The sequence below is a fragment of the Dendrobates tinctorius genome, unplaced genomic scaffold (assembly GCF_039654945.1).
Source record: "Dendrobates tinctorius isolate UK_male_01 unplaced genomic scaffold, ASM3965494v1 ptg000004l, whole genome shotgun sequence".
In the NCBI taxonomy this organism is placed as follows: Eukaryota; Metazoa; Chordata; class Amphibia; order Anura; family Dendrobatidae; genus Dendrobates; species Dendrobates tinctorius.
In genome coordinates this window covers 45,785,534-46,073,891 of record NW_027361672.1, presented here as the reverse complement: position 1 = coordinate 46,073,891, position 288,358 = coordinate 45,785,534, and the positions used below count along the sequence as shown (strand labels likewise).

Sequence of the window (288,358 nt, the reverse complement as noted above, 5' to 3'; positions counted from 1 at the left end):
GTTATGATCTATGTGATTATTGTTATGCTGTAATGTCTATTGTCTGGTCAAGTGCTGCAGAATATGTCGGCTGGCGCTATAGAAATAAAATGTATTATTATTATTCCCCTGGTGCTGGGTTAGCTTTTGGGCAGGTGATTTTATCACCCTTTATTTACCTGCACCTGTCTCTCATTCCTTGCTGGACAACAGTGTTAGGGTCCCGTTTCACATAGCGACGCACCAGTGATTCCAACAACGATACGACCTGGTAGTGATCACTGGTGCGTCGCTACATGGTCACAAGTAAGCTGCCAAACAGGCAGATCTCTTCAACGACGCACCAGCGATTGCTTTCTGTGTGTTTAATTAATGCAATTCTGGGACCTCTGGTTCTGCTAGTCTTAGTTTCTGTTTTCAGTTTGTTTCTGCAGCCTTGTTTGTGTTTTCTGTTAGGAGGTGACCCGTTTTTGTACCCAGTCCTTATATCTTTCAGGGACCCCCTATCTATAGGTCTTCACGTAAGATTAGCCTAGGATCGTCGGTGGGTCTATTCACAAGGAATGGGTCGCCCACTACATCGTAGGGCATCAGCCTAGTCGCAGTGCAGGGTCAGTTTTCCCCCTCCTACCCTAGTCCTGTGCTGCAGAACTGTAACAGTTTGTCCAGCTAGAGGGAAAAAAAAACCCTCCCGGAGTTCTGCAATATGAACAGCCTTCAAGATCTTGCTCAACGCCTGCAACAGTTAAGGTTGGAAGTCTCCAGCATGTGAGTAATTGCCCAGGGTTCTGCCCTGAAGAGCCTAAGGTGAGCTTGCCTGAATGTTTTTCTGGTAAACGGCAGGAATATTTTTAGTTCAAAAATGCATGTTTGCTTTGTTTTCGGCTTAGACCCAGGTCTTCAGGGGCGGAATTACAGCGTGTGGGGATTATTATGTCCTTATAGAGAGAGGAAGCCGCAAGTTTGGGCATTTTCATTGCATCCAGATGACCCTTGTTTGGGGTCAGTAGAAAGGTTTTTTCTGCTATGGGCTTAATATATGACGATCCGGATCGGGTCGCTACAGCCGAGGCTAAACTCAGATGGCTGAAACAGGGTTCTGGTGACACAGAGATATTGTACCCAGTTCAGATGATGGTCTGCAGAAGTCAGCTGGAATGATACAGCACTCAGAAGTCAGTTTTTAGCAGGTCTGAATAACAGGGTTAAAGACTTACTCATTGCATACCCTGCTGCTGATACACTTGAGGCTGCAATGCAGTTAGCCATCAGGGTGGATAGAAGATTGAGAGACAGGCAGAATGAGGATTCAATTCTGCTGGGTCCTGTCTCTCAAGAGAACCCGTGGACTATGGGGAACCGATGCAACTTGGGGCGATGTCCTCTCGTTCCCAGGAAAGGGAGAGAAGGTTCTCTGAGGGGCTCTGCCTTTATTGTGGTAAGACTGGCCATTTTATCAAGCAATGTGAAGTTTGCATAAATCAGGAGAAAAAAAAGGCTCAGATTAACCCTCCCGTTCGTATTGCATTTTTACGGTCCGCTGGAGTTTCTTTTTCTGCTAGTTCTATCTGTCATGGTCATACTATGGATTTTCAAGTGATGATGGACTGTGGGTCTACACTGAATTTGATCGATCCACAATTTCTTGACAAGTATAAAATTTTTCTGTAGTGGCGATTGATAACACTTTGCTAGAGCATGGGTGCGTTTCCCGAAAAGTCACCGGGTTTTCATTCACTGTGAATATGGAATCTTTAGATTTGTTTGTACTTGATAAATTGCCTTTTCTAGTTGTCCTGGGGTTACCCTGGTTAAAAGTGCACAATCCTGTACTAGACTGGTCATCAAATACTATAAGATCCTGGGGTCAGAGGTGTTATGGGAAATGTTGTGATGTACACATCGCTGCTGTGGTGAAAAATGAGCTACCTGAACCCATTCAGGAATTCTGAAAAGTCTTTTCTGAAGTTGAGTCACAAGCTCTACCACCACACAGAGATTATGATTGTGCTATTGAGTTCATCCCAGGTGCTACTCTCCCTAAGAGTCATTTATTTAATCTGACGATCCCCGAGAGGGTGGCCTTAAAGGAATACCTGCAGACTAGTCTTGCTGCAGGTCATATAAGACCCTCCAAGTCCCCAGTGGCTGTGGGATTCTTGTCAAAAAGAAAGATGGGGGTCTTAGGCCGTGTTTGGATTTCAGGGAGATTAACAAGATCACTGTGTGCAATCCTTACTCCTTGCCGCTAATTCCAGATTTGTTTAACCAATTGGTTGGAGCCAAGTGGTTCTCTAAGATTGATCTCCGTGGGGCATATAATTTGCTGCGGATCAAAAAAGGCGATGAATGGAAGGCAGCCTTTAATACCCCCAGAAGGTCATTTTGAGTACCTAGTAATGCCTTTCGGCCTTACAAATGCTCCGGCGTTCTTTCAAAATTTCATCAACAACGTTCTGAGGCCGTTGATCGATAGGAGTGTTATCGTTTATTTGGATGATATTTTGATCTACTCGCCTGATCTGGAGTCGCATTGGCAGAGAGTCCACGAGGTTCTGGAGATTCAGAGAAAACTCACTCTTTGCTAAACTGGAGAAATGCGAGTTTGCGGTAGAGAAAATTAGCTTTTTGGGGTACATTATTTCCATTGATGGGTTTGAGATGGACTCGGTGAAGGTTCAGGCAGTATTGGAGAGGCCTAGACCTGAATGCTTGAAGTCAATTCAGAGATTCTTGGGGTTTGCTAATTATTACAGAAAATTCATAAAGAATTTTTCTGTTATCGCCAAACCCCTTACTGATCTGACTAAGAAGGGTACCAATACTCTCCAATGGTCCCCTGAGGCTGTTAAGGCATCTCAAGGAGAAGTTTAGCTCTGCTCCTGTGTTGATCCAAACAGATGAGACTAAGCCCTTTCTGGTAGATGTGGATGCCTCATCAGTAGGAGTGGGGACTGTTCTGTCACAGGAGGGAGAGGATGGGGTACATCCTTGTGCGTTCTTCTCTAAGAAATTTTCAGAGGCGGAGCTCAACTACGATGTTGGGTACCGAGAATTGCTTGCTATTAAGCTTGCGTTTGAGCATTGGCGACATTTATTGGAGGGCGCTAGGCATTCTATGCAAGTCTTCACTGATCATAAGAATGTGATCTATCTGGATGCTGCTAAATGTTGAATGCTTGTCAAGCTAGGTGGGCATTGTTTTTTCGCCCGGTTCCATTTCTCTGTGACATATATCCCTGGAACAAAGATGCTTTGTCTCGAAGTTTCTCCCCAGCGGTTAATACTGAAAAGGAGGAATCTATTCTGCAGAAAGGGGTGGTGGCAGCTTTAGGTTCTGAGTTAGAAAATAGCTTTCTAAAAGCCCAGGATACAGCACCAACCAACACTCCATATGGGAAATTATTTGTGCCTAAAGCCCTGAGAGCTTTGTTTGCGGAATGTCATGAGTCTTGTTTGGCAGGTCATCCAGGGATTGCCAAGACCAGAAAGTCGGTCGGTCGGAATTTCTGGTGGCCGGGGTGGCTGAGAAATCGTCAAGTGGGTGCGTCAGTGTACCGTGTGCACTAGGTCTAAAGCCTCTCATGCCCCAGCGGCAGGGTTACTGTGCCCATTAGAGGTTCCTAGTTCCCCATGGACGCATCTTGCAATGGATTTTATCACCGACCTGCCAGTCTCTGAGGATTTTTCTGTCATCTGGGTCATGGTAGACCGGTTTAGTAAGATGTGTCATCTAGTCCCATTCAATAAATTACCCTGAGCTAAAACACTTGCCAGGGCATTTGTGAAAGAGATTGTCAGACTCCATGGTATCCCCACAGACATTGTCTCCGATAGGGGACCACAGTTGGTGGCTCGATTTTGGCGTGCCTTTTGTGACAGACTTAAGGTTCATTTCTCATTTTCGTCGGGTTATCATCCGGAGTCCAATGGACAGACCGAAAGGAAGAACCAGGACGTTGAGCAGTTTGAGATGTTTTGGAGCAGACAATCAGGAGATGTGGTCAGAATATCTACCATTATCATACGTCTTCTTCGGGTGGGTGTTCTCCGTTTTTTTGTTGTACTGGGAAGCACCCATCTTTCAGTCCTTTTTCTAGGATTGGGGCAGCGGTACCTGAGGAGGAGAGTTTTTCTGGAGATTTGGAAAGGGTTTGGACCAGTGTGCGCCATAATCTGAATCAGGCTAATAGGAGGTCTAAAAGATATTTTGACAAGAAAAGAAGGGAGGTGATCTTTGTTGTTGGGGACATAGTTTGGTTGTCCTCTAAGAATCTGCGTTTAAAGATCCCTTCTAAAAAATTGGGGCCTAAGTTTGTAGGACCCTTAAAAGTGGTTCAGATTGTCAACTCAGCAGTGGTCAGATTGGACATTCCTTCATCCTGGAAAATTAATTCAGTTTTTCATGTATCTTTGCTGAAGAAAGTTGACACACCTGATAAGGTGGCTATGCCTCCAATTGATGAGGACTGTGAGTTTGAGATTTCACGCATTCTTGATTCCAGGTAGCACAGAGGAGGCTTACAGTATCTCGTGTCCTGGAAGGGTTTGGGGCCCCAGGACAATAACTGGGTGAAAACCGTGGACGTCTCAGCCTCAAGATTAATTAAGGCTTTTCACAGATTTCCGAATAAGGCTTGGCCTAGAGGATGCAGGGGATCCTCGTTAAAGGGGAGGTACTGTTAAAATCTGCTCAGTTTGTGACTATCCGCCATTTTCTTGTAGTGTTCTGGCTGCTGTTCTTTTTGCCTTGGTGCTGTGTTCGCCTTTAGTCAGGTGATTGAATCACCATTTATTTACCTGCACCTGTCTCCCATTCCTTGGTGGACAACAGTGTTAATCCGCTTGAAGTCTGGCTTGGAGCCTTGCCTTGCTTTCTGTGTGTTTAATTAATGCAGTTCTGGGACCTCTGGTTCTGCTAGTCTTAGTTTCTGTTTTCAGTTTGTTTCTGCAGCCTTATTTGTGTTTTCTGTTAGTAGGTGACCCGTTTTTGTGCCCAGTCCTTATATCTTTCAGGGACCCCCCTATCTATAGGTCTTCGCTTGAGATTAGCCTAGGATCATCGGTGGGTCTATTCACAAGGAATAGGTCGCCCACTACATCATAGGGCATCAGCCCAGTCGCAGTGCAGTGTCAGTTTTCCCCCTACTACCCTAGTCCTGTGCTGCTAGGGTAATTATGGGAACAACAAAGCATAGCCGACTGATGGATCGCTAAGAATAGTGAGGGCCGACTGCTGTCCCTTTAAAAATAGTAAAGGTTGCCTGATGGCCCTATAAAAATAGGCTTTGTGACTTTCAGAGTCCCTCCTTCACAAATGAAACAGGATGTGTCTGATGATGTGTCACACACCACATGGCCAGATATGGTTGTAAAATGTTAAAATGACATTTCCCAGTGAATGCATTTGTCTTGGTAAAAAACAATTCTAAAGTTCAAAAATGCATCAAAAACACTACATGTGAACATAGCCCAAGGTGTGAAAGAGAACTTTTGCTTTTTGGTTATTTATTTTGCCTTATATACAAGTCAATACCCTGGAAAGGATTTTTCTTAACATATTTCCCAGGAAAATCCATTTTGGTTCAGTTTTTGTATGTTTTATTGTGAGTCTGGAAAAGTGGCGTAAGACTGACAACATTGTTCACAGCAGTGACCTGTGAGTCAGAAATGCTTCCAGGGGTCTTCCACATGCTGTTCCCATGTCATTTGAGCACTGTTCCCATCGATTTCCGCAATTTCTAGTCCCTCTGCAGACCGCCGAGGGGGGGGGGTGGGCGCCGGAAAAATGCACGAGTTTCCCATAGACTTACATTGGGCTCGTTGCTCGGGTCAAGCACCCAATTCCAATTTGTTCGACCCGAGCAACGAGCACCCGAGCATTTTAGTGCTCACCTATCACTACTAACCTCTAGTATAAAAACTTTACCATATGTCAAATTACGTATATGTGAATAAGGATATATGGATATGCCATAAATATTTGCAGTCGGAACATCCCTTTAAATGTTAAAGTGTCAATAAAGGACTGCAGGACTCATAAGGAAATATAAGGCTGCAAGCCTTGCACCTTGCATTTTGGTAGCTACCAAATATTAAGATGAGGGTGCCAACAATTTTGTCCAGCCCATTTTTGAGGTTTTGCAATTTTCTGTTTTTTTGTTTTGTTACAAAACAAACAAAGGAAATAAACATATGAACAACTAAACATATAATTACAATAATTTTCAGTGTGAAATTTTCTGTAACAATTTTAATAGTGCCAACACTTTCGGCCATGACTGTATGCAGCAATGGGATTACTCCGTCCTACTTACATTGCTCACATTTATCTACATTAAACCTTATTTGCCAAGTGTTTGCCAATTCAGACATCTTATCCAGATCATTTTGTAATATTGTAATGTCAAGGTCTGATTTTAATGTCCTACATAGTTTGGTGATGTCAGCAAAGACTGACACTTTACTCTCAATCTCATTTACAAGGTAATTAATAAAGAGAATCGGTCCTAGAACAGATCCCTGTGGTACCCCACTGCTGACTATATCCCATTTCGAGAATGTACCATTTACAATAACTCTTTGTTTCCTATCTTTTAGGCAGTTAGCCAATTCCTTATACCATCTGGATATAATATAATAAGATTGTGATGTACATAATATATATGTGTATATAACCAGAATTACCCATAGCACATGGTAGAAATACACTCTAGGGCACATATACATATGTATATATATACAGGACTACGAAGGGCAACTGTTAAAGACTAACAGCAAAAAATCAAAGAAGAACCAACAGTCAAAAAGAACCCATAAAAAAGTCATATTTTATTAATTCATTTACATCATAAAATGACACAGGTAGACATGAAAAAGGGGAATGAGGAAGCATACAAATTGGCAAGAATAGGCCATGCGTGCTGTCAAGAATTCAGGATTCTAAGTGAATATAGGAATCCCTATAAATCATGTAACACCAAGCCCAAAAAAATCTTCTTATTGTATGGCAATATAAGTAAATAAAAGTAATTATACATAAATATCAAAGAAAGGGCACTGGTGGTACATGATAGAAGTTGTCACTTGCATGCTCACAAATCACAGCAGTAAGCCTAGCAGTCATCTGAAAACTGTGCAACATATAGAGAACGCGAGTGCATAACTGCCTATACTGTGAATCAACCAGGCTCACTGCAGGTAAGTTAATGGGAAACCAAACATGACACATATGGAACCAGAAGTTATTACCTGATAAGAGACAGACACGCAGGCCGGACCCGACGCGCGTTTCGGAGCAACGCAGCTCCTTCCTCAGGGGGTGTGGCTAAAGCACGGCTATGTAGGACTTATATAGCGCTAACCAAGAAATTATTCGTCATGTCAACTGTCCGTCATGCACAGGGCAGCACCTCCCCAGAGAAACCGGAAACACGCAGGCCCCACGTGATCCGGCGCATCAGAGGGAGGAAGCAGTCACTGGGCCGACTGGACAGTGTACAGAGCGCATGACAGGAAGGACACTATCCACCATCTTGGAGGGGGCAGTTTAGACAACATAGGTAATAGTACATAAAAGAAGACAGTACAAAACAAGACATATGGAACAAATAACAAATAACAACAAAGCGCTATCCATCATATTGCAAAGAGCAACTATATAGTGCAAATAGAAATATATACACACATGTGAAAAAACAAAATAAGCTCAAAAACGCCCCATGTCCAAGGTAATATAGAACGGTCATAGTATAAGAAAAATACCAGGTAAGCTCTATATAAAAGGAACCAGTATAATAAATATTGGAGCGTTTGTAAATCAACAAATGCACACATAACAGGCATATCAATCGGTATCGAAGATGCAAATCATGAGAGTAATATCATGTGTATCTAAACTTAAAAGGTGCAGTATGCACCCATATAAACCATCGCCATATAAGGCAACTAACATTAGATCGGCAAAGTGGAATAGATACAGATTGAATAACCATATATGCAAAGATGTATAAATACGTTATTTTAAACAATATATGAAGATCGATGAAAGCACTTCCAAGGTCTTCATCCAAACATGGATAGAGCTGAGAATTTGATTGAAAGGGTATCACCGGCATACTCCATATTGATGCATAGGTCATATGAGCAAACTGAAACAAAAAATGTGTATGTTAAAACCAATAAAATATAATATTAAAATATAATGCCAAATTGATGCCAATGTCCAAAGAGCAGGGACTACAAAAATGGGGCATATGATATATTTTCATTCAGGCCATCCGGATGTAAAGTGCCAAGTGTCCAAATCCACCTGGTCTCTAATTGAGCCAGGCGGCCAGAGAGTCTCCCACCTCTTATATTTATTTTAAGAGCATCGATGCCACGGAACCTCAGTACCATGCTATCACACTGATGAGTCTCTTTAAAGTGCCTAGGTAGGGTTTTAAGAAGGGAATCATCTGTGCAGGATAATGCAGCCTATATTCCCAAGACGTGTTCCCTCACGCGCACTTTCAGCTGTCTCGTGGTCATGCCCACGTAGATTAAACCACAGGGACATGTCGCATGATAGATTACATAACGGGTGGTACAAGATATCCAATGTCTGATTTCAAAAGACTTTGTACCATCATGGTTGGTAAAGGAGGTGCACCGCTCGATATTAGAGCAGGCCACACATTTACCACACGGAGAACAACCTTGTCTGGGCACAGAATTATCCAAGAAAGTACGTATTGGGTGACCCCCATAGTGACTGGATACCAACCTATCACGCAAATTACTGGCTCACCTAAACGTAATGGGAGGCCGGTCCGGAAGAAGTTTGCTAAGAATCGGATCGACCTTGAGAATAGGCCATGCCTTCATCATTACCCTACGCATCATCTCATGTGAAGAGTGAAATGAAGTAATAAACCTCACTGAATTATCTTTTTTAGGTCTATTTAAAGTGGAATCCCTGTAGAGGAGCTCATTACGGGCTACATGCTTGGCACGTTGAAAAGCTCTTTTGACACAGCGCTTACTATAACCGCGTGACAAAAAACGTGCCCGTAGTTCCTTGGCTCTTATATGAAAGTCACCGTCGGATGAACAGATTCGACGTAGACGTAGGAACTGACCCACAGGGATTGACCTAATAAGATGGTGTGGATGGCAGGAAGAGGCATGGAGAAGCGTGTTAGTAGCAGTTTCTTTACGATATATATCTGTCTGGATAAATCCATCAACATCTTTCCTAATAGTAACATCAAGGAAATTAATCTCTCCCATATCCCATACTAAGGTTAATTTAATGTTAAGGTCGTTGCGGTTCAAGAGAGATATAAATTGCAGAAGGTCGATGGAGCTACCCTGCCAGACAAAGAAGATATCGTCAATGTAGCGTGCCCAAATTTGGATCACGTGGGGCCCGCGTGTTTCCGGTTTCTCTGGGGAGGTGCTGCCCTGTGCATGACGGACAGTTAACATGACGAATAATTTCTTGGCTAGCGCTATATAAGTCCTACATATCCGCGCTTTAGCCACGCCCCCTGAGGAAGGAGCTGCGTTGCTCCGAAACGCGCGTCGGGGTCCGGCCTGCGTGTCTGTCTCTTATCAGGTAATAACTTCTGGTTCCATATGTGTCATGTTTGGTTTCCCATTCACTTACCTGCAGTGAGCCTGGTTGATTCACAGTATAGGCAGTTATGCACTCGCGTTCTCTATATGTTGCACAGTTTTCAGATGACTGCTAGGCTTACTGCTGTGATTTGTGAGCATGCAAGTGACAACTTCTATCATGTACCACCAGTGCCCTTTCTTTGATATTTATGTATAATTACTTTTATTTACTTATATTGCCATACAATAAGAAGATTTTTTTGGGCTTGGTGTTACATGATTTATAGGGATTCCTATATTCACTTAGAATCCTGAATTCTTGACAGCACGCATGGCCTATTCTTGCCAATTTGTATGCTTCCTCATTCCCCTTTTTCATGTCTACCTGTGTCATTTTATGATGTAAATGAATTAATAAAATATGACTTTTTTATGGGTTCTTTTTGACTGTTGGTTCTTCTTTGATTTTTTGCTGTTAGTCTTTAACAGTTGCCCTTCGTAGTCCTGTATATATATACATATGTATATGTGCCCTAGAGTATCTTTCTACCATGTGCTATGGGTAATTCTGGTTATATACACATATATATTATGTACATCACAATCTTATTATATTGTATCTTTGCTGTGTTATGCACAGGTGACCTGATTGTTGACAGAATGGACTTTCGAGCGAGAGAGAAAATCTGGCTCGGTCAAGTGGACCAGGTTTTCGGTTCTGGGGGAAGCAATGTCCAACGGATGAGTGACTCCAATTGGGACATCAAATTTCAGAGTGTTAAAACATTACTATTAAAAAGATCGAGACTATGGTGGAATAGGCTGTTTCTGGAGAAGTACATCTCCACTAATATGATACCACGTGGATTACGAGTGAAAGTGATACCCACCTTTCCACTTGACGATGAATTATTCATTAACAAGTGGGAGGAAGCGTGTAATGTGTGCTACCAGACATTTCTACAGCTGTTAACCAGTTTCTATACTAATAATATTGATATATTGGATAAATCCATTGACGTAGCACAAGAAGAGATACGTAAGGAGTGCCCAGTTGATAAGATTCAAATTTTTGAATCAGATTTGGACAAAGCTATGGACTCATTGGTTAAAAATATCAAAGAAAATCAATTGTCCAAATTTAATAGGGATTTAAGAGATTATCAGAATAAACGTGTCTATTTATGGAGGAATATGAACAATTCCAAACTACATCGTACCACTTCCAATACCTCTGTTACCTCATTAAGTGGCCAATCTGACATATCCCAGACTTCAACCTCTTCCCATGGATTTGGTGGAATCCATACTTTGAGGGATCATTCGTTTCATCCTTACAAAAGACGGCCACCAAATCAGCTTGTGATCAACCGACGTGATAACAAGGTGATCAATTTAAGTAACCACAATTTGACTGAGGTGGATTTATCTCTTCTGGGAAGGGGCCTCACTTTCTCACCTACTCCCAACTTTGATATTTTTACTGCAGTGAAAGATCTAAACCTGTTTGCAAGGTCGCTGTTGTTTAAGAGACATTTCTTTAATAAAGATCTTCAACATTTGTTTCCCACAGAAGAACAGGAGGCTTTAAGAGTCTTGGAGGAACTGGCGACTGAACATGACGACGTGACAGGTATGATACCTCCATCCATTCGGTCACGATCGACAAAGTTTCCCCCTTTAACATCCTGCCCAAGTATTGATTTACTTGTGCGGGTGGTTACTGAAGACTTTAAAAGAATCCCTAGATTTGGCAAATGTGATAATCTGACTAGAGATGAGAGGGTGAGATTACAGTATCTCCAAAATCTGTCTGACGTGATTTTGAAACCGGCTGATAAAGGCGGCAATGTGGTGATTTGGCCTATACAAATGTATGAGAAAGAGGTGTTTCGACAACTTGGTGATTCATCATGTTATAGAAAATTAACTTATAATCCCCTCTCAGCATTTGTTGCCAAACTAGACCACATTCTTAGTAAAGCAGTCATCAATGGTATTATTACCAAACAGTTATCCCTGGCACTTACTGTGAAGGAACCCACCATTTCTACTCTCTACCTTTTGCCAAAAATTCATAAGAATATTTCTTGTCCACCAGGACGGCCCATTGTATCGGGCAGGGGGAACTTTCTCGAAAACGTGAACAAGTGGATTGATCATCATCTTCAGCCGTTGGTGACCTGCCTCCCTTCGTTCTTAAAGGATATGACTGATTTTTTGCGGAAGGTCGATGGACTCTACATGGAGAGTGATACTCTTTTGGCTTCTGTTGATGTTGAGTCCCTGTACACCAGTATTAAACATCACGATGGATTGGCGGCTGTCCGGTTCTTCCTCAATACATCTATTATTCCGGTGGCACTCAGGGACCTCATCTTGGAGCTTCTCGAGTTCACTCTCACACACAACTTTTTTGTGTTCAAGGGGTCCTTTTACCTGCAGCTCCAGGGGACCGCTATGGGTGCGGCCTTTGCGCCTGCCTATGCGAATCTCTTCCTGGGGCTGTGGGAGAGGGACCTCTTCCTGTCCGACAAACAGGGGTCAATGGAGCGTGTCCAAATTTGGGCACGCTACATTGACGATATCTTCTTTGTCTGGCAGGGTAGCTCCATCGACCTTCTGCAATTTATATCTCTCTTGAACCGCAACGACCTTAACATTAAATTAACCTTAGTATGGGATATGGGAGAGATTAATTTCCTTGATGTTACTATTAGGAAAGATGTTGATGGATTTATCCAGACAGATATATATCGTAAAGAAACTGCTACTAACACGCTTCTCCATGCCTCTTCCTGCCATCCACACCATCTTATTAGGTCAATCCCTGTGGGTCAGTTCCTACGTCTACGTCGAATCTGTTCATCCGACAGTGACTTTCATATAAGAGCCAAGGAACTACGGGCACGTTTTTTGTCACGCGGTTATAGTAAGCGCTGTGTCAAAAGAGCTTTTCAACGTGCCAAGCATGTAGCCCGTAATGAGCTCCTCTACAGGGATTCCACTTTAAATAGACCTAAAAAGATAATTCAGTGAGGTTTATTACTTCATTTCACTCTTCACGAGATGATGCGTAGGGTAATGATGAAGGCATGGCCTATTCTCAAGGTCGATCCGATTCTTAGCAAACTTCTTCCGGACCGGCCTCCCATTACGTTTAGGCGAGCCAGTAATTTGCGTGATAGGTTGGTATCCAGTCACTATGGGGGTCACCCAATACGCACTTTCTTGGATAATTCTGTGCCCAGATAAGGTTGTTCTCCGTGTGGTAAATGTGTGGCCTGCTCTAATATCGAGCGGTGCACCTCCTTTACCAACCATGATGGTACAAAGTCTTTTGAAATCAGACATTGGATATCTTGTACCACCCGTTATGTAATCTATCATGCGACATGTCCCTGTGGTTTGATCTACGTGGGCATGACCACGAGACAGCTGAAAGTGCGCGTGAGGGAACACGTCTTGGGAATACAGGCTGCATTATGCTGCACAGATGATTCCCTTCTTAAAACCTTACCTAGGCACTTTAAAGAGACTCATCAGTGTGATAGCACGGTACTGAGGTTCCGTGGCATCGATGCTCTTAAAATAAATATAAGAGGTGGGAGACTCTCTGGCCGCCTGGCTCAATTAGAGACCAGGTGGATTTGGACACTTGGCACTTTACATCCGGATGGCCTGAATGAAAATATATCATATGCCCCATTTTTGTAGTCCCTGCTCTCTGGACATTGGCATCAATTTGGCATTATATTTTAATATTATATTTTATTGGTTTTAACATACACATTTTTTGTTTCAGTTTGCTCATATGACCTATGCATCAATATGGAGTATGCCGGTGATACCCTTTCAATCAAATTCTCAGCTCTATCCATGTTTGGATGAAGACCTTGGAAGTGCTTTCATCGATCTTCATATATTGTTTAAAATAACGTATTTATACATCTTTGCATATATGGTTATTCAATCTGTATCTATTCCACTTTGCCGATCTAATGTTAGTTGCCTTATATGGCGATGGTTTATATGGGTGCATACTGCACCTTTTAAGTTTAGATACACATGATATTACTCTCATGATTTGCATCTTCGATACCGATTGATATGCCTGTTATGTGTGCATTTGTTGATTTACAAACGCTCCAATATTTATTATACTGGTTCCTTTTATATAGAGCTTACCTGGTATTTTTCTTATACTATGACCGTTCTATATTACCTTGGACATGGGGCGTTTTTGAGCTTATTTTGTTTTTTCACATGTGTGTATATATTTCTATTTGCACTATATAGTTGCTCTTTGCAATATGATGGATAGCGCTTTGTTGTTATTTGTTCCATATGTCTTGTTTTGTACTGTCTTCTTTTATATACTATTACCTATGTTGTCTAAACTGCCCCCTCCAAGATGGTGGATAGTGTCCTTCCTGTCATGCGCTCTGTACACTGTCCAGTCGGCCCAGTGACTGCTTCCTCCCTCTGATGCGCCGGATCACGTGGGGCCCGCGTGTTTCCGGTTTCTCTGGGGAGGTGCTGCCCTGTGCATGACGGACAGTTGACATGACGAATAATTTCTTGGCTAGCGCTATATAAGTCCTACATAGCCGCGCTTTAGCCACGCCCCCTGAGGAAGGAGCTGCGTTGCTCCGAAACGCGCGTCGGGGTCCGGCCTGCGTGTCTGTCTCTTATCAGGTAATAACTTCTGGTTCCATATGTGTCATGTTTGGTTTCCCATTCACTTACCTGCAGTGAGCCTGGTTGATTCACAGTATAGGCAGTTATGCACTCGCGTTCTCTATATGTTGCACAGTTTTCAGATGACTGCTAGGCTTACTGCTGTGATTTGTGAGCATGCAAGTGACAACTTCTATCATGTACCATCAGTGCCCTTTCTTTGATATTTATGTATAATTACTTTTATTTACTTATATTGCCATACAATAAGAAGATTTTTTTGGGCTTGGTGTTACATGATTTATAGGGATTCCTATATTCACTTAGAATCCTGAATTCTTGACAGCACGCATGGCCAATTCTTGCCAATTTGTATGCTTCCTCATTCCCCTTTTTCATGTCTACTTGTGTCATTTTATGATGTAAATGAATTAATAAAATATGACTTTTTTATGGGTTCTTTTTGACTGTTGGTTCTTCTTTGATTTTTTACCATCTGGATATAGTTTACCCCAGTCCCTGCTTCAGGAGATTCAGTATAAGGCTGTTATGTGGTACAGTATCAAATGTCTTTGTAAAGTCCAGATAAATCACATCAGCCACATTAAGAACATCCATATCTGCTCTTACCTCCTCATAGAAACCCAATATGTTGGTGAAACACAACTTGTCTATCATGAATCCATGCTGGCTGTCAATTATATTATTCTCTGCAATATATTTTTACAGGTCATCTCTTATATGTAATACTGTCAAAAACTTTGCACACTACTGTTGTCAGACTTACCAGACAGTAGTTTCCTGGATCCACCTTCTTCCCTTTCCTAAATATTGGTACCATGTTAGCCAGCCTCCAAACCTGTGGCACCACCCGTTACGAGTGAGGCTGAGAAAATGAGATACAGCCGTCAATTTCTGAGCTCAATTCTCTCATCCATGGATGAATGCCATCTGGCCCAGGGGACTTGTCAGTGTTTAATTTACACAGCTGTACTTTTTCCTGTTAAGATTTCACAACTTACAGTGTACTATGGATGCTGTGAATGACAACTCTGACACCCCATGAGATTGAGGGTTTGCTGAGCTGTCAGGATTGAGAATGACAGCTCAACCGCCCAATTTGAGGCAGAGGTGTAAATTTTGTGGTGCGTTTATTCTGTGCTCTGAGATGTATTCTGATCTTTGTTGCTGACCTTGGATTTACCTTTGGTTAGCCGTTTGACCTATTCCTTTGTCTTGATCCCTTTGTCTATTATGATAATTGCCAATGGTGATGTGATGCTAGCCATTACACAATGTGACGCCAGTCACTGCGCATGGACTTGACATGAGGCAGAATAGTCAAGAGGTCTGAGGTCTGTACCAAGAGGGTTCATAAAAGACAAAGGGAAAAGACAAAAAAGTGTAGTCAGGTCATACTCCGAGGTCTGAGTATCAAGAAGGTAGCGGATCAAGACAAAGGAGTTATTACTGCGGGAGGCCCTCAGACTTGGGCATTCTCGTTGTTCCCACCATCTGCAGAACAGTCTTTGATTAATGCCTTTTGATGTGTTAGGAGGTTTAATCTATTACGAACCTGACAGGATCCAGGTGGCTGAGGCGCGCACCGCTGAGGATTATTGTACCAAGTTTCGGCAATGGTGCACGGAAATGCTGTGGAATGATACATCTCTCAGGTGCCAGTCCCGCACATACCTCTCAGATCTTCTTAAGGATGCTCTGGCCCTTCATACTCCACCTTGTTCCTTGGAGGAGGCCATGACTCAGGTTATTTGGTTGGATCACAGAATTAGGGAGAGGTGTGAAGGGCCATTCCCTCAAACCTGTCCATTTTCCTGAGGTGGATGTGATGGAAGTTGGAGCTGTCAGCTCTCGAGTCATTGGGAAGAGGCGTCAGTGCAATCTCAGCCTCTGCTTTTATTGTGATCATGTCGGGCATTTTCTTCTGAACTGAATGATACGCTCTCAAACAAGCAAGGCATCGGGAAATGCCTAAGTCTGGGTGAATGTTGCGGAGGGCACCCAGACTTTCAGGTACCTTTTTATTCCTCTGATAAAGTGCTGTTAAATGTGGAGCTATGTTTCTAGAACCTATGGTTATCTAGATTTGTTTTCATTGACTGTGGGTCTACAGCCAACTTCACTGATTCAACACTGGTTCTTAAATTAGGGTTAGAGACAGTTAGATTAGTGAGACCCATTCAAATTTTCATCATTGGCAGGACACCATTACTTCAAAACTTTATCCAACCGGTAACAGTGGAATTCACACTTCGAAGTGGAACACTTCTCTCTGAGTCCATCTCCTGCTATAATTGGATAATTTGCCAGTTGGGTTGGCATTGGGGTTTCCATGGCTGCATATTCACAATCCTGTTATCGATTGGTGTCAGAAGGATATTGTGGAGTCCTGATTATCAAAGAAATGTCTCAGTTCTGTACAAATTGGCTTCGCTATTATGGAGGGTCTGAAGGGGAATCTGAAAAACTTCAGAGATGTGTTCTCAGGGAAAAAGGAAGCATAGATACTACCTTACCGTCATCCTTATGATTGTGCTATTAATTTTATTCCTAATGCCAAATTGTCTAAAGCTCGCCTGTACAATTTGTCAGGACCTGAATGTACCGCCATGAAGATATATAGGCAAAAATTTACAGAAGGGTCATATCCGTCCTTCCTCGTCACCTGTAGCAACTGTTTTTTTTTTAATGAAAAAGAAAGATGGGGTCTTCATCCTTTCCTCAATTTCCATGAATTAAACAAAATTATTGTTAAGAATACTTACCCACTTGCACTCTTCCACAACCTATACAATCAGCTTACTAAGGCTAAACGGTTTTCTAAACTTGATCTTAGAGGGGGATATAATTTGATATGCATCCAGAAGGGTGAAAACAGCATTTGCAACGTCTGAGGTTCTATTTGAAAGTCTTGTCATGCATTTTGGGTTAACCAATGCACCAGCAGTCATTCAAAACTTTATGAATGATATTTTCTGATATTATTGGAAGTTTTGTTGTGTTATACCTTGATGACATTCAAATTTTTTCACCTGATCTGGATTCAAACTATGTTTTGTCTTACAAAAGCTCGGAGCCAATTCTTCATTTGCTAAATTGGATAAATATACTTTTTCCAATTTAAGAAATATAATTCCTAGGGTTCATTCTATCTTCTGAAGGGTTTAAGATGAATCCTGGGAAGGTGCACACTATTATTGATTGGGTTCAACCTCATGACTTTAAAGGATTGCAAGATTTTCTAGGATTTGCCACTTACTATAGAAAATGTATTTGGGTTTTTTCGTAGATCGTTAAACCTCTTATTAATCTCACATGTAAGGCGACAGATCTTAAGGTTTGGCCACCGGATGCTTTAGGAGCCTTTAAGAAATTTATAGTGTTTCATGTCTGCTCCAGACTTAATCCTTCTCGATCTCCAGAAAGCATTCATTGTAGAGGTGGATGCCTCTGACCAACTTGTGGCCATGTGCATTTTTCTCTAGGAAATTTTTCACCTGCTGAGAGAACATTTGATGTTAGGAATCACAAGCTGCGAGCTGTCAAATTAGCTTTTAAAAAATGGAGACATTTTTTGGAGGGAGCTACTCATCAGGTCACTGTTGTGACGGATCATAAAAATTTACCCTATATTGAATCTGCTAAACGTTTAAACCCAAAACGAGTCAGGTGGTCCTTATTTTTTCCTAGAATCAATTTTCTAGCACGTTCAGGCCAGGGTTCAAGAATGTTAGGGCTGACATTATCACGCAGCCTTGATTCAGTTTGTCTCAAAAAAACCTTCATTCTTCCTCAGGATGTTGTGGTTTCTATGGTATCCTTGGAGTTGGAAAAAGAGATCTGTGAAGTTTAGTCGGTAGCTCCTTCCGCCACTCCAGGGTCCAAATTATTTGTGACTATCTAAGATTAAGTTTGTTGCATGAGTTTCATAATTCTATCTTAAGTGGTCAACATGAGGTTATAGCTATGCAGAAAGCAATTGCTAGACTCTTGGTGGAAATCCATGCTTAATAATATTAAAGATTTTATATCTGTTTTTTATGTTTATTCATGCACTAAAGTCTGTCTTAACTGGCCGGTTGGGAAATTGGCTGTATTGCCAGATCCAGAAAGACTGTGGATTCATTTGTCAATGAATTTCATTAGTTTCATTTGCCTTAGTCTTCAGGGAAGACTCATTTGGGTGGTAGTTGACTGATTCAGTAAACAGTCACATTTTTCTCCTTTAGCGGGGTTACCGAATGCTGAAACACTTTCCATGTTGTTTATTAAACATGTGGTGAAACTGCATGGAATCTCTTTGAACATTGTATTAGATATGGGGTGAAATTTGTCTCCAATTTTTGGAGAGTGTTTTGTAACAAATTGGAGATTGATTTATAATTTTCCTTTTCTTACCACCATGAAACCAACTGTCCGACAGAATGGACTAACTAATAGTTGGAACAAATTTTAAAGTATTTTGTTGTGGCTAAACAGGAGGACTGGTCCTCATTTTTACCTCTTGCTGAGTTCACCTTTAAAAGTCGGGTTAACCAGTTTACTGGAGCCTCGCTTTTTTGTAATTATGGTTTTCATCCCCATTTTGCTGAATTCTCTAGGATGAATTATGGGTGTCCTGCAGAAGAGGTAGCTATGCAGAAACTTGGGGATGTCTGGTGGGAGGTTAAAAAAATAGCCTTTAGATTAAAACTCCCTCCATCTTTTTGCATCCCAAATGTGTTCCATAGATCACTGCTAAAGGAGTTTGTATCTTCAGTTTCATCTCCCTCATCCCCTACTCCAGCTTCTGTCAATGACAGTTTAGAGCAGGGGTCTCAAACTCGGCAGAATAAATGGGCCGCACATAAAAAAAAATTTAAGCTGGCGGGCGGCATTCCTTTCAAACTTAATAGTCACAATTGATAGCAGTATCTAAGGGGTTAAACAGCCGCGATCGGTGCTAATACCGATCGTGGCCGTTCAAATAAGCTGTACATTGCAGCTGACAACCTATCTCAGCGGATGATAGTGTCGGCTCTGCATGTGAGCCGGTGCTATCATCTTGCTGTACACGCACAGCCACAGTCACCTGCAAAATCCAGCAATGGGGGGAAAGTCAAGCCTCTGCTCTGTGCGTGCTGGCGTGATGTCATTACACGGCGCCAGAGGGATGTCATCAAGCAGGGCCACAGCCACTACAGAGCGGCGCACTGCTCCTCTCTTCTAGCGTGAGCAGTGGCGTAACTACAAAGTTATGGGCCCTGGTGCAAACTTTCAAATGGGCCCCCCCATGCCAAAATACACTCACATCTCCACTCCGCACATCTCGTACATGCACATCTCCACTCCGCACACCTCGTAGATGCACATCTCCACTCCGCACACCTCGTACACGCACGGCTCCGCTCCACACACCTCGTACACACATGGCTCTGCACACCTTGTACACACACAGCTCCGCTCCGTACACTTCATACACACACGGCTCCGCTCCGTACGCCTCGTACACATACGGCTCCGCTCCGTACACCTCGTACACACACGGCTCTATTCCATACACCTTGGTCCTCGTACACAAATGGCTCCGCTCCCTACACCTCGGTCCTCGTACACACACGGCTCCGCTCCATACACCTCGTACCCATACGGCTCTGCTCCGTACACTTCGGTCTTCGTACACACACGGTTCCGCTCCGTACACACGCGGCTCCGCTCCATACACCTCGTACACACGCAGCTCCGCTCCGTACACCTCGTACACACGCAGCTCCGCTCCGTGCACCTCGTACACACGCAGCTCCGCTCCGTGCACCTCGTACACACGCAGCTCAGCTCCGTGCACCTCGTACACACACTGCTCCCCTTCGCACACCTTGTACACACACAGCTCTGCTACATCCACCCTGTAAACCCCTCCTGACCCTCTACATAAACCTACTCGCATCCAGCACCATGGTAACCAGTAGACAACAGCGTCCTGCATACACTGAGGCCCCTGATCATATGACGCCTGACTCCTCCCCCTCCTATGACCTCATCACAGGTCCTGTGCACACAGAGCAGCCATTGCACGCTCCTGAATGCGTGCCCTGCCTTCCCCCTTCTACCTGCCTCAAGGGGTGAGACATGTGTTGCACTGCGGGCGGCAGATGACTGCCTCAGGGGCCGCATGCGGCCCGCATGTTAGAGACCTCTGGTTTAGAGTATGAGGTACAACAAATTGTTGATTTTCAGTAAATCAGTAATTCCCTCCAGTATCTCATCAACTGGAATGGTCACGGACCGGGGTAGAGATCTGGGTGCCAGCTTGAGCCACGAAGGCTGATCATCTGGTCTGGGTGTTCCATCATAGGATTTCTGGGAAGCATGGAGGTCCGGTGGCCCTCGTAAAAGAGGGGATAGTGTCACAATTTACTGTCACGATTCCACCACTCACGGTGTCATATGGATGCTGTGAATGATAGCTCTGCTGCTCTATAGGATCGAGGGATTGCTGAACTGTCAGGATTTTAAGTGGCAGCTCAACCGCCCAATCTGATGCAGAAGTGAGAGTAATGGGAAAGACAGCTCAGCCATCCTACCTAGCTGGGTCTGTGCTATCTCTTCCAGGTTTCATCCAGTTGTAGCTTTTGCTCAAGTGGTGTGTGATCTGTGTTGTATTCTGATCTCCGTTGCCAAATTTGCTTACCTTTGGCTAACCATTTTACTTACACCTTTATCTTGATCCTGATACTCTGACCTCGATCTGAGACCTGACTACGCTTTTGTCTTTTCCCTTTGTCTATTACGAGCCCTCTTGATACTGACCCTATAACTCTTGACTATCCTGCCTCATGGCAAATCCATGAGTAGTAACTAGCATTGCACTTGTGTTAAACTAGTTTTATCAGGTGGTGAAATTTGCTTTGTTGAATGATTCCTGTAACAGTCAGTTCGTTTGTGAACACAGATGAAAAGTGCCTGTTTAATATCTCAGCCTTTTCTTTGTCCTCTATAATTATATTATCATCATCTTTTAAATGGCCAATGGTATGATTTTTTTTTTTATTTTTGGAAATGATGTATTTATAAATTGTCTTGGCATTTATTTTAATGTCACTGGTGATTTGTTTCTCTGCACAGATAACTTGATTTCTTTTTTTACCTTTTTTAGAGATCATTATTCTCCAGAAATGCAATTTCTGTTTCTTGGAATTCACAGTTTTGAATGCACTTTGTACTGTCTTATTTATCCGTAACAGTTTGTATTTATTCCTGAACATTTTATTACCCGAGTTTTCTACTCGATTCTAGTAGTTTGTCTTTAAACATACCATATTTATGTTTGGTATCTCCAGCTAACATGACATGGTCCCAGTCTACATGATTAAGCACTTCCCCTAATTTGTTTAAATCAGATTTTCTAAAGTTGCAGGTTTTTGCATTTTCCCTTTGAAATTTTTTATTGAATATTACATTAAATCTTACCGTATTATGGTCGCTGCATCCCAAATGCTCTCGAACCTGTAGATCAGAAATTGTATCTCATCTGGACCAGATCATCTCACCTGGTTGTTTCATTTACGAGGTGAGAGAAGTACCGTATATACTCGAGTATAAGCTGACCCAAGTATAAGCCGAGCAACCTAATTTTGCCACGGAAAACTGGGTAAGCTTATTGACTCAAGTATGAGCCGGGTATGCATTGTCCCCTCATCCCTGTCCTGCTATGTGTGGCTCCCCCATTTTGTTCTGGTAGATGTGGCTCCCCCTGTTGTATGCTCGGCTCACCCTCCCCCCATCCTACTCACCTTCCTCGTGCCAAAACTGCATCTCCGTTGGTCACGTGGTACCGCTCATTAAGGTAATGAATATGCGCTCCACGCCTATGGGAGTGGAGACGCATGCATATTCATTACCTTAATAACTGGTACCACGTGACCGCTTAGCACAGGAAGAGCTGCTGGGACGGAGATGCAGTGACGGCTCGAGAAGGGTGAGAATGATGTCTTTTGGAAGTCGGTGGCTGCAGCTGTCACTGTGCCATTAGCCGCCAGCTTCTGCCACTGCTACGTCGCTTCCCCTCCCACTTTCTGGACAATGACTCGTGTATAAGCCGAGGGGGGCGTTTTCGGCACAAAAAAATGTGCTGAAAATCTTGGTTTATACATGAGTATATACAGTTGTGGCCAAATGTATTGACACCCCTGCAATTCTGTCAGATAATACTCAGTTTCTTCCTGAATATGATTGCAATCACAAATTCTTTGGTATTATTATCTTCATTTAATTTGTCTTAAATGAAAAAACACAAAAGAGGATGAAGCAAAAAGCAAAACATTGATCATTTCACACAAAACTCCAAAAATGGGCCAGACAAAAGTATTGGCACCCTCAGCCTAATACTTGGTTGCACAACCTTTAGCCAAAATAACTGCGACCAACTGCTTCCGGTAACCATCAAGGAGTTTCTTACAATGCTCTGCTGGAATTTTAGACCATTCTTCTTTGGCAAACTGCTCCAGGTCCCTGATATTTGAAGGGAGCCTTCTCCAAACTGCCATTTTTAGATCTCTCCACAGGTGTTCTATGGGATTCAGGTCTGGACTCATTGCTGGCCACCTTAGAAGTCTCCAGTGCTTTCTCTCAAACCATTTTCTAGTGCTTTTTGAAGTGTGTTTTGGGTCATTGTCCTGCTGGAAGACCCATGACCTCTGAGGGAGACCCAGCTTTCTCACACTGGGCCCTACATTATGCTGCAAAATTTGTTGGTAGTCTTCAGACTTCATAATGCCATGCACACAGTCAAGCAGTTCAGTGCCAGAGGCAGCAAAGCAACCCCAAAACATCAGGGAACCTCCACCATGTTTGACTGTAGGGACCGTGCTTTTTTCTTTCAATGCCTCTTTTTTTCTCCTGTAAACTCTGTGTTGATGCATTTGCCCAAAAAGCTCTACTTTTGCCTCATCTGCCCAGAGAACATTCTTCCAAAACATTTTAGGCTTTTTCAGGTAAGTTTTGGCAAACTCCAGCCTGGCTTTTTTATGTCTCGGGGTAAGAAGTGGGGTCTTCCTGGGTCTCCTACCATAAAGTCCCTTTTCATTCAGACACCAACGGATAGTACGGGTTGACACAGTTGTACACTCGGACTGCAGGGCAGCTTGAACTTGTTTGGATGTTAGTCGAGGTTCTTTATCCAACATCCGCACAATCTTGCGTTGAAATCTCTTGTCAATTTTTCTTTTTCCGTCCACATCTAGGGAGGTTAGCCACAGTGCCATGGGCTTTAAACTTCTTGATGACACTGCTCACGGTAGACACAGGAACATTCAGGTCTTTGGAGATGGACTTGTAGCCTTGAGATTGCTCATGCTTCCTCACAATTTGGTTTCTCAAGTCCTCAGACAGTTCTTTGGTCTTCTTTATTTTCTCCATGCTCAATGTGGTACACACAAGGACACAGGACAGAGGTTGAGTCAACTTTAATCCATGTCAACTGGCTGCAAGTGTGATTTAGTTATTGCCAACACCTGTTAGGTGCCACAGGTAAGTTACAGGTGCTGTTAATTACACAAATTAGAGAAGCATCACATGATTTTTCGAACAGTGCCAATACTTTTGTCCACCCTCTTTTTTATGTTTGGTGTGGAATTATATCCAATTTGGCTTTACGACAATTCTTTTTGTGTTTTTTTCATTTAAGACAAATTAAATGAAGATAATAATACCAAAGAATTTGTGTTTGCAATCATTTTCAGGAAGAAACTGAGTATTATCTGACAGAATTGCAGAGGTGTCAATACCTTTGGCCACAACTGTATGGTAATTGTCTTGAAATGTGGATAAGAACTTGCAGCTTTTAACACAACCAGAAGATTCTATGTTACATTGAATGTCTGGATAGTTAAAATCCTCCATAAGGAACCTATTTTTATTTGCTGCCTTTTTAATTTGTTGCAGCATTTCATCCTCTACCCGTTCAGCTATACTAGTAGGCTTGTAGCAAACCCCAGTTAGCATCTTTCCATTATAGTCATCACCATGTACATTTACCCATAATGACTCTACATTGTCGCAGCTCCCCTCCAATGTTGTCACTGAACACAGGTCTTAAGTTGGATTTAACAAAAATACACGCCTCGCCATCTTTTTTGTCTTTCCTGTCTTTCTGAATGTACTGTAACCCTCTGTTTGTCATCCAGTCATGGATTTTGTCCAGCCAGGTTTCCATTATGCCCACCACATTGTAATCTGTGGCTGTCATAATAGTTTCAAAGTAATTCATTTTATTTGCAAGACTTCTTGAATTTGCCAGCAAACATTTAATACTATTAGCACATTTATTACTCCTACTCACCTCCCTATTTTCATTGCATGTCCCAGTATCCTCTAAGTTCTCATTCACCCATAAGGTCTCACTCTCTGTCTACTTTATATATCCCCTTTCTTGCACAACTACCCTCCCTCCCCCAAATCCTAGCTTAAGAGTTCATCCATTTGTCTGACCATTTTTTCCCCCAGCACAGCTGCACTGTCACCACTGAGGTGCAGCCCTTCCCTACCGTAAAGCCTGTAGCTGACATAGAAGTTGGCCCAGTTCTCCATGAACCCAAACCCTTCCTTCCTGCACCAATTTCTAAGCCACTTATTTATCTCCCTAAGATCCTGCTGTCTTTCTAGTGACACTCATGCCCCGGCAGTATTTCTGAAACCCCCTTGAAGGTCCCGGACTTCAGCTTCTCTCCTAGTTCCTTGTAATCATTTTTAAGGACGTTCCACCTCCCTCTAACTTTGTCATTGGTACCAGTGATCACTGGATTTTCCCTAGACCCACCTAGCAATCTGTCTATCCGATCCGCAATATGCCAAAATTGAGCACCTAGCAAAAACACTGTTTGGCATTCATATTCTCGGCGGCAGATGACCCTGCCTGTCCGCCTAATTATAGAGTCCCCTACCACCAACATCTGTCTGGCCTTTGCTGCACTCCTATTTCCCTCCTTCCTTCAGCAGTCATTTTCCTGGTTGTTAGGAGCAATGTCCAGCTGTAGTAATCCTAGTCTTGTGCTCGCATTCCTAATATCAGCCAAACAGGCATAGTTAATAGATTGTGCCAGATCAGGACTAGGCTCCCTGACACTTTTCCCCTACCCCTTCTTCTTTTACACAGCTACCTATCTCTAGGTCCGTATCTTCGCCACCACCATATAATTGGCCGCAGCCAGAACATGCTCAGTGAGCTCAAAACTACTCTCCAGGTTTTCATTGCTCCTGTGTGTTGTAAGCTGCATATTTACATGCAATACCTGGGCTTCCAAACATGTAGCATGCCGACATTGAGCGCAAATGTATTCACCCTCAAATGGCTGTTCAAGAAATGCATACAACCCACAATATGCAAACCTAGCAGCATTGTCTATAGAGCACATATTAAATGAGGCTAAAAAGTAGAGATAAGGCCGGTTTCACATTTGCGCTTCAGGGCGCAGCGACGGCCTGCGGACGGCCGCCGCTAAGCCCCGCCCCCTGCTGCGCCTCCGCCGGTAGCTCCACCTCCGGGCGCATGATGCTGCATGCGTCATGCGTCCCCTATCTTTATCACTGAGGATGCAGGCCGTGTGCAGTATGCGTTTGGCGGCGCCTGCGTCCTTTTGACGGTGCACCGAGCGCAACCAAATTTCTACAGGTTGCATTTGGCGCAGGTCGGCGCACCGTCAAAATGACGCAGGCGCCGCAAAAACGCATACTGCGCACGGCCTGCGTTCTGTGATAAAGATGGGGACGCATGACGCATGCAGCGTCATGCGCCCGGAGGCGGAGCAACCGGCGGAGGCGCAGCAGGGGGTGGGGCTTAGCGGCGGACGTCCGCAGGCCGTCGCTGCGCCCTGAAGCGCAAATGTGAAACCAGCCTAAAAGCTAAAAAAACATTGAAAAATAGATAAGGAAAACACCAGACTACGATCTCATGTTAAACTGATACTGTGTTTAACTTTGCACTTATCTTCAGTCCCCACTCCACTCAGCAGCCCTTTTGTGGAGCCACTGGAACTTGTTGGACACCAACTAGCAAGTATCAATACATTGAAAGTTTTATTAGCAGCAGATTATCACTGCAGTAGTAGGTGCCATTATGCATTCTGGTACAACTAGGCCCCCAGCACTGATTACTGTCAATACACAATGTACACAGAAAGCTGCTAATCAGATTTGTGTCCAGAGTTAGCTGCTACATTTAAAAACGTTGTGTCACAACTGCTACACCCAGTAATCTATATGATACATTGCTGGAAGCAGGGTCTCTTGTCCTACATTTTGCTGCTCTCTGATAAGGCAGCAAAAACCGGCTGACAGATTCCCTTTAAGACTCTGTTCTTAGACCAAAGTCTGTTAATGTTATAAAGAAAGGTATCTTAAATATACAAGAGGAGCAGTAGGCTTCTGTTTAGGATTAAAAGAATTTGTTATTGAAAGATCCTGTGTATTCCAAGATGTGGCTCAAAGATACTAAACATGAGTCATTTCTTCGCTTCCTATCCTAGAATTGCACATTGCTATGTGATGTTTATGCTGGGCAATTGTAACCAATTGTCCTAGATGTACAGCTGTGAAATATTTCCAATGAGAATGAAGACATCATAAGCAGCTGCATACAAATGAAAAGTTTGTCTACTGAAGCTGGATCTGAATAAATTGGAGAATGCAGGGACAGGAAGCAGCTTAACACACCGATTACACACAGGGTTAAGGGTGTCAGAAGGCCGAGAGCATACACAGAGGAGACAGGGGAAATAAGAGGTAGGCAATGACCCCCGGGCCATGGGATGCAGAAGAGATGTCATAAGAGAAGGGTAAAGGAACTCAGTACGGAAACAGATAGAGCTCCGAGTGACAGATTAGGAAGTAACATGGTGGAAATGTTTACCATGTGTTTGTCGTTTTTACATGGAATATTACAGTTTAAGGAAATAAACTTTACTGACACAAATCTGTCCTGATGGATTGTTACAATACAGTTATCAAAGTTCTGGCTCCTGAATGATCATCCCTTGCAGTGTCAGACTGGGGTTCTAAGGGTCCACCAGTAATATTGATTCTGGAGGACCACTCCTCAGCTATTCCTGGCTGGTACAATGTCATCAGTGGAATAGAAATGTGACTGCATTTTGCTGCAAAATCATTGATAACAGCTGAAGTTTTCCAGATAAACAGCAATTTTACCCTCAATCCTGCATATCAAAAACTATCAGTCTGAAAACCGTGCCGATGCACTGTGGCAGCTACATGTAAATTCAAATTCATTCTTAAAAACTTTCTTCGAGAAACACAATGTTGAGAAAACTACAACTCCCAGCATGTCTCGAAGACTGCAGTTGTCAGCATATGCTGGGAGTTCCAGGTCCCGACAGGGGAGGATGTATATTAAACATAAATTAATTTTAACTTCCTGGAAAAGAGAGGACATGCACTCATTTTAGTATAAGTCTGGTGTCTAGCTCTTGCCCAATTAGCTCTATGAGTCGGGTAGATTTAAAGGGAACCCTTTCACTTGAAAAAAGCTATTAACCTTTAGATATGGGGTTAATCTGCAATTTGCGCTCTGAACCTGCCCGGCTCCCAAAGTTTTAGTCCTGCTACCAGGACTAAATGAATGTTATTCCTCCCCATAGCGTTCGTGTTTCCGTCATGGGGGCGGTGCCAGCACGGGTTGTTACCAATTTGTGTAAACAGAGTGGCAGCTGTAACTGCACCCCTGGCCCTGACTGACAACAGCTCATCATTGGGGTTGGTTGCCAGTCAGTGCCGGGGGCGTGGTTACAGCCGCCGCTCTCTATGCGCAAAGTGGTGACTGAACACGTGCCGGCACCGCACCCGTGACTGAAATCCGATCCCTACCAGGAGCAATAAAGTTAATTTTCTCCCGGCAGCATGGGTCTAAGTGCTGATTAACCCCATATCTGCAGGTTAAGTGTTTTTTCATGTGACAGGTTCCCTTTATACACACAATGGCAGGCCACGGGCAGCAGCAAGGAGCTGAGAGATAATTGGTGAGGAAGGGGCTCCTGGAGCAATTTTAAGAAGGTGGGACCCAAGGATAAGGGACACTATAATGCTTAGTTTGTTAATATCTTAAGAACAGGGTGATTTTTCTTTTTTTCCCTTCTCCTTCCAAGAACCATAACATTTCATTTTTTTAATCGGCATAAAACTATGACGGCTTGTTTTTTGCAGGATGAGGTTTCATTTTGAATTACACTTTTCATTTTACCATATAATGCACTGAAAAACAGGAAAGGAATTCCAAGTGCTGTAAAATTGTGGAAAATAGACAGCATTTTCTTTGTTTCTTGTGGTTTCATTTTTATGGTGTTCAATGTGCTGTAAAACTTACCTGGCCAAAAAAAAACACTTCCAGAATTAAGTGCGAACATGTGGAAGCTTCTGTGACTATTAAATACTAACCAAAGATGGCAGCAGCATACTGTATGTGCTAAGATATAAGCAAGCATTGATATGTGAAATTAAAACTGTATTAATGCTATAGAATAGACTATAGTGTACTTACAGTAGTGTTCAAAACAATATCCTTGTGTCCAAAAACATGAGTTAATCACAAAATCTTTATACTAGCTTTTATTTCCATGCATTGGGAACACTGCACACTGTTGTTTTCCAATTTAAAACATGAAGAGAAATGTATATAATTTTTCACTACTTTACGGAAAATAACAAAAAATGAACATTGGGCTGTTCGAAAAAATAGCAGTGTCTGCATTTCTCTTTGCAAACTCACAATATGTACTATTTTTTTGCGGATTTAGCATTCCTGGGAATCACTAACCTAATATTTAGTTGTATACTCATGTTTTTTTTTTTTAGAACTTCATATTTATGTTGCAGTAGAGTCCACCAACTTCTGTCACCTGTCACCTGTTATTTCAGCCCACGTGCTTGGACTACATCTCACAATTTTTGTCTTGTTTTTGTTTTGCCTCAGAAAAGGCATTTTTCATGTCACCCACAAGTGTTCTATGGGATTAAGGTCCGGGGATTGGGCTACTCACTCCATAACCTCAATTTTGTTTGACTGTAACCAAGATTTTGCTTGTTTATTGAAGGACACAAATACTGTAGTTTTCTTTTCCTTTACTTGATGGTTGATAGTACAGACCAGGGCACTGGTAACAGATCATGATGGACAGCCAGGCAGCCTGGAAGCAATTTTGGATACACCTGGCCAGGTAGGTACGGAGCCCTTTCTTCTGTTGTCCACCCTTTTTCCTCACTGCCTAACAGCTCACCCTCCTGCTGCTGTCTCTCTCTGTTTTTAAAAACAAACCGTTGCCCGCATGGCAGGCACCTCGAGCCTATCACAGGTGCCGCTCCTTTGTCTTAGCTCCAGGCTCTGGTATGCTGCTGTGCCGCCGGGTATTAGATCGGGCCAGGAGACATGCAGTCCCCTTCCCTCTGGATTTAGCTGCCGGGACTTCAGTACCCACGCAACCACGGACTGCGGTATCCGGTTCCTAGCGCTCAGCTCTGTGGCGAGTTTAATCACAGCTCTGCTCCCCAAGTTCTGCACAACTTCTCTCCTATTGACACCTGGTTAGGAGACCCCTCCTTGCTTCCAGGCGTGACATTCCTCCCTGTGAGGGAGGCAATGCCACTGTGGCAACCGGACTCCTGAGGTGCCACATTTGTACAACATGTTCCGACTTCCCCCTTAAATAAGGGCCACCTGATTCACACCTGTGTCTTCACAGATTGATTGACCTCACTAATTGATCTCCACACTGCTATTATTTTGAACACATTGACTTTCAATTAATTATTCTAATAAGCAGACTTAAAAACATGCAGATCATGATTGCTGACTGTTGGTTTTCTTAGATTGTAAATTGTTTGACATGTGGTAATATAATTTAAACCAAAAACAGTGATCAATCTGGTTAGTCAGATTGGACTGCTATTGTAGTGACCCAGTCCAGAGTGTCTGTCCCGTTAAGTAATACTGAACTGTGAGTAGCTTCTGTACACTACAGCTCACTCTCTAACTGACCCTCTACATTATTTGTGAGCTGTAATTCTCCATTTCTAGTCACCTTCATTTTAGATGCAATGCATTTCTCGTTTGCTGTGTTCTGTCACCATCTAATGGTGAAAGTGTACAATGACTGAATTATTGTTTTGTAAGGACTTTAGATGTGAATTCGGTCTCCTATTGGCCAGCTCCTAGTCACATGGTCAATAGGAGGAGCTGTTTTTCCAGGCAAGTCTAGAATGTTCTTTAGTCTGAGGGATGCTTTCAGGGAGACCAGAACATACGGATGAGGTTTTTACCTCAAGATCTCCTGCAGGCGTAAAAGCCTAAGTTCGCTCTAACCTGTAACGACATCATTCTATTTCTGACAGTATTCACCACATGTAAAGTATTGCTGACAGGATCCACCACACCTAAAGAATGGCTGACAGGATTCACCACACCTAAAGAATGGCTGACAGGATTCACCACATCTAAAGTCTTTATGACAGGATTCACGACAGTTTCTACATTCACCTATAAGTACTTGTGCACATGCCGTGACACACTGTGGAGATAACCCCAAGTACAGGTCTGTAACCTCTAATTGCTGCGTCTACCTCCCTCTGTAAAATACCAAAAGACACTGTCCAGTGTGCCTGTATACTGTTACTGCACTACAAGTCCCAGCACTTCTCATTAACCTTTATCTTGCTAGTGGAAGTCAAGAGTTTCCTAGGGTTTGCAGGTTACTACCGCCGCTTCATCCCTCATTTTGCGCAAATAGCAGGACCCCTTACAGAACTGCTACGAGGTTGCCCTAGAGAACACTACGACAGAAGACTTCCAATTGATTGGTCTAAACGACAAAAAACTGCCTGTCAGATGCTGAAAAGCTTACTAACTTCCCCTCCAATTCTGGCATATCCTGACTACCGCCACCCTTTCCGTCGTACACGGATGCCAGCTATCAAGGCCTCGGGGCGGTACTATCACAAGACCAGAATGGCAAAGAGAGAGTCATTGCCTATGCCAGCTGAAGCTTGAGAGGTGCTGAGAGGAATGATAACAATTACAGCTCATTCAAGTTAGAGCTGCTAGCTCTTGTGTGGGACGTCACCGAGAGGTTCAAAGATTACCTCGCGGCTACCCCCTTCACCGTTTACACCAGGGGTGGGGAATCTTTTTTCTGCCAAGGGCCATTTGGATATTTATACCATCCTTTGGGGGCCATACAAACTCCACCCACAAAGTACATCCTGACTCTGGCACTGGTTTCATGACTTAATCTTTCATTGCATGCAATGTTCAGTAGGAAACATTGCGTGTGTGTGCTAACAGAGCAATAAGAAATGAATGAGATTGTGGCAATCAAAATACAGCTCCCTGCCAAAGAAGGCGGTCTCTGAGAATCTGCTCAGGGGCCTGATAAAAGGTCATCGAGGGCCATAAATGGCCCTGGGGCCTGAGGTTCCCCACCCCTGGTTTACACAGACAATAATCCTCTCGCTCACCTTAATACTGCACGGCTAGATGCTCTGGAGCCGAGATAGGCTTCAAGATTGGCGAGTTTCTGCTTTGACATAACACTGCAGATGTGTTATTTCGTTTGCCCATAGGAGAAGAGCCTCCTGAGGAAGATCTGTGGGAAATGTCGAGATGCCTCCATTCTATCAAAGATATGCTACACAAAATGCCACTGCTACTACACAAACTGATGCAGTCTCTCAACCGAAACCAGATTTCTCCCAAGATCCATTGAGATGGCAAACCCTTCAAAAGGAGTCTCGTGTCCTAGGAGATGTATGAATACCGGACTACTGGGAGAATACCAGCCCGACGACGCAGACGATGTCCTGATGTTGAGCTTAATCGTCTATGGAGACAGCGCAAAAGACTTCATTCAAAAGGGCTTGATCTTGCGCAATTCCCTGGACCCTGTTTCAGATGAAAGATTACATCAGATTTTAATCCCACGGCAAGATGCCAGAATTGTTCTCGATGCCTACCATAACCAGTCTGGGCACTTTGGCGTACACTAAACTGGAGCTACGATACACCAACGCTTCTATTGGATTGGGATGCGTTCAGATAGAGAATTGGTGTAGCGCATGTTCAGCTTGCAATCTCACTAAAGCTGGTAAGTAAGATGTCAGAGCTCCTCTTCATCCAATGCATTCTCAGAAACCAAACAAACTAGTTGCTCTTGATCATGTGAAGCTGGCTCCAATTCGTTCGGGCTACACGTATGCCCTTACCATGGTGGACCACTATACTAAGTGGGTTGCCGTTATACCAGTGAAAGACCTTACAGCTTGGACTACAGCTATCACCTTCTACCACAAATATGTGAGACATTACGGTTGCCCTGAAGCAGTCCTTACAGACCGTGGACCTGCCTTTGAGTCCCAACTATTTCAAGAACTCTGCCAATTCCATGGGTGCAAGAAACTAAAAACCACTGCCTATCATCCACAAGGGAATGGCCTTTGTGAGAAAGTCAACCAGACCTTCATCAATATGCTTCGAACAGCATCTGTTACCAAACAAGCTGAATGGCCTCAACAACTTCATGAGTTAGTGGAAGCCTACAACAATACTGTCCATTGTTCTACCGGCTACTCGCCATATTACTTGATGTTTGGAAGACAAGGTCAACTCCCAAAAAATCATGCTTTGGGAATCCAGGTTCCCGATGTGATCAATCCCCTGCCTAAACCTGACTGGGTCTCAGAGCATCAGTGAAGAATACATGAAGCCCAGCATATCGTTGATCACCGCATGGGTGAAGCTCACCGTCAACAGGAAGAGAGCTACAATCAAAGAGCTAATGATTCCCCACTTCACCTTGGAGACAAAGTCTGGCTAAGGCTACTTTCACACATCCGGTGTGTGGGGTCCGGCGGCGTGCGGCGAAAAGCCGGGCCGCCGGATCCGGCCTGCAGCTGTGACACCGGATGTGTGTGCGGCGAGAGATACGGCTCGGACGTGATTTAAAGGAGCCGCAGGACGAGGTGGACAGAGGCAGCCGATGAGAGACAGCTGCTGAAAGGGAGGTGAGGGGAGGAGACAGAGGAGAGGAGAGGGGAGGGGAGGGGAGAGGGGGGTGGAGAGAGAGAGACATGGGGGGTTAACACTTAGTGTCCAGGCGAGAGAATCTCTCTCTTGCCGGGCACTTGTGGGGTTAACCCCACAGAGAGATCTCTCTCTCTCACCCAGACACTGTGAGTGTTAACCCCACAAGTGCCCGGCGAGAGAGATCTCTCACAAGTGTCCGGGTGACAGAGAGAGAGCTCTCTCTCTCTCGCCGGGCACTTGTGGGGTTAACATTCACAGAGTCCGGGCATGCGCGGTGGAAAAAGCTGGTCCAGGGAACGTTTTTTGCAGATGCCGGACGGCTAATTTATGCCGTGTCCGGCAACAACCGGACACGACGCACAACCATCCGGCACGATGCGGCGACCATTAAAGCTTATGGGACAAAACTGGATCCGGTGCTGGATCCGGTTATGAAAAATTTCGCCGCATCGTGCCAGATTAAAAAAAACGGATGTGTGAAAGAGGCCTAAAGAAGTGCCACCGTACAGGGAAACTCAATTCACTCTGGGAAACAGATCCCTGCACAATTACAGCTATCATATATCCGGAGTCCAATGTATATGAAGTGAAGAAACCCGGAATGGCCCCACAGACGGTGCATAGAAACCGCATGAAGTTAAGTACAAAAGAGAATCCACTGGTGATGTCCTCACCTCCTCCACAAATCATGCTGGCTTACACACCAAATCCTACCTTGGAGCCACCACCCAGACAACCCACGGTGGACGAGTCTCCTTTCCACTATCAATTTATCCTCCCGTGCGATCAATATGTCCCCATCTCGATTCCTGCTCCAGTTGTTGCTCCTTTGCCTATCCCACCTGAACCAGCAGACTGTTTCATTCCTGCTCAAGAGGAAGATGAAAGGTTGAGGCGTTCAGAGCGAAGCACAAAGGGAACACTTCCAGCCCGCTACAGAAACTAAAAATAAATAAAATATCCTGTTTCATATGTATATTTAGTTAGCTAGTCAGTTTAGTAATGTTTACGCCTCTGCACCTAGATAATACCATGCACTTTGCTAATTGTTTGCATTATTTTCCTATGCAGCCGTGGACTTATTATGGACTGGTGGTTGCCACTAAATTGCCTTTCCAGAGCCTTTCATATGGACGATAGTATATTGTGGAAAGAGACTATTTCACACTGGCACTTCCACCTTCATGTTTTGCAGATGTTTATTGCATATTGTTCTTCCATATATCTGAGCATGCTTGCCTTGGTGTTGCTTTACATTACCTGTATATTTCCTTCTTTAGTAGTCCACCACTCGCACAGTCGCCGAGGACGGCTTATCTTCAGAGGGGAAGTATGTAGTGACCCAGTCCAGAGTGTGTCTGTCCCTTTAAGTAATACTGAATTGTGAGTAGCTTCTGTACACTACTGCTCACTCTCTAACTGGCCCTCTACATTATTTGTGAGCTGTAATTATCCATTTCTAGTCACCTTCACTTTAGATGCAATGCATTTCTCGTTTGCTGTGTTCTGTCGCCATCTAATGGTGAAAGTGTACAATGACTGAATTATTGTTTTGTAAGGATCTGAGATGTGAATTTGGTCTTCTATTGGCCAGCTCCTAGTCACATGGTCAATAGGAGCTGTTTTTCCAGGCAAGTCTAGAATGTTCTTTAGTCTTAGGGATGCTTTCAGGGAGAGCAGAACACACGTGGAGGAGGTTTTTATCTCAAGATCTCCTGCAGGCGTAAAAGCCTAAAGTTCCCTCTAACCTGTACAGACATCATTCTATTTCTGACAGGATTCACCACATGTAAAGTATTGCTGACAGGATTCACCACATCTAAAGAATAGCTGACAGGATTCACCACATCTAAAGTCTTTATGACAGGATTCACCAGTTTCTACATTTACCTATAAGTACTTGTGCACGTGCTGTGACACACTGTGGAGATAACCCCAAGTACAGGTCTGTAACCTCTAATTGCTGCGTCTACCTCCCTCTGTAAAATACCAAGACACTGTCCAGTGCTCTTAAAGCTCTAGGCTGAGGACGCTCAACTTGTAGCCAATTTGGTACAGGGAATGGTGATATGTCCAAAAATTTGAATACTTGAGCTCATCTGGGTGTTTAAGGGTGAGGACAGCGCCCTCTCTCCGTATGATTAGATGGGATGGGTGGCCCCACGGGTAAGTGGCTCCAGACTCCTTGACCTTTTGCAGTAGTGGCTGAAGCAGACGTCTCAAACAAGGTGCGAGCTGAAATATCCAGAAACAAACGGATCTCCGTTCCCTCCTGGGAGACCGGCCCAGATGTCCAAGCTTTACGTATGATACTCTCCTTCTCTGAGAAGTAATGCATTCTGCACAGAACATCTCTGGGGTTCGCGCTGGAAGGTTGCCCCTGACGTGTGACTCTATGTATTCTGTCAAACACAAAAGGAGTCTTTGGCGCTCTTTGCATAATTTGGTTAAAGATAGCCGTGACTTTTTGAGATAAGGTGTTGTGGATGGATTTACTTTTGATTTGGGTAGATTTACCCCTGTGCATACTGTGGCCTGTCCTAATTAGACAGAGTCTTATTGAGCGCTCAAAGAAGGAAAGACACCAGACTTGGTTGGCAACAATACCTCCCAGCAAAACTCTGGAAGTTTATTGAATATACTTGGTTTTATCAGTTGTACAAAAAAGGAGTGGTTACTCATTAACATAAAGGCTTTACTTCTTAGCTAATTGGTCAGTTTTAATGCATAAACATATATGGGTGTCGACCTAAGGTGACTTAAGCATCAGATGATATACTGCTCTTTGTCTTACAATGTCAGCAATGTTCTGATATCGGCTGGCCCATCTGGCCTAAACTTCCTCTTTCTATGTCTGGGACAAATATCACAAGACAATGCTATCATAAGATACCATCTGCTCCCCAGACTATCTCATGGGGGAGCAGTAGGTCATTTCCACCAACTAGTTACAAGGTTCAAACTGTGAATATATATCTGTATGCATATAAAAATATATAAGAGTACATGAGTATATAGCAGTATATGGAGTATATAGCCTATAGCAGGCATGTGAGATCTATATGAAATACATATACATATATATTTCCATAACAATCCCCGGTTGGGGGGTAAATCTACCCAAATCAAAAGTAAATCCATCCACAACAAGTGGCGCCCAACGAGGCCGTGGACGAAAACGCACGGGGATCCTGCTGACCGGAGAGGACAGAGGTCCCGGCCAAGGTCTTGGCTCATGGGAACGGAGATTTGCGCAACTCCATAAGTAAGGTAAGAAAATCTAGTTATCTTACCTGAATGTTCCCTGTGCCCAGTCTGGGTCAGCAACTCTAGCCGGTCAGTGTGGTCACCAAACCCAGGTAGTGTTGAAAAGTCCACGAGAAAATCCAAACCCTGGGATAAGCTAAGTGTCTACTGTGATCCTGTGTGTCTGAGATTCGGGTGAGAGAGTTGGTGGAGACTGTGACTTGATTTGTAGCTGCTGAGACACTGATAACAAGACTGAGTCTCCCTGACTAAGTCAGATCACGTCCCCGCACCACGCGGAGGTTTTGACTTAGACGGGATATCACAGGTGGTTTCCTCTGAAAAAGCTGTCACGGTCCCCGCACACACACACGGAGGTGTCAGCTTCAAGGAGGTATCACAGGTGAATCCCACCCCACGGCTGTCACGGTCCCCGCACACACACACGAAAGTGTCAGCTTAAGGGAAGCATCACAGGTGAATCCCTCGGCTGCCACAGTCCCCGCACACACGTGGATGCGGCAGACTGGGGGGATATCACAGACTGATCACTGTAGAGATTATCACGGTTCTCGGGTGCACACGGAGGGGTGATAATCTAATGGGATATCACGGCTCCCGTCTCCCAGCAGACGGAGGGTGATACATCCCGGTGCTAACCAAAGCGCCATGGGTGATTGGCAGTTACCGGTTGTCAGCAGCTGTTTGACGTGTCGCAGAAGGGCTTTCGATCTCTCTCCCCGGACGTCTATATGTGAATTTATTGAAAAGATCTGAAGCAGAGTTTTGCCTTTTTTATTGTAAACTTCCTCTTTTGCCTGCAGGGTGTGGTCCCTGAGATATATACATATTTCATATTGTTATATTTTGGACTCTGTTTTTCCCTATTTTATCTTTTATTTTGCATTTTTGGTAGAGGCTTTTGTTACTGCAGTGTGAGAATTTTCGGGAAAGCTGGGTCTTTTTGAGCATATCAATGTTTTGTTTTTTTTTTCCTCTTCATGTCACTGAAAGACACAGGCAGAAAAAAGAGGAAGTTGGGTGCCTACATTCTACATTAACCGTTTTATTGTTGGTTTAAAGTTTTATATACTATATACTTTTTGATTTTATCAATTTTTTGGGGGGGTTTCATCCTTTAAAAATCTTTTTAAGGAAAAAAAAAAAAAAAAAGAAAAATTTTTCCTTTTTTTATCTCTTAATTTTTCTTCCGAGTTTTTCTTCCACGTTTTTGTGACATATTTTATCAGTTTTTTTTAAGTTTTAGTTTTCACTTCTTTCTTCCAGTTTTGTGTTAAAAAAAGAATTTTGAATTTTTACCTGCTTTGGTAATTCCTGTGTTATCTTGCCAATTTTTGATTTTCCATATTCTTGTTTTCTTTTTGTTCCCTTTTAAGCAGGTTAAAAGGGGTTGCAAGGTGTTAAAAGGTTTAATCACTTACCTTTTTTTTTGAAGTTTTTGGAACAGACACAGTAGGTGTTATTCAGAAAGTTAGGCATGTCGGTTTCTACGGGCAGCTCCGTATGCTGTACAATGGCATAATGTATTGAAAGGAAAAAAGGGAAGTAGCTAGTTGAGCTCAATTGCAGTCTGCATTTCTTAAAGTGACAGAGCATTTAACGCCGCAGTAGGTGCTAGCAGATAGTGTGAACTAGACAGGATTGTTTTTTTTGTTTTATGTGTAGGAAAAAGTGTTTTCATAGTAATCTGTGCCGTCTGGGGACCACAGGTCGAAGAATGCCTTCCGTAACGGCAGGGGGGGAGCAGTCCGCCCCCCCATCTTCTCTCTCCTCACTCTTCCCTCCTCCCATCTCCCTCCTCCCTCTATCTCCGCTATTTTCACAACCTCCTCCCCTCTCTCATCTATTTCTCCACTGGCGCCCCTCACCACCTCTCCCTCCTCTATCCTCTTCACCTCCGCCTATCTCTCCTATCCCTTCTCCTCCTCCTCCTTTTCTCTCTCCTACCTCTCCTCCCTTTCCATCTTCATAACCAATGCCCACCTCTCATCCCTCTCATCCACTGCACCCGTCTCCTCTTCCCTCCTCCTTGTCTTCACCATCTCCTCCACCCTTTCTTCTTCTTCTTCTTCTTCTTTTTCCTCGCCCATCTCTCAGTTCATCGTCACCCGCTGGCCCAGTGCCAGATCCAGACAATGAAGTGTCCCTAGTTCCACAGGGGACTCTCTCTAAAGAGACAGTTATGTCACCGGGAGAAGAAAGTGAATCACTCCCCACACATGACAACACAGGTGCCCTCCCGATACAACAGATAGCAGAAGGGAGGTGTGGGCCATCAGACACTGCACCTGCTAACTCTGAGACTGAAGATCCTATGTGCCACACGGAGCTCCAGTCTCAAGGGGGTGGGGGGAGTACACACACACACACAGAAAGACAATCACACAGTGGCACAGTTCCTCCTCTGATGAACATGAAGAGGAGATTATGCTGCATAGTAGGCAGGGGTAGATAGAGCCAGAACTCTTACACTATGTGCCCTTCACCCCTAGTCAGGTGTTCAGTATTCTAAAATCATGAAGGAACACCTCAAGCTTCCATCAGAATTAGGTGTGCATTCCTGGAAATCAGGATCAAAGCTAATTGAACAGCTTAGAGAGTGGGCCAACACCAGACAAGCACTCAGCCTGCATAACATGAGACAAGCCGAGACAGAGTCTCTAGACAGGTTTCATGGCAGAGTGAGGCAAGTATTCCAAATTTTAGGCTTCACTATTCATGATCAGATACATGGACAGATGTTGGCACAGGCCTTTGTGCATAGACTAACAGAACCAATCAAGAAACTACTGATAGTGGCCAGGCCTGAGTACAGGACAATAGCAGTAGATGTCCTGCTTACAGTAGCCAGAAGAATTGAGTCCCTCCCAGGAGTACGGAAGACAGGCCCTCCCGTGATGGCCACTGACGTGGAGGAGCAACCACCCTGCAGAGACAGAAGACCTGTCAGGTGTTTCAACTGTGGCAACTTTGGCCATTTCCGGAACCAGTGCACAGCACCCCGGCAACCCAGGTCATCATGCAGAGGAGTAGGCCAAGAAAGAAACACAAAAGACAATGAAGAACCCTGTCCATAGGACAGAGGCAAACCAGGTCCGCCAGACGTCACGCCCCTGACATGTGAAACCCCATCAGCGAACCCAATACCTCAAATCACTGGGGGCTGTCATATCTTTCCTTGTGGACACTGGTGCAGTCAGAAGTGAAAATCCCCGACACCACCAGTCTATCAGAATACTCTGTGTCTTGTATGGGGATTTAAGGTCAAGACAGATGTACCCCAGCTTGCAAGCCCCTGAGCAAGTGGACACAGCCAGGACACTCCATCTTGTTCCAGTTTACGGTGGAGACCTGCCCACCCCACCTGATGAGCGCAGACCTACTGCAGGAACTGAAGGTGACCAAAGTGTCCCATGAGGATGTGACCTTGACCTCTTCCCCACCGCAGACCCAAGAAGAATCAATCATGCTGGTGGCCCTACAAGAGCCTCGCTCGAACAACCGGTGCAAGCCTACCCAAGGAGGTGCTGGACATAGCACCCAGAAGCCTATGGCCCAAGGGAGACTTCAAGTTGCGCCAGTGCGGGTGTCACTCAAGTCTACAACCCCGGACGCTCCGAAGGCCCAGCATCCGCAGCTCATCACCCAGAGCTAAACTGACTCTGACCAGCTGGAGGTCTAAGTGGAATTGCTGTTCAAGAAACGGTCTAAGAACTTTGGCATGGGCCAGGAAAACTCTCAACCCAGAGGGACCACACCCGCTTCGTGGAATGGCTGCACTGCTTCAGGCTCCAGCGCCAGAGGATCATCTTGGACAAGATTCTGAAGGTGCTCCCTGAAGTTAATCCAGGCCCTGGACCAGAAGACAGCCACTCAGCTCCTCAAATTGGTAAACAAGATGCTGACCAGAAATCAAGCTGGGTGAAAGGAGCTGCTGCTGGCTGGTAAAGAAGATGCCCCAGCAAAAAGACCCCCTGTGAGAGCAAGAAAGCTCAGCTGAACGTCACCTCTGACAAAAAATAAGGACCCCAGCAAACGGTTTGGTTTCCTGCCAGCAGCCCTGTGCCAGAAGATGGGAGTCGCTCACGGCACTGTGAAGAGCAAGGCCAGATTGAGCCGCCTCACCCACAGGAATCATCATGCGGTCCCAGCTTCTTTCGATCAAGAAGACTGTGAAAGGAGAACCAGATCAGATTGAATGGTGTATAACCTGAGGACTGTGAGCGAAGCAACCGTGTTTGAAACCCCAGTTGTGCCAGATCTGCACACTCTGCTGACAAACGTGCCAGCCACAGCAACGGTGCTCACGGCAATGGATCTGCCCGAAGCTTCCCTCAATGTTCCCCCTCACCTGGACGACCAGTTCCTGAAAATGCACAAGGGGGGTGCGGAACAAATGGACAGTGAGGCCCAAGAGGGCCCGGAACAGCCTTTCACAGCTCGCAAGAACATTGCCCTCTGTCCCCACCAACTGGATTGCGGAGCATGCAGAAGTCATCGACACCGCTACCTGCACAGCGCTTTCCATGTCTCCTCTACTCTGCCTGGCAGAGCAGCAACGTAAGTTCTGCAAAACAGAGTCCAGTGGTGTCAAAAGCAAGTTCCTGAAGACACTGTATCGCCCACTAGACGAAACACTTGACACATGACCGGAGGGCCGCGGAGGAGAAGGTGGCTCCCTCAACAACTCCGAAGATGCAGTCCATCCTTAGTCTAGTCTCGTACTGCAGAACTTGGATCCCTGGTGTTCCAGGCTTAATGCAGCCTCTGTACAATTGCATCAACGCATTGCAACCTTCATCTCGTACAGGAAACTGAAAGACTTCATAGTCTCTGCGCCAACTCTAGGCCTCCCTGACTACGAGAAGCCATCCCGTCCTGACCAGAACGGAAAAAGAAGGACCAAGATGGAGAAGGTCATGCTACTGGCCAGGCTTAAAACAGACCCACGGAGGAAAACCAGAGGCCTATAGACTACCTCTCAGCTGGGCTGGATCCAGTTGCAAGGGGGGGGCCCTCCTGCATGAAAGCAATACCCGTAGCACACGCCCTCCTGACAAGGCTGCTCTCCACCACTCTTCAGTGCTCTCAGCCGTTACCTGTCTCCACTCCCACTCCCAAGGGGGGATGCGGATACGGACCCTCAGATGAAAAATCTGCAAGACACCGTACATGGCTCCAGCCTTGCAAATGATGAAGGAAAGTTCCACACGGGATGTGCAGCGACTAGCAATCAAGACATTCTATGGTCCAGAAGGTTGTCAGCCCAAGAGCCCAAGAAACGGAGCTGATAGAGCTGCCAGATTGTGAAGAACGAAAACTTCCAGGTACTCGCATGACATGGCACCTGATTTCGGACCCATCTGGGCTGCAAGAAACTTCATCACAGCAAGCGGATCGACCGTGAAGCACCATGGAGCCATCAGAGACCTGCTGGACGCTCTTCAACTACTAAAAGTGGTGGCAGTGCTGAAGGCCAAGGCACACGGAAAACTGAACACAGCAGAGACACGGGGCATCAACAGCAGACGTGGCAGCCAAAGAAGCAGCCAGAGGAAGACAATATGGAAAATGGGAGAGGTCGTAGAGCCGGACGGCTACTACATGACGACTGAAGACGAGAAAACCTGGCAAACAGAAGTCAATGGGAAAACCGTTGAAGATGCCATCTCTGAATTGGACAGAAGTGCTGCCCCCTCCTCCACCAGACAACAAGCTGAATCACTTCCAGGACGAAGACTCTGACGTGGATATGAATTCTGAGGCAGAAGAATGGTGCCCACCTTTACCAGAAAGGACGTATTTGATGGAGAACATTCCAGAAGATTGTCCTCCACCACCCTCTCGTGGGGAAGCTTCTTCTCCAGCACAGTCCTACGGACAGCAGTCCACGGCAACAATTACACCGCCCCCCGAGACGAGCTGCATGAGTCCGAAGGCATCCCAAGGCTACCACAGTTTGACCTTCCCCCTCATCCCCGGAGAATACCGGCTGAACCTGTACCAATGCAAAGAGTCCCATGTCCTCCTCTGACACAGTCTAACCCGAGTCTTCATACAGAGGGAGGCGCGGACAGAGACGAAACCTCAGCTAAAATCCCACCATCAGCTCAGAGAATGTCAATTACCACAACCCAGTCACTAAACCTGACAAGATGACTTCCTGAAACCTGTACAAGAAGTAACAGGATCAGACTCGGAAGGAGGAGAAGGAGAGCTGGATGCTGAAGGCCAAAAGCACTGGGCTCCAAGAAACCGTCTACCTCAAACCGTCTATCTCAAACTGTCTACCTCAAGACAGACCCAGTCTATCTCAAAGTGTGTACCCTACGGTGGTTCAATGGGCACATGGCCCCCACACAGAATTGAAGACACAGATGAATGACCTGATTGGACTCAACTCACCCCTAAAAAGCGAAGATTCCCAGCAGCTGTTCGGCCATCGACAAATTTAACATCGGACAAGCGAGAAAAGTTCCCCCACATCGTCTGGCCTGAAGACTTCCCAGTAAGGAACCAGTCGGCGAAGGCTACTGCAAAGAAGCTACTCTCAAAAATAGTGTGCAGATATGGGGTTTCCAGAAGCAATAGCAAGTGATCAGGGACCCGCATACACAGCAAACCAAAAACAAGAGACCTGATCAGCAGTAGGGTCAGACTTAGGCCTACACACTACTCACCATCCCACACCATAGACTAGGTGGGACATTAAGAACAGCATGCTAAAAGATCTGCCCACGAGACAGACAAACCCTGGCATTAGACACTCCCGTAGGCTCAGAGAAAGTTGTCACCAATATGAGACTTTATTTGGGTAAAAAACCCAGTTTAGGGGTATTCTTTACTTAGCAGTTGACTATGCAATATGATACTTTGTCTGCATGTGTAATTGAATTTAACAAGAATTTTGCTAATGTCCATTCTTGAGTTTTTCTCCCTCATTGCCAGGTCCAGATTCGGTGCCTGGTATGCACGTCCTGAAGTCAGGAGACTGCTGAGTGTTGGTGAAAAAAAAACATCTGTAAAGAGAAGCACTCGATCCCAGATCCGATGGCCCTTCTTCAAGTGCTGACGCAGCCGACCTGGAGAGAAAACCCCACCTGGATCCACGCATTGCATTACAGGAAAAGGCCTTCATACCAGAAGATACACCTGAGCTGGAATGATGCAGTGGATGACCTCCCTGACTGAATAAATTACCTACCTGACGGAGAATACACATGCACTGACTGCATAGACTGCTAGCTAAGAGACTTTGATTACATTGCACCACACCCACTTTAGGGACAGATCTCCTGACTGCCCATTTGCGAAAAGTCTGTACAGAGGAGGATGTGTGCACTAGGCATATGTCAGTCCACTGGCAGCATAAAAGAGTTGCAGCGCTTTGGGCCAGGAGCAGGGTTTTAGGGCAAGTGATATCTAAGGGGGGATTGTTATGGAAATATATATGTATATGTATTTCATATAGATCTCACATGCCTGCTATAGGCTATATACTCCATATACTGCTATATACTCATGTACTCTTATATATTCTTATATGCACACAGATACATATTCACAGTTTGAACCTTGTAACTAGTTAGTGGAAATGACCTACTGCTCCCCCATGAGATAGTCTGGGGAGCAGATGGTATCTTATGATAGCATTGTCTTGTGATATTTGTCCCAGACATAGAAAGAGGAAGTTTAGGCCAGATGGGCCAGCCGATATCAGAACATTGCTGACATTGTAAGACAAAGAGCAGTATATCATCTGATGCTTAAGTCACCTTAGGTCGACGCCCATATATGTTTATGCATTAAAACTGACCAATTAGCTAAGAAGTAAAGCCTTTATGTTAATGAGTAACCACTCCTTTTTTGTACAACTGATAAAACCAAGAATATTCAATAAACTTCCAGAGTTTTGCTGGGAGGTATTGCTGTCAACCAAGTCTGGCGTCTTTCCTTCTTTGAGCGCTCAATAAGACTCTGTCTAATTAGGACAGGCCACAGTATGCACAGGGGTAAATCTACCCAAATCAAAAGTAAATCCATCCACAACAAAGGTATCCGTGGTGATGCTCTCAGGTATACCTTTGAGGTGCACGATTCTCCTGGTCATCCAGCAACACGATCATGTCCCGCATATGAGCCTGTGATGATGAGAGCTCCTGCTCCAGAGAAAACAGCCTCTCAAATAGTGACGCCATAGCCTCCTCAACTGAGGCCGTGCGAGCGGATAGTGTGTTCATATCATTTCTAAGGGCTGAAACTGAACTTTCCTGTGAAGCTTCTATCCTAGCTATCAGGGAGTCTATGTCTGCTTTTGTAGGAAGGGCTTTGATCAGCTCCTGCAGGCTGTGGAAGTCAGATAAGGAGACTGCATGGATGGGGCTGCAGTGTACTGTGGCATTGCCTTCTGCCTGGGTCTCTCCCTGCCAATTTCCACCAGCTTTATCTCCCTGGTCTGCAGCATTCTTGGTGTGCACTGAATCTGGGCTTTGGTGGGGGGTTGAGCCACCCTCCCCTGGTGAGACCCGAGAACTCCTTCCCTGACTTCCCACAGACTTCTCCTCTGACATACCTTGTGGTCTCACAGTGCTGGACGCCATTGCTGAGGCTGTTGCTGGCTTCCCCATCGGCATACTGCTCTGTAACATGTGGGTCAGGGCTGTTTCTTTGTGATGGGAAGGGACCCGAGAGTTGCTGGAACCAGTTCCCCTTCTTCTGGAAGCACACATGGATCCTGTGGGCGAGTTAAAGTGAAGTATATTCTCCCTGTCCCAGGAGCACTAGGAAGCAGCTTCTTCACTCCATCACAGCTAAGCCACGCCCCCATATTCATTACTCTTAAGTAGTGGCAAATGTGACTACCTGGCGGCTGACACAGTGCACGCTACTTGACACTCACTGCAATTTCGGCGTGGGGAGGGGAGAGTATTCCGGCAGCTATGCTCTGCTTCTAAGCAGCACATGACATCCCTGCCATGTTCTGCTTACAAGCATAAAACAACTGCTTTCACCGGAACAAGACTCGAGGGAGCGCAGGAAGGTAAGTGTAATGGTTTTTTTTGTTTTTTTTTTGATGAGGGCAAATCATACCAGGATAGGGATGAAGCCATGAATACAAGGATAGGGATGGAACCATGCATTCAAGGATAGGGATGGAACCATGCATACACAAATAGGGATGGGGCCATGCATACACGGATAGGGATTGGGCCATGCATACACGGATAGGGATGGGGCCATGCATACACGGATAGGGATGGGGCCATGCATACACGGATAGGGATGGGGCCATGCATACACGGATAGGGATGGGGCCATGCATACAAAAATAGGGATGGAGCCATGCATACCAGGATAGGGATGAGGAGGCCATGCTTAACAGGATGGGGATGAGGAGGCTGTGCATACCAGGATGGGGATGAGGGGACAATGCATACCAGGCTTAAACTTGAGTCAATAAGTCTTACCAGTTTTGGGGTACAATTAGGTGTCTCTGCTTATACTCAAGTTTTCACGGTACTTTACATCCTAATGTGTGGCTCTTTTTTATTAACTAATTAAAAGTAATATTTTAAAATTTGTAATAATCTTCCACATTGCTAAAATTGACCAGGGTATGATACTCCAGCCAAAACCTTTGGATATGGATAATAACCCAGATCAATAATCAGGAATATGTTAAAAGAATTGCAATAGTCCCCAAGGTGCATATATCAATGTGGAATTCAATATATTGTTGCACTCACATATATCAATGTGGAATTCAATATATTGTTGCACTCACATAATAAAATCGCAATATGTGCAATTATTATTTGCCAAAAAAATCCACAAATTATTATTACTCTCCAATACTAATGAAATCACAATTTGTGCAATATATCAATTGCCCTATTTCTCATATATGCACAATATAGTGCACAACATATACAAATGCCATAACTATTCCAGTGGGGGACTGAGAAATTTAAAGTAACACATACACTATCTCAGAAAATCCATACATCAATATATACAATCACACTACCTTGACAGATTGAAGTGGTGGTTCTAGAGAGGTGCGGAGCACGCCCCGAAGCGTGTTTCAGATGATCCTTCATCAGGGGTTTGTTGCACCTCTGAACCGACGGGGTTTAAATAGTGTGCAAAGACCTATGGACTCAGGCCGGACTTGTTGGCACACTCAGGGAAAACCGGGAACCCCCTGACGAAGGATCATCCGAAAAGCGCAATTTCATTAGTAAGGGAGAGTAATAATAATTTATGGAGTTTTTTGGCAATTAATAATTGCACATATTGAAATTTTATTATGTGAGTGCAACAATATATTGAATTCCACATTGATATATGCACCTTGGGGACTATTGCAATATAATTATTTATGGTTACATGTGGTATCTAGTTCTTTGTTTTTAATCTATTGTATTTTCATTCATATTGGTGTGGGTACCTTGTTTTTGTGCCATCCATTGCCAAATCATTTTAACCCCTTAATGACAGCCAATATGTCTGTTTACTGACCTGAGATATAAGAGAATAGCATCCCCATACAGGTGACAATCCAGCAGCTGATAGCGGTACATTACAGCTGACAACTTGCTGTGTCACAAATGATTAGTGTTGGCATCGGCCATATCTTTTTATCCCCATAGTTGCTGCTGTCAAAAGTGACTACATCCCTCAATAAAAATAACTGAGAAAAAAAAAAAAAAAAGTGACTACATCTAATAAATGGTTAATAGATTGTGGGGGCTTCTGCTTTAATCTAATTGACATACGGAGATCATGATTGTGTGGTCCTGATGTTTGCCATAGCAGTGTTCATGGCCAAACAGTGGCCTTACAGTCTCCCAGCTATAGCGGTCAGTTCAGAAGTCAGTGACATTTAGGTGGTAAACAAACTCTTTTTCATTCCTGCTAAACCACTTTGCATTAATTCCTGAAAATCACCTGAAGGGTTAATAAACTATTTGACAGCAGTTTTCAATATGTCAGGGGGTGCGGTTTTTAAAATGGTATCACATTTGGGCTATTCCAATATATAGGACCCCTAAAGTCACTTCAAACCAGGATAGGTCCCTCAAAAAAATAAATTTGGTAAATTTCCTTGAAAAAATAAAAAATTGCTGCTACATTATTAAACCTCCTAAAAAGCTAATAAAATAAATTAGCGTTTTAAAAATGGTGCTGATGTAAAGCAAACATGTGGGAAATGTTCTTTATTAATGTTTTTGTGTGGTATGCCTATCTGGATTAAAGGGATAATCATTCAACTTTTGAAAATTGCAATTTTTTTACATTTTTGTCAAATTTCTGAAACTTTTATAAATAAACACAAAACTAATCGACCTAAATTTACCATTATCATAAATTATAATGTGCCACGAAAAAAACAGTCTCAAAATCAATGGGATTTGTTGAAGCGTTCCAGAGTTATCACCACATAAAGTGACATTGGTCAGAATTTAAAAAATTGGCTCCGTCACTAAGGGGCTAATAAAGGCATTTTCTTATACACTTCCATTAGTACTGTCCTCCCTTCTTTTAACATATTATTCCTGATTATTGATCTGGGTTATTATCCATATCCAAAGGTTTTGGCTGGATTTAATTCTGAGTGGTGGTCACTCCTTTAAGGACTGTTAGAGCCTTAATTTTTATTATATTTTTAGAGTAAGATTTTTATAATATAATATATTTTTTAATATCAATTACAATTGGTTAAAATTGTTTGGTATCTCTTTTGTCCTGTGTTTTGGTTACTCAGGGTATGATACTGGAGATCGGACTGATCTCTGCGATCCTATGCTTCAATTTGCCAAAAGCCTACAAACTTAACCCCTTTACCCCCAAGGGTGGTTTGCACGTTAATGACAGGGCCATTTTTCACAATTCTGACCACTGTCCCTATATGAGGCAATAACTCTGGTATGCTTAAATGGATCCGGGTGATTCTGACACTGTTTTCTCGTAACATATTATACTTTATGATAGTGGTAAAATGTCTTTGATATGACTTACGTTTATTTGTGAAAAAAAAAACCCAGAAATTTGGCGAAAATTTTGAAAATTTCACAATATTCCAACTGTGAATTTTCAAGCCCTTAAATCACATTGATATGTCACACAAAATACTTAATAAGTTACATTTCCCACACGTTTACTTTACATCAGCACAATTTTGGAACCAAAATTTTTTTTGTTAGGAAGTTATAAGGAATAAAAGTTGACCAAGGATTTCTCATTTTTACAATACCATCTTTTTTTTTTAGGAACCACTTCACACTTGAAGTCACTTTGAGGAGTCTATATGATAGAAAATACCCAAAAGTGACACCATTCCAAACCACATTCAAGAAGTTTATTAACCCTTCAGGCGCTTCACATGAATTTTAAAAAAATGAACATTTAACTTTTTTCACATAAAAATTATTTCAAGTCCAATTTTTTTTATTTTCCCAAGAGTAACAGGAGAAATTGGACCCCAAAAGTTATTGTGGAATTTGTCCTAAGTACGCTGATACCCCATATGTGGAGGTAAACCACCGTTTGGGAACATGGCAGGGCTCGGAAGGGAAGGAGCGCCATTTGACTTTTTCAACGCAAAATTAGCTGGAATTGAGATTGGACGCCATGTCGTGTTTGGAGAGCCCCTGATGTGCCTAAACAATGGATACCCCCACAAGTGACCCCATTTTGGAAACTAGACCCTCCAAGGAACTTGTCTAGATGTCTGGTGAGAACTTTGAACCCCCAGGTGTTTCACTAAAGTTTATAACACCTGAGAGTGAAAATAAAAAATCATTTTTTCCACAAAACATGATCTTTTAGTTCCCAATTTTTTAATTTCCCAAGGGTAACAGGAGAAATTGGACCCCAAAAGTTGTTGTCCAACTTGTCCTGAGTACGCTGATACCCTATAGGTGGAAGAAAACTACAGTATGGGCACACGTCAGGGCTCGGAAGGGAAGTAGTAACGTTTTGAATTGGAGACTTTGACGGAATGGTCTTTGGGCATGATGTCGCGTTTGGAGAGCCCCTGATGTGCCTAAATAGTGGAAACCCTTCAATTCTAACTCCAACCCTAAACCCAACACACCCCTAACCCTAATCCCAACCCTAACTTTAGCCCCAACCCTAACTTTAGCCCCATCCCTAACTTTAGCCCCATCCCTAACATTAGCCCCATCCCTAACTGGAAAATGGAAACACATTTATTTTATTTTTCCTTAACTATTTTAATATTTTTCCTTATTTTGAGAGCTATAATTTTTCCATATTCTGGCCCACAGAGTCATGTGAGGTCTTATTTTTCGCAGGATGAGTTGACATTTTTATTGGCACCATTTTCGAACACATGACATTTTTGATCGCTTTTTATTACGATTTTTGGGCGGCAGAATGAACAAAAAACAGCAATTCATTAATTTCTTTTGGGGGGGAGCGTTTATACCGTTCCGCATGTGGTAAAATTGATAAAGCGGTTTTATTCTTCGGGTCAGTACGATTATAGCGATACCTCATTTATATAATTTTTTTGGCGCTTTTATACAATAAAAACAATTTTATATAAAAAATAATTATTTTGCATCGCTTTATTCTGTGAGCTATAACTTTTAAATTTTTTCGCTGATCACGCTGTATGGCAGCTCATTTTTTGCAGGACAAGATGACGTTTTCAGCGGTACCATGTTTATTTATATCCGTCTTTGATCGCATGTTATTCCACTTTTTGTTCGGCGGTATGATGATAAAGCATTTTTTTTGCCTTTTTTTAAGGGGTTCATTAAAGGGATTATCTAGTGGGACAGTTTTATAGGGCGGGTCGTTGTGGACGCGACGATACTAAATATGTGTACTTTTTTAAAATTACATAAAGAAATGTATTTTTTGGAACAATATTTATTTTTTTTTTAATTTAGGAATTTTGAAAAAAATATGTTTACACGTTAATTTTTTTACTTTGTCCCAGGGTGGGACATCACTATATATTGTCAGATCGCTGATCTGACATTTTGCAGAGCACTGTGTCAGATCAGCGATCTGACAGGTAGTGCAGCAGGCAGTGACAAGCCACCTCCCTGCAGGACCAAGTAAGACCCCTCCGCCATCTTGGATAAGGGGGAAGGAGGCCCTCAGAACAATGCAATCACATTGTGTTGTTCTGAGGGTCTCAGGGAAGCAAGCAGGGAGCCCTCTCCCTGCGTGATGCTTCCTTATGCCACTGAAACGCTGTGATCATGTTTGATTGCAGTGTGCCGGGAGTTAAAGTGCCGGGAGCGGTCCGTGACCACTCCTGGCACATGGTGCCGTGTGTCAGCTGTGATAATCAGCTGACAACCGGCTGCGATCAGCCGTGTTACCCCCGTGAGCACGGATGATCGCATATGACATACTATTCCGTCCATGGGAATTAAGTCCCAGGGCACATGGACGGAATAGTACATCATATGGCAGAGAGGGGTTAAAGGGCAGGTAAAATCCAATAATAATTAAAAACAGTCACATGGCTCGTTCAGACGTCCATGGAAATTGATCAGAGATTGGACCGCAATGCATGTACTTGTCTACGGCTCTGTAGACCAGAGCATGACAGCTTTGTGTATTGCTATGCTCAGAGCAATTTACAAGTACGTTTTAATGAGCCCTTAGTGCCACTGCAGACGAGCGAATGTGAAAGTCATTTTCATCCAGAAAACTCAAATGATTGTTTTTAATTTTAATGCAATTTTCATTCGTGTGCAATTTTTTTTTTTTTAACATACGATATTAAAGAGACATGCCCACTTTCAGCCAGAAACTTATAAAAAGCTACCTGTTCGCTCATCTCACCATTTTCTCCTGCTACCATCATTTGACATTGTCGTGTTTATGTTGATTTCCCCATTCACCTGAGAAGGATCACACATTTGGCATGCATCCTGTAAAAGGTAAATGCAGTCAGTAATCGGCAACCACAAAGGATTGGCATATAGTTTGACCACAAATTTTTCAGTTTTGATTGTTAATGACCACAGCATTCTCCAACGGCACGCCAACCTATTTGGTCTGTGGTTAATAGGACTATCATTTGTGTTGCAATAATATAATGTCCCAAAACACACCTCCAGGCTATGTGACCAAGTATCAGAGGAATGGAGCGCTGCATCAGATGACATGACCTTGACTATCTTTCAACCTCAACCCAATTAGGATGGTTTGGGATAAGTTGGGCTGCAAAGTGAAGCTAAAGCAGCCAACAAGTGCTCTGCACCTCTGTGATTGCCATCAACGGTGTTGAAAAGTCATTCCAGGTGCTTGAGAGAATGCCAAGAGTGTGTAAAGCTGTTATCAGATTAAGATAGGGGTAACTAGAAAGAATCTAAACTTAACACTGTTTATTATGGTTTGTTTCACATGTTTCTTTACTACTTGGTCCATATGCGTTACTTTGTGATTTTGCTGCCTTCAGTCTGAATCTATAATGTGAACATTCCATTAAGCACAAGGCAAACATTACATGATTAGGCATGTCCAAACTTTTGACCGCTACAGTAGCCTACCTAATAAAAGTGCCATCTACTGTAATGTACACAATCAAATACAAGTTAACAAGACATGTGCATACTATTATGTGTATAAGTATATTTACAGACAACCCTCTCTTCTCCCTGCTGGGCTAATCTAGTTTCCCGTCTTCTGACATGAATTTTTATCGGTTGGAATTTATCCAGGTAATAGTTCAGCTGAGATCAGCTAAGCAGACTTTTGACTTTTTGACTTCATATGATCACAAACTGCAAAACTGGTGAAAATATCAATAACTTAGACCAGGACATCAAACCTATTAGGGCAGCAACTGAATGTTAGTTCAGATAGATAAACATTGTGCAGCATGTACCTTTATGGATGTACATTTAGAATTAATTCATGGAACTATATTATACTGTGTTTTTGCTAATAAATGTACACACCTCATGTAAATCGGGTCTGAGTGAACTGCTCTGTAGCAGAAAACTTTGTCCTCATTCATAGTGTTAATACTGAAGACTTTCGTTGTATGGAAAGAATTACCCAAATATCTGAAAATATTTCAGTGTGTAAACAACTGGATCTCCTTAGAATTATGCATTAAAACTGAAACATGAAAGCCAGCAACAAACTATTATAAAGTTTAATGTTGAAGTATGCCATTAATTAAAAAAAAAGTCCAAGAAAATAAATTGTCTACATAAATGAGGAATATAAAAGTGTTAGAAATGTGAAATTTTGATCAAGGTGAAGATAATGAAGTAACTGGAATATTTTATAAGGATTTGTAGTTCTCTTAAATTTACCGTATTTTTCACTTTATAAGACGCACCTGATTATAAGACGCACCCCCAAATTTGGTGAAGAAAAAGAGAAAAAAATGTTTTCTTTTATGTTAATTGGAGGTGTGTCTTATAATTGCAGTGTCCATCTTTCAAATCATATACCGTATATGTCCCTCATCCTGGTATTTATATAACCCCCATCCTGGCACATTGCCCCCTTGTGCTGGCACATAGCCCCCCCATCCTATCCTGGATATGGCCCCCCCGGTCACTATATGCCACCCTGCTGGCACTCACATGGCCCCCCTCTCTCTATATGCCTCCCTGCTGGTACGCACACGGCCCCCCATCCCTATATTCCCCCCCTGCTGGCACACATTGTCCTCCCGGTCCTATAATCCCCCCTGCTGGCACATATTAAAAAAGTAATGGCTCTGGGAAGAAGGGGAGCAAAAAACAAACTCAAAACCAGAAAAAACCCAAGGTGGTGAAAGGGTTAATGTCATCCATAATTTGTGCAATTCAACTGAAATATAAACAAATCTTTTTGGGTGGAAAAAGAAAACTAGGGAACTAAAATAATGTAGTTGCATAAATATTCAAACCCTTAAACTAATACTTTGCATATGTACCCTTTGAATTTATGACAGCATTCAATTTTATTGGGTAAGAGCCTATCAGCATGATTCTTTGGCAGATTTAGAGTTAAGGTCCCGTTACATTTAGCGATGCACCAGCGATTCCGACCACGATATGACCCGGTCAGGATCGCTGGTGCATCGCTAAATGGTCGATAGTGAGCTGCCTAACAGGCGCAGATCTCACCAGCGACGCTCGCCAGTCGTTACTCACCTGTCAGACGCGGCGATGATGAATGACGTCTTACGCCCGCGTCCATGGCTCGCTCGTCGGTGCTAGCAGGAAGCCAACGACGAGAAATGGACCAGGCCGATCTCGCGCGATCAGCGATATCCAGCGGTGAGCCGGGTCGGAGGTGTGTCACATGTAGCGATATCGCTGCTGCATCACAAAATCTGTGACGCTATGTGTAAAAGGCCCTTTAGGCTTAGGTTTGTTGTGCTGAGAGATGAAAATCCTCTTCATCTTCAGCTTTTTAGTAAAGGCATAAACGTTTATTGCAGAATCACTGTAAATATGTATTATTTAAGTTTAAATATGATTGGTTAATTCTGAACACATCCCCAATTCTAATAAGGTGTTTACACTATTGCAATTACATTATTTTATTTTTATTCTACCCTCAAAATTATTTCAGTTTGTTTCTTATTGGATTTGTACAAACTATGAGTGATGTAAAAAGGGATAAAAGTTCTTAAATTATTCTATTACCTTTTTTTTTACATGACAAAAGCTGATATTTTAACAGGGTTGTGTAGATTTTTAATATCTACTGTAAACTGCCTCTGTCTTCTCCCAGGCTCCTCAACTATATTTGTCACCCTGGGACCAGACCTACTCCTGCTAGATTGCAGGAGTAAGAAGCTTTAACTCCATACAGTAAATTTACAACAGCTTGGGGTTAAAGGCCAGTACATCTTCGACTGTTGGTTGTTATAGGCTTAAAATCAGGTGTGTTTATTAATGCATGGTTTTCAGCCCAAGCCCTACATGTATGATCACCCTTATAAAACTCATGGGCACCATCAAACCTACCGTATATAAAATAAAACAAAAATTAAAATGTGGAAGATGGTTTAGACTGTAAATAGCACATCCGGCAGTCAAAAACATTGCATACAAGAAATCTTGCACAATGGAAAATATCTTTGCAATGACCTGACCAGATCATCCTACATTCTTTAACATTATTAAAAATGCAAAGTCATGAAAAAAGAGCTGTGGAATTATAGAAATCACAGGATTGATACTAATATGCACATGATAAAAAAATGGAAAAATTTTTTTCAAAACACCTCGATTTATTCAGCATCAAGTATGAGCCAGGAAAGGAAAAAGTAGATCTAGCTTCTGTTCTACAGTTCAAGGAGACGTGGTAAAATCATGAACTTTAACAGAAGAGTTAAAAATCAGTAAAAAAAAATACAAGATACAGGAAACAAACATCCTGTATGGTAGAAAAATAGTAGGAGAGGGACACAGAAAATTGAGGACACCATACGCGTTTCGAACGCAAGTGCATTCTTAGACTTGGATCATGTGATTTTCAAAATTCTATGTCTTTTCCTTCTTGATGCTAGAAGCTAGAAAAAAACTGGACAACTAAAGCACCAATTGATATTGAAACAACCATCATATTTAAGTAATCTTTAAATAAAAAGTAGGACCATAAATACTAAAACTACCTTCCAGTTTTATAAACACCTGCCATTTCAGACTAGTAGTGTTGTGCTAGCCATAACATTTCCTTTGTTCTCGATTTACCTCCTAAAAAAAAAATCTAAGATCGGAAATGACATATTGTTATAGTTTTATTTTCACAAACATTTTCTAGAAAAAAAAAAGTATTTAAAAAAATATGAAACATTAAAAAAAATATTTTTTATTAAAATGTCATCACAGCTGAGTAATATAACCGGACATATAATGTTCATCAGTAGTTTATGGTTAATTCTGAATTTGCTGTTAATAAAAATAATTAAACTAGTTAAACTATAAAATAAGTCCAACATAGCAGTAATAATCACAGGCTTTGTGTTCATTTTAACCAATTCAAGATTAGAGATGAGCGAACCCCTGGATGCTCGGGTGCAGCGGGTTTTTGCCACGTTGTCATGTGCATGACAGCATGGCAAACATTATTTCTGATCAGTGGTAAAATCATTGCCGTCGGTCAGACAGCCACAGATCCCACACTGTCAAATGACAGCGTGAGCCCGCAGCTGTGATAGGAGGTATAAATTTTACCTCCAGTCACTCATGTAGGCTGATGGGACTACTTCTCCCATCAGCCTACGCCAGCTGCCGCTAATAATAGCGAGCGCAGGAGCAACTGATGGGAGTATTCACCAGCCGGCACGCCTACGCTGTAAAATAATAATTTTAAAAACGGCATGGGTTCCCCTGTGTTTTTGAACTCACAATTGGGGGTTGCAACCCTCAACTGTCAGAGATAGCACAGCTGGTTATCAAGAATAGAGGGGTCCCCAAGCTGTTTTTTTTTTAAATTATTTACAGTGGGGGAAATAAGTATTTGATCCCTTGCTGATTTTGTAAGTTTGCCCACTGACAAAGACATGAACTGTCTATAATTTTAAGGGTAGGTTATTGTAACATTGAGATAGATTATCAAAAATAAAATCCAGAAAATCACATTGTGTAAATTATATAAATTTTATTTGCATTTTGCAGTGAGAACTAAGTATTTGATCCCTCTGACAAACAAGACTTAATACTTGGTGGCAAAACCCTTGTTGGCAAGCACAGCAGTCAGACTTTTTTTTGCAGTTGATGTTGAGGTTTGCGCACGTCAGGAGGAATTCTGGTCCACTCCTCTTTGCAGATCATCTCTAAATCATGAAGATATTGAAGCTGTCGCTTGGCAACTCGGAGCTTCAACTTGCTTCATAAGTTCTCTATGGGATTAAGGTCTGGAGACTGGCTAGGCCCCTCCATGACCTTAATGTGCTTCTTTTTGAGCCACTCTTTGGTTACCTTGGCTGTATGTTTTGGGTAATTGTCTTGCTGGAAGACCCAGCAACGACCCCTTTTGAATGTCCTGGCAGAGGGAAGGAGGTTGTCACTCAGGATTTTACAGTACATGGCTCCATACATTCTCCAATTGATGCGGTGAAGTAGTCCTGTGCCCTTAGCAGAGAAACACCCACAAAACATAATGTTTCCACCTCAATGCTTGACAGTGGGGATAGGCATAGGCAGTATTTCTCTTCCTCAAAACATGGCGAGTTGAGTTAATGCTAAAGAGCTCAATTTTTGTCTCATTTGACCACAACACCTTCTCCCAATCACTCACAGAATCATCTAGTTGTTCATTTGCAAACTACAGACGGGCCTGCACATGTGCTTCTTGAACAGGGGGACCTTGCGGACACTGCAGGATTTTAAACCTTTACGGCATAATGTGTTACCAATGGTTTTCTTGGTGACTGTGGTCCCAGCTGCCTTGAGATCATTAACAGGTTTCCCCCGTGTAGTTTTAAGCTGATCTCTCACCTTCCTCATGATCAAGGATACCCCACAAGGTGAGATTTTGCATGGTGCCACAGATCAATGTCAATTGACAGTCATTTTGTATTTCTTCCATTTTCTTACTATTGCACCAACAGTTGTCTCCTTCTCACCCAGCATCTCACTTATGTTTTTTGTAGCCTATTCCAGCTTTGTGCAGGTTTATGATCTTGTCCCTGACATCCTTAAAAAGCTCTTTGGTCTTGCCCATGTTATATAGGTTAAGCTGGAGTCACACATAGCGACTTACCAGCGATCCCAACAAAGATATCAACGTGTCAGCATCGCTGGCAAGTCGCTTTGTGATCGCTGGTGAGCTGTCACACAGACAGCTTCACCAGCGATCAGCACAGCGACGCCGAGCGTGCGGCGTCGCTGTGTTCGTTAGTTACCAGCGCGCTGATGCAGGGAGCTGGTAACTAACATACACATTGGGTAAACAAGGGACGTGCGTCCCTTAGATACCCGATGTGTACGTTAGTTACCAGCTCTCTGCATCAGTGTGCTGGTAACTAACGTGCACATCGGGTATCTAAGGGACGCGCGTCCCTTGGATACCTGATGTGTACGTTAGTTACCAGCTGATCGCTGGTCTCCCGCCTGTCACACGCAGTGATGCGTGCTGGCCAGCGGGAGATCAGCGATGAAAGAAATGTCCAGAGGTTTCTTGCAGCGATCAGCAATACCGGCAGGGGGGCCGGTCGCTGATCGCTGTCACACACAGCTATCTTGCTGGTGAGATCGCTGTTGTGTCACAAAACTTGTGACTCAGCAGCGATCTCGCAAGCGAGATCGCTATGTGTGACGGGGCCTTTAGAGTTTGACTGATTAATTGAGTCTGTGGACAGGAGTCTTTTATAAAGGTGACTATGTAAGACAGCTGTCTTTAATGCAGGTAAAAAGGTTAATTAGGAGCGTCTAACTGGCCTGTAGGAGCCAGAACTCTTAATGGTTGGTAGGGGATCAAATACTTATTTCTCACTGCAAAATGCAAATAAATTTATACAATGTGATTTTCTGGATTTTATTTTTTATATTCTATCTCTCAATGTTAAAATTAACCTACCCTTAAAATAATAGAGGGTTCATGTCATTGTCAGTGGGTAAACTTACAAAATCAACAAGGGATCAAATACTTATTTCCCCCACTGCAAATACATTTTTAAAAAACTGCTTGGGGTCCCACCCATTTTTGACAATCAGCCTTGCTGAAGCAGACAGCTGAGGGCTTGTATTCTCAGGCTGGTAAGGGGCAAAGGACATTAGCCCCCAGACTAAAAACTGCAGCCACCCAGAAAAGGCGCATCTATTAGATGCATCAATTCTGGCGCTTTGCTCGACTCTTCTCACTTGTCCTGTAGAGCTGGAAAGTGGGATGCATCTTGGCTCTGTCCAGGTTGAAATTTACTAATCCCCAGACATGGATTATGGCGTGGGACAGAACGTCGGACAGGTGAGGAATATTGTTGTTTTTTAATTTTTATATTATTACAGGAGAAGAGGGATTCAGTGGAATGGGCGTTAGAGGAGTATACGTAATTGTGTTTGTTATCTAATATATAAAGCTCAAGTGTGTGTATGTACAGTGGGGCAAAAAAGTATTTAGTCAGTCAGCAATAGTGCAAGTTCCACCACTTAAAAAGATGAGAGGCGTCTGTAATTTACATCATAGGTAGACCTCAACTATGGGAGACAAACTGAGAAAAAAAAATCCAGAAAATCACATTGTCTGTTTTTTTTTCATTTTATTTGCATATTATGGTGGAAAATAAGTATTTGGTCAGAAACAAGCAATCAAGATTTCTGGCTCTCACAGACCTGTAACTTCTTCTTTAAGAGTCTCCTCTTTCCTCCACTCATTACCTGTAGTAATGGCACCTGTTTAAACTTGTTATCAGTATAAAAAGACACCTGTGCACACCCTCAAACAGTCTGACTCCAAACTCCACTATGGTGAAGACCAAAGAGCTGTCAAAGGACACCAGAAACAAAATTGTAGCCCTGCACCAGGCTGGGAAGACTGAATCTGCAATAGCCAACCAGCTTGGAGTGAAGAAATCAACTGTGGGAGCAATAATTAGAAAATGGAAGACATACAAGACCACTGATAATCTCCCTCGATCTGGTGCTCCACGCAAAATCCCACCCCGTGGGGTCAGAATGATCACAAGAACGGTGAGCAAAAATCCCAGAACCACGCGGGGGGACCTAGTGAATGAACTGCAGAGAGCTGGGACCAATGTAACAAGGCCTACCATAAGTAACACACTACGCCACCATGGACTCAGATCCTGCAGTGCCAGACGTGTCCCACTGCTTAAGCCTGTACATGTCCGGGCCCGTCTGAAGTTTGCTAGAGAGCATTTGGATGATCCAGAGGAGTTTTGGGAGAATGTCCTATGGTCTGATGAAACCAAACTGGAACTGTTTGGTAGAAACACAACTTGTCATGTTTGGAGAAAAAAGAATACTGAGTTGCATCCATCAAACACCATACCTACTGTAAAGCATGGTGGTGGAAACATCATGCTTTGGGGCTGTTTCTCTGCAAAGGGGCCAGGACGACTGATCCGGGTACATGAAAGAATGAATGGGGCCATGTATCGTGAGATTTTGAGTGCAAACCTCCTTCCATCAGCAAGGGCATTGATGATGAAACGTGGCTGGGTCTTTCAACATGACAATGATCCAAAGCACACCGCCAGGGCAACGGAGTGGCTTCGTAAGAAGCATTTCAAGGTCCTGGAGTGGCCTAGCCAGTCTCCAGATCTCAACCCTATAGAAAACCTTTGGAGGGAGTTGAAAGTCCGTGTTGCCAAGCGAAAAGCCAAAAACATCACTGCTCTAGAGGAGATCTGCATGGAGGAATGGGCCAACATACCAACAACAGTGTGTGGCAACCTTGTGAAGACTTACAGAAAACGTTTGACCTCTGTCATTGCCAACAAAGGATATATCACAAAGTATTGAGATGAAATTTTGTTTCTGACCAAATACTTTATACTTGCGGTGTGTATTTACAATATAAGTATAGGATTAGTAATGGATAGGTTTCTCATAGACACCTCTCCATTATTAAGCTGTGGGCTTGATGTCACCAGAAAATACAAAGGTGACAACAACCCCACTTGCCACCACTACAGGGCAAGTGAGAAAAACTGGGCAAAGAGCTAGAATTGGCTCATCAAATAGATAAGCCTTTTCTGGGTGGCAGCGGCCTGCTATTTTTACTAGCCCCCAGTTGACTGCTATAGCACGACAGGATGTCAAAAATGTGGGTGACCCCATGTCATTTTAAAAATAATTTATTTAAATAATTAAAAAACAGCAAGGAGTCCCTTCTATTCTTGATAACCAGCCTTGCCAGCTGAGGGTTGCCTGGTTGGTTACCAAAAATACAGGGAAACCCACCTTTTTTTTTTTTTTCTTAGAGTGCAGGCGCCAGCCGATAAATACTCCTATCAGCTGCCCCTGCTTTTTCTATTATCGGCAGCAGGCGTAGGCTGATGGGAACAGTAGTTCCACCAACTGACACCAGTGATCGGATGTAAACTTTTTACCTCGGATCACAGATGCGGGCTCACGCTGTCATCTGAATGCGCTGTCATGCACATGTGTTCGGTGACCGTACCCAAACAGTAGGTGTTCAGTACGAGCGCCGAACTTTACTGTTCGGTTTCGCCCATCTCTATTCAAGACCAGGCAATTTACTCCTGTTCCTATTTCCGTTTTTCTTTTCATATATGTGGATTAAAGAGCTGCAAGCACATGTATGAAATGAAAACACAGATCACATAAATTTTTCTCATGCGGATACTCAAATGTATTGGCAGTAGCTTTTTTTAACTTATATTTTTCATTCATTTCACACATTGTGACCCCATAAGTTCATAAAAGATTTTTGAAAAGCATTTCAATATTTAAATACTTTTTTTTTTACGTGATATTTCCTGTAACTTGCATATTAGCCCAAATTATAGTGGAAATACAGCCTTCCTGGCAGCATGGCAGAGCTGACTGGGTCTCCTTGGACAAAGCAGCGACTGTTACCTCCTTAAAACTATCAATCACATGACTGCAAGAGCCAAAGGAAGAAGAATCATTAGCGCGTTCTAATATGTATACACAGCGCATGTTCAGTGCTTTTCATACAACATTCGAGAAGGCAGAGATGTTAATAAACCATCTGTGCCTTCTCTATGGATAACAGTTCATGCAGCTGCATGTTTGCTTGCAGCTGCTCTATTGTGCATTTACATTTTAGGCTATTTTCACACTAGCGTTTCCTGGAGCTGCAGAGGGATGCGCATGGCCGCCGTGAAGCTCCGCCCATGGCCGCACCTCCTCCGGTCAGCTCCGCCTATGGGCGCATGACGTTGCATGCGACCTGCGTACCCTATCTTTAGCAGTGGATACGCAGGCCATGCGCAGCCATGCGTTTGCCGGCGCATGCGTCCTTTTGACGGTGCGACAAGTGCACCAAAATGCAACACGGTGCGTTTGGCGCAGGTCGGCGCACCGTCAAAAGGACGCATGCGCCGGAAAACGCATACCTGCGCACGGCCTGCGTACCCAATGCTAAAGATAGGGTACACAGGTCGCATACAGCGTCATGCGCCCATAGGCGGAGCTGACCGGAGGAGGTGCGGCCGTGGGCAGAGCTTCACGGCGGCCGTGTGCATCCCTCCACAGCTACAGGAAACGCTAGTGTGAAAGTAGCCTTAAAACATCACTGCAGAATAGAATGTGGACTGACGGGATGTTTATCATCTATGAGCTGTCTAGAAGTAGTTAATTAAGTTTGCAAATTAGGTCTCATCTTTCATGTATGCAAAAAAACGTTCTGAGTTTCATTACTGTTTGGATCAAGTTTTCATCAGTGTTTCAGCTGTTACTATCAGTAAGTTATCACTGATTTTCACCTGAAAAAAGAGCAAAGCTTCTCCTTTACATTGCAAAGCTAATCACGGACAGCATATGGATGCCAACCACGTGCAGTCTATGATTATCACAGACTCAGACTTGTATGTGCAATTTTGTTCAGTGATTCCGATCAAAAGAGGACGTCTCCATTATTTTTTGTAGGACACATGGACGCTCAGTTTTAGAATAGGAATAAAAGTTTGCGGTAGGGGATATACCGTATTTTTCGGACTATAAGACGCACCGGATCATAAGACGCACCCCAAATTTTCAGAAAGAAAATAGGGAAAAAAATTAATGTGTCAAATGGGGGTCCGTCTTACAGGCCGAATTCAACTTACCAGAATTGGCAGCGCTTGTGGAGTGTGGTCACAGGGGATGTTTGGAGGTCCAGCGATATGACTCCAATCCCAGACTGGTGCGACAGATTCAGCGGTGCTAGTGGTACAGGTGCTATGCTGACATTTTCTGTAAGCCGGAGCCCCCGCACATCCATTACTGCAATGCGGTGGCCTCTGGGAAATCCCATTGCAGGCTCGTGTGGCAGGTTCGGCAGAGCTCTCTGGTGCAGGGGGCTCCGCCTGTATTTTGTGAAAGCCAGGAGGCCCCCCGCACATCCATTGCTGCGATGTGGTGGCCTCCGGGAAAATGGACGCCAGGAGTGGCACATGCTCAGAATGAGATCTCGGCAACAAGATCTTGTCCTGAGATCTCGTTGCTGAGATCTCAATCTGAGCATGCGCCGCCCCCGGTGGCCATTTTGCCGGAGGCCATCGCATTGCAGCAGATTGAGATCTCAGCAACGGGACAAGATCTTGTTGCCGAGATCTCAATCTGAGCATGCGTCGCCCCCGGCGACCATTTTCCTGGAGGCCACCGCATTGCAGCAATGGATATGTGGGGGCCTCTGTGATTTCACAAAATGTCGGCGGAGCCCCTCTGCACCACAGAGCACAGTTGAGCCTGCCGCACCAGCCTCAGAAGGGAGTGTGATCATCGCCCTGCAGCGTTGGACCGGGACCACCGCAGAAGTGCCCGACTCCTGCTGCCGCCACACTACTTGTAAGTATATTCGGACTATAAGACGCACCCCCAATTTCCCCCAAAAATTTTTGGGGAAAAAGTGTGTCTTATAGTCAGAAAAATACGCTAAGTTCTGTTGGAGCTCCACTTATCAATAAGTCATCATCTATCCTGTGGATAGGCGATAATTTGTTTTAACTGGACAACCGCCTTTCGCTTTTTTCTCTCCTGTAACTTTGAATGCCATCATTAATTTTAGCATATAATGTGTCCTTGCAATAGTATTTTTTATGTCACGTCACTTCTAGCGATAAACTTGCAAAATGTTTTTATATTTTAAATTATTTAAAAAATTCAGACCTTTGTAACAAAAATAAGTAAATTTGGATTATGCTGCTATTTTCTGAGGTCAATAACACTTTGATTTTTCTATCGATTGACCTGTGTTATTTTTTTATAGTTTATTAACTTGGAGAATTAAGAACGTGGCAATATCAAAATGTATACACTTTTTTTTATTCTTTACATTTTGATTTTGAGCGTTAGGGAAAAGGATTTAAACTTTTACATCTAAATAATATATCAGAAGGCCCCCCGACACCTCCCAATCAAGCTTAATAATGACATTTAAGAGGTTAAATTGATGCGATTGGAGCTAGGTAGGATTGCATCAATTACTCACAGGTGCCAGATATGTAATGCAGCTGGCATCTGTGTTATACAGAGAGGGCTCAGCTCCTGTGCCCGATCTATAAAGCGATGACCCACGGCTGCCTTACATGTACCTTTGCTATGGGATTAAGCTGATATTTTGACTTATTAGTGCTCTCAGAGATTAATATTTCTGTGTGTAGTGGTAACACGGGTTTCTCAAGGTTCTCATAACAAACAGTCCATTAAAAAAGGATGGCATCTGAATGCTGTTCAATTTTTTCTTGAACCCATGGACTTGCATTGGCGAGTTTGATCCAAGACTCGAATTAAACTCGGACCACTCAGTCTGCAAAAATACACAGTCATGTGAAAAGTGCCATGGACTAATAGGTATGAGTTCTATAGAAGAAAACCTCTGATAGTACTTGTATGAGAATAATTAATGCCTGAATGAGCCATAAAGAGGACCTGTAATTTTCCATAAATATGTATTGTATGTTACCTGCTCCAAATGTCACTGTTCTCCTGAATTTGGTATTGTTCAATTTTTTTGTATGCGCGCTGTTCAGTTCCTGAGACATGGCCTCTTCATCCTACTGTCTAAATCTACTCTAGTTAGCCTAGGATCCGTGGTCCTAATTCCGCTCTATGGGACAAGGAAATGAGGCCATGTAGAAATAAATTACACAATAGCAAGTGACATCATCTTTACATAACAGCTTTGTTAATTCCTTAATGCCCCTAATTTTTTTCCATTTAAAAGGGAGAACAGCCCACTCCAATGACATGTCTCCCTAGCATAGATAATATGTGCCTTCTAGGACCCAGCAGCTCTGCTATATTGGCAGACACCTAGCGATTTAGTGATCCTCAGGTCTTATATCAGCTGTACCCATGCTACAGTACAATGCACTTATTGAGTGCCATGTTGCCGGTAAAACAGAAGATAGAAACAGTAATAAAGCACTTCTTTCTTCTTGTCCCCACAGCCCCTGGCTGTGTCTGAAAGCTGTGGAGACCTGACCTTACTTCTGCTAGATTGCAGAAGGGGCTTTAGCCGTATGATATACTTACAATATCGTGGGGTTAAAGCCTAAGACCAAGTGCTGTAAATTTACATCACTTGGTCTTTATGAGGTTAATAAAGGTTGCAGTAAATAAATGCACAAATAAAATTATTTCAACACTTTGCTATAATAAAAAGAATATATTGTAAAACAATGCAACCAAACAAAGTGCTATAAAATAAAATATAAGATTTCATGTTTGGGTGATGGCTGCTGAACCAGATATTTGTCAGCTGTTGGGAAGTTGTTTGCTGGATAGCTGGGGATCCTCGTTGGCATGATGTTTCTTGGTATGCTTATGTAGCAATTGTTTGTCAGGAGTAGAATATGGACAAAAGCTGCACTTGAACATTTCTCCAGTGTGGTGACGACGTATATGCAGGTCGAGACTTTTCTTCTGTATACTAAAAATAATATTTTTTAATAAAATACGTTAATAATGTTAGGTTTTTGTTGAAGGTGGTATTACTAAAGCATTGCCTTTATATGAGATGACTAACATATTACAAATGATCTTAAAAATTAATGAACTAATTTGAGACTTTCAAGAACATATTGAATCACTGGATGCCAAATATGACATATTTTCACTCGTGGCATCAAAGTTGTATCTAAGATGCGGAGCTGTGAGGTATATAGATTTCTAGAATTTAATTCAGTATTTTCATGTAAAAAGTGGCTTAAATGCATGCAGGACAGGTGACCTGTTAGGAATGCTCTTACTCCAACACTCGTCAAGAGGTTTAAATGCTTTTACAGAAGTTCATATAGGAAAAATTGTCAATCACTGAGTGTGAGGGAAGCTAGAAACTTAGGCTTTCTGTACAGCAGCCTATAATGAAAATACTAACAGAAATCATAGATTGTATATACAACCCCCTTTATAATATAGCGCTCTAAGGCAAAGTCACTTTATATGAATGTGGATGGGTTATACATTCTAAAAATCACACGATCATATGCACAATTCATTCTCACCCACCCTGTGCCACTGCAAGACACCAAGAGCAGTATCATGGCTAACGGATAAATGCCATGCATTACATGTTACAAGATAAATCAAATATAAAATTTATCACTGTTGAAATGCTCATAGATTTCTAGTATCATCCTAAAAGGCTACCTGTGCGTTGTAAAAATTAAGATTTTTGGTACTCACCATAAAATCTTTCTCATAGCCTTCATTGGGGTACACAGGAACCATGGGATAAAATGTTACCACCTGGAGGCTGACAGAATACATCTTAGGAAAAAAAAAATGGACCCTCCCCCACCAGGCTACGCCTAAGCAACTCAAACAAGGGTATTCAATTAGTGCAAATCTGTAGGAGTAACAAAACCAAGAAAAGAGCCCCACCCTGAAAATGGAGGGTTCTGTGTTCCCCAATTAAGACTACAATAAATACATTTCAGGGTGATTACCAAAAATCTTAATTTTTTGATTGCTTCATTGGGGGACACAGGAAACGTGGGATGTCCTAAAGCTGTCCCTGCTGTCCAGTACTGCAGGAAGAAGAATATCAATCTCTCAGGTTAATACCCGAGCCACTGCCACTTGCAGTACCATTCTGCTAAGACTTGCATCCCTAGATGCAAAGGTTAGAGCTCCACAAAGAAGTTGTGAAGAAGAGAATGGCTAATGAAATCAATTATTAAACCTTATAAGCCAGTTCAGATATGGTGTAGCAACATGGCGTCTGTGTCCTGGGACAACATCCTGAAAGGAATCTTTGGAATGTGAAAGTGAAGACACACTGAAGTCACCATATATGGAGTGGAGTTGGCATCGACTTATCATAGACTGACACTGGCTGTTCAGAAGATTGTGTGACGCCCTTTTCCTGTACGTTACAAGATTCTTTGTTTTAAGAATAAAGTTAAGTTGCGGGTCAGCCTTTGCTGAGAAAGGAGTATACATCTTTGTGTTCGGTGTGTCTCTTTTATGCGTGCACTCAGCTCATATTTATTAGGTCAGATACAGGCAATCATTTAGATCTCATTTTAAGAGATCACCCCGACAATGTGGACAGAAGAAGACCAAATAGCAGTCCTAAGGTATAGAAGAACAGATGCCTGGAGGAATAATGCCTTGACTTGCTCCTTAGCTTAGCCGACCTTCTGTACTGGCAGACCGAAACCAGACAACAATGGTTGCTCTTGAAGTGGTCAGACATCTTCTAGAGCATATTGGGAGGACCCTCAAGAAAACCGAACATCCGACGGAACTGTGAGATAAGGGTAGAACTACACAGCTTTAACTATACGAGACTGTATAAGAACCACTTAAGGAGATGAGAGGCAATGTGCCTAAAGGAAGGAGAGCAATCTCTTCATTAAGATGGAAGGTGGAGAACATGCAAAGGAGAAATGCGGGAATGTCAGACTACCATGTCCCGGAGAAGGAGACAGACAGGTGCGAGCCCACCTCAGAACCTCTCATGATTGAAAAGATCACTAGACAAGAAAAATAAAAATAAAACTCTATAGGAAAGCTGAAATGGTGAGATATCTTTGATCAGTCCAAAAGAAAGTGAATGAAGGGCATCCAAGACTAGAATGAGGTCCCCGAGATCCAGGGGGGCAAATTTGGTGGCTCAAAGTTCGCCCTGCTCAGGAAAGCAGTCCTGACCAATGGTTTACAAGTCAAGTTCTGCTGGACCAGGATAGCAATGGCTGAAACCTGGTCCTTGGGAGTCAACCCAGGGTCAAGACAGACAATCAAAAAGTAAAAAGGTGGATAACGGTATAGGAGTGCTGTCGATTTTTTTCTTAGGTGAGAATCTGATGCTTTCTAAATATAATAGTGGAAACGTGACATCTAAGGCCCTTGTTCCACAATTCTAGTCAGGCACACCTAATCTGAAAAGCCCAAAGCTTTTTGAACTGTGGACCAAACAATCCTGCTGGTAAATTAGATGACTAAGAAATGGGGTAGGAGAGAACACTGTTGGGAAAGGTCTATCTGGATACTATGAGTGGTTTCGGGGAATCTCTAGCAAAGAACGGAAGTTCTAGACTTAATATGAAAAATCCTGAGTTTAGCAGTTATCCAATTCTTATGTCCAAACTGGGGAAGGAAAATCCTGCCCTGAAAGGGAAAAATCAAAATTCCTCTAGAATGTAGAAGAGCCCAGACCAGTCACCTACTGAGGGAAACTCAAGTGGAGGAGCTTTGAATACATCCCACAATTTTTTGGCATTTGTTGGCTTTGCCTCAAATAGAATTTTTGATGTCACCCACAAGAGTTCTATTAGATTAAAGGGAATCTGTCATCAATTTTTTTGTCTATCAGCTGCGGCCACCGCCATCAGGGGCTTATCTACAGCATTCTGTAATGCTGTAGATAAGCACCCGATGTACCCTGAAAGATAAGAAAAGAGTTAAGATTATACTCACCCAGGGGAGGTCCGGTTCGGGTCCGGAGGGAGTCGCGGTCCGGCGCCTCACATCTTGCAGCGATGACGTCCTCTACATTCCTGCCTGTCGTGGCTCCGGCGCACTGCTGTGCCCTGTTGAGCGCAGAGCAGATTACTGCAGTGTGCAAGCGCCGGAAGAGGTCCAGCGCCTGCGCACTGAAGGACTCTGCTCTGCCCGCCCTCAACAGGGCAGAGCACTAATCCTGCACCAGAGACGCCACGGGCAGGAATGAAGAGGACGACATCGCTGAAAGATGGGAGGCGCCGGACCGCGACTCCCTCCAGACCCAAACCGGACCCGGAACGCCCCTGGGTGAGTATAACTTTTTTCTTATCTTTCAAGTTACATCGGGGGCTTATCTACAGCATTACAAAATGCTGTAGATAAGCCCCTGATGACGGTGGCTGCAGCTGACAGTCAAAAAAATTGATGACAGATTCCCTTTAAGGTCCAGGGATTGGGCTGCCCACTCCATAACCTCAATTTTGTTGGACTGAAACCAACATTTTGCTCATTTACTGTTGTGTTTAGGGTCTTTGTCGTGTTGAAACACCCATTTCAAAGGCATATCCTCTTTACCGTAAAGCAACATGACCTCTTCAAGTATTTTAATATATACAAACTGGAGTCCATGATTCCTGGTATGCGGTAAATAGGTCCGGCACCGTAGTAAGAGAAACATGACCATAGTATGACGTTTTCACCACCATGCTTCACTGCACTGTGGCTTGAATGCAGAGTTTGGGGGTAGTCTGACGAACTGTCTGCAGCCCTTGTACCCAAAAAGAAAAATTTTACTTTCATAGGGCCACAAAATGTTTCTCCATTTCTCTTTAGGCCAGTGTGTTCTTTAGCAAATTGTATCGACTTCAGTATCTGTTTTTTTTTGTTTTTAATTTTTTTTAACCGTGAGACTTTGTGGGAGCTTCTTTACTAAGAGATCAGCATACAGACTTCCTCTGTCACAGTACTCATGGGTAACTTGAGACTGTCTTTGACCATCTTGCAGCTGATCATTGGCTAACCATTTTCCATTATGGCTATTTTTCCATCCATTCAAATGGTTGTCTTCCGTTTTTTTCCACATCTCTGGTTTGGCTTTCCATTTTAAAGCATTGCAGATCATTTTAGCTTATCATTGTCTGCATTACTTTATAAGTTTTACCCCCTCCAATCAACTTTTTAATTAAAGTACACTGTTCTTCTGAACAATGTCTTGAACGACTCATATTTCTTAGGCTTTCAAGGAAAAACGCATGTACAACATGTCTCATCTTCCCCCTTAAATAAGGGACACCTGATTCACACCTGTTTTTTCACAGAATGATTGACCTCACTAATTGAACTCCACACTGCTATTATTTTTAACACACCCCCTTTCAAATAATTATTCTAAAACTGACTCAAAAACATGCAGATCATGAATGCTGAGTCTGTTGGCTTTCTTAGAATCTACTGCACCAACTAGTAAATTGTTAGACATGTGGTAATATAATTTATACCAAAAATAGTCATTAATCTGGTTAGTCACATTGAATTGCTCTTATTTTGAATACTACTGTAGCTACCTCAAAGGGAGACTTCAATAGCCACTCAAGGTGTCTAAAAGTGGCGACCTACTCAGGGACAATGGCTTCACAAGGGCAGAGAGTCAGGGGGACTCCTCCAAAAAGAAGCCCACTGATGTGAAGGTCAGACTATCAAAGGGATACAAAATGACTTGACTATAGGTACTGTCACACTTAGCAATGCACCAGCAATCCCGACCAGCGATATGACGCGGTCAGGATCGCTGGTGCATCGCTAAGTGGTCGCTAGTGAGCTGCCACACAGGCAGATGTCACCAGCGACATAGCGGCGGTTGGCAGTCGCTACTTACCTGTCACACGAGGCGATCCTGACATCCTCCCGCCCGCGTCCACGCGTCGCTCATCGGCGCCCCAGGAAGCCCACGACGAGAAACGGTCCAGGACGTTCTCGCGCGATCAGCGATAACCAGCGGGGGAGCGGTCGGAGGTAAGTATCACACATAGCGATATCGCTAGTAATATCGCTATAACGTCACAAAAAACAGTGACGTTATAGCGATATTGCTAGCGATATCGCTTAGTGTGACAGGCCCTTATGGCTCAGGATGTGTCAGTCCCCTTGTTTTTGATCAATAATCTAAGATAACATGAATAAAGTGTGACTCGCCAGCATCCTGCACTGCAAAGCAAAAATGACTAGCTGACTGAAGTATTCACCTCTGCCTCTAGAATTAGAGGAAGAGAAAAAGGTTAGTTCCTCACCTGCCTAATCAAGGTTAAGATAGGTCTCCTATTCAGACTCATATCTGCCTCTAACTGACACTAATCTAAACTGAATAACTGAGTATCGGCTGCCGATGTAGCCTGGTGACGAGGAGTCAACTTTGTTTCTAAGATATATTCTTAGTGTCTGCTTCCAAGTGGCAGCATATCATCCCATGGTTCCCGTGTCCCCCAATGAAGCAATCGAGAAAAATTCACATGGTTACTTCTAGATCAATTCACTATAGAGTGTGTGTTACAAGAAAATGTGTAGTAAACAACTTGTACTGGCTCGACTCTCCAAAAAGCACTGAAAAGATTTCTTGGAGAAAAGGTTCCCCTTCTTTGATCTGACTCCCCCACAGAAACCGATTATGTAAGTAAGCCTTAAATGAGTTGCGCAATATTTAATATCGATGGCCTGTCCTTAGGATAGGTCATCACTTTCATTTTGGTGGTGGTGCAACACCTGGCACAACTGTGATCAGTTGCTCTTGGTGCCGGCCGAGACTGGAAGTGATTGATTGCAGAGCAGAACTAAACAAGCTCTGTCAACTCTATAGTGGCCACATTAGGGTGCTGTATTTCTACTCCTATTTAAAAAAAATAGGCATAGATGTGCAGTACCCTGCGACAACCACTATATACAGCGCCTACAAGTAGTATTCAACCCCCTGCAGATTTAGCAGGTTTGATAAGATGCAAATAAGTTAGAGCCTTCAAACTTCACCCAAGAGCAGGAGTTATTAACAGATGCATAAATCTTACAAACCAAAAAGTTATGTTGCTCAGTTAAATTTTAATAAATTTTAAACATAAAAGTGTGGGTCAATTATTATTCAACCCCTAGGTTTAATATTTTGTGGAATAACCCTTGTTTGCAATTACAGCTAATAATCGTCTTTTATAAGACCTGATCAGGCCGGCACAGGTCTCTGGAGTTATCTTGGCCCACTCCTCCATGCAGATCTTCTCCAAGTTATCTAGGTTCTTTGGGTGTCTCATGTGGACTTTAATCTTGAGCTCCTTCCACAAGTTTTCAATTGGGTTAAGGTCAGGAGACTGACTAGGCCACTCCAACACCTTGATTTTTTGCCTCTTGAACCAGGCCTTGGTTTTGTTGGCTGTGTGCTTTGGGTCATTGTCTTGTTGGAAGATGAAATGACGACCCATCTTAAGATCCTTGATGGAGGAGCGGAGGTTCTTGGCCAAAATCTCCAGGTAGGCCGTGCTATCCATTTTCCCATGGATGCGGACCAGATGGCCAGGCCCCTTGGCTGAGAAACAGCCCCACAGCATGATGCTGCCACCACCATGCTTGACTGTAGGGATGGTATTCTTGGGGTCGTATGCAGTGCCATCCAGTCTCCAAACATCACGTGTGTGGTTGGCACCAAAGATCTCGATCTTGGTCTCATCAGACCAGAGAACCTTGAACCAGTCTGTCTCAGAGTCCTCCAAGTGATCATGAGCAAACTGTAGACGAGCCTTGACATGACGCTTTGAAAGTAAAGGTACCTTACGGGCTCGTCTGGAACGGAGACCATTGCGGTGGAGTACGTTACTTATGGTATTGACTGAGACCAATGTCCCCACTGCCATGAGATCTTCCCGGAGCTCCTTCCTTGTTGTCCTTGGGTTAGCCTTGACTCTTCGGACAAGCCTGGCCTCGGCACGGGAGGAAACTTTCAAAGGCTGTCCAGGCCGTGGAAGGCTAACAGTAGTTCCATAAGCCTTCCACTTCCGGATGATGCTCCCAACAGTGGAGACAGGTAGGCCCAACTCCTTGGAAAGGGTTTTGTACCCCTTGCTAGCCTTGTGACCCTCCACAATCTTGTCTCTGATGGCCTTGGAATGCTCCTTTGTCTTTCCCATGTTGACCATGTATGAGTGCTGTTCACAAGTTTGGGGAGGGTCTTAAATTGTCAGAAAAGGCTGGAAAAAGAGATAATTAATCCAAACATGTGAAGCTCATTGTTCTTTGTGCCTGAAATACTTCTTAATACTTTAGGGGAACCAAACAGAATTCTGGTGGTTTGAGGGGTTGAATAATAAATGACCCTCTGAATAAACTTTTCACAATTTAAAAAAAAATTAAACAAAGAAATAACATTCTTTTTTGCTGCAGTGCACTTCACACTTCCAGGCTGATCTACAGTCCAAATGTCACAATGCCAAGTTAATTCCGAATGTGTAAACCTGCTAAATCTGCAGGGGGTTGAATACTACTTGTAGGCACTGTAGTTGATGGAGTTTTGTAGTTCTGCTCTACCAAGTGGAGGCAAAATAGTTGATAATTGTGGGTGCCAGGTGAAGCATCCTAAACAATCTGATATTTATGACCTATCCTATGGATAGGCCATCAATATAAAGCACCAGACAACCTATTTAAAGTGGACCATATAAATACATCTATTATAAAATAAGCTCACTTGTGTGTTTGAAAGCTGCACAATCTAACAAGTCTCACTCACACAGCACAAAAGCAGGAAGTCTCTACAACTGTCAAATAGTGAAACAGTGGGGAGTAAAGATGGTCAAACACGTGGATGTTCTGGTCCAGCGTGTTTGGATGAACATTTTGTGAGCTCTGAGGTCTTATATAGACAGGTGTGTGACTTTACAAATCAAGTCCTATCAGTTTAATTAAACACACCTGGACTCCAATGAAGGAGTAGAATAGTCTCAAGGAGGATCACAAGGAAATGTACAGCATGTGACTTAAACATGAATGTCTAAGCAAAGGGTCTGAATACTCATGACCATGTGATATTTCAGTTTTTCTTTTTTAATACATTTGCAAACATTTATACATTCTACATTTCTGCTTTTTTCAGTCAAGATGGGGTGCAGAGTGTACATTAATGAGAGAAAAAAATGAACTTTTTTGAATTTACCAAATGGCTGCAATGAAACAAAGAGTGAAAAATTTAAAGGAGTCTGAATACTTTCTGTGCCCACTTGTATGTCTATCATCAAATGCAGAAACTATTATTCAGTCTTCTAAAATTACAGGTAAAAAGAAATAATCAAAAATAGAATATGATCCAAAAGATAAAATGCAGGATGAAATTAATTAAATTTATAGTACTTGTCAGTCATCTCGTTCGATTAAGGAATAATCATATAAACTTACCAACTGTATGAACAATGCTGACACTTGTAAGGCTTCTCATGAGTATGCGTTCTGATGTGTCGACGGAGAGAACTAGCATCTATTGACGCATAGGAACATAGTTCACATTTAAAGGGCTTTTCACCTACATAAATGTGCAATAAAATAATTAAACCCGAATTAAGCCAGGAAAATGCTTAAATACTAATGTGGACTATATAAAATGTAAAAACCTACATACTCATCTGAGCATCACAATTCCAGTGATGTTTGCGATATGTCTCCCAGTGGTCATGGGACGTTGTAAGGGTATGTATCCATGAAGTTAATTTCCAGAGTTACTGGAGCAAATTGCCTGAAAAATTGCTCAAAAATCACTTGAAAGAATCTTCCTGTTCATTTCTATTGAAAAGCAACATAGCGTATGAACAGCCAAGGGATTTGTTTTATATATATATATATATATATATATATATATATATATATATATATATATATATATTTTTTTTTTTTTTTTAAAACAAGTGACCTCAACATTCTTCAGGTATTTTCCATTATGATGCCACTTTTTAACATTACAATAGTGGTCAAAAGGAAAGCTACAAAAACATCAGGCATTTTATTTGAGCATTTGGTTAGCTTTTTTGAAGCTTTTTTTGCCCCAGAAAATGCTAACATTTTATTCATCACTTAATGGATTGGATTTGAAAACACATGTCAAAATCTCCCCAACATACTCTTACAAAACACTAAAAAAAACAGCTGTACAAAAACACATGCAAAATATTTACAGGGAACGCAAAGAAAAAGAAAACAATACAGGAAATGTTAAAAAAACATGTTGGTGACAAGAAAATGTCAACTTCTCAAAGCATTTTCTGCTTAACCCCTTAGTGATTGAGCCAATTTGCAGCTTAATGACCAGGCCAATTTGTACAATTCTGACCAATGTCCCTTTATGAGGTTATAACTCTGGAACGCTTTAACGGATCCCGCTGATTCTGAGACTGTTTTTCGTGACATATTGTACTTCATGTTAGTGGTAAAATTTCTTCGATATAACTTGCATTTATTTATTAAAAAAACGGAAATATGGCAAAAAAATTTTAACATTTTGCAATTTTCACTTTTAATTTTTATGTCGTTAAATCACAGAGATATGTCAGACAAAATACTTAATAGCATTTCCCACATGTCTACTTTACATCTAATTTTGCAAACCATTTTTTTTGTTAGGAACTTATAAGGGTTAAAAGTTGACCAGCGATTTCTCATTTTTACAACAAAATTTACAAAACCATTTTTTTAGGGATCACATCACATTTGAAGTCACTTTGAGGGGTCAATATGACAGAAAATACCCAAAAGTGACACCATTCAAAAAACTGCAACCCTCAAGGTGCTCAAAACCACATTCAAGAAGTTTATTAACCCTTTATGTGCTTTACAGGAACTGAAGCACTGTGGAAGGAAAAGATTAACATTTAACTTTTTTTTACAAACATTTTACTTCAGAACCAATTATTTTTATTTTCATAAGTGTAAAAAGAGAAAATGAACCACAAAATTTTTTGTACAATTTTTCCTGAATATGCAGATATCCCATATGTGGGGGTAAACCACTGATTGGGCGCACGACAGAACTCGAAAGGGAAGGAGCGCCGCTTGACTTTTTCAATGCAAAATTGGCTGGAATTGAGATCGGACACCATGTCGCATCTGGAGAGCCCCTTATGTGCCTAAACAATGGAAACCCCCCACAAAAGAAACCATTTCGGAAAATAGACCACCCCAAGGAACTTATCTAGATGTGTGTTGAGCCCTTTGAACCCCCATGTGCTTCACAGAAGTTTATAACGCAGAGCCGTGAAAATAAAAAAAAAATTTTTTCCTCAAAAATGATTTTTAGCCCGCTATTTTTTATTTTCACAAGGGTAACAGTAGAAATTGGACCCCAAAAGTTGTCCAGTTTGTCCTGAGTATACTGATACCCCATACGTGTGGAACCACCACTGTTTGGGCACACGTTGGGGCTCTGTATGGAAGTAGTAACGTTTTGAAATGTAGATTTTGATGGAATGGTCTGCGGGTGAGCCCCTGATGTGCCTAAACAGTAGAAACACCCCACAAGTGACGCCATTTTGGAAACTAGACCCGCCCAAGGTACTTATCTAGATGTGTGGTGAGCACTTTTAACCCCTATGTGCTTCACAGAAGTTTATAACGTAGAGCCATGAAAATAAAAAATCATATTTTTTCCACAAAAATTATGTTTTCACCCCCAAATTTTTATTTTCACAAGAGTAACAGGAGAAATTGGAAAATAAAAGTTGTTGTGCAATTTTTCCAGCTATGCTGATGCCCCAAATGTTGGGGTAAACCACTGTTTGGGCACACGTCAGGGCTTGGAAGGGAGGGAGCACCATTTGACTTTTTGAACACAAAATTGGCTGTAATCAATGGTGGCGCCATGTCGCGTTTGGAGACCCCCTGATGTGCCAAAATAGTGGAAACCCCTCAGTTTTAACTCCAACCCTAACCTCAAAACACCCCTAACCCTAACCATTACCCTAACCACAACCCTAACCTCAACACACACCTAACCCTAATCCCAACCCTAACCACAAACTTAACCCTAATCCCAACCCTAACCATAACACTAACCACAACCCTAACCATAACCCTAACCACAAACCTAACCCCAACACACCCCTAGCCCTAATCCCAACCCTAACCTTAGCCCAACTCACTTTAGCCTAACTCTAACCCTAATGGGAAAATGAAAATAAATATGTTTTATTTAATTATTTTCTCCTAACTAAGGAGGTGACAAAGGGGGTGTTTATTTACTATTTTTTTATTTTGATCACTGTGATAGGGTCTATCACATTGACCAAAATGAAGCAATAGGAAAAATCTTCCTATTGTTGCCGGGTGCCGGCTAGTAGTTCTTGGTGGGCGCACTGCGCATGTGCCCGCCATTTTCTTACCAGAAGACGGCGCCGGCGGGGGAAAGGAGAAGGACCTAGGGATACCGGAAGGTACCTGGGGGGGATTGGAGACCCTATTTCTCTCTCCTCTGATGTGTGATCCCATCAGAGGAGAGAAAATAAATGGCACATCTGTTAATAACGGCGATTGCAACACCGGGGTCAGTAAAAAACAACCCCAATCATGTTCTCTGGGGTCTCGGCTACCCCCAGCAGCCGAGACCCCAGAGAAATTCAGACTCTGGGGGGCGCCACACACTTTTTCCACAGCGCCATGAATTCACGGCGCTGTGGTTTAAGTACCCTTAACTACCACCGTTAAAAGGCATATCGCGGTTGTTAAGGGGTAAAAAAAACTCAATTTTTGACTGCCTGAAAATAATGTTGTGTGAAGATACCCTTATGTCACATAAGCACTGCAGCCAAACAGCGGTCACAGATGGGCAGTTCTGTCAGGTGGAACAGTCCAGTGATCTATCCAGTTTCAGAGTTGTGCTTACAAGCTCTATTAGAAAGAGCTTGTAAGCATTGTGCATGTTCAGCCACCATTGTTAAACTGCAGCAGTAGGTGTATTCTAGGCAATAAGCCATAAACAATAAAATTAAAACCTTTACTTTAAAATTGTATTATTATAAAAATTAACAATTTTTCCCACATAAGAATTTCCCTTTAAGCCTTCAAATGCATTCAAAAGAACGTCAAAAATAGTATAGGATTTTTACAGGATGAAAAGGGTGAATTCGTTAAAAATGATGTTGAGAAGGCTGAACTTTTAAATTCCTATTTTGCATCTGTGTTCTTTAGGAAAGCAATTGTAACATCAATTGATCTTCATAGTGCTGTCGAAGGAATACAAGTATCCACACTATCTATAAACAGAGAGATGGCGAGGGAGCACTTAGCTAATTTAAATGAATTTAAATCTCCTGGTCCAGTTAATTACATCCTAGGGTACTGAAAGGGTTAGCTGAGGAAATTGCAGAACCACTAGCCAGAATCTTTGAAAAATCCAGAAGTCCCAGAAGATTGGAGAAGGGCAAATGTCCCCATCTCCAAAAAATAAAAAAAAGATGGAGCCAGGAAATTACAGGCCAGTCAACCTTATGTCTACACCAGGAAAGATCTTTGAACAAGATCAAAGAGACAGAGAAAGGATTCAGAAGGACATAGATAAGGTTGAACAATGGGCAGCAACTAATAGAATGGTATTTAACAGGAAGAAATGCAAGATAGTACATCTGTGTAAGAAAAACGAAAATTACATCTATAGAATGTGAGGAATAGAACTAAGCAACAACACATGGGAAAAAGACTTGGGTATACTAATAGATCACAGACTGCACATGAGTCAACATTGAGATGCAGCAGCAAAAAGGCAACCACAGTTCTAGGATGTATTAAGAGACGCATAGAGACTAGATCACGTGAAGTAATTATTCCCCTCTACTTCTCGGTCAGGCCTCATCTGGAATACTGTGTCCAGTTCTGGACACCACATTTAAAAAAATACATTGAAAAACTCGATTAAGTTCAGAGAAGAGTAACCAGGATGGTGAGTGAACTGCAAAGTATGTCCTACACAGGAACGGTTAAAGCATCTGGGAGTGTTTAGCTTGCAAAAAAAGAAGGCTAATAGCTGTCTACAAATATCTGAAGGGATGTCACATAGTAGAGGGAGCATCCTTATTCTCATTTGCACATGGAAACACAACAAGCAATGGGATGAAACTAAAAGGGAGAAGATACAGATTAGATATTAGAAAAAACTTTTTGACAGTGAAGGTGATCAATGAGTGGAACATGGTTGTGACAGAGTCAGGTAGGTGGCTTCAAAGGCAGTGCCAGGCTGGCGATGGGAGTAGATACAATGAGGATGGTCCGCTGCAGCTCCGGCAGGGTACCTCAAGAGAGGATCAGACAGGATAAAAGTAAAATAGACCGGTCATATGGAGCGCAAGTGACGCAGTTCAGCTGGTATTAAAAGTCTTCATTTATTAGTTTCCACAACGCGTTTCAACGGAATGGCTCCGTCTTCCTCAGGTGGCAGTTATACATAGAGTGGGATGGGCAAGGTATATAAAAGGTGAAGAGGCAAATGAAAATTAAGAAGCAATTAATCAGAACGCCCACATGATTAAAAATGCAAATTAAGACTGCAGTAAAAATAAAAAAACGGATGCAATACAAAAAACACATATAGACTAAAACCAATCTAAAAGCAAATAAAAAACAAATAAAAAAAAATGTACATAAAAAATCACAACGTACATATATTACGTGACTATCTCAATGGTGAGCTTTAACCCCTCAGGGGCCAGTGTGCCCAGTTTAAAAATCCAGAAACTCTCTTTTATTAGACTATTGTACCGGTCAATGACAATAAGTTTTAATGAATTACAATTCGTTTGGTGCACTAGAGAAAAATGTTTAGAAAGACTCTGTAACATGAACCCATTTCGGATATTTTGACGGTGCTTAATGAGCCTTGCATGCAACTATGGACACCGACATGTCATCCCCAGCACTCCCCATATTCATTCCTGTCACTATAAAAGGATCGGTTAATACAAATAAATCAGGGGATCCTCCCTATATTTTTAAAAATAAACAGCAGAACATCTACTATCAACAACACAAGGACACCCTCAAGGGTTGTTTTAATCAATTGGGATCTGATTTGGGTAAATTGACTGGGGATAAATCTGACTGTGCCCACCCTATCAATTCACAGATTGTATCCACGTTAACCACACTAAGTGAGCCCTCCGGTAATCTCTCAGAGAAATCACTCGAGAGTTTACCTACTAATCTAGTCCTAACAGAGGAACTGCCTGAAGAATCACTTAATAACCCAGGTCCCCTGACTCTAAAGCCCCCGTTACACATAACGATGTCCCGGCGACCCCCACCAACGACCCGACATGATGGGATCGCTGGGTCATTAGGCTGATCGCTGGTGAGCTGTCACAAGACAGCCCCAGCAATCAGGATCAGCGACACTGGACGCTGGTTTCTAAGGTAAACGTTGGGTATCCAGGAGCTGCCACTCCTGGATACCCGCTGTTTACCTTGGAAACCAGCATGTACTCCGGTTTCCAAGGTAAACAGCGGGTATCCAGGAGCCGATGTTTACATTAGACAACAGCGTCGCTGATCGCTGGTCTCTCGCTGCCACACGCAGCGATGCGTGCTGGCCAGCGGGAGACCAGCGATCGAAAAACGGCCCTGGCCGATGCTGCACAATCAGCGATAACCGGCAGGGGGGCCGGTCGCTGATCCCCATCACACACAGCGATCACGCTGGCGAGATCGCTGTGGCGTCACAAAATCAGCTATCTTGCTAGCGAGATCGCTGTGTGTGACGGGGCCTTTAGTGAAGCTGATGACCTTGGTGGTCTTTCCCAGTTCACTGTTCATGACAACCACCCCTCCTCTCAATCCTCCACACACTCCATATCTTTTTTCGCCCTTCCCTCCACTTTGAGCGCTGTTGCCTCCTCATTACCCATCATTGAAACCATTGAACCCACTAATATAATTAGAAATAACTTGGTGGATTCATCCCATATAAAAACCCTCTCCATCACTCAACTCCTTCACCTCTGGGTCTATATGACCACACCTACTGATACCTCTAGAAATACTAAAATTACACATTTTTTTCGGGTGGCTCCGGGCCACTCGTCCAAAATAAAAAGAAAAAGAGGAAACGAGGATGTAGAGGAAGGGGAAAAGCAAGAACTAACTTCAGGATTACGCCCAAGTTCAAAAATAAAGAGACTGACACTGGCACAGGAAATTTAATCGATAAATCCAGTATTTTAACCTTTCTGATTACACACTGTCAAGACAGAAAAATCTCTTCTCGAGCGTGGTTTATCTTTTTGCCCTGATGCACCATTAAATGCCTTCAATTTATACCTCGATCTGAACGAGTTTTTTAGGAAACTGACCATTCAGCGCCACTTCCTCATTGAAGCAAAAATAGGCCCCCCTCTTTGACAAATCCTCTACAGTTGAGACTGACTCTTACATACATGTTAACCCCAAAACAAATTCCAGTAAATTTTATTCTGCTCACCACAAAGGTGCTCATCTAGAAACCTTTCAACAGCTCATACTCAGAGCTACGTTCCCTCCCTCTGGTTTCTAAAAAATTTACCAACTTGAGTCCCGCTGAGAAAGCAGCAGTGAAATCACTAAGAGCCAATAACGACATAATCATAAGAAAATGCTGATAAGGGGGGGGGGGGGTGGTCGTCATGAATAGGGACTGGTATATCAAAGAAGGTTTCAGAATACTAGATGATCCTGAATAGTATTCCAAATTGGAACAAAACCCATCTGCCTTTATCTTTTCTAAGTATACTGTGTTCATTAAAGAAGCCTGGTCCCTTGGTATTTTAAACAAAAAGGAATTCAAATTCCTTAATATCCTCAGATTTAAGTCCCCTTTCTTTTATTTTTTACCCAAAATACATAAAGACCCTGTTAATCCTCCCGGCTGCCCCTTCATTTAGGGCATAGACTCCATCACCAGTAATCTTTCACACTACGTTGATTTGTTTTTACAAAAACACGTTATAAATTTGGATTCCTACATTAAGGACTCCTTCCATTTGATTTATCATCTCTTAGCACTACCTAACATAGTGAATATCTGATAACCATGGACGTTCAAGCCCTCCACAAAAATATCCCCCCATAATCGGGGTCTTGAAGCGGTGTCTCAATTCTTTTCAACTGATGATTATCTACCTCCCTTACAAATGGATTTTTTGAAAAAAGCCATAATGTTTGCCCTCGAGAATAATGCTTTTTATTTTGAAGGGTTTTTTACCGCCAAGTGAGGGGCTGCGCGATGGGGATGAGATTTGCCCCCAGTTATGCTAATTTGTTTATGGGGGCGTTCAAATCCGTCTTCATCGCGCAGTCCCCACTGGCGTTAGGTAAAATTGCTATGTACCGTCGTTTCATTGATGACCTTTTCATCATCTGGACTAGGTCTGAACGGGAAGTACTTGATTTTGCCCATTCCCTGAATTCTAATTCCTGGGGACTCAAATTCACAGCTAATATATCCAATACAATGATTCAATTTTAGGATCTAATGGTGCACGTCGATCCATCTGGTCAGTTTTCAACCTCCACCCACTTCAAGAAGGTGGATGTAAACAGTTATCTCAGCTTTAGCAGTGGCCACCTCCCTAAGTGGATCTTAAACATCCCTTGTGGGCAATATTGGAGGATTAGAAAGAACTGTACGGAGGACACCGATTTTTTTTTAAAGAGGTCGAGATTCTAAAAAATCGTTTTAGGAGCAAAGGCTACCCAAAGAAGTTGGTTTGTGATGCCTTCACTAGGGCTAGAGCATCCACACAAAAGAAATGCATTGAGAAAATAAAGTTTAAGGAGAATATGCCTGATAAATCCTCCGATCTAGAGAACTGGAGTTTTATCACTACTTTTAATCAATCCCATGTCACCATACGTAACCTTGCTAAAAAATACTGGTTTATCCTGAAAGGGGACCCTATACTATCAGCGCACATACCGCACAACCCAGAACGATTTTTCAGAAAAATCGGACTCTTAGGAATCTTGTTGCCCCTAGCAACACAACTCTCAAGTCCTCATCTTCCTCTACAACCCGGATAAATTCCAATCCGGGTTGTTTTGCATGTAGGACCCCTAAGTGTTTTTGCTGCGTCTCTATTTTGACCGGGGCACAAGACTTTAAATCTCATACCACAGGCACCAGTTTTAACCCCTTAGCGACCGCCGATACGCCTTTTAACGGCGGTAATAAAGTGTACTTAAACCACAGCGCCACTAATTCACAGCGCTATGGAGAAAGTGAATAGCGCCCCCCAGTGTCGGGTTTTCTCCGGGGTCTCGGCAGCCGGGGATAGCCGAGACCCCAGAGAACATGAATTGGTCGGTTTTTACCGACCCCGCTTTTGCGATCGCACATCAGAGGAGAGAGAACTAGGGTCTCCGATCCCCCCCACGGTACCTCTCCGTGGTCCAGGGTCCCCTGCCGGTGGTCCCGCCGGCATCCTCTGGTGGGCGCCGCCATCTTGGATCTGGAAGAAAATGGTGGGCGCATGCGCAGTGCGCCCGCCGGGAATCTGCCGACTCCGGCTGGCAGATTCCATTCATTCATTTTGATCACTATGATAAAATATCATAGTTAGTTAGGCCAACATTATGAAATAAAGAAAATATTTTTTTTTTTCAGTTTTCCATTAGGGCTAAGGCTAGGGTTAGGGCTAGGGTTAGAATTAGGGTTAGGGCGAACTAGGATTAGAATTAGGATTAGGGTTGGGATTAGGGTTGGGATTAGGGGTGTGTTGGGGTTAGGGTTGGAGCAAGAATTGAGGGGTTTCCACTATTTACCATCTTTTGGGGTCTAAAAATTGGGGGTCTAAAAAAAAATCACTTTTGTGGAAATAAAAAAGACTTTACTTTCACGGCTCTGCGCTTATAAACTTCTGTGAAGCGCTTGGGGGTTCAAAGTGCTCACCACACATCTATATAAGCTCCTTGGGGGGTCTAATTTCCAAAATGGGGTCACTTGTGGGGGGTTTCCACTGTTTAGGCCCATCAGGGGCTCTGCAAACGCAACATGACGCCCGCAGACCATTCCATCAAAGTCTGCATTCCAAAATGGCACTCCTTCCCTTCCAAGCTCTCCCATGTGCCCAAACAGTGGTTCCCCCCCACATATGGGGTATCAGCGTACTCAGGACAAACCACACAACAACTGTGTGGGTATGATTTATCCTGTTACCCTTGTAAAAATAAAAATTTGGGGGCGAAAAGATCATTTTTGTGGAAAAAAAATGGATTTTTTATTTTCACGGCTCTACGTTATAAACTTCTGTGAAGCACTTAAAGGTTCAAAGTGCTCACCACACATCTAGATAAGTTCCTTAAGGGGTCTAGTTTCCAAAATGGGGTCACTTGGTGGAGGTTTCCACTGTTTAGGAACATTAAGGGCTCTCCGAACGCAACATGGCATCCGATCTCAATTCCAGCCAATTCTGCGTTGAAAAAGTCAAACGGCGCTCCATCCCTTGCGAGCTCTGCCGTGTGCTGAAAAAGTGGTTTACCCCCACATATGGGGTATCGGCGTATTCAGGAGAAATTGTACAACAAATTTTGTGGTTTATTTTCTCTTTTAACACTTGTGAAAATACAAAAAATTGGTTCTGAAGTAAATTTTTGGCAAAAAAAAGTTAAATGTTTTTTCCTTCCACGTTGTTTTAGTTCCTGTGAAGCATGTAAAGGGTTAATAAACTTCTTGAATGTGGTTTTGAGCACCTGGAGGGGTCTAGTTTTTAGAATGGTGCCACTTTTGGGTATTTTCTGTCATGTACACCCCTCAAATGACTTTAAATATGATGTGGTCCCTAAAAAAAATGGTTTTGTAAATTTTGTTGTAAAAATGAGAAATCGCTGGTCAACTTTTAACCCTTATAACTTCCTAAGAAAAAAAAATTTTGCTTCCAAAATTGTGCTGATGTAAAGTAGACATGTGGGAAATGTTATTTATTAAGAAATTTTTGTGACACATCTCTCTGATTTAAGGACATAAAAATTTAAAGTTTTAAAATTGCAAAATTTTCGCCATATTTCCGTTTTTTTCATAAATAAACACAAGACTTATCGAAGAAATTTTACCACTAACATGAAGTACAATACGTCACGAAAAAACAATTTCAGAATCAGCGGGATCCATTAAAGCGTTCCAGAGTTATAACCTCATAAAGTGACAGTGGTCAGAATTGTAAAAATTGGCCTGGTCATTAAGCTGCAAACTGGCTCTGTCGCTAAGGGGTTAAAATCAACTGTCATGTAAATTGCCAACCTTGCTATGTTATTTATTTGCGTGTGGTTTGCAATACATCGGTCGGACGATACAGACGATGCATGCAAGGCTCAATAAGAACCGTCAAAATATCCGAAATGGGTTCATGTTACATAGTCTTTCTAAACATTTTTCTCTAGTGCACCAAAAGAATTGGAATTCATTAAAACTTATTGTCATTGACCAGATTCCAGATGATTTGCCTGACCGGTACAATAGTCTAATAAGAAGGGAGAGTTTCTGGATTTTCAAACTGGGCACACTGGCCCCTGAGGGGTTAAACCTCACCATTGAGAAAGTCACGTAATATATGTACGTTGTGATAATTTTTTATGTACATTGTTTTTATTTGCTTTTAGATTGGTTTTAGTCTATATGTGTTTTTTGTATTGCATCCGTTTTTTTATTTTTAGTGCAGTCTTAATTTGCATTTTTAATCATGTGGGCGTTCTGATTAATTGCTTCTTAATTTTCATTTGCTGCTTCACCTTTATATACCTTCCCCATCCCACTCTATGTATAACTGCCACCTGAGGAAGACGGAGCCATTCCGTTGAAACGCGTTGTGGAAACGGATAAATTAAGACTTTTAATACCAGCTGAACTGCGTCACTTGAGCTCCATATGACCGGTCTATTTTACTTTTATCCAATGAGTAGAACAGGCTGCCACGAGAGGTGATGAGTTCTCCTTCAATGAAGTCTTCAGAGGCTGAAAGACATCTGTTTGAGATGGTTTACTTATTCCCATAGTCCAAAATTAATTAAGGCTAAATACAATTCAAAATACTGAGCATAACACAATTATCGAGGGTACCATAATGTCAAGAAATGAAAGAAACTAGAAAAATGAAATAAAAGGTATATCTTTATCAGTTTACAAAAAAATAAAAAACATAATAAAAAGACAGGGCAAAGAAATGGCCTCCAATTACAGGGTGGAAAGTGGCAAATGAACAGTATACGCGAAAGAAGGAAAGGATCTGAAAAAATATATATGTATAGCAAGTGAAGCGAATCCCTTAAGAAAAACAAAGCAAATGGTTGCTCAAACTACTTCCCCACAGAAAATGAGAACTGCTAACATAAAGCCCAGTGGGCAATGAGAGGTTACATGAAAAAACTGCCAGTGCAGTTACCAAGATCTCAGGGGAAAAACTTGAGCCATGTGCACGAGGGGAATAATAGGGAGATATAGCAGTATGCCATAGAGCAATATATTCATTCCTTACCCAACAAGTCAACAAAACAGACAGACACCCATATGGCAGCGTTTATATGAAGTGTTTATCACTTACTTGTTGGGTATATGGTGTTGCTGTGAGACAGTGTAGTGGAGTAGGGGCAGCTTTCCAACCCTGCGCCCGACGAGCGCCGTTTCGCAAAAATGCTTCTTCCGGCTGCACGCGCTACCTTGAGCGCCATGGAAACTTGGACCCAAATGCCTTGCATCATCTAATTAACCTGGAGCACCATATTACATAAATAGCACTGAACCTTATCATCTAACACGCCACACGGAATAAGCATTTTTGCGAAATGGCGCTTGTCAGTTTTCTCGTAACATTGTACTTTATGAAAGTGGTAAAATTTCTTTGATATGACTTGCGTTTATTTGTTAAATAAAACGGAAATTTGGCAAAGACTTTGAAAATTTCGCAATTTTCAAAGTTTTAATTTTTATGCCCTTAAATCAGAGACAAATCGCACAAAATAGTTAATATATAACATTTCTTACATGTCTACTTTTACATCAGCACAATGTTGGAAACAATTCTTTTTTGTTAGGAAGTTATAAGGCTTAAACGTTGACCAGCGATTTCTCATTTTTACAACAAAATTTGCAAAACCATATTTTTTAGGGACCACAACACATTTGAAGTGACTTTGCGGGGCCTATATGACAGACAATACCCCCAAAAAATGACACCATTCTAAAAACTGCACCCCTCAAGATGCTCAAAACCACATTCAAGATGTTTATTAACCCTTCCGATGCTTCACAAGAATTTTTGGAATGTGGAAGGAAAAAATAAACATTTACTTTTCTTTGACAAAAATTTTCCTTTAGACCTAATTTTTTTTTACTTTCGCAAAGGTAACAGGAGAAAATGTACCATATATTTTGTTGTGCAAATTCTCCTGAGCATGCAGATACCCCATATGTGGGTGGAAATCAACTGTTTGGGCACAATGCAGGGCTCGGAAGGGAAGAAGCGCCATTTCACTTTTTGATTGTAAAATTTGCTGGAATAATTAGCAGTTGCCATGTTGTGTTTGAAGAGCTCCTGATGTACCTAAACAGTGGAAACTCCCCAATAAGTGACACCACTTTCTAAACTAGACCCCTTAGGGAACTTATCTAGATGTGTATTGAGCACCTTATTCCCCAGGTGCTTCACAGAAGTTTATAGCGCAGGATAAATGTGCGTCAAGCCTTTCTGCGATCTTTGGGAGGCAGAATGAAAAAAATCAACAGCATGTGAAGAATTGGAATCTGCAGCGGTTTTAAACCTATTCCACTATAGGAATCAGCAGGTGTAAAAACGCAGGCGAAATCCACACAAAATCCGCAGGGAATCTGCAGGTCATTTTACCTTCAGATTCTACAGAATCCACGAGGAAAAATCCGCAACCTGTGCACATACCCTTAAAGACGCTTTTTATTGCAAAAACTAGTTTTTGCATCACCACATATTTTGAGAGTGATAATTTTTTTATATTTCAGTCGACAGTCATGTGATGGCTTGTTGTTTTTCAGGACGAGCTGATGTTTTTATTGGTACCATTTTTGGGCATATGACATTTTTTGATAGTTTTCTATTCTGATTTTCAGGGGACAGAATGATCAAAAACCAGCAATTCAGAAATTGATTTTTGTTTTGTTTTTTTACCGTTCCGTGTGTGGTAAATTTGGTAAGGCAGCTTTATTCTTCGGGTCAGTATGATTACAGCAATACCTCATTTATATCTTTTTTTATGTTTCGGCACTTTTACACAATAAAAACTTTTATAGAAAAAAATTATTTTTGCATCGCTTTATTCTAAGAGCTATAACTTTTTATTTTTCTGCTGATGGAGCTGTACGGCAGTTTGTCTTTTGCGGGACAAGATGATGTTTTCAGCTGTACCATTTTTATTTACATTCGTCTTTTTGATTGCGTTTTATTGCACTTTTTGTTTGGCGGTATGATGATAAAGCGTTGCTTTTTGCCTCGTTTTTTTTTTTTTTTTTTTTTTACGGTGTTCAATGAAGGGGTTAACTAATCGGACAGTTTTATAGAGCGGGTCAATAAGGACGCAGTGATACCAAATGTGTACTTTTACTGTGTTTTTTTACTTACATAAATAAATGTATTTATTGGGAAAATATTTTTCTTCTTCTTTATTTAGGAAATTTTAGAAAAGATATTCTTACACTTTAGAATATTTTTTTTTTCTTTTTACATTGTCCCAGTATGGGGCATCACTATATTACAGCAGATCACTGATCTGACACTTTGCACAGCACAGTGTCAGATCAGCGATCTGACAGGCAGTGAAGGAGGCTTTCCGGCGCATGCTCTCAGCATGCGCTGACAAGCCACCTCACTGAAGGACCCGGATGGACCCCCCGGCCATCTTGGAGCCGGGGGTCTCCATAGAAACCACCGGAACAACCCGATCGCATCGCGTTGTTCCGGTGGGAGCGCGCAGGGATCCCCCTCCCCGCACGATTCTTCTCTGTGCTGCTGTCACTACTGACAGTGGCATCAGAGAGGCATTGCTGCGGGGTGTCAGCTGTCACATACAGCGTGATGACACGCGATTGTGCCACCGTACTAGTACTGCTGTTTGCGGGAACGCAGTGACCTGTCAGCAGTCTGCATTATGAATACCAAATCGGAGCACCCCCCCCACAGGCCACACTGGAGCACGAGCATATCATCAACACAAAAAAAAAGAAAATAAAGATTAAACAACCACAAGACGGATTTCATCAACCAAGGTATCATTTTAATCAGTAGAACGGCCCCGACTTGACACTGTCTGTAGGTTACTGTGCACAATCCTGCTGACAGGTTCCCTTTAGATGCAGTTAGTAATAAATAGACCATCTATTAACCATTCTAACTAGTCAGATGACTCTTACCTGTATGAACCCTCATGTGCTGTGTTAGTGAAGCTTTTAATCTGGTCTTGTATTCACAGTGCGAGCAATGAAATGGCTTTTCTCCAGCATGTACTCCCATGTGTCTGTGCAATGCTAGTTTTGATGAACACTTCCTAGGAAAAAAATGTATTTTGTCACAACCCAAAGACAATAAGCTTATTTCACTGCAGTAGATGAGATCATTAATGGCTGGTTTTATAAGGACTGGAACAAACAAGATATAACAATGTCTAGGTTTTAGCATAGCACTTACATTTGTCTGAAGCATTTCAGTCGCAGCATTAAAAGAACCATTCACCAAATTTGTCAAGTTGAACAAGACAATGTAATAATGGCTGCACAGTGGAATAAAATAATTATATATTTATTTAAATAAACGAGTTAACAGCTTGAAATGTCCAGGCAGATGAAAACTTAAGTCCAAGTGTGTGTTACTAGTTTTTACTGAGGGGCTGTATTTTTGTCTCCTTTGTGATGCTCACTAATCAAAAGCAGGCAGTCGCAAAGAATTGCAGAAGGACCTGTGATGTCATCAGGGTCACATGATCCGAGACCACATGTCCTGCTAGCTGAAGTGTGCAGCCTAAACAAGCACTCAAGATATATTACAAACTGCAGAAGTGTGTCGCTATTATCTTCAGTGCTTATTTAGGCAGCATCCTCTGGCTTTCAGGACATGTGGACTCTGGTCATGTCACCCTGATGACATCACAGGTCTTGCTACACTTCTATTTTGCTGCCTGCATATGATTGGTCAGTTTCGTGCAGGAGTCTCATACACGGCCCCAGAAAAAAAACTATCTAATAACACCTACCTGAGCTTAACTAAAGCTGGAGTCACACATAGCGACTTACCAGCGATCCCGACAACGATATCAACGTGTCAGGATCGCTGGTGAGTCGCTATGTGATTGCTGGTGAGCTGTCAAACAGACAGCTTCACCAGCGATTAGCACAGCGATGCTGAGCGCGCGGCATCGCTGTGTTCGTTAGCGCTGATGCCATGGATCCATGTCAAAAATAGAATTAAAATAAAAAATAATGTTATTCTCACCTTCCGACGTCCCGCGCAGCATTCCCGCCTCTCTCCACGCTCCGGTGCCAGTAATCCTTTGCGAGAATTACCGCGATGACGTCCGTTCTCGCGGGATCGCGAAGTCTCGCGGTCATTCTTGCAAAGGATTACTGGGACCGGAGCGTGGAGAGAGGCGGGAATGCTGCGCGGGACGTCAGAAGGTGAGAATAAAACAATATTTTTTATTATTTTACAGCTGATTGCTGGTCTTCCACCTGTCACACACAGCGATGCGTGCTGGCCAGCGGGAGATTAGCGACGAAAAAAATGTCCAGAGGTTTCTTGCAGTGATCAGCGATACCGGCAGGGGGGCCGGTCGCTGATCACTGTCACACACAGCGAACTTGCTGGTGAGATCGCTGTTGTGTCACAAAAGTTGTGACTCAGCAGCGATCTCGCTAGCGAGATTGCTATGTCTTACGGGGCCTTAAAAGTTCAGTCACTGAGTGGCAAATACTTTTGATTGCTAATATTTCTGCAACACAGGTGAAAACAAATAAATAAAACCTTTCTATTGCACTGTGCAGCCATTATTACATGGTGTGTCCAGGTTAACATGAATTTGGTGAAAGTCCTCTTTAAAACACCAATCCATTCTAGGTTCACGGTCAATCCTTAATATAGGCCTTCAATATCAGATTAAGATTTGAAGGGGACTACGAAACTGCTCAGTATTTGTAGTAATGGCTGTACTTGGTTTTCCAGTTTACACATCTTTGTCCCATCCAAGTTAATAGGACAGCCATTACTAAAAATACAGATTAGTGTCTGGCAAACAAGGAGAGATATGCGGTGCTTGCAGCAGCCACTTGAAAGAGCTGATTGTCAAGGATCCCAGGTCAACACCCATAGTGTTCTACTAAATTTTAAACAATCAGATAACTACCGTAATTTATACTTTTGCTATTGAGCAAAGTGAAGTCAAAGAATGATTGACCTGAACATCCTATGAGTCGACACTATAGTATGCACCTATGGCCATCAATATATACAGTAGAGTTTATTACATATGAAAAGGAACTAGACATGGGCAAACGCTAAAAGCATAGTAGTAAATGTAGCAATTAAAACACTGAACTCTATCTTTCAGAGGGGTCACATATCTCCTGGACACTAAGCAATGTGACTCTTGAGAGACTCCATTTTTCATTTTCTTTTCACACTTGACTGTTAGGAGTTTATCATCTTATTAGTGCCAGAAATCTTTATTCACAGTGTTACAAAGTTGTTCTTATTCTTTAGAACTTAAAGGGGTTGTCTAGAAGTAACATTTTTTTTAGGCGTGGATTTTATGAAATAATAAATGAAAGCATACTCATCTTCCAGGGCCCCCAAGAAACCGGCAAAGGCTGCTCTAGAAGAATAGTGTGCTCCGTTTGGAAGTCCTAGCACCATTGCTGCCTGTGATTGGCTGCAGCCGTTAGGTGACTAGGAAGCTCAGATGTTTTAGGACAATGCTCTTATAATCACCAGACCCCTATAGACAATCACAGGCTGCTTACTTCAGGAGCTGGTTCAAACCTCTGGTGTGATCTGTGCTGGATCCTCTCCGTAAGGAGAGTATGTCTCAGTTTGTTATTTTCAAACAATCTATACCTTAAAAAAACAATACTGTCAGGCAACCCCTTTAAAGGGGATTCAACACAACAAAAAATCAACAGAAGTTTAAAAAAAAGTCAAATGTTATTCTACGGCTACTACAATAAGTGGTAACAGGAGGGAAAATCTAATTTCACAGAAAATGATGATCGATTGTCATTTGTTAAAGCACCACTCCAGCATTTTTTTTTTAATTTTACCATTGAAGTGGCATCACTTATGTAAGCTCCATGCCCCAAGTCTTATACTTACCAGCTGATGACTTCTGTTCTTGGCGCCGCTCCGGTTGTCTTTTGCTGTTTGTGACCTGCTGGATGAGCTAGAAGTCACTTCTCAGTGTAAAGGGGGTTTTACACATAGCGATATTGCTAGCGATATCGCTATAACGTCACGGATTTTGTGACGTTATAGCGATATCGCTATGTGTGATACTTACCTCCGACCGGCTCCCCCGCTGTCCATCGCTGATCGCGCGAGAATGTCCGGCTCTATTTCTCGTCGTCAGCTTCCTGCTGGGGCTTCCTGCTGTGACGACGAGCGACGCGTGGAGGCGGGCGGGAGGACGCCAGGATCGCTGTGTGTGAAAGGTGAGTATCGTGCGCTGCGTCGGTGCTGCATCGCTGTGAGGTCTGCCTGTGTGACAGCTCACTAGCGATCATTTAGCGATGAACCAGCGATCCTGACCGGGTCGGATCACTGGTGCATCGCTAAATGTAAAAGGGCCTTAAGTCTACGAGAACCAGAATGAGGCTCCCATAGATTTACACTGAGACCATGTGACCGTAGTTACCTCTGATTTCTGGCCAGTCAGAAGGTGAGGTTACAAGATGGTTGATTGGGACCAAAGAGACGGGGGGCAGCTGAAGATAGCGGCTGTGCCTCGAGCAGATCACCTTCTGGAATGGTATATTTTAAAGGTGATATACTTTTTTTTTTTAAATTACTTTAAATACCCCAACATGTTTATATCTATTTTAAGTTCTCATTGCTCACAAATGGAGCAGAAATCTTCTTTCAGATTTCAACTGTTTTAAAGGAGACTATTCCCAATTATTAACTTTAAAGGCCCCGTCTCACTTAGCAATCTCGGTAGTGAGATCGCTGCTGAGTCACAACTTTTGTGACATAACAGCGATCTCACCAGCGAGATCGCTATGTGTGACAGCGATCAGCGAGCGGCCCCCCTGCCGGTATCGCTGATCGCTGCAAGAAATCTCTGGACATTTCTTTGGTCGCTGGTCTCCCGCTGGCCAGCACGCATCGCTGTGTGTGACAGGCGGGAGACCAGCGATCAGGTGTAAAAAATAATAAAAAAAATAAAAAAATATAGTTATTCTCACCTTCCGACGTCGCGTTCAGCCATCCTGCCTCTCTCCACGCTCCGGTCCCAGTGATCCTTTGCACGAATGACCGCGAGACTTTGTTATCCCGCGAGACTGTGACATCTCGCGGTCATTCGTGCAAAGGATCACTGGGACCGGAGTGTGGAGAGAGGCGGGATGGCTGAACAGGACGTCGGAAGGTGAGAATAACTATATTTTTTATTTTGATTCTATTTTTTACAGGATGGCCAGCGATGCCGGGCGCTCGGCATCGCTGTGCTGATCGCTGGTGAAGCTGTCTGTGTGACAGCTCACCAGTGATCACATAGCGACTCACCAGCGATCCTGACACCTTCATATCGGTGTCGGGATCGCTGGTAAGTCGCTTAGTGTGACGGGGCCTTTAACATATTGATAGATGTTGTACACAGTGCTGATCTTATAATAATCACTATGGTAATTGCAGGCTTCTCTGGCTATCAGCACAGCTGTGGTCCACTTCTGCACCTTGTAATGGGCAATGAGATTATCCGGATCACACAGCGTCCTTCCATGAGGACCTAGAAGTCACTTTATCAATGTAAGTCTGAGACTTGCACAGACTTACGAGGTAGAAGTAGAGCAGATGAATATTAGCGGCCAGACTAAATTTCTTTATATTTTAGGGATTATACCTTCTGTGTGATAACATCTTAATGCCTGAGCACCTGACAACCATGCAAAATCTGTTTACATCAAGCAGGATATTGATGACCGATCATGATGTCATCAATATGAGATGCCCAGACAACTTCTTTCAAAAAGAGCAAATTGAGCAAATCTGAGTACAAATCCTAATTGCAAACAAGCCGTTATATGCCAAAATTATGGTTTAAAAGCCGCCTAGCCATCAAAATAAAGCAATTGTCTAAAGGTAATGGTGTAAAATAACACAAAGAACTAGTACTTACTGGCTATAGCCCCAAGATCTCTAGCTGGATATGATGGTCCCCACTGCATTCTGGTTACTTGGCTGCCACAATAATAGACTCTATGCCCACATGAAGACTGTATTCAATGTATCAGATTGGATGCAGAAGCCAGCCTAGTTAACAAAAAACAGTGTATCTCACTGGAGAAGCGAGGCTCCAGAGGCTGGGGATTTTTAGTCGTATTTTTTTTGTTATTTTATACCAATTGCTCCGTTTAGACAATTTATTTGAAAGCCCTGTAAAGTGATTTTCTCTTCACCATGAATGGGTAAAATTGCAAGGAGCTTGTAAAAACAGGCAACTTCACAATTTGTTATTAAAAATCCTCTTCATTGTCAAGAACCGAGGGATTTTTAATTGAACAGTGACAAGTAAAAGTTTGGGCACCCCTGGTCAAAATTACTGGTATTGTCAGCAGTTAAAAAAGTTGATTAAATGATCTATAAAAGGGCAAAAGTTACAGTTAAATACACAACATATTTATTATTTAGGGTATATATATATATATATATATATATATATATATATATATATATATATATATATATATATATATTTATTATGTTTCATCTTTTACATTTTGAAAATTACAAAATGGGCTGATTAAAAATATTGGACACGCTGCATTATTAATATCTAGTAGCACGCCCTTTTTTAAAGTATCACAGCTTGTAAACGCTTTTTGTAGCCAGCCAAAAGCTTTAAATTCTTGTTTGAAGGATTTTCATCCATTCTTCCTAGGAAAATGGTTCCAGTTCTGCAAGATTCCTGGGATGTCTTGCATGCACTGCTTTTTGAGGTCTAGCCACTGATTTTCACTGTATATGTGCCACCTCTGTGCTTCATCCATGGTGGCCATTTTTCAAGGCAAGAGGTGCAGTGATTACAAGCTCTCTTCTTTAGAGATTCTAATCACTGCTCTGAAGCTGCTGGGTCGGTGAATGCAACCAGCTTTAGCCCAATTGTGCTCTTCCCAAGATGCAGACTCAAAGCTTGAAGCATCAGAGAACACAGTTTGGACCAACAGCACAGCAAAGCAGCTGGTCCAAACTGTCAATTAACAAAGTTAAGGGGAATTTACACTGCAAGATAATCGAGAATAAGCATTGTTAAAAATGCTTGTTTCATGATTATCTTGCCCTGTAAACAGGCTACCGATCCCTCAATTAATGAGTGAAACGATCTTTTGTGCACCATAGAAAGTTCATTGTTCTTGGCAGTGCATCGTACTGTGTAAACACAACTCGCAATTGCGAGAACAATGGCAGCCTATGCGCACTGAGTGATCTGGTATAGGTTTCTCAGTATGCATTGTTTACTTTTTGTCTGCATGTTTAAACAGGCATTCAAAAAGTTTACCAATCTGTGGTCATATTGTGCCACAGATCAGTCAAGTGACTTAAGCTTCAATCTTACCTGTTTAGTCACTGGTAGTGATAGCCCTACAGAGGACCTGTCATCTCTCCTGACATGCCTATTAAAGTGATTACATACACTCCATGTAAAATAACAATTCTGGAGCTAGCTCTGCATTAAAAGCTGTTAATCATTCTAGAAATGTGACAAAAAATTGACAACTGGATGTTACCAATGTCCTTAGAAAATTAGTGTGTCCGCAGTCTGTAGTACTGACAAGTCTGATAATGTGAGTACTGATTAGACTGACAGAGCGTGCAGGGACACATCCCAAACTGCCAATACCTAATTGTCAGTTTTTTAATATATTTCTAGAATAAATATTAAAGAAACTGCACAATGTAGAGTTCTAAAAAAGAACATACCTTAGAATTGCAAGTTTAATGTGAATGCAATTTTTTTTTTTTTAACAGGATAGCTGACCGGCTCTTTTGAAGTGGTTGTCTGGTCTTCTGATAATAGTCTGCAGCGATTCTATGCGACTACAGATCTACGAGTCCTTACAGCATGTGACACAAACTGTCAGGATTCTCTGGTAATGCTGGCAAGCGGGAGATCATGTCACCGCAAGTATCGTATTTGTATACTTCTGGCCACATTCCAACTAGACATGCTTGGCCTCACTCAGTTGACTGGTGCTGAGCGAGGCCGAGCTTGTCTAGTCGGAATGTGACTAGAAGCATGTAAATCGCAGACTTGTAGTCACTTGACCACTTGCTCTCGCTGGCAGTAGCAGAGAATTCTAACAGAATGCGGTGTGCGTGCAGTTAGGAATCAGACGACTGCAGTTATATAGAATTACTGCTAACTTTAATTAGAAAACCAGACAACCCTTTTAATTAAAACCCCTTTGTGACCGGGCCAATTTTTTAAATTCTGACCAATGTCACTTTATGTGGTCATAACTCTGGAATGCTTCAACAAATCCCAGTGATTTTCAGACTGTTTTTTGTGGCACATTATAATTTATGATAGTGGTAAATTTAGATTGATATATTTTGTGTTTATTTATAAAAAAAATATCAGAAACTTGACAAAAATGTAAAAGAAATTGCAATTTTCAAACTTTGAATGATTATCCCTTTAATCCAGATAGTCATACCACAGAAAAACATTAATAAATAACATTTTCCAAATGTCTGCTTTACATCAGCACCATTTTTAAAATGCTAATTTATTTTGTTAGCCTTTTAGGAGGTTTAAAAATGTAGCAATAATTTGTCATTTTTTCAAGGAAATTTACAAAATTTATTTTTTTGAGGGACCTATCCAAGTTTGAAGTGACTTTAGGGGTGCTATAAATTGGAAAACCCCAAACATGATACCATTTTAAAAGCTGCACCCCCTGAAATATTGAAAACTGCAGTGAGGTAGTTTATTAACCCTTCAGGTGATCTTCAGGAATTAACGCAAAGTGGTATAACCAGAATGAAAAAGCGTTTGTTTACCACCTAAATGTCACTAACTTCTGAACTGGCTGCTGTAGCCGGCGGACTCTAAAGGTACTGTCAGACTAAGCGATATCGCTAGCAATATCGCTATAACTTGTGACGTTATAGCGATATTGCTAGCGACATCGCTGTGTCTGATACTTACCTACGACCCGCTCCCCCGCTGGTTATTGCTGATCGCGCGAGAATGTCCAGGACTGTTTCTCGTCGTCAGCTTCCTGTGGAGAGACGAGCGTGGACGTGGGCGGGAGGACGCAGGATCGCCTCGTCTGACAGGTAAGTGGCGACCCCCGTCCCCAGCGATGTCGCTGGTGAGATCTGCCTGTGTGGCAGCTCACTAGCGACCACTTAGCGATGTAACAGCGATCCTGACCGCGTCATATCGCTGGTCGGGATCGCTGGTACATCGCTAAGTGTGACAGTACCTTAAGGTCGCTATTTGGCCATGAACTGCTATGGCAAACATCAGGACCACACAATCATGATCTCGGTGTGTCAATTACATTAAAGTGCAAGCCCCCACAATCTATTAACCATTTATTTGATGTAGTCACTTTTGACAGCAGCAGCTAAGGGGTTAAACAGATATGGATGGTGCCAACACCGATCATTTGTGATACAGCAAGTTGTCAGATATAGTGGACAGCTGACAGCGGCTGGATTGTCACCTATATGGGGATGATATTCCCTTATATCTCAGGTCAGTAAATATACATATTGGCTGTCATGAAGGGGTTACAAATGAGGCAGATTTTTCTATACCAAGAATGTAGGGCCTAACTGTATTACTTCATTCCCTTCTTAAGAGCACCACAATCTTTCACCTCTCTCTCTTGGGTAATTATGGTAAAAAACAGGAAGAAGTGTTTTCAAACACAAATATTTTGAGCCCTACAAAGAAAAGATGTGATAAAATATTGTGCCAGATGTTAGTTGGTCTTTTAAATTACTACTCCTCAGAAAATTCTATTTACATTATTCCCTAAAAGAGCGTTCATCTCTGGAAAGTAATTAAAACGTAATTTACGTAATAAAAAGTATGGAGACTTGAGATAAAATGGCAATCCTAACAGCTTCACACAGCGATACCATATGTCTGTGGATTTGTTGTAACTGCAAAACTGTCAAAAATGCAAAAGCTGAATATCAGATAAAGTAATCCACGTACAGTATTGACAAATGCTAGAATAACAAACACTTAATAACAAAAGTTCCCAACATATTGCAATGCAAGTACGAATAACTGACAATGCTTTCTATTTAGCAGGAGAACAGATGAAATCCTGTGCACTGGAGTTGAGATAACACTCCCAGTACTTTCCCCCGCTGGCATTTCTCTCTATCTCATGAAAGCTGTACTCGTGGCTACACAAGAGAGATGAGGAAAGAATGAGCCAAATATGATCTCATTTAGGGAGACTAAGCATGTAATCTGACTCAGCGCACCGCCGCTGCGCTCTCAGACATGAATTAAAGCTGTAGCCTAATTTAACCATACATTACTGAAATTCAATGAGACAAGTCCTTCAGATGAGCAGAAGGAATTCAGGGTGTTATATCCACAGAGTAATTTAGTTTACTTTGGGTAGCCTGGGACGTGTAGGATAATTAAGAGGAAATGAAAGGTCATTTGATACATGGTTGCCGTTTTGCAGTCAGTTGAATCCAAGTAGAAAATAAAAAAAATAATTCTAATGTAGATAAAAGATATTGTAAAATACAGTATGAGGTGCTGTGAAAAAGTATGTGCCCCATCCATTTCTTTTTCTATTTTTGCATATTCATCACACTTGAATATTTCAAATAATCAAACTTCTTTTAATAATCAGAAGAAGATAATTCAAGTTAAAGGGAGTCTGTCACTCTCAAAATGCATTTTAATTGGGTTACACAGTGTTGTAGGGGACTTAGGCCATAAAATAACCATACTAGCACTGTACATTTTACTGGTACTGTGCCTGAGAAAACGACTTAACTCATATGCAAATGAAGAGGCTCTGGTGCACTCACAGTGTGGCCAAGAGTTTGGTGCACTGTAAAGTCTGCTCATTTGCATATTGGGTCTCTTCATTCCAATTCCCACAGGGAGCACTGTCTAAATGCTGCCAGTGTGTCTGCAGCCGCGTGCACACACGGAGTGGCCGGGACTCGGGAGCATTCTCCTTCCTGTCTCCTTTCTTCTGATGCCGCTCACTACTCTAATATACCCGGAAGTGCAGCAAGGGGTAAATACTTTTTCCCAGCACTGAATATTTGATTACTATGATACAACAACAATGCCTATTCTTAATTCTTCTGTATAATAAGTTTCTCTTATTGCAGCCATATATCACCTCCCTTCTGGGATTAATATTTCCAGGACCACATTTACCAATTCTTTTTCTTGACGCTGAAGAGGAGAATAATAATAATAATCTTTTTTTAATATAGCGCCAACATATTCCGCAGCGCTTTACAGTTTAGGCCTCTTTCACACTTCCGTTTTTTACAATCAGTCAAAATCCGCCAGGTTTTGAATAAAACGGATCCGCAATTATTTTTGCGTATCCGTTCTTTTCCCCATTGACTTCCATTATTGGCGGATTGTCGTCCGTTGCATCCGTTTTTGTGAGGATCCGCCATAATGTTGCTGTCCGTTAACATCCTCAAAGATTTCCAAACGGAGCTTGCAACGTTTTTTTGGCCGGCGGATCCTCCAGACACTGATTTAACCTGAAATTCTGTCTGGGTGCCGGACCAAAAAAATATCAATCTCTCTCTACTCCCCCCCCCCCCCCCCTTCCCGGCCAGCGGTTCCTTTAAATTTCCTCATTTTGCGGATCCATCAAAAAACGGATCCTGTGGCATCCGTTCACATCAGTTAATAACGGATCCGCTTCTCAGCCTTTTTGGCGGATTGTAACTGACACAAAAAACTGAAGTGTGAAAGAGGCCTTAACAGTTTCAAAACACAAGTCATAAGTAACAACGTTAACAATACAATAATTAAAGCACAATAAGACGACCCTGCTTGTGAGAGCTTACAATTTTCAATGAGGTGGGGGAGATACAAAGTACAGGTGTGTATTTACAATGATGGTCCAGCCATCTTGAGGGATGGATGGAGATAGTGAATGGGCTACACATGCACACTTACACATAGAATGACTTTGATTAGTGAACGTGATAGGCTGCTCTGAACAAATGTGTTTTGAGGGAACGCCAGAAACTATGCAAATCGTGGATAGTCCGAATTTCTTGGGGTAGAGCATTCCAAAGGATTGGCGCAGCGCGGGAGAAGTCTTGGAGTCGGGAGTGGGAGGTACGGATTAGTGCAGAGGTTAGTCGAAAGTCATTTGCAGAGCGCAGCAGTCGGTTAGGCCGATAGACAGAAACGAGGGAGGAGATGTAGGGGGGTGCTGCACTGTGGAGTGCTTTGTGCGTGAGAACAAGTACTTTGAATTGGATCCTATAATGAATGGGCAGCCAATGTAAGGACTGGCGAAGAGCGGATGCGTCCGAGTACCGATTAGCCAGATGTATGACCCTGGCTGCTGCATTAAGGATGGACTGGAGAGGGGATAGTCGAGTAATGGGGAGGCCAATTAATAGAGCATTGTAGTAGTCTAGGCGGGCGTGGATCAATGCTACAGTGAGGATTTTTGTTGTTTCCATGGTGAGAAAAGGGCGGATTCTAGAGATGTTCTTTAGGTGTAAGTGGCAAGAGCGGGCAAGAGATTGTATATGGGATGTAAAGGAGAGATTGGTGTCAAACAACACCCAGACAGCGCGCCTGCTGCCGGGGTGTTGTTATGGTGCCGCCCAAGTAGAGAGAAATGTCAGATTTAGGGAGGTTAGCAGACGGCGGGAGCAGATGAAGTTCAGTTTTTGAGAGGTTGAGTTTCAGATAGAGAGCGGACATGATGTTGGAGACTGCGGACAGACAGTCACTGGCGTTCTGTAATACAGCGGGGGTAAGGTCGGGGGATGATGTGTATAGTTGTGTGTCATCAGCATAAAGATGGTACTGAAAGCCAAATCTGCTGATGGTTTGTCCAATTGGGGCTGTGTAGAGAGAGAAGAGAAGGGGGCCAAACACTGAGCCCTTAGGTACCCCGACAGCGAGAGGAAGAGAAGATGACGTGGAGCCAGAGAACAAAACACTGAAGGAGCGGTCAGAAAGATAGGAAGAGAACCAGGAGAGAGCAGTGTCCTTAATGCCCAGTGATTGGAGCCTAGAGAGTAGGAGACGGTGGTCAACAGTGTCGAAATGCTAAGCTACTTACCAGTAGCGGTGTTTTTCAAGGAGCACACGACAGCACCACGAAAGAGGGGATCCACCCTTCAGGGACAGAAAACCTACAGACACAAAAAGGGCGGCCCTCTCCCTCGCTTCAGTTGGATTACAGAGCATGAGAGGACCTCCCTGGTTAGTAGCGATTTATATATATACATCCAATTAAATACTCTTCACACCCGTGCCTAAGGCCTAACTCCCAAAAAAAGGAAAAAAGGTACTGATCTATACGTGAGAAACGAAGAAAGAGAGGGAATGGAAAGGTGCTGTCGTGTGCTCCTGAAAAACACTGCTACCGGTAAGTAGCTAAGCATTTATTCAGTTGCCACGACAGCACCACGAGAGAATTACAGAGATGTAAAGAATCTATCTAGGGAGGGACAGCAGCCTCAAGCACCTATTTCTCCCAAATGTGAGATCAGAGGAGTCACCCAAATCCAATCTATAGTGTTTAAAGAACGTAGATGGAGTTGACCACGTAGCTGCCTTACAAATGTCCTCGATGGATACCTCCGAGCATTCTGCCCATGATGTCGCCACAGCTCGAGTGGAGTGTGCTCTTATGCCTTCCGGAACCTCTGCGCCACCTGCTGTATAAGCCAGAGAAACTGCCTCCCTAATCCACCTGGCTAAAGTGTTTTTGGACACCCTAAGCCCTTTCCTAACTCCCTGAAAGGAAACAAATAGTGATTTGTCCCTCTTCCAAGAGTCTGTGGCTCTAATATAAATAAGGAGACATCTTCTTACATCTAGTGAGTGAAGTTTTTTTCTCTGACTGGCCAACAGGGTTTGGGCAGAAGGAGGGAAGGACTATCTCCTGTAGTCGGTGAAACTTTGAAGCAACCTTGGGCAGATACCAGGGCTCTGGCTTTAGTACGACTGTTTTCTCTAAACTGAGTATATGGGGGAAGTCTAGAGAGAGCCTGCAGATCACTAACCCTCCTGGCAGATGTCAGTGCGACCAGTAGGGCAGTTTTGAAGGATAGGATCCTAATAGGGGCAGAATCAATGGGCTCAAACGGAGCTTCTGTTAAAGCTGATAGCACCAAGTTCAGATCCCAGGGAACTAGCTTCTTTTTAATGATGGGCCTGGACCTAGCTGCTGCCTTTATGAACCTGGATACCCAGTAGTTGCCCGCTAGGTTACAGTTGTATAATGCCCCTAGGGCTGAAATGTGTTTGTGGCCAGACCCATTTCTATGCCCTTCTGCAGGAATTCCAAAACCTGATTAATACGGAGTCTCTGACCAATCTCCGCCCCCGTGGCTGACAAGAATTTCTTCCAAATTCTGACATAGATTTTTGTCATGGAAGGTTTTCTGCTTTTCAATAGACTGTTGACTAACTCTCGGGAGAAGCCCTTCCCACTCAGTAGTGCCCCTTCAAATTCCAAGCCGCTAGATGCAGATTGGACACACACGGATGGAACACTGGACCCTGGGAGAGGAGATCTGGGAGCTCAGGGAGAATCCATGGCTGTGTCACAGACTTCTTCCTTAGCCAAGGAAACCACGGTCTCCTTGCGCCAAAATGGAGCTATCAGGATTATGCGGGCCTTGTCTTCTCGAATCTTCCTCAGTACTATCGGTATTAGATTCAGTGGGGGGAAGGCGTAAGCCAGGCTGAAGTTCCACGAGATCAGGAGAGCGTCCACTACGTGTGGGTTTTCTCTGGGGTCCAAAGAACAAAACTGATGTAGTTGTCTGTTCTTTCTCTAGCAACCTTCCACGACTGCATAGGAGGAGGTCGTCTCCACACCCTAATGGGGGACAGGAAGCACGAGAGGTTAAAAGGTCCCTCCCACCTCCCTCTCAACAGTGTCTTTCCTGTCCCCCATGGGGCATGGAGAGGTCTGGTGTGCTGTCTGTCCGGCTGCTACAGCATATCTGAGGAAAAGTTCCAGAGCCGGGCAGTGGTGGTTGGTGGCGCAGCCTTCCCTCCTCCGTTCTGCTCCCGCCTTCTTTTTGAATCCGAGACTGTTCCTGGCCCTCCCGCGCTCCCCTTTGGGGAGTAAAGCGGGCCAGTGATCCCCGCCGGAGGCCTCCTGCAGCTCTCCGGTATCTCCTCCTCCCCTGCGTGCTGGCGAGACCCGGAAGTGACGTCATGCGAATGGGTCACTTCCGGGGTATGTGCAGCTGTCATGGCGGCCCCATTCTGCTGCCAGCGCGTGGAGCTCGCCGGCGCCTGCTGTGCCTGCTCCAGGACCCAGGGAGGAGGAGGGGGAATCAAACTGACGCTCTGAGGGCAGGGTTAACCCGTTATTAACCTGCTGGAAGACGCCGACAAGTAAGGCAAATCCCATGCTGTCATGGACGGTTCTTCCTGCCCTGCATCTGCAGAGCCCAGCGCTGCCCCAGCCACAGTGAGTGTTATCTGGGGTGGGTCCTAGTGGTGCGATCCGGGATAGAGGTCCTCAAAATACTTCTCCCCCTCTCTTTTTATAGGGAGAAAAGTCTGCCCATAAAAGCACCAATACCTCCAGCAAATCGGCAAAGTGTGCCATATGCAGTACGAAGCTTCCCTCTAATTGGGAGAAAAAGTTATGCCAGGCATGCACGGATAAAGTAGTCAGGGCTGAGCGCCTGTCATTAATTGACTAGATCCGCAGCTTGGTCATCCATCAGGTTCAGTCCTCTTTAGCCGCCCTGTCGCCCCCTCCACCCCTTCCAATTATGGGCTCACCACCTTCAAAAAAGCGGAGGATGCAGGTGGAGGATTCAGAATCTGAGTCGGAGAGGTCATTCAACTCGAGCTCCGAAAATTGGGAGCAACCAGGGACCTCTAGGGCACCTGACGTTAGGAGGTATCTCCTTTCCACAGAATACGTGGAAGAGTTGATTAGCGCAGTACGCGCCACTATGGGCCTAGAAGAGGAACCTGTCATGCAAACAGCACAGGATCGCATGTTTGGGGGATATGAAGGACCTAAACGAGCAGGCTTTCCAGTTCATAAAAGCATAGCAGACATGATCTCCCAGGAATGGGAATACCCTGAGAAACGCTACTCAGCCCCTTCAGAGCTCCATCATAGATTTCCTCTGGAAGGAGAGGAGTTTAAATGGGACATCCCGAAGGTTGATATCCAGGTGGCAAGGGTGGTAAAGAAGACGGTTCTACCATTTGACGATGCGTCTCAGCTTAGAGACCCGATGGACCGTAAAGCTGAAAGCCTCCTGAGGAAAACATGGGAAACCTCTGCGGCCACCTTGAAATCAGGAATTGCGTCCACTTGTGTCTCTAGGTCCCTCTTTCAATGGATTGAGGAACTAGAGAACCATATTTCACATGGTACCCCAAGAGGTGACCTCCTTAACTCACTCCCTATCTTGCAGAGAGCTACGGGCTTCCTGGCAGATGCATCAATGGAGATGATCCGTACTTCTGCCAGAGCCATGGTACAATCAAACTCTGCCAGACGAGCCCTCTGGCTTAAGACGTGGAGCGGAGACATTACATCCAAGGTTAAACTATGCTCTTTACCCTTTAAAGGTGAACATGTCTTCGGCCCTGCCTTGGACGAAATTCTGGAAAAAGCCACAGACAAAAAGAAGGTGCTTCCCGAGCAGAGAACCACAAGGAAACGTCTTTTTAGAGCCACCCAGAATCAGTCATCCCAACCACGAGGGAAGGGAAAGACGGGAAGATGGAGCTATGCTAAAGGGAGAGGCAGGAACATCCTGGTCCCCCAGCAGCAACAACAGCAGCCCCAAGAAAAGCAATGACTCGATCCTGGTGGGGGGAAGGCTTTCGAGATTCTTTCTTGCCTGGCAGTTGATTTCCAACAGCCCCTGGGTCCTCAGTGTGATCAGAGAGGGCCTACTGCTGGAACTCGCATACTATCCCCCGCGGGGTATGAGAGTCACCTCCCTACCATCTTGGGAGATCCCAGCTCTAAACTCCGGCATTCAGCAGCTTCTGCTATCAAAAGCCATCTCTCAGGTCCCTGTGGAGGAACAAGGAACAGGGCATTATTCCAGATTGTTCCTAGTAAAAAAAACCCACAGGAGAGTCGAGGATAATAATAAATCTAAAGGGCCTCAACCGGCACATTGCATACCACAAATTCAAGATGGAGTCGGTAAGGACCGCCATTCCTCTGATAGGGCAGGATTACTTTATGGCTACTATAGATCTGAAGGATGCCTATTTCCACATCCCCCATCCATCCTTCCCACAGGAAGTATCTGAGGTTTGCGATCCATCAGGGTCCAGAAATAAAACACTTCCAGTACAACGTGCTTCCATTTGGGATATCATCTGCTCCTCGAGTATTCTCCAGGATCATGACAGAGGCTGTGTCCCACATCAGAAGCCAGGGCATATGTATTGTACCCTACCTGGACGACCTACTAATAATAGCAGCCTCCTACTGTACTCTGGAGCTACAGGTGACTCAGACTCTGGACATTCTCCAGTCGTTAGGATGGATCCCGAACATAAAGAAGTCGCAAATCCAACCTTCCCAGGAGGTGAAATTCTTAGAAATCCGACTGGATTCAAAAAAATCAAATGTCCTTCCTCCCGGAGGAACACCAGAGATCCATAATATCAAGGGTCTCAAAGTTCAGGGAACAGAGATCCCCGACCCACAGGTTAGCTATGTCCATACTAGGGTCTATGACCTCCTGTATCCAATCGGTGCCTTGGGCACAGGCTCACTCCAGAACGCTCCAATCCCACATTCTAAAAAACTGGAACCGGGATCACACCTGCCTGAACAGGAAGGTCCAGACCCCAGGGGCAGTGAGAGCTTCGCTGGCATGGTGGATAGACCACGAAAAATTGTGTAAGGGAATCAGCTGGTCTCAGACCCCATTAGTCACGGTAACGACAGACGCCAGCAAAAGAGGCTGGGGAGCTGTAGTGTCTCGACACCCATTCCAGGGTTTGTGGAGCCAGGAAGTCAGCGCAAGATCCTCAAACTTCAGGGAGCTGAAGGTGGTGGAGGAGGCTCTGCTGGCAGCAAAGCACCTGGTCCAGGGCCAGCATATCAGGGTCTACTCGGACAATGTAACAACAGTAGCCCATCTCAGACACCAAGGGGGTACGAGATCCAGCAGCCTGGAGGGCCTTTCAAACTGAATATTTTCCTGGGCCGAAAAGCACCTCCATTCTTTGACGGCAATTCACCTGAAGGGTACCGCCAATCTGCAGGCGGATTTCCTAAGCAGAAAAAGCATACAGCCTGGCGAATGGACCCTGAACAAAATCTTCCAGAATCTAGTCAACAGGAAGAGAATGCTCAAGTGGTAAACTACTTCTCACTCAACCCCAGGGACAGGTCCCTGGGAGTAGATGCCTTTGCCCACAGGTGGAGGTTCCATCTAGCATACGCCTTCCCGCCAGTTCCAATCCTTGCCGCAACCCTGAAGAAAATTCGGGAGGATCAAACTCCAACCATCCTAGTAGCTCCGCTATGGCCAAAGAGGAGCTGGTACTCTCTGATAACGGAACTGTGGGTGGAGGGGCCATTCATCCTACCCACGGAAGACGACCTTCTCTTGCAGAGCCCTCTACATCACCCAAACCTCCGGGGAATGAGGCTGGCGGCCTGGCTACTGAAGCCCTGATCCTGAGGGCCAGGGGTCTATCGGAAGCGGTAATAAAGACTCTCCAGAAGCCTCGGAAACCAGTCACTATCGCTATATATAATAAAATATGGAAGAAGTTCTCTTCATGGTATCTACCAGACTGGCCTGACCCAGAAAGGCCCAACATTTCCCGTATCCTGGACTTCCTGCAGAGGGGGCTGGAACTAGGTCTAAAACCTAGCACATTGAAAGTACAGGTGTCAGCATTAAGTTCTATGTTCGACTGTGACTTGGCCAACCACAGGTGGATAAGAAGATTCATGACATCGGCTACTAGACTTCATCCAAAGAAACTAATAGCTGTCCCAACATGGGACTTGAATGTGGTACTTACGGGACTCACTCAATCTCCCTTCGAGCCCTTGTCATCATGTACTTCCCAGCTCCTCACCTGTGAGGTGGCCTTCCTTATAGCAATAACTTCAGCAAGGCGAGTGGGAGAGCTCCAGGCTCTCTCATTTAGGGAACCCTACCTAACGGTTAGAGACGACTCCATAGTGCTCTCTCTTGATCCATCCTTTCTACCGAAGGTTGTGTCTGACTTCCACAGGTCACAGAATATAATCCTTCCTTCATTCTGCCAGAACCCAGCAAACTCTAAAGAGGTGTTTCACACGCTGGATGTAAGACGTATAGTTCTCCACTACTTTCAGTGTACCAAACCCTATAGAGTCGATCACAACCTATTTATCCATACTTCTGGCCCAAACAAGGGAAAAAAGGTGGCAAAGAACACCATTGCCAACTGGATTAGAAGAGCCATCTCTGAAGCTTACCTGGCGCAAAACATCACTCCCCCTGCAGGGATCAAGGCGCATTCAACACGGTCTACCTCTACTTCATGGGCTGAGAGGGCAGGCGCATCTTCAGAGCAGATTTGTAAGGCAGCAACCTGGTCCTCCTTACATACCTTTACCAAACATTACAGATTAGACCTTGCATCTAACAGGGACTTAGTCTTTGGCCGAAAAGTTCTTCAGGCCGTTGTCCCCCCCCCCTAGTGCAGTATAGGTTATTATGCCTCCTATGCTGTCGTTGAAGGTTGCTAGAGAAAATAGAATTAGACTTACCGGTAATTCGGTTTCTAGAAACCTTCCACAACACCACTATTTCCCTCAATGTATTCTTGGCCAAATTCTGAGAATCTTAAGGTAACCGGTGCTATGGTAATCAGTTATAAGTCACTGGTGAGAGGGAGGTGGGAGGGACCCTTTAACCTCTCGTGCTTCCTGTCCCCCATTAGGGTGTGGAGACGACCTCCTCCTATGCAGTCGTGGAAGGTTTCTAGAAACCGAATTACCGGTAAGTCTAATTCTATTTTCTGTTGGCGAACAGATCTATTTCTGGGGACCCACACATGCGCATGATCTGTTCGAAGACGGCCCTGTTTAGTACCCACTCTCCTTGTTTGAGCATGTTGCGGCTTAGAAAATCGGCCGTAATACTGTGTTTCCCTTTTATATGGAGGGCTGTAAGGGATACAAGATGAACCTCGGCTATCTGAAAGATACGATTTGCCACCTCCATTAATACCCTGGAGAGCGTTCCCCCTTAATGGTTAACATAGGCTACGGTTACCTGATTGTCTGAGAGAAGCTTGTCGTGTCGGCCCTGTAGGGACATAAGGAAACCACTTAGGGCCCGCTCTGTCGCTGGCAACTCCTTTAGATTAGATGAGTCCATTATGCATAATCTGTCGCAGGTGTGTCAGAAGAGGTTCGCCTGTCAGGGACAGGAAACCAAACTGAAGTGAGGGAGAGGACCGCCCTTTTTGTGTCTGTAGGTTTCCTGTCCCCGAAGGGCGGATCCCCTCTCTCGTGGTGCTGTTGTGGCGACTGAATAAAGCTGCAGGAAGGTCGAGAAGAATGAGCAGAGAGTGGTGACCATTACATTTTGCTGTCAGAGGGTCATTGGTCACTTTGATGAGTGCAGTTTCAGTCGAACGTAGGGGGCGGAAGCCGGACTGTGAAGGGTCTAGGAGGGAGTGAGTGGCGAGGTAATGGGTAAGCTGGGAGTAGACTAGGCGCTCCAAAAGAAAACCAAGTGAGTATACAAGCTACTTCAGCCTCTTGAAATTCATATGTCCATCATGAGGTGACTAGTATAGAATACTTTATACAAATGAACACAAATATACCAATATAGACTTTATCTGTGTGTGTATGTGTGTGTGGGGGGGGAGGGTAGTTGATAAATCTTGGTAATTTCATTGTCATTTTCAAGATGTTGGTTTGCTGTGTGTGAAAATTAACATTCAGATTCCTATATTCACCCTTCCTTGTTGTCTCCGTCTTTTTCCCTCGGCCAGCAGATGTACAGAGTTTAATGGCGCTATACACCCAGGGTAGAAAAACACAGATCAGTGTGTGAGATTTGTCAGGCTCACAGCAGATCCTATTCTGACAAGTGTTTGTGGGTCAGAAAAGGCTTTCAAATTTATGGGGATCCGGGAAACACAAATGCAAATCACAGGCTTCAGATTGATAGTTTTGTATCCTTGTCACGTGGATCTGTTGCTTAGTGTTGCATTTTAATAAAAACGTGACCTTCCAATGATCTTTTCATTGGCTTGGGAACAATGAAAATATTAAAAAAGGATAGAACTAGGCGTGACACCTGAGAAAAAAAGAGGGCCGTTTCTCACAGATGGTATATGGTAATTCACCCGGATGTGTGAATATTGTCAGAGGCTGCGAACCTCTGCATAGCTAGTCATGGTTTCCACTGAGCGAAGGAATGGTATTCAGTTTGTTCTCGGAGCTAAACAGCCTGGACTCCAGACTGCTACATTGCTTCAATCTACTAAAGAAATTTGCGCTGCTGCTACTAATGTATTTTGTTTAGAAAACATTGATTATAGAGATAATGGAGGTGACTGTAGAGCCAAAACTCTGCTCATCCACAGTGCCCAGTGGTTGCACAATTTTTAAAAAAAATGATGTGGCCATTGGCCATAATGGTGGATATAGTGTGTGTTTGGACTGTACTGTGTGGTTGCAACATGCGCTCATTTAAGTCTATGGGTGTGAAAAAAAAATCGGATTGCAATTCAACGCTTTTTAGTCGTGTGATGTTTCCTCACTGCTGATATATAAAAGCTCATGTATACAAATGATAATATAGATGAAAATTTGTCAGATTTTTTCTTGGTGAAAACAGGACAATTTTTATACGGTCGTGTAAACTTTTGTGTACATCAGCAATGAATGAAATTTACAAGAACAAGTGCAATTCTTGACATAGGAATCTGTATTATAGCTGTAAAAATCGGCTGTTATATGGATGGTCCGTAGGGAATCCGATTCTTTTTGTGTGGACATAAACTTCAATAGGCAAGTCTCATCCGAAATACAGGAGGAGACTACTGCCTGCTGCACTTTTTTTTTACCTGGACATTTGGCCTGTGTACAAAAGCTGTAACCTGAGCAGCCAAACCGAATAACATTTGTCTGAGTGCTGTGTGTGAGGCGAGTTTTTTTCCACAGACATTACTTGCACCAAAAATACAATCACTTTAGACAAGACGCAATGGTATCCTCTTCTTATAGGCAATCTGTCAGCAGATTTTGATATGTAATCTAAACATAAGAGGCTAAAACCCAAAATTCAGGGATGTAACTTGTCAAAGTGCGTGCTGTTTACAAACTGGGAGGATTTGTCACTAGAAATGGGCAAACCCAAACAGTAAAGTTTGACATCCATACCTAACACCTACTGTTCGGGCACAGACACCGAACACGGACTTCAATAGTAAATTCGGGTTCAGCTGCCCGAACACCGGGTGTTTATCGTGTTGTCCTGTGCATGACAGCTCGGCAAGCACTGCGTCTGATCGGCGGTAAAATCATTACTGCCAATCAGAGAGCCGCGGTTCCGTATGAGCCCGCAGCTGTGATCGGAGGTATACAATTCACCTCCGGCCATCGGTGTCAGCTGATGGGACTACGGCTCCCATCAGCTGACGACTGCTCCCACTAATAACAGCGAGAGCAGGAGCAGCTGATGGGACTATTCATCAGCCGGCTCTTGTGCTGTATATAAAAAATTAAATAAAAAAGTAAAACTGTGTTTTGTTTTATTTCTAATAAAGGACTTTATTCTGGCTGTGTCTTTATTTACCTTATAACTATAGGATTAGTAATGGATAGGTGTCTTAAGGTACTGTCACACTTAGCGATGTACCAGCGATCCGACCAGCGATATGACACGGTCAGGATCGCTGGTACATCGCTAAGTGGTCGCTAGTGAGCTGCCACACAGGCAGATCTCACCAGCGACATCGCTGGGGTCGCTACTTACCTGTCACACTAGGCGATCCTGTGTCCTCCCGCCCGCTTCCACGCTCGTCTCTCCACAGGAAGCCCAGCAGGAAGCTGACGACGAGAAACAGTCCTGGACGTTCTCGCGCGATCAGCGATAACCAGCGGGGGAGCGGGTCGTAGGTAAGTATCAGACACAGCGATGTCGCTAGCAATATCGCTATAACGTCACAAGTTATAGCGATATTGCTAGCGATATCGCTTAGTGTGACAGTACCTTTATAGACGCTTCTCCATTAGTAATCTGCAAACTTGATGTCACCAAACATTACAAAGGTGACATCAACCCCACAAATATGAACCCCATTTGCCACCGCTACAGGGCAAGTGAGAAGAGTAGGGCAAAATGCCAGAATTGGCGCATCTAAAAGAAATCTTAGAGCACTTCATGCTTCCCTCTGCCGACAAGATGGAAATTTAATTCTCCAGCAGGACTTGGCACCTGTCCACACTTCATGGTTTAAAAATAACAGTATCCCTGTGCTTGATTAGCCAGCACACTCGCCTGAGAATCTATGGGGTACTGTCAAGAGGAAGATGAGAGACACCAGACCCAACAATGCGGACTAGCTGAAGGCTGCTATCAAAGCAACCTGGGCTTCCATAACACCTCAGCAGTGCCACAGGCTGATCGACTCTATGCCACGCTGCATTGATGCAGTAATTGATGCCAAAGGAGCCCTGACCAAGTATTGAGTGCATTTACTGAACATACATTTCAGTAGGCCAACATTTCGGATTTTAAAATCATTTTTTCAAGCTGGTGTTATAAAGTATTCAAATTTACTGAGATAATGACTTTTGGGTTTTGATTGGCTGTAAGCCATAATCATCAACATTAACAGAAATAAACACTTGAAATAGATCACTCTGTTTGTAATGATTCTATATAATATATGAGTTTCACTTTTTGTATTGAAGAACTGAAAAAAAATAACTTTTTGATGATATTCTAATTTTGTGAGATGCACCTGTATGTCCTAGTTCACAGTATTTTTGTTCACTCACATCAAATTAATATAATACCTATACTCATGTATAAGCCGACCCCCCTAATTTTGCCACAAAAAACTGGGAAAACTTGGTGACTCGTGTATAAGCCGAGGGTGGAATCCATACTCTATGCCCCCATATGCTGCTCCATAGTTTATGCCCCCCATATGCTGCATCATACACTATGCCCCCCATATTCTGCTCCATAGAATATGCCCCCATATGCTGCTCCATAGAATATGCCCCCATATGCTTCTCCATAGATTATGCCCCCATATGCTGCCCCATAGACTATGCCCCCATATGCTGTTCCATAGACTATGCCCCCATAAGCTGCCCCATAGAAAATGCCTCCATATGCTTCTCCATAGACTATGCCCCCATATGCTGTTCCATAGACTATGCCCCCATATGCTGCCCCATAGAATATGCCCCATATGCTGCTCCATATCCTAAATAAAATGCCATACTCACCTCTCCTGGGTCCATCACCGATGTCTGCCGCTTCTTGTGTCAGTGTGTTCAGCCAGCAGAGGGGCGGCGCGCACTAACCACGTCACCGCGCCCCCTGCTGCCTAGCCGTCACTGACACAAGATGCAACAGATACAGCTGTGAGCAGCGATGGACCGGGGCACAGGTGAATATCGCTATACTCACCCATCCTGCCGCGGTCTCTGCAGGCTCGCTTCTCCACTGTCTCCCTTCCTGTCTTCAGCAGTCACGTGGTACCGCTCATTACACTCATGAATATGCACATATTCATGAGTGTAATGAGCGGTACCACGTGACCGCTGAAGACAGGAAGGGAGACAGTGGAGAAGCGAGGCTGCATCGACCGCGGCAGGACAGGTAAGTATGATCTCTGACACCCCCACTCCCCCTCAGTATATGACCCGTGTATAAGCCGAGAGGGGGACTTTCAGACCAAAACAATGGGCTCAAAATGTCGGCTTATACACGAGTATATACGGTATATAAAGCTCAATGTGTGTGTATGTATGTGTGTATGTCCGGGATTGGCATCTGCACCGTCGCAGCTACAGCCACAAAATTTTTCAGTCACACGTCTAGACCCCGAGAGCATCATAGGCTATGTTGTGAGGTGAAATTTTAACCCCGCACGTTCAAATTCACCAAACAATTTTGCCTATTATTCTTATCATTTCTATGGTGTTATCGTCCTTCTATAAAGCTGGAAATAACACAATTTATTACCGTGCCAACACAGACCACACTCTGACACAGACTGCAGGGGAGCCAAGTATCACACAGGATAGGATTAGATACACCACGAAACAATCACTGACCTCAGGGAGACCAGTCAAAGAAAACACCGAGGCAGCCGGCAATGGCGCTCAATCAGTGAAATCCTAGGTGCAATGCTCCCTGGGAAATACGAATATGCAAATAAAGTCCGTGGAGCCTCATTCAAGAGTCTCAAACACGGGACTAGCCAGATCTTCCTCCAGGGAAGGACCCAGCCAAGGGGTAGCTCCTTTCGGAAACCACCATTACCACCATATTAAGTGGCCCAGATACACGGCTCAGCAGTCAGTATCACACAGGATAGGATTAGATACACAGCTCAGCAGTCAGTATCACACAGGAGAGGATTGGACACATGGCTCAGCAGTCAGTATCACACAGGATAGGATTAGATACACGGCTCAGCAGACAGTATCACGCAGGATAGGATTAGATACACAGCTCAGCACACAGTATCACACAGAATAGTATTAGATACACGGCTCAGCAGACAGTATCACACAGAATAGCGTTAGATACATGGCTCAGCAGTGCGTTTCACACAGGATAGGATTAGATACACGGCTCAGCAGTCAGTATCACACAGGATAGGATTAGATACATGGCTCAACAGTCAGTATCACACAGGATAGGATTAGATACACAGCTCAGCAGAAAATATCACACAGGAGAGGATTAGGTACACAACTCAGCAGACATTATCACACAGGATAGGGTTAGATACACAGATACACATGTTGTTTATCAAAAGGCTCTTGAATGAGTTGAAAATAAAATACTATCAATACTTGGGTAATCATTTAGTTAATTTGTGTTGCAAATCTGTAGTGTTGAATATATGATGTGAAATGTTTTTATGTGCAATATAATCATTATAATTTGTTATAACTAACCACAGTTGGTTACTATGCCCAGGCAACGCCGGGCTCTTCAGCTAGTATTTTATAAAAAATGATAAAATGGTGGGGAATTGAACCACAAGAATTAAATTATAGAACATTTATTTAATATAGCTATACCTTTACTGGCATAAATAACACTAGTCCCAGCGGGTATGACCTTCTATAACACAAGGTATTATGAAAGGGGAGCAGCTAAGACTGGCTTCTGCTTGCGCCAGATGAAATATAACATGGCAATCTATTATATGGATGGCTACTCATAGGATTGAGTCTTGCCATGGAAGAAGCAGTATTGTTCTATTCTGGTTAATAGCGCAACACTCTGAATAGAAAAGGAAGTGGACAATTTCACCAGGTTACCGATATTATGACATCCTCAATCGGCTCATAGAAGCCAAGCTCATTTACAACAACACATCTAATATCATTTTAAAAGAAACAGAATCTGAATACAAAATGAGCTAATATCCAAAACACCCAACTTATTTGCTTCTAACCTCAAAACTGAAAAAAATTAAACAGAGAATGGGACATATGACATATTGCTCCAAACCACAAGCTGAAATGTAACTTGATCTTTGCTGACACCTATTGGAAAATATGTATACTAGCTTTACTTGTAAAGAATTATCACTTTACAATACAGAAAACATAGAAAATTGACATACATGGGAACACTTGTATACAATGTATCAGATTTGTAAGTAAAATCAGTATAGTCTGCAAGTAAATTACTGTAATGTAGTAGTAGTCAAACTAAGCTACGCCAGAACGGATGCATGTGATGTGGAATTTCTGCAGTGGAAATGCCACAGCAAATTCTTAATAGCAATGTGGCACTAAAATAGGCAGATAGCCATGCGTTTACGCTAAATGCTGCAGATGTACCATGACTTCACCCTTTCCATTGCAAAGTATAGAGTCTTCTTTGAATATTTGCAGCATAAATCCATTATGGATGTAAGATCTGTAGCAGTGGTCGATTTATCGCCACAGTGTGTGGTTATGATTTTAGAAGATCTCCTCCACCACATTGGTAGTCTAATACTATCTGATTATCAGTCAGGATCAACCATGGAAAATTCACTGCAAAAACATCTTGCATGAAAATTCCCTTAGACACCAGAAAACGGTTCTGAGGGCCAGGCGAAAATGCATGAGAAATTAGCCCATATCTCTGTTGCATTATAATAATTCCCTGTTTGTAGAGATACAGAAAATCTTTAGATCTTATCTAATATACAGCTCTAGGTAACAGTGATTGCTTGGTCCTTCGTGGCATATGGTGACAGGCAGCAATGCTCTGTGATGAGTGAATTCCCCAGTGTGAGCCTCAGAGCAGCACACATACAGAGTAAATGACAGGGACTACACTGTTAGGAGGATGCCAGAGCACATACATCCACATGCAGATACCTATGTTCTAAGGTCCACATTAAGTAATGTAGGTTTTACACAATTTGTATGGAACCAAGGGCACTAAGCGCAATGCCGGATGATTGCAGCAAATAGTAGGACAAAACCACCCTTTATATGTCCTGTGATAAAACACTCCGGGATCGCCTTTGCTGGGGTCAAAGGTCACGTGCGTTCAGCATGAAACTCAGGCGCAGAGCTGGGATTCGGGTATAACTGACACTGGGTCAGGTTTATTAATGGTGAAAGCAATGCATAAAGAAATAAAACATAAAACAAATCCTTGCCTGTCCGGCACTAACTAAACAAAGTACAACCTAACTACCAACTGGCGGGCTTCTCCCGTCCAGCCAAACCACAGTTGCAGTGGGCACTGCTCTCACTCATGTGTGTCTCACACACAGACAGGCTCTCTGTGTTCCCAGGCTGAGACACTCACACAACAACCTGGCATCCTTTTATATCCACCTCCCATTATTCATTAGCAAGCAGGTGCGATACTGACCAGACTAGGCCACATAGGAAAGGAATCTGGGCGAGATATACCTGCCCTCATCCACTATTCCCACATGATTCTCACATATCCCCCCCCCCTCTGCTCAGACCACTCCGGTCAAGCAATGACACCCGCCAAACAGTGCACTCGGGACAGGGCATCTGCATTTCCCATCTGTACCCCTGGGCAGTGCTCCACCGTAAATGTGTAGGCCTGCAGGGCAAGGAACCACCGGGTCACCCGGCTATTCCATTCCTTGTTCAAGTGCATCCACTTGAGAGGGGCATGGTCAGTGATCAGCCTGAACTTTCGGCCCACCAGGTAATATTTGAGGGCCTCTAGAGCCCACTTAATGGCGAGGCACTCTTTTTCTACGACTGCATACCTTTGCTCGTGTTTATTCAGCTTCCTGCTGAGATAGAGGACTGGGTGTTCCACTCCGTCCCTCACTTGTGAGAGTACTGCCCCGATACCGGTATCAGAGGCATTTGTTTGTACCACAAACTCGCTGCAGAAGTCCGGAGTCACCAGTACGGGCTGAGAGCAAAGTGCCCGTTTTAGGCTATGGAAGGCTTCTTCAGCCGCTAAACTCCATTTAATCATGACGGAGTCTTTCCCTTTTGTAAGATCCGTCAGGGGGGTAGCGATGGCTGCAAAATTGGGTATGAACCGGCGATAATAGCCGGCGATCCCCAGAAAGGCTTGCACCTGCTTCTTGTTGACAGGTTGCGGCCAGTCCTGAACCGTCTGAATCTTATCGAGCTGGGGTTTAACAACACCCCTCCCAATTACATACCCCAAATACCGGGCTTCTTCCAGCCCGATATGACATTTCTTGGGGTTCGCGGTTAGACCTGCCTCCCACAGGTCGTCAATCACAGCTTGTACTTTCTGGAGATGAGTCTCCCAGTCCAAGCTATAAATGACAATGTCATCCAAATAGGCCGAAGCATACTGCCTATGTGGCCTCAGGACTCGATCCATCAGTCTCTGGAAGGTCGCCGGTGCTCCGTGCAGTCCAAACGGCATATACACATACTGAAATAGACCTTCTGGGGTAGCAAATGCCGTCTTTTCTCTGGCAGCCTCCGCCAGAGGGATCTGCCAATACCCCTTTGTTAGGTCTAGAGTCGTAATATACCGGGCTTTTCCTAACCGATCTATTAACTCGTCGACCCGGGGCATAGGGTAGGCATCAAATTTTGAGACCGCATTCAGTTTCCTGAAGTCATTGCAGAACCGGATAGTGCCGTCCGGTTTAGGAATTAGCACAATCGGGCTGGACCAAGCACTGTGCGATTCCTCAATGACACCTAACTCTAACATTGCCTTCACTTCTCGGGAAACGGCTTCACGGCGCGCTTCCGGGATTCGGTAGGGCTTTACGTGAACTGTGACACCAGGTTCTGTTACAATGTCATGTTTCATTAGCGTAGTCTGCCCTGGTTTTTCTGAGAAAAACTTTTGGTTGTGAAGTAGAAACTGCCTGACCTCAGTCTTTTGCCGCTCCGAGAGAGTCTCTGCAACCCGTACCTCCGGTACGGTATGCGAGCAGACGGGACGGGCCAGCTCCGCAGACAAGGCAGACCGATCTTTCCAGGGTTTTATCAGATTTACATGATAAATCTGTTCAGGTTTCCGTTTACCTGCCTGGTATACTTTGTAGTTTACTTCACCAACTCTTTCCTTAATCTCAAAGGGGCCCTGCCACTTTGCCAGGAACTTACTGTCCACCGTGGGGACCAGGATCAACACCCTATCTCTGGGTGCAAACGTACGGATCTTGGCACCCCTATCATAGATTCTTTTTTGGGCTCCTTGAGCCTGCATCATGTGTTCTTTGACTATAGGCATAACAGCCGCAATACGGTCCTGCATTTGTGTGACGTGATCTATCACCGTTTTAAACGGTGTGACCTGACCCTCCCAGGTTTCTTTTGCAACGTCTAACAGTCCGCGAGGACGTCGGGCGTACAATAACTCGAACGGCGAGAATCCCGTGGAAGACTGGGGTACTTCCCTGATGGCAAAAAGCAAATACGGAAGTAAATAGTCCCAGTTCTTCCCATCCTTGTCTATCACCTTTCTCAGCATCTGCTTCAGAGTTTTATTGAACCGTTCGACCAACCCGTCTGTTTGAGGGTGATACACGGATGTGCGTAATGGTTCGATTTGTAACAATCGGCAGAGCTCCTTCATTACCCTGGACATAAAGGGGGTCCCCTGGTCGGTGAGTATCTGTTTTGGTATACCGACCCGACTAAACACATGCACCAGTTCCTTGGCAATCGTCTTGGTGGCCGTGTTACGCAAAGGGATGGCCTCCGGGTAACGAGTGGCATAATCCAAGATGACCAGGATATGTTGGTGTCCACGTGCAGACCGTGGAAGGGGCCCAACTAAATCCATCCCAATCCTCTCAAACGGGACTTCAATAATAGGTAGGGGTACCAAAGGGCTACAGAACCGGGGCTTAGGTGCAGAGGCTTGGCAGTCAGGACAAGACTCACAATATACACAAATATCGTGATGCATGCCTGGCCAAACAAAACAGTGTAATATCCTTTCGGTGGTTTTCTGGACTACCAGGTGACCTCCCATCACATGTCCGTGGGCCAGTTCCAGCACCTGCCGCCGGTAGGGTTTTGGCACGACTAATAGTTGCACCGTATCTTCCCCCTTTTTCTCTATCTGATAGAGTAAATCATTCTCCAGAACCATGTAAGGATATGCCAGCCTAGAGCCAGGTTCTACGGGTACCCCATTTATCACTTTTACATTTGTCCTAGCCTGAGAAAGGGTAGGATCCTTTATTTGCTCGCTTTGGAAGTCATCTTTCTGAACTTCTAAATCCGGCAAACGGGGAGGTGGACGGCTGTCGGCCTCCTCCTCTTCCCTGGTCTCCTCCGAATCACCAGCCATGACTGAAAACGGGAACTGCAGGTCATTTCCCGCAGACTCTTCCCCCGAGTCTTTCGGGGAGACCTCTTCCAGGGGTTCGAGACCCCCACGCGCCCTGGGAGAAGAATCATGTACACTATTACCCGAGGGCATCAACTGATTCTCCCACAATTGCCAGAAGTGGGGAAAATCCCGGCCCAGGATAACATCATGCAATAACGCCGGGACGAGTCCCACTTTATGTTGCACAGACCCATAGGAAGTAGTAATGCATATGACCGTGGTGAGGTACGAACAGGTGTCTCCATGCACACACGATACAGAAAATTTGTCTGATGGTCCAGTCGGGGCTGACACCAGACTGGCCTTCACCAGAGTCACCACACTTCCCGAGTCTAACAATGCCACCACATTTTTGCCATCAACAGTTAAATCACACAGGTGTTTTTCCACATCCTTTTGACCGGCATTCACACTCACTACCCGTGCAACCATAGACATGCGGTTTTTAGAGTCTGTGACGTCGCACTGCATGGGTTCAGTAGTGACCGGACAGTTCGCAGCAATATGTCCCATCTCTTGGCAGCGGAAACACCTAACGGGCCCCTTGCTTAGACCATAGTTCGTTACTCTCGGCCTCGCAGTGCGGGCAGTCCCGTTTTCCTCCCCCACTGTCTTAGGGATTTTTCCATCTCCCCTACTCCCTGGAACAGTCTTACCGGTTCCACGTGGAGATGATGAAGAATGAGGTGGGGTAACGTCGTCTCGGAGTCCTTCCGCCACGGAGTAACGTTCAACCAGATCCACCAGTTGATCTGCCGTCGTAGGATTTCCATGGCTTACCCATTTCCTCAGGGCTGGCGGTAGAGCTCTCAGGTACTTGTCCATGACGACTCTCTGGATTATCTCTGGCGCTGTCAGCACCTCGGGTTGTAGCCACTTCTTCGTCACGTGGATCAGGTCGAACATCTGTGACCGCGGTGGTTTATCCGGCTGATAAGTCCATTGATGCACTCTCTGTGCACGGACAGCGGTCGTCATCTTCTGCCAGTACCGACTCACGTGAATCACTCTCGACTCGGCTTCCAGGTTAACCTCATGTAGGCTTGCCAGGCGCTGCGCCACCTGCTGGAGAAGCGAACGATCGGTAGCTGTCATGTCCACCAACTCCTTCAGCTGGGCCATCATCATCCGATTAGCTTCTTGCTGGACGGCGGTGGACTGTACCAGCGCTTTCACCACGTCCTCCATGCTCATGCTTGCAACGTGATGCCCGCATTCTCCACCACAATGTGATAAAACACTCCGGGATCGCCTTTGCTGGGGTCAAAGGTCACGTGCGTTCAGCATGAAACTCAGGCGCAGAGCTGGGATTCGTGTATAACTGACACTGGGTCAGGTTTATTAATGGTGAAAGCAATGCATAAAGAAATAAAACATAAAACAAATCCTTGCCTGTCCGGCACTAACTAAACAAAGCACAACCTAACTACCAACTGGCGGGCTTCTCCCGTCCAGCCAAACCACAGTTGCAGTGGGCACTGCTCTCACTCACGTGTGTCTCACACACAGACAGGCTCTCTGTGTTCCCAGGCTGAGACACTCACACAACCACCTGGCATCCTTTTATATCCACCTCCCATTATTCATTAGCAAGCAGGTGCGATACTGACCAGACTAGGCCACATAGGAAAGGAATCTGGGTGAGATATACCTGCCCTCATCCACTATTCAATCCACATGATTCTCACAGTCCAAAAAAAAAAAAAAAAAAAAAAAAAAAAAAAAAGCAATATTAAAAAAAATAGTTTATATTTGCGCTAAAATCCGGAATAAGAAGAAATAAATATCATTGCTGCATGCAGATATATTTAAAAACACACATGTGACATGCACAAATGTGAACAAGTCTGTTGGACAATGTTCACACCACTCTGACTGAAACACAAACAAAGAGCACAGAATGACAAATGTGCAAAAATATCTTGCAGTAAGACATATGACAGTAGTCAGCAACTGCTGATAAAAGGTATTAACAAATATAGGGTATTTAGTCGATACTTTTTTTGCAAAAAAATGTATGCCAAGCTGCTCCACCTCGTCAAGGTAACCCGTATCAAAGCAGTCCCTATCTAATGTATTTAAAACCTGAACATATGAACAGTGTCTAAATGAGCAGGATTAAGACAGGCGCCTACCTGTATGGGCTCGTGTCGTGAGACAGCTCCTTATGTGCATGTCACACAAGAGAGGGGTGGGGTCTCTCAAATCATGCATAAGCACGAAGGAAAAACTGGACATTTGTGCATGTCACATGTGTGTTTTTAATCCAGTTTTTTTCGTGCTCATTTAGACACTGTTCATATGTTCAGGTTCTGCAGCTACTCTGCTCACACTCCAGGAAAGGCGTCTGTCACCTTCCGGGACAGTGCCTGTAATACATATGCTAATTCTCCTATCTATTCACACCTTTGGAAAGAAAGCTATATCTTAATTGGGACATCTATTCCTCCAAGAGAAAATTACCTTCTTCTGAAAAGGACCTTCCTAACTGGGATTATCATTTCATTTTGGTTTCACTTTCATTTCAAGGTAATCTAAAATTCATTTTATAATTATACTGTTTTATATCTCCCTAATGTAGGTTTTAGCATTGAAACAAAACATATTTAATAGGTTGCCAGTATTATCACTAAGCAGCACTGCCTTCTTCACAGAGCAAGGGCTAACTTCACAGGACCAGCAGTTCCGGCGTATCAGGCAAATTTGTTATTAATCTGGCTTGGCATTCATTGTGCTGCATGGCAGATTATCAGGGTGTCTGGACTACAGGATCCCAGAATTGTAGAATTTTATTGTACTTTTACCACTTAATGGTAAGAGACGGTCAGTAGTCTGTCAAGAGACGAGAATATTTTTTAAGGTAAGAACACATTTCCCATATATTCACAAAATGATGATTGCAGGTAGTCCCAATGCTGTAATGCTACAGCAGACACCACTGTGGCGCCTAGAGATAACTATAATGGAATAATAGTAATCGTGACTATTACTAGGTATAACCATGTTACAGCTAAGCAATATGGCTCAGGTTTTAGTCAATAGATCAGGGGAATCTTGACAGGGAAATGGCTATGATCTAATGTGCATAAGGGAAAATGCATCCAAGAAAAAGTCACTTCACCAAAACCCAATAAAGACACAGAATAAAGTCATATCAGCTCCCAAAGAACCCCTAGACAATGCCAAAGATGAAGGTGGGTAAAGATACGATTACCTGTTACAAATGTCACAATTGAATTCTCTCTTTGGAGCACTTTGCGGATTGATGGAGCCATCAGAGATGAGGACTCTATTTTGGTCCTCTAATTTTGAACTATTTTTGTTTTTCTGTTTGGGATGAATTCCTTTTTGATGTCTAGTCAGTTGGCGAATATTTTTGAAAGTCAGGTCGCAGGATGAACAAGTAAGAAGCTGGTGCTTTTTGTGCTTACAGGAGTGGGCTTTTAATTGTGATCTGCAAAAAATAAAAAGAGGATCTTACATATAGTTTTGCATTATATAGTTACATAGGTGTAAAAAAAGACCTAGGTCAATCAAGTTCCACCGTTCTCTACCAATTGTACATTTGTCACTAAATTAGCTATAACCTGCAAAGTTGTGTGTATTAAAGGGAATCTGTCACTCCATTTTCGGCCTATAAGCTGCGGCCACAGCCATCAGGGGCTTATCTACAGCATTCTACAGCAATGCTGTAGATAAGTCCCCGATGTAACCTGAAAGATAAGAAAAACAAGTTAGATTATACTCCCCGGGGGGCCGGGCCGGGGGGTGTCGCGGTCCGGTCCCTCCCATCTTCTAGAGATGACGTCCTCCTTCTGCTGCAGCTCCTGCGCAGGCGTACTTTCTCTGCCCTTTTGAGGGCAGAGTAAAATACTTCAGTGCGCAGACGCCGGGAAAGGTCAGAGAAGTCCGGCGCCTGCGCACTGCAGTACTTTACTCTTGCCCTCAACAGGGCAGAGAAAGTATGCCTGCGCAGGAGCCGCGGCAGAAGTAAGAAGGAAGACGTCATCGCTTGAAGATGGGAGGCGCCGGACTGGACGGCGACACCCATCGGACCAGACCCCTGGGTGAGTATAATCTAACTTTTTTCGGGGGCTTATCTACAGCATTACAGAATGCTGTAGATAAGCCCCTGATGGCTGTGGCCTCAGCTTATAGGCCAAAAATGGGGTGACAGATTGCCTTTAAGGAAATAATTCAGCCCTTTTTTAAAAGCAGCTATAGTGTCTACCATTACTGATTACAGTTGTGTTATCATTGTGGTACAATTGCTTCATTTTTATTTTATGCACACTCTTTTCCTGTTTATATTTTCTTTTAGTATCATAATATAGATTTTTAGAGCAGAAGTTTTTCCTATATCCATTTTATTCTTTTGACCGGTCAGCACACAGAACCGGTCTCTCTACCAGCAGCCAGGGTTGTGGAGTCGGAGTCGTGGAGTCGGAGTCGGTATAAAATGGACTGACTCCGACTCCTAAAATATATAATAAATTGGGTACAGTTGTTCAATGCAGAATGTGCTGAATATTTGTTCATAGGAATTCGGGAAAGTTATGAAATGTCCTATAAATGGCTGTTCTATTCCTGATCTAAGGCTACATTCACACACAGCGTTTTTTGAGTATACGTTTTTCAGTTGCAAAAGCAGATCAGCTTTTTAAAAAACGGCATCACCTGAAAGGTTTTTGAGCTCATAGCTAATGTTTTCAATAGCAAAAGCAGACTAGAAATCTGCTCTATGTATTCATTTATCCATATCTGTCTATCCATATCATATCTGTACCAAAAAGAATGAAAGCCAGATAGCACACAGACTAACACTCCTTTTTTTTTTAGCACCAGTCAGGTACACCTCATAGCTGCCCAAAAGGACGCCCAGGACAGGCATTGCTCATCTTCAGTAACACATCAATTGATTTCAGTTGTTTCACACTTTTTTGTTAATTATATAATTCCACATGTGTTAATTCATAGTTTTGATGCCTTCAGAGTGAATCTACAATTTTCATAGTCATGAAAATAAAGAAAACGCTTTGATTGAGAAGGTGTGTCCAAACCTCATACTGTTCTGCAGAGTTTCATACTGCACACCTCAGCTGCTGTTACCACCCACCTTTCGTGTCTACCTCTTTCCTCATAGACTGTAAGCTTGCGAGCAGGGCCCTCACTCCTCTTGGTATTTGTTATAATCTACTGTATGTGATTATTGTTATGCTGTAATGTCTATTGTCTGTACAAATCCCCTCTGAAATGTAAAGTGCTGCGGAATATGTCGGCGCTATAAAAATAAAATTTATTATTATTATTTATTATAGTTGGAATAAATAGACTGCTTTCACCACCACATCTTCTTAAGGTGCAGGCTTTATTTTCAAGTGTAGGGGTGTGCAGTATGAGGTCCTGCAGCAGCTGAGGTGTGCAGTATGAAACTCTGCAGAACAGTATGAGGTTTGGACACACCTTCTCAATCAAAGCGTTTTCTTTATTTTCATGACTATGAAAATTGTAGATTCACTCTGAAGGCATCAAAACTATGAATTAACACATGTGGAATTATATAATTAACAAAAAAGTGTGAAACAACTGAAAATACTGTATGTCTTATATTCTAGGTTCTTCAAAGTAGCCACCTTTTGCTTTGATTTCTGCTTTGCACACTCTTGGCATTCGCTTGATGAGCTTCAAGAGGTAGTCACCGGAAATGGTTTAACTTCACAGGTGTGCCCTGTCAGGTTTAATAAGTGGGATTTTTTGCCTTATAAATGAGGTTGGGACCATCAGTTGTGTTGTGCAGAAGTCTGGTGGATACACAGGTGATAGTCCTACTGAATAGACTGTTAGAATTTGTATTATGGCAAGAAAAAAGCAGCTGAGTTAAGAAAAAGGAGTGGCCATCATTACTTTAAGAAATGAAGGTCAGTCAGTCCGAAAAATTGGGAAAACTTTGAAAGTGTCCCCAAGTGCAGTGGCAAAAAACATCAAGCGCTACAAAGAAACTGGCTCACATGAGGACCGCCCCAGGAATGGAAGACCAAGAGTCACCTCTGCTGCAGAGGATAAGTTCATCCGAGTCACCAGCCTCAGAAATCGCAGGTTAACAGCAGCTCAGATTAGAGACCAGGTCAATGCCACACAGTTCTAGCAGCAGACACATCTCTACAACAACTGTTAAGAGGAGACTTTGTGCAGCAGGCCTTCATGGTAAAATAGCTGCTAGGAAACCACTGCTAACGACAGGCAACAAGCAGAAGAGACTTGTTTGGGCTAAAGAACACAAGGAATGGACATTAGACCAGTGAAAATCTGTGCTTTGGTCTGATGAGTCCAAATTTGAGATCTTTGGTTCCAAACACCATGTCTTTGTGACACGCAGAAAAGGTGAACGGCTGGACTCTACATGCCTGGTTCCCACCGTGAAGCATGGAGGAGGAGGTGAGATGGTGTGGGGGTGCTTTGCTGGTGACACTGTTGGGGATTTATTCAAAATTGAAGGCATACTGAACCAGCATGGCTACCACAGCATCTTGCAGCGGCATGCTATTCCATCCGGTTTGTGTATAGTTGGACCATCATTTATTTTTCAACAGGACAATGACCTCAAACACACCTCCAGGCTGTGTAAGGGCTATTTGACCAAGAAGGAGAGTGATGGGGTGCTACACCAGATGACCTGGCCTCCACAGACACCAGACCTGAACCCAATCGAGATGGTTTTGGGTGAGCTAGACCGCAGAGTGAAGGCAAAAGGGCCCACAAGTGCTAAGCATCTCTGGGAACTCCTTCAAGACTGTTGGAAGACCATTTCCAGTGACTACCTCTTGAAGCTCATCAAGAGAATGCCAAGGGTGTGCAAAGCAGTATTCAAAGCAAAAGGTGGCTACTTTGAAGAACCTAGAACATAAGACATATTTTCAGTTGTTCACACTTTTTTGTTAATTATATAATTCCACAAGTGTTAATTCATTGTTTTGATGCCTTCAGAGTGAATCTACAATTTTCATAGTCATGAAAATAAAGAAAACTTTGAATGAGAAGGTGTGTCCAAACTTTGGTCTGTATGTAAATCGATATTATGCAGTGTATTACATATTTACAATTTATTACAGTTTTTTGTGTTCTAAAGTTGTATTCCAATAAATAGATATTATGTTCTATCTAAATATATTGATTATTGGATCATAGAAATGATTAAATGTCTGATGTTCACATTGTACTACAATAATTTTTTCACTTAAATATAAGCAATATATGTGGGAGTCGGAGTAAGGGAAATTGAGGAGTCGGAGTCGCAGGTTTGGCTTACCGACTCCACAGCCCTGCCAGCAGTTGTAGCCTACAGATGTTTTAGGAAGAATGGTAATGTTTTTCACCATCACCCTTCCTTTTTTTTTTGCATCTTAGCACTTTACATTTATTATTCTTATGAGATTTTCAAATACTGTTGGCTTCTCCATCTATACTTTATTTTCATTTTGTGATTTGTACCTTTCTTTACACACCCTTCTTCCATACTTTTGATACTTATTACCATTTCTCTATATTCAGGTGTTTATCATGGTACATCTCATGTGATCTATTTACCATGCTTCAACATTCCTCATGTACGGTACTTTATACATTTTGGCTGTTGGTAATTCACCGTTTGCATATCTGCCATTGCCATGTTGGATATTTTATTCCTACCTTACTTCCTCCTTTTTATTTACTTTTATTTTATTATGTGAAATTGAATTAATAAAGATATACACTATTTTCAATAATTCTCTTCTCAGCACATCTTTTTATTGGGTTTCATATTTATACGTGCATGCAGCTCCTTCAAAGACAAGCCCAGAAAAACCTCTACATGGCCAGTCCGATCCTCCTTTAATGAGAAACATTATAACTGATATGCAATGGAGTCTGGACATCTGAAGCCTCTATCACTCCAGCTCTATTTCCAAGGCCACCTCCTGCAGCATGACTGCTGTGTCCTTTGCCTGAAGTCACACATCACAGTGATTGTCAGTCAAGCAGGAGAAGGTGCAGTGAGAGGAAAAGAGCTGGAGTGACAAAGGTTTCAGATCTACAGCCTCAATTTCATATCAGTGAAAATGCTGATTTCTGAGTAAAGCAGTAACAGACTGATCATGTAAAAAGTATTGCTGGACTTGTCTTTCACTTCAATATGGCGGAGCAGTTGGTGTTGTGTTACTATTAGGTCCTGCATGACCTCTATTACTGTTTTTGCATTTACTTTTTCATAAAAAAAAAAAAAAAAAAATTAAATACAAATAATGAAAAATACAAAAACATTCTTCATGTCTCTGTTGATTAACATGAGACTGTGCAAGCAATACTATGAGTAAGGTGGTTAAATCAATATGGAGAGTGTACAACTAACTTTAGCGGAAATGGCTGATAAAGTAATGATAATACAGTTTAAAATAAATTCTCCTTAGCAGAATATTTTGCTTTATGATGCTAAAAATACATCAGCATGTAATGAACAGGTTTTTCTCTTTAGACAAATTTATGTTTATGCCCCCATAGGACATGGAGGCAGATAATTGTTTCCAATAATTATAATTGTTTCCTTTTTGCAGAATACATGCTCATTAACCTTGTATGATAAATGCTACAGGTATAGAAGTATATTACATTCTGTTATTGCTTACCTTGTTATATCAATAAGTCTAATTTGCAGCACATACAGCTAAGGCCCCATTCATCCAGTATATGACATAAGAATACTTTAACCAGTATTTTTTATTTCATTGTGTGATATATTTTTTTGCAAGTGGCAACTTGTACTATTGCATGCCAAAAATGTTGGACATGCTGCAGCCTTTTGTTGGAAGTATACATCAGGGAGTACATATGAACACACCATAAAAGTAAATAACTTACTTGGTGGAAAATCTTTTGCTGCATTTGCTACAAATAAAAGGCTTTAAAGTGTTGTCATGCTTGCACAAATGCTCAAATATATTGTTCCATTCTTGTTCTACAACATAATAGAGATAAAATAAGTTAATATTTAGATGATAAACTAAAATAGGCTATATTGGATGCTTTGTAATTCAGTGAAAATCAGTCCAAGCACGGACCACAATGTATGGACTGGCCATGGCTCTCCCAACACAAGTGTCACAGCCTCAGACAAATAGGAAGGAGTTGCACTGGGGTCAGGAGACCTGCAGCCATTCAGTGCATTGCAGTCCTTCCTCAGGGATGCCTGAAGCAGCCTTAACAATAAACAAATCCTCCTAGACAGATAAAAGGGAACCTGCCAAGTGATTGAGGAGTCAAAGACAGGCTCCAGCTTTACAACTATATCTGTTGTGCTCTGAAATGCTCTGGAGCAGTAGAAAAAAACATACCTTGAACGAGGTCAGGAACGAGGTAACTAAGTGGACTAACTAATCAGTGGAATGAGTCCCTGCAAACGTCTAACCACCCAGCTCTGCTTGACTGACAGGTCTCTCCCTACACACACACAAAAGTGAGGGGGACGGGGAGCACCCATGCTGAGTATCTGCCTGTCAAACCCCCTCCTTTACGCTTGTGACCAGTTCACTCCCTGTTCATATTATATTACAGTTCAGAGTAAAACAAGGATAGTGGTAATGATTGAGTAGTCTCTGATTTAAGCAGTCCATGTTTCAGGGAGCACGAATCACCTGACATTTCCATTTAAAGAGGAACATTAAGCTTCTCTGACATGTCCGTTTTATTAAATGTGTATTTGCTAATAAATATGACTGTCACTTGGTCAGTAAAATTTAGTTAAATACTATTAAAATCCTTGAGCTCCCCTGATTCTGCAACTTTTTTCCGTTTTGTGCTGTTTCACTCAAATGCAGAGATATTCACATACGTTTCTTCTGGAGCACGCTATGTGAAATTCCTACTTGCAGCCCAACTGAACGTTTCTTCAGAGTTTTCTCTGGGGCATGCATTTTCAGCCTCCCAGCCAGATGGTGCCAATCGCAGCTCAACAGCTGATCTAGCAGTCTATCAGTCTCAGATTGGCAGTATCTAAGGCCTGTTTCACACTTCAGTTTTTTTCCATCCGTCAAGATCCGCCGTTTTCATAAAAAAACGGATCCGCCATTTTGTTTGGCGGATCTGTTTTTTTTCCCATTGACTTGCATAACTGGCGGATCTTGACGGATGGCCATACGTCGGATCCGTTTTTTTGTGGATCCGCCAACATGCCAGGACGGAGCTTGTAAGGTTTTTTTGGCTGAAGGATCCGCATTTCTGTACTGCGCATGCCTGGAGGAATGATCTCAGCCGGAAATTTAACTCTCTCTCTCTCGTCCCCAGAGTGCGGTTCCTTTAAAATTCTTCAGCCAACGGATCCGTCAAAAAACCAGACCGCTGCCATCTGTTCACTTCAGTTAACAACGGATCCGCTTTCCGCCATTTTGGCAGATTTTAACTGACGAGAAAAAACTGAAGTGTGAAACAGGCCTAAGAAGGAGAGATGAAAGCCCATTCCCTCAGAAAAGCTGTGAAAAAATGCCCAGTTTGTCTGCAAAAAGAGATTTCACGTAATGCACACCAAAGAAATACATATAAATATCTCTGCAATGGAGTGACACAGCGCAAAACAGAAAAGAGTGGCAAAATCAAGGAAGCTCAAGGATTTTTACAAGTTGTATATCACAAATATTTGTTTGACAAGTTACAGGTCTCGTCACCACTCCAGTGTTTTTTATTTTACCGCTGGAGCAGTGCCACTAATCTAAGTTCACCACACTTAGGCTGAGTTCACACGTGGCGTTTTTTCGCGGCAGTTTTAAACGCGCGATTTTGCCGCAAAAACGCGAAAAATAAGCATCCCATGCAATCCAATGGGATTCCGCAATGCTGTGCTAATGCTGCGTTTTTTTCCGCGGCGGAATCGCTTCGCGGTAAAAAACACAGCATGCTCATTAATTTAGCGGAATCGCGGCGATCCCGCACCCATAGGATTGTATTGTTCCGCTTACTTCCCGCATGTGGCTGTGCCCACCATGCGAAAAGTAAGCAGAACATTTGTGGATGGTACCCACAGCCCGGAGGAGAGGAGACTGTCCTCCGGCCTGTGGGTACCGTATCCCTGTAAAAAATAGAATTAAAATAAGAAATATTGTTATTTTCACCTTCCGGCGTCCCGCGAAGCCTTCCTGCCTCTCTCCACGCTCCCGGTCCCAGTAATCCTTTGCGAGAATGACGGCGATGACGTCGAGATCTCGCAGGAGCACGTCATCTCACGGTCATTCGCGATGACGTCTCGGAAGCGGTAATTTGCGCAAAGGATTACTGGGACCGGGAGCGTGGAGAGAGGCGGGAAGGCTGCGTGGGACGCCGGAAGGTGAGAATAACAATATTTTTTATTTTTTTAATTATTTTTTACATTTTATCTTTTACTACTGATGCTGCATAGGCAGCCTCAATAGTAAAAACTTGGTCACACTTGTCAAACACTATGTTTGACGAGTGTGACCAACCTGTCAATCAGTTCTCCAAGCGATGCTCCAGATCGCTAGGAAAACGATAGCATTTTGCAAGCTAATTACACTTGCAATTCGCTAGTTTTTCAGTGGGAAAATCTCGGGAATTTAAAATGCGATTTTCCCACGGAATGGAATCCGGAATTCTCGCGGTATCTTCCTCTACGTGTGAATGTAGCCTTAATCCCATTATCGGCGTCGCTCTGATAGGTCTTCAGTAGTTTGTGACCTGCTGGATCGTTCTACTGTTTGCTGAGCGATCTGAAAGTCACAATTCAGTGTAAGTCTATGAGAACCAGGATATAGTCATAGACTTACAGTGAGAGCTTGTCACTAGTGATGGGCGAACCCCCCGATGTTTGGGATCGGCGGGTTCGCCCGAGTTTTCTTGTAAAGTTCGAGTTTGGGGCCGGAGTTGAAACAAACTTGTGTCCGAACCCCGAACTCAGACTTTACAGATATGGGATGAAGGGGGGGGGGAGCTTAAAAAAAAAAAAAAGAGCAGACAATAGTAATCATAATTATACTTACCTGTCCAGCGATGCGTCCTCCTGTCCCGCTGTCTCCCAGTCGCATCTACTTCTGGGGCCGCTCATTAACTTCTGCCGGTATTCACTGCACTCGGCAGTCTTCGGCTTTTTCCACCGCATGAACACGGTCGCAAAAAGCCGAAGACTGCCGAGTGCAGTGAATACCGGCAGAAGTTAATGGGCGGCCCCGGAAGCAGATGCGGCCGGGAGACAGCGGGAAGAGAGGATGCATCGCTGGACAGGTAAGTATAATTATAATGTTTATTATTAATTTTCTGCTTTTTTTTTTATAGCCCGAACTGGACCTGAACTGTAACACGGGTTTCCCCAGTTCGAGTCCGCCCATCCCTACTTGTGACCATTATCTCCGATTTCTGGTCAGTCAGAAATTGCTGCCTCAAGATGATGGCGTGGGAACAGAGCAGCGCTGGGAATAGCAGAAGACAACAACTGGTAAGTATAATACTAGGCTCAGGGCCTTAACATTAGTGACACTACTCCAGCAGTGATATAAAAAAAAAATGTTGGAGTGGTGCTTTAAATAACTATGGATAATCTTTTTTAAAAAAATTAAATTGACAACATGGATATTACCAGTTGGGGGTGCATCTACACAGTTCAACATAGTCCAATCACTGATGATTGTATCATACTTTGTAGGGAAACACCTGTGGTGTAGTGACCACTGTGTCCGCTAGGGAGCGCTGTGTGGGTGTCCCAGGAGAGAGGATGAGTGGCAGGATGCTGAATGATCATTATGTATCCCAAGGCAGGTGGCCTTGGGATGGAAGCTTGAATATGCGTGTTGATCAGCAGAGGTACTGCTGAGCTTTCGTTACACTGTGTCAGGGAGAGCTTTCCACGTAGCTGGTGAGACGGGCGGAACCAGCTACCTACAAACCCAACCAGGGGCGGTGTTTAGAATGCCATAGTAAAGTATGTGTGTGTGAATGATTGAAGGACCTGTGATGAGGTCATAGCCATGTGATCCGGTGGGCATGGCTACGGACCATATAAGGTGGCCAGGGTAGGTCACATGAGTGTACGCTTGGACCCGATTGGTCCATATGGAAGGTCTCGTGCAGGGAGATGTGTCTGTCTTCTTAACAGCACGTGTGGATGCTGTGTTTAATGGCTGCAAGTGCCTGAGTGTTCCCAGGGGAGGGAATGGACGTCTGCAGTGTGGTGAAGCAACCATGAGGTAACCCAGCCACGGGGTGAGATAACTGTGAGGCTAGAGAGCCTGCGTATTGGACATTGCATAACCTGTGTGACTACAGGGTTAACAGAGTGGAGCTCTGTCATGGACACTATGCTGATCTGATATGAACTTTCTGTTACTGTTCATGGTTTATGATGCTTAATAAACCGCATGGACTGTTGGAGTTATATAAGAAACCCGTACCGGACCTGGTTATTTGGCTGCCTAGCGAGTGTCCCCTACCTGAATAACAAGCGCTATCTTACACACCATTTTGAAAAGAAGAATTTAAACACCTCGTTGTTAATTAATTCATAATGACACATTAAGGCCTTGTTCACATCTCAATTAATCACGCACAATTTTTAGGCAAGTGGATATTTTGAGAATATCATTTTTAAGCAGATTTTCCAATTCCAAAATGTATAAACTTGCATGTTTATTGGATGAAGCAGATCAGGTGATGTGTATTTGTGTAATGAGGGAGGGTGAGGCGTAAGGACAACTCCCTTTATCAAGGTGTGCAGAATTATTAGGTACCTTGTTTTCCTCAGGCAAAAAGGGCCAAAATGAGATTTAACTATGAAAATAAAAAAATTGTTATGTCTTACAGAGGAATGCAGCACTCTTGAAATTACTAAGGTATTGGGATATACGGTAATCACAGAATCATTAACAGTGGCCACAAATAGTCAACAGGGTTGAAAAAACAATGTTAAGAAAAAAGGACAAATTAAGTGCAAAAGATTTGAGAAGAATCAAATGTGAAGTGACCAGGAAGCCATTATCCTCCAGTGCTGTCACATTCCAGAACTGCAACCTCTGCGGACTACAAGGTGTTCAGTGCTCACAGACATAGACAAAGGTAAGGAGGCTGAAGCGCACGCAACTACCACTAAGCAAGACACAAAAGGTGCAAAGTCATAACTGGGTCAAGAAAGATCTGAAGATGGATTTTTCAAAGGTTTTATGGACAGAAGAGATAAGCGTGACTCCAGACAGACCACATGCATGGGTCCCTGGCTGGGTCAGTAACCAGCACAGACCTCCACTTCGACTGGGATGCTAGCAAGGTGAAGGTGGGTTATTGCTATGGGCTGTTATTATTAAAGATGAGCCAATTGGACCTTTTCGGGCTGAAGATGGACTCAAAATCAATTTTCAAACCTAGAGCTAGTTTTAGAAAACTTTCTTCAAGCAGTGGTACAGGAAAAACTCTGCACCTTTAAAAAAAAAACAAAACATTTTTCTGCAGGCCAATGCTCCATCGCATGCATAAAGTATTCTACTTCTTGGCTAGCCCTTAAAGGTCTTACAAATGAAAATATAATGACATGGCCCCTACCTCAACTGACCTAAACCTTAAAGAGAACTTTTGGGCCCTTCTTAAATGGGAGATTAATGGAAAGAAAACAGTACACCTCTCTGAACAGTGTCTCAGAGACTGTGGTGGGTGCTACCCAAATACTTGACGGTCAGTTTATGAAACTGACAGACTCCATGGATGGAGGGCTTATGACTTATTGAAAAGAAGGGTGGCTATATTGGTCACTCTTTTTTTTGTAAATGTAAGAAGTGTATTTTTACATATTTTTGAGTAGTTTGTTTTCATTTGTAAAAGTGAGAATAAAAACCAAGCAATTGGGATAGCAAAATTCTGCACATTAATAGTTGCCAATAATTAGCGCATATAGATATTTTCTTAAGGAGCACAACATTTTACTTTTACTTTCTTAAATATTCAGGTTTATTAACCTTTTGGACTAACAGACAGAGTTGTAGTTTTTCAATAATAAAATTAATCCAAAATACAGATTGCTTAATTATTATGCATACAGTGCGGTGTTATAGAAGCAGAACTAAATTAACTGTCTGTCAAATCACCCTCTAAAGCAGTTCTGGACATAGCCATAATCTTTCAAGCTGAATTAACCCAAAATACACAGTACCCGATACCTTAACACCAACAGATCTACTTCAGACGTTCATGGTTACTATAGTACGTATCACCACATACCACTGAACATCAGAGTTTTGGATCTGCGTTTCAGAGATCTCTCCAATGAACTGTTTGTACCAAGGACTGTGACAAGAACAAGGGGGCATTCTCTTCGTTTGGAGGAAAGACAATTTCTGCACCAGCATAGAAGAGGGTTCTTCACGGTAAGAGCAGTGAGGCTCTGGAATTCTCTTCCTGAGGAAGTGGTGATGGCCAACTCACTGAATGAATTTAAGAAAGGAATGGATGCTTTTCTTGTGAGTAACAGTATAGAAGGTTACGAATAACAGAATATTATAGGTAGATGGTTGACCCAGCTTAGGGGAAGGAATTTTTTTCCCTATGGAGAAAATTGGCTTCTACTCTGTGGGTTTTTTGCCTTCCCCAGGATCAACAATGCAGAACAGCTGCACTAAAAATAGGCTGAACTAGATGGACATAAGGTCTTCCTTCAGCCTTCAAAACTATGTTTCTATGTTATGTTACTATCAGTGTTTGGTAAGTGTCAGTTTGTGCCATCATTGTTTTATCAGTGACAAAACTTCTACTATTCAATGCAAAGTTAATAAAGGACAACACACATATTGTACACATATCATCTATGTGCAGGCAGTGATTTTCTTGTGCCCGACTTCTATAAAATAATTTTTATCTTCACTTGAACAGCACATATCCCCGTGATTTTTTTGTGCAAAAAAAAAAAAAAAATGGATATGTGAAAAGCCTCTTAGGTGATAACACAACACTACACAACAGTACATTTATTTGTCAGCTTTACATCCCCATTTACAAAGTCTATTTTTAACGTCCCTACCTGTGACGTAGTCTGGTCACTATGGGCGACACTCTGCACACTGGAGGATGACGCGCACTCCAGCGCCACCTCCTACAACACGCCCCCTGCATTCATCTATTATCAACCGAATGAATACATGGACGGCAACGTCACTTCCGGTGACGCAGTCCAGTCATTCCAGGGTAGTCCCGCCCACCGTCTATTTAAAACCCACGTCACTAGCCATGGACACCCGGGATACAAGCGGTGGATACCGCGTTCTTCAGAGCATATCACGCCTCTACCCACCAACGGTAAGCCGACTCCCCCTCACTCCACTTCAGATACAATAGTGCTTTATAGCAACCTTAATCCTTAATGTACTATATTTTTTGATACAGCCGCTTTACACAGCGTGGCAACCATGATCTGACTCCCCATTTACTCTTAAATGAGTTGTGGCCTGGCACTAAGTGAGTAACTTCATTAGTATTATGAGGCACTTTTCTTTTTCGGTTACATAGATTAATGAACTTATTAGTTCTTTTCTATCACCACCAGACCCTTTACGCAAGGTCTCTCATGGGATTTCAACCTGTCATTCCCTTTATTAGTTACAACAGGTCAGTCTACATAGCATTACAACTTATATCATTATAGTATCGTGATGCGTTTTCATTTAAGACTTGTGTCTCTTATTTATATATATATTTTTTTCATTATTTTTCCTTATAAAAAATCCAGATCTTTGTAAACAAATCCTTAAGACGGATCACACTACCTACACCGTTGCTCTATCGGTGGCTCTATATCTAGTGAGTAGTTTTATACCTATCGCCAACCTATCTCATTTATATTATTGGGCATAATTACAACATATTCATATTTTTCCTACTTTAGATATACAGCAATCCTTTTCATACGAGCAGTCTGGGTAGGTTTCACCTTTTTCTTATATTTCTTTATACTTTCTTTTCCAGTTCCATTCCCTCATACCTCAACCTGTCCCTCCTATCACTATTGCACTCATGGAAGTTTTTTCTGGTGTTGATCAGATGTTTTTATTTTTATATTTTTTTGACTGTATGATTTGTAGCATCTGACTTGTATCATGTATATTTGTATCAACCCTGCAGCATAATGATGAAGGCTTGTTTGTATAAGCCGAAACGTCTAGGTTTGAGACTGCAAATAAAAACCTTCACTTTGCAACAAGTTGAGTGCCAAAATTTTTTTATTATCTATACTGGTGTGGGAACCTTCTTTTGTGCACCAACGCAGCAGTGCCACGATATATTTGATGGGAAAGGTCAGAGAGGCCTAGCACTGAAGTACTTTACTCTGCCCTCAACAAGGCAGAGAAGTATGCCTGCGCAGGAGCACGATGCCAGGGAGCCATGGAGAAAGCAGGAGGTCGGCATCGCAAGAAGATGGGAGTTGCCGGACCTGGACCTACGACACCCATTGGACCGGACCGCCCCCCAATCCTGTAGATAAGCCCTGAAAGGCGGAGGCCGCATATTATAGCGGCCAAAACAGGTGACAGGTTCCCTTTAAAACATAATGCAGTTGTAGTAAATATTTTGCAAAAGTAAACAAAAGTGCAAACTATAACAGAAATGTTTTTATGTTATAAACCAATCATAGTATATGTTGCTTTAAATAACAGGTTGTTATGGTTGTAAAAGTACCCTAAGTCCGAAAGCTTGTATGTTCTCAGGCAGTAAACGCTGTGGGTTGGACGCTGCGTACATCCACAGCGTCAAACCCGCAGCGGCCAGATGTTACAGCATAGTGGATGGGATTTCAAGAAATCCCATGTCCAGTATGCATGCACTTATGCCTCCGGCTTCCCTGTGGAGACGGACATGCCATGCATCTTTCCTGACCGCAGCATGTCTATTTATGTAGCAGAGACCGTCTCCGTCTCTGCTGCGTAAATTACCCATAAAACCGCATTATCTTTCTAGTCACATGCATAGTAAGTGCGGGAAAGCAGTTTCCTACGCATGTGTACTAATTTAAATAATGGTGTACCTTGTGCCACGGCCGGAAGTTCACCTACACTGCAGTTCTTGCGATGAGCTGAGCTGAACGCGAGAACTGCCGTGCACATGACCGTCGGGGCAGGATAATCTCTTGTCACTTTCCAAGTTCTCACGATCAGCTGACCGCGAGAACTGCAGTGCATGTGACTGCTGGGGGACCTAGTTATCTCCTCTGGTCCGGTCATCATCTTCAAGCTCCGCTGTGTCTGGATGTCAGGCTGAGTGGTGGCATAATGCCACCGTTCCACAAAAGGCATCCAGATGTAGCAGAGCAGGAGTCGTCGTGGGACAGGATGTGCATCTTCTTGGCGGACAGGTAAGAATATTGCTGCTTTTTTATTTTATTTCTCTTACAGGGCATCAATGGAATAGGAGATGCAGTAAGCATGGTTTAATTAAGAGCTATTAAAAGGAGTCTGTGTCATTATTTAAATTAAATTACTTTATTCTGGCTGTGTCTTTATTTACCATGTAACTATAGGATTAGTAATCGATAAGTGTCTTATAGACGCTTCTCCATTACTAAGCCGTGGGCTTGATGTCACCTGACAATACAAAGGTGACATCAACCTCACAAATATTACCCCACTTGCCACCACTACAGGGCAAGTGGGAAGAGCAGGGTAAAGTGGCACAATTGGCTCATCTTTGGATGCGCCAATTGTGGGGCGGCTGCGGGCTGCTATTTTTAGGCTGGTGATGGCCAAAATACATGGACCTCGCCAGCCTGAGAATACCAGGCTGCAGCTGTGTGCTTTTTCCTTGGCCTGTTAAACAAAAATAGGGGGACCTCATGCTATTTTTTTTTGTAGGGGATCCCATTATTTTTGATAACCATCCAAGGTAAGCAAACTGCTACAGCCTGGTATTATCAGGCTGGTAAGGTTCATAGATGCTGGATCCTTACCAGCCTGAAATACCAGTCCCAGTAGTCTGCTTTACTCTGGCTGGTTAACAAATATAGGGGGACCCCCATGCTATTTTTTTTTTAATTATTTATTAAAAAGGAGGGGACCTCTCTCTGCGCTTTCCTCCACTTCCTGTTTTATGTACTTCCAGCTGTCTCACAAGATTCACCATTATTTAAATTAGTACAAATGTGTAGTAAGCTGCTTTCCCGCACTTAATACGCATGTGACTAGGAAGATAATGCGGTTTTACCGCATCTAATGAAAGTGTATGGGTAATTTACGCAGAGGAGATTGAGTGTCTCCGCTACATAAATAGACATGCTGCAGTCTGGAAAGATGTCCGTCTCTGCGGCGAGCTTCGGGTATTGGTGCACGCATAGTGGGCATGGGATTTCTTGAAATCCCATCCACTGTGCTGTAACAGCTGGATGCTGCAGGTTGGATGCTGCGGATGTACACAGCGTCTAACCCGCAGCGTTTACCGACTGTGGGAACATACCCCAATATATCTGCAAACAGGAAATCACTTTTTTTCCTTCCCAGAAGCCAACTTTCAATTAGCTTTATTTCAAGCGACAAAAAAAAAAAAAAAATGCATGCAATGAAAAAACGCATCAAAAATGCATGAAAAAACTTATCAAAAAAGTAGGTGACCTGCCAGTGACCTCAGATTCAGATATGGCGCAGATTTCACCTGCGTCGAATCCTAAGCCATTCCTGATTGTGTGCACATACACAACTACAAAACATTTTTTTTTTTTTTTTTCAGATATCATTTCACCGATTTTTTGTTTAACCCGTTCACGACCTTGTGACTTTCCAATTTTGCACCTTTGTATTTTTGCTCCCCTTCTTCCCACAGCCATAACTTTTTTATTTTTCTGTCAATATGGCCATGTAAGAGTTTGTGTTTTTGGGGACGAGTTGTACTTGTGAATGACACTATTGCTTTTCCCATATACTGCACTGGAAGACAGGAAAAAAAAAAATTCAAGTGCAGTGAAATTTGAAATAAAGTGCAATTCTACAATTGCTTTTTTTTAATTTATCATTTTCACTAAATGATAAAACTGATCTGCCATTATGATAATTCAGGTTATGAGTTTGCAGATATCAAACATGTACAGTTTCTTATTTTAGTTAAAGGGAAGGTGCTGTGTTTTTTCATAATTTTATGTAAAAAAGAAAATAGTATAAAAAGATATTGTCCCCTAAGCTTGACTCAGTGGTGTTTATGGGTTGTTTTTTTTTTTACTTTATTAATGCAGCCACTGGGGGCTGCCATCTTAACTTTCTGGCTGCTGATCGACACTTTCCATGCTCATTTACGGCAGTCCCTGGGCATAAGACATAACAGTCGGCTCCCGACCCTATCTCTTTCATTGCAGCAGCATCAGGAGTGAACTGGGCACGCCTCTGTGGGCAGCTCAATTCACAGCTGTAGGTGTGGCTAGGCGCCATCTTATTAGAGCCCAGTGCTTTCCTTTTAGCTCCATTTACACTCTATTGCAAGCCCTGTTATCACTGATGCTGTACTGTTCCACCATAACAGGGCTTGGATGTTCACTCTGCACATACCAGCTGCAGGAGAGGAACCAGGACGAGCTCCTGGAGACCGAGCTGCTCTTTCCAAAACACCCGACCAGCTGCTGCCCCTGCTCTTGCAAAACATAGGAGGAGTTGCTCCCTGCTGTCTCAAAACACTTGGCAATCTGCTGTCACCCTGCTCCTCCACCATATATCTCCCTCTGTGCCTCCCATAGACCAGTACACTGCTCTCCTGAAATACTCTGTGCTGCTGTCACCCTGCTCCTCCACCATATATCTCCCTCTGTGCCCCCCATAGATCAGCACACTGCTCTCCTGAAGTACTCTGTGCTGCTGTCACCCTGCTCCCAGAATCCTTGCTGCCTGCCATCCTCGGTGACCGAAGACCAAATTCCTCACCTCAGATCCTGTCCTGGCGATGTGTGAAAGCGAGGCGACAGGGGCCTGATATATGGTGGAAGGAGCAGAGTGACAGCAGCACAGAGTATTTCAGGAGAGCAGTGCGCTGGTCTATGGGGGGCACCCTGTTCAGTGCCAGGGATTGTACATAGAGCGCTGTGTTATATACACACGGATGGACCATCTGCTTGTCTGCTCCACAGAAATCCAGGAAACATTTCTGCTGATTGATGACCTGTTCTGATACAGACTTTGCATGCAAAGACAATCAGTAACTTTGCAGGCCCCATCAAAATGGCTGCTCACTGTGTTCCTAAATGTCATCCTCTCTTTTCCCTTAGCAAAAACCCAGAAGGGGAGGAGAGGAGTGACACCACACCCATGTCAGCAGATTCTGCCCATAATTACTGCTGGGCAGTAATGTGAGCTAGTTGTACACTAGGTGTTTGTGCCAAATTTCATTAGCTGCTCCCCCTAGTGTTAACAAGTGGAAATGCCAAACTTTTTAAAATTATTTTTCATATTTTACAAAATTAAAAACAAATGATAATATATTTTAAGAAAATGTAAACATTAATTCTTCACATTTTTCAATTGCTGAAAATTTTTTTTTGGGATGGCACTTTCCCTTTAAATGGTGGAAAAAAAATTAAAAGTTTGTAAGAAACAAAATGTTGCCATTTTAAGAGACCTATATAGCATGTCCACTTTTCTGGATCTAGGGCTGGTTGAGGGCTTACTTTTTGCGTGCCGAGCTGGCATTTTTATTGATATCATTTTTCTGTAGATATGATGTTTTGTTTGCCGGTTATTGCATTTTACAACAATGTGCGACGGGCCAAAAAAAGTAATTCTGGCACTTTGATCCTTTTTCTTGTTACGCCGCTTACTGATTGGATTGTTTTTATATTTTGAAAACAGCAATACCAAATGTTATGAATGAGTCACCGTAGGAGGCAAAAGCAGAAATACAAGCTAAGTCCAGAAAACCAGAGAAGTTGGCAACTATCAGATTGCAGACCCCTGAACCTATCAACACAACTAGCAGTAGCCGTTGGGGGTTCCTACGATGCCCTAGACCCCTCGATCACAGCCGGAGAATTACATAGGCCTAAAGAAAGAAAGGGGAAATCTAAACTGCCCCAGAGCAGACCCCAAAGCAATAGGCAGCCCCCAACATATAATGACGGTGAAGCAAGATGAAAATACTAACACAGACAGAAAGATAGACTGAGCAAAGACGGGGCCCAAAACTACCTAGATAGGAAAGGGCAATCTGCCAAAACCCTATCAAAGACATAAGCCAACAAGCTGATATGAAAAAGGCCCTGAAGCAGCTAGGCTTCAAAAACTAAATCAGCACTCAGGTATTTTCAGAAGACAGAGCTAAATGAATTCAGCACACCCCAGCAGGGAATGGCAGAAATCCAGAAAAACAAAGCAAAACAAAGTCAAAGCACCAAAGCAAAAGGCCGAGCAGCAAACTTAGCTTTAGAGGAGCAGGAATTCAGACTGGTCTCCAAGGATCCCACAGAGAACTCACCCGCAGGGCAGAAGGGCGTCGGCAGCCTTATATCCAGTCAGTAACTCCACTCAGCCAGTCATCATCATCAGCCTCAGGTGTTTGACAATCAGGCTCACTACCTTTCTTTACCAGAAGAGGGAGCTCCTCGGGCCTCAGTAATGAAGGGGAAAATGAACTCACAACAACCAAATATGTGTTTTTTACATTTTTTTTTATTTTGAATGGGGCAAAAGGCAGTTGATTTGAATTTTTATATTTTTTTTTAAAAACGTTCCTACTTTTTACTTACACTTTTCCAATCACTAGTGCTACACATAGCCAGGGCTATGTGTAGCGGAAATCATCATCTCCTATGAACGCTGACCACAGGACAGCGTTCATACGACATCTGCATTGACATGCACAGGGTTCTTCTGCAGACCCCCAGCTGTCATGCCAACCCATTGGCCCTGGAGACAGGGGCGCTGATGTGCATCTGGTTTGTGCAAGTTAAATACCATTGTCAGAGATTGACAGCGGCATTAACATGTTAAAAGCAGTGGGAGGATCTCGATTTCACCCGCGGCTGTTAGGGGCACATGATAGCTGATGAAATCCGCAGTCATATGCAGAGAAAGATGCGGGCTCAGCGCCGGAGCCTTCAAAGGGAGGGACATGACCTATGATGTACAAATACATCATACGTCATGAAGTGGTTATATCCCATAAAATAAGTTTTATGAGAGAGACCTTGACACATCCTGCTCTCTGAGTACTATACGTGCTAGAAAGTGATGAGCCATCGTGCTCGGAGCATGTTCAGATGTTATCCGAGTATCTTGGGCGTGCTCGGATAATATTTTTGAGACCCTGCGGCTCCATATTTTGAGGCAGAACAGAGCCGCAACAAATACAAGGATCACCTGTTTGTTAGGCGATGCCCATATGTGTTGCAGCTGTCTACCGTCGCAAAATATCCAGCTGCAGGGTCTCAAAAATATTATCTAAGCACACCCAAGACAGTCGGATAACACGTCAAACGAGCATGTTCGCTCATCACTACTGCTGGAGCAAAAACTGGTCACTTTTTCCCTAGTAACAGTTCCTCTTTAAATGGGTATATTTTTAATTCTGTGTTTAAGCTTTGTTGCCCTTCTTAGTGGGCATCTCAGCATTCTATCGGAGTGCAGTGGTTACAAATTCTTCGCTATAGAGCTTGCAAGCGGTGCTCTGAAACTGAATCAAGCTTTTTCCACCGTGCTCTTCCCAAGCTGCAGGCGTAAAGCTGCCTCATATAACAGCAACATAGACTGCAGAGTGCTTCTTGTCCAAACGGTCAACTCAATCAGGAGCAAATTGCCCTACAATAATCAGGAGAGCTCCTCAAAACAAGTTGAGAAGGCCCCTTTAAAATATTGGTGTGGTCATGCATAGCATAAATAAAAAAAAGGAAGGTAGGTCAACACTGGAGTTCATTAATGAACAACTACTAACATAAGCTGCCTAGGAAAAATATGAAGCACATACCCACAAGTCCACATTGACAACACTTGAAGACATCTTCGTTATGACAGGTCACATGCAGGTTTCTAACACTTTCACTTTCAAATGATAAAGGGCACTTTGTGCACAAGAACAGTTCACTCTTCTGATCATGGCCTCTCATGTGGCTTTTCCATGCACTCTGGGTCATGAACCGTTTCTCACATACCTGACACTGGTAGCTCTTTCTTACTAGATGATGGCTTTTAATGTGCTTTTCCATTGGGTCCCATTCATTCATGAAGAGTCCACAGTAAAAGCAGGTGAAACCATCACCGTCATTGTGGCACTGTGTATGTACTTTGTAGGTGGCCTTTGTCTCAAACTCAAGTCGACATGAAGCACACTTATAACTTTTATCCTTGCTATCGATGCCTTTGATCTGTTCAGTCGACAAGGAGGGTAGTTTGGCAAGCCTTCTAATACTGCTCCTTGTTCTTACAGATTTTCTTACCAAGTTGCTTTTAGGAATTTTTGTTTCAGTTGATAAAGAGAGGGGTCTCAGGTTAGAGATGCGGTATAGACCCAGAGACAACAGGTGCTCGCATTGAGCATCATCTTCATCTTTACTTTTGGGAGAATTAGCAGAGCTTGAAGGTGGAATGAAGTCACTTGGCATAGATTCATCCATGGGAAACTCTGACTGCTCTCCATCAAATAATGAATTCACTTCACTTGCACTGACCATATTTGTAGTCACATGTTGGTCCCCAAGACTCATATCACAGGATGTTGGGCTCAGAGTGTTTAGCATTCTGTATAAGAAGGGCATTTTTTCCAAGTTTTCCTCGTTCTCCTTGTTTTCTTGAGTCATTTCCTCTCCGATACCATAAGAATCACTTTCTTCTTGTTCAGTGCTTTCTGATATAAGAGGTGTTTGATCCAGCTGATGCACGTCTGACACATGAAGACATATTTTATTTTTCAAGCTGCTGGTAAACTGGCATAGTTTGCACCTATAAACCTCCAGCAAAAATACTTCCACCAGATTGGCTATCCTGGCATCCAAATCTTCTGCAGTAGATGCATAAAAACTTGTCGCTGTAATCTCTGTGTGGATATGTAGCGTTGTTGGTGTGATGCGCTCAAATTTGTATTTCAGTTCATTCATTTTTCCTAAAGGAAAAACACAAAACATTAATTATAAGGAAAAAAATGCTGTTAATTGATACATCTGAAAGGTTTTAACTGTGACTGTGCTCTTGTATGTGAGCCTTTAACTGTTACGAAATACAGAATCCTACTTTTTTGTAATACACCATAGTGGTCGGAGCTCTCTGCAATAAGGGAATCTTCACCAAACATTCCCACGCAATGAATTTACTGTGGTTCACCTGCACAGGAGGACCAACAGTGATATCTACAACAGTTACCACTGTGAATATCATTGTGAAGAAGGTGCGGGGGAGCCACACATTTCACTATTTGTATTGAAAAGAGGGAAATATGCACCTACAATGGGTGAAATAAATATTGAACACGTCACTAATTTTCTGAATATATTTATAAAAAGGTGCTATTGACATTAAATTCTCACCAGATGTCGGTAACAACCCATCCAATCCACACAGGCAAAAGAAATCAAACCATAGATGTCCATAAATTAAGTTATATGTAACAATGAGAAATGACAAAGGGAAAAAATATTGAACTCTTACTGAAATTTAATAATTTGTACAAAAGCCTTTGTCATTTCTCTTTACTACACATAACTTAATGCATGGACATCTATGGTTTGACTTCTTTGACTGTGTCGATTGGATGGGTTGTTACAGACATCTGGTGAGAATTTCATGTCAATAGCACTCGCAACATAAACTGAAAAAAGCTGCAGGTTTTGAGTTCTGAAGCAAATGCTTTCAATGCAGAGTAAGGGTAGGTGCACACGGTCAGTAATTGGCAGCGCTTTGGACGTAGCACGTGTCCGCTGCATTCAAAGCACTGCCGGCTATTGAACATAGATGAATCCACATGTGTTCCCTGAACCGTGTGGATTCACTGCATCCAATACAGTGTACGGGTGACACATATTGCGGTGACTCACAAGTACGCAGTGTCCAACACCGCAGCGTTTACTGACCGTGTGCACCTACCCTAAAATGTGCAGCACGTGCGTGAGATTTCTTAAAAAATACTCTTCTGACAATATAAAGTGCAGCTTAGGATATGGGCACAATAGACTTTTCAACTATGAACCTCTTGAAGTGAGATCTCCTTCAATATGGCCGCTGATGTAGTTGAGGAAATAGTGTGGTTATGCCGCACATTTCAACCTTTGAATTGCCAAAGATGTAATCTGCAGTAACATTCACAGAAAAAATTGCCAAAAAGCGGTTTTCAAATTCTGAGAGTTGGTCAAGTTGTGCTGTGGATGTTTCCGTAGTTCGTACATAAGATTTCTTAAAATCTCATGTGCACAACATTTTATGAAAACCCAGTACATACAGTATGTGTCTGGTGAGAACATACCCTTGCTGCATTCATTGCCTTCTAAACTCAAAAGAAGGCTGTGGAATCAATATGTTAACACTTTACAGGGCTAGGAGGATATGCAACAGAGTTCTGAACCCTAATATAATACTGAGAAAAATACTAAAATAAAGATTTTAGGTCAATGTGATAGAGAAAAATTAAAAATGCGTAAGTACTCCAGAGAGGGGACATATCACCCTCACATTGAACTAATTATAACTAGAGAAGAAAGAAATGAATTAAAATCAGGGGAAGTGAGATAGATAACACTTCAAACTGCATTGAAGTAGGGGCCTCCTGCACTGAACAGGTAATGGCCACAGGAGATTTGTTCTGGGAAAAGACAGCAAGTCTGAGATTGGTTTATGCAGAAGTGAAGTACACTTCCAAACCAAAGAGCGTCCTCTGATAAAAAATCTTTTTAGATGTTTTGGAGCCAACGGTCAGTGATAAATATTGGGGTTTTACATCAATCCGATATTTATTGGAGATATATTTTCTAGCAAAGGGACGGGGACCTCCAGGGGCAAAGATATCTTGTATGTTGGGTATATAATACAATTCTAAAAGGCCCAACACATCCCACAACCAGCAACCACATGAGCTCATCAAGGGGAGGTATGTGGGTGTAGCCTTGAGCTAATAAAATTGAAAGTTTGGGTCTCTGTCTTTGTTCGTTCTGGAAGACATGAGTCTGCAGTGAGAGTGTTCCATTTTCCTAATCGGAGTGCTTCCCTCCATAAAGATAAGGGCTATTCCTGCAATATCAGGCTTAGTAATTCTCTTTTTGTTATACCTTTTTATTTTTTGCAATTGTATTTCGTATTGTTTTGTTCGCATTTTGCATCATATTTGTATTTTTTTTTTTTTTATAAACACTACCTACCTTTCTGGATTAAATACAGTGGGTACAGAAAGTATTCAGACCCCTTTACATTTTTCACTCTTTGTTTCATTGCAGCAATTTGGTAAATAAAAAAAAAAAAAAACAAATGTAGAAATTTTTGAAAATGTATTAAAAAAGGAAAACTGAAATGGTTATGTGTTTTTCAGCTGCAGAGACAGGACGACTGGTTGCAATTGAAGGAAACATGAATGTGGCCAAGTACAGAGATATCTTGAATGAAAACCTCTTCCAGAGCGCTCTGGACCTCAGACTTGGTGTAAGGTTCACTTTCCAACAAGACAATGACTCTAAGCACACAGCTAAAATAACAAAGGAGTGGCTTCAGAGCAACTCTGTGACCATTCTAGGCCCAGCCAGAGTCCTGACCTAAACCCAATTGAGCATCTCTGGAGAGACATGAAAATGGCTGTTCACCATCCAACCTGACGGAACTGGAGAGGATCTGCAAGGAAGAATGGCAGAGGATCCCCAAATCCAGGTGTGAAAAACTTGTTGCATCACTCCCAAGAAGACTCATGGCTGTACTAGCTCAAAAGGTGCTTCTACTCAATACTGAGCAAAAGGTCTGAATACTTATCACCATGTGATATTTCAGTTTTTCTTTTTTAATAAATTTGCAAAAATGTCTACATTTGTTTTTTTTTCAGTCAAGATGGGGTGCAGAGTGTACATTAATGAGAAAAAAATGAACTTTTTTTGAATTTATCAAAAGGCTGCAATGAAACAAAGAGAACAGTTTAAAGGGGTCTGAATACTTTCTGTACCCACTGTATATAAAATGTATTAGCTCTATTCCTCTTGCTCTGTTAACCGCACCTCTAAAGCTACCTGTAACGGGTGTTCAGTCGGCCTGTATAAACGTCTGGTTGTGGCAGCTAGTAGGGGTTTCATTTATGTTATTGTGGTACTGGCAATGATCGTACCAGGATATATATTAGTTATGAGCGAGACATGCAGCCGCAGGAACTCGAACATAGTATCAGAGCACTCCGAAGTCACTCGGTCAGCACCCGAGCATGCTCAGATAACACCTTACCTAGGCGCGTTCACACATCACTAATGTCTGCCCATTTTTTGGCTGTTTTATGTGGTTTTCATCTCTAAAAACTGCTAGTTTTATTCATTACTTGATGAATGACAAAAAATTGTGGAGAAAACATCCCCCAGCCTCCAAAAATAAAGCTACAGAACAAAAAAATGTTTACGGAAAACAAGAGAACGCTTTAATAAAACATGCTTCAGGGTTCAAAAAATATGCTGCCGTTTCCGTAAGTGGTTGCGCTGCCTGAAAAATGACATTGTGTGAACATAGCCTTATGATGAACATTAATTGGGGTCCATCATGACAGGACCCCAGAATACAGGCCATGAAGAGCAGATGGGAGAGGAACATTCCTCATACCTCACACAGAGGCCGCGCCTGGAGCTGCTATGGTTTTACTATCAGAGAACACACAGGAGAGCACTACAAGTCCCAGCCAGCGGACTGTGAACACGTGGTCACTACGCCTCACAGCAGTGCACACATTACGCCGCCTACACTCACAGCGGTCACCGGGCGGCTCCCCGGTCAGCTGGGCACTCGTCGCTTCCGGCGGCCCCTTCCTCACACTCGCAGCTGCCTGTTGCTCTCGGTGTAGCCCGTACAACGTTCACACGTTTTTTTTTTTTTTTTCAAGAAAACTTTATTGACAGCGGCAAAGGTGTTTTGCCTTGGTCTGTCCACATAGCGTTACTGTCTCCAGTGTGTGAGGCGCCTGCTATGTGCTGGGACCTCACCGCCTTGTCACCACAGGCAAGAAGAAAGCTCGGAGAATACATTGGCGCCTATTCCAAGCTTTTATGCCTCAAACCTGTGGTAAAAATGCTTTGAAAAGTGGAGAAATGTTTGCGCAATGCCTTTTTCTGGTTATTTTTGCCGAAAATCAAACCTTGAATGGGATTTAGGGCAAGGCACAGCCACTTTACCCCTCACCTTATTCACTAATAGGCGTGCGCCTCTTAACTCCTTCACAGCCCAGCGATTTTCCCTCCCTTTTTTGAAAAAGTCATAACTTTTTGTTTATGTTCGTGACCTGCCATTGTGAGGGTATGTTGCAGATTTGCCTGCGGATTTTTCTGCACAAAATCCGCATCTCTTGGTAGAAAACGCAGGTGCGTTTTTGCCGCGGATTTGATGCGGTTTTTCAGTGCGGTTTTGCCCGTGGATTTGTATGCGTTTTTGTAAGATTTTGCAAGTCCCCTCTGAAATGTAAAGTGCTGCAGAATATGTCAGCGCTATAGAAATAAAATGTATTATTATATTAAGCTAAATAAAGATGTTTAACAAAAAAAAAGATTTGTGATGTCATTTCTGTCCAACCTCCTCTTTTACATTTGTCCAACCCACACTCCATTACACACACGGATAGACAGATATGGGATGGATAGATATATCTATAGATATTGCCATAGATATATCCAGATCCATGTTTATTAATGAACAATGTTTCACTTAAAAAATCTGGCATGGGCTCCCATGCAATTTTCTGTGCCAGAGGCAGCCGGGGGCCAATAGCCTGGGAAGAGGGTAACGATGGCTCCTTCCCAGGCTATGACTATCAGCCCACAGCTGTCTGCGTAGCCTTTATTGGCTATTAAAATAGGGGGACCCCCCAAAAAAATGACATGGGGTCCCCCTATATTTTATAGCCATAAAGGCTATGCAGACAGCTGCGGGCTGATATTCATAGCCTAGGAAGGGGTCATGGATATTGGCCTCCCCCTGGCTACAAATACCAGCCCGCAGCCGCCCCAGAAATGGCGCATCTCTAAGGCTGGTTTCACAGCGCTTTTTAAGCGCACGCACGGCCGGGGGTAGCTCCGCCCCCGAGCCGGCTCTCTGCCCGGCGTGCCCGCCCCTTGCTTGTAGCGCCACCTCCTAGCGCACATCGGCGCACCCTATCTTTAGCATAGGGTGCGCAGATCGTGCGCAGGCCGTGCGCTAGTTGCGCTTTGACCTGCGCTGCGCACTTTTGACGGTGCGCCGTGCGCGCCAAAATTAAACTTCGGATTTCGGCGTGCTCGGCGCACCGTCAAAAGTGCGCAGCGCAGGTCAAAGCGCAACTAGCGCACGGCCTGCGCACGATCTGCACACCCTATGCTAAAGATAGGGTGCGCCGATCGCAGGCGCCGCTGTGCGCTAGGAGGCGGCGCTACAAGCAAGGGGCGGGCACGCCGGGCAGAGAGCCGGCTCGGGGGTGGAGCTACCCCCGGCCGTGCGTGCGCTTAAAAAGCGCTAATGTGAAACCAGCCTTAGATGCGCCTATTCTGGCACTTAGCTCCTCTCTTCCCAATCCCGTGTAGCGGTGGGACATGGGGTAATAAGGGGTTAATGTCAGCTTGCTATTGCAAGGTGACATTAAGCCCAGTTGATAATGGAAAGGCGTCAATAAGACACCTCTCCATTACTAATCCTATTGTACTAAAGGGTTAACAATACACACACACACACATAAGAATAAAGTATTTTAATGAAATAAAACAACACGTTTTTCATAGCTTTATTGCACGCCCACTTCCAAGTGACGCCCTCGGTCTCCTAGGATAAAAAGTAAAAAAATAAGCAAATCTTATACTCCCTGTCCGATGCAGTCCAATTAATAACGCATATCCCACAGCGATTTCCCCTATAGAACAGTGACATCAGGTGATGTCACTGCTCTATAGGCCTCCCAGTGATGAGCTGACAGGAAAAAATGCCTCCTGCAGTGCATCACTGAGGTTACCCGAGTTCAGGATCTCACTTTACAGCAATGCTGTGTGAGAATTAGGGTTACGGGACGCCTGTCATTTCATCGCTGGAGCCCCTGGAGAGCGGTCGCATCAGCTGATGTGGCCACTCTCCACGGGAGATCGTCATGGGACCCTCGTTATTAATTGGACTACAGCAGAAAGGTGAGTATAGGTTGGTTTATTATTTTATTTTTAATACAAGAGATCGAGGGCTTTGGGGAATTAGGTGATTGGTAAGTATGTACTCTATGTTATGTGTTGTATGTTATATGTATGTTCTGTATGGTTTTTTTTTTACATTCAACACATGAGCCGGATGATGGGACTACTACTGTCCCATCATTGGCTAATGTTGTCACTCGCTGTCAGGGTAGCAGGCACAGCCTGTGGGACTTTTAGTCCTATTGGACTATGTTGCATACAGACACAGCTCCAGCAACCCCTGCAGACCCCCCTGCACAGCACCGGCAACCCCCGATGACTCCCCCGCACAGCCCCGCAGACCCCCCGCAACCCCTGCAACCCCCGATGACCTCCCCAACCCCCACACAGCACCGGCAACCCCCGATGACCCTCCACAACCCCCGCACAACACTTGCAATCCTCGATGACCTCCTGCACAGAACTGGCAACCCCCGATAACCCCCCGCGTAGACACCACCCCACACACATAGCCCATACACCATACACGGATACAGTCACCGCCCACACACTATACACGCACACAGTCACCGCCCACACTCTATTCACGCACAGTCACCGCCCACACTCCACCCACACTCTTCCCCCCTCCCGATCTGCAGCATTTCATCCACAGCAAAACCGCAGATCTTTTCTAGACCTGCAGTTTTGCTGCGGATATGCCCGACTCAATGCAAGTCAATGGATGCAGAAACACTGCAGATCCGCACAAAGAATTGACGTGCTAAGGATGTGAACCCACAACTAAAAAAAAAAAATCCGCAGCATGTGCACAGCGTTTATCAGTTTAGGTTGAGCTGTACAACGCAGCAGAATCTGCTGCGGACTCGCAGGGTCAAATCCGCTGTGGATCTGCAGTAGAATCCGCACTGTGTGCACATACTATGATTCTCCAAGTCAGTACGAGTGCACAGATACCAAACATCGGGTTCTTTTCAGGAGCTGGGGCTGGGTGATGGATAGTTTTTTGCGTCATTAGCTGACTTTTTTATTGATACCATTTGGAGGTAGATACAATGTTTTTGCCTTGGGGGAAAAAAAAAAAAATCTGACATTTCGATTTTTCTCGTTATGCTATTTATCAATAAGATTTTAATAAATCAGATATTTATGAACACAGCAATACCAAACCTGTATTTTTTATTTTTCTCTATAAAGCTCTGCTGTTCTTGGATGCAAACCACACATTATTATTATTATTTATTTATATAGCGCCATTAATTCCATGGTGCTGCACATAAGAAGGGGGGTTACATAAATAGTAATAGATATCGTTAACAGTAAACAAATTTACAATGACAGACTGGTACAGAGGGGAGAGGACTCTGTCCTTGCGGACTTACATTCTACGCACATCCCTCTAATGTGACTGCAGATTTGTGAATCCTCACATTGCACGCACTGCAAGAATTCTCCAGTGCCGGGATGTCATGCAATTTGCATAATTCTGACCTTATTCCAATTAGACAGTGTCTGGCATCGCTCAATATACTTGCAATGAGTGAGGCTGTGCCCATCTAGTTGGCATGTGACCACGTGTAAACAAATTGCATACTTGCGGTCATGTGCCCGACACCGGAGAATCGTCACAGTCCACGCAATGTGAGAATTCACAAGGCTGAAGTCACATAGATTGCCTGCAGACTTTTACCCTAAGGTCGGACAACCCGTTTTAGGTGTTCACTACACAAATACGCTGCATCTGCTTGCCTATTACCGTATATACTCGTGCATAAGCCGACCCGTGTATAAGCCGGCTCCCCTAATTTTGCCCAAAAAAACTGGGAAAACTTATTGACTCGTGTATAAGCCTTGGGTGGAAAATGCATCAGCTACTGGTAAATTTCAAAAATAAAAATAGATAGATGCGCATATTCATGAGTTTAATGAGCGGTACCACGTGACCGCTGAAGGCAGGAAGGGAGACAGTGGAGAAGCGAGGCTGCAGAGTGCCAGGACGGGTATGATCTGTGACACCCCCGCCCCCCCCAGGTATATGACTTGTGTATAAGCCGAGAGGGGGACTTTCAGCCCAAAAAAATGGCTTGTACAGGAGTATGTACTCTTGGCTTATACAGGAGTATATATGGTAATCCTTGCTGATACTTGTGCCATCCGGCTGGTCCAGTTCTGCTGCATCAGCCTTTCTTGTCTGAGCTGCTCACCCTGACCTACAACTTAGGCTAGTTTCACACTTGCATTGGGCAGAGTTGCGGAGGGCTGCGTACTTCCTCCGTTGAGCCCCACCCACTTCCACACCTCTTCCATTCAGCTCTGCCTACGTCTGCATGCTTCCTGCGTACCTATTTTTAACATTGTGTACGCAGGCCATGCGGATGTATGCGGATGTATCTGCATGTGTCATTTTGACGCGCCCGCCGATCACAAAAAATGCAACATGTTGCGTTTTTGGCGCGACAAAACGATGCATGCGGATGCATCCGCATACATCCGCATGGCCTGCCTATAGCGCTTATTGAATAGCGGCATCAGGAACCCAGATACCTGGAGTGCTCCCGATGATCACCTGGTCGGCTCTGCAGGTGCATGTGTCCCGGCTGTTTCACTGTCACAACACATAAACGGAGAGCCCAACAAACAGGCTTTCCATACATGTGTTGTGACAGTGAAACAGCCGCAACACATGCAGCTGCGGAGTCGAACAGCTGATCATCGGGAGCGCTCCAGGTATCCGGGTGCCCGATGCAGCTATTCGCTCAACCCTAATTACAGGCAATTGAAAGTTGCTGTGAGGTGGAAGCAAGTGCTGGGTATAGAGAGTCTAGAAACAATAGATGGTGTCATGATAGGAAACTGGTGATTGTAAAGACCACATTATAGAAGGAACTAATAGTCGAAAACAGCGCTAGCCGTGTAAATGGAAAAATGCTCATTCATAGGATGACTGGATCGTTAAGGCTATGTTCACACTGAGCGTTTTTTTATGCTAATTTTCAGCTGCTTTTTACAGTACCAGCAAAGCCTATCAGATTTCAGAAGTCTCATGCACACACAGTGGTTTCTTTGGCATCAGGGTGTGTGCACACGTTGCGGATTCTGCTGCGTATCCGCAGCGGATTTGGCCCTGCAGATCCGCAGCAGTTTCTGCTGCATTATACAGTACCATTTTAGTCTATGTAAAAAGAAAAACGCAGTGCACACGTTGCGGATTTGCTGCGGTTTCAAAACCGCAGCATGTCAATTCTTTGTGTGGATTCCGCAGCGGTTTGACACCTGTTCCATGAGAGGTGTCAAACCGCAGGCTAAACCGCACTAAATCCGCAGATAAATCAGCAGAATCCGCAACGTGTGCACACACCCTCAGGATTTTGGGCTTTGCTGCGTTTTGTTTTTTTACATAGAGCATGTCACTTCTTTCAGCATTTTTTCACCCATTGACTTGAGTAGATGGTGAAAAAACGCTGCCAAAATGCAGATTTACTTTTTTTGCAGCATATTTGCTGCAGAAAAGTCAAGGACAGCAGGTTGACACAGGAGATGCAGGGTTTTTCAGTGGAACATCAGGCCCTAGTCACATCTCATACTCTCCCACAGAAAAAACTGACTGAGACTGTCCAGGCTGTGCAGGAAACCACACATCATGCTGCTAGTCGACCTGGGGATTCAGTTGATTTTGTGCACTCTTCCGAGCCTCAGGTTAAGCTTCCTGATACCTTTTCTGGTGTAAGAGATAAATTTCATGCGTTCAGGGAGAGTTGCAAATTATTTTTTTCTTTGAGACCTCGATCGTCTGGGGATGAGACTCAACGTGTAGGGATTATTATCTCCTTACTTAGGGAGGGTCCCCAATCTTGGGGTTTCTCGCTGTCCCCTTCTGCCCCTGAACGGATGTCGGTAGATGTTCTAGGGCCTCAAAAGAACCTATCTATGACGATCCGGACTGTGTCAGGGTGGCAGAGGACACTATTATGGGCCTGGTTCAAGGGAAGCGCTCAGCCGACTGGTACAGCTCCGAGTTCCGTCGATGGTCCACTGAAGTGTCCTCGGGTGACTCCACGCTGAGAGGTCTGTTCAGGTGTGGACTGGCGGATAATCTGAAGGACGTTCTGGCTCTCTATCCACCTCCCAGCTCATTGGCGGAAGCTATGACTCAGGCTATCCACATGGATTGGAGGCTGCGTGAGAGGTATCGCAAAGCAAGAGGTTCCATTGCTCTCTGCTGGTCCAATTGTTTTGCAGCTGTCTAAACCTATAGAGGTGGGGGTCGCCCACCTCAAGGAGGAGAGGAGACGGCGGTGGGAAGGAAAATTGTGTTTTTTTTGTGGAGATCCCAGACATTGTAAAAAGGACTGCTCCTCCTGTCCACCGACCAACAAGCGGCTGAGTCTGGGTGATTGTTGTGGAGGTCACCCAGGCTCTCAGGTACCTTTTTTCCATTTTTAAAAATTTTGTTGCAAGTGGAACTTTGTTGTGGGAGTGGCTCCACGTTCACTTCTGCCTTTGTGCATTGCAGGTTGTCCATTAACTTTATTAACTCTAACTCGGTGTCCAGGTGTAAGTTAGGGACAGTCAGGCTGGTGTTAGGCGTCGGGTTCCTGTCGCTGCACAGCAAGAATCCCGAGCCTTGCCTTCGGCGGTCTCCCAATCCTCTCCGGCCGAGGAGGAGGCTGCTCAGCAGACTCGTCGATCCCAGCGCTCTGCTCAGACTAGCACTGTGGGTTTGGTTGCTGCTGTCAACTCTGGTCCAGCTACAGCAATGCATGCTGGTGAGCAGCGAGCTACTCCAGGGACCAAGTCCTCCTTTCGGTCTACTGAGCATGCCCGTGGGACAATCTCTCATTGGAGATCGGAGGTCACATGCTCAGGTCCTTCTCCAGCTCGGATTGGACGATCAGGAAGGTCCCGGAAGGACGCTGCTATGAGGATTTGCATGGCCGCTCGGCCATGCGCTACTATAAGACAGTAATTGGTAGTGATGTGTGTGATGATGGATGCTTGTGAACCGCTAAATGACTTATTATGAAACCCCTTCCCTTTGATAGGCATGTTGGTATGGTTTAGAGTCCTGAGTCAGCGCCGAGCGGTGGCACTGCATAGCACCACAGTGCTTCCAGTTTCACACATTATGCCAGAGAGTGTCATCTGCACGAGACACCTCTGTACCGCATTCGCGGCATTGTCAGTCTCAACGGTGCTGTGCGCAGTTACTGCGCTTTCCAGCACTAAGCTTAGGCTGGCTAGTGGAATCCGCCAGGGCGGCGCTGTATGCACGCAGTGCGGTAACACAACTGTCGGCTGCACTCTGTGATTGCTAACAGGTCACAGCATTTCTCTAGGGTTAATCCCTGGCGCCGCGGTAGCGGTTCCCTAAGCCGTAGTCTGTGAGGTAACAAGCTTTGGTGTCTCTTTCTGTGGCTCTGTGCTGTAACAGAGTTCGCTCCTGCAAACATTGGGTCAGAGGTTACTCCGCCGGTGTTCAACTAGTGTCCGCCATTACCAAGCAGCAGTTTACCATCTCTGCACGGTGGACTCCGGGTTGCGATCGCACTTTAGTATATTTTATATTTAGTGCGATCCGCAACCCTAACAGTTGGAGACTCCTATCCATGTTGTTGCCATTGACAAAACACCGATGGCTAAGAATGGCATCAAATTTGTTTCAGAGGAGTTTCTCCTTTAAAGTGAGTTCCTTGCACTAGCAATGTACTTCATGCTTTGTTATGGACAAACTGCCTGCGGGACTGGTGTTGGGGTTCCCCTGGTTGCAATTACATAATCCTGTGATTAATTGGGAATCTCAGGACATTGTTAAATGGGGTCCCAATTGTTCTAAGAAACGTCTTGTTTCTGTATCGGTGTCATCCGTCGGTCTGGAGGGTATTCCGGAGTACCTGAAGGACTTTGAGGATGTGTTCTCCGAAAAGGAGGCTGAGGTTCTACCACCACACCGTCCATTCAATTGTGGTGTTGATTTTACTCCCGGTACCAAATTGCCCAAAGCCCGTCTGTACAATCTCTCCGCTCCTGAGCAGGCCACTATGAAGGAGTTTATCTCTGATAGCCTCCGTATGGGCCACAATTGGCCATTTGTCTCTCCTGTGGCGGCGGGGTTCTTTTGCATGAAGAAAAAGGATGGTGGTTTACGCCCATGCCTCGATTTTCGAGAACTTAATAAAATCACTATAAAAAACACTTATCCCCTTCCACTTATACCCGATGTGTACAATTGTCGGGGGCCAAGTGGTTCTCTAAGTTGGACCTCAGCGGGGCATACAATCTCATCCGTATGAGGGAGGGGGATGAGTGGAAAACTGCATTTCTCACCTCTGAGGGTCTGTTTGAGAATTTGGTTATGCCCTTTGGCCTGACTAACGCGCCAGCAGTATTTCAAAATTTCATGAATAATGTTTTCTCAGATTTTATTGGGTTTCATGGTAATTTATTTGGATGACATCCTTATATATTCTTCTGACAAGCATTCACATGTGCTACCTCCGTGTGGTTCTTCAGAGGATTAGGGGGAATTCACTATTTGCTAAACCAGAGACGTGTTCATTTTTTGCTCAGGAATTGTCCTTCCTAGGGGTCATTTTGTCTGCTGAGGGGTTTTGTATGGACCCTAGGAGAGTACAGGCTATTGTGGATTGAGTGCAACCCAGAGATCTCAAAGGTTTCCAGCGTTTTCTGGGTTTCGCCAATTATTATAGAAAATTCATTAAGGAGTTTTCCCAGATTCTCAAACCCCTCACAGATTTAACTCGTAAGGGGGCAGATCTTAAAAACTGGTCAGCTCCAGCTGTGGTGGCGTTTTCTTCCTTGAAAAACAGTTTCATGATCGCCCCTGTATTGGTTCAACCTGATTTGTCTAAACCATTTATCGTAGAGGTGGACGCCTCGGAGGTGGGAGTAGGGCTGTGTTGTCCCAGTGGCACACCACGTTGACTAACTTAAGGCCCTGTACCCTCCTTTTGTGAAAATTTTCCTCTGCTGAGAGGAATTATGATGTGGGTAACCATGAGCTATTGGCCATTAAATTGATGTTTAAATAATGGAGGCATTTTTTGGAGGGGGCTGTCCATCGTATCACTATCATTACGGATGGCAAGAACCTGTCGTACTTCGAGTCTGCCAAACGCCTGACTCTGAGACAGGCAAAGTGGTCACTTTTTTCCCCCGATTTCAGTTTTCTTTTACTTTCAGACCAGGGTCCAAGAATGTAGGGGCCTACAGGGCAGTGAGGAGAGCAGCTGTGGGCTTTTCAGATCATTGTCTAATTCATTTAATTCCAGCCTACAGGCAAAGGTTGAAAACATCCAAACCTACAGTTTATACAAAGAAGACATGGTCTGAAGAGGCAAAATTGCAACTACAAGCATGCTTTGAATGCACGGACTGGGAGGTATTCCAGGAAACATGCTCGGGTCTGGATGAATGGGTTGATGCAGTGTCCTCATATATCCGTTTTTGTGAAGACACGTTTATTCCATCCAAATCTGTCCACTTTCGGGGAAACAACAAGCCGTGGTTTACAAATAAAGTCAGGTTGATCCGTAAGAGAAAAGAGGAGGCTTATAAAGCAGGCGATATTACTGAATTCAAGAAACTTAGGAACTCGCTATCTAAAGAGATCAAGTTAGCCAAACACGAGTATGCAAAGATTCTGGAGGAAAGGTTCTCATCAAAAGATACTAGATCTGCATGGAGAGGATTAAGAGAGGTCACCCATTATAAAAGCCACCCCACTATAGTGAACCCCAGCAGAAGTCTGGCAGTAGAGTTAAATGAATTCTACTGTAGATTTGAGGCAAGCTCTACACACAGTGGCTATTCATCTCTAAGCTCCTCAGTCTGTTCATATAAAGATCATTCATTGTGCAACACCCAAGTAGTGATCTCCGAGGCAGAGGTGATACGCATCCTGAAGGGACTTAAGGTCAAAAAGGCACCTGGCCCTGATGGTGTATCTCCAATGTGTCTGAAAGTATGTGCTACCCAGCTTGCCCCTATACTGACAAATATATACAATGTGTCACTGAAAGAGTGCGTTGTACCTCAGTGTTGGAAAAGTTCCACAATTATTCCTGTCCCCAAGAAAGTGGGATCCTCTGAGTTGAACGACTATAGACCAGTAGCACTCACATCTGTAGCTATGAAAGTCTTCGAAAGAATTATGATGTCCCACCTGATAAAATTCACGCAGAAGCTATGGGACCCGCTTCAGTTTGCCTATAAGGAGAATCGTTCGGCAAACGACACTGTCAATCTGGCACTGAAGTACATTTTGGATCATACAGATGAACTGCACTCATACAGTCATGGCCAAAAGTATTGACACCCCTGCAATTCTGTCAGATAATATTCAGTTTCTTCCTGAAAATGATTGCAAACACAAATTCTTTGGTATTATTATCTTCATTTAATTTGTCTTAAATGAATTAACCCATGGACTATTTTTACTGACTTGTTGCTGATCCCGTGGACTGGGGGCATTACAATGGGGTCATCTACCTGGACTTACTGAAATGCTTGTATGGATACAAATAAAACTTGTTGCATCGTTAACCTGCCTAGGTGATTACTAACACCCACAACTCTAGATCTTCACACTCTGCTTTGCAACGAGAGATTCATGAGGCCCAATATCTTGCTCCTTCGTCCATACCTGATAACAAATTCTTTGTGCCTGTTCATTATCAGTTAAGGGTGCTTCGGGAGTTCCATGACTCAGCTCTGAGTGGGCATCCTGGAATCTCGGCCACACGTAAAGCCATTACTAGGTTGTTTTGGTGGCCTTCGTTGGCTTCTGACGTCACTGGGTTTGTGTCTTCCTGTGAAACGTGTGCTCGCGCTAAATCCTCTTGTAACCGGCCGGCCTGGGAATTGGTGCCACTGTCAATTCCAGATAGACCGTGGACTATTCTGTCCATGGATTTTATCACCGATCTTCCTCCCTCTAATGGTACAATTTCTGGAGGGCTTTTCTGTAAAAGGCTGGGTATCAGTCTGACCTTTTCATCGGCCTACCATCCCGAGACCAACGGTCAGACTGAAAAGACTAATCAGTCTTTGGAGGATATTGCGGTGTCTTGCTACTTCCAAACAGGACGATTGGTGCTCTGTGGTACCCATGGCAGAGTTTGCGTTCAATAATTGTGTGAATCAGTATACTGGTACTTCTCGGTTCTTCTGCAACTATGGGTTTCACTCTCACTTTGGTGAGTTCACCCGGCTGGATTCGGGGTGTCCAGGGGCTGATTCGGCCTTTTTGCAGTTGGGAGAGATCTGGGGGGAGGTTCAGAGAAACATTGGGGAGGCTCAGGGCAAGTATACATTTTTTGCGGATAAACGACGTTCTGTGGGGCCGGCCTACCAGGTGGGGGATAAGGTATGGTTATCCACCAAGAATATTAGATTTAGTATTCCTTCTGCTAAGTTGGGTCCCAAGTTTATTGGCCCTTATAGTTTAGAGGTAGTTAATCCTGTGGCCTTCCGCCTACGCTTGCCTCCGTCGTTGCGGATCCCCAATGTGTTCTATAAGGTGCTTCTGAAGCCGTCGGTGCCTTCCAATGGTGAGTCTCCCTTGCTCCCGTCGCCAGTTGTGGTAGATAGCCAGAGTATGAGGTAGAACGAGTGGTGGATTCTCGTATGCTCCGCCGTTCACTTCAGTACTTGGTCCATTGGAAAGGTTACGGTCCTGAGGACCGTTCGTGGGTGTCGGCGATTTCGGTCCATGCGGATCGGTTGGTCCAGGCCTTTTACGCTCGTTGTCCAGGGAAGCCTGGGGGTCCTGTGGCCCCCCTATTGAGAGAGGGGTACTGTCATGATCCAGTCCAGTTTGTTTTCTGCTGTCTTCTCTTTGGACTGGTCATGCGGGGGTTAATCCCCTCTGCCTCGTTCTGGAGCTGGCTGGGCTATTTCAGTCCTCTGCAGCCTGCGGGCCGGCGTCAGCTATACTGCAGGCTTCCAAGCTAGTGCCTCTGACCTGTATTCCTTTAGTGTTCCTTCTGCCCCCGATTACCTGGACTTGTGTATGACCTGGCTTGATCTCTGGACTCTGCTTCTGGTTTTTCCGTTTATGATACCACGCTTTCCGACTGGCTTCTGACCCACTTCCTTGTACCCTGACAATGGCTTACGTCTTACGTTTCTGATACCACGTTCCCAGTAGGTCCTGACTTCTCGCTCTTCCCTGACTACGCACTTGCTGTTTCCCTTGGTACTTCTGCTCCTGACAGTTGCTGACTTCGGCTAGTCTGACCACTCTTTCATTACCTGTGACACCTGTGCTGTGTGTGTGTGCAACCTGTCTTCCCTCTCCAGCACCCCCTGGTGGAGGTTGCGCTGTACTGCACTGCAGCAGCACGTTACACCAGCAGTTATCACATAGACACTTCTCTCATACGCGATTTTCACACTTACGGTCATGTGACAATGAGATTCTCTTCCTGCCTTTCAGATTTTCAGTTAACATTGAGAGAATTGGGGCGAGACTCCCGTCGGCACGTGGCTAAGGCTGGGGTCACACTTGTGAGTTTGATGCGAGTCTCTCACAGCAATAACCGGCACTGCAGCCGCACACTCTGGTCCTGGGAAGCAGTGCCAGGTATTGATGTGAGTTTCTCGCATCACACTCTCAAGTGTGCAAATCACATATGTGCTGGGGGTGGGGGCGCTAAACTGAATTCTTGCCCTGGGTGCCAGAAAACCTAGATACATCTCTGCTATTAGTCCTTGCCCATCGTTCCAGCTTATCTAGATCCTTCTGAGTCCTTTCTCTCTTCTCTAGTATTAGCTATCCCTTCTAGCTTTGCATTGTTTGCAAAATTGATTAGTTTCTCTAGATCACTTATAAAAATGTTGAACAACACTGGGCCAGGACAGAGCCTTGTGGTACCCCACTGGAAACACTCTTCCAATTGGATGTGCAACCAGTAATTACAATTCTTTGAGTACAAGCACTGAGACAGTTATGAATCCACCTAATCGTAGCCTTGTCAATCCCATACTTGGTCATTTTTTCAATAAGAATAGTATTAGAAACTTTATCAAATGCTTTGCTGAAGTCAATATACTATATCTGCCGCATTTCCCTGATCCACCCAGTCAGTGATTCCATCATAGAAGGAAATTAGTCTGGCATGACTTGTTTGGTACAAACCCTTGCTGACTCTGGTTACTGTATTCTTATCCTAGTACTTACATATATGCTGGCTCTGCAACTCAGAAATACACTGAGATGATAGTTTTCATTCATCCCATTGTATTATCTGAGCTGAGTGTGGATCCAATAAACCTCACAACACAGTAATCTCCCATGACCCAGAACTTCCCACAGCTGAGGGTTTGTGACGCTGTGCTCCCTCTGTGAAACAGTGCTTCCTCTGTGACGCCGCTCTCCCTCTGTGATGCCGTGCTCCCACTGTGACGCAGTGTTCCCCCTGTGATGCCATGCTCCCTCTGTGACTGTGCTATTCCTATGCCGTGCTCCCCCTGTGATGCTGTACTCCTGTGAAGCCATGCTCCCTCTGTGACGCAGTCCTCCCCTTGTCATGCCATGCTCCCTCTATGACCCAGTGCTCCCCCGATGATGCCATGCTCCCTCTATGACGCAGTGCTCCCCCGGTGATGCCATGCTCTTCTTATGCCATCTCCCCCTGTGATACTGTACTCCTCTGTGACGCCGTGTTCCCCCTGTGATACAGTGCTCCCTTTGACGCAGTGCTCTTCCTATGCCATCTCTCCCTGTGATGCCGTGTCCCCTCAATGACGCCATGCTCCCCCTGTGATGCTGTGCTCTTCCTATGCCGTGCTCCCCCTGTGACGGACGCCGTGCTCCCCCCAGTGATGCCGTGCTCCCTCTGTGACGCAATGCTCCCCCTGTGATGCAGTATGCCCTCTGTGACGCTGTGCTCTTCCTATGCTGTCTCCCCCTGTGATGCCTTGCTCCACCTATGATGCCGTAATCCTCTATGATGCCGTTATCCCCCTGTGATGTCGAACTCCTTTGTGACGCCGTGTTCTTCCTATGCTGTCTCCCTCAGTGACGCCTTGCTGCCCGTGATGCCGTACTACTGTGACTCCGTGCTCCTCTGTGATGCCGTGCTCTTCCTATGCCATGCTCCCCGTGATGCTGTACTCTTGTGAGGCCGTGCTCCCCCTGTGATGCAGTGCCCCCTGTGACGTCTCCCCGTGATGCTGTGTCCCCCTCAATGACGCCGTGCTCCTCCTGTGATGCTGTGCTCTTCCTATGCCATGCTCCCTCTGTGACACAGTGCTCCCCGTGATGCAGTGCTCTTCCTATGCCGTCTCCCCCTGTGATGCCGTGCTCCACCTATGATGCCGTAATCCTGTGATGCGGTTATCCCCCTGTGATGTCGAACTCCTCTGTTATGCCCTGCTCTTCCTATGCTGTCTCCCTCAGTGACACCGTGCTGCCGTACTACTGTGACTCCATGCTCTTCCTATGACATGCTCCCCCTGTGATGCCGTACTCCTCTGTGACGCCGTGCTCCCTGTGATGCCGTACTCCTCTGTGACGCAGTCCTCCCCTTGTGATGCCATGCTCTTCATATGCCGTACTCCCCCTTTTAACAATGTGCTCCATCTGTGATGCAGTGCTCCCCCTATGCCGTCTCCCCGAGATGCCTGTGCTCCCTCTGTGACTGTGCTCTTCCTATGCCGTGCTCCCCCTGTGATGCTGTACTCCTCTGTGATGCCATGCTGTGACGGACTCAGCTTCTGCTGAGCCGATTTTTTGAGTGGACCCTCTGGGTCATGGCACCCACCGAGGGCGAGCTGACCTTGAGGAACCACCCCCTATACAGGGAGTGTCAGGGGCAAGACCAAGGGGGTGAGCCACCACGACTGCTGGGACCAGACGGACGGCTCAGGGGGACACTATGTGAGTGTCTGACGACCAAGGAAGCAGGAAGCAAGACAAGACGTAAGTTCAAGGTATCTTCATTAAGACAACTTCAGGATAACATTCAGTGCAAAAACGTGAGAACAAGCAAACACGGCAAGGTGCGTGCATGGGCACGCCAAGGTCCATAGCATGGTACGTGCCAGGTGGCACGCCTGGGCACAGGCAAAGGCACAATGGCATCGGACTCCGGACAGCTGGCAACGATCGACATGATCAGGGCATCAGGCTGCGGACATCAGCTCCGGACATCAGGCCGCAGTCATCAGGCTTACGATCTCTGGCAGCGATCGGCAGGTTCCGGGCATCCGGCAGGCAAACCAGGGTTCAGACAAGGAGGCACAACACATCTCGAGGCATGGTGCGTGTTCGGGAACACGCCGAGGTCCAAGGCAGGATTCCAGGCAGGGTGCGTGCTATGGGCACACCAGGGTCCAGGACAAGGTGCGTGTGTAGGGGACACGCCAGGGTTCAAAGCAAGGTGCAAGGCAAGGTGCGTGTGTAGGGGACATTCCAGGGTTCAAAGCAAGGTGCAAGGCAAGGTGCGTGTGTAGGGGACACGCCAGGGTTCAGAGTTCAACAAACAAGACAGGGTGCGTGTGTAGAGACACGCCAAGGCACAAGGCAGTGTCCTGCGTGTGCCAAGGGGCACGCCAGGGTCAGGTTCAACATACAAGACAGGGTCCTGCGCGTGCAGAGGGGTACGCCAGGGTCAGGGTTCAAAGGCAGGGTGCGCGCTAGGAGCCACGCCAAGGTTTGAGGCAGGGTGCGCGCTAGGAGCCACGCTAAGGTTCGAGGCAGGGTGCGCGCTAGGAGCCACGCCAGGGTTCGAGGCAGGGTGCGTGCTAGGAGCCACGCCAGGGTTCGAGGCAGGGTGCGTGCTAGGAGCCACGCCAGGGTTCGAGGCAGGGTGCGTGCTAGGAGCCACGCCAGGGTTCGAGGCAGGAGACACACCTCACTGGCCAGTGCACACAGCTGAGGCTAGTTTCACACTAGCGTTTTTGAGCGCAGCGACGGCCTGCGCACGGCCGCCTCTAAGCCCCGCCCCCTGCCGCGCCTCCGCTGGTAGCTCCGCCTACCGACGCATGACGCTGCATGCGCCCTGCGTCCCCTATCTTTATCACTGGGGCGCAGGCCGTGCGCAGTATGCGTTTGGCGGCGCATGCACCTTTTTGACGGTGCGCCGGCGCAACCAAACTACAGCAGGTTGCGTTTGGCGCTGGTCGGCGCACCGTCTAAAGGACGCATGCGCCGCCAAATGCATGCTGCGCACGGCCTGCGCCCCCAGTGATAAAGATAGGGGACGCAGGGCGCATGCAGCGTCATGCGCCGGTAGGCGGAGCTACCGGCGGAGGCGCGGCAGGGGGCGGGGCTTAGCGGCGGCCGTGCGCAGGCCGTCGCTGCGCTCAAAAACGCTAGTGTGAAACTAGCCCGAGACACAAACACGCGGCATGACTAAGGCACAGGAGGCGGGCAAGGGGCAATCTGTCACGTATGCCTGTACTGTGTGACACGACCAACAGGTTGGTACTGAAACAACAAGAAGAGGGGAAGGGAAAACCAGACAGGGAAAGGAGAGGACAAAGCAAGGAGCGGAACCTAGACAGAAGCACAGAGCGGGGTCAGAGCGAGAAAAGGGCTAGCAGCGGAGCGTAGGCAGAAGCCTAGAGCCGGGTCAAGGGAGAACCTTGAGACCAGCGTGGAAATGTGAGCACCATAGGACAGAGTACGGAAAACCAGGCTGAGACAAGAAACATGAGAAGTACTACAAGGCTCAGAATAGCAAAGACCAGACATGGCGAAATGTTATGATTGAGTCACTGTAGGAGGCAAAAACAGAAATGCTAGCTAAGTCCAGAAAACCAGAGAAGTTGGCAGCTATCGGATTGCAGACCCCTGAACCTATCAACACAACTAGCAGTAGCCGTGGGGGGTTCCTACGATGCCCTAGACCCCTCGATCACAGCCGGAGAAATAGCTAGGCCTAAAGAAAGAAAGGGGAAAACTAAACTGCCCCAGAGCAGACCCCAAAGCAATAGGCAGCCCCCAATATATAATGACGGTAAAGCAAAATGAAAACACTAACACAGGCAGAAAGATAGACTGAGCAAAGAAAGAGCCCAATCTAGCTAGATAGAAAAGGACAGGAAGGCTGCTGTCTGCAATCCGTGAAAAACCCTATGAAAATAAGAGCCAACAGACTGACAATAAAAAGGCCCTGAAGACGCTAGGCTTCAAAAAAGCTATGTCAGTACTCAGGAATATTCTGAAGACAGAGCTACAGGCAAAAGGAAATTCAGCTCACCCCAGCAGGGAATGGCAGAATCCAGAAAAGCAAGGAAAACAAAAACAAAACACTAATGCAAACAGGCAAAGCAGAAAAACTTAGCTTAGAGGAGCAGGAATCAGACTGGTGTCCTAGAAGTCCACAGAGAAATCACCCGCAGAGCAGAAGGGCGTCGGCAGCCTTATATCCAGTCCGTGACTCCACTCAGCCAGTCATCCTCATCAAGTTCAGGTGCCTGATAATCAGGCTCATTACCTTCCTTCACCAGAATAGGGAGTTCACCAGACCTCAGTGACGAAGGGGAAAATGAACTCACAACAGCGAAACAGGCAAGGCAGAGCAAGGACACAACATGGCGAAAACAGGCTAAGGCAGAGAACAGCGGAAGTACTACAAGGCAAAGCAAGGCAAGGACAAACATGGCACGAGAGACAACACAGGACATGGCACGAGACAAGAGGCAGAGTACAAGCACAGAGCGTGTGCAGAGACGCACGACAGGGCAGAGTGCAGGGGCACAGAATACAAGGAGCGACCGAGCAGACCAAACAGCCATGCAGGGAAGCAACACAATAATCAGGCACTGACCATAGGGAGGGGCGGTCTGATATAGCACCATAGCACCAGTACTTCCGGGTCAGGACCAGGGAGGGACTTTGAGTTCAGATCCTCCAGGATCACAGAGAGCATTGCTAGAACAGCCTGGGTAGAACCATAGGAAAGGTCACATGATCAGGGGTCTCCAGGAATACAGCAGATTGCAGAATCAGAGCAGGACTGGATCATAGGAAGGGTCACATGATCAGGGGTTTCCAGGAATACAGCAGACTGCAGAGTCAGAGCAGGACTGGAACATAGGAAAGGTCATATGATCAGGGGTTTCCAGGAGTACAGCGGATTGCAGAGTCAGACAGATGGATGGTTACCTAGCAACGGCGTGCAGCCATGAGGTAAGGCGCGCATGCACACCGCTCCAGGCATCTTGCTGCATGACAGACATGGCGGACATGACACATGCTCCCTCTGTGACGCAGGCCTCCCCTTGTCATGCCATGTTCCCTCTATGATGCAGTGCTCCCCCGATGATGCCATCTCCCTCTATGACGCAGTGCTCCCCCGGTGACGCCATGCTCTTCTTATGCCATCTCCCCTTGCTCCCCGTGATGCTGTACTCCTCTGTGACGCCGTGTTCCACCTGTGATACAGTGCCCCCTGTGACGCAGTGCTCTTCCTATGCCGTCTCCCCCTGTGATGCCTTGTCCCCTCAATGACGCCGTGCTCTTCCTATGCCATGCTCCCCGTGACACAGTGCTCCCCTTGTGTTGCAGTGCTCCCTCTGTGACGCCGTGCTCTTCCTATGCAGTCTCCCCCTGTGATGCCATTATCCCCGTGATGTCGAACTCCTTTGTGACGCCGTGCTCTTTCTATGCTGTCTCACTCAGTGACGCCATGCTGCCCATGATGCCGTGCTCCCAGTGATGCAGTGCTCCCTCTGACGCCGTGCTCTTCCTATGCCGTCTCCCCCTGTGATGCCGTGCTCCACCTATGATGCCGTAATCCTCTGTGATGTCCAACTCCTCTGTGACGCCGTGCTCTTCCTATGCTGCCCCTGTGATGCCGTACTACTGTGACTCCGTGCTCTTCCTATGACATGCTCCCCCTATGATGCCGTGCTCCCCGTGTGCCGTACTCCTCTGTGACACCATGCTCCATCTGTGATGCAGTGCTCCTCCTATGCCGTCTCCCCGAGATGCCCATGCTCCCCCTGTAACGTCGTGCTAACTCTGTGATGCTGTACTCTTCCTATGCCATGCTCCCCTTGTGACGCCATGCTCTCTCTGACGTATGTAAAAAATGCAGTTGAATTGTCCAGTGCAGACTGTAGCAAATCTGTGCTAAAAAATGCCACAAAAACGCATAAAGGGGAAAACATATAAAAAACCTTCAATAATCAGAGCTGATCGCTATGGTTTTTCTTGCAGACGCCTGAAGGAAACGCACCAAGAGGGAACTCTCCTTGTGCACTGAGGACATAACCTGTATTCATGTATCATAAAGTGACAAGCAAAGTATTTGCACTCCTGACGACCGTCCAACAGAGGGGAAATGCGTGGGATTAAGGTGTTGCATACATGGTGTCTCTAATTTGTGGACTCTTACTACCTAATGATGAGCTCATGTCTGCTCATGGTGTGGGTGTTTGCTCTGCCTAGGGGGGGGGGGGGGGGTAAGGCTTGGGTGAGGATGCTGTGGATAGCTTATGATACACTATATGATATAATTCCAAAACTATCAATATTTACTATCTACTTTTAGCAAATGTATAGGGGATAAATCCAAGCGATACCAGCTCCTGGCCCCACGCTGCTGACGTACGACCCGATACCGGCACCTGGCCCCACGCTGCTGACGTACAGCCCGATACCGGCACCTGTCCCCACGCTGCTGACGTACGGCCCGATACCGGCACCTGACCCCACGCTGCTGACGTACGGCCCGATACCGGCACCTGGCCCCACGCTGCTGACGTACGGCCCGATACCGGCACCTGGCCCCACGCCGCTGACGTACGGCCCGATACCGGCACCTGGCCCCACGCCGCTGACGTACGGCCCGATACCGGCACCTGGCCCCATGCCGCTGACGTACGGCCCGATACCGGCACCTGGCCCCACGCCGCTGACGTACGGCCCGATACCGGCACCTGGCCCCACGCCGCTGACGTACGGCCCGATACCGGCACCTGGCCCCACGCCGCTGACGTACGGCCCGATACCGGCACCTGGCCCCACGCTACTGACGTACGGCCCGATACCGGCGCCTGGCCCCACGCTGCTGACGTACGGCCCGATACCGGCGCCTGGCCCCACGCTGCTGACTTACCGCCCGATACCGGCACCTGGCCCCACGCTGCTGACGTACGGCCCGATATTGGCACCTGGCCCCACGCTGCTGACATACGGCCCGATATTGGCACCTGGCCCCACGCTGCTGACGTACGGCCCGATACCGGCGCCTGGCCCCACGCTGCTGACGTACGGCCCGATACCGGCGCCTGGCCCCACGCTGCTGACGTACGGCCCGATACCGGCGCCTGGCCCCACGCTGCTGACGTACGGCCCGATACCGGCACCTGGCCCCACGCTGCTGACGTACGGCCCGATATTGGCACTTGGCCCCACGCTGCTGATGTACGGCCCGATACCGGCACTTGGCCCCACGCTGCTGACGTACGGCCCGATACCGGCACCTGGCCCCACGCTGCTGACGTACGGCCCGATACCGGCGCCTGGCCCCACGCTGCTGACGTACGGCCCGATACCGGCGCCTGGCCCCACGCTGCTGACGTACGGCCCGATACCGGCGCCTGGCCCCACGCTGCTGACGTACGGCCCGATACCGGCGCCTGGCCCCACGCTGCTGACGTACGGCCCGATACCGGCGCCTGGCCCCACGCTGCTGACGTACGGCCCGATACCGGCGCCTGGCCCCACGCTGCTGACGTACGGCCCGATACCGGCGCCTGGCCCCACGCTGCTGACGTATGGCCCGATACCGGCGCCTGGCCCCACGCTGCTGACGTACGGCCCGATACCGGCGCCTGGCCCCACGCTGCTGACGTACGGCCCGATACCGGCGCCTGGCCCCACGCTGCTGACGTACGGCCCGATACCGGCGCCTGGCCCCACGCTGCTGACGTACGGCCCGATACCGGCGCCTGGCCCCACGCTGCTGACTTACCGCCCGATACCGGCGCCTGGCCCCACGCTGCTGACGTACGGCCCGATACCGGCGCCTGGCCCCACGCTGCTGACGTACGGCCCGATACCGGCGCCTGGCCCCACGCTGCTGACGTACGGCCCGATACCGGCGCCTGGCCCCACGCTGCTGACTTACCGCCCGATACCGGCACCTGGCCCCACGCTGCTGACGTACGGCCCGATATTGGCACCTGGCCCCACGCTGCTGACGTACGGCCCGATATTGGCACCTGGCCCCACGCTGCTGACGTACGGCCCGATATTGGCACCTGGCCCCACGCTGCTGACGTACGGCCCGGTACCGGCACCTGGCCCCACGCTGCTGACGTACGGCCCGATACCGGCACCTGGCCCCACGCTGCTGACGTACGGCCCGATACCGGCACCTGGCCCCACGCTGCTGACGTACGGCCCGATACCGGCACCTGGCCCCACGCTGCTGACGTACGGCCCGATACCGGCACCTGGCCCCACGCTGCTGACGTACGGCCCGATACCGGCACCTGGCCCCACGCTGCTGACGTACGGCCCGATACCGGCACCTGGCCCCACGCTGCTGACGTACGGCCCGATACCGGCACCTGGCCCCACGCTGCTGACGTACGGCCCGATACCGGCACCTGGCCCCACGCTGCTGACGTACGGCCCGATACCGGCACCTGGCCCCACGCTGCTGACGTACGGCCCGATACCGGCGCCTGGCCCCACGCTGCTGACGTACGGCCCGATACCGGCGCCTGGCCCCACGCTGCTGACGTACGGCCCGATACCGGCGCCTGGCCCCACGCTGCTGACGTACGGCCCGATACCGGCGCCTGGCCCCACGCTGCTGACTTACCGCCCGATACCGGCGCCTGGCCCCACGCTGCTGACGTACGGCCCGATACCGGCGCCTGGCCCCACGCTGCTGACGTACGGCCCGATACCGGCGCCTGGCCCCACGCTGCTGACGTACGGCCCGATACCGGCGCCTGGCCCCACGCTGCTGACTTACCGCCCGATACCGGCACCTGGCCCCACGCTGCTGACGTACGGCCCGATATTGGCACCTGGCCCCACGCTGCTGACGTACGGCCCGATATTGGCACCTGGCCCCACGCTGCTGACGTACGGCCCGATATTGGCACCTGGCCCCACGCTGCTGACGTACGGCCCGGTACCGGCACCTGGCCCCACGCTGCTGACGTACGGCCCGATACCGGCACCTGGCCCCACGCTGCTGACGTACGGCCCGATACCGGCACCTGGCCCCACGCTGCTGACGTACGGCCCGATACCGGCACCTGGCCCCACGCTGCTGACGTACGGCCCGATACCGGCACCTGGCCCCACGCTGCTGACGTACGGCCCGATACCGGCACCTGGCCCCACGCTGCTGACGTACGGCCCGATACCGGCACCTGGCCCCACGCTGCTGACGTACGGCCCGATACCGGCACCTGGCCCCACGCTGCTGACGTACGGCCCGATACCGGCACCTGGCCCCACGCTGCTGACGTACGGCCCGATACCGGCACCTGGCCCCACGCTGCTGACGTACGGCCCGATACCGGCACCTGGCCCCACGCTGCTGAAGTACGGCCCGATATCGGCACCTGGCCCCACGCTGCTGACGTACGGCCCGATACCGGCACCTGGCCCCACGCTGCTGACGTACGGCCCGATACCGGCACCTGGCCCCACGCTGCTGACGTACGGCCCGATACCGGAACCTGGCCCCACGCTGCTGACGTACGGCTCAATACCGGCACCTGGCCCCACGCTGCTGACGTACGGCCCGATATTGGCACCTGGCCCCACGCTGCTGACGTACGGCCCGATACCGGCACCTGGCCCCACGCTGCTGACGTATGGCCCGATACCGGCACCTGGCCCCACGCTGCTGACGTACGGCCCGATACCGGCGCCTGGCCCAAAGCTGCTGACGTGCGGCCCGATACCGGTGCCTGGCCCCACACTGCTTATGTATGGCCCGATACCGGCGCCTGGCCCCACGCTGCTGACGTACAGCCCGATACCGGTGCCTGGCCTCACGCTGCTGACTTACCGCCAGATACCGGCGCTTGGCCCTGAGCTGCTGACGGACCGCTTGATACCGGAGCCTGACCCACTTGTTACATGGCACCACCAGTAGAATTGCCTTTGCTCACTTCTTTGTGGAGGTGAAGACTTTCTGAATTCCTGCTACAAAGGCAATACGTAGTTAGTGCCATATCTGTGTGTGTCAGGCCAGTCACAAGTGTCACACTCACAAAACAACTGCACGTCAGCGTGCCATCCCGCGTGCAGAACGACGTCGCCAACCATTGCCAACCCCTACCGGAAGTTTCCTGCAGTACGGAGGTGACGAGACATTCCCCCTTCCGCTCCGTAACCTCGTCTCCTCCGAATCTGCAAGGAAAATGGCGGCCACAGACACGGAGCTTCGCGACCCAGAGTAAGAGGGAATGGGCGGGAACTGGCTGAGGGGCTGGTGAGAGTGAGAGGCCTCTGTGGAGCTCGGCCGCCGCTCTCCATAGTGTGTGGGTGGGGGTACGTAGGGCTTGTGAGAGGAAGCATGGATGGGGTCCGTACAATGGGCGACCTGGATTACCTCAGAAGACGGCAGCAGGTGGCGGCTGTTCTGCCCCTCATGCCCCAGTTGCCTCACGTCTGTCACTGTATTGTTTTCCTACTCAGCTTCACCATGCTGGGTGCCCAGTTGCCAGCAAGCAACTTTGCCCTGGCAAGGCTGTTAAAGGGATAGTCCCTCTGAAAGTGATGTCCCACTGCCATAGTGTGCCATCACTTAGTGACCCGTCACTGAGCAGTAATTATACATTTGTGGCTTATAATTGCCCTTCCCGCTGCCACCTATGTGGAGACTGGCGTTGTATTCCCACTGCATCCCAGATATCTGCTGGAGAAGTAGGTCTGAACTACACCCCCGGCCTTTCCTGGGCTGTGGAGGGGTAGTTTCCTCTGAACACTACACTCCCTGTGCTACTACGGTGGTCATTTTTGATGTAGGTGGGCTAGAGGGCAGTCTCTGCGCTTCGCAAACCGTAGGCTCCAGGTTGGGGTGACCATACATGGCACATCACTTCTCGGTTGTTTTCAAAGCATCTTGTCACCTGCAAAATCACTATTTTCCTGCAAATAGTGGTAATCTGCAATAAACTACATATGAACCCCGTTTTGACGACTTACTGGAGCAGCGGCTGCAGGGAGAACATGAAGTTCTATTCTCTCTACAGCCACTGACTCCCAGTCAACTGGATAGTGTGGGGGGCTGTCCTAGTGAGCACACTAATCACTCCTCCGCACATTGACAGCCTCCTGTGACGCATATATACACAGTGCAGAGCAGGCTGCCAATCGACGGGCTGTAAAATGAGCAGTGACTAACATCTCCCGGCGCCGCCCAGATGACTGGATGTGAACGTTTGGAGGGTGGATATATCTGGATGTTCTCCCTGTAGCTGCCATGCATAAATTAAAGGGAATCTGTCACCGACTTTTTTCCAGCTTATCTTGGAGCAGTATAATGCAGAGACAGAGTCCCTGACTCCAGCGATGGATCACTTACTGGGCTGCTTGCTCTAGTTGTGATAAAACCACTGGTTTATCAGCAAGAGATTATCACTGCAGGACTAGGAAACTTGCTGTCATGTAGCTCTCTATAGCCATAACCCCGACCCCACCACTGATAGGCTGCTTTCTGCCTATGCAGAGTGTACACAGAAAGCTGCGAATCAATGGTGTGGTGGGGTTATACAGAGCTCAGCATTCAGAGAACTGGTAGATCTGCAGCTTTCTATCAGATGCCGTCCATGGAATGAACATACTACTTTTTAACCATTTCAGTTTACCAACCCTGAAGCTATTAAGAGGTAATGAAACACCATGTACATTTTTTACATTGCTGTGCATTATGTTCATTTTTTTTTTGTGGTTTTGCAGCACTTTTTATGGGGTTCCCAGGTGGAATCTGCCCGCAAAAGGTCAAGTATGCACATACACTGATTTTATAAAAAACTGCAACAAGCAGTCAAGTAAGTGATACATTGCTGGAATCAGGATTTCTGTCCTTGCATCATGGTGCTCTCAGATTACATAGCAAAAACTTGGTGACCTATTCCTTTTAAAGAAGCGCTCGCATCAAAATTTCTTTATTCTCTTAATATATTGCAGCCATCATATTATATAGCACTGTGTACTACTTACAATTGCTCATTTTGCCTTTCTACCCAGCTAATTCCTCTCTTTTCCATTATGTATATGGCATCACATGATTAAAAACTGACTAGCTGAAATCCTTCTAAGCTCTATGCAGAAGCAGGAGGTCAATTTTCCCTGTATGACTCATGAGTCTCTGCAAAAGTCCATAGTAGGGGTGGAGGGAGCAGCTGGGTCAGGAGTAGAAGGAGAGTAATGATTTCTGCAGGGACAAGAGATTTCCTATTTTTACATAGAAAAGAGAACAAATAACTGGGAAGAAAGGCAAAATGAGCAATTGTAAGTACACAGTGTTATATGATTGCAATATATTAAGATGATAAAAACTTTGATCAGAGGAGTGCTTCGTTAAGCGCACTTTACGTGTAGATTACAACTGTATCAGCGGATAAAGTGTTTTTGGAAGTGATAGGTTCCCTTCAATGATGACTGGAGAAGCTAATATCCAGGACCTGCATTGATCCTGAAACTCATGGCTCTGTTCTGGTCTAAGGCTGTGTGCCCACGTAGCGATTTTTAAGCGTTTTTGTCGCGATTTTCGGCGCGAAAACGTTTAAAAATCGTGTACAGAATGCCCCCCATTCATTCCTATGGCATTCCGCACATGCTGTGCTAATGCTGCGCTTTTTTCCGCGGCGGAATCGCATTGCGGAAAAAATCGCAGCATGCTCATTATTTTGTGCGGAATCGCAAAGAATTGCCGCGATTCCACACCCATAGGAATGCATGAGAATCGCTTACTTCCCGCATGTGGCTATGCCCACCATGCTGGGAGTTAAGCGTCTCATGTGCGGTTGGTACCGACGGTGGGGAGGAGAGGAGACTGTCCTCCAGGCCCTGGGTACCATACCCCTGTAAAAAAAGAATAAAAAATAAAAAATCGTGGTATATTTACCTTCCAACGTCCCGCGCTGCATTCCCGGCCTAAGCGTTCCCAGTAATGCCTTGCGGCACGGTCCTGTGAGACGTAGTCTCGCGTGACTAGCGGTCTCGCGAGATCGCTATAGCAACGCGAGAATACGTCATCACAGGTCTCGCAAGGCATTACTGGGAACGCTGAGGCCCGGGATGGCAGCGCGGGATGCCGGAAGGTAAATATACCCCGATTTATTTTTTTTTTATTATTTTAACATTCTATCTTTTAGCATAGGCAGCCTCAATAGTAAAAACCTGGTCACACTTGTCAAACACTATGTTTGACGAGTGTGACCAACCTGTCAATCACTTTCCAAGCGATGCTTCAAATCGCTTGTAAAGTGCTTGAATATCGCACACGAAAATCGCGATCATAATCGCGGTGAAATCGCGCTGAAAAAAACGCGCGATTTCTGGGAAGGAGTCCGGTTTTTGGTGTGCGTTTTAACATGCAACGTGGGCACATAGCCTAAGGCTTTCTTTAGACTAGCGGCTAAAAAATTGTCTGAGTTTCATGCAGAAAACGTGCACAATTTTTATTAGTGTGCCATCTGTGTGGTTTTTACGACCGTGTTATATCCATGTGCGATATGCGTCATACATACAGGTGAAATAAGCTATTCCAGAACAAGAAATCCACTGCTCACTCCTAAAGCTTTATTTACGTATAGAGGCATTGTGGACATCACCAGCAGCTGATGAACTCCATGTACTTGCGATGGAGTCCATCAGACTTCACTAAAGCATCTTTTTAACACAAAATAAGGGCTGTTTTCTTTCCAATATTACAAAGCACATGGCACCTACGCCAAATACTTTTAATACTGTCCCAACTCCCAGGTCTAATGCCCCAAACTGATACATCATAAACTGGTTTAAGGCTAAAAAGATGCCCTGTCTGCTTAGTATTAATATAGTAAAGGATCTAAAAATAAACCACCAAGATGTTTTTATTTTTTCTGGGAACTTGGTACAAGAACTGTCTCTTGCGAAAGGGAGGTTGGGAAAATACACTCTTGAGGTGGATTTCTTTTTGCCCTACTGATTTACTGCATCCTACCAATAATAGTGACCTACTGCCTGATTTCTGCATTATTACTGATAAAAGAATCGTGCAAAATATTTTTTAACTGTAAGGAAATGAGCCGTCGGGTGAGACAGAATAGTGGATATTACACCTATCTAGAATCAAATTGAATCCAATGGCACTGTTGTAAGGATGATTTTGTTTTCCTGAAAAAAAAACAGTAACAATCACCTGTTCAGAACCTTTTTGTGGTTGTTGACTACATCTTGCCATCAGTATTCTACTCAGTATGACATTTTCTTAGGCTGGAGTTATTCTAGCAATTTTAAAATCTGTCTAATTTTGTTGCTGTAAAGTCGGACAAGTATAATGCAAGTGCCATGCGTTTTTCATGTGAGTGCAATCACTCACACCTAGCATCTGATTTATCTGTATGCAGAGCGATTCTAACATGAGCTTTTACATAGAGAAATTCTCCATGTCATTTACAGTATATACTGGTGTATAAGTCGACCCCCCCCCCCTAATTTTGCCACAAAAAAACTGGGAAAACTTATTCACTCGCGTATAAGCCTAGGGTGGAAAATGCAGCAGCTACTGGTAAATTTCAAAAATAAAAATAGATACCAAGAAAATTAAAATTAATTAATATCCATATTGAATCAGGAGCCCCATATAATGCTTCGTACATTTCATGATGGGCCCATAAGATGCTCCATACAAAATACAACCCATATAGTGCTGCACAAAGGCTAATAATGACCCCATAAGATGCTCCATAGAATAATATGCCCCATATGCTTCTCCATAACGGTTATAGCCCCATATGATGCTCCATAGAATAATATGCCCCATATGCTGCCCCATAGATTATGCCCCATTTGATGCTCCATAGATTATGCCCCCATAAGATGCTCCATATAATATTCCCCATATGCTGCTACTGCAAATAAAAAAAAAAATGACATACTCGCCTCTCGTTGCTGGGGGCCAGGTGCCGGTGTCCTGAGCAGGCGGGGACACAGGCGCGCTATGTGGGACAGGTGCCGGTGTCACCGCTGGCTAAGGACCCCGGCACCTGAGATATTCATCTGTCCCCGGTCCATCGCTGCACGCCGCTCTGTCTTCCGGGTCCCTCTGTTAGTGACTGTTCAGGCAGAGGGCGCGACGCGCACTAACTACGTCATCGTGCCCCCTGACCTGAACATCACAGCCAGAGGATGCTGGGTGCAGAGCTACCGGGGACAGGTGAATATCGCATATACTTACCCCCTCCTGGCACGGTCTGTGCAGCTCCTCTTCTCCCACGTTCTCCAGCAGCTCTTCCTTCCTTCATCGGTCACGTGATACAGCTCACTAAAGTCATGAATATGCGTATATTCATGACTTTAATGAGCGGTGCCTGAGACCGTGGGAGAAGCGGAAGGGCTTCAGAAACACATATATATGCAAATCCACCAACGAAGGAAAGAGAGCTATAGCACTCACCGATCCAAGTGAAAAAGTCCGCTTTATTAGCAATCCATTTAAAACTTCATGGCCGGGGAGGCTGGAGAAAGGAGTGAGCAAACTCTGACCCTTTGAAGCGCTAGTAGGCGCGAAACAGCCATCGTCAGAGTTTGCTCACTCCTTTATCCAGCCTCCCGGCCATGAAGTTTTAAATGGATTGCTAATAAAGCGGACTTTTTCACATGGATCGGTGAGTGCTATAGCTCTCTTTCCTTCGTTGGTGGATTTGCATACATTGTGTTTTCTGCACTAGCATCCGAGATCATGGGGTTCAGCCTCAATGGGCAGAATGGACTTGACAGCTTTTACCTACAGCGGTATTAGCATGCTGACCAGCTTTTTTCTTTGACACGTTGATATATATAGTACAGACCAAAAGTTTGGACACACCTCATTCAAAGAGTTTTCTTTATGTTCATCACTATGAAAATTGTAGATTCACTCTGAAGGCATCAAAACTATAAATTAGCACATGTGGAATTATATAATTAACAAAAAAGTGAAAAACAACTGAAAATATGTCTTATATTCTAGGTTCATCAAAGTAGCCACCTTTTGCTTTGGTTACTGCTTTGCACACTCTTGGCATTCTCTTGATGAGCTTCAAGAGGTAGTTACCGGAAATGGTCTTCCAACAGTCTTGAACGAGTTCCCAGAGATGCTTAGCACTTGTTGGCCCTTTTGCCTTCCCTCTTGGTCAAATAGCCCTTACACAGCCTGGAGATGTGTTTGGGGTCATTGTCCAGTTGAAAAATAAATGATGGTCCAACTAAACGCAAACCGGATGGAATAGCATGCCGCTGCAAAATGCTGTGGTAGCCATGCTGGTTCAGTATGCCTTCAATTTTGAATAAATCTCCAACAGTGTCACCAGCAAAGCACCCCCACACCATCACACCTCCTCCTCCATGCTTCACGGTGGGAACCAGGCATGTAGAATCCATTCGTTCACCTTTTCTGCGTCGCACAAAGGCACGGTGGTTGGAGCCAAAGATCTCAAATTTGGACTCATCAGACCAAAGCACAGATTTCCAATGGTCTAATGTCCTTTCCTTGTGTTCTTTAGCCCAAACAAGTCTCTTCTGCTTGTTGCCTGTCGTTAGCAGTGGTTTCCTAGCAGCTAATTTACCATGAAGGCCTGCTGCACAAAGTCTCCTCTTAACAGTTGTTGTAGAGATATGTCTTCTGCTAGAACTCTGTGTGGCATTGACCTGTTCTCTAATCTGAGCTGCTGTTAACCTGCGATTTCTGAAGCTGGTGACTCGGATGAACTTATCCTCCGCAGCAGAGGTGACTCTTGGACTTCCTTTCCTGGGGCGGTCCTCATGTGAGCCAGTTTCTTTGTAGCGCTTGATGGTTTTACTGACCTTCATTTCTTAAAGTAATGATGGCCACTCGTTTTTCTTTACTTAGTTGCTTTTTTCTTGCCATAATACAAATTCTAACAGTCTATTTAGTTGGACTATCAGCTGTGTATCCTCCAGACTTCTGCACAACACAACTGATGGTCCCAACCCCATTTATAAGGCAAGAAATCCCACTTATTAAACCTGACAGGGCACACCTGTGAAGTGAAAACCATTTCCGGTGACTACCTCTTGAAGCTCATCAAGAGAATGCCAAGAGTGTGCAAAGCAGTAATCAAAGCAAAAGGTGGCTACTTTGAAGAACCTAGAATACAAGACATACAGTATTTTCAGTTGTTTCACACTTTTTTGTTAATTATATAATTCCACATGTGTTAATTCATAGTTTTGATGCCTTCAGAGTGAATCTACAATTTTCATAGTCATGAAAATAAAGAAAACTCTTTGAATGAGATGTGTCCAAACTTTAGGTCTGTACTATATATATATATATATATATATATATATATATATACATATAGCCAGCTCACCATAAAGGAGTTCCTCTTAATGCAATAGTCGGTGTTCACCTTATATTCTGCACGGATCCAGGCAGGGAGTATGCCCCAACAAATAGAAATATAAGAGAATTGGGATCCAGCAAAAATATGAAAGTTCACCAGAATTATAAAATCTTCTTCTTTATTTATCCATTAAATCATATAAAAAATATATGAGGAACTCCAAACAATTGGTAACATTCCAGCAAGGGACTACATGTTTCAGCACTATGTGCCTTCTTCACGGTCCTATTTTCAATATATATATTTCTATATATATATTTATACAGTGCCTACAAGTAGTATTCAACCCCCTGCAGATTTAGCAGGTTTACACATTCGGAATTAACTTGGCATTGTGACATTTGGACTGTAGATCAGCCTGGAAGTGTGAAATGCACTGCAGCAAAAAAGAATGTTATTTCTTTGTTTAATTTTTTTTTAAATTGTGAAAAGTTTATTCAGAGGGTCATTTATTATTCAACCCCTCAAACCACCAGAATTCTGTTCGGTTCCCCTAAAGTATTAAGAAGTATTTCCGGCTCAAAGAACAATGAGCTTCACATGTTTGGATTAATTATCTCTTTTTCCAGCCTTTTCTGACTATTTAAGACCCTCCCCAAACTTGTGAACAGCACTCATACATGGTCAACATGGGAAAGACAAAGGAGCATTCCAAGGCCATCAGAGACAAGATCGTGGAGTGTCACAAGGCTGGCAAGGGGTACAAAACCCTTTCCAAGGAGTTGGGCCTACCTGTCTCCACTGTTGGGAGCATCATCCGGAAGTGGAAGGCTTATGGAACTACTGTTAGCCTTCCACAGCCTGGACAGCCTTTGAAAGTTTCCTCCCGTGCCGAGGCCAGGCTTGTCCGAAGAGTCAAGGCTAACCCAAGGACAACAAGGAAGGAGCTCCGGGAAGATCTCATGGCAGTGGGGACATTGGTTTCAGTCAATACCATAAGTAACGTACTCCACCGCAATGGTCTCCGTTCCAGACGAGCCCGTAAGGTACCTTTACTTTCAAAGCGTCATGTCAAGGCTCGTCTACAGTTTGCTCATGATCACTTGGAGGACTCTGAGACAGACTGGTTCAAGGTTCTCTGGACTGATGAGACCAAGATCGAGATCTTTGGTGCCAACCACACACGTGACGTTTGGAGACTGGATGGCACTGCATACGACCCCAAGAATACCATCCCTACAGTCAAGCATGGTGGTGGCAGCATCATGCTGTGGGGCTGTTTCTCAGCCAAGGGGCCTGGCCATCTGGTCCGCATCCATGGGAAGATGGATAGCACGGCCTACCTGGAGATTTTGGCCAAGAACCTCCGCTCCTCCATCAAGGATCTTAAGATGGGTCGTCATTTCATCTTCCAACAAGACAACGGCCCAAAGCACACAGCCAAGAAAACCAAGGCCTGGTTCAAGAGGGAAAAAATCAAGGTGTTGGAGTGGCCTAGTCAGTCTCCTGACCTTAACCCAATTGAAAACTTGTGGAAGGAGCTCAAGATTAACCCCTTCCTGACATGAGACGTACTATCCCGTCCACGGTACCCGGGCCCGTATGACCGGGGACGGGATAGTACGTCTACCGCGATCAGCGGCGCCCACGTGGTGAGCGCCGCTGATCGCGGCCGGGTGTCAGCTGATTATCACAGCTGACACCCGGCACTATGTGTCAGGGGCGGTCACGGACCGCCCCCGACACATTAACCCCTTGCACACCGCGATCAAACGCGATCGCGGTGTACCGGGAGTTAAAGGGAAGCATCGGCAGGGAGGGGGCTCCCTCCGTGCTTCCCTGAGCCCCCCACGGCAGCGCAATGTGCAGCGCTGCTGCGGGGGACTCCTATCCTCCAGGCCCCCGAATCCAAGATGGCGACGGGGGCCTTCGGGGGCCTGGGGAAGCTGGCTTCCTCAGTGCCTGCAAAGCGCAGGCATGAGGAAGCCTTGTGCACTGCCTGTGACAGATTGCTGATCTGTCACAGTGATCTGTGATGTGACAGATCAGCGATCTGTCACAGGACAGTGATGTCCCACCTGGGACTATGTAATAAAGTAAAAAAAAAATTAAAAAAAAGTGTAAAAATAAATTAAAAAAAATCGCCAAATAAATTAGTAAAAAAAAAAAAAAATATTCCCCAATAAATTCATTTTTTTAAAATAATAAAAAAAACAAACAATAAATGTACACATATTAGGTATCGCCGCGTCCGTAACGACCTGCCCTATAAAACTGTCCCATTAGTTAACCCCTTTAGCGAACCCCTTAAAAAATAAAAATAAAAAACGAAGCAAAAAATAATGATTTATTATCATACCGCCAAACAAAAAGTGCAATAACGCGAGATCAAAAAGACGCATATAAATATCCATGGTACCGCTGAAAACGTCATCTTGTCCCGCAAAAAACAAGCCGCCACACAGCATCATCAGCAAAAAAATAAAAAAGTTATAACTCGCAGAATAAAGCGATGCAAAAATAATTATTTTTTATATAAAATAGTTTTCATTGCATAAAACCGACAAAAACATAAAAAAACGACCTAAATGAGGTATCGCTGTAACCGTACTGACCCGAAGAATAAAAGCGCTTTATCAATTTTACCGCACGCGGAACGGTGTAAACGCACCCCCCCCAAAAGAAATTCATGAAACGCTGGTTTTTGTTCATTCTGCGTCCCAAAAATCGGAATAAAAAGCGATCAAAAAATTTCACGTGCCCGAAAATGGTACCAATAAAAACGTCAACTCGTCCCGCAAAAAATAAGACCTCACATGACTCGGTGGGTCAAAATACGGAAAAATTATAGCTCTCAATATGTGGTGATGCAAAAACTATTTTTACAATAAAAAGCGTCTTTTAGCGTGCGACAGCCGCCAAACATAAAAACCGCCATAAATAGTAAATCAAACCCCCCGTTATCACCCCCTTAGTTAGGGAAAAATAATAAAATAAAAAAAATGTATTTATTTCCATTTTTCCATTAGGGTTAGGGCTAGGGTTAGGGCTAGGGGTGTGTTGGGGTAGGGTTAGGGCTAGGGTTAGGGCTAGGGCTAGGGCTAGGGTTAGGGCTAGGGTTAGGGCTAGGGTTAGGGCTAGGGTTAGGGCTAGGGTTAGGGGCGTGTTGGGGTTCGGGTTGGAGTTAGAATTGGGGGTTTCCACTGTTTGGGCACATCAGGGGCTCTCCAAATGCAACATGGCGTCTGATCTCAATTCCAGCCAATTCTGAGTTGAAAAAGTCAAATGGTGCTCCTTCCCTTCCAAGCTCTGCTATGCGCCCAAACAGTGTTTTACCCCCTCATGTAGGGTATCAGCCTACTCAGGACAAATTGCAAAACAATTTTTGGGGTCCAATTTCTCCTGTTACCCTTAGGAAAATAAAAAATTGGGGGCAAAAATATCATTTTTGTGGAAGAAAAATGATTTTTTTATTTTCACGTCCGAGTGTTATAAACTTCTGTGAAGCACTTGGGGGTTCAAAGTGCTCACCACACATCTAGATAAGTTCCGTGGGGGGTCTAGTGTCCAAAATGGGGTCACTTGTGGGGAGTTTCAATAGTTTAGGTACATCAGGGGCTCTCCAAACGCACATGACAACCGCAGACCATTCCATCAAAGTCTGCGTTCCAAAACGTCACTGCTTCCCTTCCGAGCCCCGACGTGTGTCCATACAGTAGTTTTCTCCCACATATGGGGTGTCAGCGTACTCAGGACAAATTGGACAACAACTTTTGGGGTCCAATTTCTCCTGGTACCCTTGGGAAAATAAAAAAAATGGTGACTAAAAGATCATGTTTGTGGAAAAAATACGAATTTTTTATTTTCACGCCCGGGCGTTGTAAACTTCTGTGAAGCACTGGGGGGGTCAAAGTGCTCACCACACATCTAGATAAGTTCCTTGGGGGGTCTAGTTTACAAAATGGTGTCATTTGTGGGGGGTTTCCACTGTTTTGGTACATTAGGGGCTCTCCAAAGGCAACATGACACCCGCAGACCATTCCATCAAAGTCTGCATTCCAAAACGTCACTACTTCCCTTCCGAGCCCTGACGTGTGCCCATACAGTAGTTTTCTCCCACATATGGGGTAGCAGCGTACTCAGGACAAATTGGAAAACAACTTTTGGGGTCCAATTTCTCCTGGTACCCTTGGGAAAATAAAAAAAATGGTGACTAAAAGATCATGTTTGTGGAAAAAATACGAATTTTTTATTTTCACGCCCGGGCGTTGTAAACTTCTGTGAAGCACTGGGGGGGTCAAAGTGCTCACCACACATCTAGATAAGTTCCTTGGGGGGTCTAGTTTACAAAATGGTGTCATTTGTGGGGGGTTTCCACTGTTTAGGTACATTAGGGGCTCTCCAAAGGCAACATGACACCCGCAGACCATTCCATCAAAGTCTGCATTCCAAAACGTCACTACTTCCCTTCCGAGCCCTGACGTGTGCCCATACAGTAGTTTTCTCCCACATATGGGGTAGCAGCGTACTCAGGACAAATTGGAAAACAACTTTTGGGGTCCAATTTCTCCTGGTACCCTTGGGAAAATAAAAAAATGGTGACTAAAAGATCATGTTTGTGGAAAAAATACGAATTTTTTATTTTCACGCCCGGGCGTTGTAAACTTCTGTGAAGCACTGGGGGGGTCAAAGTGCTCACCACACATCTAGATAAGTTCCTTGGGGGGTCTAGTTTACAAAATGGTGTCATTTGTGGGGGGTTTCCACTGTTTAGGTACATTAGGGGCTCTCCAAAGGCAACATGACACCCGCAGACCATTCCATCAAAGTCTGCATTCCAAAACGTCACTACTTCCCTTCCGAGCCCTGACGTGTGCCCATACAGTAGTTTTCTCCCACATATGGGGTAGCAGCGTACTCAGGACAAATTGGAAAACAACTTTTGGGGTCCAATTTCTCCTGGTACCCTTGGGAAAATAAAAAAATGGTGACTAAAAGATCATGTTTGTGGAAAAAATACGAATTTTTTATTTTCACGCCCAGGCGTTGTAAACTTCTGTGAAGCACTGGGGGGGTCAAAGTGCTCACCACACATCTAGATAAGTTCCTTGGGGGGTCTAGTTTACAAAATGGTGTCATTTGTGGGGGGTTTCCACTGTTTAGGTACATTAGGGGCTCTCCAAAGGCAATATCACACCCGCAGACCATTCCATCAAAGTCTGCATTCCAAAACGTCACTACTTCCCTTCCGAGCCCCGACGTGTGCCCATACAGTAGTTTTCTCCCACATATGGGGTATCAGCATACTCAGGACAAATTGGACAACAACTTTTGGGGTCCAATTTCTCCTGGTACCCTTGGGAAAATAAAAAAATGGTGACTAAAAGATCATGTTTGTGGAAAAAATACGAATTTTTTATTTTCACGCCCGGGCGTTGTAAACTTCTGTGAAGCACTGGGGGGGTCAAAGTGCTCACCACACATCTAGATAAGTTCCATGGGGGGTCTAGTTTCCAAAATGGTGTCATTTGTGGGGGGTTCCACTGTTTTGGTACATCAGGAGTTTTCCAAACGCGACATGGTGTCCGATCTCAATTCCAGCCAAAAACGTCAAATGGCGCTGCTTCCCTTCCGAGCTCTGCCATGCCCCCAAATAGTGGTTTACCCCCACATGTGGGGTATCAGCGTACTCAGGACAAATTGCACAATAACTTTTAGGGTCCTGTTACCCTTGGAAAAATAAGAATTGATGGTGAAAAGATAATTTTTGTGGAAAAAATATGATTTTTTAATTGTATGGCTTTATGTTATAAACTTCTGTGAAGCCCATGGGGGTTCAAAGTTCTCACCACACATCTAGATAAGTTCCTTAGGGTGTCTAGTTTCCAAAATGGTGTCATTTGTGGGGGGTTTCCACTGTTTTGGTACATCAGGGGTTTTCCAAACGCGACATGGTGTCCGATCTCAATTCCAGCCAAAAACGTCAAATGGCGCTGCTTCCCTTCCGAGCTCTGCCATGCGCCCAAATAGTGGTTTACCCCCACATGTGGGGTATCAGCGTACTCAGGACAAATTGCACAATAACTTTTAGGGTCCTGTTACCCTTGGAAAAATAAGAATTGAGGGTGAAAAGATCATTTTTGTTTAAAAAATATGATTTTTTAATTGTATGGCTTTATGTTATAAACTTCTGTGAAGCCCATGGGGGTTCAAAGTTCTCACCACACATCTAGATAAGTTCCTTAGGGGGTCTAGTTTCCAAAATGGTGTCATTTGTGGGGGGTTTCCACTGTTTTGGTACATCAGGGGTTTTCCAAACGCGACATGGTGTCCGATCTCAATTCCAGCCAAAAACGTCAAATGGCGCTGCTTCCCTTCCGAGCTCTGCCATGCGCCCAAATAGTGGTTTACCCCCACATGTGGGGTATCAGCGTACTCAGGACAAATTGCACAATAACTTTTAGGGTCCTGTTACCCTTGGGAAAATAAAAATTGGGGTGAAAAGATCATTTTTGTGGAAAAAATATGATTTTTTAATTGTACCGCTGTACGTTATAAACTTCTGTAAAGCCCTTGTGGGTTCAAAGTTCTCACCACATATCTAGATAAGTTCCTTGGGGGGTCTAGTTTCCAAAATGGGGTCACTTGTAGGGGGTTTCCACTGTTTAGGTACATCAGGGACTCTCCAAACGTGACATGGTGTCCAATCTGAATTCCAGCCAATTTTGCATTGAAAAAGTCAAATGGCGCTCCTTCCATTCTGAGCTCTGCCATGCGCCGAAACAGTCGTTCCCCCCCACATATCAGGTATCTGCGTACTCAGGACAAATTGCACAATAACTTTTGCAGTTCAATTTCTCCTGTTACCCTTGGTAAAATAAAAAAAATTGAACCTGAAGTATTTTTTTTATGAAAAAAAGTTAGATGTTCATTTTTTTTTAAATATTCAAAAAAATTCCTGTGACGCACCTAAAGGGTTAATAAACTTCTTGAATGTGGTTTTGAGCACCTTAAGGGGTGCAGTTTTTAGAATGGTGTCACTTTTGTGTATTTTCTATCATATAGACCCCTCAAAGTGGCTTCAAATGTGATGTGGTCCTAAAAATAAAATGGTGTTGTAAAAATGAGAAATCGCTGGTCAACTTTTAACCCTTATAACTTCCTAACAAAAAAAAATTTTGGTTCCAAAATTGTGCTGATGTAAAGTAAACATGTGGGAAATGTTAGTTATCAAGTTTTTTGTGTGCCTTATCTCTGTGATTTAAGGGCATAAAAATTCAAAGTTGGAAAATTGCGAAATTTTCAAAATTTTCGCCAAATTTCCGTTTTTCTCACAAATAAACGCAAGTTATTTGAATGAAATTTTACCACTAACATGAAGTACAATATGTCACGAGAAAACAATGTCAGAATCACCGGGATCCATGGAAGCGTTCGAGAGTTATGACCTCATAAAGGTACAGTGGTCAGAATTGTAAAAATTGGCCCGGTCATGAACGTGCAAACCACCCTTGGGGGTGAAGGGGTTAAAGTCCACATGAGACACCCAAAGAACCTAGATAACTTGGAGAAGATCTGCATGGAGGAGTGGGCCAAGATAACTCCAGAGACCTGTGCCGGCCTGATCAGGTCTTATAAAAGACGATTATTAGCTGTAATTGCAAACAAGGGTTATTCCACAAAATATTAAACCTAGGGGTTGAATAATAATTGACCCACACTTTTATGTTTAAAATTTATTAAAATTTAACTGAGCAACATAACTTTTTGGTTTGTAAGATTTATGCATCTGTTAATAAATCTTGCTCTTGTGTGAAGTTTGAAGGCTTTAACTTATTTTCATCTTATCAAACCGGCTAAATCTGCAGGGGGTTGAATACTACTTGTAGGCACTGTATATGTATGTGTATATATATATATATATATATATATATATATATATATATATATATATATATATATATATAAAATAGATGTAAAGTTGAAAATTCATCTGCCGCGTACAGTAGAATCAGTGTAACAGGTTAGAATAGAAAAGATATATACACATAGAGTAGAATATTATAAAAAGTTAATTTATTTCAGTTCTTCAATACAAAAATAGAAACTGATATATTATATGCAGGCATTACAAACAGAGTGATCTATTTCAAGTGTTTATTTCTGTTAAAGGGAATCTGTCACCCCTTTTTCCTAATATGAGCTGCCTGCACCGACATTAGGGGCTTATCTACAGCATTCTGTAATGCTATAGATAAGCCCCCCCCCCGATGTAATCTGAAAGATAAGAAAAAAGAGTTAGATTATACTCACTGGGGGGCAGTCCGGTCCGTTGGGTGTCACGGTCCGGCGCCTCCCATCTTCATACGATGACGTCCTCTTCTTTCCTTCCTTCCACTTCAGAAAAGGCGCATCTATAAGACGTGCCATTTCTGGCACTTAGCCTTGCTCTTCCCATTTGCCCTGTATAGGTGGCAAGTGGGGTGTGGGGATGATGTCACCTTTTGTATTGTCAGGTGACATCAAGCCTAGAGGTTAGTATTGAGGAGGCGTCAATAAGACACCCCTATTACTAACCCCATAGTCATAGTGTATAAAAACACACACACCCAGAAAAAAGTCCTTTAATTGAAAGAATAACACAGGCTCCTTTTAATAAATCTTAATTAAACCATACTTATGACATCGCCCATTTCAGTGACGCCATTGTCTCCTGCAAATAGAGTTAAAATAAACAACTATATTCTCCACCTTTCCGAAGAGAAGATGGTAATCCGTTTGTCCCACGGCAGATCTAGCTCTGCAACATCTAGATGGCAGGTTGCATGATGCGACCGTATAGCCTACCCTCCAGCAAAGATACTGAGCAGCATTTGCTACCGCTGCCCAGTGTCTCATTGTGAACTCCTACTATCTGTCTGACAGCACCGCGAGCAGGAGAACTTTCTCACTGTTGTGGTTAAGTCAGGTGATAGCTCACAGGGAGACACTGATTTGATCAAATTATTTAGTGGAAAAAGATTGTCTGAAAAAAATAGTGACTCTTCTGACCAAAAAAGTTCACATGCGTTCATGAAAAAAATACACAATTATAAAATGTAACAGAGGGAGGAGTTGGTTGGGGATAGTGTACCTAAGACACTGGCAGAGCATTGAGTTTCTATAACACAGTTTACTTTTACACTTTGGTCAGCCCTTGAGTTGGTCAGGTATTATTCAATTTCACACCTTGGTCGGCCAGTGTTTGCTTTACATATACCGTATATACTCGCGTATAAACCGAGATTTTCAGCCCATTTTTTGGGCTAAAATTCCCCCTCCCGGCTTATACGCGAGTCATGAGGTCGGCGGGGGAGGAGGAGCAGGGGTGTCAGGTCATACGTACCCCCCTGGTGCGGTCTCTGCAGCCCCCCTACTTCTCCCGGTCTCAGGCTCCTTCCTTTAGCGGTCACATGGTACCGCTCATTAAAGTCATGAATATGCGCAGAGGGGCTGCAGAGACCGCGCCAGGAGGGGTAAGTATAAGCTATATTCACCTGTCCCCGGTCCATCGCTGCACGCTGCTGTCTTCTCCTCCGCGCCTTCTGTCTGTGATGTTTAGGTCAGAGGGCGCGGTGACATAGTTAGTGCGTGCCCCGCCCTCAGCCTGAATGTCACTGACAAAGGGACCCGGCAGACTGAGCGACGCGCAGCCATGGAGCGGGGATCGGTAAATATCACCTGTGCTGGGGTCCTGAGCCAGCTGTGACATCAGAACCTGTCACCGCCTGCTCAGGACACCAGCATCGGGCCCCCAGCGACGAGAGGTGAGTATGTCATTTTTTTATTTTTTTTTATTTGCAGCAGCAATATATGGGGGCGTAATCTATGGAGCAGCATATGGGGGCGTAATCTATGGAGCAGCATATGGGGGCATAATCTATTGAGCATCTTATTGGAGCATAATCTATGGAACATCTTACGGGGCCATAACCTATATGGGGCATATTATTCTATGGAGCACCTTATGGGGGCATTATTAACCTTTGTGCAGCATTATATGTGGCGTATTTTGTATGGAGCATCTTATGGCACCATCATGAACTGTATGGAGCATTATATGGGGTGTATTTTGTACGGAGCATCTTATGCATCATGGACTGTATGGAGCATTATATGGGGCTCCTGATTCAATATGGACATTCAAAAACATTTAACCTACTGATGTCTCAATTTTACTTTTATTGTTATCTTTTTATTTTTGAAATTTACCAGTAGCTGCTGCATTTTCCACCCTAGGCTTATACGCAAGGCAATAAGTTTTCCCAGTTTTTCGTGGCAAATTTAGGGGGTCGGCTTATACACGGGTCGACTTATACACGAGTATATACGATACCACTAATTTAATTAAATTGTAATAGCCCTAACTGCCACTGTTGGGTGAGGAGACCAAGATATTTGGGAAAATAACAAAAATAAATGGGTTTCACATATTGCTGTACTTGTTTTTGCACTTTCTCATTGCTTTATATGGGTGAAAAACCGCTGAAAGTGACAAGCTGCTGTTTTTAAAAATGCAGCAGTTTTCCAATTCAATCAGGAAAAAAACAATGTGTATGAGATTTCAAAAATCTTTTATCTTTTGCTGGTACTGTAAAACACAGCTTAAAGGTTGAATTAAAAAGATGCAGGAAAATGCAACTTGTGAATGTAGCCTAGATGTTCACTTCTATATATCTTTCTACACTGTACAACATTTCTATATTTGATTATTTTTCTTTCACTTTTTCAGCATCTGTATTACTGAACAGCATGCATTGTTTGACTTCTAGAGCCTGTGTACATTGAAGTGGGGTTATATGCCCCTCCTTGCTTGATTCGGGATGAATTGCTCCTCTAATATCTGAGAGTGACTTCTTTTTTTTATGGTACATTATGTACAGGACCCCAAAAGGTTCTCCAATCCTCTGGTGACTTAAGGACTCCAGTAGCTACTTCTGACCTTCGTATGAAGACTTTCTTTAAATGTTTTTTTTATTTTTGTGGCTCTACATTATAAACTTCTGTGAAGCACTTGGGGGTTCCAAGTGCTCACCACACATCTATATAAGTTCCCTGGGGAGTTCTAGTTTCCAAAATGGGGTCACTTGTGGGGGGGGGACTTCCACTGTTTAGGCACATCAGGGGCTCTCCAAACACGACATGGCGTCCAGCCAATTTTTCGTTGAAAACGTCAAACGGCGCTCATTCCCTTCTGAGCTCTGCCATGCGCCCAAACAGTGGTTTATCCCCCACATATAGGGTTTCAGTGTACTCAGGAAAAATTGCACAATAACTTTTGGTGTCCTGTTTCCCTTGGGAAAATAAAAATTGGGGGTGAAAAGATCATTTTTGTGGAAAAAAATGATTTTTTAATTTTACGGCTGTACGTTATAAACTTCTGTGAAGCCCTTGAGGGTTCAAAGTTCTCACCACATATCTAGATAAGTTCCTTGGGGGGTATAGTTTCCAAAATGGGGTCACTTGTGGGAGGTTTCCACTGTTTAGGCACATCAGACGCTCTCCAAACGCGACATGGCGTCCAGCCAATTCTGCATTGAAAAAGTCAAACGGCTCTCATTCACTTCCAAGCTCTGCCATGCACACAAACAGTGGTTTACCCCCACATATCAGACGTCAGCGTACTCAGTACAAATTTCACATTAACTTTTGTCGTCCATGTTTTCCTGTTACCTTTGGTAAAATAAAAAAAATTGGACCTGAAGTAATTTTTTTGTGGAAAAAAAGTTAAATGTTCATTTTTTTTTTTTTAAACATTGAAAAAATTCCTGTGAAGCACCTGAAGGGTTAATAAACTTCTTGAATATGGTTTTGAGAGCCTTGAGGGGTGCAGTTTTTAGAATGGTGTCACTTTTGGGTATTTTCTATCATATAGACCCCTCAAAGTGACTTCACATGTGATGTCCCTAAAAAAAAAAATGGTGTTGTAAAAATAAGAAATCGCTGGTCTACTTTTAACCTTTATAACTTCCTAACGAAAAAATTTTGGTTCCAAAATTGTGCTGATGTAAAGTAAATATGTGGGAAATGTTACTTGTTAAGTATGTTGTGTGCCATATCTCTGTGGTTTAACCCCTTCACGACCAATGACGCCACATAGGCGTCATGAAACCTGGTTCAAATCTGACCAGTGACGCCTATGTGGCGTCATGACTTTAAAGCCCCCCTGCGGGTCGAGTGACCGGGGTCACTGAAAGGTCACCCGACCCGCAGATACAGGGGGCTTTGTAATTCACCACAGGGGGCGTGGCCTCGCCCCCACGTGGCTACGATCGCTCTGATTGGCTGTTAAAAGTGAACCAGCCAATCAGAGCGATAGTAATATTTCATCAATGAAAATTGATGAAATATTGCAATCCAGCCATGTCCGACGCTGCTGTAGCATCGGACATGGCTTTAGACACCGATTCCACCCCCCCCCCACCACCGGCGATCGCCCCACCGCAACTGAATGACAGCGGCAATCTGCCGCCGCTGTCATCATCTGCCCCCCTCCCATTCCCTCTGCTCCCCGCCAGCCTCCGATCCCACCTCTCCCCCCCCGGTACCTCCTGAGTCCCCCCGTCCCTCCCGGTGTCTCTCGGGTCCGGATGATGGGCACCGCCATCTTGGAAAATGGCGAGCGCATGCGCAGTGCGCCCGCCCGAATCTGCCGGCTGCAGATTCCATTCTTTCATTTTGATCACTCTCACAGTGATCAAAATGAAAGAAAAAGTAAATAAACCCCCCCCCCCCCCCCCGATTATCACCCCCATAGGTAGGCAGAACTAATAAAATAAAGAAAATATTTTTATTTTTATTTTTCCATTAGGGTTAGGGTTGGAAAGAGGGTTAGGGTTGGAAAGAGGGTTAGGGTTGGAATTAGGGTTAGGGTTGGGATTAGGGTTAGGGGTATGTTGGGGTTAGGGTTGGAATTAGGGTTAGGGATGTGTTGGGGTTAGGGCTGTGGTTAGTGGTGTGTTGGGGTTAGGGCTGGAGTTAGAATTGAGGGGTTTCCACTGTTTAGGCACATCAGGGGGTCTCCAAACGCGACATGGTGCAACCATTGATTCCAGCCAATTTTGCGTTCAAAAAGTTAAACGGTGCTTCCTCCCTTCCAACCCCCGACGTGTGCCCAAACAGTGGTTTACCCCAACATATGGGGTATCGGCGTACTCAGGAAAAATTGCACAACAACTTTGGGGGTCTAATTTCTCCTGGTACCCTTGGGAAAATAAAAAATTGGGGGCTAAAAAAAGTTTTGTGGAAAAATTTTTTTTTTTTATTTTCACGTCTCTGCGTTATAAACTTCTGTGAAGCACTTGAGGGTCCAAAGTGCTCACCAGGCATCTAGATAAGTTACTTGGGAGGTCTAGTTTCCAAAATGGGGCCACTTGTGGGGGGTTTCTATTGTTTAGGCACATCAGGGGCTCTGCAAACGTAATGACGACCGCAGACCATTCCATCAAAGTCTGCATTTCAAAACGCCACTACTTCCATTCCGAGCCCTTACGTGTGCCCAAACAATAGTTCCCCCCCATATATGGGGCACCAGCGTACTCAGGACAAACTGTACAACAACTTTTGGGGTCCAATTTATCCTGCTACCCTTGTGAAAAAAAAAATTGCTGGCTAAAAATAATTTTTTTTTTGAGGAAAAAAAATATTTTTTATTTTCACGTCTCTGCGTTATAAACTTCTGTGAAGCACTTGGGGGTTCAAGGTGCTCACCACACATCTAGATAAGTTCCTTGGGGGGTCTAGTTTCCAAAATTGGGTCACTTGTGGGGGGGTTCCACAGTTTAGGTACATCAGGGGTTCTGCAAATGTAACATGATGCCCGCAGACCATTCCATCAAAGTCAGCATTTCATAATGTCACTACTTCCCTTCCGAGCCCCGACGTGTACCCAAACAGTGGTCCCCACCCACATATGAGGTATCAGCGTACTCAGGACAAACTGGACAACAACTTTTGGGGTCCAATTTATCCTGCTACCCCTGTGAAAAAGAAATTGCTGACTAAAAATCATTTTTTTTTTTAGGGAAAAAAAAATATTTTTTATTTTCACGGCTCTGCGTTATAAACTTATGTGAAGCGCTTGGGGGTTCAATTCAAGGTGCTCACCACACATCTAGATAAGTTCCTTGGGGGGTCTAGTCTCCAAAATGTGGTCACTTGTGGGGGGGTTCCACAGTTTAGGTACATCAGAGGCTCTGCAAATGTAACATGGTGCCCGTAGACCATTCCATCAAAGTCAGCATTTCAAAATGTCACTACTTCCCTTCCGAGCCCCGACGTGTGCCCAAACAGTGGTTCCCCCCCACATGTGGGGTACCAGCGTACTCAGGACAAACTGGACAACAAATTTTGGGGTCTAATTTATCCTGGTACCCTTGTGAAAATAAAAAATTGCGCACTAAAAAATAATTTTTTGAGGGAAAAAATTTTTTTATTTCCACGGCTCTGCGTCATAAACTTTTGTGAAGCACTTGAGGGTTCAAGGTGCTCACCACACATCTAGATAAGTTCCTTAGGGGGTCTAGTTTCCAAAATGGGGTCATTTGTGGGGAGCTCCAATGTTTAGGCACACAGGGACTCTCCAAACACGACATGGTGTCCGCTAACGATGGGAAGTAATTTGCATTTCAAAAAGTCAAATGTCGCTCCTTCCCTTCTGAGCCCTGCCGTGTGCCCAAACAGTGGTTCCCCCCCACATATGGGGTACCAGCGTACTCAGGACAAACTGGACAACAAGATTTGTGGTCCAATTTCTCCTGTTAGCCTTGTGAAAATTAAAAATAGTGTGCTAAAAATCATTTTTGAGGAAAAAAAATTATTTTTTATTTTCACTGCTCTGTGTTATAAACTTTTGTGAAGCACTTGGGGGTTCAAAGTGCTCCCTACACATCTAGATAAGTTCCTTAGGGGGTCTAGTTTCCAAAATGGGGTCACTTGTGGGGGAGCTCCAATGTTTAGGTGCACAGGGGCTCTCCAAATGCGACATGGTGCCCGATAACGATTGGAGCTAATTTTCCATTCAAAAAGTCAAATGGTGCTCCTTGCCTTCCGGGCCCTGCCGTGCACCCAAACAGTGGTTTATGACCACATATGAGGTATCTGTGCACTCAGGAGAAATTGCTCAACAAATTTTAGGATCCATTTTATCCTGTTGCCCATGTGAAAATGAAAAAACTGAGGCTAAAAGAACATTTTTGTGAAGAAAAAAAAAAAAGTTTTTTGTTTTTTTTTTGCAGATCAATTTGTGAAGTACGTGGGGGTTCAAAGTGATCACTATGCATCTAGATAAGTTCCTTGGGGGGTCTAGTTTCCAAAATGGGGTCACTTGTGGAGGAGCTCCAATGTTTATGCACACAGGGGCTCTCCAAACACGACATGGCAACCGCTAAATATTCCAGCATATTTTCCATTCAAAAAGTCAAATGGCGCTCCTTCCCTTCTGAGCCCTGCCGTGCGCCCAAACAGTGGTTTATGACCACATATGAGGTATCGTTGTACTCAGGAGAAATTGGCCAACAAATTTTAGGATCCATTTTATCCTGTTTCCCATGTGAAAATGAAAAAATTGATGCTAAAAGAAAATTTTTGTTGGAAAAATTAAAATGTCCATTTTTTCTTTCCACATTGCTTTAGTTCCTGTGAAACACTTGAAGGGTTAATAATCTTCTTGAATGTAGTTTTGAGTAGCTTGAGGGGTGCAGTTTTTAGAATGGTGTAACTTTTGGGTATTTTCTGCCATATAGACCCCTCTAAGTGACTTCAAATGTGAGGTGGTCCCTAAAAAAAATGGTTTTGTAAATTTTATTGTAAAAATGAGAAATCGCTGGTCAACTTTTAACCCTTATAACTTCCTAACAAAAAAATATTTTGTTTCCAAAATTGTGCTGATGTAAAGTAGACATGTGGGAAATGTTATTTAGTAACTATTTTGTGTCACATAACTCTCTGGTTTAACAGAATAAAAATTCAAAATTTGAAAATTGCAAAATTTTCGCCAAATTTCTGATTTTTTGACAAATAAACGCAAAAATTATCAACCTAAATTTACCACTAACATGAAGCCCAATATGTCACGAAAAAACAGTCTCAGAATCGCTAGGATCCGTTGAAGCGTTCCTGAGTTATTACCTCATAAAGGGACACTGGTCAGAATTGCAAAAAATGGCCTGGTCATTAAGGTCAAAATAGGCTTGGTCATGAAGGGGTTAAGGGCATGAAAATTCAAAGTTGGAAAATTGTGAAAATTTTTGCCAAATTTCCATTTTTTTCACAAATAAATGCATGTCATATCAAAGAAATTTTACCACTAACATGAAGTACAATATGTCACTAGGAAACATTGTCAGAATCACCAGGATCCATGGAAGCGTTCCAAAGTTATTACCTCATAAAGGGACAGTGGTCAGAATTGTAAAAATTGGCCCTGTCATTAATATGCAAACCACCTTTGGAGGTAAAGGGTTTAATCATACTCACTAGATGCTTCTATTTTCTTTATATTTTTGGAGTAACTGTGGTGGCAGATAAAATGCCAGTAAACACACCAGTTATGCAATACTGTCCAGCTTTGCCAAAAGCTGAATTTTTTTTTTCCTTACACAGTCTAGTTTTTGCCCTGATTCGTCAAACTTTGCCAGAATCCTGTCGTAAATTGCTTTGAAAAGTCGCAAAATTTTTGGGAAACGTGGAGTTAAAAATAATGTTTCTACTTTTGTCAGTTTCACTCTAGCTTTTCCCAGCTCTGCCAAAATGGGTTGGGGAGGATGCCATAGCGCCACTAAGTTAGGGACTGGAGCAAGATTTCTTGCATGGTGCACATGGGCCCACATCACCCGTCCGATCGTTTAGGTTCGGGAAAAATATCAAATATAAAAATATCGCCTTCTCAATAGATACTACGCAAGTACACCTGCAGTGCCGCAGTTAGTCTATTTCTACAAAATGGTTTCCTATCAAGTGTGTTGAATAAAATTCAAAAGTCTTTATTGAAGAATTAAAATGTCACACCAGTGTACATGGGCCGAAAAAATGTGCAAATCTAGCATAAGCGATTCGGAAATTAATCCTTATTCTTTGCTTACTTTTTAACACTAAATAGCTTTTTATGTCATATCCTGTGCAGTCATGTGGTATGTCATCAAGTTCTTGCTTACACAAGTGGAACTTTGAAGATACTGTACATATAATAAATGCATGGTACAAATACATTATAACCAAATTAATACATTGAAAATTGTAATAGCATTTATATAATCCATATATTTTCCTATTTTTTGCATAACAGTTCATCCTTTTCTCCATTGTCGGTTCAATATTTTGGAGTTTTAATTCATTCTGTAGGTCTCAATGGAAATCAGTTAACCAGACATCATATCAGGTGGAAGGACAAATAATATAAAAAAAAATCATAAAGAATTTATACAAATAATTATCACAATTTTAGTTTGCAATATTAATTATGATATATCAAGTCATGTTTAATATTTAATCCTTGCGGGACTCTAGTATTTCATTCAAATATCCACCAAGCTTCTCGATTTAAAAGTATCTTATGTAAATCTCCTCCTCTCAAAGGTTTCTTATTTTTTTCTATACCTGTAAAAATGCAGGATGTACGGTAGTATCTCCATCGTGTTTTTGACTGAAATATCTAGAGGCGACTGAGCATTTATTAGTTAATTTGCTTACTGCATCTGATAAATGTTTCCTGATGCTAGTTTTGAATGTATTGGTAGTACATCCTACACTGCTCAAAAAAATAAAGGGAACACTAAAATACCACATCCTGGATATCACAGAATGAAATATTCCAGTTGCAAATCTTTATTCATTACATAGTGACATGCATTGAGAACAATAAAACATAGAAATGATCAATGTAAATCAAAATTAATATCCCATGGAGGTCTGGATTTGGAAGGATACTCAAAATCAAAGTGGAAAATCAAATTACAGCCTGATCCAATTTCATTAGAAATGCTTGAAGACAAGGAAATGATCCTCAGTAGTGTGTGTGGCCTCAACGTGCTTGTATGACCTCCCTACAACACCTGGGCATGCTACTGATGAGGCGGCGGATGTTCTCCTGAGGGATCGCCTCCCAGATCTGGAATAAAGCATCCGCCAACTCCTGGACAGTCTGTGGTGCAACGTGACATTGGTGGATGGAGCTAGTCATGATGTCCCAGATATGCTCAATCGGATTCATGTCTGGGGAACGGACGGGCAAGTCCATAGCTTCAATGCCTTCATCTTGCAGGGACTGCTGACACACTCCAGCCACATGAGCTCTGGCATTGTCCTGCATTAGGAGGAACCCAGAGCCAACCGCACCAGCATATGGTCTCACAAGGGGTCTGAGGATCTCATCTTGGTACTTAATAGCAGTCAGGCTACCTCTGGCAAGCACTTGGAGGGCTGTGCAGCCCTCCAAAGAATTGCTACCCCACACCATTACTGACCCACTGCCAAACCGGTCATGCTGAAGGATGTTGCAGGCAGAATCTCGCTCTCCACAGCGTCTCTAGACTCTTGTCACGTCTGTCACATGTGCTTAGTGTGAACCTGCTTTCATCTGTGACGAGCACAGGGCGCCAGTGGCGAATTTGCCAATCCTGGTCTTCTGTGGCAAATGCCAAGCGTCCTGCATGGTGTTGGACTGTGAGCACAACCCTCATCTGTGGACGACGGGGACTCAGACCATCCTCATAGTCGGTTTCTAACCGTTTGTGCGGACACATGCACATTTGTGGCCTGCTGGAGGTCATTTTGCAGGGCTCTGGCAGTGCTCCTCCTGTTCTTCCTTGCACAAAGGCTGAGGTACTGGTCCTGCTGCTGGGTTGTTGCCCTCCTACGGCCCCCTACACATCTCCTGTTTTACTGGCTTGTCTCCTGGTAACGCCTCCAGCCTATGGACACTACGCTGACAGACACAGCAAACCTTTTTGCCACAGCTTGCATTGATGTGCCATCCTGGATGAACTGCACTACCTGAGCCACTTGTGTGGGTTGTAGAGTCAATCTCATGCTACCACAAATGTGAAAGCACAACCAACATTCAAAAGTGACCAAAACATCAGCCAGAAAGTATTGGTACTGTGATGTGGTCTGTGGTCCCCACCTACAGAACCACTCTTTTATTGAGTGTCTGTGTGTCTTGATAATTAATTGCCAATAATTTCCATCTGTTGTCTATTCCATTTGCACAACAGCATGTGAAATTGATTGTCAATCAGTGTTGCTTCGTAAGTGGACAGTTTGATTTCACAGAAGTTTGATTCACTTGGAGTTATATTCTGTTGTTTAAGTGTTCCCTTTATTTTTTTGAGCAGTGTATATATTGTAACTGACACGTTTTGCAAGTAATCAAATAGATAACATGTGCTATTACAATGAATAAAAGTTTTTATTGGATATGTTTTACCTGTTGCTGTTGAAGTAAATGTCGTGGTGTTCTCAATGTGTTTGCCACAATTATAGATGTTATGACTAGTGATGAGCGAGTATGCTTGTTGCTCGGGTTTTCCCAAGCATGCTCAGATGTTCTCCCGAGTATTTTGGCGTGCTCAGAGATTTAGTTTTTGTTGACGCAGCTGCATGATTTGCGGCTGCTAGACAGCCTGAATACATGTGGGGATTGCCTCTTTGTTAGGGAATCCCCACATGTATTCAGGCTGTCTAGCAGCCGCAAATCATGCAGCTGCGTCAACAAAAACCAAATCTCTGAGCACGCCAAAATACTCGGAGAACACCTGAGCATGCTCGGGAAAACCCGAGCAAGGAGTATACTCGCTCATCACTAGTTATGACCACATTTATTGAACCCTATTGAATAGAGCCATGTAGATTTTAATGCAGCATTATTAATGTATAAGCTAGGGGATAAAATAATTCCCAAAGTGACAATGAAGACATTTGCTTCAACAGTAACAGGAGAAAAGGGTGTACTGTTAGGCAAATCTTTTTTAGCTCTAAATTTTGTATTTTCACAAGGGTAACAGGAGATAATGGACCCCAAAATTTGTTGTGCAGTTGCTTCTGAGTTCACCAATAGCTCATACATATGTAATTGAAAACTACATTTGAGGCACAGTGCAAAGCTCTGAAGGGAAGTAGCGCCATATTACAGTGCAGATTTTGCTGCACTTGTCTGAGGGTGCCATGTTACATTGGCAGAACCCCTGAGGTGCCAAAACAGCAGAATCCCTCCCATAAGTGACCCCATTTTACCAATTAAGCCTCTCAATGAATTCATCTAGGGGTGCAGTGATTTTGACACCACAGGTGTGTTACAGACTTTTATACCATTGAGTAGTGAACAGGGCAGTGGAGTCGGTATAAAATGGTCCGACTCCTAAAATATATAATAAATTGGGTACAGTAGTTCAATGCAGAATGTGCTGAATATTATAGGAATTTGGGAAAGTTATGAAATGTCCTATAAATGGCTGTTCTATTCCTGATCTAAGGCTATATTCACACACAGCGTGTTTGCTGCGTTTTTTGAGGATACATTTTTCAGCTGCAAAAGCAGATCAGCTTTTTAAAAAAACCATCACCTGAATGGTTTTTGAGCTCATAGATAATGTTTTCAATAGCAAAAGCAGATTAGAAATCTGCTCTATCTATCCATTTATCCATATCTGTCTATCCATATCTTATCTGTACCAAAAAGAATGAAAGCCGGGTAGCACACAGACTAAGGGAACCGTTACACTTAGCGATGCACCAGCGATCCGGACAACGATATGGATCGCTGATGCATCGCTAAGTGGTCGCTAGTGAGCTGCTAAACAGGCAGATCTCACCAGCGACATAGCAGCGGTCGGGGGTCGCTACTTACCTGTCAGACACGGCGATCCTGACGTCCTCCCGCGTCGCCGCAGGAAGCGCCCGACGAGAAATGGTCCAGGACGTTCTCGCGCGACCAGCGATGAGCAGCGGGGGAGCCGGTCGGAGGTAAGTATCACATGTAGCAATATCGCTAGCAATATCGCTGCTACGTCACAAAATTGGTGACGTTACAGCGATATTGCTAGCTATATCGCAATGTGTAACGGGCCCTTAACACGCCTTCTTTTTTTTTTTTTTTTTTTAGCATCAGTCAGGTACACCTCATTGCTGCCCAAAAGAACGCCCAGGACAGGCATTGCTCGTCTTCAGTAACACATCAGCATCAATTGATAGTTGGAATAAATAGACTGCATTCACCACATCTTAAGGTGTAGGCTTTATAAGTGTAGGGGTGTGCAGTATAAGGTTCTGCAGCAGCTGAGGTGTGCAGTATGAGATTCTGCGGAACAGTATGAGGTTCTGCCCCCCCCCCCCCCCCTTAGTTTTGATTTTGGCTAAAACCGTTTCTTATAGATATGGCGAACCCTCAGGTAACCCTAAATGAAGGTCAATGGAGACAGGTGGCTGAATTGAAGGAATTGCTTAATCACCTGTTTACCGTGACTACAAAATTACAAGCTGAGGATTTAACTCCTGGCATTTTCATAAGCGAGTGGAAGAACTTGCTATTTTGCCTGTCCCAAAGAGGAGATTTAATCGCAGATGGCATTTATGCTTCAATGAAACGGAGAGAGACACAGCTACTGGAAAATAAAATTTTTCTGGCAGCTGTTTATGTGGACCCAAGTCATCGTGTATTGCTTGATGATCAACAGCTTACTAAAGGAAAAGAAGCTCTGACTGAGGTAGCAGTTAGGATGAGTGGCCTACAGGAGGACTGCCAGGCGCAAAAGGACTTGGGTCCTGACAGTGCTACTGCTGCCATATCTTCATCCTCATCAGATGAGGAGTTTGACTTTGACAAGTATTTGGATGATATGGAGCAGGCAAAGCGTTGCTGCAAGGAAAAAGATTTCACTCCGTCTCCTATAGCAAGCAGATTGACCATATTTCAGCAAAATGTTTCACTTGCTGTCAAAGAAAAAGAAAAATTCAACCGTTCATCAAAACTGACTGTACAAATGTTATTTAGTACGTTTTTGTTGAAAACTGTTTTTTGCCACTTACATAGTTTATTACATAGTGATATATATATATGTGTAATCGATATTATAGTGTATTACATATTTACAATTTATTACAGTTTTTTGTGTTCTAAAGTTGTATTCCGATAAATATATATTATGTTCTATCTAAATGTCTTGATTAAATGTCTGATGTTCACATTGTACTACAATAAATTTTTCACTTAAATATAAGCAATATATGTCGGAGTCAGTGGAAGGGAATTTGAGGAGTCTGAGTCGCAGGTTTGGCTTACCGACTCCACAGCCCTGGTAGTGAAGATAAAATAATTTACATTTTTACCACCAAGATTGTTTGTTAGCCCCAAGTTTTACATTTTCATACTGGGAAATGGGTAAAAATGGCACCAAAATTTTTCCCACAATTTCTACTGAATGAGACAATACCCCATATGTGGTTGTACAGCATTACTTAGCCATAAAGAGAGACTCGGGAGGGACAGAACGCTCTTTTCCTCCTGGAACACAGATTTTCCTAGAATAGTTTGTGGATATCATGTAAAGAGCCACTAAGTGCTAGAAAAGCAGAATTTCCCCTCAAGTGGACCCCATTTTGGAAATTATAGCTCTATTTTCCAGAAACAATCAGCATTGGATGTTGTGGAGTTAAAATTGTAAACTACCGTTGTAGTGACCAGTACATTATGCCCAGCCCGTGCTTCTGGAAACAAGCACCTGTACATTAGACGGCCTCTCATCACTACACAAATGCCAAACGTGAGTGCTATATGTGGTTTACGCACACTGGGGCTCAGAAGGGAGGGGGGCATTTGGATTTCGGAATGGGGAATTTGCTGAATTTTTTTGGGGGGGCGAAGAGCTATTTAGTTTTTCCAGAGCCTTTGTGTTACCATTAACGTGGAAGCCCCTGTGTTTCCGTTAACAGATGAAAGACCTGAGTGAGGGCTTGCTTTTTGAAGCTTTGCTTGAAGCTTTTATTGGGAACATTTTACATGGCATGTATGATCACATTTATCCAGCACTCTACGCTGAGCAGTTACATCGGGGTTTCATTCTAAATCTCCCGAGTTACGTGACAGATGAAACCTCCGATGGATCCATTCACTATAATGAGGCAGCAGAGTTACTCAGGTCTCCGTCTGGCCTCTGTTCAGCAGTGGCTTTCTTTTCAGAAGTGCACAAAACTGTGACCGATGGCACGTTTATGAAATCCTAAAATGACGGACACTGCCAAATCATAGACAGCAAAGAGCAGCTGACAGCACAACGGAGGGGTGGATGCCAGTTCAAAGGTTCATGGACCCAAATGAACAATAGTCCGTATTTCTTGCCTGCCATTCCCCGTGCCCTCTTTTCGCTCTTTTTTCTTCCCTTTTTTTCTTTTTTGTTATTATCCCAGTTTTGCTCCTTATATAATGTGCAACGTTTGCGAATCTTGTAAAGTATGGAATATTATTAAAGTTACTATGGATATGGTTCCTTGATTCCAAATGTCTTTTATATGCTGCGTTGCTTGGGAGCATTTTGGCCTATCTGTGTGGACTCATTCATGCAAGTGTGGTATTACACTTGTTTTTGTTAATCAGCGCATGCGCGGGTTTTTGAAGGAGTGTGGTGTGTGATCGTGTGCTCTGGGCCTCTGCGCATGCGCGGTCCTCCCCGGTGGGCGGTTCGTGTGGCTGATCCCTTGCTTAGCACCGCGCATGCGCGGTGCTTTGTGACGGAGACGTCATGTGACCGGACCTGCGGGGACGGGCGGCGTGCGCGTCATTAGACTGCGCTCCTGATACAGCCTGGCTCTGGCTGATGTTGTCATATGGGGAGAGGGAACTCTGCCGATTTGAGAGTCCACCTATGATTGGTCTATTGGGGTTGGCGCCTCTATTATGTGATTAGGGATTGGCGGTTTATATATGGATATGTATTACTGCAAGTGATTGGTGCGTTATTTCTATGGATACCTCTGATGCATCATGATTATTGGTGGGCTGACATGGGGATCGATGTTTATATATGAAATGCTTTTGCAATATTTCTAATACGATTATGACTACTACTGTTAACAATTAGATATGCTGTGCTATTGAATATATATGTATCTGATGGATGTATCTATATGTATTTTATGTATGGATTTTTTGTGATGGGTGTTACCTAAATGGTGACAGAGACCCCCCACGCTGAACGGGACAGAGCGCGGCGGCGGGGCGGAAGAAACCACCGGGGGACAGGAGCGCGGCGGTGGCGGACAGCGCAGCGGCAGCATCAGGGCACAGAGTGCCGCGGCAAGTACCCTCAGTGGCAGCGCAAATGTATATCCTCTTTGTAAGACGCACCCCCTTTTTCCCCTCAATTTTGGGGGAAAAAAAGTGCGTCTTACAAAGCGGAAAATACGGTAATAGAAAAGGAAGACGAAGGGTTTTTTTTTTTGTTTTTTTTTTTTTAGAAAAGTAATAACGTTTATTGCATCAATAATATAAAAAAATAGTTTGGCTGACACCTTTATCTGTCTTTTGAATACCCTGTACCATTTTCGGACACATGACATTTTTTCATCGCTTTCTATTCCGATTTTTGGGAGACAGAATGAACAAAAGCCAGCAAGTCAGGAATTGCTTTTGGAATTTTTTTTTACACCATTCCGCGTCTGGTGAAATTGGTAAGTCAGCTTTATTCTTCGTGTCAGTGCGATTACAACGATACCCAATTTATCTTTTTTTTTTTTTTTTTTTTAATGTTTTGGCGCGTTTGCACAATAAAAACTATTTTATTGAAAAATAATTTTTGCATCGCTTTGTTCTGAGAGCTATAACTATTATTTTTCTACTGTTGGAACTGTATGATTGCTTTTTGTGGGACAAGATGACTTTTTCAGCGGTACCATTTTTATTTACATTTGTCTTTTTGATCGTGTTTTATTGCACTTTTTGTTTGGCTCTATGATGATAAAGCATGGTTTTTTTTTTGTTTTTTTTTACAATGTTCAATGAAGGGGATAACTAGTGGGACAGTTTTATACAGTGGATCATTACAGACACAGAAATAACATGTACTTTTATTGGTTTTTTTTTATTTACTTATTACTTTACTATTTATTTATTTAAATACTTATTGGAAAAATATATTTATTTTTCTTTGGGGATTTAAAAAAAATATTTTTACAATTTTTAATATTTGTATGGGACATCGCTGTACAGTATCAGTTTGCTGATCTGATCTGCAATGCATCTGCACTGCAGAACATCGGAATAGCATCTGACAGGCAGGAAAGGTGGCATCTCAGGTCCTGCTCTGAGCAGGCACTGGCACGCCACTTTCCCTGAAGTCCCCCACGGCCATCTTGTGGCCGGGGAGTCTATCAGGACAACACGAACACATCACATTGTCCTGATGGAAACTTGCAGGGAACTTATCCCCTGCGTGATTCTTTTCTGTCGCTGTCACTATTAACTTAAAAGCTTGAAAATTGCAAAATTTTTAACATTTTGGCCAAATTTCCGTTTTTTTTCCATAAATAAACACAAGTCCTATAGAATAAATTTTAAAACTATCATGAAGTAAAATGTCACCAAAAAAAACAATCTAAGAATCAGTGGGATACGTTGAAGAGTTCCAGAATTATTACCATATAAAGTGACACTGGTCAGAATTGTAAAAATTGGCTTGGTCACTAAGTGGTTAAAGAGAGTTACTTTGTTTTTTTAATTCTATCATACAATTCTGGAGGTTGGGCTAGTTTTAATGGTCTTAAAGGGAATCTGTCACTCCCGGGACATATATGACCTATTAATATGGGCATACAGGTCATAGAAATGTTACTCTTTCAGGGATCTTCTGCGCAGGCATTCTAGATTCATTGTGACTTCCACTGTGCGCCCTGATAAGATGCTTTCCCCGCTTCCTCCCTGCGTAGTCATAGCTAGGAACCATGTGTACATGGCGATAACTATGCAGGGAGGAAATGGGGAGAACACCTTATCAGTGTGCGCCCCAGAGGTCACTGGAGTGGAAGTCGCCTGCACAGAAGATCCCTGAATACAGTGCCCATAGAAGGAAGTATGAAGTATGTACTGTATTTAATAATAATAAATAATAATCTTTATATAGCGCCAACATATTCCGCAGCGCTTTACAGTATTTCTGAAGGAGTGCAGGCGCAGGATTTCGGGGCCATAACTGAGTCTAATAGGGGGAAGAGGTAAGGATTACAATGAGGATGGGAGTCAAGGAAGAAATCATTAGCATAAAGACAAGTACAGCATTTTCCAACAAGACCATTAATATGAGTCATACAGGTTGGACTTAGTGTATCATTTCTATTACCTGTATGGCCATATTAATAGGTCATATACATCCCAGGGGTGACAGATTCCTTTTAAGCGAGGGGCGTTGCTTAGAGGATAATGATGCAATGCAGCCATAAACACCTCAGAGAATCCTTTGAGCAACACTCTATGTAAAGACTATAAAGATCAGCAATAAACAAAGAGGCCCATATCTCTGCAACCGTAAAACAAAATCAGATTTTTCGGGAGTAGTGAGAAAAATAAGAGACAAAATTGTGGACAGTTCATCTTTAATATTGCAACATGAGGGACTTCTGTAATGGTTTACACGTGACCAGTGGAAGGCCCTCAGGCTTGTACTGTTTTCTGTCTTGTGCCAACAAATAATGTCTCCATTGTGCATAGTAAAGGTTCTTCACTGTTAGTTTGGACATGCTTAATAGAATAAACTTTAATGGGGAAAGTAACCCTTCAAATATTTCATAGATACACGTGAGACCATCACTTGGTGAAGCATGTGATCTCGGACAATTTCCAGAATACATGTACATGCATAGGCGGTATTCTGCATGTAAATTACTGCAGTTGTTTTCTGGTTTTCCAATGATTAAGTTCCGTACATTCTATGGACGCTAATATCTTGTGCCATTTCATAGCTGCTTTTTTCTGTTCAAGTTAATAGGACTGAGCTGAGTAAACCATGAAGTTGAGGTGACAATCAGAGCCCCAGCAATAAACTATTGTTGACCTTTATTAATGTTAGGCCATCATTGTTAAAGGGAGTTTTCTGGATATTTGACCTTCAGTATCAAGTTGGGTGGAATCCTATCCCAACACTATTGTGCATTATTTTATTGGTTACCAGGCTTGCCTGACTCTGAATATTTTGAACTTGCCATGCCAGGTTGCTGCTCAGTCTCAATCACTCCAGGCGAAACCAATACAAAAATTTACCTTTCAAATGTGGTGATGTGGAGGTGCTGGGAGTCCGGCTCCTACCTTTCTGATCTTGATAGCCTAACACAAATCCAGGCCATTTGTCTCAAAGTCCCTTGGAGGAGGGGAGGGTAATATTTTACAATCAAAGAATACTCCTTAATTTGTAGCATATGTTCATATATTATGCTTGATAGTAGTTCTCCTTTTTCTGTTTAGATCTCGAAGGGTAGCACACAAGGACTGTCACTGCTTTTTTTGAACCTAAGAGCATTTGCTTTTTAGGAAATGGAAAATAGGGACAGGAGCCTTAAAGGGAATCTGTAACCCCTTTTTTCGAATATGAGCTGCCGGCACCGACATCAGGGGCTTATCTACAGCATTCTGTAATCTGAAAGATAAGAAAAAAGAGTTAGATTATACTCACCTGGGGGTCCGGTCCGATGGGTGTCGCTGTCCGGTTCGGCGCCTCTCATCTTCTAACGGTGACGTCCTCTTCTTTCCTTCCTGTCGTGGCTCTGGCGCAGGCGCACTGCTCTGCCCTGTTGACAGGAGCCACGACAGGAAGGAAAGAAGAGGACGGCATCGTATGAAGATGAGAGGCGCACCCACCGGACCGGACCCCCGGGTGAGTATAATCTAACTTTTTTTTCTTATCTTTCAGGTTACATCGGGGGCTTATCTACAGCATTACAGAATGCTGTAGATAAGTCCCTAATGGCGGTGTCGTCAGCTCATATTCGAAAAAAGGGGTGACAGATTCCCTTTAAGAGGTGCCTCTATTGGACACTTATCCTGTGGGATGTCATAAATGCTTAAAGAATGGAAAACCAATTTGAGCTTTATTTACATTAAACAAGTAAAACCCAGTTAAATAATCTGTCGTAGAAGTCCTTTTTCAGTTGTAGAAAATGTTTGTTTTGTTTTGTTGACAGAATGGTTGATGCTGACACATCTGATAGAAGTGGCATTGAAGAAAATGGTGAGGTCTCAGAAGAGGAGCAGCCTCAGAGCAAGCACAGTAAACATAAGAAAAAGAAACACAAGCATCGGAGCAAGCACAAAAAGCACAAGCATTCTTCTGAAGAAGACAAGGACAAAAAACACAAGCATAAACACAAGCATAAGAAGCACAAACGGAAAGAGATTCTAGATCCTGACAAAGATGATCATTCACCATCAAAGAGGGCAAAACAGGAAGACTTTGCTTTATTGGAAGACTTGGAAAAGCAAAGAGCTATGATTAAAGCAGAGCTTGACAATGAATTAATGGAAGGTAAAGTGCAGTCTGGCATGGGTTTAATACTGCAGGGTTACAATTCTGGTTCTGAAGAAGAGGGAGAGATTAATGACAAGATTCGAAATGGGAAAAGGGCATCAATGAAATCAAATTTGAAGGGAAAGCAGGAGATTGACTCAAAATCTGTTTCAAAGAGAAGGAGTCGTAGTAAGTCCAAAGAAAAGACTAAACATAAGTCAGAAAAGAAAAAAATGAAAGTAAACTCTGAAACCCCAAAAGAAAAGGTACCTGGGAGTAAGTCTAAGGAGAAAAGGAAATCTAAAAGTCCTACTAAAAGAATCAGATCCCAAGATCAAGTGAAAAAATCTCCACCCTTGCGCAGACAATCCCCAGAGAAAAACAGGAAATCTACATCTCCCTCAGATGATAGAGTAAGGTCAAGAGACCAAAAGAAATCTCCTATAGCGAGTGAGAGCAGAACGAAAGATCGCAGTAGGAAGTCCAAGTCCCCTGTACCTAGAAGAAGCAAATCAAAGGAAAGGAGGTCAAAGTCAAAGGAGCGTAAACCAAGGCGATCGGATACAGAGAGGGACAAAAAACCTGCAAAGTCTCCTTCGAAAGATGCCTCTTCAGGAAAAGAAAATCGTTCACCAGGCCGCAGACCAGCACGTAGCCCCAAAGCCAGAAGCCTTACTCCAAAACAGCGTGACAGATCATCAAGGCATAGCAGATCTCCATTTACTCATGATAAAAAGATTAAGCAATCCCCTCCTCGAACGCAGTCCCCAATGAGAAGAGCAAAAAGTAAATCTATCGAAAGGAAACGACGGGAACCAGAAAGGAGGCGACAATCTTCTCCTAGGTAACAAACCAACACTCTGTTTTCCCGAGTTTGTATCTGTGTATGATGTAGAATCAATTTCTAGGTTTCCTAAAAAATTCACACTGATGTACAGCACAAAAATATAGTAATACAGCAGTGTAAAAAAGTTATACCAACATATTAACTTGTTCTTATATTAGTAATAGGATTGGTAATGTATGAAATTCGGAGGAGGCAACCGCTAGGACTCCTTGAAATGGCGATATAAGTGCTGATTTTGTCACCTGTGTGATTAGAGCAGTAGGGTGCATAAATCACCACTGTTCTGTTTACTGTATGGGAGTGGTAGTCATGCATTTGCTGTATCTATTCCGCAGACCCATAATAGTGAATTAAACTGTGATGCACACTATCCCTCATTTCACATGGAGATCTTTGGGACACCCATTCTCAAGATAGCGGGGGGGGGGGGTTCTCAGTAGTTTGACCCCTAGTGATCATACATTCATCACCTATCCTATGGATAATTGAAAAATGTTTGTGACAACCACAATTCAAGGTATGTCCCCAGATGCTATTAACCTGCAGATATTTGGTGTTAATCTGCATGTTAATAGAGTTCTACAGTTGATTGGTCACAGCACCGGGAAGAAATTAAAGCCTTCCGGCTTTCCGTTATAGAGGCACGTCCTTCAGCCACTACTCAATAAACAGTGAGTGGCTGCTGTAAGAACACCCAGACATATTGACTCTAGTCGATTTTGTAGTACATGAGTGGAGAGGCGGCTGTCAGTCATATAAGTGTATATGTGTATAAGTGAGCCGTGGCTGTAAGCACACCCTATGTACAGAGCGGTGACTGAAGTTGCATCGGCACGGCTCTGTGACTGAAAGTTAGAAGCTTCTGGGAGCAATAGTTAAAGGGAATCTGTCACCCTCTTTTTCCAATATGAGCAGCCGCCACTGACATCAGGGGCTTATCTACAGCATTCTGGAATGCTGTAGATAAGCCCCCGATGTAACCTGAAAGATATGAAAAAAGAGTTAGATTATACTCACCGGGGGGCGGTTCGGTCCGATGGGTGTCGCGGTCCAATCCGGCGCCTCCCATCTTCTAACGGTGACATCCTCTTCTTTCCTTCCTGTTGTGGATCAGGCGCACTGCACTGCCCTGTTGAGGGCAGAGCAGAATACTGCAGTGTGCAGGCGCCGGACCTCTCCTGGCGCCTGCGCACTGCAGGACTCTGCTCTGCCCTCAACAGGGCAGAGCAGTGCGCCTGTGCAGGAGCCGGGCTGGGAAGGAAAGAAGAGGACGTCACCGTTAGATGTGAGGCGCCGGACCGCACCACCCATCGGACCGAACCAGACGCCGGGGTGAGTATAATCTAACTCTTTTTTTCTTATCTTTCAGGCTACATCAGGGGCTTATCTACAGCATTACAGAATGCTGTAGATAAGCCCCTGAAGTCAGTGGCGGCAGCTCATATTCGAAAAAAAGGGTGACAGATTCCCTTTAATTTCCTCCCCGTAGCCATGCTTTCAGAGCAATAGCTGGGGCAGCTATTAACCTGCATATTAACCCCATATCTACAGGTTAATGGCATTTGGGAACATGACACGTTTCCTTTAAGGCACACTGAGCATGCATGTTTTGCAGATGGATTCAATACAACAAAGGATCTTACAGGTTCAGATCCAACTGCAATTTAAAGCAAAACAGCCAATTTGGTAATCACTAACTTCAGATTTGTACTATGTGGCTGTTTTTACATTTTGTATTGTATCCCTATTTAAATTAAATGTTTCATACACATGGTAGTTTTTAGCATTATCATATGTATAATAAACCAATATATTTGTTCAGAGCAAGAGGCAGAGAAGAAGGTCTTACAAGACATGATAGAGCAAAAGAAGCTAGCCCCTCACGATGGTCGCCTTCTAGAAGACGTTCAAGTAGGTCTCCTGGACGAAGGCGGTCACGTTCACCCCTCAGAAGAAGTAGATCACCCAGAAGACGCAGCCGATCTCTTCACAGAAGGTATAAGTGCGTGAATGTGTTTTTAGAGTAAATAGCAATGGGTAAGGGAATTGTAGACCACTAAAGGTAAGTAGTGATATAGCAACATGTGATCACAGCATGATGCTGCACTGCACCACTCAGTGGCCCTAGCATACAAGACCAGCAGTCTATTGGAGCCATTATGGTGGGATTTGCCTCCACTTTTGAGGATTGAAAAATTCCCTGAAGAATTTTATAAAGGAAACGGATACGGAGCAGCGCACCTTGATCTCTTACATCACCAGTCCTCACTTGATGGATTAACCGTGGCAGCCCTGTACATGTACCCGGGAGAGAGTGTTCTTTTTTGTCCGTGTGATGTTCAGTCCCACAAAGTGAGTGGGGATATTTATATGACCTTTAGGTCAGTGTATTTGACAATCTCTGGTTGCTGTTCATTACCAGCAACAAGCGTATGATACATGACTATCTGACATTTCCTTCAAGGTCTATGATCATATTTTTACATTTTGTCGCTAGATTCATACTGTCAGGTTCCACTGTCCAATATGTTGGTCAGTGCTAGTGACATGCTATATGTTAATTATTCGTGATTTGGTTTTGCTTTGCGATGTTGCACTGTTTTCTGCACTTTAAGTCCAGTGGCATTATTCTTACTATATGGTTTTAATTGTATCATTAAAAACTAAGTTTTATATGATTACATATTGCTATATCACTACTTGAAAATGTTTTTCTACACTACTATTGAAATAAATTATCATATATAAACATGTATATTATAATAAAAATATACATCATATCACCCTGCAATTATGGACAACCTAGAGTCTAGGAGCAAAGGAAATAAATGTGACGAGGCTTACTCCAATTTTGGGCATGGTTAGATGAGACAGTGTGAAATGTTCCACCAAATGTTATTTATATAAATGCACCTGTGTAAAAATACATTTCCATACTGATTCCATTAAATCTCACATAAACGGAAACTTTTTCTGATTCATACCAAAAATGTTTGTGTGTATATTACATATCACCTATTGTTTTTCTGTGCACAGAGATAGAAACCGAAGAAGTAGATCACGTATTAGGAGGAGATCACATTCACGAGGAGGACGAAGCCGCCGAAGGAGAAGCAGAAGCAAAGATAAGGAAGATAAATTCAAAGGAAGCCTTTCTGAAGGAATGAAGGTGGAACAGGAATCTTCAGATGAAAAGTATGACATGATATTGCTCAGCTATTTCATTAGTGATTTAAAAAAAATTTCAGTCTGGTCGTATAACCTTTTGATATTCCATTGAAGGGGATGTGCCAAGATTGAAATTTTGTGGTATTAGTTGAGACTGTAGTCGGTGAACTGTTAGTCTGATTGACTTTCAATAAAACAGTAATAGGTGTGCTCGACTTCCATTTAATTAAAATGGGGATTTTGGGATACATGGTTTCATTATTGGTGAGGTTTCCAGTGGTTGAGCCTTCACCTGTTATCATTTATCCCTAGAACTAAATGGCCAAGTTGCAATTTTGGAACAAACAATGTAAAGGCCTAGTGCATAATTCAGAAAATCAAACAACAGCTACAAAGGCACCCTGCATCTAGCAACATATAGTATATCAACAAGTGACATCAACTGTTGCAAAATCAGAATTTATTTAGCAGCATTTTGCTGTGTTTACCAGCACATGACATATGCCAGTTATTTGCTTTTAAAGAGAACCTGTCACCAGGTTTGGCCAATATAAGATATGGCCACTGCCTTTCAAGACTTATCTACAACATTCTATACTGTATATAAGCCCCTGATCCGAGCTGCAAAAGATGAAAAATAACTTTTATTATACTCACCCGGGGGGGCTGTCTGGTCCGAGGGGTGTCGCTGGTTCTGGTCCAGCACCTCCCATCTTCTTGCGATGCCACCATCCTGCTTGCTTCATGGCTCCCTGACATCGCGCTCCTGCGCAGACGTACTTATCTGCCATGTTGAGGGCAAAGGAAAGTACTGCAATGCGCAGGGGTTGGGCCTCTCTGACCTTTCCCAGCGCCTGCGCACTGCAGTACTTTCCTCTGCCTCAACTGGGCAGATAAGTACGCCTGCGCAGAAGCGAGATGTGGGGGAGCCATGAAGCAAGCAGGAGGGCGCCATTGCAAGAATATGGGAGGCACTGGGCCAGGACCTGCGACACCCATCGGACCGGAGAGCCCCTCCTGGTGAGTATAATAAAACATATTTTTCTTCTCTTGCTGGTCGAATGGGGGGCTTATCTACAGCATTATAGAATGCTGTAGATAAGCCCTGAAAGGTGGTGGCCATAACTCCTATGGGCCAAACCTGGTGACAGGTTCCCTTTATAAGTGCAAGTTAAAGTATTCAGCTTGCCATCATCCACTTAACTATGCATGTATTGCATAAAGGGGTTGTGCCTACTCATTTATTTATCTATTTGTGAAGAATATTGCAAATATTTTTTCCTAAAACTCCTATTAACCCCTTCACGACATATGATTTATGTTTCATATGTCGTGTCCCCCTACTTGTAATAGAGGCTCACACGATGAGCCTTCATCTTTCCCCGCACATTACTAATTTAATCAGTCATCACGTACCTTTAACAGCACCGCCCCTGCCGTGGCTGTTAATCAGTCAAATCACGCTGCCAGTCTCGCACAGTACTATTTAACACACGCTGACCAGAAGTGCGTAATTAATCCCGCCCATCGTTGCCCCTGTCATGTTATTGCGGGGTGCCGACGAGTTGTCAAGCAGTGCCGGTCATTAGAAGACCGTGATTGCTGCTATGCATAGCACAGGTGATCGGGTCTTTACAGCTTTAACACTATTAAAGTAAAAAATGAGAAAAAAGTTTTTTACAATATATAAAAAACAAAGTTCAAATCACCCCCATTTAGTCCCATTGAAAATAAAACAAAAAAACACATGTGGCATTGCTGCTGTCAGATCAAAATGTAAAATAAATCAGATTGGTAACAGTGTAATACGAAAAAACTAAACTCCAGAATTAAGGGGTTGTTCGTCACTGCAATATTGCAATAAGAAGTGATCAAAATATCATATGTATCCCACAATGGTATCAATAAAAAATGTCAGTTTATAGCCAAAAAACAAGCCATCATCCAGGTCAGTTTTACCATGTAGTGAACATAATTTAAAAAAAAATATTTTGTGGATTTGCACTTTTTTTTCTATTTTACTCCACTTGGAATTTTTTTCCCGTTTTTCAGTACACCATATGGTAAAATCAATACAGTCATTCAAAAGTACAACTCATCCTACAAGAAGCAGGCCCTCATATGACTATATTGATGGAAAAGTAAAAAAAAATTATGGTTCTTGGAATAAGAGGAGGAAAAAACAGAATGAGATTTGTTATAAGGATGGAGCTTTATAGAATTAGTAATATTGCTAATAACTGTTTTTTGATGGCAGAGCATGTGCAGTATATCTTTTTATTTCTCAATCGCTTCATTGGGGGACACAGGAACCATGGGTGTATGCTGCTGCCATTTTGTCACTATTGCTATGCTCAGCAGTAAAAGTATAATCCTTTTTCCTGTCCGGCTTTCTATTAGATTAGTGAAAACCAGATGATGTACACAGCCGTATGGAGGAATCATATCTACTGTGGCTACTGACAGAAGACTTGATGGCCAAGAAAGCGCAGTAAATCTGTCATAATAGTCAAACACCACAGCAGTGAAATTGGAGTCTTCTGTTCTGGCTAGCTCTGTATATACAATTACCCATTTTTATTTCTGTAGGCAAGGACAAAGGATTATACTTTTAGAGCTGATAGTGTTAGGGTAATAAGATTTATTGCTCATGCTCTGCTGCTAAAGAGCTGTTACATTCAAGGAGAAAGGCAAAATTACTAATTCTATAGGGCACCATCCTTATAAAGTATAAATATCTTTAGAACTGTTCAATATTTTTATAGAATGAATTACAAAAATGTCTAATACCATTTTTCTCCGTCGCCTCATTGGGGGACACAGAACCATGGGATCTTATGCTGCTGCCACTAAGCAAATACAAAAATATTAGCTCCTCCTCTGCAGTATACACCCACACACTGGCTCCAGCCGTACCAGTTCAAGCTTACTGTCAGTAGGATGCACGTTTGTGATTTTCAGACCACATCTATAGTTTAGACTATTTTTGTTTTTTTATCCTTATTTTTATTCTTAATTTTTCAAAGGATTACAGGGGGCGATGGATCCCTTAAGGGCACCGCTCTTCCCAAACCTACAACAGGCGGGAACGTGGTGTTTCGTCTTCACGTACCCCCTCCTGCATCGTCTGTTACAGGTATTCCTGAGATCTTCCTTAGGGGCAATGGGTCCCTTCAGGGCACCGCTTTCCCCACACCAGCAACAGATAGGAACATGGAGTGTCGCCTCCAGGTACTTCCATCTGCATCCAGGCCTATCCCACCCTTTTTTGTGCCGGGCCAACAGCCCTGTCCCATCCTTGGGGAGTCAACCCCTCGGATGTCCAGAGGCACTTACGGCGTCCGTTCGGCTCCCACTGCATCACCCCTGATGTACAGCGGCGAGGGAAGGAAGGTGGATGGTCCCTCTCCTCCTCTTTGACAACGGAGTGGTGGATGGAGGTTTCCTGCACCGTCCACTCTGCAGCAGCTGACCTGGAAGCAGTATCCTGGTCCTGTGCTTCATCTTTCCTCTGCGGCGGCTCCATGCCGGGACGTACACCGCTGCTAAGATGGGCTGGGAGTCGTCCGGACCACGAATGGGGCAGAAACCCCGCGGAGGGCTGCCACAAACGCTCTTTCAGGGCTCTTTTCACCGTGAAGTCCACTCTCCTCCACGTGCCACTCCGTCCGGCTGCAAAATTCTAGCCCCCGACTTGGGCCTATTCTCGACCGTAATCCCAAGGCTCCACCCACTTCTTGACATTGTGGCGGTAGCTCCACCCGCTTGTGCCAGTCACGAATTAGCGCTTCTCACACACGGTGAGACTTCTCTCCCTATATGGCAGGGGAGGATCACGCCCCCTCTGCAATTCCGGGCGGCCATCTTTATTCACCCGATCGGCTCTTTACACGTGCTGGCTGGGCGTTCAACACTTCAGAGCGGCACAGCACATCAGGAGGACCAGCCCTCACTGGACAAAGGACCTGGGTAAGATCTCTAGCCTTCGGCATAGACAATCATTGGCTCTTCTCTATAGTAATCACTGGGGCTTGCAAGCCACTGCACTCCCTATTGGAGCATATCGGCAGAATCAAACATACTGTGGTACATCATGTCACTCCCAAGACACAGTGTTTTTAACCTCATGTACCACCTGCCAGATTTCGTTACTACGGGGAAAGAGTACGCCACTCTGTAAAGCCTGTGATTCCGAATACGTTCAGGAGCCCTCAGCCGCTACCAAACACAGTGTACTTAGTCCCCATGAGTGGGCTTCATCGCTATCGCAGTGTATGGAGTCACTAGCCAAAGCAATAGTGTCCCTCCAAGATCCCTCCACTAGTCAGGGTGTTCGTCTGCCTGTCCTGGAGGGCTCCTCTACATCACAGGAACTGTCACCACACAGGGGCAGTTCTCAGACAAAATCTCCACAGGCATCCAGGAAACGGGCTCATAGCACCCCGTCACCTGGGCCTTCTCGCGCCTCTGCGTCCGGGGTTCCGTCTCATGCTCCCCCTTGCCCGGGGCTTGCAATGACCAGGACTCTGAGTCCGATTCCGAGATGCCCCTTGATCTAGACTCACCGGATTATCAGGCGGCGGTGGACAGTCTCATTGAGGCCGTCAACCAGACTTTAAAGTTTGACGAGGACCATAATTTTGTCCCGGATCATGTGGTGTCCTTCAAGAGGACCAAACAGCCTCATAAGGTTTTCTCCAACCATCCTGAGTTCCAGGACATAGTTCGGCGGCACAGAGAGCGTCCGGACAAACGCTTTGCAGGTCAGAAGCCTATTGAGGCGAGATACCCATTTTCCCCGGATCTGTGGAAGGAATGGGCCGAATCCCCTTCAGTTGATCCATTTGTCTCCTGCCTGGCCACCAAAACCATCCTGCCATTGCCAAATGGATCCTTGATTAAAGACCCCACGGACCATCAGAACCTTGCCCGTTCGGTTATTGAAGCCTCGGGATCGGAACTCTCTCCCTCTTTTGCCTCGGCGTGGGTAGCTAAAGCTATGATCTCTTGGGCACAAACCCTGACCAGGACCATTCAGGATAGTGACCTTTCCCTGGAAGCAGCAGACCTGGCCAATCAGATATCTGTTGTGAACTCATTTTCTGGTCTGCCTCTGGTTTCTGGTGAGGGAGCTGGTTGTGCTGACAGAGGAGTTGTGAGTTCTCTTTCTGGGCTCCCTCTGGTGGTGGCAGGAGGTAATGAAGCTGTTCTAATTAACAGAGACCTACCACCTAATAATTAGGAAGAGGAGTGGACATCTGGAGTCTCAGACTGGATTTAAGACAGCCGACTCCCTATTCCCATGCTGGTGATTTTTTTCCTGCCTCCTGAGGTCTTAATTTCCAGCTCAGTTCCTGCCTTCTCAAGCTAAGTTGTCTCTGCTTATGTTCACATTTGGTTTGGTATATTCAGTTTCTTGTGTGGTCAGCCAGCCCCGGCTGGGGCTGTGCTGAATTTCCACTCTTATGTCACTGTATGTGCCAGTTTGCTTTTTGTCTCTTATTAGATTGGCCTCTTTTTGCTCTGTTCTCAGAATATGCCAGAGTGCTGATATAGTGGGAGAAGTCTAGTGACTTCAGGGTATTTTTTGCTATCTGAAGTGTTGGACATTTTTGCAGGGTTTTTTGGCGTGATTACAGAGAGTATCTTTCCTTTCCTGTCCTTTTTAGTTAGTGTGGGCCCCATCGTTTGCTCAGCCTATTTTCCTACCTGTGTTTGTGCTTTCATCTTGTCTCACTGTCAATACATGTGTGGGGGCTGTCTATTCCTTTGGGGTCTGCGCTGGGGCAGTTTAGATTTCCCCTTTTCTTGCTTTAGGCTTATTTAGTCCTCGTGCTGTGACGAGGCGTCTAGAATCATCGTAGGTACGCTCCACGGCTGCTGTTAGTTGTGTGGTTAGGATCAGGGGTCTGCAATCCGCGTAGTTACCAACCTCTCTGGTTTTCTGTGACTTAGCTTGGTTTTGGTCTCCTCCTTGGTGACCCATTCATATCAGATATCATTGGCTGGGGAATATTTGTTGTTCACATCCCTGGATTCAGCAAATCCCTTCCCCAACAGAAGACTAGACGACTTTTTCGGCATCAGAAACGGATGCGTTTCCTGCCCTTTCTTAGCAATCCTGGTTGGTCCAATATTACCACCTCTTCTGGATCTAGGGGTTTCCCCCCTATGGGGACAGAGGTCCCAGGTCTCGTATAAGACCAATCAGTCGTGGAAGAGCCGACTCAAGCAATCCCATAGAGCAGGTCCCATAGATTCTTGACCCAATGACTTACGGCATTATCTGGTCGACACCAGCAGAGTAGGAGGTCGCATAATCCTATTTTGTCATATCTGGCTCTCCGTCGTCCACGACAAATGGGTCAGAGACCTGGTGTCTTCCGGATGCAAGATAGTTTTCTTTCCGTCCCCCAGCACAGTTATTCTCCTCTCACCCCCCCGAAACAGATGCACGGGCCCGGCCTTTCTACTGAGCCATCGATTCCTTACTCCAAGACGGGGTCATTTTTCTGATCCCAGAAAACGAGAGGTTCGATGGGTTCTACTCATACTTATTTGTGGTTCCAAGAAGGAAGGAACGGTATGGCCCATTCTTGATATGAAGCTCCTAAACAAGTTTGTCAGAGTCCGGCACTTCAAGGTGGAGTCCCTCCGTTCTGTCATCACATGGATGGAGAAAGGTGAGTTCCTAGTATCCATCGACATCCAGGATGCTTATCTTCATATCCCGATTTTTCCTCCTCACCAAAGGTTCCTGCGCTTCGCTGTCCGAGAGGATCATTTACAGCTTACGCCTTTGCCCTTCGGCCTCGCCACCGCTCACAAAGTGTTCACAAAGGTCATGGCGGCTGTCATGTCCATTCTGCACTCTTGGGGGGGTGGTCATTTTCCCGTACCTTGACGACCGCCTTATCAAGGGGCTGTCTTTCCAAGCCTGCGCGGAGTGCATCCGTATCACCTTGGATAAACTTTCTCACCTGGACTGGCTGATAAACTCAAATCTTCCCCAGTACCAGCTCAGCAGATATTCTTTTTAGGAATGACCCTGGACACCTCCTGAGGGTTGGTGATTCTCCCTCGAGACAAGTTCCTGGCCCTTCAACATGGAGCCCGGGCACTTTGTCGCCAATTTCCTCAATCCGATTCGGTATGGGGGTCCTGGGCAAGATGGTGGCAGCAATATAAGCTGTACCTTTTGCCCAGCTACACCTCTGTCTTCTGTAGCTTGTGCTTCTGTCGGCCTGGGACAGGAACCCATTCGCTCTCGATCATTTGTGTCGCTTGTCTTCGCGGGTCAAGCGGGCACACATGTGGTAAACGTTATGGTTTTCCCTCACCCAGGGGAAGTCTTTTCTCCCTGTTTAATGGCTGGTGGTCAGCACCGGCGCCAGTCTTCTCGGCTGGGGGGCTGTCTTTCGTCATCACACTGCACAGGGGCTCTGGTCACATCAGGAATCGCTTCTTCCGATCAACGTCCTGGAAATCTGAGCGATTCGAATGACCCTGCGGCGTTTCCATCACCTCCTAGCGGGTCGCCCCATCTGAATACAGTCGGACAACGCAACAGCCGGGGCGTTGTCATGTCAACCATTGGGGGGGTCACCCGCAGCAGGGCGGCAATGCACAAGGTGGAACACATTCTCCACTGGGCCGAGTTGACCCACTCAGTCAATTCAGCGTTTCACATCCCGAGCGTGGAAAACTGGGCGGCAGACTTCCTCAGCCGTCAGGGTCTCACCTTGGAAGAGTGGTCACTTTATCCGGAGGTCTTCCAATAGATTTATTATCACTGGGGGACTCCAGATGTGGATCTGATATTATCAAGAATGAACGCCAAGGTGCCTGAGTTCATAGCTCGGTCCCGGGATCCAGAGGCAATTGGAGCGGACGCTCTGGTCCTTCCGTGGCGTAATTTTCGTCTTCCTTACGTGTTTCCACCACTTCTGTTACTTCCGAGGGTTATCAGGAAGATCAAGACGGAAGGGATCCCAGTTTTCCTAGTCGCTCCGGACTGGCCATGCCTGGCCGAGTTGGTGCAACTTGTCGTCGACGTTCCCTGACGACTATCGGATCGACCTGATTTACTCTCCCTGGGTCCGATTTGACACCAGAACTTGGGGGTCCTGTGTTTATTGGCTTGGCCGTTGAATCCTGGATCCTAACCCAAGCTGGGTTCTCCCGAAAAGTGGTTTCCACTATGATTAGTGCTCGGAAACCTGCATCTGGGCACATTTCTCACCGCACCTGGAAAGCGTTTTTCGCATGGTGCAGGGAATGCCGTCGTTCTTCTTGCCTTTTCCATCCCGACTATTTTGCAGTTCCTTCAGACTGGTCTGAACTCAGGACTAGTGCTTAGTTCCCTCAAAGGCCAGATCTCTGCCTTATCAGTTTTGTTCCAGTGCCGGATTGCTTCTAAGCTGCAGGTGAAGACTTTCATTGAGGGGGTCTCCCATGTGGTACCCCTCTATAGAAGGCTGCTGGATGCCTGGGACCTTAACTTGGTCCTGGGTGTTCTATAGGAGGCTCTGTTTGAGCCACTGCAAGATGTCTCTCTGACCCTCCTTTCACGGAAGGTCGCCTTCCTGGTTGCGGTGACATCAATTAAGCGGGTATCGGAGCTAGCCACTCTTTCCTGTCGAGCTCCTTTTCTAATTTTTCACCAGGACAAGGTGGTTCTCCGACCATCCCCGTCCTTACCTAAGGTGGTCTCTTCCTCTCACCTTAAAGAGGACATTGTCCTGCCCTCGTTTTGCCTGGCACCTATACACCGTTTTGAGAGGGCTCTCCACACTCTGGATCTAGTGAGGGCTCTTAGAAGGTACATCTCCCGAATGGCGTTCTTCCGCAAGACAGACGCCTTATTTGCTCTTCCTGAGGGTCACAGGAAGGGACTCGCCGCTTCAAAGTCCACAATAGTCAGGTGGATACTCTCGGCTATACTGCAGAGGAGGAGCTAATCTTTTTGTATTTGCTTAATGTCAGCCTCCTAGTGGCAGCAGCATTACACCGCTTGGTCCTGTGTCCCCAATTAGTGGCTCGGAGAAAAGGATTTTACAATGAGTACACACAAATCCCTGTTTTCATAATTATGTTTTTGGCACAACCCCTTTAATTTAACTGTAAGTTTCCTATTAAATTAGGGTTGCACTTTCTTTGTAGCCTTGAAGATTTTGATGTTGAAGAAGAAGATGAAGAGGCTCTTATTGAGCAAAGACGACAGCAGAGACTAGCTATTGTAGAAGTAAGTGTGAGTGTGACTACAAATCTGTCACACTATTTAGCTTTACTTAACCCCATCCTGGCATAGTGCATAATATTACATCATATGTTGAGTCCCTTTCTTTGCTTCAAGTTCAGGAGCTGAGCTTGCATCATGCCCAGCAGACACTGGCTCTTAACAGCAGTGGATTGAGCAAAGCGTAAATGAACATTTAAATGACGCTGTCAATCTGACAGCAGCATGTAATCCACGCAGATCATGGGATTCACCGTTCCACGCACCCATCGGCCCAAACACTATCGTGATATGCCGATGGCTTGCTATAGCAGAAGGGTGGTCTCTTGAAGACCCCCGTGCCTGCTATGACAGTACTGCTGTGAAGATCATCCTGTTGCTGACATTAATGGGAGACTGATTTTCACAATATACTATAATATTATGCTATTACAATACATAGAAAGCAATCTTGAGGGAGGGGAGGAAAAATGTTTACATTTGTTTTAAATATATTCAAATCCACCTGCTTTTCCCCCATAAAAAATAAATAGTAAAAATCTAAAAATACACATCTTTGGTATTGCCACGCCATAAAAGTCTGGATTATCAAAATATAAAGTTAATTAACCCCTTCCTGACCCATGACGCCTACGTAGGCGTCATGAAAAGCTGTGCCAATACAACCCATGAAGCCTACGTAGGCGTCATGGTATAAATCACCTCCTGCGGGTCGTGTGACCAGGGTCACTGAAAGGTCACCTGACGCGCGCACACAGGAGGCTTTGTGCTTCACCACAGGGGGTAGCTTAGCCCCCATGTGGCTACGATCGTTCTGATTGGCTGTTTCACTTTTAACAGCAAATCAGAGCGATAGTAATATTTCATCAATGAAATTTGATGAAATATTACAATCCAGCCATGGCCGATGCAGCAGTAGCATCAGACATGGCTGGAGACACTAATCTGACCCCCCCGCACTGGCTGGCGATCGGCCCCCGCCACGGACTGACGATCTGCTCCCCCTTCCCTCCGCTCCCCCTGCAGTCCGATTTCCCCCCCTCACCGTTACCTCCTATGTCCCTCTGGCTGTCCTGGTGCCCCGCCGTCCTGGATCATGGGTGCCGCCATCTTGGCGCAGTACGATTGTAATATTTCACCAATGAAATTTGGTGAAATATTACAATCCAGCCATGGCCGATGCTGCAGTAGCATCGGACATGGCTGGAGACACTAATCTGACCCCCCCCCCCCACTGGCTGGCGGGGGCGATCGGCCCCCCGCCACGGATTGACGGCAGCGATCGGCCGCTGCCGTCACAATCTGCTCCCCCCCGCAGTCCGATCCTCCCCCCTCATCCTACCCAGTATCTCCTATGTCCCGCTCTGGCTCCCGGTGTCCCGCCGTCCTGGATCATTGGCGCCACAATCTTGGAAAATGGCGGGCGCATGCGCAGTGCCCCCGCCGGAATATGCCAGCCGGCAGATTAATTCATTTATTTTGGTCACTGTGATAAACTCACAGTGATCAAAATAAAAAAAAGTACATAAACCCTCCCTTTATCACCCCCTTAGGTAGGGACAAATAATAAAATAAAGAAAATATTTTTATTTTTCCGTTAGGGTTGGAATTAGGGTTAAGGTACTGTCACACTTAGCGATGCACCAGCGATCCGGACCAGCGATATGTCGCGGCCAGGATCGCTGGTGCATCGCTAAGTGGTCGCTAGTGAGCTGCCACACAGGCAGATCTCACCAGCGACATCGCTGGGGTCGGGGGTCGCTACTTACCTGTCACACTAGGCGATCCTGACGTCCTCCCGCCCGCGTCCACGCTCGTCTCTCCACAGGAAGCCCAGCAGGAAGCTGACGACGAGAAACGGTCCTGGACGTTCTCGCGCGATCAGCGATAACCAGCGGGGGAGCCGGTCGTAGGTAAGTATCACACACAGCGATATCGCTAGCAATATCGCTATAACGTCACAGCGATATTGCTATCGATATCGCTTAGTGTGACAGGCCCTTTTGGGTTGGAATTAGGGTTGGAATTAGGGTTAGAAATAGGGTTAGGGTTAGAAATAGGGTTAGGGTTGGAATTAGGGTTAGGGTTGGAATTAGGGTTAGGGTTGGAATTAGAGTTATGGTTGGAATTAGGGTTATGGTTGGAATTAGGGTTATGGTTGGAATTAGGGTTAGGGTTGGAATTAGGGTTAGGGTTGGAATTAGGGTTAGGGTTGGAATTAGGGTTAGGGTTGGAATTGGGGTTAGGGTTGGGATTGGGGTTTGGGTTGGGATTGGGGTTTGGGTTGGGATTGGGGTTGGGGTTGGATTTAGGGTTAGGATTGGAATTAGGGTTGGAGTTAGGGTTAGAAATAGGGTTAGGGTTGGAATTATGGTTAAGATTAGGGTTAGGGGTGGGTTGGGGTTGGGATTAGGATTAGGCTTGTGGTTAGAGTTTGGATTAGGGGTGTGTTGGGGTTAGGGTTGTGGTTAGGGTTAGGATTAGTGTTGGGGTTAGGATTGGAGTTAGAATTTAGGGGTTTCCACTGTTTAGGCACATCAGGTAGTCTCCATACGCGACATGGCGCTACCATTTATTCCAGCCAATTTTGCTTTTGTTCAAAAAGTCAAACAGTGTTCCCTCCATTCCGAGCCCCGACGGGTGCCCAAACAGTGGTTTATCCCCACATATGGGCTACCATCGTACTCAGGAAAAACTGGACAACAACTTTTGGGGTCGAATTTCTCCTGTTACCCTTGTGAAAATAAAAAATTGTGGGCTAAAAAATCATTTTTTGAGGGGAAAAAAAATTTTTTTTTCACCGCTCTGCGTTATAAACTTCTGTGAAGAACTTGGGGGTTCAAAGTGCCCACCACACATCTAGATTAGTTCCTTGGGTGGTCTAGTTTCCAAAATGGGGTCACTTGTGAGGGGTTTCCACTGTTTAGGTGCATCAGGGGCTTTGCAAAAGTAACATGACACCCGCAGACCATTCCATCAAGTCGGCATTTCAAAGCGTCACTACTTCCCTTCCAAGCCCCGACGTGTGCCCAAATGGTGATTCCCCCCCACATATGGGGTACCAGCGTACTCAGGACAAACTGGACAACAAGTTTTGGGGTCCAATTTATCCTGTTACCTTTGTGAAAAAAAATTGTGTGCTAAAAATGATTTTTTGAGGAAAAAAAATGATTTTTTATTTTCATGGCTCTGCGTTATAAACTTCTGTGAAGCACTTGGGGGTTCAAAGTGCTCACCACACATCTAGATAAGTTCCTTGGGCGGTCTAGTTTACAAAATAAGGTCACTTGTGGGAGGTTTCTACTGTTTAGACACATCAGGGACTTCAAACGTAACATGACGCCCGCAGACCATTCCATCAAGTCGGCATTTCAAAACGTCACTACTTCCGTTCCGAGCCCCGATGTGTGCCCAAACAGTGGTTCCCCCCACATATGGGGTACCAGCATGCTCAACACAAACTGAACAACAACTTTTGGGGTCCAATTTATCCTGTTTCCCTTGGGCATATAAAAAAATAGTGGGCTAGAAAATCATTTATGAGGAAAAAAAAATGATTTTTTTTATGTTCATGGCTCTGCGTTTATAAACTTCTTCTGTAAAGCACTTGGGGGTTCAAAGTGCTCACTACACATCTAGATAAGCTCCTTAGGGGTTCTAGTTTCCAAAATGGTGTGACTTGTGGGGGTTTCCCCTGTTTAGACACATCAGGGGCTCTGCAAACGCAACATGACGCCCGCAAAACGATTTTTTATTTTCTCTGCTCTGCGTTATAATCTTCTGTGAAGCACTTGGGGGTTCAAAGTGCTCACCACACATCTAGGTAAGTTCGGGGGGGTCTAGTTTCCAAAATGGGGTCACTTGTGGGGGAGTTCCAATGTTTAGGCACACAGGGGCTCTCCAAATGCGACATGGTGCCCGATAACGATTGGAGCTAATTTTCCATTCAAAAAGTCAAATGGCGCTCCTTCCCTTCCGGGCCCTGCCGTGCGCCCAAACAGTGGTTTATGACCACATATGAGGTATCGGTGTACGCAGGAGAAATTGCCCAACAAATTTTAGAATCCATTTTACCCTGTTGCCCATGTGAAAATGAAAAAACTGAGGCTAAAAGAAATTTTTTGTGAAAAAAAAAGTACCTTACTTTTTTTTTGTTTTATAGATCAATTTGTGTAGCACCTGGGGGTTCAAAGTTCTCACTATGCATCTAGATAAGTTTCTTGGAGGGTCTAGTCTCCAAAATGGGTCACTTGTGGGGGAGCTGCAATGTTTAGGCACACAAGGACACTCCAAACGCGACATGGCAACCGCTAAATATTCCAGCATGTTTTCCATGCAAATGGCGCTTCTTCCCTTCTGAGCCCTGCCTTGCGCCCAAACAGTGGATTATGACCACTTATGAGGTATCGGTGTACTCAGGAGAAATTGCCCAACAAATTTTAGGATCCATTTTATCCTGTTACCCATGTTTAAAATTAAAAAAATGATGCTAAAAGAAAATCTTTGTTGGAAAAATTAAAATGTCCATTTTTTCCTTCCATGTTGCTTTAGTCCCTGTGAAGCACCTGAAGGGTTAATAATCTTCTTGAATTTAGTTTTGAGTAGCTTGAGGGGTGCAGTTTTTAGAATGGTGTCACTTTTGGGTATTTTCTGCCATATAGACCCTTCAAATGTCAGGTAGTCCCTAAAGGTTTTGTAAATTTTGTTGTAAAAATCGCTGGTCAACTTTTAACCCTTATAACTTCCTAACAAAAAAAAAAATTGTCTTCAAAATTGTGCTGATGTAAAGTAGACATGTGGGAAATGTTCTTAACTATTTTGTGTCACATAACTCTGGTTTAACAGAATAAAAATTCAAAATTTGAAAATTGGCAAATTTCCGTTTTTTTCACAAATAATCGCAAAAATTATCGACCTAAGTTTACCACTAACATGAAGACCAATATGTCACGAAAAAACACTCTCAGAATCGCTAGGATCCGTTGAAGCATTCCTTAGTTATTACCTCATAAAGGGACACTGGTCAGAATTGCAAAATTAAGGTCAAAATAGGCTGGGTCATGAAGGGGTTAAATCATGCGTTTGCATCTCCAGTAAGCCTCCCAGACATGTTGAATTTCTATCTTCCTGCAGATTACCACCATATCTGCAGGTAAATGGTGTTTCTGGATATTACAGGATCCTTTTACATTTTTGAAGGCTTTGTGTGGTTAATACAAGTCATTTCCACATAGCTGCTTTACTTTTAATTGTTAGAAGTCTTTCTGGTTTTGTTGGTACTGTTTTGATAGCTATTATTCTCTTTTGTTTGTATGTAGAAATACCTAAAGGAAGACAGCAATATGTCTGTTAACTCTGAACCGAGCAGTCCCCAGAGCAGTTCGCGAAGCCGCTCTCCTTCCCCGGATGATATTCTGGAGCGGGTTGCAGCAGACGTTAAGGAATATGAAAGAGAGAATGTGGATACTTTTGAGGCTTCTGTAAAGGCCAAACACAACCTAATGACTGAGCAGAATAATGGTAAGTGTTAGTCAACTTCCAAATATAAATCATACAGATATTTTATTTTCCAGATGCATAGATCTTTATTGGAAATGATCGCTATCATTTGTAAAGTAATCACTAGTGGAAATTTTTTTTTTTTTCCTTTTACCAAGTAATTTTCTCTCTCGCTTCATTGGGGGGACACAGGAAACCATGGGTGTATGCTTCTGCCATGAGGAGGTTGACACTATGCAAAAACAGTTAGCTCCTCCCCAACAGTATATACCCACCTACTGGCAGAGTGCTACTCAGCTTAGTTGTCAGTAGGAGGTGGACACGGGCTGCTCTCAGTCCCGTATCTACCTTTAGGTTTCGTTGTTTTTTATTAATGAGGTCTATTCTTCAGATTCAGCTTGTGATTTGGGCGACGGAGTGTAACTGCTCACTCCGCTCCCCCCAAACCCCCCCCCCCCCCCCGAGACCAGGAGCACAGTGTGGGAATGCATCACTACTGGACCCTCTCGTGTCTAGCTGGCAGGACCTCATGCTTTCTAACACTTCAAGCGTGTTTGGGGCATCCGCAAGCCGAAGATGCGGACTGGTCCCCCCCTACGCCACCCGCCCTCCATAGCCGGTCGCTCGGGAGGAAGACTGAATCATGCCCCACGGCTACCAGTGGTCTAGAGGTCTGCACGCAAGTCTGTCTTCAAGCGGTTTTTTTTGTGAAGAAGGATTCGGGGTCTCCAGGACAGGTTTTTAAAAAAAAAAAATAAATAAATAAAATAAATTTAATATATATTATTACTACAGAGCTAAGCCATTGCCCCCTGCTAGCCGCCCGATCAGACGCGCCAACGCTCCGGCTACCTCCACCCACCTCCCGCTCAGGCTGTCTGTAAGCCCCACAGTCAGTTTGTGGCTCAGCTGCTTAAAAAGCCTGTGTGACATGCTTTAAGGATGTGGGGAACAGAAAGACTCTGTGAACACAAGAGTTCCTCCTGCAGCTCCTGCTACCTTGTGTCTCTGCCTACATTTTTCCAGGTCAGTTCCAGCAGCGCTCCCCTGGCTCAGTCTTTTCCTGTATCTCATCTATTCAGGTCTGTAACTTAACTGTCTCTGGGGGGTCTGCTCTCATCTTCAGCAGCACTCCCCTGGCTCAGTCTCTTCCTATATCTCATCTATTCACGTCTGTAACTTAACTGTCTCTGGGGGGGTCTGCTCTTATCTTCAGCAGCGCTCCCCTGGCTCAGTCTCTTCCTATATCTCATCTATTCAGGTCTGTAACTTAACTGTCTCTGGGGGTGTCAGCCCTCATCTTCAGCAGCGCTCCTCTGGCTCAGTCTCTTCCTTTATCTCTCTTGTCTACAGGGCTGCATGGTGACTCAGTAGTTATCATTGTTGCCTTGCAGCGCAGGATTTCTGGGTTCAGACCCCACTAAAGAAAGACATTTCTATATTCTCCTTCTGTTTGGCGCTATATAAACAATGTATAATTTCACCCAGGGAGTCTCCATCCTTCCACAACAAGAAGTTGCCCTCTGGTCAGACCCCATCTCTCTGCCATAATCACTGGCCGACTAATATGTCTCCCCCGGACCCCCCCCATTGTTCGCAACAAGACTGCTCCCCCTCCTGAGTGGGTGATATCCCTATCTCAGTTGACAGCTGACCTAACCAAAGTCTCCTACACTTTGGTCTCGGTTTTGGAACGGCTTCCTAATCCTACCCTTGTCAGCGGGTCACAATTGCCTCCCTCGGATGCGGCGGCTGTTAACTCCTCGCATACCCAGAGGAATCCCCCTCGCAGGAACGCCAGAAATTCCAAAAGGCGCGCCTGCATTAGTTCACGGCATCATCTCCGTCAGACGCTCTTGAGGCGCTGGAGTCAAACCCACGCTCTGAGCCAGATTCAGATCTGAACTTGGCACATGTCTCCAAACTGCATGACACAGTGGTTTGTTTATCGTCACCATTAATGAGTCTCGTAACATAAAGGATTCAGAGATCTCTAACTGAGCAGGCTGTGTTTTTCAGGAAAATAAAGTGCCCTTCTCGTGCCTTTTCCAACCACGACAAGTTCAACAGGATCTTCGCCGTGGATTGGCAGCACCCAGACAAGCGTTCCCAGAGAAGAAAACGCAGGAGCGTCCTGTATCCTTTCATACCTGACCTGTTCAACATGTTCTACCCTCTGCCCTCCCTTCCAGGCTTCCTGAGTAGCCAAGGCAGTCTCCGCCTGGGCAAAACATCTCCGCCTGGGTATCTTCTCTGGGGCCCCTGCGGACCTAGAGGACTAGATCGGCTACAAGGCAAGATACCTTTTGTCCGCTTGCCTCGTTGCAGCTGTCTGTTCAGCCATAGCAGACGGCAACATCAGCGCTATCCACAACAGCACATCAGCGGATGTGCCTCAAAGAAGTCCCTCACGCATCTTCCGTACCTTACTGGAAGGCTTTTTGGCGAAAAGTTGGACACAATGATAGCCAGTGCCACTGGGGGTAAGAGTACCTCTCTCCCTCAACTGAAACCGAAACGCATGTTTAAACGGAGAAACCAGACACGATTCTGATCCTTTCGGAATTCCTCGGGCTGGTCCGTCTCGCGCTCAGCGCAAAATCGTAACCGCTCTCCACGCAGGGACAACTCACGGACGGCGCAGAGACCGGACAGGACTGGGCAGTCGAAAGCAGAGGTCGCTTGGATCCTCTCTTGGGCCGAACAGAATGTCCCAGCAATTTCCACGGTGCTAGGAGTTGAAAATTGAGCTGCAGACTTCTCAGCTGAGTGGGTCTCGCCACAGGCGAATGGTCGCTGAATCCATCAGTTTTTCACAGAATCCGTTTCAGATGGGGGACCACGGATGTGGACATCATGGTGTCCAGACTCAACCACAAGGTTCCTCAATTTGTCCCCAATCTCGCGACTTTCTAGCATTCGGATCCGATTCACTAGCAATACCCTGGTCACAGGTCTCCCCTTCCATACCTGTATCCACCCCTACCGATGATTCCCACAGTAATCATAAGGATAAAGGCGGAAGGATTACACTGGTCAACAGCATTTTTGGTGCCAAAGATATTTCATCGAATTTAGGGTATTTTTGGGGTGCTGATTCTGAATATGTCATCAGTTTTGCCAGATTGGCTCAAGTTTTTGAGATTTTTGGTATCTTATTTATAGCACTTGTTGGTAAATGCGACGCATCATCTCATTAATTTCTTTGGATTAGTACTTGAACTGAGCAGTTCTCAATATAGTTTTGTGTTAATTAGTGTTCTAAAAGTTTGTTCATAGCTTGATTTTTGCACTAACTTTATGTTGTTGTCTGTTTTCCAGTGAAAAGCATGAACTCATCAAGAAGAAGTTGTCTTAACGATCCAGACTCATTCTGTTACATTTGTGGTGAATATACACTGCCAAAACATAGAAGAAACATAACAGACTTCGTAAAAAAAGTGTATTTTGCCTATTTTGGGGTTATGCTTGGGGACCAAGACAAGTTTTGGGCACCACACATAGTGTGCAAAGCATGTATCGAATTATTACGAAAATGGAGCAAAGGACAAAGAAAAAGCTTCAAATTTGGTGTTCCAATGGTGTGGAGAGAGCCAAAAAATCATCATGATGACTGTTATTTATGGTAAACACAGGTACAGGCACATCTTCACAATGAGGGACAGGCCTTCTTGCAGATTCCATGTTACTCCCATTTTCGTTTCTTATGCTTATTGAATCCTTGCACTTGCACTGCACAGAAATAACAGTCATCATGATGATTTTTTGGCTCTCTCCACACCATTGGAACACCAAATTTGAAGCTTTTTCTTTGTCCTTTGCTCCATTTTCGTAATAATTCGATACATGCTTTGCACACTATGTGTGGTGCCCAAAACTTGTCTTGGTCCCCAAGCATAACCCCAAAATAGGCAAAATACACTTTTTTTACGAAGTGTGTTATGTTTCTTCTATGTTTTGGCAGTGTATATTCACCACAAATGTAACAGAATGAGTCTGGATCGTTAAGACAACTTCTTCATGATGAGTTCATGCTTTTCACTGGAAAACAGACAACAACATAAAGTTAGTGCAAAAATCAAGCTATGAACAAACTTTTAGAACACTAATTAACACAAAACTATATTGAGAACTGCTCAGTTCAAGTACTAATCCAAAGAAATTAATGAGATGATGCGTCGCATTTACCAACAAGTGCTATAAATAAGATACCAAAAATCTCAAAAACTTGAGCCAATCTGGCAAAACTGATGACATATTCAGAATCAGCACCCCAAAAATACCCCAAATTCATTAAAATATTTTGGACACCAGAAAAAAAATTTTTTTTCGTTGACCTGTGTTATCCGTCATACTCATTGCTATGGATTGACCACGAGATCCCTGATGCGCAGAGTTCATCGACCTTCTGGTGGATACGCTGTGGGGACTTCTGGATCTCCCGAACCTTCTGTTGCAGGGACCCCTCTTTCACCAGTTTTTCGGTTGCTCAATCTAACCGGCATGGCTGTTGAAGCCGCAGTTCTGAAGTCGGCTGAGTTCTCAGATCAGGTCGTACAGACCATAATCAAAGCAAGGTAGCCTTCATTCTTTCACTTGTGCCATCGTACATAGAAGGCATTTTTTTCATTGGTATGAGGCTCATCGGGTGACTACAATGGTTTTTTTTTACTTCACATCCATTTTGTCTTTTCTACAGTCGGCTCTGAGTTCCAGACGGTCCCTTGCTTCTATTAAGGGACAAGTTTCTGCCCTTTCTGTTCTTTTTCAAGGGAATCTGGCTGTTTGCTGACAGCTTAAGACATTCAACAAGGAATCTCTCACTCCGTTTTCCCCCTATCGACTCTCCTGGGATATTAATCTAGTGCTCGAGGCCCTACAAGAGTCTCCGTTTGAGCTTTTCAAATTTCTCCTCTGGAAGGTCGTCTTCCTGGTCTCTGTCTCCTCATTAGTTGGGTCCCAGAGCTAGCGGCATTTTCTTGTGGCTCTCCTTACTTGTTTTTTTACCAGGACAAGGGGGTCCTACGTCCGGTTCCGTCCTTCCTTCCTTCGGTGGTTTCCCGTTTTCGGGACATTGTACTCGCATCCTTTTGTCCGTCTCACTCTCTCCGAGAGGGGTCTCTAAAAATCTGGACCTTCTCAGAGCCCTACGTGGCTACCCGTTCAGTCTACGAGACGGTCTCCCTGTGTCCAGGTCTACCATTGGTCGATGATTTCTTTCCACTGTTCTGGAAGCTTACCATCTCAGATGCAACGCACGCCCACAGAGGATCATGGCACACTCCACGTGTTCAGTGAGGGCCTCTTGGGCTGTTCGCCATCAGGTGTGTAGGCCTCGCAGCTCTGCAAGCTGCTACATGGACCTCCATTCATACATTTACCGAGTTCTACATTGTTCACACATGCTTCATCAGATGCGATCCTTGGTAGATTGGTCCTGCAACCCGCAGTAACCTGAGCTCTACCTTGAGGATATGATACTTCTTCCCACACTTGGGACTGCATTGGGACGTCCCATGGTTTCCTGTGTCCCCCAATGAAGCGAGAGAGAAAACAATTTTTTGGGTGTTCACCGTAAAATCTGTTTCTCGGAGCCTTCATTGGGGGGACACAGCACCAGCCTTTGTTTTTCTGTTATCTGTTAAATTCGCGTTATGTTCTCTGCTTCTCCTACTGCTTTCTCACTAACGGAGTAGCCTTCTGCCAGTAGGTGGGTATATACCGCTGGGGAGCAAGCTAACTCTTTTTTTGCATAGTGTCAACCTCCTAGTGGTATCAGCATAGACCCATGGTTTCCTGTGTCCCTCAATGAAGGCTCCGAGAGGCAGATTTTACGGTGAGTACCCAAAATCTTGTTTTTGTTTTGTCCTGAAAAATTATTCTAAATCGTTAGCCATTATGAATGGATGGATATATAATATGTATGCGAGGGTCACTATGTGTCCCCCATCATGTGCACAGAGGCGAATTGAAGCCGCGGAAGTGCATTGCAGTCACAGGCATAGCTGTGATTGCAGTACAAAATAAAAGTAAGAATTGGTCTTGGGCAAGCTATTTGCTCAAGGCAGAGTTGAGGAAAAACTGCCATGGTCTTTTGTTTTTGAAACGGACTACAGGATTTCCATGTGGCCTACGGCTACAGGTTCCTTGTGAAAATCCCTGCAGCAGAGGGTTGGGTGTGTCAGTTTGGTTTACAAGCGAGCCGAGCAGGAGGCTCTGCAGAGCTCAGTGTTGTGAGTTCATTTTCCCCTTCACCTTTGATGTCTGATGAACTCCCTCTGCTGGTGAAGAGAGGTAGTGAAATTGATTGGGATGGGAAGAACCTGTTATCTGAACAGGCGGAGTGTGATTGGACATCTGGAATTTCTGAGTGGATATAAGGCAACCGACGCCCTGCAGGGTTTGCTGCTGGTCCTTTCTGCTATGAGCTCTGGCATCCAGTTTTAGTTCCTGTCTACTAAAAGCTAAGTTTTGCCCTGCTATTATTCCATGAGATTTTGTCTGGTTTCCTTAGTGTTTGTATTCAGCCAGTCCTGGTTGGGACTGGCTGAATTCCATTTTTGTCTCTGATCAGTTGATCTCTTTGCTCTGTTTTCAGAATATACCTGAGTGCTGATATAGTGATTTTGAAGTCTAGCGACTTCAGGGCCTTTTTTCCTATCAGACTGTTGGGACATTTTTGTAGGGTTTTTCGCAGATTGCAGCCAGCATCTTTTCTGTCCTGTCCTATCTAGTTAGTTGGGCCCCATCGTTTGCTCAGCCTGTCTTTCTGTCTGTGTTTGTGTTTTCATCTGTTTTTCACCGACAATACATGTTGGGGGCTGTCTATTGCTTTGGGGTCTGCTCTGGGGCAGTTTAGATTTCCCCTTTCCTTCTTTAGGCTTATGTAGTTCTCCGGCTGTGACGAGGGGTCTAGGGCACCGTAGGAACCCCCCACGGCTACTGTTAGTTGTGGTGAATAGGATCAGGGGTTTGCAATCCGATAGCTACCAACCTCTCCGTTTTTTTTTTTTGTTTTTTTTACAATTATTTCCTGCTATTGAGTACCCTAGAATCTGCGGTATGGCTGGTGATTCTGTTATGAATGAGTCACCGGAGGAGGAGAAAACAAAAATACAAGCTAAGTCCAGAAAACCGGAGAGGTTGGTAGCTATCGGATTGCAGACCCCTGATCCTATTCACCACAACTAACAGTAGCCGTGGGGGGTTCCTACGGTGCCCTAGACCCCTCGTCACAGCCGGAGAACTACATAAGCCTAAAGAAGGAAAGGGGAAATCTAAACTGCCCCAAAGCAATAGACAGCCCCCAACATGTATTGTCGGTGAAAAACAGATGAAAACACAAACAGACAGAAAGACAGGCTGAGCAAACGATGGGGCCCAACTAACTAGATAGGACAAGACAGAAAAGATGCTGGCTGCAATCCGCAAAAAAAACCCTACCAAAAATGTCCCAACCGTCTGATAGGAAAAAAGGCCCTGAAGTCGCTAGACTTCAAAATCACTATATCAGCACTCAGGTATATTCTGAAAACAGAGCAAAGAGATCAACTGATCAGAGACAAAAATGGAATTCAGCCAGTCCCAACCAGTACTGGCTGAATACAAACACTAAGGAAACCAGACAAAATCTCATGGAATAATAGCAGGACAAAACGTAGCTTTTAGTAGACAGGAACTAAAACTGGATGCCAGAGCTCAGAGCAGAAAGGATCACCAGCAAACCCTGCAGGGCGTCGGCTGCCTTATATCCACTCAGAAATTCCAGATGTCCAATCACACTCCGCCTGTTCAGATAACAGGTTCTTCCCATCCCAATCAATTTCACTACCTCTCTTCACCAGCAGAGGGAGTTCATCAGACATCAAAGGTGAAGGGGAAAATGAACTCACAACAGCTCAGCCTGTGGGAAGCAACACAGAGCCAAGTGGAGCCAAAAGGCCTGGCACCCCACAGCGTAGACGTTGGTGCTGTCGCCTGTGGCAACCGGTCTCTGTTATGGACTGTCTTGTATCTGGGCTGCGATCCGGAGGATCCTATTTACTTTCTGTTTTGTGAGTAAGCTGACTATTAAGAGACTGTTTTGAACTTTCCTGGGTCACTGTCTGATCTGTCACACTGCACCAGCCCCGCTGTGTGTGTGTGTGTGTGTGTGTATATATATATATATATATATATATATATATATATATATATATATATATATATATACTGTGTGTGTATGTATATATTTGTATGTATATATATATAATATTATAATATAATATTTTTTGTTTTTCTAATGAAATATTATTTTTTCAACTGTTGTCAAACCCTTGCTTTGTTTCCCAGGTGCTGCACAGAAAAAAATAACTGCTCCTGACATGTTTACAGAATCTGATGACATGTTTGCAGCATATTTTGATGTAAGTTTTCTATTTTGCAACTCTTTATAATAATTGGTTTTAGATTTTGACCTGTTATTAGTACATATTTCTTTGCCTACACAATCTTTTACTTTTATTATCTAAGCTGCTATAATTTAAAAAAAAAATTGCCATATTTTTACGTAACACCTAGTTGCGCAGAAAGTTTTGCAACATTTAAAACCGTTCTGCACCATTTAAAACCGTTTTGCACCAGATTTTGTGCACAAATTGTTTGAATTTGTTCCCAAGACTTTTTAAATAATTGCTTTTTGTGTTGCATTGCAGAGCGCTCGTTTTAGAGCTGCTGGTATCGGAAAAGACTTCAAGGAAAACCCAAACTTGAGGGATAACTGGACTGACTCTGAAGGCTATTACCGTATGTTGTATTTACATTTTTCTTAGGGGACCATATATACAAATGACATCTTTTAAGAAGTGATATTTCTTTTAAGTTTGTCTTATAAATCTCTACATAAGCAAGCATACAAAGAATCTTTTGTCTAAATCCACTTGATATATGCTTTTAATTTTAAGAATTGAAGATGCCCTAATTCACCAGCACTTTATAGAAAAAAGAAAGCTTTAACCATTGTGCTTGGCTTTAAGCTTATAAACTTGGCCACAGAAAACAGGGCTCAATGGTTTATACAGATTAAGGCTGTTCAGTATTTGGTCAGTATTTTATATCAGTATTTGTGTTTCAATATTTTTTTTTCATTGAATTCTATTTACAAGTAAAGATAGAGGGTAGGGAATGATAGTCTGGAGAGAAAAAAAATGTTTATACAAGTAGATTAGATGGAAAAAAGTGGGATAAGGGAAAGAAGAACTTAAAGTGTAGCGTTTACATGTAGTTACATCAAAATTTACAAATCTCATAAGCGGTATTAAAATCATGGTATATACAGCTCTGGCAAAAATTAAGAGACCACTGCACAGTTTTATAAAATTCTGCTTCTCCACATGTCTGACAGCCATTGCATTCCAGTGTGAGTTGAATTCCAACCAGAGTACACCACATTCTACTTAATGTGCTTCTGATTAGGTGATCACCTGAACTAAATCTTATTTAATGAAGGAAAGTAAAAATAAAAAATCTGCTGTGGTGTTCACAATTCTCCAGCAATAGGACAAAGCTGGATGGCAAAACTAGTGCTAGTAATATCCCAAAAATGTGAATTAAAAAATAGCTTTTAACCATGCCAAAGGAGTTGAAAAGAAAAGTCTTGCGTGAGGAAAAGAAGGGTTCAATTCTGGCTTTACTAGCAGAGGGATACAGTGAGCGTCATTTTTCCTCCATCCTTTAAATTTCTAAGACGGCAGTCCATTACAACCAAGTCAAGCCGCAGATATTGGGGACAACAAAGCTACAGACCGCCCGAGGGCAAAACGACTCTCCACTGACCGGGATGACCGTCATCTTATTCGAATGTCACTCAGCAACCGCAGGATCACATCAAGTGACCTACAAAAGGAATGGCAAATGGCAGCTGGGGTGAAGTGCATGGCAAGAACAGTTCGTAACAGGCTCCTAGAGGCAGGGCTCAAGTCATGTAAAGGTAAAAAAAAAAAAGCCTTTCATCAATGTGAAGCAAAGGACAGTCGGGCTGTTTGCCAAAGACCATAAGGATTCGACCATAGAGGACCTGGAGTAAGGTAATCTTATCTGATGAGTCTAATTTTCAGCTTTGCCCAACACCTGGTCGTCTAATGGTTAGACGGAGACCTGGAGAGGCGTACAAGCCACAGTGTCTTGCACCCACTGTGAAATTTGGTGCAGGATCGGTGATGATCTGGGGAGATGCTTTAGCAAGGATGGAATTGGGCAGGTTAATCTTTGTGAAGGACGTATGAATCAAGCCACATAGAAGGTTATCCTGGAAAAACAGTTGATTCCTTCTGCTCAGGCAATGTTCCCCAACTCTGAGGACTGGTTTTTCCAGCAGGACAATGCGCCATGCCACACAGCTAGGTCAATCAATGTGTGGATGAAGGATCACCACATCAAATCCCTGTCATGGCCAGCTGAATCTCCAGACCTGAACCCCATTGAAAACCTCTGGAATGTAATCAAGAAGATGATGGATAGTCGCAAGCCATCAAACAAAGAAGAACTTCTTACATTTTTGTACCAGGAGTGGCATAAGGTCACCCAAAAGCAGTGTGAAAGACTGGGAGAAAGCATGCCAAGATGCATGAAAGCTGTGATTAAAAATCACGGTTATTCCACAAAATATTGATTTCTGAACTCTTCCTGAGTTAGAACATTTGTATTATTGTCTCTAAATGATTATGAGCTTGTTTTCTTCGCATTATTTGAGGTCTGCAAGCACTGCATTTTTTTTTGTTATTTTGACCATTTCTCATTTCTGAAAATAAATACAAAATTTAGTGCTTGGAAATTCGATGACATGTTGTCAGTAGTTTATAGAATAAAAGAGCAATTTGCATTTTACTCAAAAGTATACCTATAAAGAGAAAAATCAGACACACTGAAAATTTTGCACTGCTCTCTTAATTTTTGCCAGAGCTATTTATATAGTTCAAAAAGTAACACAACAACAATGTTTTGAAGGAGAAAAAGTGGAATTACTCTGTCGCCTCATTGGGGGACACAGAACCATGGGTGTTATGCTGCTGTCCACTAGGAGGCGACACTGCATAATCGGAAAAAGATTAACTATGGCTTCTCCTCTGCAGTATACAGCCCTGGACGGCGTCGGCCTTCTCCAGTTTTTGCTTAGTGTCGCAAGGAGCCACACCTTTTTTTTTTTTTTTGCCCATTTTTTTCCTTTTTCAGCTCTCCGCCCCCTCCTTCCTCTCCTCAGCGTCCCGGTGGCCATTTTTTTGGCTGCAGACATCCTGACAATGGACGCCTCCAGCAAAGGAGAACCACAGCAGTCTCCGGGGGGCATAGAACTGGGATCTGTCGGCGCTGGACCTAGGGGCACACTGGTGGGGTAATCTCACAGCTGGGTTCTCTTTACTCAGCTGTGAATTCATACTACCTATAAGGCTCTCTGTGGGTTCCCTCTGCGTAGCCACCCCTGTAGGATCCCTGATAGCCAGCCTCTGTGCACTATGCCGGGCTCAAGAAAGAGAACCAGGCAGGAATGTTTCTAGTTTCTATGCATTCTGCACAGCCTGCAAAGCCACGCTCCCCAGTGGCAGCACGTATCCGCACTGCCGGGATTGCATCCAGAACTTTGGGTCAGAACCCCAGGGAGTCCCTACCAATGCTTCAGTGTCGGATACCACGCTGGAATGGGCTACTCAGATGTCAGTCTATGACACAGTCCATAGATAACTTAACCGCCACATTGCTGCAAGCTCTGCAGGGTCGTGTCCCTGCTATGAATGAAACAGATAGCTTGTCTCAGGAACATGCTGTTTCCGACACTCACAGACGTAAGCGGACCCACAGGTCACGTTCACCACAGAGATCCCCCACCACAGAAAACCCCCGTCCCAGATCGCCCACCAGGGAACACCTTAGCGATACACAGGATTCGGAAGGCATCTGTGACTCCGACTCAGACAACGAAACGGAGAGGTCCGTGGTACCTTCTCCCCCTAGCAATACAGTGCTAGTTGAGGACATAATCTCAGCCATCCATCGGGTGCTGGAAATTTCAGCCAGCCCCGGAAGCCCCAGAACATAAGATTTGCTTCGAAAGTGTTCTGAAACCACCTAAGGTCTTCCTTAATCACCATGAGTTTCAGAAGATACTTGCTAAACAGTTTTTCGCAGCCTGAGAAAAAATTTGCCAATCGCAGTTATTTGGAAGCAAAGTATCCCTTCTCAAAGAAGGACACCAAACAGTGGACAGATACACCCGAAGTGGACCCCCCGGTATCTAGACTAGCAGCGCAGACCCTACTCTCTCTGCTAGATAGCTCAACCCTCAGGGACGCAGCAGACCGACAAGTAGAACGCATGGCTCGTTCCATTTTCGAGGCAGCAGGACGGTCTTCATGCGTCAAATGCCGGGCTCTCGGACCAAGCGGTCCAGATAGCAGTGGTAGCAGACTACATGCTTCATGCAGCCCTAGACTCAGCAAGAGGTCTAGGGGGGGTAGCGGCAAACGCCATTACGATTTGGCGTATCCTCTGGCTGCGAGAATGGGAAGCGGATGCGGCCTCAAAGAAGTCCCTCACGCATCTTCCGTACCTTACTGGAAGGCTTTTCGGCGAAAAGTTGGACACAATGATAGCCAATGCCACTGGGGGTAAGAGTACCTCTCTCCCTCAACTGAAACCGAAACGAATGTTTAAACGGAGAAACCAGACACGATTCCGATCCTTTCGGAATTCTTCGGGCTGGTCCGTCTCGCGCCCAGCGCAAAACCGTAACCGCTCTCCACGCAGGGACAACCCACGGACGGTGCAGAGACCGGACAGGACTTGGCAGTCGAAAGCAGGCCAAGCGAAACCCAAGGGAGGAAAACCTCAGAACTTCGCTTCATGACTCACGAACTCCGGAAGACACCCCACCAGTAGGCGGGCGACTTTTACTCTTTCAGCAAGTCTGGCTGCCTATTACAGAAGACAGGTGGGTCAGGGAAATAGTGTCTTCCGGATACAAGATAGAGTTCACTTCCACTCCACCGAACCGGTTCTTCCTCTCTATCCCTCCAACACCATCAGACAAGGCTCATGCCTTCCACCAAGCGGCCTCCTCTCCCCTTCAAGCAGGAGTCGTGGTGCCGGTTCCTGCGAACGAAAGATTGAGGGTTCTACTCCAATCTATTCGTAGTTCCCAAGAAAGGAGGCAGCGTCCGGACCATACTGGACCTTAAACAGCTCAACAAATATGTACGGGTCCGTCATTTCCGCATGGAGTCCCTCCAGTCCATCATAGCATCCATAGAGCAGGGAGAATACCTTGCCTTCATAGACATACAAGACGCATATCTGCACATACCAATTGTTCCCGCCCATCAAAGGTTTCTCAGGTTCGCGGTCAACCAAAACCACTACCAGTTTGTCGCCCTTCCGTTCGGACTCTCCACGGCTCCAAGAACGTTTACCAAGGTCATGGCAGCCACCATGGACGTTCTACACTCAAGAGGCATCTAGTCATTCCGTACCTGGACGACCTTCTCATCAAGTCTTCCACCTTCAAGGTCTGCGAGGTCAGTGTCTCAATCACAATAGACACACTGAGTCGTCTGGGATGGTTAGTCAACCTACAGAAATCGTCGACTACCCCGAGTCAGACTCTAACCTTCCTGGGAATGTTATTCGACACCTCCAGGGGTCTGGTGTTCCTTCCCAAGGACAAGACACTGGCTATCCGTCTGGGAGTTCGCACACTCCTCCGCAGTCCTCCCCGATCTCTCCGGTTTGCCATGAGTCCTCGGCAGGATGGCAGCAGCAATGGAGGCAGTGCCATTTGCCCAGTTTCACCTCAGGCCTCTTCAACTAGCCATCCTCAGATCTTCGGACAGGAATCCCTTCTCCCTCGACAGGGAGTTCCGGTTGACGTCGTCAACCAGGAGGTCCCTGCATTGGTGACTCAAGCCAACTTCGCTTGCACGAGGAAAACCCTTTCAGGTCAATGGAAGGTCCTGACCACCGATGCAAGCCTGACAGGTTGGGGGGCGGGGCACCTACATCACAGGGCACAAGGCAAGTGGTCACCAAGGGAAGCGACCTTGCCCATCAATATCCTGGAAATCCGGGCCATCTTCCTGGCACTGGGATCCTTTCATCACTTGCTTGCAGCCTCGCACATACGGATACAGTCGGACAATGCCACGGCTGTGGCATATGTGAATCACCAAGGCGGGACCCGAAGCGCCCAGGCGATGAGAGAAGTGGCACATATCCTCCACTGGGCGGAAGACACGAGGTCGGTACTCTCTGCGGTCCACATTCCGGGTGTAGAAAACTGGGAAGCCGACTTCCTCAGCAGGCAAGGAATGGACTCGGGGGAGTGGTCTCTCCATCCCGAGATTTTTTACCAGATCTGTCAACGCTGGGGAACCCCGGATGTGGACCTAATGGCATCCCATCTCAATGCCAAGGTCTCCAATTTCATGGCCAGGACACACGACCCGCGGTCGCTCGGAGTGGATGCCCTGGTCCAGGACTGGTCCCAGTTCCAACTCCTGTACTTTTTTCCACCCCTCCCCCTGATCCCCAGGGTCGTGAGGAAGATCAAACAAGAGGGAGTTCCAACCATCCTTATCGTGCTAGATTGGCCCAGACGTACATGGTACGCGACATCGTTCAACTTACAGCAGACGCCCCCTGGCGTCTCCCCGACCGTCACGACCTTCTGTCTCAAGGTCCGTTCTACCATCAGAATTCAGGGGCTCTCAATTTGACGGCATGGCCCTTGAAACCTGGATTCTAACCCAGGCAGGGTTTTCACCGGATGTCATTGCGATCATGATCAGGGCAAGGAAGCCAGCCTCCGCCAAGATTTATTATCGTACCTGGAGAGCTTTCTTTTCGTGGTGCGAATCTCACGGACAAGTCCCACTCCCTTATCCCCTCCCGAAGGTACTAGGTTTCCTTCAATCGGGCCTAGACGCCAAGCTATCCCTAGGCTCACTTAAGAGTCAGGTGTCAGCGCTTTCAGTCCTTTTTCAAAGGCGCATTGCTACCAAACCGCAAGTAAGGAGTTTTCCTCCAGGGAGTTTCCCGATTGGTTCTCCCCTACAAAAGTCCACTGGAAACGTGGGACCTCAACCTGGTCCAGACAGCATTGCAGGCACCACCCTTCGAACCCCTTAAAGAAGTCCCACTCTGCATTCTGTCACAGAAAGTGGTTTTTCTAGTGGCATTCACCTTTCTGCGCAGAGTGTCTGAATTGTCAGCACTTTCCTGCAGACGGCCTTTCCTAGCTTTTCACCAGGACAAGGTGGTTCTCCGTACTGTACCATCCTTCCTTCTGAAGGTTGTGTCCACCTTTCACCTCAATGAGGAAATCTCACTGCCATCCCTTTGTCTAGTTCCGGTTCATAGAGTGGAGAAGGCTCTGCATACGCTTGACCTCGTCAGAGCATTGCGGATTTACGTGTCCAGGACTGCACCCTTCCGGAAGTCTGATTCTCTCTTCATTCTTCCAGAAGGCGGTCGCAAGGGCCTGCCGGCTTCCAAGGCTACCCTTGCCAGGTGGATCAAGTCCACCATACATGAGGCTTACCGCCTTAACAAGTCTCCTCTTCCGGCAGGTATCACGGCACACTCTACACGGGCAGTAGGGGCCTCCTGGGCCATTCGGCACCAGGCTTCGGCACAACAAGTGTGCAAGGCGGCCACTTGGACTAGCCTACACACGTTTACGAAACACTACAGTGTTCATACTCAGTCCTCAGCGGATGCGAGCCTGGGTAGACGGGCTCTGCAGGTGGCAGTGCCCCATGTTTAGGATTACCGCTAGCACAATATTCGTCCATTGCTTCCCACCCAGGGACTGCTCTAGGATGTCCCATGGTTCTGTGTCCCCCAATCAGGCGACAGAGAAAAGGAGATTTTTGTGTACTTACCGTAAAATCTTTCTCTGAGCCTCTAATTGGGGGACACAGCTCCCACCCTGTTGCCCTTACGGGCCGTTGTTTACGGTTGAGTTCTCATATTGTTTTTTGAGCTCGTGCATAGTAGCCTTCTTACAGGCATGGTTATGTTATTCTCTTACGTTTCTCCTAATGCTTTTGCACAAAAATGGAGAAGGCTGACGCCGTCCAGGGGTGTATACTGCAGAGGAGGAGCCATAGTTAATCTTTTTCAGATTATGCATAGTGTCGCCTCCTAGTGGACAGCAGCATAACACCCATGGTTCTGTGTCCCCCAGTTAGAGGCTAAGAGAAAGATTTTACGGTGAGTACACAAAAATCTCCTTTTTTCACTGTCAAGCAAGTGCTAAACTTACAATATTTGCTAATACAGGTATATTTTCCAATGCAAAATGTCTGAAATGTTCCAGCTACTTTGTAAAATCCAGACTTGATTCAATACATGTAAAAAAATAACAGATGTTCCAGAATCATGTATAGACGGGGAGAATCGGCGGTGCCATCAATACTTGTTGCCATTTTCCCTCGTCCTTGCATGATTCTCGAGCATCTGTTATTTTGACTTGGATTGACTAAAGTGTGGATTTTACAAAGGAGCTGGAACACTTCAATCCTTTAGCATTGACTGTGTGGCGGCTAATAAGGATGAAGTTCCGTTCACCTGTGGTGGCTGTCGGTGAGCTGGCTTCTTTGCTTTTCTTTTTCTATGCATTATACACTGCTCAAAAAAATAAAGGGAACACTTAAACAACAGAATATAACTCCAAGTAAATCAAACTTCTGTGAAATCAAACTGTCCACTTAGGAAGCAACACTGATTGACAATCAATTTCACATGCTGTTGTGCAAATGGAATAGACAACAGATGGAAATTATTGGCAATTATCAAGACACCCTCAATAAAGGAGTGGTTCTACAGGTGGGGACCACAGACCACATCTCAGTATCAATGTTTTCTGGCTGATGTTTTGGTCACTTTTGAATGTTGGCTGTGCTTTCACACACAAGTGGCTCAGGTAGTGCAGCTCATCCAGGATGGCACATCATTGCGAACTGTGGCAAGAAGGTTTTCTGTGTCTTTCAGCGTAGTGTAACCCAGCAGCAGGACCGCTACCTCCGCCTTTGTGCAAAGAGAAACAGGAGGAGCACTGCCAGAGCCCTGCAAAATGACCTCCACCAGGCCACAAATGTGCATGTGTCTGCACAAACGGTTAGAAACCGACTCCATGAGGATGGTCTAAGGGCCGGACGTCCACAGATGGGGGTTGTGCTCACAGAAAATAATAATTAAAAAATCTAAATATATTCTATCTCTAAATATTTCAAAGAAAAAAAAGTATAAGCAATAAAAGTACACATATTTAGTATCGCCGCGTCCGTAACGACCCGACCAATAAAAATGTCCACTAATTAACCCCTATAGTGAACACCATAAAAAACAATGCTTTACCATCATACCGCCAAACAAAAAGTGGTATAACAGGTGATCAAAAAGATGAATAAAAATAAACATGGTACCGCTGAAAGCATCATCTTGTCCCGCAAAAAAAAAAAGACGCCATACAGCTCCATCAGCGGAAAAATAAAAAAGTTATAGCTCAGTGTCACTGGGAAAAGAATTTGGAATTTCTTTAGCTAGTCTTACTGGGGAAAAGTACCATTTAGTAAGCGATTTATAATACTACTCATGAAGGGACAAATAAATATTGGAAGAATAGGTTAATCCAATGCTTTTCTGCCATTGCCATCCGAAGTAAATGTCTCAAAGAATTCATAAATATTTTTATGAAATATTTTTAGCCATGTTAGACTTAGTTTAATAAGGTTAGTGTAGAAGTAGCATATCAAATTTGGAAGGCTCAAACCCCCTTATATTAATTTTTCATTAGTGTATATTTTGAAATTCTCGCCTTTTTTGTCTTCAAAAATTATGGGCATACAGGTAATAGAAATGTAACACTAGTCCTACCTATATGCCTTATATTAATGGTCTTGTTGCTGAGAAATTTTATATTCTGTCCTTATGCTAATGATTTCTTCCAGGCTCTGGGGCGTGTGGTGCCTGGAAGAAATCCCTGCCTCCTGTCCTCATTGCAATACTAACTTACCCCTCCCCCCCCATTCACGTAATTTATGGACCCGGAATCCTGCGCTCTGCAGTCCCTCAGAATTACGTTCCTCATCCTCCCTTCTATGAGCTGAGATCTTCTGCACAGGCACCGGTGAGTCAATGTGACCTCTGGCGTGCGCAGCAATAGTGCTCTCCCCCTTCCTCAATGCATAGTCATCGCTAGGAACCATGTGTTTATATGACTATGCAAGGAGGAAGTGGGGAGAGCACCTTATCGGCACGCACACCAAAGGTCACTGGAGCAGAAGTCACCAGCACAGAAGATCCCTAAATGCAGTGCCCAAAGAAGGCTGGATGAGGTATGTTTTTTTCTAAGAGAATACAGTGTGCAGTTTTGGGATTCTGAGGCCAGAGCTGACCTGCGTTGGGAGGGGTTGTAGTATTGTAATGAGGACAGGAGGCTGGGATTCCTTCCCGACACCGCACGCCCCGGAACCTGGAAGAAATCATTACATTAAAGACAGAATATAACATTTCTCTACAGCAAAACCATTAATATGAGGCATACAAGCAGGACTAGTGTAACATTTCTGTTACCTTTATGCCCATATTAATATGTCCCAGGGGTAACAGATCCCCTTCAATATAGGTTGCAGCTTGAGGATATAATTAGTTGGGATTGGTAATGGACTAGTAATATATAGGATCTTAGGGAGACCATTTTTAAAGAAACTACTAACCAGGTCAGTGCGAGATTGGAAATGCTGTCTAGATGCTTCATTTTATTAAATATTTTTCCATATTCATATCTTTAGTTGTTTTGAGATTTCTTGAGAGCAAAATTCCTAAGAAAGTCATTGACTTGTCCTCCCAGTTTTTTTTCTACTTTTTCACACTGACCTTAAAGTATGAAGCTTTGGCATATTTGTCTAAATTAGTCTAAATTTGTCTAAATTAGCTAAATGGACTCCTTGAATTTAAACAGACGGGTCTGTAAGGGACAATAAAATGTCTGCAAAAAGCTAATTTTGAATTGACGTCTAGTAGTATGGATCCACTTTATGGCTGGATTCCATCTAATGATTTCTGCTAAGGGCTCCATGACTAGGGCAAAAAATAATGGTGACAGGAGAAAAACCTGTCTGGTTCCATTAGTAATCGGTATAATCTAAGAGAGATGCCAAGGGGCTCAAGTATAATACCATTACTGCTTTGATTATTTGACTATTAAAACCATATTTTACTAGTGTAGATTATAAAACAGCCCAGTTAACTCCTGTCAAATGCTTTTTCAGCGTCTGCGTATACAAGGGATTTTTTATGTATTCTTCATTTTTACTATGGTAAAAGTTATTCTGGTTCCAGCTGACGTTTGGTGGCCTTCTATAAACTCTGAGGCCTGTTTCACACTTCCGTTTGTTTCCATCAGTCAAAATCCAACGTTTTGCCAAAAAACGGATCCGTTTTTTTCCCATTGACTTGCATTATCGGCGGATTTTGACGGATGGTCATCCGTTGGATCCGTTTTTTACGGATCCGCCAAAATTTTGGCGTCCGCTTACTTCAGTGGACAGACAGTGAAACGTTTTTTCTCTGCACGAATCCGCTTTCTCACACTGAGCATGCCCGGAAGAATTTCCTGTCCAGAAATTTAACCTCAAATCCCGTTCTGGCGGCAGGAAAAAATTCTCTCTCTCTCATTCTCTCTCTCCTTTAAATTTCCAACTTCAGCGGATCCGTCATAACAACGGTCCGGTGGCATACGTTGTGTCCGTCTTTTGCATTTTTTCACGCATTGCAACTGACCAAATAAGCGGAAGTGTGAAAGAGGCCTTAAATGGTCATTGTTCACTATTAAAGGGAGAATTTTTTATTAGTCTGATAAAATTGCAATCACTGCACTCCACATATATACATATAGTTTATACCATATAATACACTTCAGCTGCTGCAGAACCTCAGTCTATAGTGATGGATGATGGAGGGAGGGATGGATTGGATGAATTGATTTATAGTCACCTATATAGAAGCCTTTTCTCCTTCGTCTCATTGGGGGACACAGAGACTGTGGGTGTATGCTACTGCCGTCTGGAGGCTGACACTAGGTATACAAAAAACAAGTTAGCTCCTCCTCCACCACATACACCCTCGCCCCGACAGCGGGCGGAAACCAGTTTTTTGCTTAGTGTCTTATGGAGGCACACGCAGTCTGGATCTCTCCAGACTATTTTTTTTCTAGTTTACCCAGGAAGATGAGACGGGGGCGACGGATCCTATAGAAAGGGTCCGATCTCCCCAAACCAACAACGGGCGAGCACGCGTTGAGTATCGCCTCCGCGTATCCTTTCCCGCACCGAGGGACATCTCTGGGACTTTTCCCCAGACATCTATTTTTTTATTTTATGAAGATAAGACAGGGGCAACACATCCTATTGAAAGGATCCGATTTCCCAAACCAGCAACGGGCGACCATGTGCGAGTGTCCCTCCATGTTTCCTTTCCCGCAACGTGGGACACGATGCCAGACTTAGCCCTGTCCACCCCTAGGTATTGAAACCATGGGCTTGCACAGAGGCACAAGACTAGTCTGTGCGGCCCCCACTGCTCCACCAACGCATGACGGCGGTGCTACATGGCGGCGGACGGTCCCTCTCCTCGCCCCTGCAAGGCGGACGGAGCTAGGGTGCCTGCACCGTCCTAAACGGAAATACCTCAGGTGCTGGCTATCGAGCTGGAGCGCAGGTATGAGCTGGAGAGTGTCCTGGGCAGCGTTTTTCGGAGCCAAGGATAGTAGTCAGGCTTACCCCCGGGTGGAGAGGCGCTGCAGGAGTCAGGCGGCCATTCGGCTGGGGGGGACAGTCTTTAGAATGGCTAAAGCCTGGGTAATCAGTTCGCATTAATCCCCCCTTCCTCCTTCCTCCCCTCCCTCCCTCCGCTCCTCTAACCTTCCGCGCACCGCTACTTCCCTCCCTCCTGGTTCCGGTGCGGTCCGGGAGACTCAGTGGGCCCGGGGAGCCGCCAGCAGACGGAGTGGCATGGAAAGTCGGATCGCGGGGTAGCGGTCCGCCTGCATACCAAGCGGGCCGACCGTCTCTAATTTAGCCCGCGGCTTCGGCCTGGGCTGCTGGCAGAAGTTCCGCCCTGGGCGCGATGTCATATCCGGCGCCGCCCCCCATGACCAGGGCAGGCGCCGGATAAAATTGAGGCCCCGGCTGCAAAGCAGGGTAGGCTGCGATCATAGAAGACTCGCAGCTTACCCAGGAGTGAAGCAGCAGGCTGGCTGGCGAGTGCGGCTTCTCGCAGGAGCACGGGGAGAGACACGCAGGAGCGGGTAAGTGCGACCCCGTCCCGGAGCCACACTAAAGCATTACAGGGTTACCCTCCTCTCCCCTCGAACCTTAAAAGGAATTTTTTTATTTTTTTGGCCTACTCCAGCAGTATGTCTGGAAAAGGAAAAACGCACACGTTCCTTTATGCCGCATGCGTTTCCTGTGGGGTTATGTTCCCACGAGCCCAGACTGTTAAGTTATGTGACGCCTGCGACTCCAAACGCTCCCAGGAGCCCTCCCCTGCGACAGCCCAGGGGTCTGGATCCCCCAGAATGGGCGTTATCACTCTCTCGGTCCATGGTTTCGCTCATGAAGGCGATTGAGACCCTTCAGGCCCCGGATAGGGGTAGAGACAATGGCTCGCCTGTTTGGGAGGGTTCATCCACCTCACAAGAGCCTCCGGCCTGCAGGGGCCGCACTCTCTCTAGGCAGATGCATAGGAAAAGAACCCATACTGCATCTCCAGGCCCCTCCGGTGCCTCAGCATCCGCGAGTGCGGCGTCTCGCTCACCGTCACCATTTTCTGGGAGCGAGCAGAGTTCAGGTGATGACGTGGAGGAATCCTTGGACCTGGATACCCCGGGGTATCGGGAGACGGTAGACAGTCTTATTGAAGCGGTCAATCAGATTCTGGGTATTGAGGATGATGTCTCCCTAACCGCAGGTCATAAGGTATCCTTTAAGAAGGCCAGGAGACCACATAGAGTGTTTAGCACTCATCCTGAGTTCGAGGACATAGTGTAGCGTTACAGAGAACGTCCAGACAAACGTTTTTCAGGACAAAAAACGCTAGAAACTAGATATCCGTTCGCATCAGAGCTCTGTAAGAAATGGGCGGAATCTCCGGTGGTGGATCCCCCAGTGTCACGCCTGGCCTCAAGATCCTTGTTGTCAGTACCTAGTGGTACTTCCATTAAGGACCCCACGGATAGACTCATAGAAGGTTTAGCTCGCTCGGTGTATGAGGCATCGGGATCAGCGCTCTTTCCTTCTTTTGCGGCAGCGTGGGTAGCCAAAGCCATGATGTCATGGTCAGATTCTTTGAATAAGGTCCTACAGGATAGAGAATTGCCGACGGAAGTGGCTGAGGTAGCAAGTCAGATCGTGATGGCGGGTGACTATTTAATGCATCTTTGGATGCGGCTAATGGCGCGGCACTAGCGGCGGCAAATGCAATCGCCATTAGGAGAGCCTTGTGGTTAAGGCTATGGCGGGCTGATTCGATTTCTAAGAAGTCTTTGACTTCCCTGCCTTTTCAGGGTAATAGGCTATTTGGGGAGAAATTAGACAAACTCCTTTCAGACGCTACAGGGGGAAAAAGCAGCTTTCTTCCACAGAAGAAGATTAGACTGCCATTTCGTCAACCTCAGGCGCGCTTTCGAGCATTTCGCACCCCCGGGTGGATGGCAGCGGCCAGTACCCCCGCCCCAGCTCGCTATAGCCAAGACAAAGAGCGTCAGGTCACGTATAAAACCATCCCGCTGGGTAGGATGCGGGGCCGCCCGCCCAGGTCAAGGGGGGCCAGGTCCCAGAGGCCCTCAGCAAAATGACTCGAGGCATCCGGTACCCGAGGACAGCAGAGTAGGCGGACGTCTGCTCAGGTTCTGCCGCGTCTGGATCGCAGTGGCGCGACACATGGGTGGCAGAATTAGTGTGTTCAGGGTACAAAATGGAATTTGTCAAAGATCCGCCAAGGCGATTTTTTCTTTCCCGGCTTCCCAAAACTGAATCCCGGCAGAGGCATTGCTAGGGGCCATCGAGGTGCTGCAGCGCAACGGGGTCATTGTCCCTGTACCAGAGTGCGAAAGAACCCAAGGATTTTATTCCAACCTGTTCGCGGTCCCCAAGAAGGACGGAACAGTAAGGCCGGTTCTGGACCTAAAGCTCCTGAACAGGTTCATCAGAGTCAGGCTTTTTCGCATGCCCTCACTAAAGTCTCTAATGATCTACTAACAGTTAAATCAAATGGTCATTACTCCATGCTAATTCTCTTGGATCTCTCTGCAGCTTTCAACACTGTGGATCACCAGCTCCTCCTCACTATGCTCCGTTCCATTGGCCTCAAGGACACCGTTCTCTCATGGTTCTCCTCCTATCTCTCCGACCGCTCCCTTACTGTATCTTTTGCCGGTTCCTCCTCCTCTCACCTTCCCCTTACTGTTGGGGTTCCTCAAGGATCGGTTCTAGGCCCCCTCCTCTTCTCCTTGTACACTGCCCCTATTGGTCAAACAATCAGTAGATTTGGTTTCCAGTACCATCTCTATGCTGATGACGCCCAATTATACGCTTCTTCTCCTGACATCACGCCAGCCTTTCTAGAAAACACCGGCGATTGTCTAAACTCTGTGTCTAATATCATATCCTCACTATATCTGAAACTGAACCTGTCAAAGACTGAACTCCTGGTGTTTCCTCCCTCTTCTAATGTACCTATACCCGACATTGCCATTTCTGTGTGTGGTTCCACTAATACTCCCCAGCAACAGGCCCGCTGTCTTGGGGTCATACTTGATTCCGAGCTTTCCTTTGCCCCCCACATTCGATCACTGGCTCGCTCCTGTCATCTGCACCTCAAAAACATTTCTAGAATCCGACCTTTTCTTACTTTTGACTCTGCAAAAACTCTTACTGTTTCTCTTATTCACTCTCGTCTCGACTATTGTAACTCTCTTCTAATCGGTCTCCCTCTTACCAAACTCTCCCCTCTCCAATCTGTCTTGAATGCTGCAGCCAGGATCATATTCCTCACCAATCGTTACACCGATGCCTCTACCTTGTGCCAGTCATTACACTGGCTACCCATCCACTCCAGAATCCAGTACAAACTTATTGCCCTCACCCACAAAGCCCTCCATAGCTCAGCACCACCTTACATCTCCTCCCTTGTTTCAGTATACCACCCTACCCGCACCCTCCGTTCTGCTGATGACCTGAGGTTAGCATCCTCAATAGTCAGAACCTCCCACTCCCGTCTCCAAGACTTTACACGTGCTGTGCCAATTCTTTGGAATGCACTTCCCAGGTCAATACGATTAGTCCCCAATCCCCACAATTTTAAGCGTGCCCTGAAAACTCATTTATTCAGACTGGCCTATCGCCTCAATACATTAACCTAATCTATCCCTGCGTGGCACAGCCAAAAGTTTTACCATAACCAGGTTCCCCGCATCATGTTCCCACATGCTTTATGCATCCATCAGCCCTCTGTGTCTGTACTGTTACACACTTAACATTATGGCTGATCCAAACAATCAGGGCAACTGTTACCACCCAACTTTCGTGTCTCCCTTTTTCCCTCATAGACTGTAAGCTTGCGAGCAGGGCCCTCATTCCTCTTGGTATTTTGTTATAATCTACTGTATGTGATTATTGTTATGCTGTAATGTCTATTGTCTGTACAAATCCCCTCTGAAATGTAAAGTGTTGTGGAATATGTCGGCGCTATAGAAATAAAATTTATCATTATTATTATTATTATTATCTCTCCGGTCGGTCATATCGTCCATGGAGCACGGAGAATATTTGGCCTCGATCGATGTCCAGGATGCCTACCTGCACATCCCTATTTTTCCCCCCGCATCAAAGGTTCCTTCGGTTTGCAATCGATGGTCGGCATTTCCAATTTGTGGCCCTACCTTTCGGGTTGGCCACGGCCCCCAGAATATTCACGAAGGTGATGGCTGTCGTCATGGCCATTCTACATTCTCGGGGCATAGTGGTTTTGCCGTACTTAGACGACCTCTTAGTAAAGGGCCCGTCCTTTCGAGCACGCGAGGAAAACGTCAGCATCACACTGGATACCCTATCTTGCCTAGTATGGTTGGTCAACGGGAAGAATTCATCCCTTACTCCAGCTCAGAGGATCTCATTCCTTGGGATGATTTTCGACACTTCCCGAGGGTTGGTAATTCTCCCTCAGGACAAGGCTCGGGCGCTCCGGCAGGGAGTTCGAAGTCTTCAACAACCAGGCCCTCACACTATCCGGTTCGGGATGAGGGTTTTAGGGAGGATGGTGGCGGCGATGGAAGCAATTCCGTTTGCTCAATTTCATCTTCGTCCCCTGCCGCATGCTCTCTTAGCGTCTTGGGACAGGAGTCCGTTCTCGCTCGATCATCAGTGCAGGTTGTCCTCTCAGGTTCGACGGGCACTTCAATGGTGGACGCGCGACTTCTCTCTGCGTCAGGGGAAGCCCTTTCCCCCAGATCAATGGTTGGTGATCACGACCGATGCGAGTCTTTTCGGTTGGGGGGCAATCTTCCGCCATCACACGGCCCAGGGGCAATGGTCGCCTCAGGAGGCTCGTCTCCCGATCAACCTGTTGGAGATTCGAGCGGTGCGGTTGGCACTGCAGCATTTTCAGCACCTGCTAGCAGGACGCCCAGTCCGGGTTCAATCAGACAACGCCACGGCAGTGGCGTACGTGAATCACCAGGGAGGCACGTGCAGCAGGGCAACCATGCGCGAGATAGAGCATGTACTCCGTTGGGCCGAGAGGCACCACTCGGTAATCTCAGCAGTTCACATACCAGGCGTGGAAAATTGGGCAGCAGATTTCCTAAGCCTGCAAGGTGTCGCGGCCGGGGAATGGTCCCTGCACCCCGAGGTCTTCCAGCAGATTTGCCAACGGTGGGGGACTCCGGACGTGGATCTGATGGTCTCCATGGAGAACGCCAAAGTGGGCACGTTTGTCGCTCGGTCTCAGGACCCGCGAGCAATCGCAGTGAATGCATTGGTCCTACCATGGAACCAGTTTCGGCTCCCATACCTGTTTCCCCCACTGCCACTTCTCCCGAGGGTAATCAAAAAGATCAAGACAGAGGAGGTCCCAGCAATTCTGCTGGCCCCAAACTGGCCCCGTCGAGTATGGTTCGCGGATCTAGTGCAGCTCCTCGCAGACGTGCCTTGGCGTCTACCGGAACGACCAGACTTACTGTCCCAGGGGCCGATCTGCCACCCGAACTTAGGGGGCCCTGTGTTTGACGGCATGGCCGTTGAATCTTGGATTCTGACCCAGGCGGGGTTTGGGCGTGAAGTGGTTGCTACAATGGTCAGCGCCCGGAAGCTGGCCTCGGCGAGAATTTATCATAACACATGGAAAGTTTTCTTTCATTGGTGTCGAGAACACGGGGTTGCGCTATTATCCTTTTCGGTCCCCAACATCCTGGCTTTTCTTCAGTCCGGCCTAGACGCAGGGTTGGCTCCGAGTTCCCTTAGGAGGCAGATATCGGCCTTGTCGGTCCTTTTCCAGCGAAAGATCGCTACCAATATGCAGGTCAGGACGTTCATTCAGGGGGTCTCTCATTTAGTTCCCCCCTATAGAGCACCCATAGACGCCTGGGACCTTAACCTGGTCCTGAGTGTCCTGCAGGAAGCCACGTTTGAACCGTTACAGGAAATTTCTTTCTCATATCTCTCCAGGAAGGTTGTATTCTTGCTAGCCATAACTTCCATTAGGCGGGTCTCGGAGTTGGGAGCATTATCTTGTAGAGCCCCATTTCTGACTTTTTTTAAGGATAAGGTAGTCCTTAGACCACCGCCGCCTTTTCTGCCGAAGGTCGTGTCCTCTTTCCACATTAATGAGGACATTGTTCTGCCTTCGTTTTGTCCAGCGCCAGTACACAGAGTGGAAAGGGCGCTCCACACTTTTAGACCTGGTAAGAGCTCTCAGGAGGTACGTGGCAAGGACAGCACCTTTTCGCCAGACAGACTCGTTGTTTGTGATTCCCGAAGGGCGCAGGAAGGGGCTCGCAGCCTCACGGTCGACCATAGCCAGATGGATTCGCCTAACTATTCAGGAGGCTTACCGTATTAGAGGCACACCGATTCCAACAGGGATAGGGGCGCACTTAACTCGGGCAGTGGGCGCCTCTTGGGCGCTTCGGCACCAGGCTTCGGCAGAGCAGGTATGCAAAGCAGCAACCTGGTCCAGCCTGCACACTTTTTGTAAGCATTAGAATGTGCATACTCAGGCCTCGTCAGATGCGAGCCTGGGTAGAAAAATTCTCCAAGCAGCAGTGGCACACCTTTAGACAGGAGGGCATGCTGCTTGGATCGGTGAGTTGTCCTCCCACCTAGGGACTGCTTTAGGACGTCCCACAGTCTCTGTGTCCTCCAATGAGACGAAGGAGAAACATGGATTTTTGTGAGTACTCACCGTAAAATCCTTTTCTCCGAGACGCTCATTGGGGGACACAGCACCCACCCTAGTAGCCAGTGGGCTCTTGTTTAATTAATATGGTTTCTTTTAAAATTAGGGTGGTCCTTTTTCAGACCTATGGTATTCTGCATTAAGGCTAATTTGTTTTTTTATGTTCTCCTACTGCTTTTGCACTAAACTGGTTTTCGCCCGCTATCGGGGCAAGGGTGTATGCGGCGGAGGAGGAGCTAACTTGTTTTTTGTATAGCTAGTGTCAGCCTTCAGACGGCAGTAGCATACACCCACAGTCTCTGTGTCCCCCAATGAGCGTCTCGGAGAAAAGGATTTTACGGTGAGTACTCACAAAAATCCATGTTTCCTTCCTGGTTCCTCCGATCAGTTGAGTCACCCCCCTGCTGCCTGGCAATGTGTGCTGCACTGGAGCAGGGGGAGGGTCTGACATAGAAGGCAAAACTTTAGTAGGTTAGTCAGCAGCTCCTCCAAAATCAGTAGAAAGCTGCCCACATGACTAAGTGTGCTATCTAGCACACCATGCAGAATGCTGACAGGGAGTATTTTACAAACTGTCAGCATTCTGCAGCCTCAACACACACACACAAATGTTCCTGTGTGGCTGAGACTAGTCAGTGATGTCACAACATACACTACCCTCAGTCTCTGCCAGACCCTCCCCATTGCTGTGCAGCACACATTGCCAGGGAGCACCACCCACGCACTCATCCATCCACCCACGCACTCGTCCGCCCACCCACGCACCCGTGCGTTCGTCCGTCTACCCGCCCACGCACGCGTCCCTCTGTCCGCGCACGCATCCATCCACACATCCAGCCCCATGTGCCTGTTTTTTACATTTTGTTTTGATGGAAGTAACCATATCCTCAGAGGATAATTGTTCCCTCTGTTTTGAAAAGAAACTGAGCTGATTAGACGAGCTGGTGTTTTTACGAATGATCTTTACAGAGAGGGGTCCGTATTGGTTCCAAATTTGAACGCTATCTAAGGTACCTACGTTAACTATGGACCTAGAAGACGTAAAGCTTTTTGGTTTTGTGTTTTCTGTCTTCTTTTCATTTTTTAAACTTGAGAGTTTAGATTTCCTCTGGATTATTAGTTGTTGCATGAGAATATTTTTCTCTTTGCGATCTTGCCTTGGTAGGTTGCTGGAGGAGGGTGTCCCTCCTTAGTTTTCGGTTGATTTTTTTTTTCCGTGTTTTACTGTAAACTATAATGTCACGGAATGACTGACCAGTGTGACATTAACCAACGGTTGGTCGGTCTCCAAACGGCACAGCAACACAACGCCGATGGAATAGGGGAGAGGCAGGCCCTGACAATAGGGAATCAAGGAGCTCCACCCTGAAGCCTGTCCCTGTTCTCACATAACTCCCTATGCAGGTCCTTCCCCCTGCCGACGTCAGGATACCTTTTCCCTATTTGTCACCTAGATCTGCACTGGCTGGCAAGGAGCGCTAGCCTCACCTCTGCAGATAAAACACACAGGGGGAAGTGACATATACCAAAGGGGCAAGGTAACAAAAATACAACACTTAGCTTGTGCACACCGCTACTTAACTCCACACCACAGCTAGCACAGCAACAGGACTCCAAACACCAGACTTGGCTGACACCAGCGAGCTGCCTCTGCAAAGGTTGGTCTCCAAAGAGGAACTGTATCACCAACAGTCAGCTGATGCATCAGGTAACCTTTTAAAGGCTATGGGAGTGGTCACCAGCAACATCAACTGACCCTGAGCACTGCAGTAACACCAGCTCTCCAGCGGAGAAAAACTGCTTTTAAACCCCCACCCCTGTCCTGAAAGGAAAAAAGTTTTAATGTGAGTGGAACCAGAGTACTACAAATCCTGTAATGGATCGTGACATGTAATCTGATATAGCAGTCCCCTCTCTTAAGACATCTGACAGCATGACGCCGCAGTGCTCTGACTGACAGTCTTACCAGCTTTAGTGTTACCATGGGTCATAGTCACGGCTGCAGGATTACGCTGACATCTGACAGTGCAGCGCTCTATCGACGGTCTTAGCGACGATAGGGTTACTGGGGGGTCACAGCTGCTGGGTCACACTGACCCTGCAGCGCTCTGACCGACAGTCTTACCGGCAGTAGCGTTACCACGGGTCACAGTTGTGGGGACATGTTGACACCTGACAGCATGACCCCGCAGCACTCCTACCGACGGTCTTTTTTGGCGGTAGCGTTACTGCCAATAAGAAGCTCCAAAAAGTATGATAGAAACACGTCACCACTTCTGTATTTATTACTAACTCCTGGTTTTGGCTTACAAATACTGATGGAAAATACTGACCAAATACTGAACGTGATCTAATATGTACGTTTATAGCGGAGACAAATGTTGGCAGATTCTCAGCTACAGTACAGTGATGCATACATTTTGCTACTTTTTGATTTGTGTTCAGAACCCTGTTTAAGACCAAGTTTTTCTCTTTTACATTGCTTCAGGCGTAAACATAGGTGAAATTTTGGAAAAAAGGTATAATGTCTATGGATATACAGGTCAAGGTGTATTCAGTAATGTTGTACGTGCTCGAGACATGGCAAGAGCTAATCAAGAAGTTGCCGTCAAAATCATTAGAAACAATGAATTAATGTAAGTATTAACTCGCATTGCATGTTTCTTTCTGGAGTGTACATTTAGCAAAATTGCCAAAAGTGTTGGTTTGAGGTTTTGCTTGAAAATACTGCATTATCGATTTACTCTAGTGTTCCGTTACAGGTAAGGCCAGCTCTGTTCACATTTGCATAGTGGCTTCTGTTGAATTTTTTCCTATCCAGTGTACAACAGCGCCTAGTGACTTACCGGGTGTTTCATTGTGGTCTTTTATTTTAACCCCTTCAACGTACATGACAGCTGACTTGATAGTGTCTTCCAAACAGCCGCGAGTGGAATCGCGATCCACTCCCCGCTGTTAACATGTTAAATGCCACTGTCAATCTACTAACTCGTAATGACCTGGAGCCTTTCATTAGGAATGAATGTGACGCTTTTGTGTTGAAGCTATCAAGACTGTACATCATCTACTTGTCCCTCAGGGCACTTACAGTGTCTGCTAGCTTCAGTCTTTTTCTTCTCCAAATTTACAGTAAAGGGGTTGTATTGGGAGAGACATTTATGGCATATCCAAAGAATATGCCATACGGTAAATGTTTGATAGATGCACTGCTCACCTCTCCTGGACTGGGTACCTGATCCCGCATTACGGGCTCCAGCTAAACGCCAGTCAATGGAGAGGTGGTGTCACACATACCAGCCCTCTCCAGCCATTAGTTTACGAGTTACAAATACAGCTAACCAAATACTTTTGACTGCAGGGTTAATTCCTTTGGCAAAAGTGTATCTTGGGCTGTCTTGAGCCAAGAGAAAATGTAAACAAGTACAGGTTGTAATTACCTATGCATGATTTCCATGCTTTGCCCTTCAGATATTTCTTAGCTGCTGCCATTTCCCAAGGAGCAGGCATGTAGGATTTCATTCCCCCCAACATCTGACCATAGGAGAGAGTTTGGGTGCTCCATTTCAGATAGTCAGCCGGTCCCTCTGACGTTAGTAGGTTTAGCTGGTGGCATGTTCTCATTAAGTTAGTATTTGAGGCAGAGGCAAGGTAGGAAATGCATTTAGAGGTCCTCAATAGAATTATATGTTAGTATTGCTCTAGAAATCTTACATACATGTAAAAATGACTTTAGAAGCTCAATACTGCGTGCACTAACCAGAATAGCTGTTTGATAAATGGCATAACATACAATAAAAAGTTTGTATCAATGTATCCTAATATTGCTATATTGATGTCAAATTTTATTTTAAGGCAAAAAACTGGATTGAAAGAATTGGAGTTTCTGAAAAAGCTGAATGATGCCGACCCAGATGACAAATTTCACTGTTTGCGCTTATTCCGTCACTTTTACCATAAACAGCACTTGTGCCTAGTATTTGAACCACTGAGGTATTACTATATTTTCTGAAATGTAATATGATTTCTGCCTTTTTGTATGCACTAAATGGATTCATTTCAAGAATGACTTTTTTCCTTTGACTTTTTTTTCCTTTTTTGTTCAGTATGAATCTGAGAGAAGTTTTGAAGAAATATGGTAAAGATGTCGGCTTACATATCAAAGCAGTCAGGTCCTACAGTCAGCAGCTCTTTTTGGCTTTAAAACTTCTAAAAAGATGTAACATCCTTCATGCTGATATTAAGCCTGATAACATATTGGTAAGCCAGTGAATGTATTAATGTGGATTCTTGGGTGGTACATAAAATTAATTGATTACGGTAGCTAGTGAAACATCTTCATAATATGCAACTGTGTGGTCAAGTTGCTAAACAGTGGACACCTCTTTTCATGGTGTGAGATTAACCCCTTCCCTACACACACCGTATATACTGCTCTTCTGGAACTGCGTTCCTGCAAAAAGAAGTGTATATCGGGTGCCATGATTGTGCGGGCTTATTGTGTGCGCCGCTTTAACCTCCCTACCGCTGTGAATAGTGATGGCGGCATCGCAGAGGGAGGGAGCTCCCTCTTTACACCTATCACCACATTGTGATGCGACCGCGTTATGACGATGGTCTCCATGGTGACGCGTAGCGAAAAATGGCCACGAGGTCACCCAGGGATGGTGGCCTGTCAGCTCACGTTCAGAGCACGAGCTGACACACCTCCTCCCTGCATGTCAAATTCTGCTCTAATGCTTTGCAATACATAAGCATTGGAGAGTATTAGATAAGCTATCTGTGAGTATAAAGTTGATGTCCCATCCTCGGACAATGTAAAAAAAAGTTTTAAAAAAGTTAATAAAAATATATAAAAGAAAATATTAATCCAATAAAAACATTTATTTATGTGAAATAAAAACACGTATTTGGTATTGTTGTGTCCGAAACGACCCAACCTATAAAACTTTTCCACTAGATATCCCCTTCAGTGAACACCGTTAAAGCATAGTTTATTTACTTTATCATTATACCGTACAAGAAAGAGTGGAATAAAATGTGATCCAAAAAACCAGTGTAAATAAGTGATATTTCAAAAAAGTCAACTTGTCCCTCAAAAAACAAGCCGCGATACAGCTCCATCAGCGGAAAAATAAGTTATAACTCTCAGAAGAAATAATTTTTTTTCTGTAAAATAGTTTTTATTGTGTAAAAGCGCCAAAACATAAAAAAATATATACCGTATATAATCGTCTATAAGCCGAGATTTTCAGCCCATTTTTTGGGGGCTGAAAGTCCCTCTCTCAGCTTATACACTGGTCATATACCTGGGGGTCGGCGGGGGAGCGGGGGTGTCAGAGATCATTCTTACCTGTCCTGCCGTGGTCTATGCAGCCTCACTTCTCCACTGTCTCCCTTCCTGTCTTCAGCTGTCATGTGGTACCGCTGATTACACTCATGAATATGCTCATATTCATGAGTGTAATGAGCGGTACCACGTGAAGACAGGAAGGGAGACAGTTTTTGCAGCATATGGGGGCATAGTCTATGGAGCAGCATATGGGGGCATAGTCTATGGAGCAGCATGTGGGGGGTATAAACTATGGGGAAGCATATGGGGGCATAATCTATGGAGCAGCATATGGGGGCATATTCTATGGAGCAGCATATGAGGGCATAAACTATGGAGAAGCATATGGGGGCATAATCTATGGAGCAGCATATGGGGGCATATTCTGTGGAGCAGAATATGGGGGCATAAACTATGGAGAAGCATATGGGAGCATAATCTACGGAGCAGCGTATGGGGGCATATTCTATGGAGCAGCATATGGGGGTATATTCTATGGAGCAGCATATGGGGTCATAAACTATGGAGAAGCATATGGGGGCATATTCTATGGAGCAGCATATTGGGGGCATAATCTATGGAGCAGCATATGGGGGCATAATCTATGGAGCAGCATATGGGGGCATAAACTATGGAGCAGCATATGAGGGCATAAACTATGGAGAAGCATATGGGGGCATAATCTATGGAGCAGCATATGGGGGCATAATCTATGGAGCAGCATATGGGGGCATATTCTGTGGAGCAGAATATGGGGACATAAACTATGGAGAAGCATATGGGAGCATAATCTACGGAGCAGCATATGGGGGCATATTCTATGGAGCAGCATATGGGGGTATATTCTATGGAGCAGCATATGGGGTCATAAACTATGGAGAAGCATATGGGGGCATATTCTATGGAGCAGCATATTGGGGGCATATTCTATGGAGCAGCATATTGGGGCATAATCTATGGAGCAGCATATGGGGGCATAATCTATGGAGCAGCATATGAGGGCATATTCTATGGAGCAGAATATGGGGGCATAAACTGTGGAGAAGCATTTAGGGGCATAATCTATGGAGCAGCATATGGGGGCATATTCTATGGAGCAACGTATGGGGGCGTAGTCTATGGATTCCACCCTCGGCTTATACACGAGTCAGTACGTTTTCCCAGTTTTTTGCGGCAAAATTGGGAGGGTCGGCTTATACGCGAGTATATACGGTAACTGTGGTATTTCTGTAATCTTACTGACCTGAAAAATAAAGCTGTCCTATCAATTTTACCATGTGCAGAACAGCATTACAAAAAAACAATCCATGAATTGCTGTTTTTTGTTAATTTTTCCTCCCAAAAATCGGAATAAAAAGTGATCAACAAATGTTGTGCCCAAAAATGGTACCAATAAAAACATCAACTCTTCCCGCAAAAAAACAAGTCCTCACATGACTGTCAGACGAAATATGGAAAATGATAGCTATCAAGATATAGCGATGCAAAATCTTGTTGGTGTTTTTTGTGTTTTTTTTTATTTTTATTTTTTTTAAAAAAGCTTCTTTTAGTGTGTGTCAGCAGCCAAACATAAAAAACTATACAAGGCTGGTTTCACATTTGCGTTCAGGAGGGCTGCGGATGGCTGCCGACTTCCTTCTTTCTTCCTCCCTGAAGCTCCGCCTACTTCTGTATGCGTCCTGCGTTTCCCTGCGTTTCCCTGCGTACCTATGTTTAATATTGTGTACACAGGCACATGCGTTGTATGAAGTAGGCGGAGCTTCAGGGAGGAAGTAGGCAGCCATCCGCAGCCCTCCTGAATGCAAATGTGAACCTAACCTAAGTCTGGTATTGCTGTATTCGCACCGACCCGAAGAATAAAGTCTCCTAATCACTTATAGGCCACTAGGAATGGTGTAAAAAATAAAACCAATTCTTCACCTGCTGTTGATTTGTTTATTCTTCTAAAGATTGCAGTAAAGCTTGGCTCACATTTATCCTGCTCTCTACGCTGAGCGCTTACACCAGGGTTTCTGTGTAAATCTCTGAAATACGTGGTTCAGGTGGAACCAGAGGCGGAAGATTCCAAATAATGAGGTCGATGGAGGCACTGCAATAGCATTCACAGTCTCAAAAATAAATAGTAAGAGTAAATTCAATTGGCTCACCGTAAAACTTATTCTTTTTAAAGTTAAAATATTACTTTTATTTCAAATAATTAAAAATGGTAAAATTACAAAATGCGAGACAAACACCATCAACAAAACAAATGCAAAAGAATAAACACCACAGGGAGGTGACCACAGGGAGGTGCCTATCCCTTTAACAAACTGAGCCTCCCTACCTAACAGCGGAGGTTGGCACCCTAAAAACCTGTGCAATGGTGCCCCCGCTTGTCTGCGGCTCACCTTGTTAGACCTGTAAGGCCCTATTCATGACAGGGGAGTGAAAAGATATTTAAAAATAAATAGATATTTTAAATATATATTTTTAGAAAATAAAAAGATATTTAAATATAAAAATACTCTATAAATGTATGTGACTCTTGCTGGTATTTTCGGTTTTGTAGGTAAATGAATCCAAAACCATTCTTAAACTCTGTGATTTTGGATCTGCATCACATGTGGCAGATAATGATATTACACCATATCTTGTTAGTAGGTTTTACCGAGCTCCAGAAATCGGTAAGTTGTGCCTTGATTTATGTACTACATACGATGTTTTGGGGTTTTTTTTCTTATTTTTTAAGATTTTTTTTTATTTAACTATTTTATTGGGTTTTAGCAACATTGATATAAAAACAGAACATTCCAATTACACTGAATAGTAACTTATTAACAACTGTCAACTTTTTTGTTATCGTTTGAGATAACTTTTGTTTCAATGAAAAGAAAAGCTAAAAAATAGATGTGCAACTAAGGCCTAACTTTAGAATGCAAGCTAGTGTATGTCTGCAATAGGTGCTGAGAATACTGCCAGGGATATTTTAATTTGTTTTTTATTGTGTAGGGTACCTGTAATAACAAAACAATATTGAAGCAGAACCCGTTACCATTATTTTTGTGTATTTTTAATGTAAAATAAAGTTTTGATTATTGGAGGGGAAAATGCAAATCAGTGTTTGTGAATTCGTGATTATTTTAGAGTAATTTTAATGTTTTGGATGACTAATTGGTAACAATTTTATATGCTACATCATTGTGCGCCATCACATTTATTTATTTTTTTTCAGTGTTTTTTTTTTTTTTTCTTTTTTCTCTACAGTAATTGGTAAAATGTACGATTATGGAATAGATATGTGGTCTGTTGGTTGCACGTTATATGAACTTTATACTGGAAAAATCTTGTTCCCTGGAAAAACGAATAACCACATGCTAAAATTGGCTATGGACCTGAAAGGAAAGATGCCAAATAAGGTAATGTAAAACAAGGATTGGTATTTAGCAGACTGAATAACCACAGTAAAAAAACAGACAAAAAAATGAAGTCTAATCTCTTATAGCGACCAGTATTTCTGTTTGATAAATGATTTCATTATGTTCATGACTTTTCTATATGGTCAAAGCGCTTATACCAATCATATACAGTTGTGGCCAAAAGTATTGACACCCCTGCAATTCTGTCAGATAATACTCAGTTTCTTTCTGAAAATGATTGCAAACACAAATTCTTTGGTATTATTATCTTCATTTAATTTGTCTTAAATGAAAAAACACAGAATTGTCCTAAAGCCAAATTGGATATAATTCCACACCAAACATAAAAAAGAGGGTGGACAAAAGTATTGGCATTGTTCGAAAAATCATGTGATGCTTCTCTAATTTGTGTAATTAACAGCACCTGTAACTTACCTGTGGCACCTAACAGGTGTTGGCAATAACTAAATCACACTTGCAGCCAGTTGACATGGATTAAAGTTGACTCAACCTCTGTCCTGTGTCCTTGTGTGTACCACATTGAGCATGGAGAAAAGAAAGAAGACCAAAGAACTGTCTGAGGACTTGAGAAACCAAATTGTGAGGAAGCATGAGCAATCTCAAGGCTACAAGTCCATCTCCAAAGACCTGAATGTTCCTGTGTCTACCGTGCGCAGTGTCATCAAGAAGTTTAAAGCCCATGGCACTGTGGCTAACCTCCCTAGATGTGGACGGAAGAGAAAAATTGACAAGAGATTTCAACGCAAGATTGTGCGGATGTTGGATAAAGAACCTCGACTAACGTCCAAACAAGTTCAAGCTGCCCTGCAGTCCGAGGGTACAACAGTGTCAACCCGTACAATCCGTCAGCGTCTGAATGAAAAGGGACTGTATGGTAGGAGACCCAGGAAGACCCCACTTCTTACCCCGAGACATAAAAAAGCCAGGCTGGAGTTTGCCAAAACTTACCTGAAAAAGCCGAAAACGTTTTGGAAGAATGTCCTCTGGTCAGATGAGACAAAAGTAGAGCTTTTTGGGCAAAGGCATCAACATAGAGTTTACAGGAGAAAAAAAGAGGCATTCAAAGAACCCTACAGTCAAACATGGCGCAGGTTCCCTGATGTTTTGGGGTTGCTTTGCTGCCTCTGGCACTGGACTGCTTGACCGTGTGCATGGCATTATGAAGTCTGAAGACTACCAACAAATTTTGCAGCATAATGTAGGGCCCAGTGTGAGAAAGCTGGGTCTCCCTCAGAGGTCATGGGTCTTCCAGCAGGACAATGACCCAAAACACACTTCAAAAAGCACTAGAAAATGGTTTGAGAGAAAGCACTGGAGACTTCTAAGGTGGCCAGCAATGAGTCCAGACCTGAATCACATAGAACACCTGTGGATAGATCTAAAAATGACAGTTTGGAGAAGGCACCCTTCAAATATCAGGGACCTGGAGCAGTTTGCCAAAGAAGAATGGTCTAAAATTCCAGCAGAGCATTGTAAGAAACTCATTGATGGTTACCGGAAGCGGTTGGTCGCAGTTATTTTGGCTAAAGGTTGTGCAACCAAGTATTAGGCTGAGGGTGCCAATACTTTTGTCTGGCCCATTTTTGGAGTTGTGTGAAATATCAATGTTTTGCTTCATTCTCTTTTGTGTCTTTTCAAATTAAATGAAGATAATACCAAAGAATTTGTGTTTGCAATCATTTTCAGGAAGAAACTGAGTATTATCTGACAGAATTGTAGGGGTGTCAATACTTTTGGCCACAACTGTAAACCAGCCCTCTGTATAGATATTATCAAAACATTATTTTTTCATGCACCTATATGGCCTTGATTTCTGGGGAACTCTGTGATTCTCAACTACGAAGAGGAACCGTGGACCCACCTTACAGGTATGTATGTTTCCTCCCCCGCAGCTGCGCATGGCAGGACTCATCAGCATTTCTGTTCCTTAACAGGGCCGCTTTAAGTATTATTTTCTGCGCAGCCGCGGCCATTTCTCTTTCGTCTCATTGGAGGACACAGAAACCGTGGGTGTGTGCTGCTGTCACTAGGAGGTTGACACTATGCATGAAAAAAATGTTAACTCCGCCTCCGCAGTATACACCCCTCCGACCGGCTGTAGGACAATCAGTTTTGCCTAGTGTCAGCAGGAGGTGGACAGGGGTCTCTCGCAGACCCCTGCCTACCTCAATGTGCGTCGTTCCTTTTCAGGTAACCATGGAGGCATAGAGAGTAGATTTGCTACATCTGTATTCCCACACAGGGATCATGAGTACGGCGTGTACTGCCACCCCGTATCCTCATGAATTCCACGGGCAGGACCCTATCCCCTAACACAGGACTCGTGTTCAGGTGGCAGCTCCTGGTCCTGACCTTTGTCTCCCATCACTTGGCCACCAGAGCCTGATGATCGAGAGAGACGCCCTGCAGAAAAGGTTTGGGACAGCAATCTTTTCATGCAAATAACCGACCCCTGTTACGGGGTGAACTGGAGGTAAGAGGCTGCAGCGTTGTATGATCTGCTCACCAGCCGCTCTGGCGGAATGTGACCACTGTAATCAGCTCGGGCTTAAAGCCCAGGGCTCTATACTTATGTTAAGAGCCAACACTTACTTTCAAGCACGCGGTGCAGCGTGGTTCCAGCCTCCTCCCGTGGCAGCGTTATGGCCCTGGGCTCCCAGCAGGCTCCGCCCCCGGCTTCCTCTTCCTGTACCAGCGCCATCTTGGTGCTCCAGGAGGCCGGAGCAGGGCCCCGCCCACCACTTCCGGGCGGGGATTTCATAAGGCTTCTAGGTAGCGGCAAGACTGTTCACCTCGCTCTCTCTCCCTCATTAGCCTTCGGGCGGCAGCTGTGGCGGGGACACAGGTCGTGGGTATGTGAGTACTGCACTACAGGTTGCTCCCTCCGCTTTCTACCCCCGACGATCAACACCAGGTAAAACCTGTCAATATGCCCAAGGGAGAGCTTCTCCTCCTCATCCGCTTCAGTGACCTTGGTGAAATATTTTGTATGTACCAAATGCAATGTCAGGCTTCTTTCAGGTCAGTCCTCGCCACTCTGCTCAGATTGCAGCAGACCTACGGTGTCACAGACGCTAGAGAGCAGGTGCAGCCCCCCCATTTTGCCTTTCAGAGCTCCCACATTACCTCTGGAGCAGGAGGAAGCCACCTTGCCTGCCGCCCTGGGGCCATACATCGCCACGGGAGACAGCGAGTGTCCAGGATGGGCCTCTTCCTTATCTAAGTCCGTGGCCGACCTTTCCATGGTATCACAGACCTTGGTAACTGTGCTTAACAGATTGCCACTTCAGACTCCAGTAGACACAGGAGAACCAAAGGACCCTCCTTTTGGGCCTTCTAGGGGCCGTAAAAGGTTTAGACAAGACCACCAACCCAGGTCCCCTTCTCACTCCCATCTCTCCGCCAGAATTCCTCTGGCCGTCTGCCGCCTCCCGGTTCTCATCCCTGGAATCAGGCGAGGCATTATCAGAGACACACTCAGAGGAGGGTTCTGAGTACGGGCCGGAACAGTCCCTGGTCTAGGATATGGTTCAGGGCCTCATTGCCGCAGTCAATGAGACCTTTAAAATTGGGGACGCCACATCAAAACCTAATGAACAGGTTTTCTCATTTAAGCATCATAAGTACCCCTCTAGGATCTTTGCCTTCCACAAGGAATATGAGGAAGTGTTGGCCAGTTAAAGGGAGAACCCAACCAGGCGGTTTCAGAGAGGAAGTCATTTTGGGATTCTATATCCCTTCCCTCCAGATCTCACCGCCAAATGGACCGCCTCCCCTTCGGTGAACCCACCAGTGTCCTGACTCGCTACTAATACAGTCCTCCCACTCGACAGTGGGGCAGCCCTAAAAGATCCCAATGATAGGAGGATCGAATTCCTGACAAAATCCGCCTTTGAGGCAGCAGCCGCTACATTGTGTCCAGCCTTCGCCTCAGCCTGGGTAGCTAAGTCTGTTACAGAATAGGCCAAACAGCTTAGACAGGGCATATTGGCTGGGGCCCCACCAGCAGAACTAGTGGAGTTCGCAGATCAAATATCTCATGCCGGGAGATATATGGTATCAGCAGCCCTGGATGCCACGTCTTGCGCAGCTCAAGCATCCAGTAACACCAGTAACATGGTAGCCGTCCGGCGGATGGTCTGGCTAAAGGCTTGGCAGGCTGATTTGTCCTCAAAGAAATCACTGACCAATCTGCCGTTTCAGGGCTCCCGGCTCTTTGGGTCAATGTTAGATGAAATCATTAATGATGCTACGGGGTACAAGCTCCCTTCTCCCTCAGGCCAAGCCTCGTCGTTATGTTTTCAAACGTAGGGCTCAGCCCTTTCGCCGTACCCCAGCAACAGTCACTTATGCTCAGGGCCCGCAGAGGTCGCAAGCACCGAGAGATAAGAGGAAGGTATCATTTCGGGCCACCCCGTCATAACATTCCCGCAGTTCCAACAGCAGGGCTACCTGGTCAGGGCCGGGCAGAGCTACTTAAGCCTGACGCCAGCAGGGAGTCCAACTCCCTTCCCAGTACCTATCCCAGACTAGGAGGCCGCCTTCTCTTCAGAGATGTCTGGCAGAATTCAGTAGAGCAGGGTTCCCCAACTCCAGTCCTCAAGGCCCGCCAACAGATCTTGTTTTCAGGATTTCCTTTGTATTGCATAGGTGAAGCAATTATCACCTGAGCAATGCTAAGGAAATCCTGAAAACATGATCTGTTGGTGGGCCTTGAGGACTGGAGTTATGGAACCCTGCAGTAGAGGATATCTGGGTAAAGGAGGTAGTATCAACAGGATGCAAGATAGACTTCAACGCGCTTCCGCGAGATCGCTTCTTTCTATCGCAGCCACCAAAAGACGCTGCTATGACTCTAGGTTTTTTTGCGGTAATCGTCCCCGTTCCCGAGCAGGAACGTTTCACCGGCTTTTACTCAAACCTGTTTGTGATATCGAAAAAGGATGGCTCAGTTCGTCCCATACTAGACCTCAAAAGGCTAAACAGATGGGTCCGCTTACGCCATTTCAGGATGGAATCGATTCGGTCGGTAATTACGTCTATGGAGGATCAGGAATTCCTACGTTCCATAGATATCCGGGATGCCTATCTACACGTCCCTAGTTTTCAGGGACATCAGAGGTTTCTGCGTTTTGCTGTCCAAAAGCAGCATTTCCAGTTTGTGGCCCTGCCATTTGGTCTGGCAACAGCCCCCAGAATTTTTACAAAGATTATGGCAGCGATGGTTGCTATATCAAGGGTCAGAGGCATAATATTGGCACCATATCTCGACGATATTCTCGTCAAGGCGCCCTTCTTCGCTCAGGCCCAGGAAAATCTAGCGGTAGTTTTAAACACGCTGTCTCGGTTTGGTTGGATCATAAACAGGGAGAAATCCCACTTAACGCAAACACAACGCCTAGAATTCTTAGGGATGATAATCGACACCCGCCGCTCGATGGTGGATTACCCTCCAGCAGGGAATTTGCTCTCTGTTGAAATTCCAGCATCTATCCTTTCGTGCTGCCATGAGAGTCCTGGGAAGGATGGTGGCAGCTTCAGAGGCAATACCCTTTGCCCTGTTCCGTTCCAGGATACTGCAGAGGAACATCCTCCTTCAGTGGGACAGGTCCATCTCTTCGCTGGATCACCCCTTCCTCCCTTCCATTCAGACCAGGGAGTCCCTCAAGTGGTGGCTGACCTCCCCCCTTGTTCCTCTGGGTCGGCCTTTTCCCCCTGTCCACTGGCAGGTAGTAACTACAGATGCCAGTCTCCTGGGCTGGGGTGCGGTATTCCGCCACCTGGCGGTCCAGGGAAGATGGTCGAGGCAAGAATCCTCACTATCAATCAACATTCTAAAACTGAGGGCGGTCTTTCTAGCACTTCTACATTGGGAAAGATACCTCAACAACCAGCCAGTCCGGATTTAAACAGACAATGCCACGGCGGTGGCATACATCAATCACCAAGGGGGAACCAGAAGTCCCCGGGCACTGGCCGAGGTATCCAGAATCTTCAACTGGGCAGAAACCGCAATTCCGACAATTTCGGCAGTTTACATTCCTGGCACAGACAACACGGCCGCCGACTTCCTTAGTCGGGAGGGGCTCGGGGCAGGAGAATGGTCCTTACACCAGGACGTGTTCCGTCAGATATGCCAGCTATGAGGGACTCCAAATGTGGACATCTTGGCATTGTGACAGAACAGGAGAGTCCAACAGTTTGTCTCAAGATACCGCGATCCTCTAGCAATAGGGGTCGACGCGCTGGTCATTCCCTGGACACAGTTCAGACTCCCTTACCTGTTCCCTCCCCTTCCTCTCCTGCCCAGACTGCTAAAGAATATCAAGGTGGAAGGGGTGCCGGTCATATTGATCGCCCCATACTGGCCCAGGAGGGCCTGGTTCGCAGAAATTATCAATCTTCTCACAGGCACCCCCTGGAGACTCCCCGACAGACCAGATCTCCTGGCTCAGGGGCCGTTTTACCACCCGAATTCTCAGTTGCTCAATTTGACGGTATGGCCGTTGAAACCACAATACTGAGCAGCGTGTTTTTCGGACCGAGTCATTAATACAATGATTCAGGCTAGGAAGCCTTCCTCTTCCAGGGTCTGTTATCGAGCCTGGAAGGCCTATTTTGGCTGGTGTGAGTCTAATCTCATCACACCTATGCCCTATTCCCTGCCATCTGTCCTAGCCTTTCTCCAGGCAGGGTTAGATGGCGGTTTGGCCCTAAGTTCCTTGAAAGGCCAGGTATCTGCCCTCTCTATTCTTTTTCAAAGAAATTAGGCCTCCTGTTTACAGGTTAAGACCTTTCTGCAAGGAGTGGCACATACGGCCCCTCCTTACAGATCCCCTGTGGCTCCATGGGATCTTAACTTGGTCTTGGAAGCCTTGACAGGTTCACCCTTTGAACCCCTCCAAGAAGCTCCTATGTCTTTGTTGTCCTGGAAGCTGGTATTTCTCGTAGCCATCACCTCTATTAGGCAGGATTGGCGGCATTGTCCTGTCGCCCTCCATTCCTAATTATGCACCAGGACAAGGTTGTTTTGCGGCCTCCTAACTTTCTTCCCAAAGTGGTATCGGCCTTCCACCTGAACGAGGATATAATCCTTCTGTCGTTTTGTCCCGCTCCAACCCATCCTCTGGAGCGTTCTTTGAATAAGCTAGACCTGGTCAGGGCGATAAGGATCTATCTGGCCAGGACCGCTCCTTTCAGGAAGAACGACTCGCTCTTTGTTATCCCCAATGGGGTTGAGAAGAGGCTTGCCGGCCTCTAAGGCAACAATTGCCTGCTGGAGCAGAATGGCAATTCTGGAAGCCTACCGGGTGAAGGACAGAGTGTCCCCTGCTGGGGTCAAGGCCCATTCAACCCGGGCGGTGGGCGCCTCCTGGGCGGTACCCAACAGGGCATCAGCCATGCAGTTGTGCAAGGCTGCCACATGGTCGTCCGTGCATACCTTTTCAAGGTTCTATAAGGTCCATACCTATGCTTCAGCGGACGCCAGCCTAGGCAGAAGAATCTTGCAGGCGGCAGTGGTGAGTTCTCCGACCTGAAGGAAGTTTCTGTCTTTTCCCACCCCAGGGACTGCTTTTGGACGTCCCACGGTTTCTGTGTCCCCCAATGAGACGAAAGAGAAAACAGGATTTTGGTTTCTTACCGTAAAATCTGTTTCTCAGAGTCTTCATTGGGGGACACCGCGCCCTTCCATGATTTTATTACGTGTAATGAATATATGATGACTTACATGATAATGTCTCCTACTGCTTTTTCACTAGCTGATTGTCCTACAGCCGGTCAGAGTGGTGTATACTGCGGAGGCGGAGTTATCATTTTTTTCATGCATAGTGTCAACCTCCTAGTGACAGCAGCACACTCCCACGGTTTCTGTGACCCCCAATGAAGACACTGAGAAACAGATTTTACGGTAAGTAACCAAAATCCTGTTTTTTCCCAGTGACTGGTCCCAGACCTTGGGACATACTCCTTTCCTCCCTGGCTTCCCTGGCCATTCTCCACTTTGCGCTTGAACTTCGCCCTCTTTTGGGCCAGCCACGCCCCTCTCTCTGCATCGTGCCTGCTGTTTTCAGCATAGGTGATGCCATCTTGGACCTTGTACCTCAGCAGATCGTGCATCCTGTCTGAGACACTGCCTTTATCTGCCCTTCTGCGCATTCGACATCAGGACTCTGCAACTACCTGCAGACTTCTGACAAGGGGGACACAGCTAACCTAACAGTCATCTGTTGAATATCGCTGGCATCGGGTAGGCTCTACCCTCTCTCCTTCCTTGCCTCTGTCCCTCTATATAGCCCTTTTTAGCTGTATCACCGATGCTCAACACTGCAGAGGCTTCTCGTTCTCCCTCTAAGCTTACTGTGATTCACTACGCCTGCGCACGCTGCAAAAGAAAGTGGTCTTCAGGTCAACGTTCCTCTTTCTGCCCGTCCTGCTGTCCTTCCACCATGTCTGTCCCACAGGAGCACTCTAACACCCAGGATAAGAACACACCCCTCCCTCCGGAGTGGGCTGTTACCATGTCAGTCGGTCTCTGACCTGCCTAAATTATCACAATCCCTGGCCCAGGTCCTGGAGCGTTTTCCACATCTATCTGCTGCCACCAGTGCTCTGAATAGCTCTCACAGTGGTTCACATGCACCTGACCAAGACCATCGCAGGGACAGATCTGGTACAAAGCCTAGGAAGCGGCTCCTCATCCAGTTTCCCAGGTCCCTCTGCATCATCCAGGATGCCCTCCTCTCCCCATGCCCCCTCCTCGGAGGCAGCTTTTGGGTCGTATGTGGATTCCTAGTCTGATTCTGAGTCTGATTCAGACCAGGCATCAAAATTGCAGGATATGGTAGATAGCCTTATCTTGGCTATTACCCAAACTCTGAACCTAAAAGAGGTCGAGGTTCCTGCTCAGGAGCACTCGGTTTCCTTCAGACAGATAAACCGTCCTTCCCAGACTTTTCCCAATCACATAGAATTTGAAGTGGTTATGGCTAAACACTGGGATCATCTCGAAAAGCGTTTCCCGGGAAGGAAGCAGCTAGACATTCTTTACTCCTTTAGCCCAGACCTTGTTGGTCATAGTTAATGATTTCCAATGGTGCATTTTATTTTAAATGTCACTTCCCCTCATATTCTCTGTACCACCTTTAGGAAGATAGCATGTTGCTATCCAAACACGTTGTGGTTTGCAGAGAACTTTTATTAAAGGTTTGTGCTTGTATCCAATTTCCGATTGTCTCTTTGCATCAGCGCTCCTTAAGACTGCGTTATTTTTTCATTCTCTTGTTGGTAGATGGGCAGAGTCCCCTAAGGTGGACCCGCCAGTTTCTTGCCTGTTTTCCAAGACAGTCCTGTCTCTACCAGATGGTGCGTCTCTTAAGGACACTAGGGATAGGCAGATTGGATCTTTGGCTAAATCAGCCTTTGAGGCTGCTGACGCCTCCCTCTGTCCCATTTTCGCTTCCACCTGGGTGGCAAAGTCCATGTTTGCCTGGGCAAAAATGCTTCGCCAGAGCATTCTTTTTTTTAATCAAGTAGTTTTTATTAAAACATATATCCAGATTGTAACACAGTCTGACACACAACTCCAGACAGATACAAAATGTTCAAAGCAGATTAATACATTTTTCTTTAACATGAACTAACCCGGCAACCCTGCCCCCAGAGTGTTCACGAAGGTCATGGCAGCAGTCATGGCCATCCTTCACTCCAAGGGGATTCTCGTAATCCCTTACATGGACGATCTTCTGTTCAAGGGGCTGTCCCGCCATGACTGCGACCAGAGTCTTCAGATCACTCTGGACACTCTGGTCTGTCTCAGCTGGATCATCAACAGAGTGAAGTCCTCTCTAACACCAGCTCAATACCTGGTGTTTCAGGGTATGAGGTTCAACATGACCCAAGCCCGTGTCTTCCTTCCAAAGGAGAAGTTTTCATCTCTCTGCCAGGGAATCTGCTCTCTAAAGCGGACCAGCTCCTCTCCCCCTGCGGTCTTGCATGAGAGCTGGGGAGGATGATTGCCGCAATGGAAGCCATGCCTTTTTGCCCAGTTCCATTCCCATCCTCTTCAGCTGGCCCTCTTGTCTGCTTGGGACAGAACAGTCTCCCTGGACCGACCTGTGATTCTGCCTCTCAAGGTGAGGAATTTCCTGACCTGGTGGACGCTATCCACCTCAGTCCTGTGAAGGAGGTACTTCCTCCCTCTCCGTTGGCAGGTCATCACCACCGACGCCAGTCTCCTCGGTTGGGGAGCGGTCTTCCTTCATCACACCTTGAGAAAGACACATCACTGTGTCGATACACGTGGGTTTGGGGGTCCCATGTAACCTACCCGGTAGCTTGTTCATCCTCAGAAACCAGGTGATATCATGCTAGGGAAAGGGATTTGTTAATGTATGTTTATTTGTGTTGGCAACATGATAAGCATTCAATTTTCTATTCATGGCATATGTAGAATTTCTATGTAACCATAGTAGTTATTGATAATATGGTATTTTTGATCCAAGGTCATGATTGTCATTACAATTGATTTGATAGACCCTAGGTTATGGTAACTAGCAGATACCTGGCATTATACTGAATGGTTGGCCTTGGGACCCATAGTATTTAACTATTTATCATAATGACCCATTGTCTTTGTTTTGTTATCAGTGTCTGGTTGTTCAGACTTTTTAATTGTTTTTAAACAAAGTGTCTGTTTGTTGTGTCCATTAATAAAACTGATACTTTTTGATTATCATATCTTTGTGGTGATCCCTATTTGTGTGCATATACTTTCTTTTCTTCATGTGTTTTCACTTCCTTCATCACACAGCGCAGGGTCACTGGAACGTTCAGGAAGCCACTCTACCCCATCAATCTTCTGAAGATCAGGGCAATTTTTCTTGCCCTTCTCCACTGGCCGTCCCTCCTCGCAGGCCAGCCGGTCCGCGTTCAATCGGACAGCGCCACGGCCGTGGCCTACATAAACCATCAAGGCAGGACTCGCAGCAGGAAGGTTATGAGAGATTTAACAAGGATTCTGCGATGAGCGGAATGTCACGTCCCTGCCATAGCATCCATTTACATTCAGGGGGTGGAAAATTGGGCTGCCGTTTTTCTTAGCTGTCAGGGTCTTGCATCAGGCGAGTGGTCTCTCAGCCCTGCTGTCTTCAACCAGATTTGCTAGCGATGGGGCACTCCGGATGTTGACCTGATGGAGTCTTGCATGAACCACAAGCTTCCTCAGTTCGTAGCAAGGTCCTGGGATCCACTGGCCATCGGTTGCAATGCCCTGGTGATCCCGTGGTCCCAATTCCAGCTGCCTTATCTTTTTCTGATCTTTTTTCCCCTTGATTCCGAGAGTCGTGAAAAAGATAAAGGCAGACGTAATTCCCGTAATTCTGATAGCTCCAGACTGACCAAAACAAGCCTGGTACGCAGAGCTAGTGAACATGCTCATGAACATTCCCTCGAGGCTTCCAGACAGTCTGGATCTTCTCTTGCACGGCCCTCTCTTCCACCAGAGTTCATAGTCTCTGAGTTTAATGGCATGGCCGTTGAGGCCGCAGTCCTGAGGGAGGCCGTTTTTCCCCATCATGTCATTCAGACCATGATTAGGATAAGAAAACCAGCATCCTCGCTTATCTACTACAGATACTGGAAGGCTTTCTTCCGGTGGTGTGAGGAAAACAATTTGGTTCCTATGTCCTTTTCCCATCCTTGGTTTTCTACAAGCGGGTCTTGACTCTGGTCTATCGCTTAGTACTCTTAAGGGACAGGATTCAGCTCTGTCAATTTTTTTCCAGCGAAATCTGGCTTCTTGTTCCCAGGTAATGACTTTTCTTCAAGGTATCACCCACCTGGCACCTCCTTATCATCCTCCGATAGACCCATGGGATCTTGACCTTGTCCTTAGCGCGCTCCCTTTGAGCTCATTCAAGATAGTTCGTTTTCTCTCCTGTCATGGAAGTTGCCATTACGTCCATCAGTAGGATTTCTGAGTTAGCAGCATTATCCTGTCGTTCTCCGTTCCTGATCCTGCATCAGGACAAGATAGTTCTCAGACCCGTTGCTTCCTTCCCAAGGTGGTCTCTTCATTTCACATCAATGAAGACATTGTCGTTCTTTATCTATGTCCCTCTCCAGTCCATCCCCTGGAGAAGTCCTCTCCACATGCTGGACCTGGTCAGAGCTATTCGAGTTTACCTTTTCAAGAACTGCGTCTTTCTGTCAATTCTATTCCCTATTTGTCATCTCTGAAGGTCGTCGTAAGGGGCTCACACCGTCTAAGTCCAATATTTCATGTTGGATTCGTTCAGCAATATTGGAGGCATACCGCGTTCAGGGCAAGCAGCCTCCTCGAGAGTGAAGGCTCACTCCACTCGGGCCGCAGGGCCTTCCTGGGCTGTTCGTCACCAGGCTTCAGCCTTACAGATTTGCAAGGCCGTGACTTGGTCGTCCTTGCACACCTTTGCAAGGTTTTTACAGGGTTCATACCCATGCATCGTCTGATGCAGGCCTGGGTAGGAAGGTGCTGCAGGCGGCAGTTACACACCGGCTGACCTAAGTCCATTTTCTTTGCATTCTTTCTGTTCCCACCCTTGGGAATGCTTTGGGACGTCCCATGGTTACCTATGTCCCCCAATGAAGTGATAAACAAAGAGGGATTTTTGGTACTCATCGTAAAATCTTTCTTGGAGCCTTCATTGGGGACACAGCACCCTCCCTAATTGTTTGTACTGTTTTTGGGCCTACGTGCCTTTGTTGTTGGGTTGGTATAGTTTTTGGTTTCTCCTACTGCTTTAACACTAACTGAGGTGCTTTGTGCCGGTCAGTGGGTGTATACTGCTGAGGAGGAGCCATTTTCCTTTTTTGTGTAGTGTCAGCCTCCTAGTGACAGCAACATACACAAGCCCTCACATGGCCATATTGACGAAAAATAAAATAGTTATGCTCTGGGGAGCAAAAAACAGAAGCGCAAAAATGAAAATGGGCTGCAGCATGAAGAGGGTTAATCGTTCCCTTAGGGGACTTGAACCTACGATCGTATGATCGCTTGTGCATTGTATAGCAAAAATCACAATCTCCTATGAACGCCAGCCATGGGCTGACTTTCACAGGATAAGCACGGGGATCACATCATGGGCGTGCTGATGGGCATGTGAAAAGATGCACCCCCTGACTACGTGTGTTAAAAATGACACTGCCAGAACTTTACAGCAAGATTTAAAAGGTTAACAGGTGCATTCGAGCACCCCTCTACCCATAGCTGTTAGAGGCACAAAATGGCTGATTAAGTCAGCCAAAATCTGCCAGGAAAGATGCGGATCAAAGGCAGGGGCATGACATATCACGTACATGTACATCATATGTCGTGAAGGAGTTTCAAAGACTGCAGTCAATTTCTTCATTAAAGATTTTCATCATATTATTGCCTTCGTGAGTGACTTTTAGTGTAAGTGCAAACAGGACCTTTATCGATTTTGGTTTGGTTTACTACAAGTGACATCTGAAGCATAACTTGACATTCTGTGGACAAAATATGCAGCACTGTACAAAGAGGATGTTCTCTACAGTCGATGAGCTTTCTTAAAAACTCAAACTATGCTGTTCCTGTAATATGCAAAGTCCCCCTGCCAAAAGACAGCAAATCCACTATATATCCCACATGCATTATCATCTGTTGTCTTGTCAAATTCAAAAGACCTGCTGTTCAATCAACTCTCAGACCACGCCTCCACAGTCATCAGCCCATTCGTATATTACGAAGTTCTGTTTATTTTATTTATTTTATTATGCTTTGCTTATATAGCGCCATCTTATTCCACGGAGCTTTACATACATTATCATCACTGTCCCCATTGGGGTTCACAATCTAAATTCTCTATCAGTATGTCTTTGGCGTGTAGTAGGAAACCCACGTAAACACGGGGAGAACATGTAAACTCCTTGCAGATGTTGTCCTTGGTGGGATTTGAACCCAGGACCACAGTGCTGCAAACTAACTATTGAGCCACCGTGCTCAGTGACTGAGTAAGGACCCCTGCAGACTAGTGTATTAGAAATAGTCTGAGTTTAATCTAGAAAAATCAGACTTTTCTTTATGTTCATTTGTATGCCTGTTTTTTTTTTTTTTGTTTTTTTTTACATTTGTGTGACGTCCATGTGCAACCTATTTTCATACATCCACATTAAAAAATGTACATGATCAAATACAGTTTCCTGGGTTTGTAAAAGAAGGGTTTCTGTGTGTGTTTTCTCCTTCTGTAGATGATTCGAAAAGGTGTGTTCAAGGACCAACACTTTGATGCAAATTTGAACTTCATGTACATTGAAGTTGACAAAGTTACAGAAAGGGTAGGTTATTGCTCTATCTTTCTCTTACCTTTGCTTTAAATGAAGAAAACTCCCCAAATATAATGATAAACAATTCATATTCTGCTTATTTACGTTTATTACAGTTACATTATTTGCATTTACAATCTTTCAAATCATTTCTGCTTGGTAAGAAAACGTTTAACCAAAAAAGAACAAATTGGACTCAGTCCATGCCACCTTAACAGGTGACTCTGGATGTACAGCCCCAGCTTCATATCAGATGTGCGCATGCTCCCTAGCCGCTGAGTCGGTGGCTATATTACATGAGTGCGCACGCTATGCGCGTCACTGTGAACCCTCCACTCTGCGCTCCTGAGAATGCGCTCACCAGATATGAACCTGGGGCTGTGCACCCTTATGACTGAACCAAAAAGTATGTGAGGGAATCCCCAAATGATATAAAGTGTTTTTAAGCATAAATTGGGAGCTTTTCTTTGAAAAAAAAAACATTTGTGATGCACATTACATCACTACCAACACACTTGTGATAGCTAAAAATGACGTGACAGATTCCCTTTAAAGTCTGTATTGAAGCAGCTGAACATGTTGACATAATTCTACACCACTACATTAAGTCGACTTAGTAACTAATGTAATTAGCGGGAATAATGTTCCTAATTTATATGTTTCATAGGAGAAAGTTACTGTCATGAGCACGATTAACCCAACTAAGGACCTGGTGGCTGATTTAATTGGATGCCAGAGGCTACCAGAAGACCAGCGTAAAAAAGTTCACCAGCTAAAAGACTTGTTGGATCAGATCCTAATGCTGGACCCGGCTAAACGAATAAGCATCAATCAAGCACTTCAGCATCCTTTCATTCAAGAAAAGATCTAAACGTGGGAAATGGTTTGAATAGTTCACACCAGGACTGAAGACCTTCCACAGCAGCTCATTAATGTATATAAACATAAATATTTTCCTTGCAAAGTTGAGGAAGCTTGTATTGTTTGAATTAAAACTAAGGGTTTATTTTATTATTTCTTTTCCAATGAGATGTCTGAAAAATTGTGATAGCTGTTCTTTTTCACAATAGAAATGCTTGTAAATTGGCAGAACTGTATACTCAGTGCTAATACAGTTTGCATTGAAAATTGTTTGGCAAAACCAACTTGCATTATAATGTTTGGATGTAATATTTTATTTTTAGCAGTCTCGGATCTTTTTTTTTCTATTCTGTTTTGGAAGATCAGCATAAATGCTGTTTATATTCACGTTTTCCTAGGTTGTGTGCGCAGGCCTCAGCAGCATGCCCTTGCTCTAGTCAGTGCCGAAGGGAGGCCTATTCCTTGAGCCTGCCCGCAGAGATAAAGCAGGTTGTGTACAGCTTACAGTACACTGAAGGTAAGCCAAAAAGTCAACATCGCTGATGTTTTAAGATGTCGTTTATATATACGGTAAATATATGGATATATTTGACAGATGCGCATTTGGTATCAACATGTGGCAACATTCTGCTCTTGCATGTTTCACAGTGACTTACTATATGTTCGTCTGCAATGTTTTAAGTTGGACAAGAGTTGTGATAGATCAATCCAAGTCTTTCTCTCCATCTGATTTTAGTGGAGCGTGTGCACTTGATGGAAGGGGCTCGCCTTCAGTGTACTGTTTCTTAATTGTTTTCTGTTTTGTATGCATTTTTACCCTGTAGTCTACCAGCTTACATGGGAAACCTACAACAAGCATCTACGGTAGTTACATTGAAATTTGCATCTATAGTAGTTACATTGAAATTTGAGGCATAGTTATGTTTCCATATCTGAAAACTGAGGTTTTTTAAAAAAAAAACATGGAAAAAAAGCTCAGACCAATAAAATGTACTTATGTATTTCTTACCAGCAAAGAAGGGGCTTATTTTATTTAACGAAGTCCCATTTTAAAGTGGTTGCCTGGGCCTGGGACAGAAGTCTCCAGTAACTCTGAGACAGCATGCGGTGCGCACACTGTCACAATTCCCTAGTGAGGGCGGGTGGTCACATGACTGCTTATACGCAATTTGCATACTTGCGGTCACATACCAACTAGACTTATCTGGTATTTCTCTTCTATTGAGAAATTGAATGCGACCAGTTGGCACTTGACCACAATTATGCAAGAAGTCGTACATATGTGCTTTGTGACCACCCGCTCTCACCGTGAATAAAGGGGTATCGCATTTTGGCATTCTGCAGTCATTGTGATTTTTGTCCTAAATCTCAAACAACCCCTTTAAGCTGTAGTAGGTTCTGATAAAAAAAAATGTTTGTTTGTTTCATTGTTCATGATTATGTTGTCTTTCAATACAGGAATAAACTCTCCACTCTTGAGCAAAGCAGCTGCTTTTTATAAGCGGTAATTGCTTCTTTACCTTTTTATTTCTCTTGTAAATGAAACTATTTGTTAAAAAATGTCTACATATGATGTTCCTTTTTGAATAAATTGTTGAGACTCACTTATTGTCAAGTGACAGATGTTCTCCTGCATGTTCGGTGATCCATGCAGATATCTGTATGTTTCCAGTATGCATCGTTAGATAATAAAGTCTTTTGTGAACAAGGTTATCTGTAGCCAATTCTAAAGCATTTACTTTGGGTCATAGCTGATCAATTGGGTAGTACCACTAATAGTTTATCCATTTATTTCAGTTGTAGACTGTGGTTCATGTATGCTGTATTTGGGTAAAGAGGCCACCGATGATTAGATTCCCATGGCTCTTGACTTTTAAAATACCAAATAAATTTGTAATGCCCATACTTATCAGTGTAGTGTGTTTATTTTTCATGGTTGTGATATTGACTAATGTTTGTGCTGTTTTCTCACTTTTCCTCTTGATGGTGCTGAATGGAAAATGGAAAGCAAGACAAGGCCTCCCAACGGCTGGTTTGCTGAGACACCATCTTCATCTTCCTCACAAGGTCATTCTTGACAGCATGTGTAGATAAGCATTTAGCAACAAAAAAGTACAAAACAATTGGATTAATTCATTTTTACACAAATCTTAAGAACAAATCTCTGGATAAACTCTGACAAGTGCTAGAATATTGGGATTGATTACTATCGTCACTTAGCATCAGCATGTTGAATTATAACAGAACCATAATGACTACTTGCCACGATGAGGTATAAAATAGTAACGAGTGAGGGGCTATGCCTGGTACATGACTTGATTGGGAAAGCATGTTTTTAATGCTCAGAATTCAGCTGTAGAGGCACTGTGCAGAAAAATGTAATAGTTAATGGTTTCAAGACCGAAAAGGAGCACACATGAGCTGCACATGTAGTACACTAGGAGAAAACAAAAACGCAGGTAGTACACTAGGAGAAAACAAAAATGCAGGTTCATCTGCATTTTTTTTTTGTCAATTTCTTTGAAAGGATAAAGTTGCTGGTTAACCTGTCTCTTTTGTTTTAGATGGAGTTTGACAGAAGAAGATGGCAAGAAGACCCGATCCAAGATTTCTGTTTTCTGACCCAAGTGCTTTAGAGACGAGCCTTGATATACCCTGTGAAAGTATCTGTTTTCTAAATAAAAGCGTAATTTCGCTTGTTCAGAATATGCCCAATTCATGTAAACTCAGCTATTCAGCATTAAGAACTACAGTGCAGTTGAAATAGCCTGATTATTCCACCCTTTGCAGTGTCCTATAGAAAACACACTCAATGAGGTTGCTATGCCTTATCCATATGCCAACTTTGATAAATCTTATCCCTATGTACAATTCATAACATACACTTGTGTGAAAAAATGTTTGTCCCCTATCTGATTTCCTGTTCTTTTGAATGTTTGTCACACTTGGATGTTTCAGATCACCAAACAAATTTAAATATTAAACAAAATTAATACAAGTGAGCACGAAATGCAGTTTTTAAATGAAGGTCTTTATTATTAAGGAAAAAAGAAATCTAAACCCTCTGGTGCCCTGTGTGAAAAAGTGATTGCCCCCTCCCCTTTCAAACATAAATTGGTTTATCACAACTTTGAGAAGCTGAGTTTAAATTTTGTAGCCACACCCAGGCCTGATTATTAAGAAATTCTGGAACACATGGGAAGTAAAGTATTTGGGATCTATCAGTCTGGAAAAGGTTATAAATAGAGATGAGCAAATATGTCCAGGTCTCTCCTTATTCGGCAAGCTCTAGCACTTACCAAATAAGCTGCAGAGGGAACCCGGCTACCTTGAAAGCTCTTGCTGATCAGTTGTCCAGCGCCTCAGCTGCATGTGTCGCGGCTGTTTCACTGTCGCAACACATGTATGGAGAGCCCAAGAAACAGGCTCTCCATGCATGTGTTGTGACAATTAAACAGCCGTGACACATGCAGCTGCATTGCCGGACAGCTGATCAGCAGGAGTGATCCAGGTAGCTGAGTTCCCTCTGCAGCTTATTCGGTAAGCAATATAGCTTGCCGAATAAGGAGGGACCCAAATATATTCACTCATCTCTAGTTATAAAGCCATTTCTAAAACTTTGGAACTCCAGCAAATCACAGTGAGACATTATTCACAAATGGCAAAAACCTGGAATAGTGGTGAACCTTTCCCAGGAATGGCTGACGAACCAACATTACTTCAAGAGTGCATCAACGACTCTAATCCAAGAGGTCACAAAAGACCCCACAACAATATCCAAAGAACTCCAGGCCTCAGTTAAAATCAGTGTTCATGACTACACTTCAAGAGATGGACTGGGTAAAAATGGCCTGCATGGCAGCGTTCCAAGACGATAACCAGAGCTGAGCATATAAGAACATAAAGTCTAGTGTCAGTCTTGGCAGAAAATATTTGATCATCCCCTAGACTTTTGGGAGACTACTCTGGACTGACAAGACAAAAGGAACATCATACCAACAGTAAAATATAGTGGTGGTAGTGTGATGGTCTGGGGCTTTTTGCTGCATCAGTACCTGGAAATCTTGCTGTAGTAAATGGAACCATGAATTCTGATGTCTACCACAAAATCCTGAAGGAAAATGTCATCTGTTTGTAACCTCAAGCTGAAGCACACTTGGTTATGCAGCAGAACAATGATCTCAAGCATACCAGTAAATCCACCTCTGAATGGCTTTAGAAAAACAAAATTAAGACTTTGGAGTGGCCTAGTCAAAGTTCTGACCTTAATCCAATTGAGATACTGTGGAATGTCCTTAAAAATGCAGTTCATGCTCAGAAACCCTCCAATGTGGCTGAATGACAACAACACTGTAAAGATGAGCGAGCCAAAATTTCTCCAGATTGTTGTAAAAGACTCATTGCCAGTTATCGCAAACTCCTGATTTCAGTTGTTCCTGATTAGGGTGGCACAACCAGTTAAGTTTTGGGGGCATCACTTTTTCACACAGGGCCCTGTAGGTTGGATTTCTTTTTCCTTAGTAATAAAACCTTCATTTAACCCCTTCCTGACATCCGACGTACTATCCCGTCCACGGTACCCGGGCCCGTATGACCGTGGATGGGATAGTACGTCTACCGCGATCAGCGGCGCCCACGTGGTGAGCGCCGCTGATCGCGGCCGGGTGTCAGCTGATTATCACAGCTGACACCCGGCACAATGTGTCAGGGGCGGTCACGGACCGCCCCCGACACGTTAACCCCTTGCTCACCGCGATCAAACATGATCGCGGTGTACCGGGAGTTAAAGGGAAGCATCGTCAGGGAGGGGGCTCCCTCCGTGCTTCCCTGAGCCCCCCACGGCAGCGCAATGTGCAGCGCTGCTGCGGGGGGCTCCTTTCCTCCAGGCCCCCGAATCCAAGATGGCGACGGGGGCCTGAGGAAGCTGGCTTCCTCAGTGCCTGCAAAGCACAGGCATGAGGAAGCCTTCGGCACTGCCTGTGACAGATCATCTGTCACAGGACAGTGATGTCCCACCTGGGACTATGTAATAAAGTAAAAAAAAATTTAAAAAAATGTAAAAATAAATAAAATAAAATCGCCAAATAAATTAGTAAAAAAAAAAAAAATATTCCCCAATAAATTCATTTTTTGAAAATAATTAAAAAAAACAATAAAAGTACACATATTAGGTATCGCCGCGTCCGTAACGACCTGCCCTATAAAACTATCCCATTAATTAACCCCTTTAGCGAACCCCTTAAAAAATTAAAAAAAAACGAAGCAGAAAATAATGATTTATTATCATACCGCCAAACAAAAAGTGTAATAACGCGCGATCAAAAAGACGCATATAAATATCCATGGTACCGCTGAAAACGTCATCTTGTCCCGCAAAAAACGAGCCGCCACACAGCATCATCAGCGAAAAAATAAAAAAGTTATAGCTCGCAGAATAAAACGATGCAAAAATAATTATTTTTTATATAAAATAGTTTTCATTGCATAAAACCGACAAAACATAAAAAAACGACCTAAATGAGGTATCGCTGTAACCGTACTGACCCGAAGAATAAAACCGCTATATCAATTTTACCGCACGCGGAACGGTGTAAACGCACCCCCCAAAAGAAATTCATGAAACGCTGGTTTTTGTTCATTCTGCGTCCCAAAAATCGGAATAAAAAGCGATCAAAAAATGTCACGTGCCCGAAAATGGTACCGATAAAAACGTCAACTCGTCTCGCAAAAAATAAGACCTCACATGACTCGGTGGGTCAAAATACGGAAAAATTATAGCTCTCAATATGTGGTGATGCAAAAACTATTTTTACAATAAAAAGCGTCTTTTAGCGTGCGACAGCTGCCAAACATAAAAACTGCCATAAATAGTAAATGAAACCCCCCGTTATCACCCCCTTAGTTAGGGAAAAATAATAAAATTAAAAAAAATGTATTTATTTCCATTTTTCCATTAGGGTTAGGGCTAGGGTTAGGGCTAGGGTTAGAGCTAGGGTTAGGGCTAGGGTTAGGGCTTGGGTTAGGGCTGAGATTAGGGTTAGGGGTGTGTTGGGGTGCGGGTTGGAGTTAGAATTGGGGGTTTCCACTGTTTGGGCACATCAGGGGCTCTCCAAATGCAACATTGCGTCTGATCTCAATTTCAGCCAATTCTGAGTTGAAAAAGTCATATGGTGCTCCTTCCCTTCCAAGCTCTGCCATGCGCCCAAACAGTGTTTTAACCCCACATGTAGGGTATCAGCCTACTCAGGACAAATTGCAAAACAATTTTTGGGGTCCAATTTCTCCTGTTACCCTTAGGAAAATAAAAAATTGGGGGCAAAAATATCATTTTTATGGAAAAAAATGATTTTTTTATTTTCACGTCCGAGCGTTATAAACTTCTGTGAAGCACTTGGGGGTTCAAAGTGCTCACCACACATCTAGATAAGTTCCGTGAGGGGGTCTAGTGTCCAAAATGGGGTCACTTGTGGGGAGTTTCAATAGTTTAGGTACATTAGGGGCTCTCCAAAGGCAACATGACACCCGCAGACCATTCCATCAATGTCTGCATTCCAAAACGTCACTACTTCCCTTCCGAGCCCTGACGTGTGTCCATACAGTAGTTTTCTCCCACATATGGGGTGTCGGCGTACTCGGGACAAATTGGACAACAACTTTTGGGGTTCAATTTCTCCTGTTACCCTTGGGAAAATAAAAAAAATGGTGACTAAAAGATCATGTTTGTGGAAAAAATACGAATTTTTTATTTTCACGCCCGGGCGTTATAAACTTCTGTGAAGCACTGGGGGGTTCAAAGTGCTCACCACACATCTAGATAAGTTCCTTGGGGGGTCTAGTTTACAAAATGGTGTCATTTGTGGGGGGTTTCCACTGTTTAGGTACATCAGGGGTTTTCCAATCGCGACATGGTGTCTGATCTCAATTCCAGCCAAAAACGTCAAATGGCGCTGCTTCCCTTCCGAGCTCTGCCATGCGCCCAAATAGTGGTTTACCCCCACATGTGGGGTATCAGCGTACTCAGGACAAATTGCACAATAACTTTTAGGGTGCTGTTACCCTTGGAAAAATAAGAATTGAGGGTGAAAAGATCATTTTTGTGGAAAAAATATGATATTTTAATTGTACGGCTTTATGTTATAAACTTCTGTGAAGCCCTTGTGGGTTCAAAGTTCTCACCACATATCTAGATAAGTTCCTTGGGGGGTCTAGTTTCCAAAATGGGGTCACTTGTAGGGGGTTTCCACTGTTTAGGTACATCAGGGACTCTCCAAACGTGACATGGCGTCCGATCTGAATTCCAGCCAATTTTGCATTGAAAAAGTCAAACGGCGCTCCTTCCATTCTGAGCTCTGCCATGCGCTGAAACAGTCGTTCCCCCCCACAAATCAGGTATCAGCGTACTCAGGACAAATTGCACAATAACTTTTGCAGTCCAATTTCTCCTGTTACCCTTGGTAAAATAAAAAAAATTGAACCTGAAGTATTTTTTTTGTGAAAAAAAGTTAGATGTTCATTTCTTTTTAAATATTCAAAAGAATTCCTGTGACGCACCTAATGGGTTAATAAACTTCTTGAATGTGGTTTTGAGCACCTTAAGGGGTTCAGTTTTTAGAATGGTGTCACTTTTGGGTATTTTCTATCATTTAGACCCCTCAAAGTGGCTTCAAATGTGATGTGGTCCTAAAAATAAAATGGTGTTGTAAACATGAGAAATCGCTGGTCAACTTTTAACCCTTATAACTTCCTAACAAAAAAAAATTTTGGTTCCAAAATTGTGCTGATGTAAAGTAAACATGTGGGAAATGTTACTTATCAAGTTTTTTGTGTGCCTTGTCTCTGTGATTTAAGGGCATAAAAATTCAAAGTTGGAAAATTGCGAAATTTTCAAAATTTTTGCCAAATTTCCGTTTTTTTCACAAATAAACGCAAGTTATTTGAATGAAATTTTACCACTAACATGAAGTACAATATGTCACGAGAAAACAATGTCAGAATCACCGGGATCCATGGAAGCGTTCCAGAGTTATGACCTCATAAAGGTACAGTGGTCAGAATTGTAAAAATTGGCCCGGTCATGAACGTGCAAACCACCCTTGGGGGTGAAGGGGTTAAAAATGACATTTTGTGTTTACTTGTGTTCTCTTTGTCTAAAATTTAAATTTATTTGGTGATCTGAAACTTTTAAGTGTGACAGACAAGCAAGAGAATAGTAAATCAGGAAGGGGGCAAACACATTTTCACACAACTGTAAGCATAAGTGAAGACAAGGATTACTGTAAAGGGAATCTGTCACCCCATTTTCGGCCTATAAGCTGCGGCCACAGCAATCGGGCTTATCTACAGCATTCTGTAATGCTGTAGATAAGGCCCCCCCCCCCGTGTAATCTGAAAGATAAGAAAAAAGAGATTGTACTCACCGGGAGATCCTGTCCAATGGGTGTCGCCGTCCGGTCCGGCACCTCCCATCTTCTAGTGATGACGTTCCTCCTTCTGCTGTGGCTCCTGCGCAGGCGTACTCTCTGTGCCCTGTTGAGGGCAGCGTAAAGTACTGCAGTACGCAGGCGCTGGACCTATCTGACCTTTCCCGGTGCCTGCGCCCTGCAGTACTCTGCTCTGCCCTCAACAGGGCAGAGAAAGTACACCTGCACAGGAGCCGCGGCAGAAGTAAGAAGGAGGACGTCATCGCTAGAAGATGGGAGGCACCGGACCGCGACACCCACCGCACCCGCCCCGGTGAGTATAATCTAACTTGTTTTTCTTCTCTTTCAGGTTACATCGGGGGCTTATCTACAGCATTACAGAATGCTGTAGATAAGCCCATGATGGCTGTGGCCGCAGCTTATATGCCGAAAATGGGGTGACAGATTCCCTTTAAGGGAAATTTTTCTTTGTATTATGAAACCGTAGGGACTGGTATTCTAACTTAGTCTTATTTATAATTCACATTTTTTTTGCTATAGCTTGCTTTACCCCCTTGCGATTTCCACAATACTAGTACTGCCCACATTTTTCCCAGTACATATCAGCTGTTTGAACTCTGAAAGCGGCATTTAACTCTGACAATGGCATTTAACGCGCACTTCCGGCCATTGGGCCGGAAATCCGCCCACTGGTGACATCCTAGGTCACCAGTGGGTTGGCATGTCTCCTGGAGACCTCTATGGTTGTCGGTACCAGATTGCTATGAGCGCCGCCCGGTGGTCAGCGCTGATAGCAAGTCATCAATTCTGTTACATACAGGTGATCTGATCATCGCCTGTATATAGCAAAGCCGATCAGGTTATGGCAGCTTCTAGTCTCCCATGGAAACTATTGAAGCAAAGTTAAAAAAAAAAAATAAAGTTTTTAAAAATATTACAATGAAAAAAATTTTAAATCGCTCCCTTTTGCACCATTCAAAATAAAACAATAAAAAAATCAAACATACACATTTGTTATTGCCGCTTTCAGAATAACCCGATCTATCAATAAAAAAAGGATTATCCTGATCACTAAACGGCGTAGTGAGAAAAAAAATCGAAACGCCAGAATTACGTTTTTTGGTCGCTGCAACATTGCAATAAAATGCAATAACGGCCGATGAAAAGACCGTATCTGCACCAAAATTGTATCAATGAAAACTTCAGATTGGCACGCAAAATCCCTCACCCGGCCCCAGATCTCAAAAAATGGAGACGATACGGACAGTTTTAGCATTTAGTGAACCTAGCAAAAAAGCCAAACAAAAATCCAGTGTGGGATTTCACTTTTTTTGCAGTTTCACCAAACTTGGATTTTTTTTCCTGTTTTCTGTCAAAAGATATGGTAAAACCAATGGTGTCGTTCAAAAGTACAACTCGTCCTGCAAAAAATAAGCCCTCACATGGCCATATTGATGGAAAAGTAAAAAGGTTATGGCTCTGGAAAGAAGGGAGGAGCAAAAAATGAAAATGCAAAACCAAAAATATATCCCTGGTCAGTAAGGGGTAAGTGTCCAGTGATGGATATATCAGACATTGGACGCCACCCCTGTTTGGTGCGGGCTGCTGCGATGAGCCTGCATCTTTACCAGCAAAATGACAGCTTATCTGATCAGCTGTCATGTTCCCCTAACAGCCGCAAGTGGAATTGCGATTTACCCATGGCTGTTAACTAGTTAAATGCCGCTGTCAAGCTCTGACAGTGGCATTTAGCATGCACCTGCAGGAAACGCGTCATTACCGCCTTTCATCGGCGCCCGTGTTACATGACTCGGTTGACATGACAACCCAGGGTCTGCAGGAGACCCCTGTGGTTGTCATAGCCAGATAGCTATGAGTGCCGCCCAATGGTCGTCGCTCAGAGCAAGTGAGCATTTCTGCTACATGGAGCAGGGCTACAGCCCTGCTTCGTGTAGCACAAGCAATCGGATTATCGCAACTTCTAGTCTCCCATGGGGACTATTGAAGCGAGTGAAAAAAGCTTTTAAAAATATTAAAAAAATAAAATGTAAAAGTTCAAATCACCCCCTTTCACCCCATTCAAAATAAAACAATAAAAAAAATAAAATATACACACATTTGGTATCGCCGTGTTCAGAATCGCCCAATCTATTAATATATCAAAATAATCCAATCGGTAAATAGCGTAGTGAGAAAAAACAAAACATCAGAATTAGGTTTTTTTGGTCACTGCAACATTGCATTAAAATGCAATAACAGGCGATAAGATCGAATACGCACCAAAATGGTATCATTTAAAACATCAGCTCTTCATGCAAAAAATAAGCCCTCACCCAGCCCCAGATCATGAAAAATGGAGACGCTACAGGTCTCGGAAAATGGCGACTTTTGTTTTTTTTACAAACTTTGTTTTTTCTTTTTTTTTCACCAATTAGATTAAAAAAGATCCTAGACATGTTTGGTGTCTGTGAACTTGTAGTGACCAGGAGACTCTTAATGGCAGGTCAGTTTTAGCATTTAGTGAGCCTAGCAAAAAAGCCAAGCAAAAAAAACAGTGTGGGATTTCACTTTTTTTTGCAATTTCACCACACTTGGAATTTTTTTCCTGTTTTCTATTAAACGATATGGTAAAACCAATGTTTTCGTTCAAAATTACACCTTGTCCCGCAAAAATCAAGCTCTCACATGGCCATATTGACCAAAAAATAAAAAGTTATGGCTGTGGGAAAAGGGGGAGCAAAAAATGGAAACGCAAAAGCAGAAATACCTTAAGGGCTTAACTCCCTTCACTGCTTAGATCTGGTGACGGACAGTGAATGATGAGGGTGCCATTAAGTCGATTGTGGTTTGAGCTTCT

At 44.6% G+C, this 288,358-nt stretch overlaps 2 protein-coding genes across 13 annotated transcripts; one reads left to right on the top strand and one right to left on the bottom strand.

Moving 5' to 3' along the window:
- Positions 1-64,856: 64,856 nt before the first annotated feature.
- LOC141083330 (uncharacterized) lies at positions 64,857-171,171 on the bottom strand. 4 transcript variants are annotated; one of them, XM_073567533.1, is made up of 8 exons: positions 171,115-171,171; positions 170,910-171,046; positions 142,563-143,693; positions 127,527-127,623; positions 121,849-122,088; positions 88,556-88,689; positions 73,582-73,705; positions 64,857-65,140 (listed from the first exon to the last, which is right to left on the bottom strand). In XM_073567533.1, the coding sequence occupies exons 3-8, from the start codon at positions 143,686-143,688 to the stop codon at positions 64,966-64,968; spliced, it is 1,896 nt and encodes a 631-aa protein (XP_073423634.1). In that variant the 5' UTR covers positions 143,689-143,693; positions 170,910-171,046; positions 171,115-171,171; the 3' UTR covers positions 64,857-64,965. The 4 variants fall into 4 exon arrangements, with proteins under 4 accessions (XP_073423634.1, XP_073423627.1, XP_073423644.1 ...); XM_073567526.1 differs by lacking the exons at positions 170,910-171,046; positions 171,115-171,171 and adding an exon at positions 147,503-147,760; XM_073567543.1 differs by lacking the exons at positions 170,910-171,046; positions 171,115-171,171 and adding an exon at positions 147,359-147,485.
- Positions 171,141-279,787, top strand: PRP4K (pre-mRNA processing factor kinase PRP4K). 9 transcript variants are annotated; one of them, XR_012230689.1, is made up of 19 exons: positions 171,141-171,299; positions 206,596-207,762; positions 209,588-209,761; positions 210,802-210,960; positions 220,096-220,177; positions 225,490-225,691; positions 234,002-234,075; positions 234,364-234,454; positions 255,642-255,789; positions 257,006-257,143; positions 257,257-257,410; positions 261,031-261,145; positions 261,726-261,877; positions 276,146-276,232; positions 276,888-277,154; positions 277,480-277,598; positions 278,540-278,585; positions 279,090-279,148; positions 279,646-279,787. XR_012230689.1 is itself a non-coding variant. In XM_073567485.1 (15 exons), the coding sequence occupies exons 1-15, from the start codon at positions 171,265-171,267 to the stop codon at positions 277,089-277,091; spliced, it is 2,982 nt and encodes a 993-aa protein (XP_073423586.1). In that variant the 5' UTR covers positions 171,141-171,264; the 3' UTR covers positions 277,092-278,986. The 9 variants fall into 9 exon arrangements, 1 of the variants encoding a protein (XP_073423586.1); XR_012230688.1 differs by having other exon boundaries at positions 276,888-277,598; positions 279,094-279,148; XR_012230686.1 differs by having other exon boundaries at positions 276,888-277,598.
- Positions 279,788-288,358: the final 8,571 nt, after the last annotated feature.

What these genes read in the sequence shown, in the direction of transcription:
- PRP4K (XM_073567485.1), top strand. Translation starts at nt 171,265, where the DNA reads ATGGCGGCCACAGACACGGAGCTTCGCGACCCAGA. An exon ending in ACGGAGCTTCGCGACCCAGA is followed by an intron (nt 171,300 to 206,595) that starts GTAAGAGGGAAT and finishes TTTTGTTGACAG; the next exon opens with AATGGTTGATGCTGACACAT. An exon ending in TTGACAAAGTTACAGAAAGG is followed by an intron (nt 276,233 to 276,887) that starts GTAGGTTATTGC and finishes TATGTTTCATAG; the next exon opens with GAGAAAGTTACTGTCATGAG.
- LOC141083330 (XM_073567533.1), bottom strand. Translation starts at nt 143,688, where the DNA reads ATGAATGAACTGAAATACAAATTTGAGCGCATCACACCAACAACGCTA. An exon ending in AGCAAAAGATTTTCCACCAA is followed by an intron (nt 122,089 to 127,526) that starts GTAAGTTATTTA and finishes TATTTTTTGCAG; the next exon opens with ATCACAATTAAAAGCCCACT. An exon ending in GCACATGAGGGTTCATACAG is followed by an intron (nt 73,706 to 88,555) that starts GTAAGAGTCATC and finishes ACATTTATGTAG; the next exon opens with GTGAAAAGCCCTTTAAATGT.